This window comes from Nyctibius grandis, chromosome 31 (genome assembly GCF_013368605.1).
Source record: "Nyctibius grandis isolate bNycGra1 chromosome 31, bNycGra1.pri, whole genome shotgun sequence".
In the NCBI taxonomy this organism is placed as follows: Eukaryota; Metazoa; Chordata; class Aves; order Nyctibiiformes; family Nyctibiidae; genus Nyctibius; species Nyctibius grandis.
In genome coordinates this window covers 1,542,550-1,824,155 of record NC_090688.1, presented here as the reverse complement: position 1 = coordinate 1,824,155, position 281,606 = coordinate 1,542,550, and the positions used below count along the sequence as shown (strand labels likewise).

The 281,606-nt window shown below is 50.2% G+C and overlaps 9 protein-coding genes and 1 long non-coding RNA gene across 17 annotated transcripts; 6 read left to right on the top strand and 4 right to left on the bottom strand.

The window, feature by feature from the left end:
* Positions 1-49,286: 49,286 nt before the first annotated feature.
* LINGO3 (leucine rich repeat and Ig domain containing 3) lies at positions 49,287-51,104 on the top strand. Its single transcript, XM_068420817.1, has one exon. The coding sequence runs from the start codon at positions 49,287-49,289 to the stop codon at positions 51,102-51,104; it is 1,818 nt and encodes a 605-aa protein (XP_068276918.1).
* Positions 51,105-63,438: 12,334 nt separating this feature from the next.
* On the bottom strand, positions 63,439-67,626 carry OAZ1 (ornithine decarboxylase antizyme 1). Its single transcript, XM_068420505.1, is given in 6 exon segments — positions 63,439-63,869; positions 63,984-64,069; positions 64,587-64,759; positions 64,891-64,977; positions 64,979-65,036; positions 67,427-67,626. Coding segments are annotated over 6 exon segments (651 nt in total). The 5' UTR covers positions 67,543-67,626; the 3' UTR covers positions 63,439-63,738.
* A 298-nt stretch (positions 67,627-67,924) lies between these two features.
* Positions 67,925-71,507, top strand: LOC137675011 (uncharacterized). The gene is made up of 3 exons (XR_011049881.1): positions 67,925-68,022; positions 69,360-69,575; positions 71,307-71,507. It is a non-coding gene; the product is annotated as an uncharacterized lncRNA (long non-coding RNA).
* Positions 71,508-93,878: 22,371 nt separating this feature from the next.
* On the top strand, positions 93,879-100,070 carry JSRP1 (junctional sarcoplasmic reticulum protein 1). The gene is made up of 8 exons (XM_068420700.1): positions 93,879-93,941; positions 94,940-95,068; positions 96,466-96,515; positions 97,355-97,517; positions 98,012-98,164; positions 98,250-98,312; positions 98,471-98,607; positions 98,749-100,070. Exons 2-8 carry the CDS (start codon positions 94,960-94,962, stop codon positions 99,268-99,270), a joined length of 1,197 nt encoding a protein of 398 aa, XP_068276801.1. The 5' UTR covers positions 93,879-93,941; positions 94,940-94,959; the 3' UTR covers positions 99,271-100,070.
* Positions 100,071-101,111: 1,041 nt separating this feature from the next.
* On the bottom strand, positions 101,112-104,623 carry AMH (anti-Mullerian hormone). The gene is made up of 5 exons (XM_068420834.1): positions 104,020-104,623; positions 103,292-103,452; positions 102,540-102,663; positions 102,202-102,388; positions 101,112-102,027 (listed from the first exon to the last, which is right to left on the bottom strand). The coding sequence occupies exons 1-5, from the start codon at positions 104,621-104,623 to the stop codon at positions 101,112-101,114; spliced, it is 1,992 nt and encodes a 663-aa protein (XP_068276935.1).
* Positions 104,624-106,472: 1,849 nt separating this feature from the next.
* SF3A2 (splicing factor 3a subunit 2) lies at positions 106,473-112,896 on the bottom strand. Its single transcript, XM_068420741.1, has 9 exons — positions 112,847-112,896; positions 111,461-111,631; positions 110,934-111,005; positions 110,565-110,611; positions 109,795-109,904; positions 108,604-108,653; positions 108,183-108,323; positions 107,609-107,677; positions 106,473-106,957 (listed from the first exon to the last, which is right to left on the bottom strand). Exons 2-9 carry the CDS (start codon positions 111,584-111,586, stop codon positions 106,625-106,627), a joined length of 948 nt encoding a protein of 315 aa, XP_068276842.1. The 5' UTR covers positions 111,587-111,631; positions 112,847-112,896; the 3' UTR covers positions 106,473-106,624.
* A 55-nt stretch (positions 112,897-112,951) lies between these two features.
* PLEKHJ1 (pleckstrin homology domain containing J1) lies at positions 112,952-122,000 on the top strand. Its single transcript, XM_068420809.1, has 6 exons — positions 112,952-113,100; positions 114,364-114,431; positions 116,349-116,415; positions 118,000-118,090; positions 118,288-118,351; positions 119,024-122,000. The coding sequence occupies exons 1-6, from the start codon at positions 113,007-113,009 to the stop codon at positions 119,087-119,089; spliced, it is 450 nt and encodes a 149-aa protein (XP_068276910.1). The 5' UTR covers positions 112,952-113,006; the 3' UTR covers positions 119,090-122,000.
* A 1,393-nt stretch (positions 122,001-123,393) lies between these two features.
* Positions 123,394-200,483, bottom strand: DOT1L (DOT1 like histone lysine methyltransferase). 8 transcript variants are annotated; one of them, XR_011049883.1, is made up of 28 exons: positions 200,145-200,483; positions 183,015-183,058; positions 180,419-180,493; positions 178,138-178,201; positions 176,331-176,559; positions 172,868-172,962; positions 170,159-170,221; positions 161,980-162,035; positions 159,188-159,267; positions 157,809-157,877; positions 154,821-154,927; positions 153,790-153,831; positions 152,242-152,325; positions 151,260-151,494; positions 150,701-150,814; positions 149,153-149,244; positions 146,322-146,423; positions 145,601-145,738; positions 144,869-144,994; positions 143,553-144,034; positions 143,188-143,311; positions 142,235-142,381; positions 140,731-140,857; positions 138,679-139,292; positions 137,764-137,969; positions 136,926-136,990; positions 134,552-136,441; positions 123,394-131,595 (listed from the first exon to the last, which is right to left on the bottom strand). XR_011049883.1 is itself a non-coding variant. In XM_068420920.1 (28 exons), exons 1-28 carry the CDS (start codon positions 200,223-200,225, stop codon positions 133,758-133,760), a joined length of 5,223 nt encoding a protein of 1,740 aa, XP_068277021.1. In that variant the 5' UTR covers positions 200,226-200,483; the 3' UTR covers positions 123,394-133,757. The 8 variants fall into 8 exon arrangements, 7 of the variants coding, with proteins under 7 accessions (XP_068277021.1, XP_068277017.1, XP_068277015.1 ...); XM_068420920.1 differs by having other exon boundaries at positions 123,394-134,347; positions 135,470-136,441; XM_068420916.1 differs by having other exon boundaries at positions 135,470-136,441.
* A 13,355-nt stretch (positions 200,484-213,838) lies between these two features.
* Positions 213,839-258,716, top strand: AP3D1 (adaptor related protein complex 3 subunit delta 1). Its single transcript, XM_068420567.1, has 32 exons — positions 213,839-214,153; positions 228,320-228,415; positions 229,122-229,202; positions 229,948-230,028; positions 231,984-232,091; positions 232,441-232,570; positions 233,917-234,056; positions 234,330-234,403; positions 236,167-236,216; positions 237,842-237,891; positions 238,301-238,349; positions 239,111-239,256; positions 240,663-240,811; positions 240,902-241,132; positions 241,947-242,178; positions 242,660-242,805; positions 242,946-243,087; positions 244,021-244,092; positions 244,706-244,781; positions 245,590-245,789; positions 246,469-246,542; positions 248,890-249,094; positions 249,786-249,848; positions 250,480-250,578; positions 251,102-251,251; positions 251,387-251,434; positions 251,818-252,007; positions 253,659-253,747; positions 254,789-254,874; positions 255,317-255,438; positions 256,197-256,276; positions 256,643-258,716. Exons 1-32 carry the CDS (start codon positions 214,058-214,060, stop codon positions 256,736-256,738), a joined length of 3,651 nt encoding a protein of 1,216 aa, XP_068276668.1. The 5' UTR covers positions 213,839-214,057; the 3' UTR covers positions 256,739-258,716.
* A 3,314-nt stretch (positions 258,717-262,030) lies between these two features.
* On the top strand, positions 262,031-276,443 carry MOB3A (MOB kinase activator 3A). The gene is given in 6 exon segments (XM_068420531.1): positions 262,031-262,079; positions 269,394-269,486; positions 272,981-273,388; positions 273,390-273,534; positions 275,348-275,550; positions 276,238-276,443. Coding segments are annotated over 4 exon segments (651 nt in total). The 5' UTR covers positions 262,031-262,079; positions 269,394-269,486; positions 272,981-273,115; the 3' UTR covers positions 276,268-276,443.
* The last annotated feature ends 5,163 nt before the right edge of the window (positions 276,444-281,606 follow it).

Sequence of the window (281,606 nt, the reverse complement as noted above, 5' to 3'; positions counted from 1 at the left end):
GGCCGCTGGACAGTGTTTCGTTGATCAGGGGGCATTGCCCTTGGGGTCTCTCTGGCTCCATTTCCAGCTGGCCCGGCCAGGGGGAAGGTGAGCCACGTTGCATCTGTCTGTGTAGCTGGGGGGATGGATTCCTGCTGCTATAAGGGCAAACTGAATGCAGGTTTGTGCTCAGAGCATATAAGCAGGAGGCAATTTGGTATATGCAAACAGGCTTGGGCATAAGGAACCAGGGGGATGCAAGTCAGGGAGATCACATCTGCACACCCTATGAAGGCAGGACCCCAGAGACAGCACTGATCCTACAGACACAGGGCTAATGGTCCCTTTCAGCAGAGCGGGTGAGCCGTGAGGGTAAACATGTTTTATTTCCAGGCCCACCAATCCATCCCTAAATGTTGCTGGCAGCGTATCCAAAGTGCGGCTCAGAAATCAGCAGTTCCACCCGGCTACCCAGAAAACTGAGCTGTCAGCTTCCCTGGTCCCAGGCTCATGGGGACCATTACCTCTGGATTTGTTCCCTGATTATTAATCATACTGTTCCCTCTTGGGCAGTCTGCCTGAAATAATAGCAATAAAATTCCCACCATAATCTCAAGACTAGCACTACTAAAAGGACTGGATTCCTGCACTGACTGTAGCTAGTTGTGACATTTAAGGGCCAGATCCTATAAGATGCTGCATCCTCTGGCCGTGATCCAGTAGATAAATAAGCTAGTGTTTCATCTCAAGCCGGTGAATCGCCCCCTTTAAAATCAATAGGACTAATCTCATTAATTGGGCTAATACAGTACCTACCTCTGCATTCTCATCACTGTTCTTCTATGATAAAAAGCTTGATTGCACCATTTTAAAATAATATGTCAACCCCAAAAGTATAAGCAAACTGGCTAAAGCCATCCTTTTTCCACATATCTATCTCACTTATTGGCAGGAGGCTGTGAGGCAGACTGCAAATTCCCGCAGCGGAGGAGAGCAGGAGGAGCTCTCCTGCAGAGCGTAATCCTCGAAGAAGATTGTGAGTTTAGTCTCCTCCAGCGGTTTCTCACTGTGCTGTCAGGTTTGGAGACTCCTCTGGGACTGCAGGAAAGTGCCTCTCTGAAAAATTACATGCAGCAGAACAGAGCTGTAAGGTGACAGAGTAAAGAAAGGAAAGAAAGAAGAGAAGAAAGGAGATCTCCCTGAAAGCTCTATCCTTAAAAACATTCATTTCTACTGAAGGTGGAGATATAAAGCATCCCCCTCGTTTCTCCCTCCTCCTTGGCCAAGCACAGGTTTTCTTCCCTGTGCCAGTCTATGAAGCAGCAATGTGGCAGCAGCCCCTTCCTCTTCCTCCTCCTCGGGCGAGGAAGGGGACCCATCGCCGGCCACACAGCAGGCGCCGCTCCGATGGGTCCTCGTGCCCAGCTGCCCTTTCACAGCCCAGCGGCTGAGATACCTACCAAGAGGTGGGAAAGTATCAATGGGTCAAGCTTCAAAAAAAGACTGGACATGGCACTTAGTGCCATGGTCTAGTTGACGTGGTGGTGTCAGGGCAATGGTTGGACTCGATGATCCCAGAGGGCTCTTCCAACCTGATTGATTCTGTGATTCTGTGGTCTGGGAGGTGTGCCAAGCGTGTGTGGGGAAACTGGGGACTTGCAGGGCGGAGGTGACTCTGGACAGGCTGAGCAGCCTTCATAGGGAGATTAAAACACCTGGTAAGATGACAAGACACATCTCCAGACAGGTTTTCTCAGGACCCCAGGATTTCCCTCACCCTTCTGCATACCCCAGTTCATCTTTATACACCCAAATCACAGCTGGGCCACAGGTTAAGGCATCCTTTCCCACGTGCCGGTGTGGCTTGTCTCAGTGGGGCAGCCTTGCCCTCGAAAGACCCACACGCAGCAGGAAATAAAAGCACAATGCAGATTCATTTTTCCAAAGCAAACCAGCGTATTAGTTTGCAGTCTTCACATCAGCATGTCCGATCTCACCGGGCGCTTCCCAAGCCAGCTGCTAAGGAAATTGGCAAAGATAAACTGAATCTGACCACTGTTCCCGTGGCTCCGTAGTTACCACCCAAACCCCCACAACAACATATGCTTCTTCCACCGCGAGATCTGCATCCGGCTTCCGTCACCCGTTGAGGACAACTGTTGCTTTTGACATTTTTCTTCTTTTGTGCTGGTCACATAAATCACATCATATACTTTCTCCTCCCTGGGATCTTCCTTGTCAAGCCTTCAAAACCATCAATATTTTTGACTCTAGCACTTGTGCAACCACGTTCCCACAGGTTTTTGCCAAGAGCTCAGCGAATTCATAGCTCTTGCCGTTTAGCTCAGAGCACTGTGTGTCGGCCGGCTCTGCAGAGCTCAACCCATCCTCGCACTCCTTTGTTCCACTTTTCAGAAGCAGAAAAAAAATACCCCTCCATGTGCTTTGCCCATTTCTCCTCTCTTCAATACTTGGCCTTGCAGAGCAGAACAATCATGGGGCCATAAATACCCAGACATTATTACCTTTTCATGACTTTTTCTGAAGCACAGAGTGATTAAGTCTCCGTCAGCCCAGCTGGTCTTGCTGAAATGCATTTCCCAGAATAGAGTCGTATCAGGAACTCTGAGCCTCCTTCAGACCAGTGTTTAAAAAAAGACTGGACATTGCACTTAGTGCCATGGTCTAGTTGACATGGTGGTGTCAGGGCAACGGTTGGACTCGATGATCCCAGAGGGCTCTTCCAACCTGATTGATTCTGTGATTCTGTGTGAGTACCAATTTTATTTTGAGCCGCAGTTTATGGATTTGTCGGACACAAGAAAACCAGCAGCTGATACTGAGTAACGCACATCTGCCTCGTTCCCTCCGTCCATGGGCAGCCAGCCGTGGCATTGTGAAGCTGGTCCTGGCAAGACCTCCCACCCCAGGCTGCCAAGCCAGCACTGGCAGCATGACATGCAGCTTCCCGGGGCTTTGTGCTCCTGCAAGACCTGCGGACTAACACAAGGAGAGGCTCTTCCAGCACCGCTGCGTCTGGCCTGAGCCTGGAAGGGTTTCCACGCTGTGTAAGAAACAACCCCAAGCCTGGGAAAAGTCTTTCTTGCAAATGCTGGTTTTCCCAAGGGTGGGCACAGCAACAGGCTTTGGTTTGTGAATCTGCCGTGTCTAGACAAGCTCATGGGAAGAGGCGCCAGGAGGAAGTAAAATACCCACAAATGAACAAAGCAGCTCTCTGCTCCTCAGTAGGGTCAAATCCTGGGAGGTGTGAAGGCAGCGTATGGAAGAAAATTATTTTGGTTTCCAACTTTAACAGCTTGTTTCATCTACATGGATAATTAGCAGAAACAAGCTGAAAATATCGCTCCCTGGCTTTGCCCTGTGCCGAAAACTGGAGCTATCCCTGCAGATGCCTTCCGTGTGTTCCCTCTAATTGAGCTGGCAGTCTCGTTTGGGCCAACTCCAGACCGCAGCAGAGGGAGCAGCTTTGTTACAGCTCAGATGAGTCCTGCCAGCGGGACTCTTCACTGCGTCCTCACGGGCGGGTGGGAAAGCAGCCCTGGTGAGAGACCTCGCCACCAACCGTGCTCTCCACCATGCTGTCGTAATGAAGCCTGTGTAGCATGGAGAACCTGGCAAGGCAAAGCAGCCAAAACTGCTGTGTTTGGGACAAGTCCTGCTTTGAGTGTCACAAGTGAGGGCTCTTCCTGGAGACCCGCACTGTCGCAGAGGCACATTCGCAATGTGCTGCCATCAGCAACAGCATCGCATGCATCTCTCAGGGCATTTCTCATGGCTGAAGACCCTTGGCAGTAACCCCAGGAAGCCCCGAGCCAGAGTCAGAGATCCCCAGGACTGCTGTTTCAAGTGGGAAATCACCTCCAGGTTCACCACCCCCCATCCTGCTGCTCTCCAGAGGTGCAGGTTTTGTGGACTGCTAAAGGAGATAGTCTTTTAGCACAGCCCCTGGGTCTGCCTCTTGCTGAGCTTGTCACTGCCTTGCCTACTGTGTTCCCACTGCTGGCACTGAAGAGGAGGCTGAGCCAAGTATCTGTGGTGTGTGGCCTAAAAGCTACACTAAACCACGGGGAAGTGACATTATCCAGGCACAAGTCCAAGCAAACCCTGGTCAGAGAAGCTGCAGGTGGAAAAAAAGGATGGGCAACTCCTTATGTCTACCCGTGTGGCTTTCCTTCCCATCGGTCTTGCTGCCGCAGCTCTCCAGTCACCCTTTGGCACCCAGGGCTACAACTGCATCAAGTTAAAACCTCCAGCTCAGGAATTTTGGCATCTCCTTGAGCAGGAACCAGAAATCACAGGCCTGGGGTCCAGTGGAGATACCCTGGGGGCAATCCCCCTGACGCCTCACCCCAGCTGGGGTTCAGCAGCTTTATGACTGTGGCATCTCTCACAGCAGGTCATGTTCTGTCTCGTGTTCTCATGTTCCCTTCCCGGCAGCTCCTGCTTTCCAATCACCACATCCGAGCTGCTGCATTGGGATGGGCTCAGCCAGGAATTTTCCTCCTTGTTTTCACAGCACAGAAGCTGCTTTGCCTTTGTTTTTCCATTAAGCAAGTCTCCAGCAATAGAGCAGAGATGTCCAGAGATAACATCACATCCCTTGTGTGCTCAGCTGCACACTATAAACGCCATCTCTAGAGATATTTGAATATATTCAAAGCAAAAGGAGCTGCTTGAAAATCACTCGGATATGACTGTCAGCTCTTCATGAAGAGCCACAGATGAGCATGCTGGGGTTTAAAGTAAACCAGGAGCACAGCTAGTATTTCTCCTCCTCACGAGTGGATCAATCTCACCACAATTGACTCTCTGGGAGCATCTGAAGGGAAAAGCAAGGACCTGGATGCACTCACACAGCTGTGCCTCTGCAGACTGCGGCTGGGGACTGAGGTCCTGCTGCTGAGCCAGGGGGGGTGGAAAAGTGGTTTCTCGGTGCAAGAGCAGCTGAGCAGAGAGCAGCTGCTGCCATGGGCCTTGTGGAGGCTCCCGTGGCTCTGCCCGGCAGGAGTGCTGAGCCTTTTCCCTGTGCCACGCGCAGCTGACGAGCACAGCTTGGCTGTCAGGTGATTGCGGCAATGGAAACAAACAACAAACCCATTCACGGAACAAATGAGAGTAACAGTTAAATCGGAGGCAGTCGCTACCTGGTCACAACCAGCCTGCCAGCTGAGGAGGTTAAGTCTAACCCACTGCAGAAGCTGTTGTCCTCATAGCAGCCAGGCACCGGTGAAGCCCGCAGACCAGCCAGGCACCTGCGGCATGGCACAGGGCGGCGAGAGCATGCACGCTGGTGGAGGGTGTTTCAGGAGGGGTCAGCAGGGTGGAGGGCAGGAGAGCCAGACTCTGTCTGGGCAGGGAGACGCACACGATTGCCCTCGCTTGGGAAACCAGATGGGAAACTGCATCCCCAACTGCATCGGAGTCAGTGGAAGAACATCCCGGTCTCTGGCCCCGCGTGCCTCCCTGCTTCCCAAGCTGGGACTCCTGACTGCGGCAGACTGTCTCATACCCAGAGCTTGACCTTTCCAGCACCAATTAGCCAGGAGAGGAACCGTGCAGCTAATGAGCACATGAAGGGGTTTATCTCACCCGGCAGGCATGGACACTGACTATAAAATTCTTGGCAAAGACAGCAGCTTGGTATTGATCTCGGGAAGACCAGGTGCTCCGTCACATAAAAATCACACAGAGAAATGTTCACTGGTCCCGTCTGACTCCCGCTGCTGCTCAGGGCCCGGTGTCCGTGAGACTGGCACCTCTCCATGCCCAGCGTGGCAAAGGGCCCTCATCATGCCACAGGTGACATTTGTTGCATCCGAGGCTGTTGACAGCCAGAGATTGGTGTCCCCTTGGGGGTGTCTGCTCTGCCCTCGCAGAGCCGAATGGGAGGGCACCAGGCTGCAGTGCCAGTGCAACCAGTGATCGTAGCAGCCTGGCCAGGGGGGAAGATGGGCTTGTATGAAAGGAAAAGGGATATATGCTGATTTCTATAGGTTGCAGTGGACATGCTGGAGAACAGGGGAGGTGATAACGCTGTCAGAGAGACCTTGACAGATATACTAGATCCACTGAGGTCAAAGGGAAGGTCTGTTTAGTTTTCTCGATACAGAGTTTGCAGGCGTTGGGATATGCTCTTGGTATCTGTCCTGTTTGGCTGGTTTTCTTTCAAATAAACTGGCCTCTGCAGCGTCTGGAGCATCTGACCTTTCAGAAGGGTCAGCGTGGAGGTAAAAAAGGATCTCAGCATCACAGGAGAGAGATGGGGACGGGGCTGGGGGAGGCCACGGCACGATGGTGTGGCAGCACCTGGCTCTCTGGCTGCAGCAATCGAGACCTGCGGGAGGGTCTCGAGGAAGCTGCCAAATGCAGAGGATTTAGAGAACTGTCCCCGATTCGGCCCCTCATGCTCAGGAGATTTGAACTGGTTACTTTTCTGATTCCACCTACTTGCAGCCAAGCGTGGTTAGTGCTGCTAAAACCACTGTACGTGGGATTAAGAGTGGATAATTAGCCCCGAGCTTTTCTGATGCCTGTACCTGCAGGAGGCTGGAACAAAATTCTGAGTCAGACAAAACCAGCATTTAGAAAATGTACCAGAATAATCAGTCACTGCTAACGACTATTTATCTTGCCATGTCAGGGATGTCTCCCATGTCTCTCCAGTGGGAGATACTGTCCTTCTCACCTCACAGGCTGGAGAGATGCCTTGAGCTGTAACCTGGCAGCCAGCAGAAATGTGGCAGAGAGGCATGGTTTCACCGCAGAGCACCTTCACTGGGTTGCAGGGAATTGATATTTCCTTCCTCGCTTAGCCCTGGCCCTGCGCCTGCCACGTAGCAATCCCCATCGCAACCATTTTAAAGAAACCTTTAATTTGTGATTCTGTCCAGGCTGATAATCCCCCATGCTGGTGCATCCAGAGGAAATGAGTCTTGTACCATGGCAGGCTGTAATAACATATCATAATATTTCTTCCCTTGGGAAATCCTGCCAAGGGCACCAGAGATGTCTTGTGAACAAGGATGAATGAAGCCCTGCAACCCACCTGTGAAGCACAGCAGATTTTTTTTCTATTTTGTAGACAAGGTAAGGGGCACAAAAAGGTTCCCAGGAGCTCAGGAAGGTCACCAAGCTGGGAATAAAACCCAGGAGTCCTACCTCCCCGTCTCCAGGTTTAATTGCTAAATTCAGCAGGCTTATACTTTCAGTGAGCTGCCATCGAGGATTTGTCCCCATGCTCTCCATGGAAGATGATGAGGCAGTTAGACAGAGCCAGGGCTATGTAGTAGCTTAAGCATCAAAAGAAAAAGGAGGGAGGTTTACAGGAGCATGCCTTAATTCACATTTTCCTGTCAGCTCGGAGCATGCACATGTTCAGATATCACAACTTGAGTAACTGATAACCCCTCGCTTGTTAATCCCTGGTAACTCAATCTGCCGTCTCAGCCCTAAGTGCTGCACAGAGACGATGCCCTCAGGAGCCTGAGATCAATTTAAATGTTCAGAAGCCTTAGTCCCTGACTCGCTCCATAGTGCCAGCGCTCCTTATAATAACTCTTGAGAGGATTTTTCTGTCACATAACTGATCCCAGCTCCCCTTCTAGCAGCCCTGGCTGCCACGTTCTCCTGTGCTGGAAAAAGAGTCTTTAATATCCATGAGCCATGCAGGAGAGCATGTATACGCCTGAAGAAGTTTGGGATTTGTGCTATGAAAAGCTCCCACCCCCCTTTCACGCCAACGCTGAAGTCCTCTGGGTACCAGTGCTTTCATGCAGCATCGTCTGGAGGAGAGCAGGGACTCTGGGGCCCCACGTCTTGCTTCTTGCTCATCCTTGTTGCCGGGTGGTGCTCAGGCACACTGGGCAAAGCTCCTTTGTAAGTGGCAGTTCCATAAAGATAAGGGCTTATCTTCAAACTAGACTGAAGAGATGGAGGAAATCAAGTCACCAAGTTAGAGCAGGAGGTGGCCCAGGTCACTCAGCCAGCCCAGCAGGGACAGGATTCAAACTGGGTTTATAAACTCCTTGTTTAACGGCCCTGATGTGAAACCTGATTGCTGCCTGCTCCGTGTAGTCTCATCGCAGGGACCTCGTCTGACTCCCAGTACCCCCCAGCTGCCTGCCTGAACTGGGACCAGCCCTCCCAGTTCTACCTCACAGGGATCCTCTCTGGGAATTAAGAGCCCTGAAAGTGAACATGGCAGCAGCCCAGCGCTGCTGACCCAGGAGGCTCCGCTCCATTAGCCCCAAAACATTGCTGACCACGACCGCTTTAATTCTGGCATTGCAGGTTCTGCTTCTCCATAAAAGCAAAAAGCAATTTATGAGAGCACAGCCAATAATGTGCAACTCACTTAATCGCAGCTGGTTAAGAGCTGTTGGCTACTTTACCATGTGGAGTAACTATTTCAGGAAAGCTGCTGTGTCCTGGCTGGGAGAGGGACCCCGACACGTGCAAACATCCCACCCTACAGCCACACAGCTGGAAACCAGCTGTAAAGTGGATGTGATCATCACTCTCCTCTCCCAGCCTGCTGCAGCTCATGTCTTGGGGGGACTTGGACAGTCTCCTGCTCTGTATTTCAGCAGTTTCAGCCCATCGAGAACCTGCTCTCACCTGGAGATAAACAGCAGGATCTGTTGAGACTGGGATTACAATGGCAGGGAGTGCTAGGGTGCACCAAAATATCCTGGGGGGCTGATTGAGTGCTGGGGGGAGGATTGATGCTGAGCTTCACACAGGGGTCCGCAGGTCCGTTGTGCATGTGGTGCCCAGCACAGCCTTCAGGTGTACAGTCTGCATGAGGTTAAAACCTCAGAGAGTGCCCAGAGCAGGAGCTGAGAGGACTCAGCTCAGCCTGTTTGATGGAGGGGAGTGTGCGTGCGTGTGTTCATGTGTGCACAGACCTGCTGGCTAATTGAATCAGGCTGCGGTTCCGAAGAACCAGGCTTACTCCCTTCCTTTCATCTTTATTGACTAAAATAAATCCCAGCCCCAGCTTTGTGTGGGAGTAAGGGGAAGGCACAAACCAGAAGGGATGCTGAGGGGCCTCCCCTCACCTGGGGTCCAGCTTCTCCCATCACTGCAGGGCTCAGCGGGGCACATTTTCTGGCATCTCATCACCCTCTGCCTTCAGCTCTTTGCATCAGCAGAGTGAGGGGAGATATCCCAAATCAGAGTCTTGGCTTGGCGAGCTACAACCCCCAGGAGGGGACAGGAACCCCAAACTGAGAGATAATAAACCCCTAATTAAGAGCCATCAGCCCTTGAGGAAGGCACCAGGACCTTGCAGGTCATAGCAGGAGAACCCCCTTGGGAGGGCATTGGGCTGCCCCACTGATTAGTGAGGCTGGCAGCTCGTCAGTGCAATGAGGAGCAGCTGAGCCAGTAGCTACAAGTAGCTTGAGGGCCTCAGACTGGGCTAAGCCAGGTTTCTATCTGGTCCAGGCTATCAGGCTTTATGGAGCAGCAAGTAAAGCAATGCACCAGCCCAGAGCAGGTAGAGAATCTCCAGGTACCAAACAGGTTGTTTCTGCTGAGGGTGCTGTCAGAGCTGGCGTGGAGGATGTCTGACCTTTCTCTCTGTGTCTAGGGCAGGCTGGTTACCCGCAATGAGCCTTACTCCTTCTCCAGCAGGTTCCTGCACCAGATCCTTCAACTGCGCTTTGTCAAGTACATGGTAGGTGATGTTCCTGCTGCTGGAGGGGCTTGAGGCCAAGGGGATGGGGTAATAAAAACTTGAGACTGGCAGTTCCTTTGGTTTCTCTGCCAGATCATCCTCTCTGCTCTTTCAGTCTCTTCTTTCTGCCCTCCACTCAGTGTGTGCTTGTCCTCTGCTTTCCTCCCCATCCCAGCTTTTGCCTTCTGCTTGGTTTGGTCATGCCTTGCTCCCCTTCTGCTAAAGGTTGTTGCAGCATTGATGTTCCCCCTTCTCTGGGCCAGAAGAGATGGGAGGTCTTTGAGGACAAGGTACAATCTAACTGGTCCTGTTTCACCTGGCTGAAGTTGGTCCTAATCTCAGCTTTGCACTGGGACACAGCAGGGTTTAAGCGTTTTACTGAGGACTTCAAAGAGCTGGAAGTTCTCACATGACCTAATGTAGCTCTCTTGTTTGCAGCTGAAGATCTTTCAGAAAGCATCAGTCTGGATTGGATTTGTGGTCCCTGTGGAGACCATCATCAGCAAAGTCTACCCCACACAGTCTTCCACCAGGCCTGAACAATTTGGCAAGAAGCACCAGGGGAGACTAATGCGCCTCCTCCTCTCCACTGTCCCTACCAGGATTCAGAACATCCTCAGCTACCTGCCAGCTGATGGGGGCCAGAGCATCATGCCCAAGGGTAAGAACTGTGGCCTCCTGGAACACCTGAAGGCTTTGCAGCTAAGAAGCACGCAGCATGACATCAAAACACATTAGATCTGGAGCTCCTGTGCTGGGTAGAAAGCTGGGAAACACACAGATGTATGTTCTGTATGTGTAGCGATTGTGTCTCCTATGAATCCCTGCAGAGATCCAAGAAGGTCTTATCAATCCATCTAAGAAAGCAAACAAGAGGAAGTGGGATGACGTAGCTCTGGAAGAGCAGGAGTCCTGGTTGGTGGCACTGGAGAGGGACCTGCCAGAGGATGACTCTGAAGACATCACGTATGAGGTATGACATTCCTCAGGCTGAGCAATTTGGAGATGATTGTGTTTAGCCTCTGTGTGCTCCTGCTAGACTGGGAGTGTCCTGCCCAGGTCTGCAGAGGAGCCTGTGCAGGGAGCTGTAAAGCTTTCCTTCATTGTACCCCTGTTGAGGGCTGCAGGCTGTCCAAAGAGCACTTGAACACCACATCATCTGTCTGAAAGGTGTGGGTGCCCCACTTGTCACGTAACACTGAAGTTTCCCTTTGGTTAAAGTCCCTGCAAAGCAGCATCTCTGTCACCCTTGGCTACTGGCCTGTGGCTCCCAGTGCCATTGGGAACGGGGCTGGTGTATCCTTCCTCAGACTGCCTCTTTCCTCCCCAGCCCTCGGACATGGAAACAGATAGTGAGGAGTACAAGTCCCAGAATGACACCGAGGCAGACCTGGAGCTTGAAGAGCAGGAGGAGACCATTATGCTGAAGGAGTCATCAGATGTCCAGGTGAGTGCGCCTGCCCCATGCTGGCTGTAGGCTTGGTCCTGGGTACATTTGCAAATACTGGGCTGGAAGGATTTCCTTCAGTCCTTGTTCCCTTGGCTGCAGAAGGAGAAGTGTCTGGCGTTACTCAGACTACTCTGAATTTTGAGATTATCCATGGGGTTTGTGCTGCTCTTTCATGGAGCTGCAGTCTGACCATGCCCCTGTCTCTGCAGGTGGAAGACATACAACTGGCTGGGGTTAGCGATACCCCAGAGCTGCTGGCTGCCAGCATGGAGCTGGGACCCAAGGATCCAGCTGGGTCCAGCGGTGTGGAAGAAGCTCCGGATGTCAATAGTCGTGATGGTGATGCCCAGAAGCCCCAAGCTGATGTGAGCAGTGGGGATGTCAGTGAGCATGGGGCTGATGCAGACTGTGATGACAGCAGCAGTTTGTCACAGTGTGAGGTAAGAACTCCTCTGTGCTGAGCCATAATCCCACCCAACCTCTTTTAGCATGGAGTAGGGGAGGTGTCACAAGCTCAGAGGTGTTTCAGCCTGGGAAGATGTCCCCAGGCTCTGAGACTTTGTGACATAGCTCTCAATTTCCCTTGCTGACAGCTGAGCTAGGGAAGGGTTGTAGGGGCTCTAGCTCTTCTCCCTGTGCAAAGAGGCAACCTCAGTCCCTGTATGTTGTTGAGACAATGCTGGGTGTGCATAGTGCTGTGGGCATCTTCACTCCTGTGTGACAGGACTGCCAAATGCCAGTTGAGCGTCCTGTGCTGGTACCCAGGGCAGCCACCTCTGAACCAGAGCTGCTGCCAGCAGGTCACCGTGAGCCCTTCATGACTCACTGGCCCAGATATCTTGTACTTTAAAATGGGGAGGATTTGTGAGAGAGTCTTCATTGCTAGCAGCTTTGCGCAGGGTCCTTCACTGCTCTAGACCCATCTGTTGCCAAAGCACTGGTGGATACCTTCCCAATTACTGTGAAGCTGGTGCTGAGCTGCCTGGCTTGCAGGGAGATGGAGGGTGAGGAGAGGTGCGGGGTGGGTTGGTTTGTACTCAGCAGCTCACCCCACAGTGTCAATGCTGGCTGGCCAGTGTTATGGGTAAAAATCTTTCCTGTTTTCTAGGATAAACTTGAACCCTGACCCATGGACCTCAACCTCTGCTGTGGCTGCAAAGTGCCTGGTTCTCTGGGACAGCTGTGTCCTTGAGTAAGGTGTCCAGTTAAATGTGATGTTGATATTTTTTGAACTTTATAATAAAATTACCCTAACTTTTTCATGTGAATTGGATGCAATTGGCTCTCAGTATCTGGAGCTGACAGGTTCTGCCTGTGCACCAGATGTCACGGACATAATGCTGCTGGAAGGTCCAGGGTATAGGGCTGCCAGCAGGACCTTCCCCTCTGATCCTTCCTGGGGAGAGGCTCTTCACAGCTCCTGGAAGGGTGATGACTTTGGGAGTGCTGAAATGTGTGATGGGAAGGAGAGGGGTGCAGGTGTGGAGGTGCAGGCTCAGGCTGAGTGGAACTGGGTTTCCATGTGGCAGTACCTGAGCATGGCCACACTGGCTGGTCCCCAGACAGCCCTGGGCTGGCTGGCTGCAGAGGTGCAGGATGGGTGCCCCAAAAGAACCTCCTTCCACATGCATGACACCCCCAGAAATACAGGGGGTAGCAAGTCTGTACCCTTGAGATAAACCAGCCCACTTCATGTGGAGTCCATATTGCTCAGTGAATGCTTCAGAGGTCTTCAATCTTTCTGGCTTCTTCATACCTGGGTGTTTCTCGATAGAGCTTTCTCCCTCCACAAGAATCCTACAGATGACCCTGGTTCAGTGCAAGAGTTGAGCAAAGGGTGATTTGGGCTCTGGAAAGGCAGGTTGGGGATCAGAAAGTGCTTGAATGCAACCTAGAACTCTGGAGTGACTTGAGATTGGCCAACGCTTGGTCTGCTGCCTGGAACAAGTCACAGTATCTGAAGCTGCAAAGAGCAGTAACTCCTCCAAATGTGAGTGTAAAAAATGCTCGGGGTGTTTGGCTCTCTTGCTCGGGGGATGCCTGGAGGCTGTGTCTGATGGCACGACTGCCTTGAGCTGTATTTGCACATGTCAACTTGGACTAACAATGCTCCAACAGTTAAAAATAACTGTGGCATCCTGCAGCAGGGATGTTCTGCTGAACAAACTCAGCTCTCGGGCAGGTCTAACCTGGATGGGGCAGGCCAGCTCTGCTATGAGCATGGCAGCAGACAGCTGCTTCTGCCTACCAGCTTATAGTGTCTGTGCTTGACCCCTGCCATGGGCAAAGTCTCTAAAGAAGTATAAATCCTTCCCAGCTCTGAAAGGGGGGAAGTGTTGAGATGCCCTGAGGCTTTGTTCTTGTGTGTCCCAATTCATATGGGCTGTAAGAAAGAGGGGGAGTTAAAAATCCCAGTGAGTTCAAAAGCAGGGTGGTAATGAGGATGGAGGTGTCCTTGCTCCCAGACCCTGCTGTGATCAGGGATGCTAATGTCTTCCTAATTAAAGATTGTTTCTTCTGCCCAAAGAAGCTCTGGGGCACGTTGTGCTCTATGTAGCTTTTCCTGCTGGGCTGCGAGGATGGTGCAAAGGGCTGCTCTGGCCAGCAGTGAACCATTTAAAGGAAGAAATTGTTGTGCTTTAATGGCTGGGTCAGGACACCTCTCCTCAGACTGCAGCCCTTAAACCCCTCCCTGGCACTCTAGAGCTGGCTTTCCCTGTACAGCTCTGGCCAGAGACCTGCCACTGGTTCCTGGTACCTCTGCTTCAGTGGAGCATGTCTTGGGCTGCGAAGAGCCTTTTTTTTCTCCCAGGTTAGACCAGTTATTTGTGCACCATCAATGTGCAGAACAGTCCTGAGTCATGAAGCTCAAGTAGTCATACAGCTGCTCAACACCCTTCCCCTGCAGCGGTGTCTCTTTAAATGCAGGTATGCCTCTTACCTGCCATTGTCTGCAGCCACAACAGCATTGGTTTCATTACTGCTGAATAAGAGCAAGATTTTTCTTAAGGTTGATAAAGGAGCTGATATTGCAACTCCTGGATATTATATTGGGCTCTACATTAATTCAGTTGCTCTTCATTTGTGTTTGATAGGTCTCTTGCTCTCCGCAGCCAGCGTTTTCAAAGCAGAGACTAATAAAACATCCTTTAGTGGCACGTAGCTAGGTAAGGGCTTTTTCTGAAATCTGCGCAGGCTTTTCCTGCTTGCTCCTGAGCTTTAGTAGCACTGGATGTGGAGACAAAGAGGAGGCTTTGCTCATTGTCTGGGTGCCAGGCTGCAGAGTGATTATGCCTTAAAACGTGGTGAGGAAGCAACTAGCACTAAAATCTGGCCCTTTGAGCTCATGTGCAAATTAATTCTGGGCACACCTGTCTGCGATGAGGGGCATGCCCAAAGCTTCCCAGATCTTGAGCCCTGATTTAGGAAGAAGACATCTCTTCAGATAAGCATGGTGGAAGTAAATGGCTTGGTGGAGTGAGAACCAACTGCAGAGCTGCTTTATCCCAAGGTCATCGCCTTGAATCCAGCCCAAGTAAGTAGGTGGTGCATGTTTGCATTGTCGGCGAGGCAGGGTGAAAAGGAGGGAGCTGATGGTCCCGCTGCTGCCAGTGTGCGAAAGCTCAGCCTGGAGAGAGGTGGCCAATCGCCTGGGAGGTGCCTGAACGTTGCAGTGGCTGCTGGTGGCCTGACAGGTGTCCCCGCTGCTGGGGGGTGATGGGTTCTGCAGGGCCGTGAATGAGCTGCCCTAAATATCTGCTTGCACGTGGGCTTCATCTAGTTGCAGTAGGATAAGGCCTGTACATCCCAGGAGCGCACGTTCATGGCTAAAAGGCTGTTTGGGGGTGGTTCAGTGATACCGCAGCCAGCCTGTTAACCAGGGCATGGTACTACAGAACCTGCTGCTTTTTGAGGGCTTGGCCCCTCTTTACAGCTGGGCGGAGCAGGGCATGGGAGGGATGGGAGAGTCTGGCCTTCTGCCAAAAGGCGAGACTCTGCTAAGCACCTCTGAGCATCTCTTCCCTTCCTTTCCATTGTCCCTGTTCTTCCCCGTCCTGGTGTGTGGCTTTTTTGCCTGTTTTTCTCCCTGGTGTGAGGAGGTGAAATGCAGGGATGTGCCTCAGGCCACGGAGGGTGGCTACAGCCCAGCTCACTTCGGGGCTGGGCAAGGTGAAGAGCAGCCTGATGGAGCAAGTTATTGAACTCTGGTTGGATGGAGATGCTCTGAGTCCTTCTTGGCATCCTCTCTTCTAGCAAAAGGGCCAAGGGGGGCATGTGGGATGTGCCCGGCTGAGTCTATGCTGCACTTGGGCACAGGGCTGTGCATCATCCCCGCCCAGCTTTTGTGTGGTCCCCCCTCACCCTTCCCCTGGGTGCCAGGAGCTAGGCAGAGGGGGTGGCCATGGTCAGAAGCAAGGTGCTGTGGCTGTAGCAGAGGGTTGTGTTGAGGAGCTAGTTCCCTCCCTCCACCCTGGAAATTTTTGGTCACTGCTTTTTCAGGCCATGTTTCCCTGCCTCCTCCTGCAGACCAGGGGGGTTGGAATGGTGGGAACCGCACAGGCTGCAGGTACTGGAGCTGAGGTCTGCACCTTCCCCAGCCCCAGGGTCCATTTAGTCTCGGTACCTTTGTGGGTGACACCAGGGCCAGTCCCATCTCCTCAGTAAGGGTCACCGAAGAGCAGGCCAGGTGCTGCGAGAGAGGAGGATGGGAAGGAGGGGGAACAGGGAGAGAAATTGAGGGGTTAATGTAGTGGTAGGGGAATGAAGAGACAAGCATGGCCCTTGAGGGAGCCTGAAGGGGTAGGCAAAGGTGACCCTGATGGTCAGGGTCCCCAGAGGACATGTGGACCAAGCAGCCTGCAAAGGGCTCCATGCTAGACCTGTAACAAGGGAGTCATGTGGGAAACAAATGGCTTAATTGAGGCAAAAGTGATCATAATTAGCATGAGCAAATCCAATTAGGAGCCATGGGCAGGTTACCTTGGGCCTGTCATTGGGAGCGCAGGGGGCTGGGGTGGTGCAGGAGCAGCCCTGAGGCTGGGACAGGCAGGGAAAGGGGGTGGCGGGTGCTCCCCCGGGGCTGGTGCTCATTAGCATCCTTTCCTTCTTGGGCTGCTGGCTCTGTGCCCTGGACGGAGCCTAATTAGGATGGAGAAATGGATTTACCAGGCTGCGCTCAGCGGAGGGGTGAGCCGTCGGTAACGGGGCTGACGGGCAGAGCGGCAATCGCCTGCCGCGGAGCAGCTTCATAACAAACGCCATCGCTGTTGGCTGTTCAAAGCTGGTAATTGAGAGAGTCAGAAACTCTATTCCAACCTTGCTCCAGGGCTGGAAGGACCATTTTGCTCTTTCCTACAAGGAGCAGAGAAAAATTTGTTCCTGTTTGTCTTTTAGGGGCAACCGCTGGGTTCCTCGTGTGGAGGGGGGACATGCTCAGCTGCAGCGTGTCTGCCTTAGGATACTGGAAATAATGAGGTTAAGTGTAGTATTTAAAATTACAGGAGGCATTCCTTTCCTATCACATGCACACAACTGCCAAGGACTCAAAACATTAATTTCCAGCAAAATCATCTTTATGGGTCATAATTTTTGTTTACGGAATTTTTTCCTCTATTTTGGGAAAACAAGAAACCGCAGCGTTTCTCTTCTCATTGGGCTTCTCTTTCCCGTCCAGTCTCCTGGTCCCCCCTAGAACTGGTTATTTGCACCCCTCCAGCGATGAGGGGCAGGCACTGAGCACCCCCTGAACCCAATCCCCTGCCTTTTCCAGCCCACCAGCTCGGGGTCAGCTCACCCTCCTGTGGGACTGGGACTCCTGGCAGCAGGGACAGGGCTGGGGTTTGCAGCCAGTGGCTGCTGTAACTCTCATCCTTCTCTGCTTGGGCAGCTGTCAGAGCAAATCTGTCCATCAGGGATGGCAGGATGGGTGCTGGGTTTTGGGGCATCACTGTGCTTGGCCTGAGGTGTTTCCCCAGTTGCTTCAGCTGCAGGAAACCCCACTGTGGGAGAGCTGCTGGTGTTACCACAGCTCCTCTGGTCCGTCCACAGCCACGGCCCAGCATTTCTTCTTCCTTCCAGCCCCAAGGGTTGAGTTTGCAAGAGCTTTTGTGCACAACTGCTCTCCAAGGGACCCTGACGCATGAAAAGCAAAGCGTGAGCTTGTGAACCCCAGGAGATGCTGGGCTGTGGTGTTGTGCCTGGCATGGTCCCAGCTCTGCCCCAGCAAAACCAGTATCCCTGCCAGTGAGAGGAGCAGGCAGCTGGTACTGCAGTTCATGGAAAGCATCAGGAGCACCTGTGGCCTGGGAGCCTCCTTCCTTATAGGGGTTATTCAGGTGTTCCCTCTGCCCATGGTCCCGCTCAGCCTCCCACCACCTCCGCAGGAGCTGCAAACCCTCAGGCAGGTGCCTGCTCAGTGCTGTCATCCACGTGAGGCTCCTGCCTGCAGCTCCTGGCAGCTCGTAGCGATAATCCTGGCTTTATCTCCTCCATGCTGCGACAGCAGGAGGAACGAGGGAGACTTTGATGTGTCCCTGGGGAACTTGGTACAAGCTCCACACAGTGCCGAGGGCCTGCATTGAGGATCTGGCTCTCCTCTGCGATGCAGGCAGCCAGCATCGAAGTGCTATAGCTGCCCTAAAACCAGGAGGTTTTACAGCTGGTGTTGCAGCTGCATGTCTGCATGGTCAAGAGACAAACAACGGTCCCCGTATCTGCTCAGCTCACAAAGATCTGGCATCATTGTGGCAGGATAAGGTGCCTGGTCCTGAGTGACTGGGGAATTAATTTGTGCCTTTTCTGAGGACACGGTGTGGTCCCATCTGCACGTGGTGGTTTGGAGGCAGGGATGGTGGTGGGCTGTGCTTTGCTCAGGGTTATGTATGGTGACACCTATCCAGGCCGCCTCAAGTTGCCCTTTGGGGGTTTCGCAGTTGCCAGTGAGGGCTTTTCATCAGGGCTGACCACTGTTCCCGGTGGTTTATATGGATCTAAGAGTCCAAGGATGCCTTGGACCAACTAAGCAGTGTTTTATCCCTGAGCTGGGCACGCAGCCCCCTCGTTGCAAAGGGTGATTGGGAGCAGATGATCCCACCAGCAACTGAGTGCTCCTGGCCACCACCAACGCTGGAAATGGAGCCATCACCTAGGAAGTGCACAGTTTCCAGGCCTGATATTTTTGGCTTGTGTACTCTGAATGTTGAAGTTTTCCAAAGGCCTTGAGCCAATATTTGTGCTGCTGCCCTTGTTGTAGTCTCTTGAACTGGAGCCAAGCTGTTGGTCACAGTTGGGTGGCATGGAGAAACGGGTGCTATACCAGATGCCATGACTGGGCTGACATCCAGCTGGGAGAGGGAGAGCTGAAGCCCGGAGACTTATTGCATGTCACACTGTGAGCAAAGTGATGAAAAAGTCAGGAGATCCAGTGAGCCAGACCCCCCCATGTTAACCGCGATGTTCAGCTGAGCTGGCAAATGAGCTGTGCCTCTCCCATGGTGGCTGTGGCGTGTGTCTTTCTAGCTAAACCCCCAGTGAAAGCTCCTGAAAACAAAGATGGGAAGGAGAGCGTGCTGCAAGCATTAATATGCACATACATTAGGTGCGTGACTCACACAAGAAAGGAGAGTAATTTTCAGGTCCGATTAGCTTCATCCATGCACTCCCAAAACTCGCTGTATTTATTCATATTTCGTTTAAGATGCTGTAAGGTATTAGCTTAGAAAAAGAGGAGGCGACAGGGAAGGCTGAGAGCCAAGGACAACTCCCATCCCAGGCCCATTCAGGTAAGGAAGGATGAGGTCCTAGCACCAGCAGATCAGCTTGCTGGCAAATACTTGATCTCCCAGTGCCTGTGCTCCAGAGGTGGCTCTGGGTACAGGGTGCAGAGGAATCATGGAATCACAGACTGGTTTGGGTTGGAAGGGACCTTAGAGACCATCTAGTTCCAACCCCCCTGCCACAGCCAGGGACACCTTCCACTAGACCAGGTTGCTCCAAGCCCCATCCAACCTGGCCTTGAACACTGCCAGGGAGGGGGCAGCCACAGCTTCTCTGGGCAACCTGGGCCAGTGTCTCACTGCCCTCACAGCAAAGAATTTGTCCTAATATCTAATCTAAATCTCCCCTCTGTCAGTTTAAAACCGTTCCCCCTCATCCTATCACTCCATGCCCTTGTCAAACATCCCTCTCCTGCTTTCCTGTAGCCCCTTCAGGTACTGGAAGGTGCTAGAAGGTCTCCCTGAAGCCTTCTCTTCTCTAGGCTGAACAGCCCCAACTTTCTCAGCCTGTCTCCATAGCAAAGGTGCTCCAGCCCTCTGAGCATCTTCGTGGCCTCCTCTGGACTCGCTCCAACAGGAGAGGAAGAAAGCAGGATAAAGCAGGAGTAGAGGTGCATTACAGCTTAAGCAAACATCCAAGAAATGCTTTCTGAGGAGGAGCCTACAGCCAAGGAAACTTCATGCCCAGAGCAGCTCTATGCAACCAAGGAACTGCCCTGGATTGCATCTTCTGCTGCATGTTCCAGCCAGTCCCACATCAGCTCCAGGGTCTCTCATAGAGAGATGGAATCTAAAGACCACTTAGTTTATCACCAGTGAAGAATAGGTCCTTCCACCTTGTTTTAAGTTTTTATTGCAGCTCACATCAGAGGCAGGAGCGTGATCTGCTGACACAAACCCAGCCCTTTTGCACCTCCGGGGAAGTAGGAATTAGGATGTCCAGGCAGCAAAGGGGTGTCTCAAGGATGAGGATTTCATCCCCAGGTTGAGTAGCCTGAGGTGCACATGAGGGATGGGGACGGTGAGGGGACAGCAGGCGTGGAAGGCAGGCACCATGCCTTTCTCTTAAACGCAAGCAGCCCAGAGGCAGATGTCCTCCCATCAGCCATGCATCATTCATGCAAGAGTGCTCCCTCTCTGATAAATCGTATTAGAGAGACAAGACACAATGGGGCTTTTAATTATAGAAACAATTACCAAGGATTAATGACAGCAGCGGTGTGATGCATTATTGTTACTCCTAAAGTTTAATACAATTTTAGTAGTTTTTGTCAGAGGTGGAGAGCAGTGAGACAATGCTTTCTTGGGTGTTTGCTTAAGCTGTAATGCACCTCTGCTCCTGCTTCATCCTGCTTTCTTCCTCTCATTTGCACCGGTGAGACACATTTAGGGGCTTCCAGCAACTGCAATGGCTTGCCTGGATCTCTGTGAGATTCGTTATGGGAAGGGACAGGGCTGAGCGAGGTGATGTTGCCTACAGGGAGCCACTGAGGTGGAGCAGAGCCTGGAGGGGGGACAGGCTCTGCGAGCTGGAGCAGGGACAGCTTGGCTCAGCATCACCAGCCGTTGGCTGACGTGGATGTGTTCCCCAGGCTTGTGTGATCTGAGTGGAGATGCTGCTCCCCACAAAGCACATCCCTTCACAGCCACCCAGGTGAGTGCGGTGGCCCCTGATACACAGCTCCAGCATCAGCATCTTTGCACATGGGTCTTTCTGGGCGAAGGACCAGGTACTCACTAATCATAGAATGGTTTGGTTTGGAAGGGACCTTTTAAGGTCACCTAGTCCAACCTCTCTGCTGTGAGCAGGGTCATCTTCCACTGGATCAGGTTGCTCAGAGCCCCATCCAACCTGACCTTGAGTGTTTCCAGGGATGGGGCATCTCCCACCTCTCTGGGGTGCCAGTGTTTCACCACCCTTATTGTAAAAAATTTCTTCCTGCTTCCTAGACTCAGAACCTGCCCCCGCCATCTCCTTTTCTGCCTCCCAGCAGCCTGGTGAGCCAGGCAGGGGGCTGCCCTGCCTGGGATCCAAGTTTAATCTGCTTAGAAGACGCAAACAGAGCCGACGGCTTGGGAAAATGCAGAAGTCGGCAATAGCTTCCCTTTGCCTGCAGCCCGAATTATTCCCCTGCCAAGGAAGCTGGCGCTGACGGCAGCTGCCAGCAAACAGCCCGTGGGCAGCAGGGACACAAACACGAAGTGACAGGAGGGCGAGGGGGACACGGGGGTGGCCAGAGCTGTCACCAGAGAGGTGAGGTGGAGTGAGCCGTGGCAGCCTGCAACCTCGAGCTGCCCTTCGTCCTCCCTTCCTCTGCGGGATGCTTGAGCATCTGTGGTGGAAAACGCAGGTGAGGCTGAGTGCTGGTGTGGTCTGGTATGGTCTGTCCCGGGGGCTTGGCTGTCAGTGCTGCAGGGAGAGAACAGCGCTGCCCCACGGGAGTTGAGCCAGTCTCTGCTCTGCTGAATCATCCCAGGCAGCCCCAGCATTGGTAGCTGCCCCACACAACTGCCCCCATGCTGGGAGCTGGGGCTTTGGTCCAGGTTTTACCAGGGTCAGAGTGGAGAAGACTGGTGCAGGGCGAGGGGTAAGAGCAACCTTGAATTCCCTGTGATTCAGTGGCAGAGCAGGGGAAGGGACCCAGTCTCCGGACAGGCTGGACCATGCTCAGCCTAAGTCACTCAGCAGGGCCTGGACAACCTGGTCCCAGTGTCCTTGCGTACTGGGGGACAGCCAGGGATGGCTGGTGGGGAAGATTTAACAGCCCAACCTGTCTAATGCTGGATTAATAATTCATTGCGTGAGGCAAGGTGCAGCGATCTTTGCCCCCTCTCGCGTATTAAGTGCTGCAAGGTGCAGAGAGCTGTCGCTGGCATGACGAGCAGGGAAGGAGGACAGGATGGTGGGGATGGTCACGGTGGGACTGTGGTCCCTTGGGCACAGCTGCCCCTCTCCTGCCGATGCTGCAGTGTGCAGGGAGCTGGGTGCTGTGGGGCGAGATGCCTTCGGGCAGGGAGGCGCGGGGTGACGGACATCTCTGGATCCGTGTGCCAGGTAGAGGTCTTGTTTCCAAACAGTTTTTCCTTCCATCGAGGACGTGGGTGGATTTGTTGCCTGCAAAAGTGAGGCACTAATAACGCTGGCCGGGTGCCAGCTGCAGCACCAGTTCTCACCTCCAGCACTGGCGCTCCCCAAAAATGCTCCCACAGCCCCACTGCATGGCAGTCCCCCCACCCCACAGCCCCCCTGGGAGCCGCAGTGGGTGCGTGAGAGCAGCCCCGATTGCACAGACCCCTGAGTTCTCAACAGCCGTACGAGAGTTGTTCTCCTCCAGCCTCATGTCTGGCTGCCAGCGGTGCTGTAATTACCAGCCTGGAGCAACAAAGCCAGTTTCCCCCAGTGTCAAACTGGAGAAGTCACTTTGAGCCCCAGAGCCGTGTTCAGCCCCAAAGCAACGCTTGGCATCAGGGCAGCCAGATCAACCCCCCCGGCACCCGCTCCTGGTCCCCGTGGCGGGCAGAAGGGATGAGGGCTGTTCTGGTAGGTGAAACACAGCCGGCACTGCAGAATTTCATACGCAGGCCAGAAGAGACCCTCAGCATCTGGGAACAGATGGATTCCCCTCTGCGGGGAGAAACTGCCATCTTCAAACTGGTGAGAAGGACCTGAGAGTTCTGGTGGACACCAAGTTCCCCATGAGCCAACAAGGTGCCCTTGGGGCCAGGAAGGCCAATGGTGTCCTGGGCTGCGTGAGGAAGAGTGTGGGCAGCAGGTCGAGGGAGGTTCTCCTCCCCCTCTGCACTGCCCTAGTGAGGCCACACCTGGAGTAACTGGGTCCAATTCTGGGCCCCCAGTTCAAGAAAGACAAGGAGCTACTGGAGAGAGTCCAGCGGAGGGGTACGGAGACGGTCAGAGGGCTGGAGCATCTCTCAGGAGGAGAGGCTGAGGGAGCTGGGGCTGTTCAGCTGGAGAAGAGCAGACTGAGGGGGGATCTTATCAATGCTCACAAATACCTCAGGGGTGGGTGCCAAGGGGATGGGGCCAGACTCTTCTCAGTGGTGCCCAGTGACAGGACAAGGGTCAATGGGCACAAACTGAAACATGGGAAGTTCCCTCTGAAAATGAGGAGGAACTTCTTTGCTGTGAGGGTGCCAGAGTCCTGGGACAGGCTGCCCAGGGAGGGTGGGGAGTCTCCTTCTCTGGAGATATTCAAACCCGCCTGGACGCGACCCTGTGCAATGTGCTCTGGGTGACCCTGCTTTGGCAGGGGGTTGGACTGGATGATCTCCAGAGGTCCCTTCCAACCCTTAACCATTCTGGGATTCTGTGATTCTGTGGTGTTGGCCAATGCCCCTGGAGACCAATACATGGGTGGGGATGATCCTCCTGGCAAATTTTAAGCCACTTCCTATTAAAACATTTCCTCTTTAAAACCTATTTCCTAACTACGACAACCTCTCTGGCCTGCAGACGCCCAGTGCTTGGATGGGCAGAGCAACGGTGTTTAGCTGGTAGGTAATAACGTGCTCGTCAAAGAAAAGTGAGTTCTGCAAGTTTTCCTGGTTACTAAAGAAGTCGTCAGCTATCTTCCATCCCAAATTAGACCTTGTAGACCCGCCTGGCTTATGAATCAGCTCTGCCATCACTGCACACCAGCATAATATGTCTTGTCTTTCAATAGAACAGCTCCCAGCCCACTCAGAGGACGTGGAGCAAAAGTAGGCAGCCAAAAAAAGCAGGACTCGGTGTGCTGGACTCAGCGGAGCAGTAAAAGGCAGAGACTGTGGAAGTTTCTCCTCTCACCGTTTGAGTTCATCTTCTGGACATGGTACATGCGAGGACAGGGAAGATAGAGAAGATTGATGGGGATTGGCACCTCGGCATGACCCTGAGTCCTGAAAAGAGCACATCCCACAGAATCACAGAATCAATGAGGTTGGAAGAGACCTCTGGGGTCATCGAGTCCAACCATTGCCCTGACACCACCATGTCAACTAGACCATGGCACTAAGTGCCATGTCCAGTCTTTTCTTAAACCCCTCCAGAGATGGTGACTCCACCACCTCCCTGGGCAGCCCAGGTGAGCAGAGACAGGGCAGAGCAGAGCGAAGAAAAACCTTGAAAGCCTTCGATAAGAAAAGGGACAGAGAAGTGTGTTGTCACCTGCCAGCTACCGCTGGAGATGGCAGAGCAGGAGTGGGGCCAGGCAGCTGCCTGCTGGGAGGGAGGAGGTCACCGAGCAGAAGCCAGGGTGCGGGTGGTCTCCTCTGTGTGTTTGGTGCTTTCAGTTGCTCCTTGCAAACAAGGAGAAAAGCCTGGCAGTGCCTGGGACACGTCCCCTCGCGATTTACACCAATGTGCAGGTTTCTCCCAGGACGGTGCCTTGCGGAGTGACCAGTGGCTCAGAAATGTCACCTAATTGAGAGCGAGCTGTTTGAACTGGGCGAGGAGGACGTCTCCTGGCCAATGGCCCCAGTAGCCCCAGCGTTCCCAGCCCGGGTGGTTGGCTCCCTCCTAGCACTCTGCATACCTGCAGCATCCCTGCGCGAGAACCTGGTGAGGGCCATCCCACAGCGGAGACGGGCACAACTTTGGGGTTTTTATTGCCACCGTGCTACGTGCCCCACTCATACAGTTCTGTCCAGACTGGCTGGGGACAAGACTGCCGTGACTCGTCTGCAACGGCCCCATCTCCGACCAGGAACCAGCAGCTCCCAGAGCTGTGAGCAGACACGGCCATGGCTTGCGCTGATGAATTAAGGAGAGGAGAAGCTGGTCTATCTGCATTAAGCATGAAGACAGATGCTGGGGTTGTGGGGACACAGGGCAGAGATGGCACCGGGGACGGTTTCCATCTAGCAGGTGGAAATTGGCGTGTTTGCCGTCCGTGGCACCGCAGCGCCTGGAATCCTGATCGCCTGCAAAGCAGCTCTAATGATATTTGAAAATGAGCTTGGAGCTGCCGGGAGGGATTCGATGCCACGCTCAGATAAAGGCAGGCAGGAGACGCGCGCGGAGGGAGGGAGACGGGGGCGGGGAGTGCGTTTCGCACGATGCAGCTGAGTGAAGGGAAATGTGGGCTGAATTTCATCAGGAGCAATTTCCTAGCAGGGAGGGAGCGAGCAGGCAGCGGAGCAGTCGCCCCCAGCTCTCCAGTGGCCAGGAGCACTGGGATCCCCCCGGGCACGGCTCTGGCATGAACCCCTGCACTTGAACAGGGATGCAGAGGTGATCTTGGGCCCTGCCAGCAGCCACCGGTGCCTCTGCCATGAAGAGAGGAGGTGAAACAGGTAACACCTTGCAAAAAAACTGCTGTGCTGACACTGCTCATCACCCCTTCTCCTGCCCATCTGCAGCAGGAGGGCCACGCTGCCCGAGCACACCCCAGCCCACACCTCTTGATCACACCAGTGCTGTGCTGATCGCGTCCTCCACCCGCTCCCGAGCAGAGCCCCAGGTGGCTCAGCCAGCCTGCACGGACCAGAGCTCTGTGGCGTGGGGGCCATCAGCTGGCCCGGCCCCTGCATGGACGTGCCGGGTGGACACGCAGCAGCACGCAGGGCCATGAACCAGGACAAGGAATGGGAAGAAAATCGAAGCGTGGGCAGCAGCCACATTTGCTCCTTGAGGGAGGACGGCATCTGCCACCTCTGAGCTGCCTGCACTGCCATCAACAGAGCCATGGCCGCTACTTTGGGAAGGGTCATCGTGAGCTGCCTGTTCACTCTGGTGCAGAGTGACTGCAACACTGACTTCCATGTGTGCCCAGCCCTTGGGGGACCTCCGAGGGCCCCGGTGCTATAGAAATGTGAGGTTTGGGTTTGTTGGCAGAGCCAGGTGGGTTGGGGGAAGCACTTGCAGCAGCCGTGCCCGGCTCACTGCCTGCCCTCGCCCCCAGCCCAGCCACCATCTCCCCAAACACTCTGAGCCATGGGCAGCCCCGGGGGGTGAGGAGCCAAGCACCAGCTCTCACCACCTCCTCTCCACACTCACTCGAAGCCCTGGCAGTCAGAGCATGGACAGGTCCCTCCTCTCCCTGCTCGGATTAAAACCTGCTGGTGTTTCTGCTGGGGACAGCTCAGGACAGCAGGTGCTTGGCCAAAAAAACTTTCATCGTCATTACCAAATATTTATTAAAAGTAACTAAGATTAGTCATCGGCTCGGGCTGTGTTTGCAGAGCAGGTACATATGGCCGGTGCTTTGTAGGTAAATACAAGGGTGAGATGTCTTCCCTCAGGGGTTCGTGCTTTGAAGCAAGATCAAAACCACAGACACAGGAACATTGGGGTCAGGGCAGAGCGAGCTGGAAAAAATGGGCTTTGGAAGGGGAACACTGCTGGCTCCGTGCAGAGGAGGTCACGTACACTGGCAGCAAACCTGTCCTGAGCTCCCTGAACCCCAGGAGTGGGGCCAGCGGTTCATGCCCCACTGTCTGCACGCTGGAGTCGTGCCCAAGTGACATGGGTGGGGGGAAAAAAACTGCATTTTGGGGTGCCAATGGGGGACCCAGCCATGGGACCTCATGGTCAAGTGGTGCAGAGTCTCACCCTGGCAAGTCCCTGGGAGAGGGTTGCTCCAGGCTGGGAGCCTGCGGATGGAGCGAGGCTCCTCCTGCCACTCCAACCGGAGGAGAGGACAACGTGGGGTGGTGTCCCCAGGGCACCCAGGGCCTTGCTGCCTCCGGCCATGCGGTGTCACTCTCCACTCGTGTTTGGGTCTCTGCAAAGCCTCCAACCAGAGCATCTACCGGGAGAAGAACCTTCTCCGTGTGCCCCACGAGCCATGGGGCACCCAGGACAGAGGCACTGTGGCACGTCCCAGGGCAGAGCTCAGCTCTGGCAGCTTCTGCCCTGGGGGCACGAGTCCTGGGGACGGTGCTGTCCCCAGTCCCTGGGGTTTGGCTGGCTCTGGTGCAGGGGCATTTGGGGCTGGGGATGGTACCATGGCCTGGGGATGGCATCCCCGAGCCCTTACAGCATCGCTCCAGTGCCAAAGGGGCGCTTGGTGAGCTCCTCAGCCACCCGATTTCTGTAGGGTCAAACACCGGCTCCTTCTGGATCAGCCCTGCAGAGCGCGAGCCATCCGGCCAGCTCCTTCTAGGAGTTAATCGAGGTTTCCATTAGTCAAAATTAATGTCCACCAACAGTCTGTAGGCATCACACGGCTCCCACTGCTGCATCCTTAGTGGGGGGGGAATCACTGGCTGACACTGGAGCTGGCAGCGCCCAAGTGCTGCATTTGAGCTGGCGCGGGACCAGCGTGTCCAGTGCCGCTGGGGGCTGGCACAGGCCCTCCGGCAGGCAGGGACAGGCCCTGGCCCCTGGGTTCAGCAGGGAAAGCTCCCGTGCTCCGCCATGGGAGGGCAAACTGGGGGCAAAAAGGGAGTTTACCTCCCTGTTTATCAAATTTTTATTTTTTCCTTTTGGCACATTTCAGCCAAAAACACTTTGGGATTTTGAGCGTGTGCCAGAGCAGCTGTGACTTTTTTATTTATTTCTCTATCGCTTTTTTTTTTTTTAAAAAAAAAATCATTTTGCTGAGTCTGTGTGAAAATGCCCCAGAAAGCAGTAAAACTTGTCAAGACGCTCCCAGCGCCAGCTCGCTCAGAACAGCATCCCCAAAGGCAGAGACCCTCCCCGAAGCATTGCACGCCGACAGCCCCAGGGCCCTGCCACTCCTGTGCATTTCCCCCTGCTCTGGGGACAGGGACACCTCGACGAGAGGAGGTGACATTCATGTTCCCTTCTGTTCATGGGGGACAGCTGTGACCCAGGTGGCCCCGCTGCATTCTCAGCCCCATGCTGAGCAAGAGGCAGAGTTTGGAGCGATGTGGTTTATGGGTCCCCGTCATCATTTGGGGGTGGGGGGGACTATTTTGCACAGGGCCAGGCTCTTGGGACGGGGGTGACAGCTGGGGGTAAAGTCCAGGGGACCTAAGGAGGGGACCAGGTCCCATCTCAGCACCCCAAATGCCACAGCCACTGGCAGGGAGCAGGCTCTGGGTGCACAGAGGACAAGGGGCCCCTGGACCAGCCTGTCCCCCATCTCCTGGCGTAGGGTCCTTTTTGATTGATGCTCATATTGAAGCCAATTTGAATTAATTGGAGAGCAAGACCTAGGGACATGGCCCCGCGGGCTGCTCCAGTGTCCTGCACGGGGCTGTGGGGCTCCAGCTCAGGGAAGCAGAGCTGTTACCCTCAGCCTGGCACCTTTTCTCTGCATCTTTGTCCTGTTCTTTCATTAAAGCCCAAAATGATGCTAAAGGGGCATCAAAGCTAATGGGAGGAGGTGGCAACCAGGGTGCAGCCGGAGCGGGAGCAGAGCTGAGCTAAAACCCACATCACAGGCTTTAGTCACAACCTGCCTTTTCCCTTATGCTGGGAAAATCTGTGCCTTGGTTTCCCCGAAAGTAAGAGAATGGTATGAAGGGTACACGGTGAGACAGAAATAACTTGTTTTTCTGGTGAGAGGCTTGGGGAGGGGACAGGGACGCGGTAGCCCCCTCCGACCTGGGCTCTCCCAGCTCCTCCGCTGCATTGCCAGCACTCTGCCCCCTCCGCAAAATCAACCCTAACCCTGGCCAGCAGGCAGGAAAGCATCTTCCATCAGACAAAATCAGATCAGCATTTGGCTCCCAGCGACAGGAGCACGAGCCGCATGGATGAAGCAATTCCCCCTGTCCCTTGATTAATAACAAGGCAGGCCTGCGGAGCGAGTGTGGGGGGGGATGCTGTTTAATTGACTCCGTGTTTTTGAAACAGTGCCTTAATGACTAGGTTCAAATTAGCCAGAATCACCTTTTCATCCTGGGGAATTGAAATGAAACGTGGATTGCTCTGGCACTGCCTCCCCCCTGACGCCGGCCTCTTAAAAATACATCTCCAACTAAAACCTTTGCATTTCTCACGCTTGGGTTTTTCATCTTTTATTAAGCAGATAAATTGTTATTGTTTAAAACAGCAATGAAATTCCCTCACGCCCGTGTAAATCACCTGGTTTTAACTGCAGATCCAGGGATGAAACTCAAATGGGAAAGCCCAAGATGCTTGTGCCTGCAATGAAATTATAAATCCACATCCTGGAGCAAATGAGCAGTAGGAGGCAGCCAGAAATCTCCATCAGCAGAAGCACTGGGCTGCAGCAAGGGATGGAAGTTGCAAGTGGAACCGATAAGGCACCCAAGCCGGGAGAGCTGTTGGCATTTCTGGCAGCATCCTGCACAAATGGAGCCAATTCAGGCGAGAACATCTAACAGAGGAGCCCATGGCACTAAATCAGCCTGAGATTCAGTGCTGTGCCCTGCTCCTTATCCCTGATTTCTTCCCTCAGTTTCCCCATCTGTAAAACGGAGGACATGCTGCCAAACCCTGCTTGAAAACCGCTGTCAGATGCAGAAAATATAACTGAATTGCTCAGGTGATGCTCGTCGGCTATCACGCAACGCATCAAGGGCACGGGATGCTCCACTTCAGCAGCCTGCACCCCCTAAGCCCTGTGACCAGCACGGCTAATGCCAGCCTGGACCAAGCATCCATGAACAGAGAAGAGCAACAATTCTGCCCTGGGAGAAAGTCAGCTCTGAAGAGGGAATTGGCCTTTCTCATCCTCAAAGCCTAATTAACCAAATAATCCATATTTGTGGGAGTGGAGAAGGGCAAGAAGAGAGCTCCAAGGAGGAATGGCTAATGGTGAGCGCTATCCCCATGTGGGATGTGGGTGCTGGTGGGGTGCACAGCAGAACCATCTCATGGCCATGTGAGCTGGGCATCTTCCTGGCCCTGCTGCGGCTGCCCGTGAGCTTGGCATTGCTGTAAGGGACAACGGAGCCCACTGTGGGGTCACGAACGCAGGAGCCCTGACTGGGCTGGGGGCTGTGCTCGTTCCTGGTGTGATGCTGTTTGTGCCCTGTTTGTCCCAGTTTCCCTGTTGGATGGGGGGAAATGGCTGTGTTGGTCCATAATCACCTCCATGGGGTAAGGCTCCAGCGCAGAGAGGGGAGCTCACGGTGAGGTGGGCACCTGGACCCTGTCCCAGGGCACGCAGGGTGACACGGGATGCAAGCAGGCTGGCGTGGGGCTGGGGAAGCCCAGGCAGGGTGGTGGGGGGTACCCGGGCATGCTGGCATGGGGCTGGGGGAGCCCAGGCAGGGTAGCCCGTGGCCGCGCATCGTCCCCGTCCCGGGGCTGGGCGACCCCAGGCTGGCCGGGGGGGTCCCCTCCCCTTTGGGCACGGCAAAGCGGGGAGGGGACCCCCACGCCCTTCCCTGCATTTCGCTGCCGGCTCTGCCCATTCCCCCCCCGCCCCCAGGCAGCGCAGCCCGGGGCCGCGCATCGTCCCTGTCCCCGTCCCTCCCCCGCGCTCCCGGGGCGGCGGGGGGCGCGGGGGGCGGCTCCTCCGCCCGCTCCGCCGCTGCACGGCCAGGCGCGGCGGCGAGAGGCGCCGGGGCCCGGCCGGGGTCCGTCCGGAGCCGCCGCTGCCGCCCCCGGGGACACGCCGGGGCCGGGGTCCGTCCGGAGCTGCCGGGGCCGGGCCAGAGCCGCCACTGACCCCGGGGAGGCGCCGGGGCCGGTGCCGGGGTCCGTCCGGAGCCGCCGCCGCCGCCCCCGGGGCTGCGGCTCTGCCCGCGCCGCCGCCGCCGCCGCGCCATGGGCAGCCCGGGAGCCGGAGCCGAGCGGTGAGTGCGGGGTCCCGGGGAAGGGGAGGCGGGGGGGAGCGCTGCCGGGTCGTACCGTGCTGAGCCGGAGCGAGCCGGGCCGTGCCGGACCGAGCCGGGCCGGGGGAGGCAGAGCCCGGCGGGGCTTACACGTGGGTGCGGGGGGCGGCCGCGGAGTCCCCGCCGCCCCTGGGGCCACCCTCCTCCTCCTCCTCCTGCCCCCAGCACCTCGAAACTGGCGTCCCCGGGGTCTGGCCGGCCGGTGCCCACCGCCCGGGGCTGCAAGGCCCCTCCGCTGCCCGCAGCCTCCGGGGAGAGGGGGCTCAGCTCCGGCCGGGGGAGGTTGGCGAGGACGGGCGGTGGCGGGCAGGGCTGTAGCCCCCCGTGCCGGGGTGACACCGGGGGTTTAAATGGCCTCAAGCAGGCGGAGAGCTGCGCCGGGAGGTGCAGCCTGAACCTGCCCGGCTCCATCCTCCACCGCTCGCCTCCGCTCTGCCCTCGGCCCCGGCGCTCCGGAGGGTCGGGTACCCGCAGCCTCCCCTCCGTCAGGGCTGGGGCTGCCGCTCGCAGCCCCGTGTAGCCTTTCCCTGGCAGACCTGAGCGGGTCTGAACATGGCCAGGCGTCAGGAAGGGTCTTCTCCCAGCTCATATCACTCCTGTTTTCCCCCCAGTCCTGCTCCCCACCACCCCAGGGCCCTGCCTGCCCCCATCTCTCAGCATCCTTGATTTTAGGGCTAGGCGGATTGTCCTGTCAAAAAATCCCAGGGTCGATTTAAATGCAAATGTTACCGGGGTTGTGTTTCTCGGGGAAATGGGAGCAGGCAGCAATCGCAGCATACGCGGCTCCTCTCACCGTTCTGGAATAGCAGCCTGCCTCTTCCTACTCCACATCCAGAGTACTTTTGTGCCAGTTTCTTAATCCACTTGCAAAGCGGATTGAGCTAAAACCTGACAAAAGGTGCTCTAATTCCCGTGGCGTTCACACAAGGGAGCGATTGCAGAAGAGCAGCTGCTCTTTTAAATTTTTGCCTGGCCTTACCCTGAGATGAGGTTTTTGAGAAGGAAAAAAGAGCAAACAGGAAGAGAGAGGATAACAGAAGCATGCAGAGCACCTGAAAAACAGATCGAGAGTGGATCAGGGTGTGGATCTGCAGCCTGACAGCACCCAGAGCATGAGCCCGTCCCTACGGAGCAAAGAGCATCCGTTGTGCCCACCGGAGAGGCTGGACCCTGGGGATGGGGATGCTGGGTGGCCCAGAGAGGGCAACCTGGGCCTTTCAAAGAGCTCCCACTTGCTGCTTAGTGTGGCTTGGTCTTGGCTGCCAGCATGGTGCTGCCCGCTCTTGTCCTGGCTGGGGACGTGCTGCCTGTGGGCAGGATGCTGTCCTGCCTGGAGCAGACCACCCCGGCAGGCGCTGGTTTACCCAGGTCCAGCCCCGCTGCTGGGGAGACACCATGAGAAAAGCCACATCCAGAAAGGGAAAGTTCCTACAAACGTCTCCCTCGATCAAATCATAAGGAATTTAAAAAAAAAAAAAAAACAACCTCTGCAAAAGCAGAGTTGCCCAGCAGCTCCCAGCAAGCCGAACAGCTGCTCGGTGCGATATATTCATGTGTGTCCTTAAAGCCAGGGCCAGATTCTATTGCTGGCCTTAAAAATGCGGGCGGTGAAGCCCTCAATAATCCCTTGGTAAAAGGGGTGGCTTGGGGCTTTGCACCCCAAAGCTCTGCTCTTCTCCGCTGCTTCCTCATCCCTTACGCTGCAGGATGGAGACTGGGGACGAGGTCCCTGCACCCCGGGGCACGACAAGAACCGTGGCACGCGTCCTTTAAACAGGAGAATAATTCAAGCTGTGTTGGGGAGCTGCCAGTTTGACAGCGTGTGATTGATCCGGTTTAATTTGAGCTAATGTATTTCTCATCGGCGTTTTCTGTAGCACTCGTGAAGGTGGAGGGGAGGGAGGGGAGTTGCTGCCTCTTGCTGCTGGAGGACTGGTAGGGCTGGGTGAGTTTTGGCTGGAGCAGCTGGGATAGGTGGCTCCTGATCCCCCCTCCCGCCCCCCCCCGATGTTTCTCCTGGTTTTCAGAGGCTGCAAAAATCCCACTTGGATGTCTGCAGCCTTTCCTAAAGTCTCTCCAGTCCTTGGCTGAGCCGAGCTCAGGGGAAGATGCTCTCCAACACGGCAATGCCCAGCCTGCAAACCAGCCGGGGAAGCACCCTGAGAGCCGGGAACAAACGCGCGGGGAAGCAGGAGGCAAAGCACCTTTCATGCGAGAGTTGGGTTTTTGGCTTAAAAAACAGCAGATTTTGCTTTTTTTCCTGCCCTGCTGGGAGGAGGGAGCTGAAGGACCAGAGAAATGGGGTTGGGTTGTGTTTCACCCCTCTCAGGCTCCCTTCTGAGCTGCCCCTTGGTGTGGATGCCTGGGGTGGGAAGTGGCTGTGCCAGGCTGAGCCGGGGCATCTCCCAGGCAGGGCCAGATTCTGCACCACCTCCCGCTGCTGCCAGGCTCAGCCCTTCCCGGGGGACGCGCTTCTGCCGAACCCTCGCTGAAGATAGCAGGGCCAGGGGCTTTTTTCCTTTTTTTTTTTTTAGTGTTTTGAGCTCAGGAACGTCTGTTTCTGTTAGCTGTGTTAATCCTGCCTCACGAGATAACGCACCCCGCGCTCCGAGGCCCAAACCCCATCACTCCACTCTCCCTCCGAGCAACTGCACGGGCCCGAATGAAACATTGAGTTTGAAACCCAACAGGACAGATGGCCAAGAGCGCCCGGCTGTATTTGCGCTCGATGTTTAAAGGCTTTAAAATGATGTTGTTGGAATTGATGGAGCCTTTTCAACATCTGGTTGGAGCCTTTTCAACATCTCGTTGTTGGCTCGCCGCTGTTTTGCGATGGATCCGTTTTTCACGGGGCAGCGGTAATTCCCAGCGGTGTGGGCAGCTCGGGCAGGGGCTGCAGCATCTCCCCAAGCGCCAGATCCCACATTTCAGAGCTCAGGGGCCGAGCGAGGCCATCCCTGAGCTTATCCCCTGCCGTGTTGAATCACCAGGTGGCTATAAAAAACCCCAACGTGCATCCCGTGCCTCAGTTTCCCTCTCTGTAAATGGAGGTAGTCCGGAGGCCTGGCTTTGTGGGTTCATATGCTCTCTTAGACAGCCAAAATCCTGCTGCCTGTCTGTGTCTGCAGCTGTAAAGCCACGATTGAATTGTCTGAGAAGGGCGGAGGGGACATCACGCAGCATCTCTCCCGTCCCCAGGCAGGGGCTGCAGCACCAGGGGTAGAAGGTGCTGCCAACAGAGGTGCCGCCGGAGCCCGAAGGGCCGTTTTTGTGAGTCCTGGAAAAAAAACCTAAACGAACAGACGAGGGCAGAAATGTTCAGAGCAGAGATTTGAGAGGAGATGAAGGAAAGCAATAAAACCCGTGAGAGTGCTCGGAAAAGATGCCGAGAGCCGCTCTGGCTCGCCGGCCGTGGTAGGGAAATTAACTGGGCTCCAGGCGTTATCGGTTGACTTTTCTGGGAGGCTTTTTTTTGAAGTTTGCGTAGGGTTTACCTTGAAAGACGAAACAAATGCGTCCACGAGGGTTGGCTCTGGGGATGCGGGAGCTGGACCGCAGCATCGCTCAGCCGTTGGCAGTGGGCACTGGGCAGCCGTTGGCGATAACATGCTGGTTTCTCCCTCTTTTGATCCGTTTGCTTTAAGTCGTAATGCTTCGGGACTGTAGCCAGACACCCACGCTGGCCCAGGGGTGCCCCAGCCCCATGGGGTGTCACAGGTGGGGGTAGGACGTGGAATTTTTCATGCCACCATGAGCTTCACTGCAGTTTGCAGCCCCATCCATGATGGTTGGTGAGAAGCTCACCATGAGCCGGCAATGTGCGCTTGCAGCCCAGAAAGCCAACGGTGTCCTGGGCTGCATCCCCAGCAGCGTGGCCAGCAGGGTGAGGGAGGGGATTCTGCCCCTCTGCTCCGCTCTCCTGAGACCCCCCCTGCAGTGCTGCGTCCAGCTCTGGGGCCCCAACAGAAGAAGGACACGGAGCTGTTGGAGCGAGTCCAGAGGAGGCCACGGAGATGCTCAGAGGGCTGGAGCCCCTCTGCTCTGGAGACAGGCTGAGAGAGTTGGGGCTGTTCAGCCTGGAGAAGAGAAGGCTCCGGGGAGACCTTCTAGCACCTTCCAGTGCCTGAAGGGGCTACAGGAAAGCTGGAGAAGGGCTTTTTACAAGGGCATGGAGTGACAGGACGAGGGGGAACGGTTTTAAACTGACAGAGGGGAGATTAAGATGAGATATTAGGAAGAAATTGTTGACTGTGAGGGTGGTGAGACGCTGGCCCAGGTTGCCCAGAGAAGCTGTGGCTGCCCCCTCCCTGGCAGTGTTCAAGGCCAGGCTGGATGGGGCTGGGAGCAACCTGGTCTGGTGGAAGGTGTCCCTGCCCGTGGCAGGGGGTTGGAACTGGATGGCCTTTAAGGTCCCTTCCAACCCAAACTGCTCTGTGATTCTATATGATCCATCATATGGGTTTGTTTTTTTAAAGCTGTGTCCCAGCTCGTAACGGCAGCACCGGGGCTTCTTGATCGGCTCCCGATGCACCAGCCAAAATAGCAGCGGCCACATACCGTAGTGGAGAGGAACAAGTGTCACCGAGAATTAAAATGACAGATCCCAGCATTGAGGTCTCTGAGGGTTTGTTGCTTTATTAAGCGACAGTGAGTTCACAGGAAAGGACTTTCACCCGGAGCACCGGTTGTGTCTATAAGAGCCGAGACCCAGGGAGTGTGTTTCGATTAAGGCGTGTGATGGGGAGGCAGGACCAGGCGCCGCGGGAGGTGAGCTGGGCATCCTCGGCCACGCAAGGGTGAGCCCTGTCCCTGCCGAGCCCGGGGAGGATTTGGCAGGGGGACGCAGTGACTGGGTGATGGGAACAGCTCTGATTCGAGGTGCTGCAGAGGGACAACCCAGGGTGCTGCAGAGCAGGAGGGTTCCCCTCGCCTGTGCAACGGCCTCTTTGGGGTCTCACATGCCCAGACCCACCTCAGCCATGGCCGAGTGCATGTGGCACGGCCAGGAAAGCCCCTCCAAAAAGACCCTCTGAGCAGGATTCGTGCTGTTCATGCACAGGATCCATCCTGCCACCGGGTTAGGAGAAAAGGGGGGGGCTGTGACCCTGAACGTGAGCTGATGTTGGCACCCAGCGGTCCCGGCACGATGCTGCGTGGTCCCTAGTGCGGTTCCCTCGCCCTAAAACATGGTTTCGTGATGATGGGGGTTATTTAATAGATGAAGGTTTTATCTCTTTGCCTTAGGGTCTCCCTCTTTCTACCGCCCCCTCCTATTAAAAATTCATTATTTCTCCCAGATGCTGTTGCTGGAGGGAGAGTGGGAAAAATAAAGGAGGTTCTTGGAAAAGAGGAGGGAAAATATTTAATGGGAAGGGAATAGAAGAAACATTTGAAACAAATATTGTCCCTCTCTCCCTCTCGCTGCCCTGGGCATGTTTGATCCCAAGCGCTGCTGCTGTCAAGTTGCAGGACCCTGATGCTCCCAGCAGACTCGAGGAGGTTGTGTGGCACCTGGGGTGAGCCTGGGCAGTGGGGACAGTCCTGCGGCTGCCTGGGACCCAGGAAGCCATCACCGTGGAGGTGGCAAAGCCCCTGCTGGCTTCGGAGCTGGGAAGGCGGGGACGTCGCGGCTGTTTCACGCACTGAAGATGGGTGAATGCAGGAGGGAAGAAGCAGCGATAACATGGATCTGCAGCGGGGCGGGGGGATGAGCCTGACCTCCAGCTCATCTCCTGTCCTCAGTGTCACCAGAAAAGTGCCCCCCGAGGCCTCACTCGCTTTTCCTGCTTGATTTGGATGCTGTTTCAGCCTGGGCGGGTGAGCGGGTGCGTTTGCAGGCTGAAATAATTTCGAGGGGGGTTGATGGGCTGCACACTGTGGGGGCCGGCTCACCTGGCCCTGTGACACGAGGGGCTTTGGCTGGAACGCGGAGCCATCGGGCAGCTGTAAAATAACCAAAGTCCGAGGAGTGGCAGCGTGCAGCCTGTGGGGATTGGCCGTGGCTGGACCAAATAGGACCCAGGTGGGCCCAGGAAGGCACTTTCCATCTTCAAAAGGCCTGATGAGCATGGTGCTCCTCAGGGGTCAGGGGTTTGCAGAGCACCATCCTGCAGAGCAGGGTCACTAAGGTGGCCCTGGCCGAGCGTCCCATCCCAACGCCATCAGCCGGGTCTCTGCAGTGACTCTGGTTTATAGATACTGTAATACCTTAATTAGGTGAGCGGTTTTGTTTCCTCTCGGGGGGAGCAGGAGGTATCGTGCCCCATGCCCAGAGCCATGCGCTGGCTGTTGTGTCAGACCCGGTCCCACAGTGCAGCCAGAGGATCAAACCATGAGGGTGGCTGGTGCTTGTGGCCTCTTTTTCCAGAGAGTCACCCGGTGTGACCTTCCCCGTGCTCGGGACAGCTGGGTACCGACTCTTCAATATTGCCAGAATGAGCTATTTTGTACTTTTCCATTTAAATCTCATTTGAAGGAAAGTCCATCTGGTTCCCTTCGTGCTGCCAGAGGAAAGAGGCTGCTCTCAGGTCAGCTTTCTCCGGGGCATCTCCTCACTGGAGACCCAGGGGAGGTCACATGGCCGCGACCTCCATCTCTTCTCCTTTCCACCGCAGCAACAAGGAGGGAGTGGAGCAGGGCCCTCGTAATTGAACACTAATTGGGGATGGAAAATGAGCAGGACCCAGCAATTGCAAAACGAAGATGAAGTGACATAAATGAGATCGAAATTGTGACCTTTTTCCATAAGCAGGAGTAGTCACTAAGTGTGACAAATGGAGGGGAAAAAAACAATCCTGCTTTCGTTAGTCCTCGTGCCTGGGGCTGATGTGGAGCTGGAGCCTTGGGTTGGCTCCCAGGGGATGGTGATGCTGGACATCCCTCCTCGCTGTGCCCCATGTCCCAGCCGTGTGTCGCTCTAGGAGTTATTCTGGAGGCTGGACCCTTTCCAGCATCAGTTCAGGGAGTGGTTTCTCTTCTTGCCTTTGGGGTCACTATTTTTTTGCATCAAGTACCAGCCCCTGGATGGGGATATCCTTGTGGTGAAGCAATTTCCAGCTTAGGGAGCATGCCAGGCTCGGGGAGCACCCACCGCACCACGTGGCAGTGCCATCGCTGGGGTTTGGCACCGCTGCCTTTCCCCTGCCTTGCGCCAACATCTGGCAACCTCTGGAAATTCAGGCCCAAGTTGTTTGCTGTGGCAAACGGGGTTGTGATCTGATGGATCGGTCTCATCCATCACCCGACACGCTCCTGTCACGGCTGCCAGGGTTTTTTATTCCTGTGAATTTGCCCTGAAGTTTTTGCCATAACCATGAGTTACGGTTTACACCAGGACACGGGCAGAGCCGTCCCCGGTGCAGGGACCGCCCGATGCTGGGCTGGACTCCGACTGTGCCGCTGAGGTCCAGCTCAGCTGTCTCCATCTCGGTGCCTTCCTACTTTCACAAAACTCTTAAGAAACAGGTCTTTTTTTCCTTTGTTTCATTTTTTAACAGCTCTGCCCCATCTCTCTGTTTCTGTCCCTCAGGTTATTTCTGGCTGTGACCCCTCCAGAAGCTGGGAGCTGCCATGTCCCTGCTGGGCTGCTGCTGTGGACAAATGGGGGCTGAATTTTTTTCCTCCTTCCCTAATGGTTTTTCCAAATTTTCCCATTTGCTTTGGCAGAAAGATGCTCTTTGGGGGCACGTCAAAGAGAGGATTTCACTGAGGATTTCAAATGAATGGCCTGTGACACCTCCTTCATGATAACGTGTCATTTTTGTTGTTCATATTTCAATAACTAAAGGTCATATAGAAGCCTGGCTGGGAAGTCTGATGTTAATTACACTAATTAGCAAAAGTCTCTGGCTTACTGCTCCGTGCTCCGCTCTCCCGGATGCTGGGGTGGGGCAAGGCTGGCTTGGCCAGACCATGGGCACCGTTGGGTGTCCTGTGGCAGCATGGGGCTGTTGAGGGGCTCCTGGGGTCCAGGCCTCTTGTGGGTTCAGGGGGGCTGCAGGTCTCTCGTGGGCTGGGATGAGCCACAGATTCGCTGCCATGCACGTCTGCAGGCTTGGTTTGGGTTACTCTTGCCTTTATTTTAAGTGTTGGGTCTGAGCAACTTCCGCACACGTGCATATATCGGCCGCCCATGCTGCAGGGTCCCGCACGGGGATGTTCCCCGGCTGAGGAGATGCGATGGTGCCTGGGATCTGTGCTGGGCTTTTCCCGTCCCGCTGCCAGCCCCGGAGCACTCCCTGGCCCTGTTGTCCCAGCCTTGCTGTGCTGCCGCAGCCTTGGGCCAGCCCAGAGAGGACAGTGCATCCCTGCACACACATCAGTGCCTGTGTGCCATGTTCTTGGGTGTCGGGGGCATTTATTTGGGATTTCTGTGCTGGACACTGTAGAAAGGTGATTTACAGTCGTCTCCTTGTGCTGTTTTGTCCAGAGGAGCTGAGGCTGGCTGTGCTGGATGCTTTGCTATTTAAACCTCCCCGGGCTCTGATGCCACAGCAGACCCAGATGTCGGTGCGGCCCCGGACCTGCAGAACGGTGAGTGCTCCCAGGGCTCAAGTGGGGCAAGGGGAGGGTGAGCATCATCACTGCCCTTGTACCTGGTGGTGTTTGTGCACTGGGACGCTTGAAATCCAGCTCATTTTTAGCTCATGGCCATCCCTGCTTGGTGGCATCATCTCCCTCCTCATCCCCACCCTCCTTTTGCAGCGTGGAGCGCTCAGTACCAGTGAGCTGGAGGTTTATCCCACGTAACAGCTGAGAAATCTCCTGCCCGTTGCCATGACCCCAAAATGAGCAAGAAGTAACTTAAGTGGGGATGTAATGCGAAGTTCAGGGGCATTAAGCTCTGGTACTCGCTCCAAGGTCGCTGGCAGACGGTAGCGGGGACCCCAGCCTTGGCCGCACTGGGATGCATCGGTTTGAAGAGTGATGGTTTGGGGTTCGGATGGGTTTCATAGAGAGGGGACTGGGTTCAGGAGTCCCCCAGCTCAGTCCTGAGAGAGGGGTTCTGGAGGCTTTGCTCTTGTTCTGCTGTCGAGATGCTGGACTGGGAGTTAAGCGATATGGCCCTGCTGTCCCCTTCCCCTCCTGCCACGGAGACTTCTGACTTTCCAGAGCCTCTTTGGGGCTGTGTATGGGAAAGGAGATGCTCTCCTGGTCCCACAGCCACAGCTGATGCCCCCAAGCTGTAGATCTGGGGACCGACGCCAGCATGTCTTGCTCCAAATGTCACCACTGGCTGCGATCTCCAGCCTGGAGGAGATGTGGGGACGGCGCAGCTGGACCCCACAAAGCCTGGCTGGCCCCCTCCGAAATCTGAGCGTCGAGGCTGGGAGGGATCTGCTCTCCGGAGGGCTCAGGTGGGGCAGGGACTAGTCCCCTGTCCCCCTCCCCTCTCAGGGCTTATTACATAGGGTGGTTTAGTCTCACTCCCGCCTGCCAGGACCAGGTAGGGATTGCAATGATGTCAAGCGTTATTTCACCCTGTAACGACATTTTCCTTTCTTTACTCGCTGCTCCCATGATCTTAATTGGGACGGCAATAAAATTTCCAATGCAGCAGCTGTAGGCAGGTCTTAAAAAACCCGCATTCAGCCCAGGATTGATGCTGAGCAGAGCTGAAAGGCAGAGGGAAGGCTGTTGCTCTGCACTCCTCTCACCGGGGATGCCCCAGGGCTCCAGGCTCCCTCTCCGGAGGGAAGCCCGGCTCGGCGGCACGCCGGGGACCCCTGCACCCTGCTGCCATGGGTGATAGCACCCCATGGGGCTGAGCCCTCAGGAACAGGGTCTTTTCTGAGGGTCAAGTCTAGAAACGGCCATCGTTTTTTCCGTGAGCCTCAGAGAGGTGGCCAGAACTGTCTCGATCCTTTTGTGCAGCGCCTGGCACCGCGATGGGTGCCACCGGGGTTCAGGTAAGGGATTAAGAGTAGACTTTGCCATGAAAGGTCCAGCACTGGCAGCTAGAGGCATCAATCACGGTGTGATTTATGTGCCAGCCCTGCCGAGGGGCTCAGCCCAGCGTCACCAAGATGCTGAGCTTAACGAACGACCTAATCTAACGGCCGGCACGCTGGACTGGGTGGACAAATGAGGTCGTTTGCTGGGGTGAAGCCTGCGGGGAAGCAGCTGGCGCTCAGGCTGCTGCGCTGCCGGCAGCATGGAGAGGGCTCTGCTGGGAGCTACTGGCCAGACTGGGGCTGGGGCCGGGGGGGGTGGCTGCCTGTGTGCCAGCCCAAGCGCTCCGCACACCCCCGAGCAGCATCATCCATCAGCTTTCTGAAAGGTGGCTAATTACAGCAGCGTATGCTTTTCTGTTATGATTATTAATCATCCTGCTCCTGCACTTCATTTATTACGGAGCTGCCAGGGTTAGAGGAGCGAAGGCGCAGGGTCCCTTCATGTGACGAGGTGACACATTCTCCCTGCTGCTTGGGAGCCCCTTTGGGTGATGTGTCTGCAGGACATGGGTGCTCCCAGCATGGGGGGGACAGCATGGGGTGTCCCCACCACCGTCCCCACCACAGCCGGTGCTCTGCCTGGGGACGTCCTGCTTGGCCGGGCTCCGGCGAGCTCCCTCCATCCCCTTCCCCGTGGCTCCGGCCAAGCGTGGCACGATGGCTTTGGTGCTCTCCTCCACTGAGGTTTTGTACCAGGGTGTTGCTCCCAGGCTGTGTTTCGGCAGCCCCGGTGCAGAAGGTAAGTGATGAGCTCGTCAAGCGGCCATGCGCCCCGGGAGGCAGGAGGGGAAGCAGCTGCAGGAGAAGGAGCCAATTCCCCTCTCTCATTTAATGTTCTTTATTTGTGTCTCCGGGGGGCAGGAGCTATTGCCAGGAGCAGAGCCCTGTTTTCCGACATGCTTTGCTCGTAGCCGGGATATGTGCATGCCTGACTGTCACGTCTGTGCTGGCCGGGGCTGTTCTGGGCTTGTGTTTTGTAAATCTCTCGGCAACATCGTGGTGTGGGCTTTAAAAGTGACAGATGCCAGGAGGACGTTCCATGGGGGCTCAGGTTCCCCATCACCGCTCCCGGTGCTTGGCCAGGAAGAAACCTGAGCAGAGGCAAACCTTGGACCCTGGGTTGGTTCAGGCGGGGCAGTTTTGGTTCAGGCGGGGCAGTTTTGGTTCAGACGGGGCAGCTTTGGTTCACATGGGGCAGCTTTGCAAAGCCCAGAGCCCCTGGGCTGTATCCTGCCCTTTGGTGGGAGAGGAGAAAGGTGGTTTTACGAGGGAAGTCTCCTAGAGCTGGGCTGCCTCTGAGCTTGTTGCTGGGTCCTTTCCCAGCGGGATGGGTGCTCAGGGACGAGAACACCCCACGGGGGATGCGGCCAGCAGCTGGTCCCAGTGACGGGCAGCAATGGTAACACATCAGGGGAAGTCCTGGGGACGTGGGCTGTCAGCCTGCATTTGCTTTGCAGACCCTCATCATCCTTCCCATGATGTTAATGGGCTTCTGGAAATTAATTGTTCTCACTGCGCAGCAGAAACTTGCTGGGAATCCTCCAAAAATAACCCCCAGTGCCCATCTGGGGACCACTGCCACTGCCTAAAGCCAAACTCAACTCCATGTTTCTGATGGGCATGAGTGGAGCAGCTCGCTGGCAACAAGGCAGTTTGGGGCGCAGTTGAAGACGGGGGGTCAAGCTCAGCCTTAGCTCCCGGGTGGTCTGGCAGGTCCTGAAGCTGTTGAGATCTGGGTCAGGTTTGCTCTCAGCCAACATCTTCCAGGAACAGTTGAGATTCAGATCTACTGGTGGTTTGGTCCAACTGCTTGGGTTGACATAAGAGTGTAGCACTCACTTGTCCTGCTCCCCCTTTCCTCGTTTTAGAGGAGTTCTTCACCTTGGTAGAGAAATAAAGATGCTTGTGGAATATTAAATACCTCCCCAAAGCCCCTGTTGCTGGTGTGTGGCTTCTGCGCCTCGTTGCCTAGTACACGCAGTGACCTTTTAGAAATGTTGTACGTTGTGGTCGTATCTAAATGTCTTCTCTCCTGGGAGCATCTTGTGGAGATAAGAGATTCAGACATGATGTCTATCAAGAAGAAAAGCAGATTGTGGCCAATCTGTGGCTGCCTGCGCAGTATTGCCTGGGCCACGTGCTCAAGAATCATAAGGTTGTCTCTAAAAATAAGCAGTGGCTTCTTTTGACTTGTCTCCTTGGCATCTTAGCTCATTAGGGAATCCTCTTTTCTGGGTTTTCGCAGCATTTGTGAGGGCTGGGAGTTTCCATGTGGGAGGAAAGCAGAGTCCTGTGGTCACAGCTGTTGAGGACCGGGCTAGGACTCAGGATAGGATCACAGGGTGGGAAGACTGCCTCCGTGAAGAGCTCACGCAGTCTTGCTGCTCCGGCATCGTCTCAGCTGGCCCCGAGACCTGCGGGTGTTGAGCGGGGGGAGATGCGTGAGATGCAGCAGCTGCCGGTCACCAAAATAACTCCCTTCTTTAGAAAGTTTTCCCATTTTTCAAGCAGTCCCTTTAAGCCACGCTTCGGGACATTTCCTGCAGTGACCTGGCAGGAGCCTGTCTCCTCACCCAGACATCTCTCCTTTTGCACTTTCTTTCCCCATTTCTGTGAGTAGTCAGGAAAAAATCTGCTTCTGTTTGAGCAGCCTCGAGAGGGACACAAGGGTGACGGACACAAGGGTGGCTATCGGGAGCACGGTGGCCGTGGGTCCCAGCCCAGCTGCTGGGCTCTGCCATGGCTTTTGGGTGCAGTCTCTCGGCCGCCCGATGCCCCGGGGACCCCTGGCCACCAGATCCTGCAGGCATGAGCCACCACGATGTGGGGGAACCCACCGTACGGAGCCTGCCGGGTGCCCTTCTGCCGCTGGGGCTGCCCGGCCGCCCACCCAGCCGCTCGGTTCTGTGCTCCAGCTCTGCCCTCCTGCCTGCCCCAGCCTGGCTCTGCTGGGAAACGAACTGACCCAGAAAAGCCAGGAGAATTTGTTTCCCAGCCAGACTCCGATGGGATTAGGAGTAACTATTTGCTAGATAATTCTCCATTAGGTCTGGTGATTGATTTTCTTCCTTCCTACCCCCAGCTCGCTCCTCCTCTCCCTGTTTCAGCTGGATTATTCTCATGCCTGGTTTGCTAATTTCCTGATCACTAGAGCCTCGTCAGAGCAAGGCACGGGGCCATCACTGGCCTCCTCTGACCCTCCGTGTTTTCTGCCTCTTAGTTTATGCCTCAGCTCTGATTTAATCTCCTCCACTCCCCAGCATAAGCAGAGTTGTTTCTGCTGCCCTGATCAGAGGGAGAAACCTGCTGGTGTCACCCCTGGAGCCAGGAAAGGTCCTGGGGATGCCCCTTCAGCATCACCTCCATCCTCCCCACGCCCCTCCCTGTCTTTTCTGGGGCTTTTCCAAGCTCAGCGTGGCCACAAACCTCCTGGGTTTGCAGACTGGAGGCAATGGATAAAACACAGGAGCCACAGGTTTATTTTTAGGTGGTGGCACGAGAAACCTCCGAGACTCTGAGCAGCACAGGTCCTCATTTCAGTGCCCCCAGAAAATGTCCCCAGTAACTCTGCTCTGCTGTGAGCAAAGCCACCTGCAGCAGTGGCTGGAAAAACATGGTTCCAATCCCTGACTTCACGTTCAGGCATGGAAGTTTGCTCTGCCAGCTCTGAAAAATGCCTGAAAGTCCCCCTTAAGGGCACACATCAGCCTGTGGGTGCTGCAGGTCAATGCCAGTGGCATCACCAGCGAGAGCTGAGCACGAAGCAGAATTCCCAGGGACCCTGTTTTTCTCCCTTTGCAGCCCAAAAACCATACAGGGTTCATTTTTCCTAGTTTTTGCACAGCATAATTGAGAGTTTGGGGTTTTGCGGCACGTCTGGATGGGCTTTGGCACAGGACTGGGGATCTGGGCTCCTTTTCTGGTCTTGAAGAGCTCTGGCCCATGGTGACTTTGGCTCTGGGCTTCCCCTAAGACCTGGGCCAAGGCTCCCAGCCCCAGGGTAGAGCTTGAGGCCAGGGCTCAGCCTGGCACCCGCACCCACATTCAGGGCACCCGTCCTCCGCTCCGAGCCCATGACAGCAGCTCCGGGTGGTTCGGGTCCCAGACGAGCCATCGAGCCAGCTTGATGCAGCCATATCCCCATTCCTGGGCATTGAGATCTCGTCTAGTTGGTACCTCGGGACCGGGGAGCGCACGGAGCTCTGAGCAGTCCTGGCAAGCTGTAATGAGCCAGGGGAAATCTCGCTCCGCTTTGGCAGGGGATGCTCGGCCGCTCCGGCTGCCACCCAAATCCAGCCCAAGCCCCAGCGCAGAGGGGCTGAGCGGGGCAGTGGTGTCCGCGAGGATGCTGGCGCGGTCCCTGTCTGCATGGCAGAGCCGTGGTCGGTGCTGCCTGCTCTGCGGAGGGGCTGGCACGGAGCCTGGCACGGGCTGGGGGGGAACAGCAGCCTGGGAGCGAGGGCGGCTGGGGGCACATGGCTGGGATGCGGCGCTGCCGGAGCAGGGCTGGCTGCCGGCTCTCAGACAGGCAGCAGCGAGCAGGCATCGCTCGGGGTGTTGCCAGCAGCATTTGGCTGCCGTTGGGGTTTGTAGGAGCTGTCTTCTGTCTCATGCCAAGTTTGGGACGTGCTGGCACTGGCACGAGTCGCTGGCGCTGCCACCTCCCTGTCACCTGTGCGTCGGGGTGCTGATATTATCCCCTCATCAGTGTTTTAAGGATGAGCCTCTCCAAAATGCGGGGGAGTCCCAGCATCGCTTTCCACCCCATTTGCTCCCTCCCTACCTGGGGGTCTCCATCCTGCCCTGGGGTCCCCTGTATCCCCTGGAAAGGTGGAGCAGCATCCCATAGCAGCATGGGAGGAATAACCCCAGGCACCAGGACAGGCTGGGGGTGACCTGCTGGAAAGCAGCTCTGCAGAGACGGACCTGAGAGTTCTGGGGGACACCAAGTTCCCCATGAGCCAACAAGGTGCCCTTGGGGCCAGGAAGGCCAATGGTGTCCTGGGGTGCGTGAGGAAGAGTGTGGGCAGCAGGTCGAGGGAGGTTCTCCTCCCCCTCTGCACTGCCCTGGTGAGGCCACACCTGGAGTAACTGTGTGCAGTTCTGGGCCCTCCAGTTCAAGAAAGACAAGGAGCTACTGGAGAGAGTCCAGCAGAGGGGTACGGAGATGGTCAGAGGGCTGGAGCATCTCTGCTGCGAGGAGAGGCTGAGGGAGCTGGGGCTGTTCAGCTGGAGAAGAGCAGACTGAGGGGGGATCTTATCAATGCTCACAAATACCTCAGGGGTGGGTGCCAAGGGGATGGGGCCAGACTCTTCTCAGTGGTGCCCAGCGACAGGACAAGGGGCAACGGACACAAACTGAAATGCGGGAAGTTCCGTCTGAAAATGAGGAAAAACTTCTTTACTGTGAGGGTGCCAGAGCCCTGGGACACGCTGCCCAGGGAGGGTGGGGAGTCTATTCAAACCCGCCTGGACTCGACCCTGTGCAACGTGCTCGGGTGACCCTGCTTGGGCAGGGGTTGGGCTGGATGATCCCCAGAGGTCCCTTCCAACCCCAACCATGCTGGGACTCTGTGATTCTGTATCCCGAGCAGAGGCTCCTGGCCTCCCCAGGAAGAGCCCATGAAGGAGGGGTAAGATGGGCTTGGCCTCAAGCAGCAGTGGTGGGGTTCTTGGAGAAGAAGGTCTCAGCAGGACCATTTTCCATCCTGCAAGTCAATGGAAGAATAAAACAAGACGTCGCTTTGACTGAAGTATTTGTACTTGCACGATGTCAAAGCAGGGGAACCTGGAAACATCAACCTTGGCTTATTTTTTGGTCTTTATTCAGAAAAAGGGAGAAATGGGCAGCTGAGGAGCAGTTGCTCTCGGAGGAGCTGACTGGGCCGAGCATGTGCTACCGAAGCAAGAGCCATTCGAAGGGAGTGGAAGGGACCTTGTCCCCTCCTGTTCTCTAAGAAATGATGGTGTGAGGGAGCGAAAAGTCACCTGGAAGCAGGGTTGGTCGTCGGCCGAGCATCCCAGAGCCGGGTGGTCGGAGAGCCCCGGTTCCTCCGCACTCTGCTCTCTGCCTGCTGGGGAGCACCGTGCTGCCGGTGGCTGGGACAAACGGGGCTTGGTGGCCACACGTCCTGGTGGGGAGGGAGGGAGCTGCTCCCGGGGGCTCCGGAGTGGCCAGAAGGTGGTCTGCTCTGCTTCCCCGCGCCGTGCCGCAGCCCCTCAGCCTCGGGCTTTCCTGGCTCCCTTCCCCAGCCCTGCATGCGGCAGGCGTGTTATTTTTAAAAATAAATTAAATGCGAAGAAGAGCCTCTATCTAGGCCTTCAACTGGAGTCGTAATTGGCCTCGCTCCCCGGGGACCAGGCGAGCCCTGGAGAACACCGCGCTGTCAGAGTAATGAGCTATTAATAAACGGTGCTACTCGGCTCAGCTCGGCTCTGCCCAGACTGGACGGGGACCGCAGGACCCTGGTTGTCACTGCAGGGGACACGGGGTGTCCACAGCTGGGGTGACTTCTGTGGGATGTCCTGGGGCTGGCAGAGACCCACAGGGGCAGAGCCAGCCTCAGCTCCTTGCTCCAGAGATGGATCTGCCTGAGTTTGCTGGGAGGGGCTCATCCAGCACCCGTTAATCCCCTGTGGGGTTTGCTGGGAGGGGGCTCATCCAGCACCCGTTAATCCCCCCCTGTGGGGTTTGCTGAGGGTGTCGGGGCTGTGCCCGGCTCCCCCGGGGCACCCATGGGTGGGGGCTGTGGGGCAGCCGATGCTCTGCTCTGGCTGCGGAGGGGGCAGGAGAGCCCGAGGCTGCGGGTCCCGCTCCCCAGCTGCCGCGTAAAACAACGCCAGCAGGTTCGTACCTTTGCTTAGAGGATCAGGTGGCCGAAGTAGTAACCAAAAGTGGAGTACGGTTACCCCGGGCTCATCCATAATGAACGCGGTGACGTGCCCGTGGGCTGCCTCCGGCACAGCGGCCATGGGCAGGGCAGGGGAAGGGGCGAGACCCCCCCAGTCCCTGGGCGGGGAGGTGACAGCAGGCACAGGATACGGCCGAGCGTGGGACACCGTTAGCCTGGCAGCGGTGCCTGCGTGGACTTACTTAGCGTAGAGACACTAAATAAAATAAGAGTCACAAGAAATCGGGAGGTTTTTTCCTGCAGGTCGTGCCTGGGCACATCCTTCCCATCCAGCCCCGCGGCAGAGCAGGAGCGGAGCCTTCTGAAGCGGGGAGACCAAGAAAAGCCATCCCCCCCCCCTCACTCTAGAGCCAGCTCGGGTTCCCGAGGCCACCAGCCAGGCAGAGCCGATGGCAAAATGGCTCTTGGCACGGCTGTGAGCAGCTCTGAGCTGCCAAGCAGCTCCAGCTACGTCCCCGCTGTAGTACCCAGGTGGCATTTGGGGACCTCCGGTCGCTGGACACTGGGGTTGGGACAATGAGGGGGGTCAGGTGCAATGGGCGAAGCCTGAGCAGTGCTGGAGAGAGCGGGGGGGGCAGAAGGGGCTGGGATGAGTGGCAGGAGCAGCAGCAGGGTCTCCGGTCCCACCACACTGACCCCAGCAAGGAAAGGCACCGCTGCTGCGTCCCGCTCGGCTGTTAATCCCCTCCCTGCGGCTGGGTGCAAAGCGATAACGCTTCCCTCTCGGTTTGAAAAAAGGGAAATGTGGCAAAATGAAGACAGGTATGAAAAAAAAATGTCTGTGGAAGATAATCCTAAAGTGCACCGAGCAATTGCCAGAGAATTGCTCAACTTGGATAATAGGATCAGGGCCGGCAATTAGCCACGGAGATCGCATCCTTCCCCACGACACGGGCACAGAGAGGGTCAGAAGCCCCCCCGACCCCCTGCCGCGGCGCTGGGGCTGATGCTCTGCCCAGGTGCTGCTTCGGGGACGGGGGGGTGAGGACCCAACCCCAGGAGATGTTGAACCTCTTTGGCACATCCATCAGCCTGTTTGGGATATTTTCTCTTTGGGTCTTTCGCCCCCAGCGTGGGGCTGAGACCTGCCCCGCTCATTCCACCTCCGCTGGGGAGGCTGGAGGGGTTGGCTCTGCTCTCCGTACCCCCTCCAAATTACCTGCATTCCCTTGCCAGGCCCAGAAACACCCCATAACACCCCGACCGAGCAGCTCTGCCACTTAATTAGGTTAATGACAGTGCTTCGTTAGGGCAAGGCAGCTGATGAGCCCGCGCTGATGCTAGGAGGTGCATTTCCAGGCGTGGTGGCGGATTTGGGGCACCGAAGGGGACAGGGAGCGGGGAAGGGGGAGCAGAGAAAAGGGAAAGCGGCGGCGAAGTGCTAATCCCCACGGCGAGGTCGGTGTTAATCCCTCGTCTGCAAAGGTTGTGCCCGCGACCGCCTTAATCTCCGCTCCGATGCTGGAGACAGGGATGGGTGGCCCAGTCCCTACGTGTGGCACCGAGCATCCCCCATCCTGCGGGACCTCGGAAGGATTTGTGGTGCCAGACAAGACCTCACAGCAGCTGCACAGGGAGCAGAGGGGATGTGGCATCCCGCTTGTGTCACAAGTTTGCAAGGCCTCTGGCCGCATCTCTTTGCTCCTACGCTGCCCGGGGTGGGGGGTCTGTGTCCCCCATTATCCCGGGGCGCTCGCACTCACGGTCCCCTACACCTGTGCGTGCAGCATCAACCTCTGACTCCACATCTCTCTCTCTCTCCCTTCCAGGCGTATGGGAGAATGGTAGTGAGCCCATAAGACCATGCTCTACACAATGACATGGTGGCTCCCGGTCCTGGTCCTCCACCTGGTCCTCCTGAGCCCCCCGCGGGTAGCAGCCTGCCCTGCCCGCTGCGAGTGTGCCCCGCAGATCAAGTCGGTGGTGTGTCACCGCAAGCGGCTCACCTCCATCCCCGAGGGCATCCCCACCGAGACCAAGATCCTGGAGCTCAACAAGAACCGCATCCGCTGCCTGAACCCGGGGGACCTCTCCCCGTACCCGCTGCTGGAGGAGCTGGATTTCAGTGAGAACATCATCTCCAATGTGGAGCCGGGTGCCTTCAGCAACCTGTTCAACCTGCAGACCTTGCGGCTGCGGGGGAACCAGCTCAAGCTCATTCCCCCAGGGGTCTTCACCAAGCTGACCAACCTCACCCTCCTGGACATCAGCGAGAACAAACTCGTCATTCTGCTGGACTACATGTTCCAGGACCTGCGAAACTTGAAGAGCCTGGAGGTGGGTGATAACGACTTGGTGTACATCTCTCAACGGGCCTTCTCGGGGCTGCTCGGCCTGGAGCAGCTGACCATCGAGAAGTGCAACCTGACCTCCATCTCGGCCGAGTCGCTCTCCTACCTCCAGAACCTGGAGGTGCTGCGGCTCCGGCACCTCAGCATCTCCGCGCTGGAGGACCAAAACTTCAAGAAGCTCTACAACCTCCTGCAGCTGGAGATCGACAACTGGCCACTGCTGGAAGACATCTCCCCCACCAGCTTCCAGGGCCTGAACCTCACCTCGCTCTCCATCACCTACACCAACATCACAGCCGTGCCCGCCGCTGCCTTGAGGAACCTGGTGTATCTCCGGTACCTGAACCTGTCCTACAACCCCATTAGCACTGTGCTGAAGGGCTCCTTCAAAGACCTCATCCGGCTCCAGGAGCTCCACATCGTGGGTGCTCTCTTGGTGTCTGTGGAGCCACAGGCTTTCTCCGGCCTGAGACAAATCCGGCTGCTCAACCTCTCCAGCAACTTTCTCTCCACGCTGGAGGAGAGCACCTTCCACTCCGTCAACACGCTGGAGACGCTGCGGGTGGACAGGAACCCTCTGGCCTGCGACTGCCGCCTCCTCTGGATCCTGCAGCGACGGAAGACGCTCAACTTCGACGGGCAGCAACCCATGTGCTCCTCGCCACCCGAAATCCAGGGCAACGCCCTGCGTGACTTCCCGGACTCTGTGCTCTTCGAATACTTCACCTGCCAGAAGCCCAAGATAAAGGATCGGAAGCTGCAGCACGTGACAGCTCGGGAAGGGCAGTCCGTGTCCTTCCTTTGCCGGGCAGACGGGGAGCCGGACCCCTCCATCGCCTGGGTGTCCCCCCAGCACCGTATGATCACCACCCGCAGCACAGGGCGGGCGACCGTGCTGCCCGGGGGCACCCTGGAGATCCGCTTCGCCCAGGTACAGGACAGCGGCACCTACATCTGCATCGCCAGCAACGCGGGGGGCAACGACACCTACTTCGCCACCCTGACGGTCAAGGGGCGGCCGGCCGACGGCTCCCGCTACGCGAACCGGACTTTGTACCTCAACGAGTTCAACGACACCTCCCACAACGACACGCAAGTCTTCTTGAAGTTTACGTTGGACCTCAAGACCATCCTGGTCTCCACGGCCATGGGCTGCATCACCTTCCTGGGCGTGGTGCTCTTCTGCTTCCTCCTCCTCTTCGTCTGGAGCCGGGGCCGGGGGCAACACAAGAACAACTTCTCGGTGGAATACTCCTTCCGTAAGGTGGATGGTCCCACCACCACCACCGGCCAAGGAGGGGCCAGGAAGTTCAACATGAAGATGATCTGAGCCTCTCCCAGAGAACTGTTGTCTTCTGCCCAGCCCGAGGCACGGCTGTGGCCGTATGGGGCTGGGGAGGGATGATGTGGGAGCAGCGGTGACGTCCCAGGGCTGGCGGTGGGACCTCGCTGTGCTGGGATACGGCCGGAGACATGCCGGAGGCCAGCGGGATCGGCACCGCGTGGACTTTTGGGGTTGGGAAGCGATGATCCCGGCCCCGTGGCGAGCCCCCAGGGCGCAATGGCTCAGGGGACGGCCCGGCTCCAGGCGCTCCCCACGTAGCCAACATTTTTGCTACCAACTATGCATTTCTCTAGCCAAGAGATCAGCAGCGTTTGGGCCTGGGGAAAAAAAACTGCTTCCTTTTTTTCCCTCCTTTCCCTTTTTTTTTTTAAAGAGACTCTCCAGAAAACTTTCCTGGTGGGTGTTTATGTTTCTTCTCTTTTCTTGTTGTCAGGGTTGGTTTATTTTTTTTTGGGCCAATGATTTTTTTTTTTTTTAATGAATTTCCAAGAGAAAAGTCTTCCGGGGTGATGCGGGACTGGGGTGCAGGAGGAGGCTGTGCCGAGTCGGGGGGCTCCTCTAGCCCCTCAGCAAAGCCAGAGCCCCCCAGGGCACGGCCGTGCCTTGAGAGCTTCCCATCGGATTTAAGAAGCAGCAGGTCAAAACGCGGGTGCCCGAGGACACTCCTGCACAAGCAATAATAACCCACCCAAGGCCAGGCTCTGAGGAGGTATCAGCGAGACAAAAAAAGGGGAAAAAAAGGCAAAATGAGGCCAAGGTCATTAAAATCAGGAGGAGCAGCCCCAGGGGTGAAGCAAGGCCCCGGCTTTGCGTTCACTCACTGCGGGGGTGAAGGGGTGGGGGCGTTGGGAATCATACGGGTGCAAAAGGCACTTTTGGGTCCATTTTTTTGGGGGAGGTTGCAAAGTTGAAGTCTGCAGGAGAGCAGGAGCTGGCTGGTCCTGCGCAGGGAGGCCACACAGCCCAGGAAAGGAGAGAAAGGCTTGGGACAAGCGGCTCGGGAGCCGACGGCAAAGCAAACACGGGGAGAAGGTCCCGGCTGGCACCTCCATCGCGTCCGCCCGGATCCTGCACCCTCCAGCGCTGAGGACCACGGGTCCGTGTCCCCAGGCCCTGCTCCCGCTGCCGTGGGGATGGTCCCTGACTTCCCCTCGCAGCCCTGCCTGGGGCACTGCTGGCTTCGGCTCAGGGCGGAGGTTTTTGGGTGGGAGAAGGAGCAGAGCTGGCACAGCTGGAAGGGAAGAGCCTGGATGGGACCTGGACAAGCTGGGGAGCGCATTGCTTCCTCCTCCTCCTCCCACCGTGTGCAGGTCCCACCTCTGTCCCCATTCCTGCGGGCACGTCCCCCCAGGACATCCCCAGGTCTTCGGGGCTGCACCGGAGGCAGGAGCTCCGGAGGGGTCGGGTCTGTGACCCCCCCCCCCATGAGCTTCGCTGCGTGGGGCACAAGTGAGAGCGGCTGCTCGGGTCGTCCCCTGCACCCCATCCTCTGCACCCATGGGTGTTGGGTGCCCTCAGCCCTGGCCTGAGCCCTGGGGGGGTGGGAGAGGGGTGCAGGAAGCAGTGGGCTCAGCACCCAGCTCCTCCCCAAGGTGCTCCCTGTGCTGCAGCTGGTCACTGTCAGGATCCGGCCCCCGATGTCGGGCGGGGCTGCCCAGCTCTCCCCATCCATCCCCTGCCCTGGGTCCGGCCGTTGCCTGTGGCCCCTCCGCATGCCCGGTGCCCCCCCTCACTCCCCGAGCCGTGCATGCCGTGTCGTACCGGGGTCCCACCGGCCTCACCCATGCGCCCTTGTTCGGTGTCTGGGGATTTTTTACCAGAGGGGTGGGGAGGGGTCAGACATGGACCCTTGCAGCCGGGAGGTTTGGGCAGTGCAGCCCTGGCACAGTTTTATATATAACGAGCATGTGGAATGTATTTGCGGGAGAAAAAGAAAAAAAAAAAAGGGACTTCTGTGGCTCATTTGGTTTTTTCCCCCTTTTCTTCTTCATGTGCCTCAAATAAGAAAAGCCAGAATCAGCAGAGAAAGCCCTGAGCAGGGCTGAGTGCGAGCATGGAGCTGGGTAGGACCTGGAAAAGGTGGTTGGAGCCGCTTGCACCACGTGCAGGATTCGTGCCATGGTGCTCTCCAGACCTGCTCCAGCCTGGTGAGAGCCTAAGGGCGTCCCAGGGTTCATCCCCCCGAGTTCTGCTGGGGTTTGCAGCCCATCAGCTGGTCATCGCCACCACCAGCCCCTCGAAACCCTCAATAAACAATGCTAAACCAACTTTGAGAGGGTACTAAAATCCATGTTAATAACTAATAAATGATTAATGCACATGTGTTAACAAACAGCCACTGCTATTAATCTATTATTAATTATTAATAGAGTGTTTATAAGGATGCCCTTATGCTGAAGGGTGCAAAGGCAGCACCTCACCGCTGGCTTGCAGGGAAATTGGGGTTGGGGGGGTGCGGTTCAGGTCCTTACTAGTCCTGCAGGGCTGAGCAATATAAAAATCACAAAAAAATTTAAAGCCTGGGGTTGCTTTAAACTTGGCGTTGTCTCCTTTGTTACAATAAGAGGTATCAGGAAATTTGCAGCTAACACTTCTGCAAAAGGCAATTCATAGAATCACAGACTAGTCTGGGTTGAAAGGGACCTTACAGACCATCCAGTTCCACCCCCCTGCCACGGGCAGGGACACCTTCCACCAGACCAGGTTGCTCCAAGCCACATCCAACCTGGCCTTGAACACTGCCAGGGAGGAGGCAGCCACAGCTGCTCTGGGCCACCTGGGCCAGGGTCTCACCACCCTCAAAGCAAAGAATTTCTTCCTCATATCTCATCGCAATCTCCCCTCTTTCAGTTTAAAACCGTCCCCCTCGTCCCATCACTACATGCCCTTGTAAAAAGTCCCTCTCCTGCTTTCCTGTAGCCCCTTCAGGCACTGGAAGGCGCTAGAAGGTCTCCCCGGAGCCTTCTCTTCTCCAGGCTGAACAGCCCCAGCTCTCTCAGCCTGTCTCCAGAGCAGAGGGGCTCCAGCCCTCTGAGCATCTTCGTGGCCTCCTCTGGACTCGCTCCAACAGCTCCGTGTTGGACCTCCCTGCCCCGTTCGTGCCGCCTCTCTCTAGTTTGGTAGGGTCACATTCATTGCATTAATTCCGTAATTTTATTCTTAACGATCTCTGGTATATCTTGAAGGTAACATTACTCATTAAGGAAAAATATTGATGCTTCTAATAGATTTACTGTTGCTTAAAACAGTTTGTTGTACAGTCATTAATATAAATGACTTACTGGGACGAGGGACATACACTGACCCCGTTGCTGAACACCATCAATAAGCCCAGGATCCTGCTGAATTTTAAATGCTCCATTTATATTCTTTATTATTATGGCATTACAGCCCCAGATGATGTGTTGAGGCAGCGACACAAAGCCAAGCCTGGCTGCTGGGCAGGGCCAGGCTGCAGCCCAGGGATGAGCAAGCCCCGGCAGCAAAGCAGGCAGCAGCGTGGGAAGGACCGCGCGGGTACCAACGCGAGTTATCATCTCCCAAAGTCTTGCACATCCTCCCCGAGCCGGTGCCGGATTCAAACATGACTCAGCCCCAACACGTAGGTTTTTATCAGCTCTAGCATATGGCCTCAGCACCGCAGAAACGGCCCTTGGCAAGCGCCACCGGCCGCCAGCCACAAACCTACCGGCTTGCTCGGTGTTGGCTGGGAAATACAGGTTGCAAAATACACGGTGAGGAAACCACCGAGGCAGGTGGTCTCCTCGCTGGTGGCCGCTTCAGGTTCACGGGCACCCGCCAAGCCCCAAACCGGCTCACCCACCCGCCCACGGCAATTGCTAATGAGCGCTATTAGTTATTTGCTAATTAGTTCAAAGACTGAATAGAAGGGAGGAGATATTAAAACATTTGGGGGTTTAGAGTGTTAGAAGAGTGACTATCCTAGACGGGACAGACACCAATGAGGGGATTGTTTTTTCTTCAGCAGCTGAGTCGTGTCGCTTCGTGCTTTCTTGGCACCTGTAAAGTGCTGAGGAAAAAAAAGGGAGAGAAAGAGGGAGGGGAGGAAAGAGAGAGAAAGAGGGAGGGAAAGAAAAGGGAGAATATAGAATCACAGAGTGGTTTGGGTTCAGAGGGACCTTAAAGCCCATCCAGTTCCAACCCCCTGCCACGGGCAGGGACACCTTCCACCAGACCAGGTTGCTCCAAGCCCCATCCAACCTGGCCTTGAACACTGCCAGAGAGGGGGCAGCCACAGCTTCTCTGGGCAACCTGGGCCAGGGTCTCACCACCATAGAATCATAGAATGGTTTGAGTTGGAAATAGAGGAAGAGGAAGGGAAAAAAAAGTGTTTTCTAATGACTGGGCTCCTCTTGTGCAACGGCTGCAGGAAATCCCAGCAAAAACCATTGAAGAAAACAAAAAAAATTCCACCTTGCCAAACACAACCTGGAGAGCGGGGAATTAATGACATGGTTCGGAGGGTTTTACCACGGAAATCCTCCCCTTCGATACAGCTGCCATGCGGAAAGCAGCCCGGGAGGAGGAGGAGTGCGAAGGCTCCCCGAGCAGCTCGGGAGAAGCAAACCCGTTGCACTGAAGGCGATGCAATCCCTGCAGCCCCAGAGCGGTGCCGTGGAGCGAGGTCAAGCCACCGTCTTCCTTTAGACTTGCAAGAAGCAGGTTTTGAAAGAACATCCTCCCACGAGAAGGGCTGCAGCGAGTTGTGCAAGGCGCTTCCCGGCGGGGCCATGGCCAGCGCCGGGGGAGTCCGGGACAGGGAGCGGGAGCTGCTGCCGAGCCGGGAGATGGAGTTGGAGCCCCGCAGGCCCCCACCGCTGCCAGGGAAAACTCAGAGGTAACGAATTGCTCTGTAAATGAGGCCCAAAAAGGAGCTTCCCAGCAGCGAGGAGCTGTTTCTCAAGCAGCTTCAGCCCGGCAAGGCTGCGTCAGCCCAACGCTTTGCACCGCGGCAAGAGGCAGGGCCATAATCCCTGAGGGGTAACGGGGGCTGAGCTGGGCTAAGGAGGGGCAAAGCCTGAAGCTGCACAGCGAGTGACGTCCCCAGCAGAAACAGGAGTTTTTAAAGAAAGCCAACGTGGTTTCGGTACCGCGTGCGGCTGCAGGGTCAGAGCTGCAGGTTTGCCCTGAGCCTGGCCAGGACGGGGAAGCGAAACCCCAGCCGAGGCTGCGGGACGGCTCCTTCCCCCTGCGCTCCTCCTTACAGGCTCGCTGCTTTCCCTCCCTGCGCACAGACTCCCCCGTCCTGCCCCCCCAGACCTGGGCCGGGGGTCCAGAGGGCTTTTCCTGCTCTCATCCCACACCTCTCCCACCATCGCCTCCTCCTCGCGGCCACCAAACAGGGACCGCAGGGCAGACATGAACCCATGCGTATACACCCACCCCCCCTGCACCCGTGCGGGTGTGAACCAGCACATGTGAAGCCCCTGAGGCAGCCCCCACCCCTCAGGAGCGGGAGCACCCCCCAGGACCCCCAGTACAGGAGTTGGAGTCACTGGGCCACCAAACTCCCTATCTTTTGCCCCAAAACCACGCAGCCAGGGCTCCCCCAGGTCACCGCTTCCCCTTTCTCCTTATCCCTCCCATGAACCCCCCCGGGGCGTGAGCGCTGACTCCCGGCTCCGTGCAGGGCCGTTGTGCACGCCAGCTGCGGCAGCCCGGACCTGGGTGTCCCCGCACCGCCTGCCCCCATGCTGGACACGCCGGGGGGCCGCCCGCCTCGAGCCCCCGCCTCTGCCCTCATCTACAGCAACGTGGGTGAGTGACGCCCCGACCCCGCTGCCCTCGTCCCCGACGAGGTGTCAGCTCGGACAGTGGGGACGAACCCAGCCGCTGTCCCCATCCTCCTCCCGCGGCACCCTGCTGTCACCCCTCCGGCTGGCACTGGGCATCGGTTTGGGGCTGGAAATAGGCAGTGGGGCAAATAACAACGTGCTTGTACCCCCGTCCTGCGCAGTCTCCCACTTCCTTCCCTTCTCAGGGAAGTCTCAGCCCTGCCATGTCTGTTCCTCCCTCCCCAGGAGAGCTGCGGGCCCACCTCGTCCCCCGCAAGGCTAGCCGAGGGGAAGGAGCCACGAGATCCCCCTCTCAGCACGACCGGGATCCCCTGCCTCCCCCATTGCCCAAAAAGCAGCTCCAGCGAGCCGAGTCCCTCCCGGAGCAGGGGCCATCCCGGCACTCTCGGGGTGACCCCACGTCATGGGCCACCAGCATCCCACCACCCCATCCACGGCACGAGGAGGGGGCTCCCAGCTCCATCCCCCCAGGGGACAGACCTTCCTGGGGACTCAAGAAGCTGCTGACCAAGTCCCAAAGCCTGGGGGAACCGGTGGCCTGGAGCAGCCCACAAAAAGCCCCATCGCCCAGCGCGGCGGAGCTGACGTTTGGGATGGCAGACGGGGAGCTGGGGCAGCTCCTGGAGAGCCCGGCTGGGGTGTGCGGGGTGGTGTTGGGGTGCCAGGTGGCCGCCCTGGCCCGGCTCTCGGCTCATATCCAGGAGGAGCTCATGGGAGCGGAGGAGCGGCAGCAGCTGCTGGAGGCAGAGCTGGCAGGGAAGAGATGGGCAGCGCTCAGCATCCTGGAGCGGGAGCCGTGCTGCCAAAGCAGGGACGCCTGGTATTTCCGGGTGGGTTTTGCTTTTGAGCAAAGCCAGCTGGTGTTTGCAGCCAAGGTAAGCGGGGAACGAGGGAAAACACCCCGGGTGGTGCAGAGGGAGCCGGCTCCTGCGGCGCGGGGGGCTGCGGGGCTGCAGGCAAGCGTGAACCGGGGGCGTTGGCTTTGCCGCTGACCCCATCACGCAGGCGGTTCCCCTTTTTGCACCTACTTCTGCATTCTCCTGGTGGTGTGGGCCGGGGAGGCGAGGGCAACGGCTCCCACGGGTCCAAAGGACACGTCAAGGAGAACGGCACCGCTGGGGGAGATGTCCTGGCGAGGGGTCTCGAGCGGCCGGCGGACGCAAAGTAGAGGCTGGAGCAGAGCTGCCTCCTCAGGCAGCGCAGGATGAGACCCACCAAAGCAGCTTTGCAGCTCGCCTGGGGGTTACATCTCCCCCCCTTCCCATTCCTTGCTCAAAGCCATTCCAGCAGGCACCAGTGGGTTCGGAGGGAGCCCAGCACTGTGTGTGGGTCAGACCAGGGCTGGTGGCCTTGAGCTGAGGCAGTGGCCCAGGCCAGGATGAGGCATCCCATAGAATCATAGAATGGCTTGGGTTGGAAGGGACCTTAAAGATCATCCAGTTCCAACCCCCTGCCACAGGCAGGGACACCTTCCACCAGACCAGGTTGCTCCAAGCCCCATCCAACCTGGCCTTGAACACTGCCAGGGAGGGGGCAGCCACAGCTTCTCTGGGCAACCTGGGCCAGGGTCTCACCACCCTCACAGGAAAGAATTTCTTCCTAAGATCTCATCTAAATCTCCTCTCGTTCAGTTTAAAACCATTCCCCCTCGTCCTGTCACTCCATGCCCTTGTCAAAAGTCCCTCTCCAGCTTTCCTGTAGCCCCTTCAGGTACTGGAAGGTGCTAGAAGGTCTCCCCGGAGCCTTCTCTTCTCCAGGCTGAAGACCCATGGCTCCGTCCTTACGCAGCTGGCCGTGCCCTGTCTCTCTCTTTGCAGGTCCCCAAGCCGTGCTGCACCAGCCTGGGGGTGCAGAGCTCCCTTGGGGTGCACTGCAGCATCCAACGCCTCATCGGCCGCTTCACCGACCGCCTCCCTTGGGAGCTGGTGCTCCCAGGAAGTCCTGGGGAGCAGAGTCAGTCCCCTTCTGCAGAGGAGCCAGCCCATCTTGCCACCCGCCCTGTCCTGCAGGTCTTCATTTCTCCTGAGGTTCCCTACCAGACCCTGGCAGGCTTTGTGAAGGGATCCCACAGTTTGCACAGGACCAGCCCCGGGCACTACGAACGCCTGGCTTGCCTCCTCCTCCTGCAGGTGTGCATGGGGCTGGAGCACCTCCGGGTGCAGAACGTGGGGCAGGGGGACCTCTGCCCCGAGAACCTGCTGCTGGTGCGGTGCCCTTGTCCTCTGCGGAGCCAGCAAGGCAAGGAGGCATCCCTGGGGCTGTCCCTTCCAAGGCTGCTCATCAGCAGCTTCTTTAAGGTTAAAGACAAGCAAAGACCTTGTTCTACCAGCCAAGAGCAGGACTGGACCAAGGGGCTTGCTGTGCCGCCCTCCCCGGTGGCAGATGAGCTGAACGTAGGCATGCTGATCTATCAGATCTTGCATGTGGACATCTCTCTGGAAAAGGCCTTGGGGTTCCGAAGCAATAGACTTCCTGAAATCCCCTCCTTGTCCATCTATTCCACGGGACTCAAGCGTCTGGCCATGCTGCTTCTCCACAGAGATCCCTGCAAGAGCGTCTCCATCGAGCAGGCAAGGAGCATCCTGCAGGTCCTGCTCTGGGGGCCTCGCCAGGAGCTCTTTGCCAGGAGCAAGAAGACCCTCACCCTGCTCCGGAGCTGGGTGGAGGTGAAGAGGGCTCTGTTGCTCCTGAAGTTTGCAGAGAATTCGGCTAGGGCAGGGGTGAGCCCCAGCCTCGAGGAGTGGCTGTGCTGCCAGTACTTCAAGGAGGTCACCGAACACACGCTCTACCAAGTCACCCAGGTTCTCTACACACTCTAAAGGCAAGTTCAAGTTCAAGCCCACCCAAAAGGTTTCTCCACAAAGCCAAGAGCCCACGGGGACCTGGCCAAATCCACCAGCTGCCATCTCCCACAAGGAACCCAAGCTGGTCCTGGCTGGAAAAACTCCGTTTGCAAACCCAAACTCACCTCCCCGACGGCACATGGATGATGAAGCTGGGACCAAACTCCCACCCGTGGCTCCCACAACGTACGGTGTGTTTTTACACCCTCGGCCGATTTTTGTTTGATGCTGTGAGGCCGGTTTACCGGAGCATCTCAGGGAAGGCGGCTGGATGGAAGCCACAGGATCAAGCACCAGTTTAGTGGCCGATTATCCCTGAGTGAAGATTACAGGACTTAAGACTGTGCACAAAACCCCCCTCAGACCCCTCCTGCGGCCACGAGGCTTTCGCTGTTTTAAATAACAACGCAAAGCCACACATTTCAGCTCACCTTAATGCACCCTTGGCAAAGCAGAAATACAATACCTCATACGGCCTGCTCTGTTTTGAAACAGTTTGTGGCACAGTCACAAATATAAATGCTATTTTCAAGGAGGAAACACAACAGCCACGCAGCTTCAATAAAACCCAGAGCTGAGCCACTTAAATACTGGTCCTTTATGTGCTTCTTTTGACAGCATTACACACCCCAGTGATGCATCCAGGGAGAAACACAAAGCCAAACTTCACTGCCCAACCGGGATTAGCTGGAACAGCCTCGATGGTGTCTATAGTAAATCATCGAATCACAGAGTGGTTTGGGTTGGAAGGGACCTTAAAGCCCATCTAGTTCAACCCCCCTGCCACGGGCAGGGACACCTTCCACCAGACCAGGTTGCTCCAAGCCCCATCCAACCTGGCCTTGAACACTGCCAGGGAGGGGGCAGCCACAGCTTCTCTGGGCAACCTGGGCCAGTGTCTCACCACCCTCACAGTCAACAATTTCTTCCTCATATCTCATCTCAATCTCCCCTCTTTCAGTTTAAAACCCTTCCCCCTCGTCCCATCACTTCATGCCCTTGTCAAAAGCCCCTCTCCCACTTTCCTGTAGCCCCTTCAGGTACTGGAAGGTGCTAGAAGGTCTCCCCGGAGCCTTCTCTTCTCCAGGCTGAACAGCCCCAACTCTCCCAGCGTGTCTCCAGAGCAGATGGGCTCCAGCCCTCTGAGCATCTCTGTGGCCTCCTCTGGACTCACTCCAACAGCTCCGTGTCCTTCTTCTGTTGGGGACCCCAGATAGCTCAGGTTGGTTTAGGGCTGCGGTACTCGGGGCCGTTGCATCTGCTGCTCGGTATTAAAACAGGCAGCACCACACGGGATCTGTGCACTGGTCCCCAAAGCCATGCGGATGCTGAACGACCATCACAGCGGAGCACCGTGCAAGGCCTTGCTCAGGTCATTTATATTATTACTAATTAAGTAATTATTAACCTACTCATAGCTATCACCTGATCACAGCAATAGCAGCCTCCGTAGCAGCAGGACAGACCTTCCCAGGCTCCCCCGGTCAGTGGGTTTCTGCCTCCTGCCCTGCCCGCCGAGCATGGGCAGGCAGCAGCCTCATCATCTGGGCTACAGCGGGGCTGAAGGCCCATCCAAGACCACAGCCCCTCGGGGTGGGGGACCATTCCCTCCTGCAGCAGCACCCAAACCCAGTCATGCCACCTCCCTGCTGAGGCTGGATAAGCGAGGGGGGACCAAACAAGCTCCCCGGCCCCACAAATCCTGACACAGTCACCATCCAAGCACGGCCGGTCCACAGAAACGTTGTTCAAATTTCAGGATGGGCTTTTGGGCCAAAAACATGCAGGAAGGGTTGTCCTGGGCAAGCCCCAGCCCTGCAGTCCCCAACACCTCTCCTGTAGTATCTTCCATGGCTACAAGATGGCAGTAAAGCCCGTGGCACGGCAGCAGCTCACCCAAAGCCACCTTGGGCGTCTGGATCCTGGAAAAACAAAGCCAAAGCCAACCCCAGCCCACCCCAGCACCTCCGAGCACCCCCCTGCATCCCTGTTTCTGGTTTCCACCTTGGGTGACCCCTTCCCCTTCTGCCAGGAGCACCCAAGGTCAATGAAACATCAACCGAGGGCCGCAGCCTTTGAGGCAGGACCACATCTCCCCCCTCGCACGTCCCCGCAGAAAGCAAACCCCAGCACAGGCATCGCAGAGGAAAACAAGAATTTCTCTAGAGAACCAGCTTATCAACTTCAGATCTTTGCCAGCCTGTGGAGTAAAGAAGGAACACCCTCTCTCCGGTCATACCCACCTCCTCTTCGCTGGCCTTCAGCACACCAAGAGCAGCAAGTTCACAGCTTTCCAGAAAATCCCACAGGAAGAGCACGATCGTACAGCCTCAAAAAAAATTGCAAGAGAGGGAAGGAGACCTCTCGCCTTCACTGGACACCCAGGAGCCCTGGTCCCAGCAGAGGTGACTGCTGTGCTACACACCATACTCCGGGACCCCAGGAGCAGAGCCCAGCCCAAGCTGAGACAGCATAGGAAGAGGCTAATATAAATATCTGAAGCCAATTAAACAGACCCTCAAGAACATCCACCTCACACCCTGTTGCTAATTTAACAACAAGCTCTCTGGAAACATGGTGCCACCCCCTGGGTCACTTTGTGCTGCAGATGCCACTAGAGGATCTGCTCCTTGCTGCATTGCCAAGAAGGGAATTTCAAGGATTATATTTTGGTGTATTCCATGTGATTCCTGTCCTGCTTAGCTCAGAACACCCGCCTAGGGATGACCCGTGGGGTGATCCTTAGGCCCCCTCACTTGCACACCCCCTTTCACAAGGTACAGAGCTCGGTGGTGATGCCAGGCCCCTGGCAGAGCACACGTGCACCTATTTACAGACTCACAGCGTAACGACCTGCTAAAACAACCCATCCCAGGGATTCACCACTCTAAGGTTTTTATAGAGGAAAGATTAATTAGCTCAAATGGTGCCAAACAAGCCCCCAAAGCTGCAAGTACTGAAAAAAACCCTGCAATACAATGCTTTAAAGCCCAGCCCTTTGCAGACCTACCCCCAGTAACTCCAGCACAACTCACACACTACACCATCAGCCATTTTCCCTTCTCTTCAGTATCCTGAACACCAACAGATGTCTGCATACCCCAACAACAGGCACTGCTTAACAGCAGCCCCTCCTCACTTTCAACCCCAATCTGTCTCCCCAGGAGAGTTCTGGAGGCACCCAGCCTCGGGGACAGTATCTAGCTATAGAAATGCCCCAAGCCTTCCTAGAGCACACCCAAGAACTCATCAAGCCACGCACCAGCATAAGACTCAACTGCTACTGGTAACATTTGTGACTTCAGGTATCAAAGTTGTATATTTGATACTCAGACACTTGAAGCTGAAGGCAGCCAGGAGCTTCTCAGCATTTCACTTGTGACTTTCCAACTAATACACACCCTGAAGTATCCTATGGAACACGGACAGAGCAGGGATGCAGTGGAATTACCAGTGGAAATGAAAAAACTGCTAATTATTTCACTAAAAATAGGCTTTTACAGGATTACTAGATTATTTCAAGTCCTCATATATCATACCCATGAGTCCCAGTCAAGCAAAGAATGACCAACACCTTTCTGTACCTGCAGCTTTAATGGTTGGGGCAGTTCCAGAGCCATCTCTTCAAGAGTGCAAGTCTTAAACAGCTTAAACCAGCAATAAAAAGTAAAATATAAATTTTTATTTAGAATTAAAGCAAATACTTCAGTAACACAAACACAATATTAAACTTCAAGAAATATACTGCTAATTTGGAGGGAGCATTTATTTGCACAACCACAACATGCACACAAATCCAGAAAAAGATGCGGAGTCTGAAATTTTCAACATCTGGCCACCAGAGCAGTTGGTCACAACGTTTCATACAGAGTTAGATAGAATTGGAATAGATGTTGACAAAATTTCTACAGAATCATCTTTACAGACAACAAGAAAGCTCTTAAAGGGAAACACTGTAATCTAGTCTTCTTCTGATGAGTCTCTCTCAAACGTGTAGGCCATGAAGCAAGCATCTGGTCTCTTGGGGACAAGGGGATGCCCTGGTCTCACAATCTCAAAGCCCAAAAAGCTGAAAGTACGGAGCAATGCAGCTAAGAGAGAAAAAAAAAAAAGCAGAAAACAAGTTTCATCCATTTGATACTGTACAACAGGTAAAGCATCCACCCAAACCAACTCTAGAGACAGTGCTATGAGTTAACACCTACCTCTATCATCTCTGTTCTTGTGGAAACAAATGAACACGTGATCGACTCGCAGCTGTTCTTCAGCGAACTCTAGAAGAACTGCAAAACTACAAACACAAGGTATTCAATGCATGTGAGCAAGGACTTTCTGCAGAGATAGTAAGCAAGGCCCTGCGAGCCGACCTGAACTTGTAGGCACAAGAGTTGCAAGTGGTTGCAGACTCACAACACCAGGAGATCCCTGAGCCCTAGGTTTAACTCAAGGCACAAATCTAGGTCTTCAGTAACACAGAAAACACAGTTTTTTCTGCTGCAGCTGAAGGGAAAACTGCAGTGACAGACTGGGAACCAGGCTGGTGTTTTCAGAGGATCAAAGTAGCCACCCAGTACCTGGGAACACAGCCTGAAATCACAGACCTTTTGGGTGGTTCTGCCTGACAAAAGAGGTAGAAGCAGCCCTCAAACCAGGATCACTTAGTTGCAGCCTCTTCTGAGCATCAACCATGATTAGACTTCAACTTTTGCAACAACAGAAGCAAACAACAACAGCAAAGTGTTATTCCATCCACCTGATAGGCCTTCAAGACAACAAGTTAAACTGCAGCTGCGTTTTATTCTACCTACCTGTCTTTGCTCCCTTCAGGCAGAGCACCACTGGGAATTTCTATATAGAGGTGGTCGTTGTTCAGCACTGCTCTCCAACTAATTTGTTTGGCATCTGTAAGCCTTGACTGGACATTTAGAATTCTTGTCCTGTTATTTGATGTTAGTTCTTCAGTTACATTCAGCCGATTATCCTGCAGCAGTAAATACACGCAAAGTTATTTCCAATTCATTCTGGAGAAGGGATAACTCCCATTAATAGGCTTGAGGCAAGAAATGCCTCTGAGCTCACCAGAGCAAGCTGCTTGTTATTATTCATACTCACCGAATAAAATAAATTAGCTGAAAGATTGTGATCCCTCTGACTATTCCCTCGCCCACCTGGGATCTTCAGGGGTGGGTGAGGGACATCAGGAGCACCACCGAGGCCCCGGACCCAGGTTACTACAGCAATTGAATGGAACCCTGGAACTAGAAAGGAATTGAGAGAAGCAAAACAGTCAGTGTTAGACAAAGCCCTGTGAATTCTAGGTTTTAAACAGTGATCAGATGGCAAGATTTAAATGAAAACTCAAAACCTTGGCCAAGGGAACTCCTCCCACTGCAGCCAAAGCAGGTGGCAAGACAAAGGATCCTCCAGACTAGGGACAGGAACACTGCCTAGCGTCCAGACCCACATGGGTCACAAAGCTCCTGCTGCAGTATTCTGAAGGAAAGACTAACTTGGAGATGAAAATACTCCCAGCTTGAAGTGAGCAAGGTGTATTTCTGTACCAAGGCAGCTGTATGCTTGACCTGATCTCAAGAGAAGAACCATTCTGTACCACATATGCAAGACCTCATTTTCTCCCCCACCTTGTTCTCATAAGTCAGCATGAATATACTGGCTCAGCAAGCTAGGGATCATTTTTTTTTTTCCCCTGTGATATACAGCCCTAATTACCTTAGACCTTTGCATCAGCACTCTTGGCTCAAGGTCAGAAAATTACATGAAATATTCTCACAGACGTCACTACTCCAGATGTTTTCACCACGCTCAGAAGCAAAATCGATGGGTTTTCACTTCAGAGACCATACCTGAACATTTGAAAACCTACCAGCCTTCCCTCCTGAATTCTTCAGAGCAATGTTACACAGCTCAGATGAGTTCTTAACGCTGTTATCCTCTTAAGATACGAAACATATTTCTTGTATGCGTGCTCAGTTTCACCTCATCCCTTTAAGCCTGCTTAAGCGAATAAGCCTTCTACTGGAGGAAGAGCAAAGGCTGTGCTGAGCAGCCCCTCCCTCTGCACCATCCTTCACCCTGCAGCCTCGCTCTTCAGTTGCGTCATCTCAGCAGATGCAGCAATCGAGGCCGTTCGGGAAATTTTCACAATCGTCCTGTCTGTGAGTGCCAGCAGCCATTTGCAAATCAGAATAAACATGTACAAAATAATCCACCATTTTGCATGCTACGTACGAGTGTGATTTTTGATTTTTGTTTTTTTTAAGGAGCTTGAAGCTTGTGATGAATAATCCGTATTAGAAAGGCACTCAGTGGCCATATAGGTCAAATATTATATGCTGGAAGGCATTAGTAAGCGCAGCAACTGCAAAGTTTTATTTAAAAAAATTAAATTTGCGCTCTCTCAATTAAATGAGTGTTCAATCCATTATTTTAGGCTCTTTAAAAGAGAGACTTTTCTTTAGTACTAGCATCAGATACTTGTTTTATCTCGGAATGATTGTAGAGCTACACATTCCTGATTACCCTTACAAACAAACCACCCTGTTCATAAGTGCGCAGTGGCAATCCTTTATACAATTTCACCTCTCGCCAAATGAAAAGTAGTGCATAATGAAAGCTGCCTACACTTTACAATCAAGAATATATTTTAGTGATATCTGTGTGCACTTACTCCTCTTGGAAAAAAAATAACCTTTAAAAAGCAGTCAAGTATAAAAATGGCTTTCTAAAAAAAATTCATAGTCCACATATGAGGTCTAACCTGGCTTACACAAGGCAGACTGATGTCCTAAGCTTCCATCACTCTACGCCAGTCACCCCAATCCAGATATTTTCTTCCCAGCATCTGTCGGGATTGTTTAATCTTTCGGTTGAGTTTTAAACTAGCAAGCTCTCCTAACGCTCTGATGTTCTACTTTAGGCTCAATACCCTCGATTAGTTTTCAGGAATATCTACGATTACATAAGCGGATAACAGCTTTCAAGCCTTTGATATCTTTGCCCAATTAGTGTGTTTTGGTTTTTTTGGGTTTTTTTTTAACCCTGGTAGGAAGAAGGCACCTCCAGGCCCTGCCTCCAGCCCGGCTTTTGTCTCCAGGCCCCTTTGAGCCCGTTTAACTCGCTCGGGAGCGGCTTACGGAGCAGCCGCCTCCCCTCAGGGCCCGGTGTGCCTTGGTCAAGGTTCCCTCCCACGGTTGTGACAACACCGGAGCCGCCATGGGAGCTCTCTCACTACGCGCAGCCGGCAGCTAACGTGGCACACGGGGGTGTGAGGTGACTCTCCCCTCCCCGGGGAGGGGGGACGTGTCGCCCGGCACGGCGGCGAGTCACACCGGACGGGGCGGGGGGGGGTGATGCGGTCAGGCACCGCCTTAGGCGCTCAAAAAAGCCTTTTTTTTTCCTTCCCCCCCCTTCCCTCCCCCCGTTTTCTGCGGGGGAGGAGACCAGGCCGCGGCGCGGGCCGCCCCTCCCCCACCCGCCACGGAGCACCCCCTCCCCCCGGTCACGGGGGAGGCGACCGGCGCTTGAGGGAGGAGGAGGAGGATCAGGGCGGGCCCTGAGGGGAAAAGGAGGAGGAGGAGGCGGCGAACGCCCAGCGGTGCGATGGGTGAGGCAGGCCCCGGCCCCTCACCTGCTCTGTCCGGTACTGAGGCTCAGCATAGCAGGCATGACGGTACTTTTATTCCCCTCTTTCTCTCTAGCGAAGCAGTGACTGTTGAGTATCCGCTGCAGGGAGGATTTCACCATCCGGCCGCTGTGGTCCGAACCCCGAAACCCTCCGCTGCCTCCCCCCCCGCCGCTCTCCAGGCGCTGCTACACAAAATGGCCCCGCCGTCCCAGCGCGTCCTTATATAGCCTTCCCAGGCCACGCCCCCGCAACGGCACCGCCCCGCGCGGCGGCCCACGCACCCGCCGGGAAACGGCTTCTGTGAGGTGAACGGCCCGACTGTCCCTTCGAAAATCTCCCTTCCCATTGGCTGAAGGGAGCGCGGGGGGCGGAACAGCGAGCTCTTTTGCTATTGGCTGCAAGCGTGAGGGCGTTCGGCATTGGTTAGTAGGGCGTCAGGACGGGAGGGGGGGGAATAGAGGTCTCTGATTGGCTACGCCCGCTGCGGGTGGGCGGGGTCTGGCGGGGTTCGGCCGGGAGGCTTCGGCGCGGCGCCGCAGCCCTCACTCCCCTCCGAGCCGCCGGTTCGAGTCCCGCGTCCGCGCCCCCGCCGGGCTGAGGTAAAACTGCGGCGGAGGGGAGGGGCCAGGCCCGGCCTTGCGCATGCGCGGGAGGAGCGGGGAGGTGGCGGCGGCCGGGGAGGGCGTGAGGGGAGGAGAGGGGCCGGGGCCGGAGCTGGAGACGGAGGGCCGGGGTCTCCGTACGGCCTCGGGGCGGCCGGGCTTTACAGCCGCGGGGCTGCCCGCTCGCTGGTGGAGGCAGCGGCGCCTCCTGTGGGGAGCAGTCGGCCGGGAGGTCATCGTCACCCTCCGAGCTGTCAAGCAAAGCGTTTGGCAGGTCGATGCTGAGAGAAACTTTAATTAAAAAAAAAAAAATTTAAAACTCCCCCAACTATTGGAAGGGGTCCCGAAAACGACGGGCTGAAGTTGTGACCCGGGTTTGGGGTGTCCGTGCTCCCGTCTCCCAGTTCCAGCATCTCCCAGTTCCCCTCGGCCTGCGCGTTGTGGTGGCCGGTGCAGTAATTTATACCTTCGGTTGTGCGGGGAATGGCTGGTGGGAATCTTTTAAACGGAGACAGGCTTTGTGCTGCACCTGCATGAGGAAGCGAATAAATGCTGGTTATTTACATAGCAGAAGTCGGTCTGTGTCCCCACCCCCAGAGCAAACAGCCCCTAACGCTCCCCTGACAGCCTCAAGCTCCGCTTCTCATCTCCCGCAAGGATTTGGGGGGGACGCGGTTGGGTCTTTCTGGGGCCCCACGGCAAGAACAAGGTCTGGAGGAAAGGATGCGAGTTGGAAAATCAGGCGCCCTGCTTGTCTTTTGGGCAATATTGATGAAAACACAGATTCATCTCTTTGAGGGGAGGGGCAGCCTTCAAAATTCAACTTAAAAGCAGCAAATGTGTACAAAAGGTAAATAGGTTATAATTTCCATGACAGGAGATTTTTTGACAGCCATTTCTGAACATTTCAGCCTATTACATGTTAGGTGAGACCACCCCTCTTCTGAAAACCAAGTCAGAAGCACATCACAGAAGTCAGGGCACATCCTAAACAAGTGGATCTTGTCCTATATGGAAAGCAGGCTCAAAATAATGCTTTAAATGATGCTGAATCGAGTTTGCAGTCAGATATGCCCTGTAAATTAAGTGGAAAAAGGTGTGTATTGAGCCAAGGAAAACTATTAAAGATACACTGGAATGATTTTCAAAATCAAGGTTTTCAAAATAAAAAATTTTAGGTGGCTGTATTTCTTTTTTCTTCATTCAACTCGTGCTATGACACGCCTATTTTATTGCCTTCAGGTACTATAGCTGAATTTGGGCATTTTTTATCTTCTAGATTTTTTTTTTACTATCTTGCTTATTTTTATTTGCTTTAAAATATTTCCATCCAGGAGCTCTGAGCACAATGGATAGCCCATTGATGGGTTCCACTTTGCACAAGGATTAAGTGTCTTAAATCCCCCACCCACCCTTCTGTGTCCTGAAACTGCTCTGATTGACTGTGACGGAACAAAATGTATTGCCAAAAGAAAACACTGTCTGTTCTCCTGCAGCTTAGATGAGAAGCCTAGCCTGGCCAGCAGCCAGTGACTAGTCTGGGAGTCGTGGTAAGTAACAGGGACAGGAGAAAAATCCTTTTCCTGCTTCAGGTATCTGCACTGAGCTCCCAGAACGCAATATAACTCAGACATCAGTGCTTGCTTTCACCTCGCTCTCTAGATTCGGCTGTTGATTTACGGCGGGGCAGCTGACTGCCATTTAATGCATTACCCAGAGACCAACTTGAAACAATGGGATAGCTGCAATTCAGGAATATCCGGACCAAATGAAGCACATCAGAGAAGATTTAGCAATTCATGTTTTTTGTGTTGTTTTAGAAAGATTTTCCTGATGGGGGAATGAATGTGTTAGTCGTTGTAAGGGCTGCCTTAGCATTTTGTGATAGGTTTCATTATTTCTAATAACATCATTTATTATTTATGTAGTAATCAGACTGTAATTCCTTATAATGGCACTGTGTCAGAGGACATCATCTTTGCAGCTGCTTTCCTCTTTACTGTGACACTGGAAACAGCTTTGCCCTTTGGATACATGTCACCTCAATGGGCCGTCGTTCCATTTTACAGCTGAGTGACCTGGATTATGCTGTGGTGCTCTGTAGGCTGCAAAAAGCCCAATCAACCTGTTTCAGTTTTGTGCATTAAATATCGTGTGGGATTAGTTCCAGCTGCAGTTTTGCTGAGATAGCCTGACTTCCAGTTTAGCAGTGACAGTGATTCATACATCTTCACAGAGAAGCCTCTGACTCACAATTTCAGGATGACTAGCTGAGGCAGTTTGAGATGTTGCCATCTCCAGCTGTTTTTTTTACCACTGCTTTGCCACGATTACCCTACCCATGGCAGCAGAGCAGGCAGAAGTATCTGTGTGTCGGTGTCTCGGTTGCTCCAGCTGCATTCCTGGTTTGGCATCGTAGTCCAAACCCATCTCAATCCCAGGTATTATCTAAAACACTGGGCACTGAACCCTAACAGCTGATGTGTGGGCATCCATTCCTACCTAGCCCCATCTGCTGCAGCACAGTAGCTTTCAACACAGAGGCAAGATGGACAATTGCAAATAGAGAATCTCGTCCATCAAAGTCCTGAGGCTCTAGTTCATCCCACATCCTATGTTGGTGTCCACAAATACACTATCAAAGGCCCCCTTGTTCCACTGGATCCCAATTACCGCAGCCTTCCCATCTCCAAAAAATACGTGGTTCAAAAGACCAGCGTAGTCCCCAAAGCAGGAGATACAGCAGGGAGTTTACATCAGTTCTCTCCTGAACTGCTTACTGAACTCCTCCTCAGAGGAGAGCACGCAGCGAGTCCCAGTTGTTCTGTGTTCTCACACAAGCAGGTCGTAGCAATTAGGCTGTAAGAAATGACCTGGGAAAGTATCTTGTTACTCAATAACCAGACCTGTTAATGGAGAAAGCGCAGAAGCAGCAACACAGCTGAACTTCGTGTTAGGAAGCTAAGCTGAAATTGTTTCAGGTTGAGGAGAGCCAAGGAGTTTCATTTTTTAGAATTTCCTTTTTTTGGCTTGTTTCAGTATGCTTTTCAGCCTCTTTTAACAAAAGCAGTCTCAAACATTAGTCAAAATCACCAGTTAATGATTCGTTGACAAGTTTTTGTAGTTTTTCCTTTCTGAAATATATTAGATTGGAAGAAGAGGTTATGGCAGCAGAGGAATAAAAATCAAATTCGAAGCAGGTAGCTGATGTAAACAGATGTTAGAGCAAGAAATGGGCAGAATAAGTAACAATGTCTTTCCTCTTCATTGTCCGTTTTCAGGTTTGCAAGTGTTTGTGATCAGATGACACGAAACTAGCGCTTAGAAAGATGTACAGGACCTGAAATGCTCACGAGGCTTGCCGGTTCTGAAATCCTGCACGTTGGTACCGTAGTTGTATCACATCTCTTATTTCAAGAAGGAAAGATAAACTGGTCTGTTGTTTAGGTGATTAAAACACAAGTAAATAACACGGCTGCAAATATTCGGGCTTTTGTGTGGTTTTCTGCTGCTGAGGAGGCTGTTGGAGAGTGGGCTGCTGCGGGCTTCTTTGAAGCAGCTCCTGCGTCCATGTTCTAGAGGAGTAACGAAGCTCCAGTGAAGGCAACTGGAAAAAACCTGATATTTGACATGTAGCAGAAACCCCCGTCTATTTTCTTCTTAGCTGCATCGTGCTGTCCTAGCTCTTCTTGAATGTGGAAATAGATGTTTATGACATTTAGCAGCATCACGGGAATAAACGTCTGATTTGCTGACTAGGGAAGTACAACAGAAAGAGAAACACGAGCTCTCTTGTAAAGTGTGTGCAGTCCTTACATAGCAGTACACACTTAATAACTCCCCGAAAATGGTAAAATGAAATAAAATAATTGAGCCAGAGTATACAATCAAGTCATTCTGATTGCCTTTTCTCTCTGTTTCCACACCAGGAAGACTCTACTTGTTCTTACAGTTTTAAGAGTTATCTAGAGATGTAGCCAAGCACCAAAACAGGACAGAATCTGAAGCAGAGATGTCCATCATGATGTGTTTGCACAGAAACCGTTGTGTGTGATGACCTCTCTCTACCCTGTAATTTAGCCAGTTTTAGTCCCAGAATAATTTAAGTGTTCATTTTGGTCAGCTCTGCGTGGAGACGAAGTACAGCAAAAGCTTGTGAGGTCTTTATCAAAACACTGGACAGTGTTAATTCTAAACTTTAGAAGACCTATAGTTTGTAAGTCTTATAAAGCAGGGCTCTAAGTCTACCCATCTCCTTCCTTAGAACTTCTGGTTCATTTCCTTACAGGTAACAGTTAACTACCAATTATCTAATTTTAAATACTCCCCCACTAAAAACTCTATTTGATGTGTTAGAATCTATTCTGATCTTTGTGGGACAGGTAATTAGAACACTTTTTTTTCTAGCTGGAAAACTCTCCTCATTTTCATTGTCATCCGTGCGAGAATGATTGGATTTGAAGGTCAGGTTTTCTGCAGACCCACTTGTGCTGGAAAGAGATTCTGCATGCTGCTGTGAAGTTAAGCTGGAATTCTTTACCAGCACAGGGAAGAATTTATTTTCCAAGATCTTTGTGAGATATTGAACTAGAAGAAAGCAGTCAGTAGTTCGTCAGGCCAGCAAATGTCTGTGCTTCGTACCAAAGAAACTTTGGATCTCTGCTTTCTCACTTAAAAACAGCTGGTATGAAGAGGACTATATATTGAATGCAGATGAGGTAACAGATGCTTAAAATGCTTTAAAGTCTCGTTATCTGATTTAGGGGTGTAATCCAACATAGAGCTGGTCACCTGATAAGTGCTGAGTTGTTTACTTTAAGTTTGCAGGATTAAATTTACCAGGCATTGCAGTTCAGTTTCCGTATAAAAATAATGTGGGGGTGAGGGGAAAAGTTTGAAGTGAGAACAGGAAATAGAGTCAGCTAGAGAGCGGGTTAGCCAACAGCAAGAGACACGAGATACGACGTCTGGGGGCATTTCTGGGGACAAAATACGACGTCTGGGGGCATTTCTGGGGAAAGATGGGTGCTTGAGCAGTTTGTCGTTACAGTTCTGTAATTTAAAAATCATGTTTCACAAGCTTGATTTCTGTATTGATTTTCCTCCGGGTGTTGCTTCCAGTTATGAACAAATGGTCATGAGGAATTCAGAGGTAGTTACAAAACAATAAAGTGGAAGACATTGCAACATCCTCCCTTCCACAATCTATTTTCTGTTTCGGTTCCGTTGCACCAGATGCAGCTCACGTCTCCCTCCCCTCCTCTCCCTCTGCTCTCCCTGAGTTAACACTGCAATCACACGTAATCAGCGTTTCGGTGTGCAGCGGCTTTCTGGAGTTCTTTGGTGAATGTTTTCTTTCTCTGCTGACCCCCTTTCCCTCGTTTGCTTGCTGGAACCTTTGTGTGATGGATTTATTAATTTATTTTTTGCTTAGCTGCCCCTTTCTCTTACAGAAAAGTTCAGCACCGTCTGATGTTTCGTTACAGGATGGGCCACTTTCACAACCTCTGCGCGGGGAAGGCGAGCTGGACGGCGTGGCTTGTTTTCCTTCAGTTCCTGTTGTGCTTGGATCAGTCAGCCTTAGGGACAAGGAAGTGCACAGGACAGCTCAGCTCTTGTAACTCGTAATTGCGTTTGGAAATGTTATCAAAACAAACAGATGCCAGCAGGATGAGCATTAAGACCTGTGCAGAATCTGCTCTGTCAGAAACGAGTTCAGAGTCACTTTTGCCTGCCTAAACATTTCGCCCAGCAGCTCATTAAAATGAATATATTCAAAGGAGACTTCCCGCCCCCCCCGATTAGATCATTCCTGTGATAAGAGCATTAACGAGCATATTTCCCCATAAATAAAATGAACGAGCCTCGAGGGCAAGGAAGGTTATTTAGCCTGCAATAAGTTATATGCCACACTCATCCTTTAGAGACTTGCGAGTAAGGGAACCAGTTCACCCTTTGCCTTTAGCCGAGAACAAGCCCGAGAACAGCCTATGACCAGCAGAACTGGCAAAGTGGGATTTCTTCCAGCTGTATGTTTGTGCTGCACGCTGCTTTATTCTGGGTATAATCCCTGTGGGTTCAGCGCTCAGCAAAGTCCCTGGCCGGAGCTGTGCTGGCAGCCAGGGCAGCCCTTGGGGTGCCGCAGGAGGGACAGGGCAGGCCCAGCCCTGGCAGCAGTTGCTTTTGCCAGGCTGTTGATTTGAGCTGCACGCAGCCTTGTGCCTTTGCCCACGAGCTATCTGTGTCTGAACCAATATTTACTCACAGCTCTGCGTCCCGAGATAGTCAGCAATCCCTCTGAGTGAGAGTGGAGCTGGAACCAGCCATCAGGCCAGCTTAGCAGCTCGGGTTGTTTACATTTTCTTAAAAAAAGACTCTGGAATTTCAGGCTGGTGAAAGGTGGCAGCTTGACAGCTCTGATGAGCCTTTACCCCTGCAGCAGGTAGAGCAGTGGCAACGCAAGCTTCCCCTGCAGCGTACCCCCTCCGACCTGCCCACCCGCTGTGCTGCTTCAGCCAGGAAACCCCTCTGGGCAGTGGATGAGGAGCAGACCCCTGACTCGTGCAGGCCTTGGCATCTCCCCACTGCTTGCTCTGTAAGCGACAGACTGAATTTTAAAGGCAACCGGTGCTATCGTGATGTTTATAAGGGACTGACAGCAAACTGCTATCAAATGAGCCACCAAGCTGTCACCACACATGGGAGTGGAGGCTTTAAAATGAAGGCAGCTCTATTTCATTGCTAGAATTTTTGAGTTTTCCTAAACGTTTTTATTTATGAAACTGTTCTAGGTACAAATTAACTTCCCCTACCTCCTGCTTGTTATTAACTCTAGAAGAAGCTGCGATTTGAAGGGTTCACTGCTTACCCAGCTGGAAAGGGATGACTTGGTGCAAAGCACTGCAATGTTTTCCAGCAGCACTCCCAAGAGCATCACGATGCCTGTCCCTATGTTTTCAAAGTCACCAGGCTTTAGGGGAGTAGTTTATTCCCTCATGCCTTGCTGTGTGTGAGCCCAGCGATCACACACAGATACCCTAACTCGACCCACGGGGCTTCCCGCTGCAGAGGCAGGGTAGCCTAATTTTTGGGGAGTGCAGAAGTGCACGTCCCTGCAGAGCTGAGCACGTGCTCGTAACTCTTAATAAGACCACCAGATTTCCGAAGGTGCTAGAAGATAAAGAGGTGGCATAAGGAAAGCAAGAAACCTTGAAATTACTGTTCTGGATTGGACTAATGACCTAGTTAGTTTGATTTCCTACTTACGGTGACTTCTGCCAAGTACTTCAGATGATGACCTGAAAACCTGCTGCTTCAGAGGCGTACGCAAAGGAAGGGAGCAGTTGTGATTACAGAAAATAAACTGCACAGGAGTTAAGAATTAGTTCTGAAATTTGGTTTTTGGGTATAATTTTAGCTTCTGTTCCTCTGGACATCTCATCCCCTTATAAATGTTTGTCCTTTCTTGGGTCAGAGAGTTTCCATTTTGGATTGTCTAATGGGTACGTCCTCTCGAATCGCAGTGCAGATTGTAGTGGTGCCCTGCCTTTCTGCTGCTTCCCCGGACTTCTGTCCTGCAGCACGTGAATTTCCTGGCTCACGGTTCCTTATTCCCCGTGACGTTTCCATGCTTGTTTGGCTTCGCACACAGACACATCCTCGATCTCTCACTGCCAGCCATCAGGCAGCAGTGGAAGCCAAAGATCATACACTATCCAATTGTGCAGTCTCAGCCCATCTTCAGACTCATTGAGCTCATTAGGGAGGAAAATGTAATCAGCTCTCCTTCAAGGAACAGGATGTGACAGGAAGCAATGCGAGTCAGCAGGTCAGGCCTTAACAGCTGTCAGAACAATGTGCACAGTACGTCAGCTCTGTAGTTCTGCTAAATCAAGTCACGGGCTTAATGGGCTGGAGTATGCACATTAGAACTGATCCCTGCGGAGATGAGAGCGTGTCACGGCGGTGGCAGCAGATCCTGCACCAGCTTATATTCATGAGACAGTGAAAATAGGATCCATGGTTCACACGTTTAAGCTTCCAATGCTACCTCTCAGTCCTTGCAGCTCTCGCTCTCCCTTCGGAGGCTGTAATTTATTGCGCTTGTGTCACTGTGGATCAGGAAACTGAGGCAGGGAGAAAGGACCGGCCTCAGGCTGTACGGAGGCAGAGCTGCGATGGGAGCTGAAGAGGTCTCACTCCTCTGCTCCCTTCAGGCTGGCTTCTCAGACCTTGAATCCTACGAGACTAGGGGGTTTAAGTCGCTTTTAAAAGTCTAGTTACCTCAAGGTACCTTTGAAATAAGCGAAATGTTCTCTTAAACTTAAATTATCTGTCCTTATCCTGTCTCAACTCTCATTGATAATCCTCTTTGTTGCCTTTAAAATTATTTATGGGAGATTATGCTTTGGCAGTGATAGTCATGTTTAATTCTCTTTTCTATTATACTGGGCTTTTCTTTCAATGGTTTCCTGGTGTCTTGCCTTTTGGTATTGTTAGGTTTATGTTTGTATTGTGGTTTTAAGATTTTAAATGGGTTCAGAAATACACTTGCTTGTGATAACTGGCTACTTTTCCGCATGAAATGCTATGGAGGTGGCCACAAGATATCAATTTATACAAAACTATATTTTTTTTTATTTTAACGTTCTCATGGTGATGTCCATTGACATGACCACCACCCCGGGCCTCTGCACGGCTCTGACCACCGTCGCTGCAGCTTGTGTCTTTGTCAAGCAACGCCAACACAATGGCACTGAAACTCTGGTTATTTGCATCACTACTTTTGCATCACTACTCTCAGTGTCCCCGGGACTTTTAAAACTCTTTGAATTTTAACCAAAAGCCTTTCCTGAACCTTGCATGCAAAGCAATGCAAATAAAGTTTAATAATATGTAAGGCTTCATTAAGCCTTTATCGTTCCAGTTCAGCCTGGGACTGAGGTGTTCAGACCTGCATTAGGACTGGCATCTCTGGGTCGCTATGGGACATGGAGGACCCGTTGGGTTCATGCCGGCAGCTAGCAGCAATTCTGCATCCAGCCTTGAACATAAGTGATCAGAGAGGACTGTGTCATCTTCATCTTGGTGCTGAGCTTTGTGTCACAGATGATAATAGTTGCCATTGCAGAACGCCATATAACCCATGTTCCTGCCCCAAGAAAGGGCCAGCTTTTCAGGAATCAGTCCTGACAGAGGTGTCTAACCTGTTCATAAAACCCTTCAGTGATAGGGAGGCCAACAGTTCTCTAGACAATCTTTTCCAATACTTTTCTGTCTTTACTACTACAAAGTATTCGGGCTTTTCCCCCTTAAGTTCATGACTGCTATTCATCTTTCTGTTACCATGGGCAAGAAGACAGTTTCTCTTCAGTCTCTCATCATTGTGTTCATACAGGACACACTCAAACTCTTTTTCTTTGTCCAAAATACTTCTCGTAGCAGTTCCAATGAGACCTTTTTTCCATGACCTCCAGGTATAACAGCTGTGACACATTTGTTTAGAGGAAACTCTAAGATTAGAAAAAAAAAGCTGTTCTTAATTTCCCTTGAAAATAAGCTATTGTTGTAGCTCTCCAAGATCCATGCTCATTATAGTACTTTGAAAAGTTACCAATCTCAAGGCACACGCAAGCCGAGGGAAGTCAGTTCATGTATCTTCTTCAATTGGCTTTTCATCTGGGAAGATTTCAAGAGCTCTTGACAGAGCTTTATGGGGACATTGAGCACTGGGACTTCCCCGTGCTGCAAGGTTTAGCTTCCCAGTTTGAAGACCTACGTGTGGGATGTCTTTACTGGTGGAGGCGTAGGGCTAGGAGAGACCTTCTGAGTCAAACCCAGACCTCCTGTCTACATGTGGTCCTGGGATCCCGTTCATAAAGGTACAGTGCTCCACCCTCACAGCCTCCAGTCTGTCCCCTGCAAGGCCATTCCACAAGCTGAGTGCTCGAAGAGTTATGAAACTCCTTTTTAATCCCAGTTATATTTATTTGTAGCTAATTTTTTTTCCCAATTGGTTTCACGCCAACATTGTCCTTGTGCTTAAATAGATGTCTCAGCTCTCTCTTGGGTGCTTTTATGTGTAGCAATCCTACCCCTTCTGGCCTTTGTTTTGTTAGGCTAAGCAAACTGAGATCGTCTTCTGTAAAAGCTTCCTTTCTCCTTGTTATGCTTCTTGTCAAGGAAGTCTTTCAGCCATCCAAAATCTTTCCTACACAAGCTATATATGTAAAGCACCTCTCCATGACCACGTAAGTGCCATCACCTCTTAGATAAAACCCAGCTATTTATAAATACATTTGCTGGACGTTGGAAAAGGAGCTTAAAATTTACACACAATCAAGCAGAACAAGGAGCGAAAAGCTTGGCACATCTACCTGGGGCGTGGGGGGGTTGTAATTCGACGAGGAGATTAGGGCTTATGCTGTTGTGCTTCACAAAAGGGCTGTTGGAGCCTCAGCACTGGATCCTGTGATTCATTTGGGTCTCTGCTTTGATGTTTTGTTGAAAGCCTTCTTCAGTGGCCTGGCAAAGGGATGCAAAGCGGCATTGGGCTGAACCACTGGCTCGGTAGTATCTAGGTGGAAGGAGTTTGGCAAAACCTTGCTCTGCACCACAAAAATGTTGCTTCAAGATCTCCCACCAGTCTGGGCCTGAGTCTGTTTAGCTCCTATGTGCTGATCTTTGATAAGGAACTAAGAAAATATTTTTTGTGGGTGAAAACTGGTCGCTTTTCATCTTTCTTTGCACTTAGAGCTAGAGGTCCTCTTGACATGCTTCCCACAAGACCGGTGGTGTTTGCCCCTTCAGCCCTGCATGCTCCCAGTGAGCTGCAAGTTTCTGAGGATGGTGGGTTTAGTAGGCAGCACTCGGGGAAGAGGTGCCAAAAGGGGCTCAGAAATGATGCTGGGACTTGATGTGCAAGAGCGGCGAAGCTGCCAGCCACAAAGTTGCACCCTGCTGTCCTGCAGGTCTCAGAGATGGACATTTAAAAGTTCTTTTAGCTGCAGAAGCCTGCAGCTCTTATTTTGGGCAGATCTGCGCTATAAAACCAATTGTGCTTTTCATAGCTGTGCGTAGGTGTGACACCTGGGCAGGGGACATCTGAGGGCTCAAACCCTGTCCTCCTTCCTCCTGAGGGGGCTGTGGTGATGCTCAGAGCCAGCAAACTCCTTGCCAGCAACTGAAGTGTGTGCCTCCATCTGAAAGGAGTGGAGATGGGAAGGGAATCGAGGACAAAGAGGAAAAAGGATCGTGGCGAGGCTTTGCTTGACTTGGGAATCGCCCTGCTGTGCTTCAGGGCTCGGGCTCCGCTCCCCAATCTCATGCCCCCAGCCCCAGCAGTGTTCAGCCCCCTTTGGGCTGTGCTGTCGGGGAGATGGTGCTGAGGATGTCCGTGTCCTCTTGCTCCCCTCTAAAGCCTCTCAGCACGAACATGGTACCAGCATCTGTCCTCAGCACGAGCACGCACTCTCCTTGCAGGGAGCAATCCCGCTGCCAGCTGGTGTTTGCACGGAGGATGGGGAAGGGTCTTCCATGTCTGTAGGGTGGTTGGAAACCCTGTGTGAGCAGAGGGGCTGGATCCCAGGAGAAGCTGGGCTGATGGCACGAGGCTGAAGCAAGCAGTGCTGCGAAGCAATGTGACCTCCTTCCTCCCCCGGCCTCCTGTCTGCATACAGAAACGATGGTGCCACACCAGCAGCATCGAGCGGTGCTTCCCCCTAAACCCACGCGCTCGTTTTCTCTGTACCAAAGCTGCCCCGTCCCCTCTCCCCTCCCCAAACCAGCCCACGTACCCGGGCATGGTTGAGGCTGAGTAGGGGTGACTCAGAGCTGGGTTCAGCCATCCCCTGCCCGCGCCGGGAGAGGACCTGGAGCGGGTCCCACCTCGTGGCGTTAGCATCTCTTCCCCACTCCTCCTCCCCGTCACCCCGCACCTCGACTCCTCACCACCGGCGGGTGGAGCAAGACTAAGCTGGTCTCTGCATGCATATTGCCTTTGTCTGGTGTGGGTGAACATAAAATGCTGGAGGGAAGCATTTTAACGATGAAAAAACCCATGCGGGGCTCAATTGTTCCCTGCATCCATGGAAAATTACTCCTGCTCGCTCTCCCCTTTGCTTGAGCAGCTCCAAAACACGCTGGTAGGGGAGGGCGAGGAGGAGGGAGGTGTGTGTGCGCCTGTGGGGTCAGAGCTGCTGCTTTTTTTTGCCTCTAAATGATTTATTCTGAAATACTCTCGCCTTTGTGTCACTGGGGAAAAACACACAGCAATCAGAAAGCGTTTTGGGGCCAGCCATTTAAATGTCACTGGGAAAAGAATAGACCGAAATGAATCCCCGACATCCCAGCGATGCGGCCCCAGCCCCCAGCCCTCCCTCCCCTTCCCATCTGGCACGAGTGAAAACAGATGGGAGAGGTGGCCGTGGCGGGGCCGCAGTGGAGGGTGCTGGTCCCACCGCCCCTGGGGGCTCCATCGCTGCCGGTCCTGAGCACCCCCCGGGCTCCCACGAGCTCCCCTGCAGCGGGGGATGCTCCCGTGGGCAGAGAGCGGGCAGGGGAACGGGAGGGCAGGGACGCGGGGGCACACGCTTGGGCATGGGGTGACGCGGTGGTCCCACGAACCCACCCGGGAGCTCTGCGGGTCCATCCACCCCCTCCATGGCTCTCGTCCTTCGGGGCTGACTGGGCTCTCTCCTCCTGCCTCTTCCCCATGGGTTTGCTTTGCCATGGTGCTCCATTTTTCTTTTTTCACCTTTTTTCACCTTTTTAACCCAAATTTCTGGCTCATTGCTCGCCCACATCCTTGATTCTTTTGCTTCTCCCTTTTATATTTCCCCCCTCCCTCCCCTCCCAGTGCTGCCCAGCTTTCCTCTTGATCTGCTCTCACTCTCATTGTCTTTTCTTCGTGGTCCTGCCGACAACGTTCTCAGGTATAAGAAAAGGAAAATCCCAGTGATATGCAGCTGCGAGTGTTTCATTAGTGATCGGGGCTGACTTTTTTATTCCCTGTTCAAACCATGCCCTCCCTCGCCGCTCCATGTTACCCCCACGCTTCCTTCCCCAGCCGATCCCCGGTGCTGTGGGACATGCGCCGGCCCCACCGGCTGCCTTCATTTAGCTTCTCTGCGAGGGTGGAGGTGAGAAGGCTCAGGGCAGAAACCTCCCCAGGAGTTGGCTCTGTGCTGAGCCTGGATTTGTCCCCAAAAACCAGGGAAGATGGGAGCAGATGTTGCAGGTCAGCTGGGCGATCGCTGCTGTCGCCAGTCACAAGTGGTGAGTGCCCGGAGGAGGAAGGCAGCGGCGTGGATGATGTATTGTGAAAGGGATTAAGCTAAATAAATGGAAATTATAGTCTGGGTGTCGGGGATGATTTCTGGTTGTGGGCTGTGGCAAGCAGTGGGTCGTATCTCGAGACGAGGAGCACAAAAACCTGTTGTTTGGATGCTGGAAGCTGAACCGAACAAAGCCCTGGAAAGTAACTGTTGTATAGTTGGGGACAGTGGATTTAGGATTAAACCTTGCCATAAAAATGCAAAGTTCTCTAGTAAACTCATCTAGGATCTTCTACAACCCGTCTGAGTGAATTTATTTATGTTTTTGTGATGTGGGGAGCACGGCAAATATTATTCCCTCTATTGACAGAAAGGGAAGCTGCAGCACTGCGAGGGGATGGGATTGTCCCCGCTCAGAGCCCACGGCAGGTCCAGACTCGGTGCTCAGCCTCGGTCACCCTGTGGCTCTGCCCCAGACCCTGGTGTGGGGTTTTCTCCAGTCTGTGCACCTCAGCCCCATCCTGTTGCAGGAACACAATGAGCTGCCCTGACAGGCTGATTGCTTGCCCGTGGTGTGAGCTGGTGCTTATCTTCAAACATTCCCCTTGCAAAGGTGTTCTGGCATCTGCAGTGCTTTTTGCACCCCAGAGTCTTGGGTTGGGCTTTTTTGCATATATTTTTGCCTTTTCAATTTGTTTTCTTCTGCTTTGAAATCCCTCTTGTGCAGTTGGTGTCTTTCTGAAACCTGGTGAGAGCCTTCTTCCCAAGGCGGGGATGGAACAGGAGGCAGGCTGGTTTTCATCCCAGGTATTCGCAGCCTGGGTCTGCCTGTGGGATGCTTCGGGGATGTGATGTGAGCCACCTGATTGCCATCGCAGTTCCTTTCACTCTTTAGTACCCAAATCCAGGTTTGTTGCAAAATTCTGATTCCTTCTGGGACCGAGGGAAGGAAGGGAGCTGGAGGCACCTCCTGGTACAGTCAGGGAGCTGGAGGCATCTCCTGGTACAATCAGGGAACCGCTCCTGTCACTCCCCTCTATGTGTTCACCTTTTTTTCCCCCCAAACCTTGAGCTGTTTCAGCTTTCTCTACCTTGCCCAGGCCTGGACGGGACAGCAGGGAGCGATATTTAAAGCGTTTGTGAAACAGCAGCGGAACTCGAGTTGCTCTGCAGTGACCTCCTCTCCCTTCTTGGGTTTGAATTCTTCGCCTCCCTCTTTTCCGTGTAAGTGGAGAGCTGCTCTATTTAGGGACTGGTGAACACCCCCATCAAAGAAATCTCCAGCAACAGATTTCTGTGGCTCTTAGGAATTGCTCAGGAGCCCAATTCAACAGGTCGCTCGTGGTTGCTAAAGAGGCACCGGAAAGATGGTGTGGGGAGGCAGGGCTGGAGCCAAGCTCGTCTTAGGTGTGGCTCCCAAGACGATCTCTTTTGCAAGCAATTGCTCACTGCAGCCTCCCTGCTGCCTTCCCCACAAACTCCGCAGCCTCTCCCTTCTCGGGGTTGGAAATTATTTCACTCAGAAATCAAGAATCATAAAACTGAGGTCATGGGACCAGTTAGTTACACGAAGGGAAGCAATCCCACAGCATTTTTTCCATATGAATAATACCAAGAATCCCTTTTTTGGGCGCACGTTGCATCCCGCCGTGGGCATGGTTACACCGCGAGGCACGCACAGGGCAAGAACATCGGAGCCCCAGGGAAACTGGAGAAGCTTTCCCTGGCAGCGGTGGGGTGCAGGGGGCTGGTCCTGATGTAAATCCAAAGTAATTCTATCGGTTTCGCTGGAGTTAGACCAGAAGTTCTGTCCATGTCACTAACATGGCAGCCTTGAGGGTTTGACATGTAGGGCTAGAAGCCTGAAGGACACGTGTAATTTAAGCCAACAGGGGATTTCGTGGCTGTATAAGACCAGTGACCTTCATGCCAGGAGGCAGAAACCAGGGCAGAAGCAAAAAGAGCAGCTGGAGCAGAGTCTAGGTTAGATCCTCCCGCCCTGTGCTGCCCAGGAATTTGTTCACTGTTTTCTTGCTACACCTCCGCCTTCCTCTCCTTTAGTTTGTAAATCACCCTCCCTTTGCACAGCCGTTGTATCCTGAATTGGCAAAAGTTACACAACTTTACCGCTTATGCCATTTTCTGGCCTGTTTACGTCCTGTAAATTAAGTCAATGATGAGCTTGGCATGGGATCTGGAAGTTTTTCACAGCAGGATCAGTTTCTCCTCTTTAATTAAACATTACAGGTTCCTCATGAATCATACTTCGTGCTGTTAATCTTTGATGAAAAGCCTTAACGTAGTAATTTATGGGAAATTTGTTTTGATGTGCAGATCTGGGCCCCGCTTCTAACCTTGGACACAATTGCAAAGCTCCTGTAAATCATCTGACTTTGCTGGATTTGCATCTACCCTGCAACTGCGAGCCCAGCCAGGCTGAGCAGGCGTCCAGCGCCACGGCCGGCTGGCTGAACTGGGGCTCTCGAGTCTAAACTGGGGCTCTCGAGTCTAAACTTGGGCTCTTGAGTCTAATCTTGGGCCCTCAAGTCTAAGTGAGGACGGGGGCAAAGGACAGGAATTGGTAAGAAAGCTCCTGCGGTTCCTCTGGGCGCAGCAGAAGTCATCCCCCATGATGGTTTGCACAAGACCAAATCTCAGCAGATGTCCTGGTGCCTTGTCCCACACACCAGCACGGTGCTCTGGTCCGGGGACAAGTCAAGTCATAGATCACTGGGGTAGGATGGTTTCAGACAGCTCATTGCTTTCATCGGGCCCATGGTGCAATAAGCTGCGCTCTCAGAGGGGTGTCCGAAAGTTGTTTTTAAAAAAAAAAACAAAACCCCAAACTCTTTGCAATGTTACTTATGTAAAACATCTGCTTGGCAGAGACAACCATATGTCCAATCCCGACGTGGGTGTCAGATCATTTCCACCCCTTTCCCACATCAAGTTTTTTGCCCGTTATTCCCACTGCCTTGCCTGCTTAGTCCTATTTATAGAGCTCCTTTCACTGGAATCTCTAGGCTTTTAACCTTTATTCTTGGAAAATTATTCACTTCTTGGACCTGCCGTGGAGCAATTACTCACCAACGCTCCTCCCCAGCCCGACTTTAAAAGAAATTCCCACGAGGCCGCCCAGAGCTTTGAACCTCCCTGCGGCCAAACCCCAGCTCTGCGTTGTGCCGCGACCTGTCTCGGCTTGTCCCGTGGTTCTCAGCCTGGCTCTGTTGTTCATTCACCTGCAAAAATGGTTTGCTGCCTTTGATGCTTCTCTGATGAGATCATTCACCTCCGAGTACGGGAGCAAAACACTCCAAATTGGATTCTGGCATGGGCTGATTGGTTTCTCCAGGCTTTTTCCTCATTCTCTTGCTCATCACTCGCTGGACCACCACAGCTTCTGTCTCTGGTCCTGGTCACTGAAGGACAGAAGAGCCCAGTGGTGACCATAGAGCAATTTGAGGGTGGTCCCACATCTCTGGAGGGGTGGAGGTGGTTGATGGGGAAGTGTCTTGTACTCTTCTTGCTTTTGGTATTAAGATCCCTGGTTGTCTAGAATATAAATCAGCTGCATCGCTGCAGAGACCTGAGGCTGGTTTGGAGACCGTGTTCTGCTGTGCTGATGAGACCTGGCTCCTTCCTGAGATGCAGAGGCCTGAGCCTGGTAAATGTGGTGTTTGGAGACTGGTGCCTGAGACTCCTGCAGCATTTCCTAGGGAAAGAAAACCCTCGTGGTTTTGAACGGCTAATTTGGGGCCTAACTTGGGGCTTGAGGAGGAAATTCTTTCAGACTGTTGTTTGCATTTCACTGGAACAAAAAAAAAAAAAGAAACACAGCAAAAAGGACTCAGCTGGCTTTGCTTTCCTACCTCCCAGCGTGAAGCGGGCTGGGCACATGTGGGGCGAGGAGGAGGGAGGGGAACTGAGGAAACTGTGGGTAGTTGCGGTTAAACATTTGTCTTGGAGCTGTGTTGCAAGCGTGCAGCCCTGTAATGGGCTTCACTCCTGCCCCTGAGACACCACTCGAGGGCAGCCATGCTTCAAAGTCAAACGCCTGCCCCAGAGCTGGGAAAGAACAAGGCAATTCCTGCCCTGCCAAACCACCCCTTCCAGCTGCTCTGCCTGGATTTTCTTCCCAGGATGGAGCCTGCACCTGGAGCCACATCCCTAGTCCTTTTGTTGGGATCTACGACCAAAGTCACCAAAACTGCAGTGGTCACTTGAGGAGTGCCTAGACAAGAGATGCGAGGGTACAGCTGGGGGAAGGATCCTGGCTGACGTGGATGCTGAGCGCCTTGCTGCTGGGAGAAGGCTGTGGAACAGCTCATCTCCTGCTCTTCTGCCTACTCATGCACCAGTGTTGCCATTTTTTAATAATTCCATCATCACTTTAAATAGCTGTTACTACCAACGCCCGCAGGCTCCTGACTCAAGTCCTCACTGGCTGCGTACGCAAGCAAACACCGGCACGCTGCCATCTCCCGTGTGGGTCTCTGCATCTACCTGCCCCATCTCCCGGGGCGCATTTCTTTCCTTTGTGCCTTTTTGCCAAGAAATACCAGACGGGTGTCGTAGACGATCACGGGAACTAATTGAGTCTGTGCCGAACTCCGCTGCTGTGATCCAAGGCATGATCGCAGAGGGCTACGTCCTGCCCCGAAATACGGCACGGGCTGCCAAAATCAGAGTGAAAATGAAGTTGGTTGGTTACTTCAGGAGGGAAAAGAGAAGGGTCAGCAGGCAGAACAAGCCTCGGTACTCACATCACCATCTGGTATTGGTGAGAAAACAGCATAAAAAAAACAGGGCAGTGCTCGAGACTGAACGATTGCTTCACTCGGGAGCCACCCGGGTGGTGGTACTTGTCCAAGTCCCTTCAAAGACTTTCCCCCAGCCTGGTGGGCAGGAGCCTGCTTTCATTCAAGGTTCATTCTTGAATCTTCAGCTCTATCATTCATAAAAATTTCCACTTAAGCTTGTATTAACCATGGCAAGTTGGTGATTGCAGCCTGGCTTTTCCAGGACATTTGCATTCCTCTGGTGCTGGCAGGCAGCTGTGAACAAGCATCAGTCCTACAGATGGGCCTTTTTAATGCCAAAGAGCCACAGCTCCGTAATTTTCTCATAAATCATAAAATCATAGAATCACAGAACCGTTTTGGTTGGAAAGGACCTTTAAGATCATTGAGTCCAACCCTTACCCCAGCACTGCCAAGGCCTCCACTAACCCATGTTCCTCAGCACCACATCTCCACAGCTTTTGAATCCCTCCAGGGATGGGGACTCCACCACTGCCCTGGGCAGCCTGTGCCAGTGCTTGACAACCCTTTTGGGGAAGAAATTGTCCCTGATCTCCAATCTAAACCTCCCCTGGTGCAACTTGAGGCCGTTTTTAAACACAAATCCTGTTGCGTGCCGTTTGAGCAGGACATTGTTTAGGAACAAATAACCAGCAGGGATGTTTTGGGAAAGGACTAGAAAACATTAAAGATCATGAGATTTGATGTCTTCTAATTTAGCCCAGGAGGACATGATCCGAGAGCTCTACAATTCCTACAGCCCTTCAAGTAGGGTGGATGCAAACAATGATTTATTTGCCTCGTTGCAATGGAATTGCCTGCCCTGGACAAAACCTGGTCTGCAGGATGATGTTAAGGATGGTGGGCAAAAAGGAGAGAAAACGGAATAATTAAGAATGTGGCTTTGGGAAAGGAAGTTTGCTGCTGTTTTGAGGCCTAAATGGTTTGGTTCTTTCTTGTCACTATTACATCATATATTTCATTTGGCATCGCTTTATGGAAGTAGGGAGAGGGAAGGCTGGAGCAGAAGGGAACCTCACTCAAAAACCTTGTCCCCAAGTCTCAGCCTTTTCTGTGCTGCCTGTAATTAACAGAATCGTTTGGAGACCAGCTAAAATTTTGGAGACGGAAAGTCATCATCAAAGTTTCCAAACCTTGGAGAGGTGACAAAACGTATCTGTGAGGACCCCAGCCAGTGCCTTACAGGGGCAGGCAGCACCAGAGCAGAGAGTCCTGGTCTTGTCAAGTGGGGGGATTTTTATTAGGAAGGAAAGCAGAACCCAAACCTCTCCAGCCTTCCTTTACTGTCGCAAAGAAACTGAGCAGTACATGGTATGAGGCAGGGCAGGGAGATCAGGCATGTATGAAACTTTTGCCCTTGGTTTCTGAAGTCTGGTGAATTTTAACTTGGGAATTCCTTCTCTGATATGAGAGAGAGAAATGGGGAACTGGGGGCGAGGAGGCACTGGGAAGTTGGGAAACCCCAGTTTAGGATCTGGTGGGGGTTAGGGAGTTCCTGCTGGTTTTGCTGTCGTTGCGGTACTTTCTGCTGTACTTTGTGGTGGACTTTGTACTTTTATGATCCTCCTAACCCTAAAGACCTGAAGCCAGCCAGCCTGGGGCACCTCCACTCCCTGCGACATCACACAGCCAGCATGAGGCTGCTGAGGCTGAGGCTCCTCGCTGCCATCCCGCAGCCCAGCAGCTCCCGGCGCAGCCACCGAGGGCTTCAAGCATCCCCCCTGTGAGGGCAGAGGGATAAAAAGGTGTTTCTCTAAACATGGGCTGATTGCTTATGAAATGGCTGCACTGTCCTGCTGAGGCTTCACAGTGTTATTAATGGTGTCAGGGCAGCCTGGAGCCCTGGGAAAGGTGCTAAACCCAGCAGGACCTGCGCTCCGGGGGGATGTCATCATCCTGAAAGAGCCTGGTTGCTGCGAGGAACAGGGGAACAGCCCTGAGCCCCGCGCACGGGGCAGCTCTGGCAGCAGAGCCCTCTTGCTCCCGATGCCCTGTGTGGTTTGCAGGGGGGTCTGCTTGGAACAGAGGGAAGCGCTTCCTTTGTTGGGTGGGATTTGGAAAGGGAGGAACGGGGTGGCATCTGCAGCCCCCACGGGGTGGACCGAACCTCAGCAGATAAAGGAACTAACAACCTGGCTGCTACCCTCCTGCAGGAAAGTCAAACCAGGGAAAGTTTGTGATCATTGGGATATTATTCCCAGGGTGTTCCAGCACCCAAAGTTTCGCCTTCCCTTTAATCTCCTTTTACATCAGTTTCCCCCAACATGAGTATCTCAGACTGATAGAGCAACAGCCCCCAGCAATGGCCCTTCAAGGGGACAAACATCGTGGCCGCTTTCCCTGGTCCCAAGTGGCACTTCCAAGGACAGTTCGTTTGAAATGTCGTGTTCAAACACAGTCACATACTTGTATTATTCTCGGAGGTACGAACAGCTGGGAATCTTCAAAGAGAATAACAATTAGCCCTAAGCAGCGCTGGGCTGTGAGAAAACAGATCATGGAACAATTACTGAAAGCAGCCGAGACTAAAAGTAGCGTTTAATGGGATCCGGCGTCTTCTGTTCCCACTGACCTGGCTGCTGCTCCTCCTGCCAGGCACAGGGAGCAAAAACCTCTGGGACTTGTAAAGCGGAGTATTTAGGTCACACGTGGCTTAGAGTATGATCAGGTTGGCTTTAATGTTGAGCTGCTCTGGATACCTATAGATCATCTGGCGTGCTGAGGGATCAACGCTTCCACTGGCTTTTAGTGAGGTGACGGGGCCAGTGCAGTGTCCAGCACGGCTCTGGCTCAGGGCTGGAAAGCCGGAGGTGACATGGGAGAGTTTCTCTGATGGATATGATCACCTTTGCCATCCTTGACTGGATGAACATGCCCACAGGTGGTTAAGCTGGTGCTTGGTCTGCAGCATCATGCTGTGCTCCTGAAGACCCCACGGTGCTGTGTCCTCCCAGCCTGGTCCAGAGGCAGGGTGTCCCCTTGCCTTTAACCAAAGACCTGTAGTGTTTCTGGCTTGCTGTCCCCCCAGGCTCACTCACAGCTAAAAGCTCAGGGTACGAGGAAGAAGAAGGTCTTCAAAGATGCTGCAAGCTCTGATTCCTTAAACCAGGAGCTGCCCTGAGACAGTACCTGGCCCACAGAGCTCCTGTATTCTTCCTCTCCAGTTCCACACCACGTCAAACCCTTGCCCCAGGAGAGGAGGCAGAAGATACCCTCAGCTCTGTTCTGGCTAACCAAATCACCGAAGCTACGGGGAAGGACCCAGGGCTGAGTTCTCGCAGCAGTTCTCTGCTATCAGATACTTTCCAGTAGCTGACCAGAGCAGGGCTAGTGACCTGCAAGCAGCCAGCCAGGGCATGGCACCGGGGCAGCAGAGCCCGTCCAGGTATCGGCTTGAGCAGAGGATGCTCCGACTCTCTTGCTGGCTCCCTTCAGCTCTACCCAGCCCCGCTGCAAAGCCTGGTGGCACGAAGCCACAGGAACATCCAGCTTCCAAAACGCTCGGGGCTTTCAATTAGCTGCACCTCCACGAGGAGATTGCTCAGCTCAACGTATCTAAAATCTCCCACGATGATAGATGGTGATTTGAGAGGAGAAGCACAGCTGGCAGAGAAAAGACATCTCTTCGCTTCCTGTAAATTCCTGAGCGCTTCTTAATAACGCCAGCTCTGGTGAAGGTCTGTGGTTCTTGCAATCACGCGGAGAAATAATCTCCCCGGCTGACGCTGATGTGTTGCTACCTCGGGGTAAGGAGGCAGCAGCTGTGTTTCAGCACACAGACATTGCACAACCGTTGAGGATGGGAAGAGCTGATTATGCTGGATCCAAGTGAAAGAGGAATTTTAGGTCAGCGGAATATTGTTGTCAGCACTGGGATGTGGCCAGGTTGCTATGGGGACACTGGTGCCTTTAGGTTTTTGATTGTGCGAGGAATCAGGATGCTCTTTCAGCGGATTTCGCCAAGAAATCATGCTTCTGTGATCCTCTCTTCCAGCCGCCAGCCCCGCTCCCCCTTCTGATCGCATCTCAGCCAAGTGGCAACCTCCAACCACATCTAAGAGAAGGGTGGAGGGCTCCGAAACATGAAGCACCTACAACAAGCCCGTGCAGTGCCTGGCCTGAGCACCACGTGCATCTCCGGCAAGTATTTGTTTGGTGCCAGGCAGCACATTGCGGCTCAGCCGGCAGCGGGTGGGGAGCACCCACCTGTGTAGCCCTGGCTCACAGAATCACAGACTGGTTTGGGTTGGAAGGGACCTTAAAGACCATCTAGTTCCAACCCCCCTGCCACAGGCAGGGACACCTTCCACCAGACCAGGTTGCTCCAAGCCCCATCCAACCTGGCCTTGAACACTGCCAGGGAGGGGGCAGCCACAGCTTCTCTGGGCAACCTGGGCCAGGGTCTCACCACCCTCACAGTCAACAATTTCTTCCTAATATCTCATCTCAATCTCCCCTCTTTCAGTTTAAAATCGTCCCCCCTCGTCCCATCACTCCATGCCCTTGTCAAAAGCCCCTCTCCAGCTTTCCTGTAGCCCCTTCAGGTACTGGAAGGTGCTAGAAGGTCTCCCCGGAGCCTTCTCTTCTCCAGGCTGAACAGCCCCAGCTCTCTCAGCCTGTCTCCAGAGCAGAGGGGCTCCAGCCCTCTGAGCATCTCCCGGATCAGCCGGCACCCACTGCCTCCCACAGCACAAAGGGACGATGCCAGCATGGAGGTGACGGGGCTCTCGCTGGAGCAGGGACTGACCTACAAAGCTGTCCTTTGCCCAGGGCACCTGGGTTTAGCAGACACCATCCAAATTCCCGTCTTTAAAAGCAGGTCAAGAGCCCAACCCTGCCTATGTGAGGAATTAAAGGATAAATGCTTCAAGGGCTGGAAGGCTGTTTTTGATTTCCAGGCCTTGGGAACTCAGGCGGGTGGGTCTGGTGGACCCAGGGATGAAATCCAGGGGGGAAAGACCTGCAGCCAGCCCAGTGAGCTGGTGGGTTTGGGCTGAGAGCCAGGGCAGCAGGAAATCCACCCACACAGCTGGCTCAAGCATCCACCTCCCCTTGTACCTGTGGCAGGAGGAGCTGGAGTCGGGCTGGGGCTCTGGGGAGCGGAGGAATTGCATGGAGAAAAGGAAAATTCACCCCCAGAACTAACCTGTGCCAAAAATAATCAGGGACTAATTTGACGTCTTTGTGATTGCCTTTTAACTGTGAGTTATTAAAGACGGGGAGAAAGAAGATTATGTCCTGGTGGGAGGATAAATGAGCGTTGCCATAGAAGCGAGGGGATGCTGCAGCACAACTCGGGCCATCTGGACCACAAACCATGAAGCCACGGCAGAGCCTCAGGGGCAGCCGGCGCGCTGCGGACAGATGCCTGTGTGAATCGGAGGCAAGCTGCCAGCCTGGGGCCTCAGAGAAGATAGATTTGTGTGAGCAAGCCAAAGCCAGAGAGTCAATATTTAGCCTGGACACGGAGCCCAGCCTGCGTGCAGCCGGGCCCCCGTCCATCACGCTGCTTGATTGCCCTCCCCAGCTCTTTCACCGGTGGCTTTCTCTCTGCTGCTCTCACAACCAGATCATATTTCCCCTCCTCTCTGAGCTAACCTGGTCCCAGAGACACTTTTATCAGTGTCAGGGCAAGGGAGAAGCCAGGATTTGGGGGGGGTTTCAAGGGATTAGGAAAGAATTTGCCTCTGGGAATCTCTTTCCTCCATCTGCCTGCGATAAATTGTGTGATGGAGATGGAGGCTTTGCAGCTCAGTGGGGAACTGCTCAGAGCTAAACATGTGGAGGCAAAAACACTCCTGGTCCCTCCCCGCTGCAGGAACGGGGTGTTGAAAGGTGCTGGAAAGGGTGGGGAGAGCTCTCTGTCCCATGGCCCCATGTCGGGACGAAGCGGGAGGACGTTTTGCCGGGGCTCTGTGCACGCAGACGTTGCCCCGTTTGGCGCCCGGGTTCTTTCCTCGGAGGACCCGCTCACCCCCGGGAAGCAGGAGCAGCTCACGAAGCTGCAAGCACCACGGGAAACGATTCACTGGAAGAAGAGGGGATTTTTATTTGGCCTGATAATGATTTTCTGCTTTCGTTATGTCCCTATAAAGCGAACATGCTTTGCCAGTTAACAGCCCTGACCTTCCTGGAGCTGGGGGCTGTGTTCACAGCCCCATCCCTGCCTCCCATCTGCTTTCAGCTTCTGCGGTGCGTTATTTATACCGCAGCGGGGTTCACGGCGTGCTCGGTCCTGTCTCTGCCAAAGAGGGGAAATCCCTGCCCTGGAAAGCAGCCGATTGCTCCTGAGATCCTTTGCTGCTTGGTCCTAAAGCAGGACCATGCCCCAGGCTCACCGGGTGGCCGGAGCCCTGGGAAAAGGCTCAGTCCCCTCTGGGACCCCAGTGCCCAGTTTATTCCTCCTTTAGATCTTGCAATCAAAGGGCTTTCACACTCTGCTAAAGAAAAATGTCAATACTGCAGAAGTGAAACAGTTTCAGGGTTTTTTTTTTTTAATCTGAAGCCTTTCAGAAGTGTCTGGCAGTAAGAGAGATGTCCACAAAGCAGGATGCCTCCAAGATGTGCCGCGCTGGTACCACCCATGGCTGGCACCACATCCCCTGGTACAGGCGCTTCTGCCTGAGGCTGCACCTGCCCGTGCTGAGCTGGGGGCTCTGGGTAACCTTGCCCAGGCAGGGCCAGAGCCCCATGAGCCTTTTCACTCCCCAAATGAGAGATGCTTCATCTCCTCGCTACCTCCTGTGAGCGGGAAGCTGTGGTGAGGACCACATCCCTCCCCAAGAGGTGCCTGTGGCTGCAGCAGGGAGTGGGAGCCCAGGCAGTGCCAGGGAGGGGATGTATGGGTTGAACAGGTATCGTGGGGAAATCGGAGGGGTTGGAGGGTAAAGGAACTCTGAGTCCAGAGTGAGTCCAGAGGAGGCTACGGAGATGCTCAGAGGGCTGGAGCCCCTCTGCTCTGGAGACAGGCTGAGAGAGCTGGGGCTGTTCAGCCTGGAGAAGAGAAGGCTCCGGGGAGACCTTCTAGCACCTTCCAGGAAAGCTGGAGAGGGACTTTTGACAAGGGCATGGAGTGATGGGACGAGGGGGAATGGTTTTAAACTGAAAGAGGGGAGATTGGGATGAGATATTGGGAAGAAATTGTTGACTGTGAGGGTGGTGAGACACTGGCCCAGGTTGCCCAGAGAAGCTGTGGCTGCCCCCTCCCTGGCAGTGTTCAAGGCCAGGTTGGATGGGGCTTGGAGCAACCTGGTCTGGTGGAAGGTGTCCCTGCCCGTGGCAGGGGATTGGAACTTGATGGTCTTTAAGGTCCCTTCCAACCCAAACCAGTCTGTGATTCTATGACCTGCTCTAAACACTGGCAAAAAGCAGTTTTCACCAGGTTTTATTAACTCAGGGTTATCTGAGCACCTCTGCTCCTGGGGGATTGCTCCTCCTCTCTCCTGCACCACCACGCCTGGCAGGTCTCTCATCTGCCTCTCTGCATCCCCAGCACCCGTGTCCATCCCACAGCTGGCTTGGAGATGCCGGGCTGGGGAGCAAACGGCCCCTTCTCCCCTCTTTGTGTTTGCCCAGGCGGGTCACACAGGGACAAACCCTTGAGAGCCACATCCCCCACGTCTGCCTTGCGAGCGGCAGCCCCTGCTTTCAGCACACCGGGGTTAAACTGCCTTTTCTGGGGCTGCAGCGCGGGTGCTCCGGCTCCCCCGTGATTGGGTGCTATTTTGCTCCCACACCCTTCGGCAGCTGTTGCTGTATATTACCCCGGAGAGCCAGAGCCAGCCGGGGGGCTGGAGGCGAGGTGGCGGTGGTCGAGCCCCAGGTAGGACTTTCTGTGGCTTTTAACCCTTTTGGCTGGACACGGGGCAGCCCACGGGCATGGCCCATGAGGCAGCGCTCAGCTCGCTGCAGATCAGGGGCCACGGGGATGGTCCGGGTGCTGCCATGCAGCATGCAGGGAGAGCAGGGCAGGCGAGTGGACTATTTTTGGAAGTTTCTTTGATGTGAGTCAGCGGTAGAGGCAACCTCGGGAGCTCGTGCGGGAAAAGTCCCAGCGACAGCAGAGCAGAGCCGGTTATTCGTTGAGTGTCTGTAGTTTTGTGGATTTAAGAGAAGATCTGGTGTGTGGAGTTGATTCCAAGGGAGCGAGAGCCCAGGCAGCGCCAGGGAGGGGATGGATGGGTCGAGCAATCTCTGTGCAGGAGTCGGTGTGAGCTGAGGGCTGGAGCTGGGCTCTGGGACTGTGGGTGACATGCCATGGGCAAGCTGTCCTTGGCTTCAGTGGCCATCCCTGGCATCAGTGTCCATCCCCGGCATCAGTGGCCATCCCCTGGTATGTCAGCACTGGAGCTATAGGAACCAGCTATAGGAAACCTGGTCCTGAGGGTGACACAACCCATCCTGGCTGGGAATGAGGATCCCACATGGGCTGTAGAGCCCCAAAATGCCTCCTGTGGAGGCACAGATCCCCATCCCCTGTCTGGGGGGGAACAGACCTGGACACGGAGCTGGTCAGCTCGTGTGACTGAGTTAATGCTTGTTGGCAAGGGGGGAGGATGGCTGCCCGCCCGGCCACGGCACGGCTGCCGTGGAGCCCGGCAAAGCCTGCAAACATGCCCGGGGGCTGGAGGTGGTTTGGGTTCCTCTGTCTGGGTGAAGCCCAAGGGAAGGAGGCATGGGAACAGCCCGGCACCCTGCGATGGGGAGCTGAGCTCAGGCGGCGACCAGGGAGCGCAGTGAGGACGTGGCAGCACGGCCGGGCGCTGCAGGGCACTGCTGCCCGCTGATCACCCACCGTTTGTTTTATCCCTCTCGGTTTAGTGAGAGTCCCTTGGAGTGGGATGGCAGCAGGTGCCCGTGAGGTGTTGGAGAGAGACTTGGGATGCCCCGAGGCCACCGACGAGCTGCCCGGGTGTGCTCAGAGGCAGCCAAGGAAGGACGGGAGCAAAGGTACCTTGTCCTCACCATGAGGTGGTCCAGGAGGTGCCGGCTGTGGCCGTGGCCGTGGCCGTGCCAGCACCGCTGCCGTGGTGCTTGAGGCCTTGCAGGAGAGGGCTCAGCCCGGCAGAGAGGGCTCTTTGCGGCGCGGTGAAATCACGGGGTGATCTCGGACATCGAGGGGCACCTGCACGGCGCTGACCCTACGGGGACATCGGCCATGGCCTCAGCCAAGAGGAACGGAGGCTTGTGCCCTCCGTGTTCCTCGTGCTCATCTTTGCTCAGAAAAGGAGTAAATAACTGTGTAGCTCAAAAACATGACAAGCACTTGGGGAAAAAAATCTTTAAGGAAAAATTCTCCATCTTTGTGCTTTCCTTAGGGCTGGGAACCCCCCAGCCACCGTGGGAGTCCTGAGGCAGCTCCTTTGCTTCCCAGCAGAGAAAGGACCAGACTCGCCATCACCAGAACAAAACCAAAGCCTTTTTTTTGATTTTCTGTTGAAAGCCAAGACCTTTCAGGCCGTGGTTCCCCAGCCAAAACGTTTCCTCTTGTTTATTTGTTTTGCTTCCAATATCATGTCTTAGATTTCATCCTGGGAACTGGGATTTTTTTTTTCTCAGCATTTGTTTTGCCACAGGGGGAGAATAAACTAAATCCAGCTCAAAGGAGGCAGAAATTCCTCCTTCTGGTGAGGGTTTGCCAGGATGTGGCCTCCAGATCCCAGGAGGGCTGAGGGCGCTTGGCATCGGGACCGTGTCGGTGCGTCCTCACCCCCCCAGTTCCCCCAGACCCAAGGGCAGAGAAACCCCTGGGGAGCCCAACACGCTCCCCAGCCCTTTATTGCATCGAGCCACTGCAGAGCCCTGGGGACCCTCCAGTTTTCTCTCCCACTTCACCACTGGGAAAAGCCCTGAGTCACCCCTGGAGCTTCACGGTCCTCTTGGGTGGCTTGAGGTCTTCTCTGAGGTCTGGTTGCTCCACAGTACCTGGAGCTTGTCCTGCTGAGCCTGAGCTGCCTCCAGCCTTCCAGCCTCCAGCCACGTGTTTCCACGGTGTCCATGTGCACCCCGGGGCTGTCCATCCCCCTCTGTGCGCCGTGGCAGGGAGGTCACTGTCCCCCTCGGCTGCAGCTCCACGGGGATATCCAGGACGGTGCCATCTTGGGGCACAGCAGCCCCAGACGTGCACGGTGATGCTCTTACACCCCGACCTTTCCAGCTGCTACTGCGATGGCTGGGGGCTTCTGGAGCCTCTTCATGGGTGCCCTGGCTGTGCTAATGGGGCAAACGTGGCCATAATGTCCCCACTGTGTGAGCCAGTGGGTGGCAGCGGGAGGACCGCGTGTCCCCAGCCCCCAGTGATCCCCCCTCTCTGAATTCACCCCCTGACAGCCTGTGCTTGCCTTTAGCAGATGCCGACGTGTCGGTGAGCAGCGACGGGCAGAGCAGTGGAGCCCATGTAAGTGTGCGGTGTCCTGGGGCTCGGGGTCCCTGCGCTGGGGCGGGGGCCTGAGCCGGGGGCCGTCCCGCGGTGGCGTTGAGCCCAGGAGGGCTCTGTGGGGTGTTGCACCGTGTCTGTCCCTGGGGAGCTGAAAGCTGCGTCCTTCAGCTGTCGCTGTCACTGATCGTGCTGCTGGGCAGCTCGCCCTCATGGCACCGCTGACTCGGGCCAGCAGCCAGCCCGGCCACCAAACCCCCGTCCCAGACCCCGACACGGCGTGTGCTCCATCTCCTCCCAGCACACTGACTGTGCCCTGGGTGTGACCCGCAGCCCTGGGTGGGTGGGTGCAGCCCGGCTCATCCGGGCTGGGGGCGAATCCAGCCCCAAGGGCTGCTCTGGGGTGGGCTTGCTCAAGCGCAGCACAGGGGTCAGCAGCCACCAGCCCACCCGGGTGCGCTGGGAGTCGCACCCCGGCGCCCGCCCTGCAGCACAGAGCCGACCGGTGGCTACATCCGTCTTAGCAGACAAAAAAGAAATACCCCATGTGTTTTTAAGGCTGTCGATGCAAATACACGCAACCGGGGTTAGGGGCTGGAGGAGCTGGTGATGAGCCTGGTTGGCACCACTTGAGGCTGATGGCAGCATCTGCTCAGCCCTGGGGGACCTGGGGAGTGGGAGTGCAGGCTGTGGGGCGCAGGGATTGGGTCCCTCCGTGGCTGCACTGAGCACCCCTTGTTCTGGGAGGGGGCACAGACGTGTACCGTGCCCCCCATCCCACCCGGCCACGCTGCTTGCTTTCCCCGCGGGGCCACGCGATGCTCTTACACCCCCAGCCACGCTCACGTCCCTCCCCGCAGGGGCTAGAGGGGGCAAGGACCCGGCTTGGCATCTCTGAGCAGGATCCGGACGAGCCCGAGCTGAGCATGCCAGAGCCAGAGCCGCTCGGCGCGGACAAGAAAGTGGCGGAGAAGAAGCGGGTGGAGAAGGTGGGAGCAAAAGGCAGCGCCGCCGGGCCTCCAGGTAGGCGTGCGGGAGAGCCCCAAGGGCTGGGGGGGCACAGACCCTGTCCTGCACCCCCGGCCAGCCCGGGAGGCACCGTCTGGCCACGGAGCAGTGACGGGACGGGTTCTGCTCTCCACAGTCCCCATCAGCGACACAGAGATGGGGCTTCTCAGCCACCTGCCAAATCCCGCTCCTCTTCCTCCTCATCCTCTCCGCCCTGCCCAGATCTGATCCTGGGGTGGGGGTGAAGCAGCAGAGCCTGGAGCACGGGCAGAGGTTTTCCCCGCTTGAGCCCCATGATGCTGAAATGCCATCGTGGCCCAAACACCTTGGACTCAGCCCCCGTGACACTCTTTTCCCCACCCCTGTGGTGCAAACACCTTCCTTTGGTCGCAGTGTTAGGGCAGGCAGCTCCTGCCCCTGCCCCTGCCCTTCCCACCCCCCTCAGCACCCCCTTTGCCACTTCCAGGCTCCCCCAGTAACGCTGTTTTCCTTGGGGGGGTGGTCCCCAGTCCCCAAGAGCCTCCCCGTGCAGAGGAAGGTGGAGCCCCCCAGCCTGGACCCCGCGGAGGAGCCGCTCCTCTGGGAAGGGCTCACCCTCAACAAGTGCATCGTGGTGGCCTCCATCGTCGCCCTCCTCAGTGTCACCTTCCAGGTGTTCCAAGGTGAGCTGGGAGATAGACGGAGGGGGGGACGGGGTGGGCAGACCCTGCTGCCACCTCCTGTCTCCTCTCCCCTCCTCTCTTCCAGCGCCGTGCTCCAGGGAGGGAGTCAGCCGCGGCAGGCAGGACCCTCTACCACCTCCCCTCCCCGGTGGGTTCGGATGCTCCGGGCTGCCCCAATCCCCTGGATCCAGCCTGAGATGGGGCCACGTCCCAGGGTGGGGGTGGCCCTGGGACCCTGTGTCTGGGCCATCGCACCCGAACGGCCTCGTCCCCTGCTGACGGTGGCCTGTCCCTCTCCCCTCCCAGAGGTGGTCAGTGCCAAGGAGGAGGAGGTCCAAGAAGTGGTGACGGCCCAGCCTGCCCAGCCCCAGAGCATGTTTGAGGATGGTGATGATGATGGTGACGACGAAGGTGATGATGACAGCGATGCTGACAGCAATCTGGTACGGGTCCAGGGTGGGGGGAGAAACAGCATCCTCGGGGCACCTCCTGCGGCAGGGAGCATCTCGTCTCTGGGGGTGGGGATGGGTCCCAGTCCCTTGGGCTGTGTCACCAACGCTGGGACCCGTCCATCCCCTCCCCAGGCAGAACCCTGGATCTTCAAGAAGTGGTTTGGCCGCTCGGCACCAGAGGATGAGGACGAAGAGCCTGCAGACGTCCCCGAGGTGTCACCAGCTGCAGCAGAAGTGAAGAAGAGCTGGGAGAAGAAGCCAGAGAAGAAGGAGAAGAAGGAGGAGAAGAAGGAGGAGAAGAAGGAGGAGAAGGTCAGGGAGGTTCGTCCCACCCAGGCGGAGCGGAGCAGCCGGAGGGAGGCACGAGCCAAGGACAAGGCGCAGGGGGACAAGGCCAGCAGAGCCCCCAGGGCCCCCCGGGAAGCGGAGCAGCAGCCCCAGAAGAAGCGGGGCCGGGAGGGGAAGGAGAGCCGGCGGGAGCGGGACGAGCCCAGGAAGGAGGGGTGGAGGGGCCGTCCCGGCAGGGCCGACAGCGGTGGGGAGAGCCCAAAGCGGGACTGGCGGCAGCAGAAGGGCAAGAAGCCCTGGGAGCCGGTGGCCACCCCGGGGAAGGACGGCACTGCCAGGCCCAGGGAGGGCAAGAGGCGTGACTGAGGCTGGGGCGACCGCGGGGCTCGATGATGCTCAGTCCAGGGAGGGTCCAACCCCGCCACCGCCCCCGGCAAGGGCACCCTGCAGAGGCGTCCCCGGGCTGGTGGCCCTCCAGGATCTCCGAGCAGCAGCAGAGGAGCCGGGGAGCCTGACACGAGCCTCCCTGGGGCCTTTGGGGCCCCCCTGGATTAGATGCACAAAGACAACCCGACCAGACCAGGGGAAGGAGCTTCTCTTCACCCGGGCTTTGCGCTATTTCACCATCCCCACCCGAAATCCCTCTCACAGTTCATTTTTCGTGGTCCCCGACATGCTGAAGCGGCGCAAGGGGCACAGGGATCCCAGCGAAGACAGTTTTACTCCAGACCGTGTAGCTCTTGAATTCAGTTAATGGTTTTATTGAAAGAAAATCAAGAGAGAAATATATTCTGGGTTATTAATGAAGTCAGGCTGCTGCCGTCCTCAGAGGGACGTCAGGGGAACGACCACCCTGACCTCACGGTGCCATCGCTGCAGGGTGGTGCGAAGCTTTGCTGGTAACAGAGCAGGGCTGGAGAGCCCATCACCCGGAGGTCCCGTCAGGCCTTGCCTTCACAGAGTCGCTTTTAGGAACGAAACACAAGTGCAATATCACGCAGCGCTGTAGCAACTACATGAGACGTTCACAGCCCCCCCACCCATGGCAGGTTTAAGTATTTGCTAAATCAATAGAGGTTAAAATAAACTATTTTCATTTTTAATAAGGTGTTAAACTGAATGTTTAAAAAAAAAACACAACAAAAAAAAGCTGCTGTCCCTGGTTACGTTTGTGTGTTCTCTGTGCCCCCCCCATCCCTGGGGCTCATGGCTAACCTGGGTCCCCACACGGGCTAGCCCCCGGCCATGCCCCCGCCAGCTCCGTGGGGACACCGCAAAGCCCAAGGGCTGGTCCCAGCACCGGGGGTCTGCAGCTGGGATGACCCCAGGAGCTGCTTTTTGGGGGGTCAGACCCTGTGGCAGCCCCGGCGGGTCCCGGTGAGGGCCGGGCTTAGCTGGGAAGATGATCTGGGGGCGGCCGGGCTCCCTGTGCCGACGCTGGCGGGGACGCGGAGCAGGTGCTTTGGCAGCCGCTTGCGCTCGCTCCTATTAATGGTGTGAGCAGCCCGGGAGGTGTAACGGGATCGCTCCTCTCTCTCAGCCCTCCCTCCCCTCGCCCCTCGCCTCTGGCAGCGTCCCGGGAGCGGGGTCAGTGAGGGGCAACACAGACGGCCCCCGCCAGCGGCTCTCCACGGCCCCCAGCTCACACGGGGACGGGTCCCCGGGTAAAGGCATCGATGAAGCTGGTCCCTGCAGGGAGATTTTTGCCTCTTGTTCGGCTTTCGCAGGGGGAGCCACGTGGCTGGCGGGGTCTCAGTGACTGGGAAACGACCAGAGGATGCTACGAGTTGCGGGGTGGCTTGGAGGAGGCAACAACTGCCCTGCCCAGCTGCTGCAGGAGCAGAAGGGAAGGGTTAAATATGCATAGTCCTGGCCAGATCCACCAAGCATCACCTTCCCACCATGGCCCCCCAGCGCCTGTATCCAGCCCAAACCCCCTGCAGGGTCCGAGCGATGCTGCAGCACGGCCCCACGGGCACCTCGGGCACCCCCGGGAGCGGGGAAAGGCCTGGGAGCAGAGCAGCTCCCAGGGCCCAGCACAGCTACAGACAAACCCAGAACCAGAGCGACACTAATGAGCCAAACCATGGGGAAAGGACACGTGGGGAGCTCCCGTCTCGGAGAGAAGCATCAGCTCCCGCGCTGCAAGGGCAAACTTGGCGGGGGGTGAGCGGGACGAGGGCGAGCGGGGCGGAGGGCTGGAGCCTCTACCGACAGCCGCACTCCTCTGCCACCATGTTGGGGAACTTGCGGACCTCCAGCCCCTCCGTGGAGAGGCTGATGATGAGCTGGTCCGAGTAGCGGACGGGCACGCAGCAGGGAGCCCGCCGGAGGGGCGAGCCCCGCTCCTGCATGCCCAGCAGCAGCACCGTGTGCGAGTGGTAGCTGGGGACACGGGTGGAGAGGGGCAGCTTGCAGGGACCCTCGCAGTTGTTGGCCGCGTAGGCGGTGGGCATGACGATGAACTTGCGGTCGTGCAGGTCAATGGTGAGCTCCTGCAGGCGGCAGTGGGCCTGGTGCCGTGCGCTGCGGTTCTGCCGCAGCACCTTCCGCCGCTCCTGCCACCGCGCCCGCACCGTCTGTAACGCCTTCAGCAGCAGCAGTGTGTGCAGCTTCCCGGAGCCGGGCGGCCGCTTGGCACCTTCATCCTCGCCCGGCCCCGGCGGGTAGTAGCAGAAGCTCAGAAGATGCTGGAAAAGTTCCGTGTTTGCTTGGAAAGCCGGGATGTCCCTCAGCTCCTGGATCACCGCCTCCAGCTTGCCCAGCAGCAGCTGCAGCACGGTCCCCTCCGGCTGCCAGCCCCCCAAGTGCTGCTCCAGCACGGCCCCGCTGTCCTGGGGGAAGAGCAGCACCGAGGGCTCCTCCGACTGCACCAGACGCTCCAGCGCCGCCTCCTCTGACAGGTTGAGGAGCTGGTGAGGGAGGGTCTCCATCACCTGGAAGTCCAGCCAGTGGTGGGAGCTGGGCTGGGGGGGCGGCTCGCTGGAGGGGCTCAGGACCTGACGGATGAACCGGGTCAGGACGCCCAGGAACTGGCTGCTGTTGCCGGGCGCTGGGGACGAAGCGTTGGCATGGCTCGGGGCGGTGGGGGACGGCAGCTCCTCGGTCCCAGCCTGGGGTGGGCTGCGAGGAGAACACAGGGAGGGTCACAGAGTCACCTTGTACCCCAGGGGTCCCGCCAGGCCCTGCCCCACATCCTCCTGCCGCGGTTCCATGGCAGAAGGGCTGGGGCTGCCCCTCTCCCCCCACGGCTCCCAGCCCCTCTGTTTTTCCACGGCTGCGGTGAGGGCCACGGACCTGAGCTGCAGGTATGGAGCCACGTCCACCACCCCGTCAGCAGAGAGGTAGGAAGAAGGGGCCAAAGCCACCTCCTCCTCCTGCCGTGACGTGGCCAGCAGGAGCAGCACGGGGGTCATCCTGGTGAAGCACTTGTCATCGGAGCCAAAAAGGAGCTGCTGGGTCTCTGTGGGGGGCAAGGGGGCACCTGGTGGGGAGAGGAGTGGGTGAGGATGGTGGTCTGGGGTCTCCCACATGTCCCCACAGCCCCTTGTTACAGACAGCCTTGAGAGGATCCCAAATGCCCGAGTCAGGACTCGGAGAGCACAGACATCACTGTCCCCCCGCCACGTCCCTACCTCCCTCTCCACGATGCCTGATGGCCAGGGAAGCCTCGAAGCTGAGCTGCTCGCTGCTGCGGGTGACAGATGCTACGGCGGCTGCCAGGACCAGGTACTGAGTGTCCCTGGTGAGGCAGAAGCTCTGCACGGAGGCAAAAGATGCAGAAGCCTCAAGGACGTGGGTGAGACATCACAAGGGGGGCACTCAAATGAGCCCCCCGCTGTGGTCCAGGTCACGCAGTCCACGGTGGCCCAGAGAACAGTGAAATGGGAGGGTTGGGACCACCGGGAGCAGAGAGGGCAGGGGGGCTTTGCCACCCAGCCCCAGAGCTGCTCCGGGAGCCGTGGGGTGCAGGGAGGCCCGCGGGACCCCTGGGTGGGCAGAGAGCCCTGAGTGAGCCTGGCCCCAGACCCGCTTCTCCCGGCAGCAGTGCCAGGCTGCTGTCCCCAGCCAGGCTGGAAAACCCTGGGGCAGGTGGGGAGCCAGGACCCCCAGAACCGGCTGGGTGCCACGGGCCACCCCCCTGTCCTTGCCAGGAGCTGGGGACAGGGTAACAGCACCATCTTCAGGCATGGGTGGAGAGTGCGACAGGGCAGGGTGCGGGAGGGGGTGGCAAAGGTGCTGGGAGGGGATGGGAAAGGGACTGGGAGGGGATGGGAAAGGGGCTGGGAGGGGATGGGAAAGGTGCTGACCCAGCAGAGCCAAGCCACCCCCCTCCTCCTTTCCCTGCTGGCACCCAGGACCGGACTCCCCAGCCGTGGCCACCCACCTGCTCCTGCGCCAGCCCCGTGCCGGTGGCCAGCAGCTCCTCGGGCCACCGGCCACCCGGGTAGAAGAGCAGGAGGCCAGCCCGCAGCTCTCCCAGCGCCCGGCCCACCTCTGCCTGGAACACCAGCTTGAACCACAGCTTCACCTGGGCTTCCCACTTCACTGCAAAGGAGAAGACAGAGGGGGTGAATCACCTCCGCCGCGGGGCTCCTGGGGGGGAGCTGGGTGAGGACGGGGCTTCGGGGCCGAGCACTGGTCCCATGTGGTGGCCAGAGCACCTGGGACGGGAGCGGAGAGGGTGGAGGGACATGGCAAATCCCCTGCCCCGGTTTCACAGGGTCAAACCCTGCAGCCCCAGCGAGTGGGGGGGTGCCTCGCTCCCCGAGTGGCTCTGGCAAATGTTCATGGGCAGATCCTCACGTCATTAAGGCAAGAAAGCGAGAAACGCTCATAGCCTCGAAAGCAGAGCAGAAGCCACCGAGGGCGTTAGTCACAGGCAGGGACGAGGCACCCTGTTGCACACAAGCTGTCGTCACAACTAAAGCTTCTTAAAAACGTACCCAGAAAGACCTTTTACTGTGTCGCTTCACTAATTTTAAAAGAACCCAACCCCGCAAATTTAATCCTGTGTTTAAGTCTCCGATTTAGGGCGAGCAAACAGCATCGGCCTCCCCGCGCCCTGTGCTCGCCCCGCTCCGCTCAGCCTCGGCGCAGGGATTTCACACCAACCTTCCTCCAGGTGCAGCACGAGGAATCTGTCCTGTCCCGGCTCCACCACGTGCGTGTGGATGTGCTTCAGGGGATGGAGAGCAGCACCCGCCTCCCCGGCCGGGCAAAGCCCAAAGGTCTCAAGGTAACTTTCATCCCAGCTGGTGCGTTGTCTCAAGAGCTTGATGAAGCCGCTTTCATAGTGGGTGAGAACACCCACGACCTCCAGGTGCCTCGGGGTCAGCCCGTCCTGGTCCATTTTCACCCTGCACACGGGCCCTTCCAGCCCCCCGAGCGGCCACGGGTGCGGGCTGGAGCCGGACCAGGCGATGGCCCCTTCCTCAGCCACCCCCTGGAGACATTTTGCTCCTGGGTCAGGCTTAGAAAAGAGGCGAGCAGCAGCACTCATCCTCGGTCTTGCCACCGAGCTGCGTCTCACTCTTTCCTGCAGACTTGTGTTTTCTCTCTTTCTTTCCTCTGCTTCAAGCCCCAGCTCCCCCAGCAGGCCCAGCTCCGGCCCCTTCGTCGGGGAAATCCTTTCCCCCGCGTTCCCCTTTCTCGGAAGCGCTGCAGAGGGGAGCGACAGCATCAGGCAGGCCAAAAGCACCCCAAGAGCCGCCTTCATGTTCCCACTTCAGCTGCTCCCAGCGCAGTCGTTCGAGCCGCTCACACGCATCCCAAAACCCTCGGGCGGGAGGGGAGGACGGCGTCTCCCTTTTAAAAACTGGTGGCCTTGAGCTGACAACACACAACACACCTCCCTTGAGAAACTCAAAGGCTGGTGTGCTAGAGAGGAGGGAGGGATGTTTCGAAGCAACTTTTTTGTTCTATTTTTGGGTTTGCATCTAGTATTGGAAATGTAAAAAAAAATTAAAGCTGTTTCTCTTACTCGTAGGGATGCACGTCCTTGACTTCAGATGTTTTCTAAAGGAGGATGGATGTCGAGACCTGGATCTTCCTGGGGACTGGCACGTACTATTCCCATGGGCAGCGAAACACCAGGAGGGAAGAATTAGCCAGACTAAGAGGAGGGGAACAGAGACAGATAATGGGCAGCAACTAAGTAACTGTATGGAAAGCCTCCCCCCTCGGCTGGCACCTCGTACGGTGCAGTTTGGAGAGGCCGCCCTGCAGAGGTTTGTAACATCTCCTGAGCCCCAGGCTGCTTCAGCCAGCAAAGGAGAATCTCACAGGGCGCAGCAGCAGCCTGATGGCTTTGAACACTTAAGACTTGACTTTGGAAGTCTCACAACACATGTATTAAAAGGACTTTTCCCTCTATGAGATGTCAATACTCACTGGAACACCTGGAATTACCAATGCCACCTACCTAATGCACCCCAGAGAAACCTCCCCCCTCAACCCAAGGTATCTCCTTTTTTGGCTGTGGAGGGCAGGGGCAAAGGTACCCACAAAAAGTCCCAGCGCACACTCAGACCCTTCTCTGAGTTTCCAAGACTTTGCAGTTGGGAACTCAGGATCTGGCTACAGCACGTCATAAACAGGCTGAACCAGAGAGGGACAAAAGGCTGGTGAAGGTGAACCTCTGCCACAGCTGTGACAAAGGACACGCACCTGGCAAAGGGGACCCCCACACAAGCCCATTCAGGCATCAGGCCAGCAAGTGGTGCTGGCACGGCAGTAAAACCAGCGAGGGTCGGCTCTCCGGCACCGAGACACCCCAGTTCAGTGAAATGGATCCTGGGAAGGACAGAGAGGAGAAAGCTCAAAACTTCTACTTGTTAATGGGAACCAAATGATTGTTTGAAGGAAACATTTAGTATAAATAAAACCCCAGAGAACTAAAAGCTTCCCAAAACTAGTCTGCTAGTGGGAGTATACACACAATAAAACCCATACTGACAGCAGGTGCTTCGTAACGGTACAGACAACATTTAATGAATTATAATAACAAGCGAAGATTTAATATCACGGCAGCTTTGGTCATTTGACTAAACATTCCCAGAGATCTCTGCCACCGCCGCAGAGGAGAGCACCGGCGCTTTGTTTGTGAACCCACGTTTGGCATAAACAGTCCAGCGAGCAGGGGGTGGGAGCGAGGCAGCTGCGTACCAGGGAAGGATGATTCTCTCTTCAATTGCCAATGAAATCTTGTCTGGTGCATTTTACCAACTCCAAACTGATTTCCTCAGCAGAGGACAAGCAGTGACAAGTCTCCCCCTCCCTGAACGAACACCTCAATAAAGGATTTCAGTTGAATAGCAACTGATTAACTGGCTGGTAATTGCTGGGATACACAGCACGCAGCCTAAGGGGGGGAATATGTTAGGCCAGCACAGCTGAGCTAAGGTTGATGCAGCTATTCGGTTAGAAGGAGGTGAGGTGCCTCGAGATTTCCAGTCCTTTCCCTCCTCTTTGGAGAATTTCCAAAATGTAACCAGACTGGGAATGTTTTATGTATCTAAGGGCTAATGAAAGTCAACATTTTTAACCAAAACACAGGAAAACATGGAGAAAGGAAAACTGAAAACCTTTTAATGAACCTATCGAGTTTAGTCAAATTCACAAGCATAGAAAACAGAAATAATTCTCTGAATCAGTCGTGATCTGCATATAAAAAGATACGAGCTACAGGAGTCCAGTGGGACTGAGTCCAGGAGGGGCTTCAGTTGGAGGGAGGCGGAGGGGGGATAGTGCCCGGCCCCTCCGTGGGGAGAGGTGGTCTCATCATGGGTGGCAGAGGAGCAGGGGGGGGTACACCGGGTGCTGGTGGCAACTGAGGTGGCACTGGGGGCGGTGGCACTGGTCCAGAGGGAGGCATAGGAGGCAGAGTCATGCCTCCCGGAGGAGGCGGTGGCATGGAGTCCGGCAGAGGCGGCCTTGGGGGCAAGCCGTTCATCAGGGGAGGCGGAGGAGGCCGCTTCACGGTTGGGGGCCCTGGAGGGAGGTTTGGAGGAGCTGGGGGCTTCTCCATCTTGAAGTGGAATTGAAGGAAGAACTGGGGAGGGGAGAGGAGAAAAGCAAAGAGAAGGGAACGATTAATCCTCAGGACAACTCTGTGCCATCACACACCACGGCTGTTCTCTGCCCCAGGAACACAGCTCGGGCCTCTCCTGACCCGTGACCGCCACAGGCCATGGCTGCCCTTCCACCCCGGCAGCATTCCTGACTTGCACCAGTCTTGTCCAGTATTTTAACTCCCCTGAAACTTGTTCTAAGTGCTACGCTCTCTGTGACGGGGTCGGTATCCCCCAGTACACATTCGTCCCATGCGATACCCAGTGAGTACCCAGTGAGTACCCAGTGAGTACCTCCCTGCCACAGGCTCTCCCCAGGCAGGTGGGTGCAGGGAACACGCAGCGAGGAGCCTCAGAGAGGACACGGTGTTGCATGTTTATGCACTGTTCTGCTGACAGCAACCGAGGATTCTACCTCCCAGGTTAAATCCTCACCAAGATCACACACAGGAAGATCCTTCTGTCAGGAGGAGTCACTGCACAGTTGCAGTGAAGGAATAAAGATTTTGGCATCAAAGCCAGCACGGGTATCACTGGTGTGCACTCTCCCTGCATTGCCTTTCCCCCAAAGCTGCTCTGCCCTCTTGCTCCCTCTTTAACCCTTACGAAAGCTGTTGCAGTGTTCCAGCTACCTGTTTGGTTTCCCTGTTCCAGTGGGTCCAAAACTTTCCTTCTGCTTTGTCGATTTCTCTGCTTGGCACCTGCAACAAAAAAAGAAAGAGGGGCTATTCTTAGCACCACCAGATTAGCTCAATGGCCCTTTTTAGCACCAGAGCCTGCAAGATAAGCACAGTTATTCCAGGCCTGTGTGAGATGCGCTGGTCTCGGATGTTATTAGATAGAGATGGGGGCAGGAAAGAATTAAGTTACTTCCCTATCGGTCAAGGACAAGTGCGCTGGCAAAAAAAGCCTCGCTTAACATCTGCACGAAAGCTGAGGAGCAAAGCCCAGAAGGCTCCTTTGTGTGCCAGACACTGAGCAGTCAACGGCTCCCCAGAGCTCAGCCCACAGCCTAGTTTTCATGCCAGAGTCCTCCACTAATTCTCATCAGGGTTTAATGACTTCCAGTCACATCTTCTTGACCCCCCACTTTCCACTCCATTAACCCCCTGAAGGCTAGAACAGAAGTCTATAATGGTGCTTCCTGGGAATTCATGTCTTGGAAGAAGGGAACTTTCCCAATAATCAGTGAATCCTAAATCTTACCTTGAAAGCTATAGTTTCATAGGGCTCTGCTGCCATCAGAAGGTATTGCCAGCGTCTGTCGGGGGGCTCAATCCTTTGCTCGTAGGCTGACATGAACCGATGGCGAGGCATGATACTCTCTGCGATCTCCGGATAATCAATCTGTTGGGGTGTTATTGCAGCGTTAAGGAGAACGTCCTTTTCACTCCCCTTTTGTACAAAACAAACCTCTCAACTATGAAGCAAACTTAGTGCCACCAAAGGAAACAGCCTGACAGCTGCGATCACGGATTTGCTTGACACAATCAGCAGCAGAGGACTAGGAAGGTAAGGCCTTTTTTTTTAATTATTATTTATTTCATGAATCCTGCAAAGAATTGCTCATTTAGCAGCACTTTCACTTGGATAACCCAAACACCAACAATTTTAACGGTGCCCTTACCTGGAAGAGAAGGCTCTGCTGGCCTGTTTCGGGATCTCTCTGTTTGGTCACTGTAAAGAAAATAGGAAAGCTCAGTGCATCGCCTAGCAGGGTTACAGCAACATTGTTTCTGCCCTAGGAAACACACAGAGCTTCCAACAACAAAACATTACAAGATTTTTCTCCCATTTATCAAACAAAATGCCACATTGTCTTTAACCAAAGCTGCTACTGTGTTTTGGGCCCCTGACTACAAGACATTGAGGTGCTGGAGCGAGTCCAGAGAAGGGCAACGGAGCTGGTGAAGGGTCTGGAGCACAAGTGTGATGAGGAGCGGCTGAGGGACCTGGGGGTGTTTAGTGTGGAGAAAAGGAGGCTGAGGGGAGACCTTCTTGCTCTCTACAACTGCCTGAAAGGAGGGTGTAGCGAGGTGGGGGTCAGCCTCTTCTCCCAAGTAACAAGCGATAGGATGACAGGAAACGGCCTCAAGTTGTGCCAGGGGAGGTTTAGATTGGAGATCAGGGACAATTTCTTCCCCAAAAGGGTTGTCAAGCACTGGAACAGGCTGCCCAGGGCAGTGGTGGAGTCCCCATCCCTGGAGGGATTCAAAAGCCGTGTAGATGTGGTGCTGAGGGACATGGGTTAGTGGTGGCCTTGGCAGTGCTGGGTTAATGGTTGGATTTGATGATCTTAAAGGTCTTTTCCAACCAAAACAATTCCATGATTCTACTAAGGATCTCTACCAAAATTCAGCTGCTGTGGGGCAAAGACACTGTGCAGTGCAGAACAAAGCTGGGAGATAAAGAAGCCAAGTTGTGCACTGAAGGCCAAACCAAAACAATGGGGAGTTCAGAGAAAAAAAACTTGAGCTATACATGCAACGAGTGATTTATGAGCATGAGTGAAAGATGGTACAGCACAATAAAAGGAGAGAGAGACTGAAATAATGTCATCATCTCCTGCATTACTAACAAGAGCTGGAAGACTGAGGCATACCAATCTATTATTAAAACGGTTCTCACTCGACTGTCCGCAATAAAGAGATGTTCCATGGGTAATTTAAACAATAAAGGACATCAGGAGATAAGCCCATATCTTATTCATGGACAGACCTGGGAAAAAGACTAATTAATAATTCACACCCACAGCACTACACTTCAGGGAAGCTCCAGCAGGCATTAGGTATCTCCTACGACTGACACCCTGATGTACCTTTATAACCTGGTCGTCCAATTTTCACAAATTTCTTCACTTCCACTTTGACTTTTTCCGGAGCTGGCTGGGCAGGGGCTTCCTTCGCTTCCTTGGCAGCTCGACGGGCCCTGGATTCATTTGAAATGTGCCAAATTTAACAGGTTAGCCACACTTGTTTCTGAAGGATACACTAGGAGCAGTTTGAATCCCTCACCACGGAATATTCAGTGCTTCACAGGAAGCGTGCCAGGAAAACCTGTTGTTTCTCTTCCACATGCACCACTACAGCCAGTCGTATCCACGTCTTCCCCTGACTAAAGGCTCATCTCAATTAGCTCATCCAGCCCTGAGATGACCTTGGTGCCTGTCTCCGCATATGGATTTGAGAAGACTTAAACCCCACACACCAGTCATCTAAACCAAAGCAAACTGCATTTCTGAAAATAAAACTAACAGACTTCTCCCAACCTACAGTCACAAACACAGGTCCTTTTAACTAGACTTAGTTAATTTACTTTTAAAACTCATTCTCCCCCTTCCTTTAGAAATCCCACAACTGGCTTTGAACTTGAGCTCAAACTGGAGCTTGTCAGCACCATTTTTTGGAGCGGATCTAGTCTGTACCTGCTGGCTAGTGCCAGGCCGTTCGCTAGGAAACAAATACAGTCAGAGAACATTCAAGCACAGTGTGCTGCTCTGTAATGGAGTTCAAAATTTATAGATGCACACAATCATCATTTTAAAGTGCTTAGGTAATGGGAATAAAGCTACGGTGGAGAACGACTTACAAATTGGTCTGATGCTTCTTCCCCTGGGTGTGTGCTAAGTAACTGCCCTGAAATAAAAAACAAGGTAGAAGAAAGTTAAATGAAGACAGGATTGCTCCTACGCTGACAGATATTTGTCACAGAGGAGAGACTATATCACACGTTGACAAGGATATTTTAATCCTTAGCAGAGAGGAGCCTTACTCAAAAATTGCAGATTGCTCTCAACTGCTGAACTGTCACAAACTGTCAGGCTTAACACAAGCCACTACCCACCCATCCGCTCGTCAGCAGTCAGTCAGCAGGCACGTCCCAGGTTCTGGCGCTTGAAGCAACTATTATTCTAAAATAGTTGCTGCTGAGATCAAGGCAGACAGCTGCTCAACTCACCTCGTTGTTGTGCAGCGTTAGGCAAAGCTTGCATTCGTAAGAGCCCAAGTGATTTTTCATAAAATAAGGGTCCTAGGAAGAGAATTATTACAAAGTTACAAGCCAAATACATGGCAAAACAACCAAATAATCAAAATACGTAGTGTCGAAATTCTGCTGCGCTGGAAGAACTGAGTTTGTAGATTTAAATTAATAGCATAACACTGCTTTAGGGCTACGAAAACAGAGAAACCATAGCAGCCTTGTTAATTAGTGACAGCACACCCAGCTGCAGGCAACAGCAAAATACAAACCAGTTCCAAGAAGACTGAAAATAACATAGTAACAGCTGCTTGAACACTGCCACAAATGTTTCTTCTTCCACTCCCACATTACCAGAAACAGAAATATTTAATTTCGATCCATAACTTTCCACTAAATCTCTCGCTGTTTCGCTCAGGCAAAGCTCTAAACATATCCCCACAACAGCCTGCAGGATGGGAGCCCCGTGTCTTTTCTTCCCCGCGCAGGCGGAGGCCAAGGCTCACCTTGTTGATGTCGATGGTTTCCAAGGCCAGCTGCCGGAGCCTCTCCCTGCGGTCTCGGTTACTTTCTGAGGCAGAGGCTACGCCTCCGCTTCCAGTTTTACCTCCAGGACGATGCTGAAAATCCATGATGGGAACTTCTGTGCTTCAGCTACTTACAGAGAAAGAGAAAGTCTGGAAAAGTGAGGAAAAGCAACGTGAGTGATAACTGATGCTGTGAACCTGGAGTTCAGAGCACTACTGAGACCCATCAGTAAGGACATGAGACGGGCAGAACAAACCATGCCCTGGACACTCCCCACGTGACACAATTTCAAAGTAGAAGTAAAATAATCCAAAATAACAAGCCCCAGAGCCCTTCCCATCTCCTCAGCCCCTCCTATACAGAAACATGATCCTCCCCGACATGCCCAGCCAGGCCCCAGCGAGGCGCAGCACCCACCAGTGACTCCCCTCGGTCCACGAAACAAGAGCATCCCCACGAGCCTCCAACCCTCCACCTTAATAGCCAACAGCCCCACAACCTGCCGCGGGCCGAAGCCCCTCGCCATCACCACAGTTTGGTGCTGCCCCACCATCTCAATGTCCCCTCCAAGGCCCCAGAGACACCCCCACGCAGCCCTAAACCCTCTGCCCCCAATACTTCAGCAAGATTCACAGCCCCCCTCAAACACCCCCCAGCAAGGAACCAAACCCCCCCAAAGCACCCCCAACCCCTCAGCAAAGGTCAAAGCCCCCCCAGTATCTCAGCAAGATTCAAAATCCCCCCAAACACCCCCAGCCCCTCATCAAGGAATCAACCCCCCGCCTCAAACACCCCCAGCCCCTCATCAAGGAATCAACACCCCCCAAAGCACCCCCAACCCCTCAGCAAAGGCCAAAGCCCCCCCAATATCTCAGCAAGATTCAAAGCCCCCCCAAAACACCCCCCAGCCCCTCATCAAGGAATCAAACCCCTCCAAAGCACCCCCAACCCCTCAGCAAAGATCAAATCCCCCCAACACCTCAGCCAGGTTCAAAGCCCCCCTCAAACACCCCCAGCAAGGAATCAACACCCCCCTCCAAGCACCCCCAACCCCTCAGCGAGGGTCAAATCCCCCCAATACCTCAACAAGGTTCAAAACCCCCCAAACACCCCCAGCCCCTCATCAAGGAATCAACCCTCCCCAAGCACCCCCAACCCCTCAGCAAAGATCAATCCCCCCCAACACCTCACTAAGGTTCAAACCCCCCCCCCCAAACACACCCCAGCCCCTCAGCAAAGAATCAACCCCCCCCAAATCCCTCCCCACACCTCAGCAAGGTTCAAAGCCCCCCCTAAGCGCCCCCAACCAAGGGTCACCCCCCCGCACCCCTCAGGGACACCCCAGGCCCCCCCCGGGCCCGTACCGGTGCGCGCGGCCCCTCTCCCCGCTCCCGCGCTGCGCATGCGCGTGTCCCGCCCCCTCCCCGCGCGGCTTCCGGTTCCGGGGCGGGCGGGAGCGGTTCCGGGGTGGCGGCGGGCGGTGCCGGGGCCATGGGGCGGCCGTAGGGCTGGGGGGGTCTGGCCATGAGGTACAACGAGCGGGAGCTGCTGTCCCTGGCCCGGCAGCCCGCCGAGAAGGCGGCGGAGATCCTGATGCGGGTGCCCAAGAAGGGGAGCGGTGAGGGGGAGTGCGGGGGGGAGGCCTGAGAGGGCGGGAGGGGAGGTGGAGGTGTAGGGTGGGGCCGGGGGTAACTGGAGCGCCAGGACTGGAGTTACTGGGGGACAAGGATAGAGGGGGGCTGGGGGAGAAGGGCTGGGAGAACTGGGCACCGAGAACTGGGCACCTTGTGGGGCAGGACTGGGAGAACTGGGCACCCTGGGGGGCAGGACTGGGAGAACTGGGCACCCTGCGGGGGGCAGGACTGGGAGAACTGGGCACCCTAGGGGGCAAGACTGGGAGAACTGGGCACCTTGGGGGGCAGGACTGGGAGAACTGGGCACCCTAGGGGGCAGGACTGGGAGAACTGGGCACCCTGGGGTGCAGGACTGGGAGAACTGGGCACCTTGGGGGGCAGCACTGGGAGAACTGGGCACCCTAGGGGGCAGGACTGGGAGAACTGGGCACCCTGGGAGGCAGGACTGGCAGAACTGGGCACCCTGGGGGGCAGGACTGGTTGTACTGGAGAAAGGGGAGTTGGGAAACTTGAGGGTAGGACTCGGTGGGGTGTTAGGACTGGGGGTGTTGGGTGGGTGGGACTGGGGGTATTGGGAGGCAGGACTGGGAAGAGACTGGGAGGACTGGTGTGTAGGGCTGGGGAGCACGAGTGGTGGCACCTGGTCCCAGGGGTACAGGGCTGGGGGGGCTGAGGGGCGATGCTGTGGCTGGGGGGGGTCGCGGGGGACCAGGGGCTCTTTCCTGCAACCTCCCAGCAAATTTCCCTACAAACCAGCACTGGAGCACGAGCGTTAGAGCAGCTCCCTCCCTTGTCCTGGGCTTTTCCCTCCGCCCGAGGACCTGCAGCGCTCTGGTGGCCTTTGTCCCTCAGAGGTGACATCTGTGCTGCCAGCCCCAGGCAGGGGCTCCCCCGGGATGTGCAGTGGTCGCTGGGGGTGGCTGAGGTCCAGGCGGACGCGTCCTGTGCCCACCAGTGACACGATGCCCTGGGCTCTGCCCAAAAGCCACTCGAGAAGCTGCAACGTGACTTTTGTCACCCTGTGGCTGCAGCCCGGCGGGGTCGATGCAGAGGGTGCCCTTCCCGAGCGGGTGCAGCGTCCTGAGCTCTTCTAGGAGCAAAAGTCTAAACTCTACCGGAGCTTCCCCGTAGGTTTGGTTGGATCGGTGCCGTGCTGGGCGCTGGCAGGGGTGGACGAGCCTTCCCTCCCCTCCCTGGGCTGCCTGGCTCGGCCCTTCTGCCCACCTCAACCATCTTTTCCTTTGCAGTGTTAAAGAAACGCCTCGTGAAGCTCGTTGTCAACTTTCTCTTCTACTTCCGGACAGACGAAGCGGAGGTATGGAAGCTGCTTTTTGTGGTGTTTGTTTTCCTCCCTCTTTCTTTTTTTTTTTTTTGTGTGTGTGTGAATGGGTTGCATGGGGCTTTGGAAGAGGGTGGTGCAGTGACAGGCTGCCAGAGCCAGGACAGAGCCCACGTTTCCTCTTCCATCTACTCAGTGAAAACTCCTGGGGGTGAGGAGCAGCGCTGGCATCTCCCCACAGCTGGCTGCTTCTCCTGGGAGCTTGGAATGAATCTTTTAAACAAAACTTTTAAAGTTTTTTTTGCCCCAAAACTGCAAAAAGTGGAGTCTGTGATGGCTGTTTGTAGGACTGTGCCTTAGCATGCCAACCTGTGAGGGGGAAGATTCTATTTTGCTCACCTGAGAAAAGAATTAGCGTTGGTTCTTCTTTTTATTATGCCAGGAATTTTACTTGCCTACGATGCTGACTGTTATGGGGGGATTTTTGTGGCTGTACCCTATAGATCTTGTTATTCTGGGCGTGCAGAAGCCCTGCTTGGGTCTAGGGAAAAAAGAAATGAGGGGTGGGACCTTTGGGTTCTGTTTTAGGCTTTGCCGCTGCTGAGATCTGGTGATTTTAAATTAATCCCTTGCTAACTGTTGCTAAAGAATCTCTTCTTGGAAAATGAATGCAAAAGCAACCTTAATGTGTGTGAAGAGAGGTGCTGTGTGCGTGCTGGTGCGGCACACAGAGGGACTGGAAACTTCTAGTGGCATTTTTAGACTCAGTCCATCATAAATATTTTACCCTGCTGATGGCTGAGCGCCTGTTTTCAGTCGCTGATCGCCGCAGTCGCAGTGCTCTGGGTCGGGCCGAGGTGCTGAGCAGTCGCTCTGGTGCCCGTCTGAGCAGAAAGCTGCAGCTGCGGCTCCTGCGCTGGCGTGGGACGAGGCTCTGAGGCCACGGCCCGTCTCCTTCGCTGTCTCCTTCGCTGCTGCTCTGCTGCCTTCTTTTCTGGTGGTTATTTGTAAGCAGTCGTGTGTGTTCTGATGGAGGGGAGGGGAAGCTCGTCAGTGGATCAAAATTAGTTCAGCAGGTGGGTGGGGGGTGCTTATGTAAAACCATTGTGCCAGAAGTACAGAGTAAAGCAGGCTTTTCAGTGTCTTCCCTGCTGCCTTATTTGCCTCTCGTGTTTTGTTTAGCTTGGACAAAAGAATTCACTTGGGGGTTGCTTTTGTTTATGGCTTGTGTCAGGAAGAAATTGTTGACTGTGAGGGTGGTGAGACCCTGGCCCAGGTGCCCAGAGAAGCTGTGGCTGCCCCCTCCCTGGCAGTGTTCAAGGCCGGGTTGGATGGGGCTTGGAGCAACCTGGGCTGGTGGAAGGTGTCCCTGCCCGTGGCAGGGGGGTTGGAACTGGATGGTCTGTAAGGTCCATTCCAACCCAAACCAGTCTGTGATTCTGTGATTACCCTTTGGTTCTCACATCCTTGCTCGGTCCGCGCTGGCGAGCAAATAGTACCTACGGTTTGCTTATCCTGAGCTGTTCTAGTGCATCAACACACTGTTCTCAACCCCTTGCAAGGCTTGAGGAGCACCCTTACAAAGTACAACGTGAGTTGTTCTGTGTGTCGTGTTAAATAGTTCGTCTTCGTTTGAGTTACTGAGCAAGGGAGTCGACTTCTTCACTGTCTTTGCATCACGGAAACAAATGCTAAAGCCCAGGCTGAATCTGAGTGAGTAGAAATGTTGAACACCTAATTAATGTGTGTGAAGTGTTCCAGGTTAAGACCAGCACAATGAAGCATGTCAGCAGGCACAAAAAAGGTCGATTAAAAGAACACAGAAGGTTCCTGCAATTAGGCTGAATTGCTTTAAAAGTAGCACCAGGTTATGAAACTTGTTTAAAAGGCAAACTCGGGCCACTGTCGCGCTGGTGGACGACGTGGGTTAAACCCTGTCTCTGTCTTTTCCAGCCCATCGGTGCTCTGCTGCTGGAGCACTGCAGGATCACCAAAGAGGAGGAGAACGTCTTCTCCATCAGTGAGTCCCGCGTACGCGTTCCCTTACGGCGAATCGTGCTGTGTCAAAGGGAACATTCAGCTGCCTGGTTCCTGCTTTTCTCTCTGTTTCTCTGGTAACAGTGGGGTCAGCGCTCCTCAGCCCTTCCCCTCCTCTGTGGGGTCAGCGCTCCTCAGCCCTTCTCCTCTGTGGGGTCAGCGCTCCTCAGCCCTTCCCCTCCTCTGTGGGGTCAGCGCTCCTCAGCCCTTCCCCTCCTCACTGGGGTCAGCGCTCCTCAGCCCTTCTCCTCTGTGGGGTCAGCGCTCCTCAGCCCTTCTCCCATCACCTGCTGGTTGTTTCTCTGGCGCTGCTGTGCCCGGCCCGAGGACAGCGGTATTTCATTGCCGGCTGAAGCTGTGTGGTTTGCACAGCTGCACGTGAGGAGAGCAGCAGTAACAACAGACCAACGGCTTCGTGCTTGTGGAAATCCCTCGCTCGGAGGGTTCGGTACTGACAGATTGCTGCTCCTGTGCTGTTGCGTGTTATCACAAAAAGCGAGCCTCAGATCAACCATCTGCCAGGCTAATCTCGCAGCAGTCCTCCCGCCACGCTGTTTGTCCTTGTGGCGATAGCCACGGCTCCAGCTGGCTCGTGGCGCGCCGTCCTCTGTAAGCAGCCTTTCATCCAGCAACTAATCCTTGTGCGAGAGGTATGTGGTGAAAAGAACAGGATGTTTCTCCAAGGCCATCCCCGTATCTTTTGGCACAGCTGCTTTTCTCTGCAGAGCCTCGTCTCCTCTTTTAGCCGGGAGAGGTGGTGTTGTGAACATACCAATCTCTCTAAGCCCCACGCTCCCACTTTCTGGGGGTTTAGGACTGTCGGGGGCTCTGGTGAATGAGGATTCCTGAGAAAAGGGCTAAAACCGATGGCGGTTGCTGTCGGGTTGTGTCCCCACACGGCAGCCCTGAGGGGGTTGATGCAGGCTGACCTGGTTATTTCTCAGCAGCAGCAGCAGCCTAGATCTCTGTGGACTGTGTACTAAAGAGCAGAGCTCTGGGGACAGTGTAATTAATTAGATGTCCTGATTCTGTCTTGGTGAAGACCTGGAGTTGCGTGGAGACTTGCTTTCCGCTGTGCACAGCACCAAATTCCCAAAAGCCTCGAGCAAAGACAGGTCAGTGCCTTCTCCGTGTGCCATTTAATTCCTCAGATGGCTGCCCTCTGCATAGAGCAAAATCACTTCCTCAGGGCCATTTTCCACTTCGGTTACTAAATTTCTGGTGACTGTTTGCAAAGAGGCTCAGGGAGTTTCAGCCCCGAATCTGACCATGTTGGTCTGGTTCAGTTCCGAGCTGTCGCTCTCAGTTTGAGAATTTGCTCTTTCCCCTCTGAAGTCTTTGGCTGCTGTGAGCTGACGAACGCTCTCGGCAGCTGCTCCGGGCCAGCCGGGAGCCACCCACGGTAAGGGAGTGGGGACAGAGGCCTGTGTCACCAGCTTGTTCGTCTTAATTGAACAGAGGCACTAATTGTAGCCTGGCAGAGTCTGGCTGCTGCAGGGGAGGGAGGCAGTGGTGCGCAGGCAGCTCTGCCAGGACCTCCCTTAAACCTTTTCCTTCTCCCTGGCAGGTTTCATTGAGGAGCCAGAGAGAAAATACTGCTTCGAATGTGACAGCGAAGAGCAGTGTCAGGAGTGGGTTGAGGCACTCAAACGAGCCAGGTAGGCTGAGCCGCTCGTGCGAGGTCTGCACTGTGCGCTCTGTGCTGCTTCTTTTCTGGGATCAGCTTGTGGTGAGCCCAGGCAGGAAAGCGGTTGTCTCCTCCCGAGCAAGCTTCCCTTCAGCTCTAAATAGCATCTGAAATTTCTCCACATCCTTTTCTGCTCAGCCTGCCACGCGGTCTGTTCCTGTCTTACAGCTATGAGTTCATGAGGAGGAGCTTGATTTTCTACCGGAATGAGATCCAGAAAATGACAGGGAAGGTGAGTCCCTTGAAGTCGGCGTGTCAGATGGTGACCGATGGGTTTGGACTGGAGCAGGGGCCGGTGATCTCGGGTGTTGCTGCCAGCCATCCCGCACAAGGCTGCATGTACAAAGAGATCCCGTGGTAAGCCAGTTCCTGAAGCCATGGGCTCAACAGCCAGACCTGAGCGTCTTCCTCTGCCGAGCAGCCTGTGTTGTTGTGCTCAGCTCTGACCCACGTGCACACGCTCTTCCAGTGGTGGAGCGGCCCGAGGTTTGTAGCCACACGGGCCTGGCCTGGGTTAGCCCGGACTCCCACCGGTTCTCGGGAAGAGGCCACAGGGAGCCCTGGCCAGATCGGAGCGTACGTGGGCTGAGATGCTGCTCGCACCTCTGCCAGGCTGCTCGGAGCACCCCTGCTCGGGGCGACAGAGGTGGCTGCGGCTCACCAGCGCGCTCCTGTGCCAGACTGGACTGAATACAGCCCATGACCCCTGGTTACCCGGGGTGTCCTCCCTGAGGACTGTGTGACTTTCTGCACCAGAAACAGCAGCGGGGGCTGGACTGGGGTAAATCCAGCACACAGCTGGGATGGGCACCCAGCCCCGCACTCAGACTGGTGGAGGGGCAGTCCTGCTGGCCTCCCCCCTCCTCTGCATCTCACTGGTGCCTCCCCTGTGCTCTCGCTGCAGGACCCCCTGGAGCAGTACGGGATCTCCGAGGAAGCCCGCTTCCAGCTGGGAACACACAAGCAATAATCCCCTCGCCTGGGCTGAACTGGCTTCTGGCCCCGGGCTCGCCCCAGAGGGTCTCCCCAAAGCACCCCCCAGGAGAACAGCAGCCGTTCCCCACAGCGGTGACCAAGTGACTTTTTAATTTATTAGCCAAATAATTTTGTATGATTTTTTTTAAAGGGAATTCATTGCACATTCCCACTTGCCCCAGCTGTGGAGGCAGCCAGCCTTCGCTGCTCCCTGCAGACTGTGCCCTCGAGCTGCCACCGCACTGCCATGGCAGTGGGAGTACAACCCCCCCCGGCTCCTAGCAGGAGCAGAGGAGGCAGGGACTGAGCAGAGCTCCTGGCACCTGCTGTCCTTTTGGCCTGGACCTTCTGAGCCAGGCCCTGAGCCAGCTCTAGCCCTTCTCTTCCTCCCTGTCCCTCTTCTGCAGGGAGCAACTTGGCTTTTCTGGCTCAGGGTCTTCCTGCAGTGTCCAAGGGAGCCGTTGAGGGTGGTTCATCCCCTCGCTGTAGGAGGATGCTCCAGCTGATGGCATGTCTGTGCTTGCAGGGTGAACCCTGTCATGCCCTCTCCTGTTTGCTGCAAAGCCATTTGGGTTGCCGAGACCATCTGATGGCCAAGCTGTTGAGGAAGGAGGCGTGGGAAGCCTTCCATTAACATGGGGAGGGCTCAGCCACACCTCCAGCTGCCCGGGAGGAGGCATCTGCTCCCCTGTGTCAAGGCAGCAGTGTCTGTGCTGCCACGAGCACCTGCCTCTGGGGGTTGTTTTATTTTTTTCCCTTCTCCAGGCAGATGGTGCTCATTCCTAGAGGCTTGCTGAGTCGCCCGCTCCAGCCTGTTAGAGCACTCACCAGTGCATTAGAACAAAGCTGCAAAGCACCGGGGGGCAGAGAGAGGGCCGAGAGATCCGTGTTGTGATTGTGCCTCCCTCTGCAATGCCGTGGGCTGGGCCAAGCTGTGCAGTTATTCAGCTTCCCAGAGAGGAAAGCCAGATGGAGGGGGTTGTAAAGGCTTTGGCTGGATGTTGGAGCTCCAGGCCATGCAGAAGTGAAGCCCAGGGAGCATGTGACAGCCAGGCATGAACCCTCCCTTCCCTGAGCCAGTGCTGCCGCTTTGGGAGCATCCAAAGGGAAAGACCAGAAAACTGCCAAAGTCACAGGGAGCTGCCAGGGAACAAGGGCTGCTGGCCCTGGGGCTCCTGGAAGGGAGAGATAAGGAGCAACGTCTCCTCGAGGCTCTGCACCTTCAGCCAGCGCTCTGGCTGCACAAAGGAAAACTGTCCCCAGAGAGGAGGGATGGACAGACAGACACTCCCCACCGCTGCACCCGGGGCTGCAGGAGACCCGGTTTCCTGACTCCCACAGCAGCTCCCCTGGAACTAGACTGGGAAAAGCTCCGGGAAAGGCCCTGGGGAAGGTCCCAGGTGACATTGTCAGATGGTCGGTGACAGAAGGGACTCGACTCCCAGCTGGGGCAGGTGAAGGCAGCATGAGGGCTTGGTTTGCAGCTCTGGGCTTTGTTCCACCTGGGTAGCAGGTAACCAGCACGTGGGGAGCGAGGTGGGGCAGAGCAGCCTGGGCTGGGAGCTGGGCTCCAAGGGAAGTTTTGGGTCTCCTCTTTGGCTGGGAATTAATGCCAAAACAAGAGCCCCATATTGCATTAGGGGCCTGGCCTTCCTGCTTTACCTCCTGCTGCTGGGTACCAGGGGAGTGGCAGATGTCCCTGATGCTTTATTTTTAACCTCAAAGCCAAGATTTTTTTTCCTTTCCCTCCAATGGTGCCAGGTGCTTGCTCCAGAAATGACCAAAGCGAGCAGAGGGGCAGCTGTCCTGCACAAGCAGCTGAGGGCATGGGCAGGGTGGAAGCCGAAAATAGGGCAGTTTTGAGGACAGATGGCAACTCTAGTAGAAGCAGCGAGGAGGGATTAAAAGCAGGAACATACGAGAGCTTCTGCTTTAGGGAATTAGTGTCCTCGGATGACTTTAAAGTGCATTTTAATCCTCCTAAGCCTACTCTGCTTTACCTCAGCGCAGGGGCATGTTCCTGATGTGCTGGTGGGGTACGCGGCAGCTTTACTTACTGTGAAAAAGAGATTTGTCTGGTCACTCGAGAGAGGACAGACGGATGCACTCCAGGCGTGGTGGCAGGACAACCAGAGCTGCGCCGCAGCCATCGCGTGGGCCAGGGCTGCCCCGCCGCAGGTCCGGCAGCTCTCCGGTACCAGCAGCCAGTTTCAGAGGCAGAACGTCCATGGCCAAACTCAGCTCCTCGTGGTTCAGCCTCAGTGAATACTTCAACAGGCAAAGTCAACCCAGACAGAACCAAAACCCCGGGACTTCTGCCAACGTTCAGTCATTTCTAGGGAACAAAATTCTCCTGCTCCAGCACGGCTCACCGGTTCCACCAGCCACTGTTGGTAGCTGACAGTTCTCCACCGCGTGCCTCCAGGACTAGCACCGGCGTCCTCTCCCCACGCCTTTCAGAAGGTAGAGCTGACACCCACCATCATCTTCACTGCACCTACAACGGGCATTTTCTTTAGATGTTATGGGGAACAGTTGGGTGAGCGAGAGACAATCCCAACACTTAGTGAAGAGGCAACAATGACATTTCTTAACTGAATGTAAATCGAATGCTGTGAGGAGTTAGACGGGCCAGCAGCAGGCCCCTAACTTAGATCAACTTCTAAAATAGCGCTAGGACACTGGGCTGGGTGTCAGGAGTAAGGGACAATGGTACTTGTAGACGCTTTGAGATCTGCATCAACTGCTGGTGATTTACAGACAATTGTTTGTTTTTCATACTCTGGTCACTCCACTTTTTGTATTTCAGGGGCCTGTTCTAATGGGTACGGGCTCCCTGAAACTGTTCTGAAGCCATTTATCTGTTGTACAGTGAACATTTCCAATAAAAACCTTGTTTTAATCTTTGTGACTGTCAGAGCTGTTCTAAGAACCCACAACCTTTGCTGGTGAGGGGGGGCTGGAGCGAGCTCAGGCTCCAGCGCAGCCCTGCAGGGACCGGGCGTCTCACCCCGCTAGAGCAGGTGTCACAGCAGGGAGCAGCGGTGGAGGAGCAGGAGATGCAGGAGCTGCACCAAAGAGATGGCGCCTTCTGTCCCACGAGGAGCGGTGGGGGAAGCTGTCCTGGTTTGGCCTAAACCAGACCTATTTTCCTTTCAGAGATTGTTACTTTCAGCTAAATCTCTTCTAAGTAACTGCACTTTCTGAAACTAACTGCATGTTTCACAGACAGTGTCTGCTTCTAGGGCTGATAACGCTCCAAGTTTGTAATTATCTCTGAGGCACCGGTAGGGATGTTGTGCAGAAAGGCTCTTGCTGTACTTATTCCTAGAGAACCCAAGGTCACTGCTAAATTCCTCACTGCTTACGAGTGAAGAGCCACAGAAGGGTCACATCTCCAGGGAGGAGCGGACAGGGCAGGTGACCCAAAATTACCCAACGAAGGTATTCCACCCCATACACGTCATCCTCAGTATAAAGCGGGGGGATCACGAGGGTCTCACCCTTCTGCTATGGCCGGTGTCTGAAGAGGACTCTGTCCGTTTTCCTGCTGCCCCCGATCCCGATCCCCGCACCCCTACACCCAGCTCTCAACTGTCGCTGGGCCCAGCCTGGGCCTTCCCGGAGCCTGCCCTGCAGTGCCGGTGGGGACGTGACTGACATCGGGGGAGCTCAATCTTGGTTTTATATATATTTAGTTATTTCCATTATTATTATTATTATTATACTCATTATTATAGTTTACTAAAACTGTTTTAACTTTCCAACCTGTACATATCTCCCTTTTCTCTTTCCCTTCCTCTTCTGGGGGCAGCGAGGAGGGTTAATTGAGCATCTGCCACCAGTTTAATACCCAGCCCAGCCTTAAACCACGACAGAGGCGGAGGGGAGACGCCTGCTCAGCTGCGGGTGGCCCCACAGAGGTGATTTTTAGAGGCCTTTTGCTAACTTGGCAGTGGCCCGAGTGACAAGCCGGGTCAGAGCGCTCCTGCAACCCCCTTCCAACATCTCCGACCCCATCTCGAGCTTCCCCCTGTTCCAGGAGCTGCGCAAGCAGTCGGTGAAGCGGGGCCTTCGTCTCATTTTAAGACTCCTTACGAGCTTAGAAAGCGTTATGGCCAAGTTAAAATCTGTCACCTGGCTGATTTCCGCTTCGTTATAGCGGTGAAATTACTGGCTAAAAGGGCAGATAGGAAATGTCACCAGGGTGGGTTTGTAATGTTCCAGAACATCTCATTTCCTCGCCGTCCCCTGCTGCCGCCTGTCCTGAAGCAGTGAAACTCCACAACAGTAACGGTGTATTAAAATACGTACACTTTAATATAAAGACAAAACTTCAAAGCATTGTTTCAATTACAAATCAAGGTAAAAGACACAAGAAATTAAGTGGAGGGTGGGGAGGCAAAAAAAAAAAAAACCCTAATTCTTACATCGTGGAGAATTAGAAAGGCAGGGTGGAAATATATATATTATACATACATATATACACACCAGAATTCACGCTACTTCTATGGAAGAATGAAAGGAATGACAGGACGACTTACCGGTATAAAAAAAAAAAAAATCAAACCAAAACCCCAAGAACAACAAAAAAAAATAAAGATAAATTAGGGGAAGTTTGAAATTTTAAATAATTCAGTTTAATAGGCTAAATTATATAAACTAATTCCTATTCACTAGGAAACATCCCATATCACTGTTCTAAGAAAATGGGTTTTTTAAAAAAATCCATTGAAAAATGGATTTTTTATTAGTAGTTAAAAGTTTACTAATCAATTCCTGAGCAACAGCAACCTCATAATCTACCGCTTTCCCCATCAAAGTCCCACTCAGCGAGGGCAGGCTCTCACTCCTAAAAAGTTTAAGTAGAACAGAGACCTAAAAAGTTGTAGTTTTTTTTTTTTTAATTTGCAATTGATCGCTTACAAGATTAATAGGTTAAAAAAAGCCAAGCAGGATGGATCAACCCATTCCACCTTTTCCTCATTAACTCCAGAAACAAGATCTTTCTAAGGAATGATTTGACTGCACCAGAAAAGCAACCAGATGTACCTTGAAAAAAACCCAAAAGGATCACAAAAACCTCGAGAACTTCAGGGTTAGCGTCGTAAAACTTTGAATTTTAAGACATTATTTTGTTTTGAAACTAAAAAAATCTTAACAAGCCTCTTCAGAAAGCGGGTCACGAAAAGCAAATATACTGGAGAAGGATTTCCCATGTTTCTTGTCTCGGGTTTAAACCCTGAAGTTCACAGTAATAGCATCTTTTATTGCAATATTCAGTCTAAATAGATATTTATATATTCATAACGCATAAGGATAAATAAAATATGGCACGACAAAATTTGTAAAACTGGTAATCCATCTTTTAGTGACAACCTGATATGCAAGCTAGGAAATGTCAGAGCAAAAAAAAAGGAAGAAAAATCTTTTAACAGCCATAAAACTTCAAATATTCGTACACTGACTACGTTACCTGTGCTTCCAAAAAATCCAATTCTTGTGATTTTTTTTTTCTTCAGTGCTGCAAAGATAGTTCACAAAAACACTGTCTAGTTTCTTCTCCCCAAACTATGATTTTAAAATAGGTCATTGTTGGTTCACAGTCCCCTGTACAACATCCATCCCTTACTGAAGAAATCGGCGGTTGGAGCTCCCAACGCTTTAATCTGCTTTTTGGCTCAGGCAAAACAAGAAAAGCAGAATTTTTTTTCCAGACCTGTGTGAGTTGGGATAACTCCTGCCAAGAACCAAATCTATCAAGAATTCTTTAGGTTTCCATACCCTGTATTAAAAGGACTGATTTCAACATGGGAAGCAAACGGGTTCTACACAGGACTCAATCGACCGAAGCCGCCCAACATGGCACTAGGATAAAATTACCGCGTCCTAACGAAGGGCTCCAGCACCGGTGGTGGGCACCAGTCAGCTCCGGCCAGGGACAGCGAGCCCGGGCAGGGGAAGGTTGTTACTAGTGCTCAGAGGGGATTAGCACCAACTCCAGACCCGGCTGAGGAAGGAAGGGCCCCGGGGAAGGCTGAGCCGGGAGCGGAGTCACCATCAGCAGCATGTAACCAAGCTCCCAGCACTGGACGTCTCCTCTTCCAGCACCGCGGCAAACCCTCGCGCGGGCTGAGGAGCGGAGCAGCCTTTTGCCTGCAAAGGCCCAATCCTGCCAACCTCCCTCTGCAGGGCTGGGCCTGGACACCGTCCTCCTGCCTACCGCGACACCCTGTGCCAGCAAGTCCCTGCTGCAGGAGCATCACGAGGGCACAGGGCCCAGCGGTCCTCATGCAAGGGCCACCGACGTATCCACAGGAGTCACAAAGAGGTGGGCCCTCGGAATAAACTCAGAGGGGCTGAAAGCGTGTGCTGGTCCTCAAACTGCTCACAGTGACCCTGCGTCCCACAAAAACCAACCGCCTGAACAAGAGCCAGGTCTGCCCCGCTGCAGATACCAGCTCTGCGCCCGCTGATGCTCTCCCCGTGCCATGCGATCGCTCGGCCTCTCCTCTGCTTGGACTCTCTTCCAAGTGGAAAAATAATGGGGGGCGGGGGGAGCAGATGCTGCTTTCTAAATACACAATCCCAGCAAGAATCAAACCACGCAGGTCCCTGGAGGCAACCCCAAGCTCCCTGTCCGTGGCCTCGTTACTCCAGAATAAATGACCTTCTCCTGGAAGGGGACGCCCGGCAGGACGGGAAGGTAGAGCCTGCTCTGCAGGGCAGGCTGGGATGGGACAGAACCTGATGGCCATGGGGAGTAAAATCCACCGTGGTGTGGAGCACCCGCCCTGCAAACGCTGGTGTAGCCCCGCTGCGTTGGTGTGAATCTGCGCTGCAATAAGAGCGGGCGAGGCAGAGCTGGCTGACGTCCGTCGCCTTCCCGCTCACACCCCTCCCATTTATTTTCTGAGGCAAAGCGACTATCCCAGATACGTCTGTACAGAGAATCATAGTACAGTTGGGGTTGGAAGGGACCTTTAAAGGACATCTAGTCCAGCTCCTGTAGAAGGAGGCTGAAGAAGTGTCACCAACGCCTCTCAGAAGGAAACTCCTCTCCGCAGCAGGGTGAAGGCAGGCACCCACACGCAGCCTGACCTGAGCCACGCAGTCAACCCCAACCGCCACGCTGGCCAAGCAGCGTTGAAGCAATGCTCCATTTTGAAATGTTCTTCAGATGCAACGGAAGAGCTTATCAAACCTGAAACCCATCTGCTCAGCAGATTTCAAATGGAGAAGTTCCTTGCTCGGGTATTAAGTCTGACTAAAGAAAGAAAAAAGCTACTCAACACTTTGACTTGAGATTAAGTAACTGAGTGTGACAAACAGCTGGGTGAGTTTCAGGCTGAGGAGCGTCAAGTCTCGGGCATTTGAAAGCTCTTGATACACAAAACCAGTGACTAGTAGATCCCTTCACGATCAAGTGATGCAACCTTCCTGCCTGGCGTACCTCAGCGACTGTAGATGCCATCACAGATTCAGACCCTACACGCTCACCACCATCCCCACATGCCCATCCTGCCAGCGAATCCTGGCACGGGGGGGGGATTCAGGCTTCACAACCCAGGCTGAGCCCGCACCCAGAGCCAAGCCAAAGCCCAGCCGACAGCAGGGTGAGCACAAGCTGTGCGCTAAAAGATAAAGCGGCTATCGCCACTAGGAAGGAAGGAAGGAAACAAGATGGAAGCACAAGAAAATATTTCTACATTTGTCTGGCCAAGGAGACATGAGTTCCTGTGGTCACAGATGGTGCTCTGTCCCCAAATGTCACGTACACCTAAGGATGCGCTGCACTCCCTGTTGTCGGCAGCTTCCCCAAAAAGCATCTTCCCCTTTGGCTCTCTCCCGTTGCACCCACAACCTGAACTAAGAGAGGTGAAGATGCTTCCCCCATCATTATGGTTGGCCAGATCCAACCACACCTTCCTAAAGGAAACTGCCTCGTTTGCACTAAAACACGAGGCGATGCAGGGACAGCTCGACTTCCCCGTCATCCCGCACACCAGCTCAGTTTCAGCAACCCAAGCCTCTACGTCCTCCAGCAATGTTTTCCTCCTTTCTCCCTCAGCTACATGAAAAGCAAGAGCAATCTGACTGCTGGGTGCCCCACACACCCCTGGCTAACAGAACAACTGCTGCTGAATGACTAATCTGCAGCAAAGAGCGAGTTTAGGTTTAGTGCTTTTGGAGCACTCCCAGCCTCGCATCACCACGGGTCTCAGCGGACCGAAGCCGGCAAGCGCGAGCCAGAGGTAGCAAATCACCAAAAAAGGAAGAACGCGCAAGGCTTGTTCCTCAAGGCTGACATTTAGCAGCGGGGCACAGGTTTTGCTCAGCACAACGCTCAGGAAGTTCCATTTTTTTTTTGGCAACATATGTGCTACAAGATGTATTTTAGCTTCCTGATGAGTCCCTCGCTGGCAGCAGTGGCGTGGAGGAGAAGGAACATGTGTGAACAGCCACGAAAGGATCCTGGACCCGTCCATCCTGGACCCAGCAGGATGTGGTAACACAGAAGGAATTCCTTTTTGGAACTGGCTGTTTGGCTTTGATTACTCAAAAGTTTCTCCAATTATTGAAAACAGGTTTCAGACCTCTGGCACGGCGCTCCTACAGTAGGGTCACGAGGGTCTTAAGTCTTGTAGCCATATGGATCAGATCTTACCATCTCAAAGCTATTCCTTCAGCAAGGTAAATGCTCTCCCCAGTTTGCAGACAGAGGAGAAACAAGTTGAACTTGCCTTAGATTATGGCAAAGCGATAAAAGATCAGGGAGCGGGAAAGATGACAAGGCAAATCTCTTGGCAACATCATCTCCCAGCTAACACAATACTAAGACATCAGTCTAAAACCCGCACTCGCCTGGCTCCCCATCTCACACTGCTCCCCGAGAGCCTCAGCTGATCAGGCACCTTCCTGGAAGCACGTCTCAGTGGGGATTACTATGAAGATTCCGATTAGAGCTGCCACAGAAGTGAAGTGCATTGCGATTACGCAAGGTTAAGGTGGAAGACACCGGCAAGGCCAGAGCATCTCCAAGACTCCTGCAGTGCGGGCTGCCAAGGTGGAAACACCGTGTCACTGGGAATGACAGCACTGAGGTGATGCAGAGGTAGACGAAGGCCCCGTCCCACTGGACCCCAGAGGCTGAAGCAGATGCTCAGCAGGTTGGCCGGCAGACTGAAACCCTTTCAAGTACGTCCCAACTATGCGTGTATTCCTGGGTCAGCATCTGGCTTCCTTTGGCCTTCCCAGATGACAGCTGGAGAGTCACAGACTCCAAAATACTGGAGCGTTGAAAACACCTTGATAGCGCACGTGTGCTCAGCGACAGCCAGCGCGCTTGTGCTGCCGATCTCTGACGGCTGCTCATGAGTCCTGCAGTAGACACCGGCTGCCTACCCATCACCAAAGCACTGCAGGTGACACAGGGACAGAGAGGGTTTTGCTTTTCCACAACACCCACCGGAGAGCAGATGACAAACTCCTTTCCCAGGGCCTTTGTTCCAAAGGGTCACAGAATCATAGAATCATATAGGTTAGAAAAGATCTTTGAGATCACTGAGTCCAACTGTAAACCTAACACTGCCAAACCCTCCACTAAACCACGTCTGCCAGTTCTGTCTTGCTCCCCAGACACCAATTCCCAGAACGTTGTGAACCTCAGGGCAAAGCAAGTCATTCCCACAACAAGGACCTGGCCATCCTCTTCAGCCGAGCAGGAGTGCCGGGAGCCAGCTGGGCAACACGGGCCTCGAGCAGGTGTTGGAAAGCACAGCAGGTTCTCCAGAGCTCTGTGAGTCGGTTCCTTCTCCAAACAGGCATCTTTGTGTGAGCTCCTCGGGCAGGAGCACAAGCGAACCCTCCTCATAGAGAACAAGCGATGGCGGCCGAGTTCTCTTGCTGGATGTCTTCTGCAGTTTGAGATGAAGGGGGAGGCACAAGAGGTCCAAGGAGCACTGTATTTTGGTCCCTTTTTCAGAAAATGAGCTGATAAAAGCAGAGTGATTAAAAGCATCTACTTGCATTTCCTAATCTCTCTCATCAGGGATATAAATGATAGGGGGGAGATGTAATTAAGGCTGCTGCCCCTCCAGCAATTTCTCAGGCACAGTCTACCAACTGAAAGCCTTCAAAGACCTGAGCACTCTGCCGTTTGCTAGGAAGGATGCTAAGGCAGCTCCACGACTTCCAGTTACCCAAGGATCTGGAAGAAGCTGGAGCTGCCCAACTCCCAGCTGCAAAACATCTGGGTTACATTGTCTTCCTGGATTCCAGGACATACACAGTGTACGGCTTCTACTAGAAGCTACTGGATGTTTCTCAGCTATCACCCTCTGAGCGTTTTTGCCCTTTTCCAGGTTTTCATCTTGCTGTGAGTAACTCAGCAGGGCGCACCGCTGTCAAGTCCTCTCCCACACGCAAAAGCAGCCACCAGTTCCATAATGTCCCTGATTTCCAGGGCCATCAATCCCTCCCCTTTCCAGCAAATAAGAAGGCAAAGTCAGCTCAACAGTTTCTGCGCACAAAGGCTGCCTATGGAAGACACACTTAGGAATCAACACAATAACTGCACTTTGTCCTAAATCTTTACGAAGATTTCCAGGGAAGGGGTACAGAGAAAAGAGCCTCACTGAAGGCTGTAGAGGGTAGGAGCTGCTACGGCACCTCACCCCCACCACTCCCTTGAACACGGCGCTCACAACCGTTCCTCCTGGATCCAGGCAACGGGAGAGAGCAGGCGAGGGCAGAGATATCTTGCCTACTTCAAACACAGAGGCAGGAGGTAAACAGCAAACGCCTTCAAGCCCAGCTCTTTGTGACCGCGGGATGCTCTGTCAGGCAAGGCAGGGCTCAAGGCTAAGGTGAATGCCCGACTGCTGGAGGTGGGAGACTCCTTAGGGAGCACAAACGACCTAGAAGGGATTTAAGGACAGTGAGTGCCTCTGACGCAGAGCAGCCAATGCTGCCCCTCGGAGCACCGGGACTAGCAGGCAGATGTTTCCCAAAGCCTAAATGTGTTTTTTTTCTAGTCATTTTGCTGTTGCAATTCCCCTTCTTTTACTGTAGTTTCCTTTATTGGTGCTTGGTCCAGTCTGAACTACAGACCAGCGTGATTTCTACTTAATGGATCATCCTTCTCCTCACTTTGTGCACTCGAATAAATAAGTTTTTACAAGTTTACTGTGCATTGTACAATCTAAAAATAAATGAAATAAAGTATATGAAATTTATAATTTTTTCATCACGTCTCTATAAAATACAGCCGCTGCTCGGAGCGGCTCTTTCTGTACACAGAACACCAAGTCACAATACAATTAACTGCACCAGTTTGATAGTGTGGCAGCACGGTAAGCTAGATTGTGGTGTTTTTGTGAACTACCATACTTAAAAGCAAAGAAACACAAAAGCAAAATGCACTTCGTCAACAAATGTACACGGCTAAGCCATTTCTGAATCAAGTATCAAAACCCTACTAACAAAATACATTGTACTTGGAACAAAAACAACGAGCTGAGAAAATCCGCTGCCTGCACCAGTCCAGAAGCACTATGTTTAGTCTGCCCAAATTGGTAAAAACGGCCTGACCAATACCAGTGATTATGCACCCTGTTCATATGCCAATGACATCCCAAAACAAGTTACCAGACTAACTACTAAAATTCACAGTGACTTTTGAGTGCCACCAGCAACTGCAAATGGCCCAGTGAAGTAGTTCGAACGGGGCAGGACTTGAATTTTTTCTGTTGAAACTGTGCCTGCGTGGGCTGAGCTTGCCCGGGCCACCCCAGGGACTCCAGCTGCCACTCCAGAGGGGAGGATTGAGTTCTTGTTTGTAATGAAGACAATTAAAAACCACCCAGTTAACAGAGCACCTGGCTCAGTGCAAATGAAATCAAACCATTCGACAGAAGACTGCCTTTCTCTGTAGCTCACACTGCTGCAAACCAAGTGGATTTTGGTATATGAACAGAGTAAGTTGAATAAATAAACTGCCGACCTTTCTGAGAACTGGGTTTGGCATTGGTCAACCCTCCAAAATTCAGCACCAAGGATTCAAACTAGAGGCACAGTTCTGATGGATGGAATAGCACCGAGAGGAGGCTCTTTACATCTCTGCTGGTGTGCCAGTCCTTTAGTATTCAGAGGATTTAATAATAAGTTGTTTTTATGATTCTAGGTGGAATAAAATAAGTCAAAATTGTTTTCACTTTAAAAAAAGATAAATACTTTATCTAAACTATCAACAATACAAACTGGAGCTTTAAGCATTTCTTTTGCCTTTTTTTTTTTTTTCCTTTTTTTCTTTTTTACTCAGATTCACAGTAAATATTTTCTCTGTTGTTTAGGTCTTTTTATGTTTTTATTTTGTCCAGTAGTAAGAGAGTAGAAACCCCTGCACAGGCCAGGTGAGCACCTTTCAGTGGAAGCCGAGTGAAGTTGGTCCACGTTGTCCTTGCATAGGTCACATTGGGTTGAGGTAGAAATCCTAGTTACCTGCACAACAGGAGGAGAGGAAGAGACTCATCTAAATAAAAGACAAAAATCTACTGTGTGTTAGATGTGTCAATCATTTTTACACTGCTCCAAGACCTCGTTAGCCAGCAAAGAAGGAGCAACTCTTCACCCAACCGCAATGAGACAAAGGATGCCTCCAAGAGAGACACGCGGCCCTTCGCGGCTATGGCAGTTTGTAAAGCTTTCTGACAGCGTAAACTCTGTCCTCCTGTGACTGACCTCAAATAGGGGGGAAAAAAAAGTATTCCCCACTCAGTACTTCACCTTTTTCTAGCACACACTAAGTCTGCTTTGAGTTGTTTGTTACCCTGGGGGAGAAACAGTATGAGAAGCAAAGCAGTTTATTTTAGCCCCCGATTCCATCAAGGACTCTGAGCACATGTATTCACACCAAAGTCAAGGAAACCGCTCAAATATTTGGCCTATGTCCAAGAGTCACACGGAACGGGACCACAACTACGGTCTGTCATACACTGGCTCCTCGTAGCATTATTTCTGCTCCTTTGCTCCACAATCCAGCTTTGTCACCCAGCTATTTTTTTCCGTACGTCACTTTTGTGCCTCGCCTATTTTGCCCAGAAGCCTTTTTGCGACAGGGACCATCACATCCCATGGGCTGGAGTCTAGCCCACTATGATCTCCGTTTCAGGCTAAGGCAATTGCCTCAGCAGAAGGCTTTCACACTGCTCTCCCTCGAGTCGCCCACGTATACAAAACCCCAAGCCTAAACCTTCTCGCCACTTCTCCCACTTCTTGTTTCTGTTCAGGGTCTTTCAAGCCCGTTCGGTAACCACATCACACCGTTGGTCTCTGCTGGCACGCAGGGACCACGTTACTCAAAACTCTTCCTCAGCCTCGCTTCCTTGTATAGAAGGACGGAGATAATACTTACGTGCCTCACAAAAGCCTAATGAGGATTTGTTCGTGCCTGTGGAGCAACTTGATGATGAAGACACTATACACAATGCACAGTCAAAAGAATCTCTCAGGTATATTGTAATTGAGTCATAGGTTTTATAAGCGGCAAAGAGTATTCAACCACATATTGTATGTAGCTTTGGTATCAGCGAACAGCAACAACATCAAAGACCTACAAGAAAAGCACGGAGCAAGCTCTGGGGCCTAACATACTGATTTCACTTTGCAAGCACGAGTTGTTACATCAGGATGCCACAGAGTATTTTCATGAACAACAGTACCCAACTCTGTGGTGGTACACTTTATTCTGGAGTTGCTCTAAAGACATTTAAATACCTGCTTCAATAAAAATGCATACAGTCTCCGGAAACCCTCCTCTCTTCTATGGCCCCAGTTACCCTGCAGATTCCCTGTGTTCTCATTCACAGTCTACCCAGTAAGCCAGTGATTGCCAAGTGAGCATAAATACAGCATCTGATGGTTACTGTTAGCCCTAACAGGCAAGTCCAATACAGCTGCGGTGCACAGATAAATTACAGCCCTTCTTGGCTACCCGTGGTTGTGTTTTCCATTGATGCAGTGGGGACATTAACTGCAATGCAAGACCAGTGCATTTGCTCTCCAAGACAAAGCTGCAGCTTGTAACCTAGAGATTTTTAACTTTATGATTATTTAGAGCAGCTGTTGTTGACCGACAGGAAAAACAAGACCACCACATTGCCACAGAGAGTCACAAAGCAGCACCACCACCCACCCTAACGCTATGTGAACATGGACTTGTTGGAGATGCAACAGTCTGTGCCAGAGGGCAAGAAGGGAGGGGGGAATCAAAGTAGGCAACAACCACTTCCAAGAGTGTATAAAAGCATATTGAAAAATAGACATTTCCTCCTGATTACTGATCTTCAGGAATAAACATTTTCATGAAGTGATCCCAACCTGAACACAACCTTCATGTCAGGTGAGACAGACCAGTGTTACCACTGTGAGCACTCCTTGTCGAGAAATCCTGACTCCCAGAACAGAGAGCACCAAGACTCTCCGTCCTCTCCCATCAGCTTATTTGCTTCCCACATTTTAGAGGTTTCTCTGTTTCACAGAGCCCATCCCCAGCCTATCTCTGAAAAGGAAGAAGCATCATTCAGCATCTTGTACAAAACTCTTCTCTTTTTTTTTCTCTAGCCTTACCTTACAAAATAAGAACTGTTAGCTAAGCAAGCTCTTTATCGTGGCTTAACCCCCGAAAGGTGCGAAGCATAAGGAGACTGCATGCCAAGTGTAACCCACATAGCGGACGTGCCAGCTGCGTTGGACTGCGTGATCATGGGCGCGGACTGTGCCAGCGCCAAACGGGGCAGAGGCGGGTGATGGACTGTAAAGGAGGGGCGGGAGGTTTTGTGCTGGAGAGAAGCTAGCTTAATAGACAAAGAAGCATTAGCAGGTTGGACAGAAGCAGCAGAAGATGATGGCAAAAAAGCTTCGCCGGGTGGGATGGATGGCAGGTTCTGCAGGAGCGCAGGCTCGGAGTTAGAAGCAAGTAATGGAGGAGGTGGGGGCAATGAAACGTTAGGAGGGGGCGGAGGGGAATGGAAAACAGATTGCACTGGCGCTCTGTTGAGGTGCTGAGCAGATCTAGTCTCACTAGATGTTACTAAATTAGAGGAAGGAGGTGGAAAGGATGAGGATGAAGTGCTGGCAACAGCCTGCAGAGGGTTTAAGCTTAGCACTGTGCTGCTAGAGACAGCACTGCTGCTGAAACTGGCTCCAAATTGATGAGGAGAGGAGGCAGAAGGCACCGCATGGTTAAAAATACCTGCAAACAGGAGAGAAAAACTCAGCTTCAACAGATGGGCTTTGTACAGTCTCAAGTGACAAGAGAAACAAAACCAAAAAAAAAAAAAAAGAAAAAAGCAAAATTATAATAGTTACAGCCCCATACAAAAATATGCAGCATGAGAAGGCAGCAAGCAATGAGAGATAATGGTGCAGGCCAGGAGGTACGAAAGATTTCACTTACCTTTCCTACTGCCAACCTCTAAATGCCACGAGGAAAAATGGTCAGACCCAAGAACTGTCAGTTCTATACCACACAGGTAGACTTTTGATGAGATTACGTGGTCTCTAGAGTTGTTTTATCTGAAGACTCAAACTGCTGCTCTTCCCTCCCCACCCTCCTGCTTTCCCACTTACAGGGCAGCAGAGGGGAGATTGTATTTCCACAGCAAATCTATGTGCTGAGAGATGTGAGAGTTAGGATTTCCCGACATGGTGCCTGAATGATTATGGACAAGTAAGAAAAACTGCCTTGGACACTTAGTAATGGCAGGTTCAGACTATCTTCTAGTCCTGCCAGCTTGTCTCCGGTTTGGGCCACAGAAGCCAAGCCTGTGCAGAATCCCAGAAGTGCAAGGTGCATATGGCATTGCCCTTCCTGGCAAAGAAATGCTCTTCACGTCCATTCAAGAGCCAGAACGCTACGCAATTCCCACCACCATCTCCTCTGAAGAGGCACTGATGTTTTGCTCTTCCTGGATCACGCTAAATCCATTCAAGGCCTAATCTCAACCTTTACTCAAGTCGACAAGTTAGAGATCCTTAACTTGGTACCGTGACAAGTTACATCTTTTACCTGCAGGCAGACCTAAGTTGGTTCCAACACAGCAACATCTGAACAAGCATACATTAGGAAATCACAAAGTCTGGGTGTATTCTTTCATTAAGGTGATACAACAAGCTCATCTAGTAGACAAAGCTCATGAGATTTCACTGTGGGGAACTGAACTCATCCTAGCATTTCCGAGAGATAAAGGAGGACTGGTTATGCGGGACAGATCTGCTTCACATCCTGCAGAAATGAAAGGGTTTCACCCCTGGAGAGGCAGTGTCAGACTTTCCTTTAGGCCCTGTCTTATACCAGAGAAAGAGTTCTGCCTACCTCCAACTGTTCCACCTGTAACCCCAGGAGAGAAGTTCCCCATAGTGTGAGAATTTGTCAGTCTGGTTGCAGCTGATGACACGTGGACCAGACTGGCAGCAGCTGGCATTGAATTAAATAAGGACTGCAATACTGAGGAATTTGTCACCGAGTTGAGGTTTGCTTGCAAGGCCATGGGGCCGAGGGGGAACTGCGATCCAGTGGTCAAAGTGTTTAGGAAAGGATGGTGCGTCTGAACAGAAGATGCTGGGTTGCCTGCTGAAGAGACAGCAGGAGAAAGGCTTTTACCATTCAGAAGGCCACCAGATGAAACAGCAGCAGAAATGAAAAGGTTGTGGCCATTTTTAAACTCCACATCTCGGTCCCTTCCTTTGCCGACCTTTCCGTTATGCTGCAAAGAGTTTTTTTCTGAAGAACCCCCAGTACGAATGCTTATTTCGCTGATCTCTTTGCCTTTGACCCCTGACCGATTTAAGTCTTCTCCTTTCGTGCCACCGAGGCCTTCGAGTTGCCTCTTGTTCAAAAAAGGATTCGTTTCCGATACCCCCACGTCTTTGCTTCGCTGCGACTGGAAACCCAGGGAGCAGTTGGAAGTCGTCACGTCTGAAGCCTTATGCGGAAGAGAAGCACCATCGATAAAGCTGTGTAAACCAACGTCAGTCGACAGCCCACCGTTGTACGTGAACCCGTTAGTGGAGTTTGTACTAGGGCTGAGCCCGTCTGCCCCAGACGAGGGCATGGCAACGCCTTTCCTCGTGTGTGCCGTGAGCTTGGCGTCGAGGGCCAGGCCATCATCGGAGGACGGCCTGAAGGCAAACAGCGAATTCTGGCTCAGAGCTGAAACCGACTGCAAGGGACTGTCTGTAGTTTTGGTCAGGTTGATGTCAGAGATTGGTGAAAAAGTCGATTTCCATTTACTGCTGTTCATGTTTTCGTTGCTTTGTGCTTGTTTCCTCCCAGATAAGCTGCCACCTAGTTTGGAAGAAAATTTATAAATGTCAAAAAACAGCATTCACCGAATCTGCTCATTAAGAACAGGGTTTTATCTTTCAACACCCGCATTTTATCAGTCTGTAATTCCATTTCTGATCCAAAGGCAGAAATATTTGTGAAGTCACCTAAAAGTCCTTAAAATTTAGTTTAATGCTTTGAAAAAATTTGAGAATGCTGATCTACTTTTTCCTCACTCTTTGTACTACAGATCCCTTCCCAAACCCCGAGTCAGCGAAAAAACTGGGCAGATCTTTGGTGAGCAGTGACTACAGAAAGAACTGACCCAAAATCTGTAATTATCAGCCACCTGTCTTAATTATGATTATACAAAGCCCCTGGCAGAACTGCACTCTGCTCAGGAGCACAGAAAAGCCTGCTACTGACTAATAACTTCAGTCAGTGGCAGACACTCACTCCCAAGTCCAGCCATCACAATAAATAATTTAACATTCCTCACACCTACCATTTTCAACAGTCTTCTGCGGAGATTTGCTTTCCAATGATATTGTTGCAATTTTCCTCTCGATTCTAGTGGGAAAATAAGAAGGTTACAGCACTCATTGCAGACCTTTTGTTGCACTTTTACCCTCATAACCTATCTATCTTCCCCATGTTCACATCTTAAAATTGACTAGAGTGTATAAAGCGAAGTCATCTAGAAAGCTGCATGTTACTAAAGGAACTTAAAAGCATAAAAAATATCTACCACAAACTTTAAGCAGAAGCTATTACAGAATTATTACTCTTTGCTGAGATCAGTGCACGTTCAGACGACTTCATTGTTGCTTTTCCTTCACAACAAGCAGCAGGCTGTTGCTCACATTTCTATAGTGGTTACTTTTCTAGAACCTTAAACAAGAAAAAAATTGCACCCCACAGGCAGGCAAAGGGTGGCAAGTACTCAGTTTTCAGAGCGACACATCACCAGTTTGGGGCAGGAAGTGAAGAATTTTGAATCGAGCTGAAAGTGGGAGTGAGCAGGAGAGAGATTCTTCGTTGAAATTACACACACAGCCTTAGCACTCCTGCAAAGCAACGTAGTAAAAAATCATTTCTACACTAATTCTTTCAGAGGCCAGACTCTGTCAGCCTTGCAAACACAGCAACAGCAGGTTCCCACATTCAAGTGCTTCCTAAATACCTTCCCTAGACACAATTTCGGTTGTGTAAGAGGCTTGGCATAATGGAATCGGTCTCCAAGCGAAGGGAACAAAGAAGGCTTAACACACCTCTCCAGTTTAGAGCACCGTTATCAGCTCTCAAGAGAAATCTCATTCTGAAACCTGCGCCTGTGTATTCACCTGCTGCTATTGTGCTCATCTTCAGATCCCTGCTCTTCATCTGATGTTAGAGGAGAGTAATGAACGCCGTTGGTCTGAATGAGGGGCTTTTCCTTTTTCAGTATCGGGGGCTGGTCATTGTCCTGGTAAGGAACAGGAGAGTTCTTCAGGGAGTTTTCAGGAGAGGAAATGGCTGTTATTTCTAAAGGCTGGTTAATGTTATTGACCTGGGCAAGAAGGAAAGAAAGCAGTTACAGATGAGAGTATCGCTTTAGAAACAAGGCATCTTGTTAAGGATATTAAGAGCAGGCTTAACTTGCCCAGCTTTAGGATATGCCAACAGCTGCTTGTTTAGCACTGCTGTTGTTATAGTCCACCATCCTGCATTAGAGCCTGGGATGAAAGCTTTAATATAATTTGGAAAATATTCTAATTTTCATTCTTCAATTTCATGTTTAAACACAGAAATGAAGACATGGGATAATCACTTTTTCTTCCCCCAAACTACCACTGTAGGATCACATGCACACAACTTGTATAGCTGGCTTAATTATGCAAGAATGCCATATGCGTCTGGCACTCTCATGCTATTTAGTCAATCTTAGTTTAATCTATTTCCAAAATATTTAACCTACAGCCTAAAAATCAACTTCACTGCAAGAAACAAGCTCTTTGTCATAAGGGAAGAGATTATTTTTAATTTTTAATGCTCTGACAGCAAAGAACTCTTTGAAGATGTTCTACCTAGACAGAAATAGTTCACCAGCTTTTCAGCAATTCTCCTGCCTCCCAGAGGGGCCATTTTCACCAAGGTCTTCAGGCCAATTCTACGGCCTGCGAGTATGCTAAAGAATACAACAGCTGAAGCTTCTTTCTAATTCAAAGAGCTTTCCCAGGCCCTTCTCTCTTGCTAGAGCTGTTCATTTTTGCCCTTACCATGGAGTTGATATTGAGCGGTGAACCTGATGGTTGCGTAAAGAGTCCAGACACAGTAGGTAAGGATTTGCGTTTAGGGGAGACCCCGGAGTTCCCGCTGAGATTCCCAGTAGAGGATCTCTTCCGCCGGCCTCGCTTCTTCCCATCCTGCGCGTGTGCTTGGCCACAGTCCAGCCGAGCGCTCGTGGGCAGAGGACTGTGCTTGTTGGAAGGGGATTGTTTTACATGTCCTGTATTAGGAGAGATCGTAAAGATGATTCTTCTCTTGGCCTCGTTCTCAGGATCTGAAAATGCTGCATCAGACTGAAGATCCCCCTTTGTTCCTTCGGCAAACATCTTCTGAGCATCTGCATATTGCAATACCCCTACCAGGCTCTGGGAGGTGCCATTTAACCTGGGGCTTGTTGAGTGCTGGTGAGCAGGGGAGTTTTGCCCAGAGTTCCTTGACTGCAGCATTAGCAAAGGATGTTGTGGAGTGGAACTCCGAGACCCTACTGAGTTAAACAGACTCCCAGAGTCGTCCAGAGCTGCCTGATCAACACTATGGTTAAGATGGGCTGGGCTGTTTGTAAGATTTCCATTGACTGCCACGGAGCCAGAAGAGTAAGAAAAACCTGTTGAAAGGGAAAGTATACATCATTGCTTCTGCTGAGTGATAGTTCACAGTGCTAGATTTCTGGGAGGGCTGGGAGTGGTTTCAGCTCTACCTGCGTCAGATCAGCCAGCGGCCGGGTACTACACGGGAAACTGCACAGCTGCTTTTTACACAGTGCAGTTGAGAACGTGGCTCTGTGTGCTGATGTCTCAGGGGTTAATGATTTTCAGTACTCTTTTGCCAGTTCAGGAAAAATATAACACATATAATCCATGTGTTATATGGAGATATCCTATGCTCTACCCCGTTTTTAAATGGAATTCAAGTATAAGTTTCTTTTGAGCTATTACACCTTCTGAAATCAGGGCTCTTTACTCTCAACTCCTTCCTATCATCAAGGAAATAAACAGCCAAATTCAGTCCGTTTCCTTCCCCAAAAAAAAGAAGGGACTGTGTCATCCATACAGCCCACCTCCTTCTCAAAATTAAACAAAAGGCTGTGGCTTAGGGAGTGACAGGGGATCTCCAAAGAAACTGTGGCAGAAGAATGCCACATGGGAGGAAGCTTGGAAAGGGAATTAATCAAGTATTTGTCATGGTGTATCATCAATGGGTTTAGTGCTCTAGTCAGGCCTTGTCTCTGGGCTGTCTAATTGAAAGGGGTAGAAGGGAACATGCTATTGGTTTACAACAAGGTTTTTTTAAATATTTCATTGGTTTTATAGAAAACTGCAGCCAAGCCCTTCTTTGCAAAACAGATGCTAGAAACGACACAAGCCCCTCGAGGTAGTAAACATTAAGAACAAGTGCACTCTGATGAGGGATCAGCTGTAGAATGGCTTCTGTATGCTAGAACCTCCTGGTCCACAACATTTCCATCCTGAACAGCTAAAGGCCACAATTTCAACAGATCAGTGAGTTCAGAAGCAACGTCTGCACTAAAAGGTGTCCCTACCCTCTCCCATTTGTCACTTCTTCCTACCCAGATACTTGTGCCTTTACAACTGTTCACAAGGCACCATTGTGACCTGCATCAAGAAATTCATTTTGCTATTAAAAAAAAACCTCCACCACCCTGTAAAATAAAACTTTTAAAGCCAGATGATCAGCTCATAGCAGAGCTACACAACACTTTGCTGGTTTGCCACCTTGTAAAGCTAGGAATCTTTTAACCCACATAGAAGAATTTACAAAAGCAATTAATTATTTACACTGCAAGGTGCTGCAGTTCAGGTAAAGCACGCCCAACCAATACTTTATGCCAGAATGCATCCAAGCTGTAGGCACATACTGTCTCAAAACATCATCATCCACGATTCTTGTTACAAAACACACATTTACCTAGCACTCTACCGCCTGAATGACCTGACAAGAAGTGCTTGGAAAACTCCGACGTGTGCACTTGGGGGTGGTGACACGACAAGACAAGAGCACCTTCACGTAGACAAGGCTGTTACCTGAGGTAGCCAAAGCCAGTGGCTTGTTTCCAGCAGCATTGCTTACGCCATTATGAGAACTAGCACCAATCTGCTTTTCAAGTGTCGATGAGTCTCTACTCTGATGAACTGGGCTAGGTGTGCTTCTCTGGGGGGAGAGAAACAGGCATTTTAGTACAGGAAGTACTCTCAAAAAGTCAACAGTTTAAACAAAATTTACATGCATTGGTAGTAGATCTATCAAGAAAAGTGGCTCTGCTTCCTGAATGTCCTAGATTTTGCTTGTTTCAGGAAAAACGTAGATCAGCACGTTACAGGCCAAAAATAAATACCATGATTAATTATACTGCAATAGTATCTCACATAGAATAGATACCATGCAGATATGGGGAGCACAGGCTCATCGTCCCAGAAAGTTTAGACTCAGGACAGCACTGCAATCAGAGAACGAATGCCTCAGGCTACTGTTTCACAGGCAGCCAGAAAGGTTACAAATGGTTGTATCATGTCCCTACACCTGTGCACACGAATTTCCCCAAAACAACCCCAAACTGAACATGGAAGTATTAGGCTGTGTTCTCTGGTACTCTCTCTGAGGGTGTGATCAACGAGCGGTGTTTTCCTAAAGCAGGCAAAACACTTGGGGAATGGTGGTAGCCTGGATAAACAATGTGTTGAAGGGAGAGGTGCCATCCAGAGCATCCTCTCTGAGGACGTACAACTTCTGCTCAAAGCTGGGCAGACTGTAGTGCTGCTACAACTACAAGTCTACAGCTGGAAAAAGATAATGGATTACTATGAAACAACTCCAGCTTTCCAAATACGGGGTTATAAGGCAGGGATTGTAAGGCAGACATTTGTGCATGGAACCTAAATTCACAGCTCATGTGAAAGCAGCAAATGTTTCTCAGTTCTCTACTGTAACACTTTTGTGACAAACATTTGTGAGAAACTGGACCTCTGCCACCGAGAGGACCATGGACTTATCAGGGTCGCAAAAAGAGATGGCCCCAGAAGTTCTCCAGTTGCTCTCTGCTGCTACAGAGCAGTCACTCACACATTAGGTATTACACCCTCAAGGTGCTGTTCAAGTTCATTCTACACAAGTATGTGATAAAGACAGACAATTTTGAGATGACCAAACTGAGGCAGAAGAATTTGTCTCTCAGGGTCATGTAAGAAGGCAGGGACTAAGAACAAACTGACATGTGTGATTCTCTGCTTTCACTGCCACAGACTCTCAGACTCCGCACTTTTTCCACCCAGCCAGATGTTTAAGACTAGGATTCTCGAGGCATGCACTTTCCTTTCCTTCCTGGCTGAAATACCACCACCCCGCAGACAAAAAAGAGTAAAAATCCACAGAATGACTAAGAGCCAAGAGGATGCATCCCAACAGCAGCCTCCCCCAGAGCATCAGACATTTGAGATTAACAGCCCACTAAGGCTTCTGGTGCACAGCACCCCATTACTGCCCAGTGTGATTTTAGTTAGGGATGGAAAGTGTTGACAATCCCTTACTCACCACCTTCTCAACACGGCTAGGTAGGACTACGCTGGCCAGAGGGATACTAACAGGGAGTTTATTGGGCTGCACTGTGCTGAGAGGAATACTGATAGGTAGGCTGGTGATAGTTTCTCCATTACTCACAGAGGTTCTCTCTCTCAAAACCTGTAAATGCAAAAGACAAAGTAATATTCTTAACTGCAGGCCATTACTGAAAAGACTTTTTAAACTATTAATATCCTGCTCATTTATATTTTGTCCCCCCTCCCTTTTTCTTTTTTTTTAAAAAGAATTCCACGACCAAGAGTGACAACTATATAGCAAAGACAGGGCATGCATGGAGCAGCTTTATTACCAACACCAGTCTAGTAGGACAGCAATATCCAACAGCATAGAAATAGGTAAATAAAAGCTACTGCTGGCCCCAAGCATAAGGAAAAGGATGCCTTAGGCAAGCTCATTTCCTAGTGTCTTTGTTAGAGTTCTGTGAAAAGCACTCATCTGACAGAATTCCTATCTTGAGGCCCTCTGTACACACAAGATGTAGTAGCCAGAAATATTTCCATGGTAACCTCCTATTGGAGGGCACCTGCTTGCTGTAAAATGAGCATCAATATGATTCATGGCTGGACCAATTATGTGGACAATTTTTTGTCATTTTTATTTTTTTTAACTATGAAAGAGTCTGTTTTTCAAGTTCAAGTAGACACGCACCAGATCAAAAAGAAGTCCTACTGCATTACTGGTACAGTTCATATGCAAACCAGTAACACCTTTCACGAGCACAGTGTTCTCTCCATCTAGCCAGTACCTTTTATTTTGAATCATACCACACCTACTGTATTTTGTGTTATTTTCCAGGCCAAGCTGACCACAGAAAGGAGCACGCCTGCATCCCCTAGTTTGGCCAACTTTTTCTTTGTTCTACCAGGTGTAACATCTCTGCACTTAAGCACAAGCAGATCTCTCACCTTCTCGCCTGCAATTGGTAAGGCCGCTGGGGAAGAGGGCCGAGTTTCCTGAGGACTCAGCTTTATGCCATTTGAAATACCAGGGCTGGGATATGTAAGGCCATTCTCTTTGACATGGTCAGCTCTGGAACAGAAACGTACGATCGTTACAATACCAAAGCTCATGACTTCTCTTTTGCAAAGAATTCCTGTACCACCTTATTTACCCAACCAGCTGTCACTGCTGGTTTTCTTGACACAAAACTTTTACAAGTGTATAAAACTCCACTTTTAAAAGTATTTTTCCACAATCCAAATAAACCACTGTTTATAACAAGCAATAGTATTACCCCTCCTTTCCCATCCTAGGAAATGATCACTCTCACCTCTGTATCTCATTAGTTGTTGCTTTTCCATTGACTGCATGATCTTGATTCAAGTGTCTCCTTAGTGCTATTTTAGCTGGGGAAAACCTGGTATAATCAGGTAAGGACAAGCTTGTCATCTTGTCTGTCTTCTGTCTGCTGCTGTGGTTTGGGGTACATGGAACTATTTCTTGGTCCAGGTGAGAGGTCGTGTACTGAGGGGTGTTCTGCTTGGAAGAAGGCCTGCTAAAAGTGTTATGAATTTCATAGGGAGTAGCATGGCCATTCATGGATAGTTCAGGGCTCATGCCATTGATGTGGGGCATAGGAAACTTAGAGCATTCAAGCTCCAGCTGGAACCTGCTGTGATCAGCCTCAGGATCACGGCTCAAATGGTTTTTATTGCGTAGCTGTACCGACAGTGACTCATCAGACGGCGTGTACGATTTCAGCTGCATGAGCTCCTGCTGTCTTTGACTTTTCTCAAGTTCCACAATGCTGATCTTTAAATGAAGAGAAAGACAATAATTAAAGACCATGCTTAACAATTCTATCATATTACGGAGTTTTGACTTGATATGCTTCTCATGAAAAGCAGCCCCATTTCTGGGAACAATGCAGAACAACTGACCCACAACTTGAGAAACGAATTTCAACATGCTGCTCTGAGCTTGAGAACAAAAGGTGCAGGTAAGGGGAATGGCCCAGAGACTCTTAGAAAGTACCTTTCAGATCTTGAAAGCAAACATAAAATACCCCCAACTTATACAGAGAGTATGGAGTAACTCAATACTGCCAGTCATTGAAGGAAACAGTCCCTCCGTGTCAAGGCATCCAGCAAGAGGCTGGATTAGCTCTAGTGCTAATCTCACAGGGAAAGAAAAGTTCTTCAGTCACAGTTGAATTTCTTTTCACTATGGCAAGTGACATTCTGTGGGAACTGATTCCTGAATCAAGACATCAGAGCACACAGAAGACATTATCATGAAGTCACATATTATGCAAACAAGCAGGACCTTTCTTTTCACCAGCTCGTGCTTTTACGTCATATTTCATGATAAGCCATGATTCCCTTCTTCCACAGCATTACCAAGGAATCAGGTCATAGCATCTACTTCCTTTAAAAGTTATCCACATCCTTATTCTTCAAGTTTACTAAACCCTCTAAAAAAAAAGATTAGTCTCCAGGGCGTGGGGGGTGGGGGGGAACGGTGGGGAAAGCAAAACAGCCACCTAGCTTATCCTTTAACATCATATTTAGTCAAATACCCATAACTGGCCCATTGCCCAAGAGCTACTCCAGGTTGGTGACTCTACATTTGTTTCTTGCTCTCTACCTGCAATTCCAAACAGTGCTTTTGTTTCTCAGAAATCTGATTCTTCAACGCCTGCTTCTCTTTCAGCAAGTTCTCCAGTGACAATGTTGACCAGTCCAGCTTCAGTTCTTCACACCGTGCCTTAAGCTGCAAAGACATGGGATAAACAGATCAAAAGACAACATTCACCACTTCAAACCACCCAAGGTGCAAGCTGAAAGCCATGCACCTTTCAACTGGATATGTGCAAGAAGCTGCTTAGCCCATTGAAAACTCCTCTCAGCTTAAGCAAAATGCCACCAAAATGGTCCTCTGGTCACCACATAACGTGGCAGGAGGTGGCCTGGTTCTTTCTAAAAACAGCATTATCACCCAGCCTCCCTAACCACTTCCACGTCCAGATTTCCCCCTCACCCACCTCAACAGTTTCAGTTACCAAGATGAACAACACAGGAGTTATGGCTAGCACAAAGCAAGCACTGGGCAAACTTCTCGGCCAGCAAGATCCAGATTCAGTGCCAAGTGCACACACAGGTGCACAGCTGTTTAGGGGACACAGCTGAGGCCAAACCCAACTGTCACCTCAGCATTTTCCTCCATCATTCCTCTCTGTTACAGAGGAGCTACAGCAGCTGGATGATTTTTCATTCGTTAAGACACCTTGAAGACAGGGGCAGCCCTGGGCTCATGACCTGTCCTCCTTACACAAATGGGAGCATCACCCTGCTACTCAGACACGAGCGTTGTACACACCAGCTGTAAGCTCTGGTTCCTGAGTTCGCTGTTATCCTTCTCCAGCTGTTTCGTCTGTTCTTTCAGTTGCTGATTGTGAGCAGAGATTTCCTTCTGAGCCTGAATCAGGTCATTGTATGTTAGAGCTTTAACTCCCAACTACAAGATGAAGAGGGAGAAGGAAAGAGGTCATTCAGTAAGGTCTTGACAGCCTAATTCCAGATGCCTGTCGCATTCAAAAGTGACATTGAGGAGATCTTCAGAACTCACAGGAAGTCCCCCAGCATTCTCCAAGACTTTGTCATTGCTAGGGGATAATGAGGAAGGACAAAAATACCTTGCTTGGAGTTGCTGTTCCAGCAATTCAACTTTAAAACTGGCATTTAGTTTCTTGCCAGCCAAAAGAACACTATTTTTGCAGAGCCACTCCATTTCCTTCCGTGCTTCTGAACTTGCATTGGCAACAGAGTTTGTTCAACCAGCCCAGGACGCTTCCTTTACTAAAATACCCCAGTGTCTGTGGTCTGTCACCCCCTTCCCTTGCATACAGAGTGGCACATGACAATTTCAATGATGAAGATAAAACATAACCAAAGTGTGATACAGATTCCACATTATTTAGCACAATCTGCTGCAAAACAGAGGCTGAGGACCTGACCCTGCTCTGGTCTTACTTATTTTTATCAAAACTGTTTGCATGCAGATGACTAACAAGCATCCACTTCCACCAGATCAGGGCTACCTCATCAAGTTTCTGCTGAAAAAGACGTTTGATTTCCTCTTTCTGTGCCTGGCAGTGGGTGAATAACTGCTGTGCTGTCCCCAGTAGCTGAGCATTCTTTTCCTGGAAGAGGGAAGAGCGAGAAAATACACTTTTAGCACTCACTGCTAGGCACGGTCCATCTTAGTAAGATATTTACATCTAGTTTGTATAGCAAGTTGGGAGGGAAGATTTTTCTGCTATCTGGTAAAATATAATCAGGTCAGTCTTAAAAATTCATTTTTATCCTCCTAGCGCATTGTAAAGAATTAGTAATAATCAAATCCTACAGAGCAGAAATGGAACTGGAAAAGATTATCTGTATGAAATCTGTTACTAAACTGGGAACAGAATCTAAATCTCCAGAGTCCCAATTCAGAGTTTTCCTACACGACACTCACGGAAGACACGCAATAAATGAAAATACACTGTGGGGGAGGTAGGAGGAAAGTCATAAATAAGCCAAACTACTTGTACTTCTAATGCCAAAATTACTTCAATGGGCCACCTTCCACTTGCATTTCCTGCCCATAACACTCCTTAACTAGATGCTTCCTGACTCATTCCATGGTCGTGCACTATGTGAGCAGCAAAGGGCAAGGACAGGACTGGCTGAAGAGTCTCATTTATTCAGTTCCCAGTTGAAAGATGAGTGCAGCAAGGAGAGCAGGCTCTGGAGATTACACTTTTCTCCAACTTTTGCTGCTGAGGCCAAACAGGAATCATTGAGAAACTGAGCCACCACACGAGAAAAAGTGGAGTACAAGGGAAAAAACACCTTGATCTTCCAAGGAATCCATTCACGAAGCAAAGCAGCAGTGCTGGCAAGTTCCACATGTGTGAGAAAACACAGGACCTGGCATACAGCTCGTGTTGCCTCTCACGCCAACGACTTGGGAAAACAGTTGAGTAATTGCAATGCTAAATGTGCTGCCATAGGTGATGCTGAAAAAATCATTTATGCTTTCAACATCAGTCCCTTCATCCAGCCCTTACAAGCAGTGGAGGAGCTGACAGCTCCATCTAAGGGTAACCTGGTGAACTAGCAGCTCACAGCATCGTGTTTATTTCAAAATCATATTACAGAAACGTTTTTCATGTACTTGAAAAACCTTCATGTAAGAGGGAGTTGTTAAATAGACTATACAACAGCACCTCATCCAGCAAACTTCTGCTTTTGTGAAGTTTAACTTGCCATGCTCTCAGTGTAACACCCCATTAAAAAATTATTTTCATACTGAATTCCTCATTTTAATGACTTAAAAGTATGAAACAGCTGTCAGACAACAACACCAAGTGATTACTTTTCCACACTCTCAATTTATATTTTCAGTGTACGGCACAATACTTGCACGCTATCATTTCACACGCTCTTTTCTGTGCAAGGAGATAAGTTAACTTCATGCTGACTTTCCTGACAAGTGCAGAACAAGCAGAAAAATATGCTGCTTAAGGAAAAAGTTGAAAATTCAAAGTGCTGTTTGACTGTGAAAACAAATGGAAAGAACCACAGAAAAAAGGTTTGTATGAACACATCAGCACCAACCAATTCTCAGTAATAAATATAGTGGCACTAGTTAGCCTCTCTCATCTGGAAAAAGAGTTCCCATTACGGAAAACCCCACAAAACAATGGTACAGCTTTATGCTGACACTTTCACAAAGGCCACAGAGCAAAGGAAAGCTTCCACAGGAGCTACCAAAAGCTGGAATTGGCCAGAAGTTAAAGATTATTGTTGAGCTCTATGGGGAAAGGTTCCTCCATAGAAGTAGCAGGCAGAGTCTCTCTCATCAGGACTGATTTATAAAGCAATTAAATTATTCATAATTGAGGTAAAGCAATACAAGCTGGTAAATCTCCTCCCTCTGCTGGGGAGATGGCTCCATAGCAGAGAAAAATGCCACACCTCTCAGCTGCAGCGTTTTCTTTGCCTTTCCATGGATTTCAACCCACGACTTGGTGAATGTACACTTTGCCCACCAGTGTCATCGTCACATATTGAGATTATCAATACTAAGGAAGCTTCGTTAAGCCTCTTAAGTCAGTGGTGACAGTTTGGTGGTTTTTTAATCCCATATTTCAATTTGTTACAAGTTTAATGAGCCATCCTGATGCTACAGTACTCAATTCATTCAGGCTTTCCTACAGTGGGAAAAGAATAGGATGTCAAAAAACAGAAAATTCAGCTCCAAGGAATTAGTACCAGTGTGTTTTTCAAGATAGTCCTCATTCAAAGTTGCTACAATCTTTAGCTAGACTAAGCACAATTTAATTATCTAAGAGCAGTTTGACTAGCAGCTCGCAGGATGTATCCACGCAGGGAAGCCCCCCTAAGTGCAGGGCAGGGGTGTATTCAGGCATTGCACACTGCTGGAGAGGCTGATCACCACCTCTTGCCCCCGTGACCCATGAGACACTCAGAGAAGAAAAGCAGCTGCCAATCCCAAACGGGAGAAAAGGACAGAGTTCAAGACACCAGCTTCCTGCATAGGTACTCACAGCTTCATGTCAAAACAGAGGAAAAAACAGAAATACTGGAGTAAGTTTTCTTAGGCACCAGAGGGAAGAGGGGAGAGGCATCTCACCCATTTTGCAGATGGGAAATTTAAGCACACAAAGACTGACCCAGACAGCAATAAAATCCCCAGGTACAGTCATTCAGCCTAAGCATTACTCTGGTAGAGCTTTTATAATTGGCCTGGTGCAGCCAGCACTGGTGTGAAGTGTACAAAATTCTGATCGCCAGCATTTTTTTCCCCCCACATCTGGCAGTCCAGCAATTTGGTTTAGAAATATTAAAAAATGAGACCTACCTTTTCCTGCTCCAGTAACTGTTGCAGACTTGCTTTATACTGAGGAGTTTTCATGTATGCCATGAACTGCATGTACTGGATCTTAAAAGAGTCTGCAAAATAAGTAAGGAGATGATACATTTCAAGTGAGAGACAGTGCAATGCTCTTATTTACCCCTGTTTGCTCCCTTGACACCTCTCCCCTCTTTGCTCTCTCTTGCTTTTTATTTGGACTGTAACTCAGACCAAGCCATTAAAGATCAATTTAGAGCATGCTGAAAATCCATCTCCTGATGCAAGCTGAACTCTTGGATCCATTAGCTACTTATCATAGGTACCCCAATGGAAGTCATGACAACACATTCAAAAAGGCAGAGGAAGATGATGGGTGCTAATGGTGTGTTTGCATGATGAAAGAGGAGTTGAACAGCTTTTAATGCACTGTAAGTCGAAATAATAAAAGAGATTAGCTGTTACAGCCAAAACCAGCCCTGAGCAAAGAGCATTCATTCTCCCAGCGTCACAGGACAGAGCTTGCTGTACTCCTACCTCCATACAGACAGATGACAAGCTCCACACCCACATTTACTCCACCCTCCAAGGAGCACTTGCTTCTCATTGTCCTTCTATCTCCAGTCTCCTGTTATAAAATGAACCTTGCTTCTCCCGAGGCCTCACCACTGGGGACCTCTCATCATAAAGCCAGCCACATGATTAAGTCCAGTCTGCTGCAATCACAGGCAGCCAAAACACGTAATAGATGGTATACAGACAGGGTTTACTCCAGCCAAGTAGAGCTCCAGCTCACCACCACCACCCCGACAAGAAACATCCCTCTAACTCACACTTTTTCTCTCTCTGTCTCTACAGTAAGAAATCAGTCATAACTGTAAGACACCACAGCAAGAGAGCAGGAGCTAAGGACATCACAGATGCCCTTGGTGTCTACATAGACAGGAACCTTACATCAGATTCCCAGATGATCCTGGACCGGCTCATGCCCAATGCCAAAGGCCAGAAACAGCTTGTGGGGGGAAGGAACCAGAAGACCCAAAAAACCACCCTCCAAGTTTTTCTTTAAATCACCTCTTGCACATGGAGCATATTTTCCAGCCATATGACCTTTATGACCTCAAAAACTCAGACAGCATCTCATTTACTTTGCTCTAAGTTTTGCAGAGAAAATGGAGTCATGTTCTCCAAGATTGTATCATTTAAGAATAAGAGAATGGTTTCATTTAAAATAAAGTTATTTCTGCCTGGCCATTTCCATTTAAAGTTATTTTGGATTCCTGCTAAACACAAGCTTATTTCCTTTTGTGCCAAACGAGAGCTGAAACAATGTCAAAAAACAAATGCACACCAAGACATCAACTTCAGCAGCAAGAGAAGAGACCTCGTGATGATGCCAATAGAAGTGGGGCAGGCGGGGGAAGATGGGGGAGAAGCCATCCCCCTCTCCTGTTCAATACACAACTTTCCGTTAGCAGCCATTTAATTTACCACATGTTCAGCAACCTCAAAGTAGAGGTTCCCATGACAAACACAGTGACAACATTAGAGTCTCACCTAGCAGCTTCTGTAGTGCAGGTGGGGTAGGTGTCACCAGTAGCTGGTTAGATGAATGCCGTTGCACTTTAGGAGGTAGTTGGTAGTATGGACTATGAGGTGACTTGTATGCATCTAAAGAGAGAACAAAGATAACCTTTCAGATCACAGAAGTCAGAGTTTCTGGCTCTCAGTACAGTAGCTTTACCATTACCAAGCATGTCATTTACAATGCGAGATCCAGTAACTTAGCTAGATCAACACACCGCCACAAATTGTTTGGAAGGACATCCACAATTTATCCTTAGAACCACAGCAGCAGAGACAAGCTACCAGCCACAGCTCAGCTCCAGCTCCCGGCCAGGTACCTACAGACAGAGTCAATCATCTTCTCACAGAGGCATATCCCCATCTCAAGGGGAGCTTTGCTTTGGTGGCAAGGGAGAAGTTATGACACAAACCCAAACTAAACCTAGCAATAAAGGAAGAATGACCTCCAAGCATGCACTCAGAGCCTCAGACACTTATCTAGGCTCATGTGGCACGGGGAGGCTTCTTCCACTGCCAGTCTTGAACTCACCCTGAGGAGAGGATGAAGATGTCTGTGAAACAGTTTGGGCATGCAGAAGTTCTAGTGCAGTTTGGTTCTTCTTGGTCTTGCGCTCTGTATTTGCAGTGTTCATTTTCTTGGGACGTCCTCGTTTCCTGCCTGCCATTTTCCTTCCTTTTTTACTCAGCTTTTTCTTCCGTGCTTTGGAGGGAGATGGCTTTTTAACAGAATTTGCCCCAGCCTTTTCTTCTTCAGCACCAGAATCCTAAGAGATTTTTTAAAAGCCAAAAGCTCTTTAGTCATTTCTACCTACATATACAGCATTCCTTTTAAACAAGAGTTAATAACTTCATTTGTTTATTAATTTTATGAAAGGAAACTGATGCATTGTAGTTAAATAACTTGCCAGTGAAACAGACCTGCTCAGAGTAAGAGCTGTCCCCAGCACCCAAGAAGTTGTGCTAATTCTCTTCTGGATTTACTCATTACAGAAAAGGAAATCTGTACCTGTAGTCTAAGAGACGCTGATTATTCACCCTGTATTGCCTCTATTCTTCCACTGAATTTCATTAAAAAGTCAAAGTACATTCAATACTTTATATTTCTGTGCACGAACAGTCACTGCATTTCTAACAGTGTTATGCAACAGAATGAGAAAGGAAATGAGTCTTTGCAGAAGAGACTCAGCACACTTTGAACCCCATTCAGTGGGTTATGGCTCAGGGAAAGCTCTGCAAGCTGGTGCTGAAGGCACACGAGGGTGGACAACCAACTACTCTATTCATCTTGCAATACTTTTTTTTTCCAGAATTAGTGATGCAATTCTCAAGTGCAGCTCTTACTAAATCACTCCATCATATTTTTGTCCACAGCAACAGCTATACCAGTTTACACATTCAGGATAAACAGAGTCAGTCTTCCCCCAGAATCAGGCTGTTCCTGACACAGACTATGACTTCATGCACAGCTAAAGAGAAAACACATTTACTCGATGAAAATGCAGGATGTTCACCTTGTTTTCTTGAACCTTCGTTGGAGTAGTTGTGTTGCTCTTATTTTCTCTTTGTTGACGACGTCTAGCTGCCTCTTGTTCCTCCTGGATAAACATTTTAAATAAGACTTAATAATTTGGTCATATATTTCTCACTTTTTAATACAAAACACTGTTTCCCAGCTCAGTCTTCTATAAGAGCTAGGTGTAACTGCTCTTACCATACAATGCCTGATTAAAAAAAAAACCAAACCCTTTTGTAACCAGCAAGGGAAAAAAAACTTACCCTGCCTCAGGCAACACTCAGTGGGAAAAGATGATAAGTGCAAGTCACCCTTTTGCACTGCATTACCTACTATAATGGGCTTCAAACACGCAGCCACAGGGCAAAAGAGATTAAGTTCCAGCCTCTTCCCTTATTCTGCCCCTCCCAATCCCACCCCCAGATCACACACACTGGTGTTACAGGTTTTGGTTTGTTTTTTAAAAAAAATTATTAAATATTTCAATAGCTTTACCTACACCCCCAATATTTCATGTGTTGCTACAACACTTTAAAAATCTTACACGACTTGAAATGGCAAAGCCATTAATCATCCTCTAATTCAACTTTAACCAAGTCTGTATAGGAGACTGAAAAAAAAAAAAAAAGGCAACTTTTAAGCTTGATTTTCTACTAGGATATAAGGACATTTCAAAAAGCTCACTCAAAGCCTTTCTTGTACCTTCCAGGTGAGGTTTAATTTGCATAAGAATTCTGGCAATGCCAACACCTCTCCAATTTAAGCAAGTTATCGACTAGACCCTATAAATGGCAGATTTAAATAGCCTCACCATTAAAAGCCGAGAAGTTCGAAAGCACATGGATGCTGCCCTGCATCATCTTCTTTTGACTCTGAAAAGTCTTTTTTACTCCCAAGTTTGAATTCAGCCGTCTGAAGTAACCCAAACTCAAAGCTACCATTCATCTGTTTTCAACACTTACTAAGCCGGTCACTCTGAAGACTAAAATTCACCTGAAGTTTTAAATTAAGTGGCCTCACTTAATTCTCTTACTGGGAATACCAGCCCCATCAGTTGTTGCAGATTAATACAGCCCAGTATAGTCTCAAAAATCCTCTGGCATTTTAAATTCCACACGTGATAGCACAGACTGCAGCAACTGACAACACCTTTCATGTCTCAAATAGCACGTCCCAAAAGTAACGTCTCAGAGTGCTCTTCAGCTTCATTTTCATGCAGCTGAACACTGGGACAGATTCAAACTATCGTTTCCTTCTTTAACTTCAGTTCTTTAATAGACAAATAGCTTTTTAGAGACCTCCAATGCAAGGGAAAATCACCTTGTGGCTGCCCCATTAATTCTCTATTAGAAAGCTCTTGAACATGATTGTATTAGTGCTTGATGGCATATGATGCTTCACTTCAATTAGCTCCACACCCATGCTCCTGGCTTGTCAAGAAAATCTGGGTTTCTATCAGTTCTGTACATCTTCAACAAGTGACTAAATTCCTCCTAGCAGCTGCTCCATTATTTTGAGTTTTCTACAGAAAATGACTGAAACTTACCCTGAGTTTTGGATTTTTGAGACTAGAAAAATAGTTTTCAAGCTGAAAAGAGAAAGATAAGATAGTCATTTTCAAAGTCACGACAGATGAATACATAAGAACAAAGTATTAGCCTAAGACAAATGCAGAACTGCAGAAATTCTGACTGTGTTTTTTCTGATAAGCTACATCAAGAAGCCATTTACATTCATGCTTTTTAGCTACACAGACGTGTTGTGCAGCAGGACATAATCCAAGCCTCAACACAGTTTATCACCTTCACCACTGCCTATCCTTGTTTTAAAGCTTTGTGTCATGTATCTCCACTCAGCAGAAGATTATTTTCAATGAAGCTACTCCACTACAATATTTATCTGCACTCTAGAATATTCTTTAAGAAAAGCATTATTAGACTACAGCAGACTTGGAAAAACAGTCTTTCTTATTGCAAAAAACTCAGTGTTGGAATAAACTATTTCTCCACAAAAGTTTACATTTCTACAGGATTGTTTCTGTTTTAACTGAAGGAAAAAAAAAAACAGTGAATGCCCCAGCATTGTCATGGAGCTTTGGCTGGTTCTACAGCAACTGAAAGTTCAACTAAAATTGAGATTTGCTGCTTGAATATGATAGAATGAAATGGTCTGTACACCACAAAGCAAACTGAAGAATGAAAGACCCACAGAGCCTTTACTCAGTGTGTGGAAGCTACAGCACAAGACCACCATTCCACATAGCTGCATACTCTGGAGCATGAGAAGGAATTACACTGGACAATCGATGCACCTTCAATGAATTAATTACCATAGTACTGTCCATAATTACCCTGTGTAACACGCTGCACTGGAGCAGCCAGAGGCTAAGCCATGCAGTGTGATCTGCACATTCAGCCAGACCGAACAGGGAACTGGGAAGTGCACCCATTCCAGTTAGGTCTGTAAATATGCAAACAAATATGAAAACAATTCCCAAGACCAAGGATCTGAAGCTGGCCCGTTGATCCCAGAGCAGGTAAAGCAACCAGAGATTTACTGGCCTGTATTTATACTCACTATGGTTCGGTCAATAGTATGCAGGTAGTAAGAAACTGGTTTCCCGGTCCATGACACAGACCCTTTCAGTGGTGATAGCTCCACAACTCTCATTATAGTGCCAATATCTAAAGGAAGAAAGTCAAGTTAGGGAACAAAGCTCGCTCAGTTTGCCACCCTGTTCTACTCAGCTGAAACTAGCCCTGCAACAGTAACGGCAGAGTCAAAACAAAGAGATAAATTTTGTATTTGGATGGCAATGTCCTAGAAGAAAGCACTGCAGTGAGTTTAAAAAGCAATTTCTTATTCTCTTGCTACGTGCAACCGACAGAAAACTTAAGAAATTTGGAAGATCCACCTTTCCTTTCTTCAGAAAGTCAGCTGTTCTAGAGTAAAATTCTGTGCTAGTGCAAGCTTTTAACAAAGGGAGTTTTCCTGTGTCTCAGAGAAAACTTTTATGAGAAACCCAGCGACAACACATCTGTAGTAACAGGCAGGATTTAATTAGCTATAACTAGTAACAGAATGGCATTAGATCCAACCCATGTAAACTGGAACTGCACTATATTTGGACTGGGGACAAACATGTTTTATATTTGCTTTCTTGCCTATATTTGTTTTGTTCCCTAGAATTAATAGGTATGGGATGTGAGCACTGAACACTGAGTGAGTGACATGACTGCACAAGAAATTATGGCACACTTCTAATTAAACAGAAAATTACCCAGAAGGGTCAAAAAGCAAGGTTTGGGATTCAGCAACTTCAACCACTATTTGAACAGATTTTAATACTTGTTTTGGTTTGTCCCAAACTCCTTCCATATTTCCATTTCTTTTTCCAGATGGCACTACTAAGGACAAAAATGGTATTGAGAAAAAAGGCTGCCTGCTTCTTAAAGCTTTATCTTCTCCACTATATTTTTTAAATTATGTAACTGTTCATACTTTAGATCAAAACCTTAGATAGACAGGCAAGCCACATGACTCAAAGCATACTCGGGCACCAAAAAAAACCCCCACTGAATAAAAGTATTATGAAAAACCTTGTGGGGCAGCAGCATAGAGCTAGCACAGCAGAGTGAAATCACCTTCTCTGCATGTGAAAGATACTGGCCACATTTGCTGCCACCAGCTCTAAGTGGATGACATTTCCCTGGAAGTGTCACTTAGAACAGGCCATTAAGGCTGGAACAAGTCCCAGGACTAGCACATACCATACACGTTCATTTGACATTGGTATTTCCTGAATACAGAATGGGATTAACACCTAAAATTTATTCCCCCACTGTTTGTAGCATCAAAGGTAATTTCTTTTCAGGACTTCTTATCTGAATCCCTGGAAGTGTTTCCTATTAGTAGAAGCTATTATCTAGTCTTATGCTGAGCAATCTCATTCACCCAAATCTTAATTAGCAATCTCTATATATTTTAACATCAACATTCATATTAAGCATTAAATAACAGTTGATAAATAAACCTTCAGCATTCAAGAAAATGAATCCACACTGGGGTGAAAGCTCAAATAGGATAAAGAACTGGCTCAACTGATAGTCATAATCGGGGCTTTTATTAGGTGAAAAAAGTAGTACACGTTGGCCCCTTTGCCTCCCCACCATGTTTTTAATAACTGCAGCCTCCCTAGCAAAGAGAGAGCTAACGAAATGGTCAGAAGCCAGGAAAGAAAAGGCTTGAGAGGCCAAAAAACTTTATTTACGTGGGCAGGTCTCCTAATTGAAACCTCAGAAGTGCCTTCTTGTATTTCATCTAGTTCTAGTGTGCTGTAAAAGAGGGAGCAGGCTTTACTTAGGTGCTCTTTGTCTTATTAGCAAGCTGACAGACTGATCTCAGCTCTCCGGAGGTTTGAGGATTTCCAGGAGTACCATTCTGCCTTTTTTTTCCTTTTATTTTCAAGTGAATGTCTACAAAGAATTGGCAAGCCAGGACCCAACGGTTAATAAGGTTCCAAACAATCAGATGCCATAGAAAAAGAGTATCAACCAGGAAGGAAAAGCGCAGTTTTGGGTGTCCGGTGCACAGGACATTCTCAACAATTCAAGCTCAGTAAAAATAACTCACAATGGCACTATTTCAGTGAAATGTCTTAATGACAGTCTTCAAATTACTATTCTTGAAAAGCAGTTTACCATGAGTGTCAGGCCAAAAACAGAAAACACAGCTTGAGATTTGTACCTCAGTGTGTTACTTGCCATGTTTGCACAAGGAGGGGAATAAGGCGGGTTTTAAATTTAGGGACTGTTTTGCACTGGACACAGTAAATATGTGTAAAACCCAGTTTGGCTTGTTCTTTAGCTTGAAAAATTTCAACAATACAACTTGAAAAAAGGGCAGAAGCAAAACCAGCAGCCCAGGGTGTTAGTCATCTCAAAACCTCATTAAACCGCAGTTCACATACTTGCAAAGGCCAACGTTGGCAAATATCAAGTCTACTAGGTTCAGAAGAGAAGAAAAACACAAAACTTTGTTGGCAACGAAACAGACACAGCAACTGGGTGTTTATGGGATAGGTCTGTTTGATCAATTTACTGTGCAGAAGACAGGGCACTCAAAAGTTGAACATTTCAGCTCCTAAGCCTTACAACCCATGACTGGTGGGATTTACCTGAGCAAATTTAGACAGCTATGGTATAAGGAACTTGCATGCAAGTTAGTCACTGCAGCTCTTTGTAGTTAAAGAAGTGAATCATGCCCTTGAAACACCTTATTTGTCTTCAACTATAGAAGATGCCCAGACAGGGAAACATTGACGTTATAGATGTCTAAACACAGCAGGACAAACCCCATAAGAAGAGTGTGTTTGTTCCAGTGTTGGGTGGGGTTTTGTTTGTTTGATTTTAAATACATGTCACTTTGGCATGTATACTATAATAATACACTAGTATTTTTCTACTTACTTACACAACTCTTTAAAGAGCAACAAAAACCCACTACAGACGTGTTCAGATAATGATACACCATAATTGTAACAAACAATAAAAAGGGCAAGCATACCACTCAAGTTTCGACTGTTAATTCTAAAATTTAGAGGTGCAAAAGGTTTTGAGGACACAATTCTCCCACCTGGAAAAAGAAAAAGAAAAGCAATGTCAGCTACCACTGTTTCTTCCAGAAATTACTACTTATTAAATATAACCCAGTACAGAGCCCTAAAGAGCAGCCCTAGTAAAACTACCACTTGTCTATCACTACAAAAAAAGAAATTAAAATTAGTTAAAGCTTATTCTGACAGCATCCAAGAAAGTCAATATATTAGCCCTGCTAGGTACCTACGAGGTGACACCTCACAGATCACTTTAAAATGACAGATCTTAAAACACTTTAAAAAAAGAGTGCATTAATTCTCAGTGGCAATCTATAGAAATTTCAATTAGGAACACGGCTGTCTCCTTCCTTACACCCCAAGCCCCCAAAGCCCTTCTATTTAAAAGCAGGCTAATCTCCATTTCACAGCTATTTGCAGTCATTCAGCCCACAGCACAGAGCCTGAGCACCTTCTGGGAAGAGAACTAAGGTTTCTTGATTTTGTAAAGAGCTCTTGAACCTTGCCAACCTTGCCACTTCTCTCAAGCCACTGCTAAACAAAAGTTTATTAAAAAAAAAAGATCAACCACTAAAATTAAAGAAGACAGCTTAAGTTTGGGGGTTTTACGGTTTGCAACAGAGCCCAAAAGTCACATTATTTACTTCAGCACAAAGCTGTACAGTGGGAAGCCACAGCTTCTTTGTTCATGCCACACATTTTTCTTTTCAGAAAATACTTATTTTTGTAATTTCTGCCATAACCAAATAAAATTGTTACTTATCCAAGCGGTTAAGAGGAAAGAAAAAAAGACACCTCAGGCAATGTAAGGGCCATAGTGGGGTTACTGGGCATCCTCAGTCACTAGTGTCTGCAATGCGACTTCTCCAGAAGCACACAAGACATCCAGTAACAGTGTCCCCATTTTACTGCTTATTAGTTAATACCCAGTACTGTAAATAGGAGAATCCAGTAACCGAATTCAGTATGCAATTACAGAACTGGGTATACAAAGGCAAGCCTATGCAGTCAGGAAGCTTTCCAGTCTTGGCCATTGCTTGTTTTGTCAGCTCCCGTAACAGGTAAGAAAGGACCGGCCGTTCCTCCCACCCCACAGAGAGTCTTCACATGCAGAGCAACCTCCGAGTAACCAGGTAGGTCAGAGCAGATATTAAGACGAGAAGTAAAAAAAGCCCAAGAAATAACCATTGCGGTGCAGACACTTGCCCGCAAAGCACCGAACGAAACCCACCAACCTGGCTTCTGGTGGCTGTAACTAACCCCTTGCCACCACCAGCTCCCACAGCAAGCAGGAAACCAACGGAAAAAGGTTTTAAGTTCGATTTGTTACCTTCCTTCATGTTCGCAAATCGTTCCTTCAGTTGGTGATCCACCTCAGGACCAAAGGCAAAATTATTCACAAAAATAACACTGCAAGATAATGGTCTAGTTAATGAACAGGGACAGGCAAATGGTACCCAAGCAGGCACACAACTAACCCCCCCAACCACAAGTCACAGTCACTTACAGCCTTGACAGGCACTTCTGAAACTGAAAAACGCTTCTTGTCCTCGGCTATACAGCTACTTCCATCTACCAAAATGCTTTCTTCTTGCACAGCGACACAAAACAGTCCCTTACCTTTAGCATTCCCCACACTGCCCACATAATTACATTTAAAAAATTTTAAAGCTGTCCTGCTCTGACAGTTCCTCTCAGCATCCAGCTGAGTTTTGCACCGTAAGTTTCAACATAAAACCAAAGGGCAAAATGTTTTCACCTCTCTGCCATGGTGAGATCAAACATCAACTACCAACACCCTTACAGCAGTTAATCCACACATGAAAGCAATACTCAACACAACAGACACACACTTCATCCCACTGCTTCTCCACGTGCATTTAAAATATTGCAGCAAAATATCAAAATATATATTCTCTTCTAGCTCTAAATTCCCCTGTAATGCAAAAAGACAGTTGACATCTCTCAGCATGTTTTCCCTGTCCTAAACCCAGCACTTCACCCTAACCCACAATGGCGAATTTGTATCTTTATTTCTGGGTTAGGAAATCCAACGAGGGGGTTTTGTTCCTGAAAACCAAAAAAAGTCATATGGAAACAAAGAAACCTGCACATAGGTAGAATCACACAAATGATAAAAATGTTTGGGAAAGAAACAGAACATATCAGAGAGTAAAAAAGAAATACTCCTTTATTTTTAAGAGCCTGGGCCTGGTCTAATTGTCCCTGGTGGGCTGTTTCCTACCAGCTTGCAACAAGAGTCCTCACCATCTCTTGGAAGCCGTTGAGCACCCTGCACACACAAACCGTGCAAGCCATCCTGGCATTGTTTCAACATGAAGAACTGATTTCTTTGCAAGAGGCCTGTTTGAAAACTCCCCTCCTAGTGCCTCCACACATGAAACATGTTCAACAAGGACACTGAGTTTAAGAGCAGCAGCCAAAGCTATTAAAAACCACGGATGAAAAAAATGTTTATACACCAAGGGGAAAAAAAAAATTATTCTTGCTACGCCTTGCTCTTGGAAATTTGGGAAACCCTGCCTGGCAAGTAAGGCTAGCAGGGGTTTCTTCCTCCTCCTTCCCACCACGTGCCAAAAAAAAAAAAGGCCTTGCAAAAGAGCCAAGCGTATTAATGGGATGAGAAAACATCCAGCAAAGGAAGGGAAAAAGACATCGCTTGCCAGATATATATTTTTTTTAGTGTTCATTCTGGCACAATATTTTGTATGCACATGACAGAAGCACAGGAGCCCCCAGTCCACCTTGCCTCCAGCCCTCTCTGCAGCACGTATCGCTACACCGCAAGTACAGTCGCTAACGGGAAGGCTGCGTGCCGCACGGCAGCTCAGCCACGCCGGGCCGTGTGCTGGTACAAACCCACCCTTCTCTCAGAGCCTGGCCACCGGGCCACGCTCGGGGAAGGGTGACCCTTCAGCTTACTCGCTAAGACTGGATGGCTCCGATGTGATTCATCAGACAATGTGCGGTCTCGTTAGCTAGAGCAGACGCTGCACAGTTGGCACGCTCGGAACAAACACAAACACCTGACAGTTGTGAGCAAAAAAAGCTACTACTTCTTGTTGAAAGTCTGTATCAGAGAGCAAAGTGGCTGTGGATCAGCAGGCATGCAATTAGCTGCCTACCATATAAAATAAACATCTACCAGCATTTCTGCATGCAGTTAGATGTACTTCAGCTAAAAATAAAAAATAATAAATGTGTTCCAAGGAAAGTTGCACAGATGGCAGAGGAGCGTGCATGTGGAATAGCAAGCAACAAAGCAAAACCCCACTACGCTGCGAGGCTGGGACAAGTCTGTCCACAAATTAAAAGGCACCTCCAGAAGTTTAACTGAGGTACATCATAATGCAAAAGTCATCAGCCTGGCAGACACCTTCTCGACGGAGTAGTTTCAAAACAGTGTCTTGGAAGCAATCCATAAACTGGCACAATGCTGAAGACTTTCAGAGAGCCCTCTTTGACAACTGTCTTCCATTCCCTCACATAATAGGGTGGCCCAGAAGGTCATATAAAAATAAAGACTTTTTTTTTCCGTCCATAAGGCTGAAAAAATGCAAAGCCTTTAAAGAGTACAGAAAAATATTTTATTGCTTATAACAAATTTACTCCCTTTTTGCTACCATCAGAAAGGAGTCTAACCCTCTGTACAGATCTTCACATAAATAAATCTTCAAGACAATCAGCTTAAATGAATTCCCAATTTAAGTTGGAACAGACTTTCTTGGGTCTTTTGCTTTTTTTTTTAAATGGAAAATGAGCCTAGCTGTATGCACTAACAGCCAAGATAAGTAGGGTTTTGCCAGAATCACTGACACGAACTACAAGGATATGCAAAGCAAAACAGAGGTTTATACTTCTCTGTATAACCAGAATTTATCTTGGATACACCCTTGTATGTAATATCATGGGACATGCATTTAAACCCATTCTTCTAGTCAGAAAACAGGATCTAAAGAGGCCAGTATAAAAGTTGGCAGATAGGCTTTTTGGTATTCGCTATGGAAATTCTATATAAAAAGCTGGCCAGCCTCCCAATTTCCATTATACAAACTCCCAAATATTCAGTTCATAAAGCAGCATTCAATTGCTGTACCGTACCTTGTGTTTGCAATTCTCTCTCTCCATTCTTCTGAGAGGAAGTCACCTCTTTCCAGCTTAAAAAAAGACAAAGAACACAAAAAAAACCACACACACACACAAGAGTTAACATTGTTCCTTTCTGCTCCGTATCCCTTTTCCTTTGGAGGAGGCCAAACATGCTGTACCTACTCCGTGATACTACCACAAGTAAGGCCACATGAAGTCTTTAGGAAATCCCGAGGACATGAAGCACCCAGAGCTCAGCAGCTGGCTCTGCCCAGTCCTCGGATCCCGGAGGTGCCTCCCTCTCTGCTCCCACCCTCAGCTGCTCTCCTGCCCCGGGATGAGCGGGGAAGGGTCCCCGGGTATCCCCGATGCCCTGTGGAGACTGTGCTCCACAGAGCAGCCAGCAACGCCGCACAGCACACGTACCACAAACGCTCAGTGAATGCCTCCTCAAGCCCCCGCTGACCCCCACGGCTCAGTCAGCCCCTCTCAGCAGAGGGGATCCAGAGCAAGGAGATTTGGCACAGCGCTTGCCAGGAACACCGGCTCCTAACTCAGGCCCTTGTTGCAAGGGACAGACAAGCATCTGATTATGGATGTTGAATGCTTCTAACACTTTCAAGTTGGAAATCAAGTCACATAAAGGCCTCATTTGAAAATAATTACAGTTATGACTTCAGTGACTTATATAGTACCTTTCTGATGAAACCACATCAAGTCCCAGGTTAACACCCACAACTACACGGCTTTTCCACAGATTAACGTTCTCTCAGCCATGCTTTTGAAATGAGAGAGGCAGCTAAGGGCCATGCCGTTGCGCTGTGCCACAAGTAAGCCAGAAGGAGGGTTGGGGGAAGAAGATAAGAAGAGGAGAGAAAAAAATAATATGCAACTATATAATTAACGATGATGACACACTTTGAAGGGGCAAGTAAGATGATGGCTTATATCAAAACCTCAGGAACATCAAAGCAACGACAGTGACGGGTTGGCATCCTTTTTCTGCATATACTCCTTTGTATGGAAAGAAGTGAGCATTTCACATGCCAGCACTTATCCTCGTATAGTGACAACTCAAACAGAAGTGCCTGCACTGCAATGCAGACACGCTCAAGTTACTTCCAGCCCTCGCCAGCTAAGCCAGGAACCTTTCTCAGCGAAGCACCAGAGCCCGGTGTCTTCCACTGTAGCTTTCTCTTCCCAGCGGAGCAGCCTGACGCCACTCAGAGTCACGGAAGGGATGACAAACAGAGGTAAACCTGTCTGAGCCATCATGAAGGACAAAGCCACAGTTGCCAAGAGGAGCGGGTCTGCTTCTCAGAAGGAAAGGAGGGGGGAACAAAAAATAAGTCCAAATGCCCTGCTGCTACACACTGCGCAAGAGGGCTGAGAAAAGCGAACATCAAGGGTTCTCAGGCAAGAGATCAAGGACTTTGCAAAGAGCCTTACGTGTTAGAAACTAAACATGCTGAAAACAGCAGGTTAGAATAACTAAAGTGAGTCGGAATTATCTGTTCCGCCAAACAGCTAGGTTGAAATACGATTTAAAACAGAATTACTACCTGTATTCTCACACCTGCTGGGAGGGGATGCGTGTTTTGACATCCCCGCAATAGTAAAAACAAAGTAGATGTTGGAGACCGAACTCAGAGAGATCCAACCTAACAACATACTACTAGGTGTTTTCAAAGTCTAGAGCAGAAACTCAATGCAACATCGGAACAGCTCTAAAGAGTACTGAGTTTTTCTCACCTCATATACGGAAACATTTTTTCTGGAGCTCTCTATGTCCTAGTTGTGAATTGAGATCACCTCTAGATTATTTTTAAGAGATCATTTTGTCTCAAAGTCTTATCTGTTCTTGTAGTAAATAGTTTGCTGGTTGAGAAATCGAGACACAGTAGAAGAGAACCCACATGCAAGGCAACTATATTTATTTTACAACAATTTTTGCAAGTCAGCTTCTATATTGCAGTCCTCCACACCACACAATTTCTAATGTCTACACAAGGTTTTCAGACACTAACAGAAGAAAAACATTTGCAAAACAAGGAAGCATGATTATAAAGCCATAGCCTAGCAAGAGAACAAAGAACCAGAGTAACATGAAACTATTTTGAAATACTAAGCTTCATATAAAGGTCTTGAAATCTAAGCTAAGTGGCCGTTATACTTTATTTGGATCCAGTTACACCATATGTTTGTCCCGCCTATGTGGTTCAGAAGAGCGCAGTTATAACCAAAATCTCCCTGCTTTAGCCTGATGTAACACATAGAGGCTGAACACTTTTTCCCCCAGTCTACTTTTGCAATAAACCCATCTATTTTTGTATCATAATGCTACCCTAGCTCATACTTAGCCAATAGTTGAGGGGAAAACCTCACCAGGAAAAATACTGGAGTACAGAAATAACCAGATGGTCAGCTGTGGTTGGGAGAAAATTGGTTATTTTTGCCCTGCTCTGGAAGCAAGACAGTGATTCCTGGATCAGTGGTCTGCTACATTCAAAACAGAGTACAAAAGCTATCTGATTGACTACTCCTGACAACCAGTTTGTTCACCTACTGTACTGGAAGAGCAGTGATCAATAAATTATGGCCTACAAGGAGGAAAGTCCCCATCAACTGACACAGGGAATGCAACGAAATCCCCCAAAATTCCAGTCAACTCAGTGGTTTGCAATAATTTTGAGAGCGAAACAAGAACTGGTTAGGAAACTCCAGCTAACTGACTCCTGGCCAAGGCGTGCAGTAGCTGAACCAGTAGAAGAACATGGTCCATTATGGTCATGGAGGGAGAAGGTGGCATGCCCATGCAAAGCAGCAGTGACAGCTCCGGGGACGCACTCAATCTCTTCCCACCAGTGTCCCCACCCCCATCGTGTTCCTCCTCTCTCCGCGAAACTTAATCTCCTTAGTGAATAATGAATGGAAGGGACCATCTGTAATGCAGATATTTTCATCTGATTAGACAATGCAGGAGACCTGCTTTATCTAAAAGGATAATTAGCTCAGTGAAATCCGCTTCAGAGACCTGCCAGCCTGCATTGCTTCTAAATTTAGAAGCTCAAACAGGTTTTTATTCAGGTTTTTCAAACAGATAAATTTGCTCTATGGAGACTGCAGAAATACGCTCAATGGCATCTGATTCCTCTAACTCCTGTAACTCGAAGAAAACCAGCAGGTCACCGCCCGGGGGAAGCAACAAGAGGTACACTCCAGAGGCTGCGCATTCATCACGTAGCAGAGCAACAGTTTATGAAGGTCAAGCCCCTCTGCTGCGGAGGAGGGCTTCGTTCTCGCCCCAGCGCTGGGCTGAGTCTCTCTGGTAACGCTCTGTTTGACCGGCTACACAAAGCCATAAATTCACACACAGAATGCCTCATTCCAGCAGCCTTCGTGCAAACACTTGGCTCACAAAACCCAGTCATTTCTGCCTGGAAAAGTACACATGGTTATTTTTAGGTTCCTGTTCTTTTCAAAAATAACTGGAGGCATGAATCCAAACCTCCAAAACGTGGCATCATTTCAAAGCCACAGGGGACGTTTGGAGGGCTTTTCAAATACCAAAACATTAAGTTTCCCGCTGAAATAGGGCATTCAAAAATATCTGGGACAAACAGCTATCTTGCCCTTCCCTCAGCTGCAGTGTACTGTTAAGCAATGGATGTTTTTAGGTACAGGAGATGTCAATTATCCCCACAAACCAGCAGCTGGTATCAGGCAACAAGAGACAATGAAACTCCTACACAAATCACTCTGCTTTTGCTCAGAACAGAAATTTCCAGGAAAAGATGCCAGACAGGGCACCCCAAACTCAGCGAGAAGCCTGCAAGCTTACAGACGCCAGGCTTCCACTGATTTACGCACAACAAAAATCACCTCTAATCCACGGGGCTGAACCACAGAGCGTCTGCAGCATTAGAAGCTACCGGGGTTTCCTCTGAGCAGACAGCACGTGTGCCAGAGCTGTCCGTCCAGGCAAATTCCCAGCCTTTAGCAACGCTGACCTGTGTGTTCCTGCACTTGTTCTGAAGACTTGTAGATTATTTAGAAGGTATTCTGTTATAACAACCCCAAATAAACAAAAACAAAACAAATCCTTGTCTTCAGCAGAAGTCCAATGTGCAACTGCAGCTCCCGCCAGCTTCGCTTGCAGAGACCTACGCTAAGCTATGACTGGAAGAACACCTTCCCCTAGCAGAAGGGTACAACAGGTAGTAGGCACTGAGGACACACTGAAAACTTTCTTCAAGGCTACCCCAGGAAGAACACTTAAGCACTTTTTGCTACACGGCAACCTCAGCTTTGTGCCCTAGATACCTGGAGATGGCTCTGATTTTGAGGCCACATGAGAATATTTACAGTTAGAAACCATGAAAACCCATCTGCCTCTTAATTGCAATACAGCTTTTTAATTTGGTGACTGCACACGTGCAGAAATTCCCCAAGAAAGACTCTCTAATTATCTAGGCCTAACGACCTCAGAAAAGTCTCCTGTTTCCTTCGGACAACAGTTTTCTTGAAAAGAATGGGGTAAGGCTAATCTTGGAAACTTCTGAGGTCCACGGGAAGAGAAAGGAGAAGATAAAAGGAGTTGAAACGAAGTGAGATGTGTTGGAAGTAGGACATACTAGTCAAAAAAGCTGAAGCAGATGATGATGATGAAAAAAGCCCTAGAAGTGTAATGCATTCCCTCTGAATGCAAAAGAGAAGACTAGAAAAGAATATGATTATCCCTAACTGACTCGGAATTAAACATCAGGGAAGTTGAGGAGCAACTGAAACTAAACGGCCACAGCACAGGGATGTAAATATTTCTAGCAAGTTGAAACGTATCAGTTGAATATAAAAACGAAGAAGGATTCTTATCAAAGTGTTACCCTCTTGGGGTTTTTTTTTTTCCCCCAATTAGAATCATGACATTGGACAGCCCATCATTTAAAAGGAAACTCAGTTCATTTAACAGGATTATGAGATACGATTACCTACAACAGCTGGAGATCAGGAGACTCACAAGCCATCGTATGATGAGTAACCTTTCTCCCACTCCTCTCATGCCCCAAATGGATCTTCCCACTCTAAAGCTGCAGCGATAACCCATTACTTGCAGCTGTAGCTCTGCAGAAGCCTGAGGCATCCAACATGCCTCAGGACACGTTGCCACTAGTTACTGGAGAAGTTTAACGTGCAATTATTATCTGAAGGTGACCACACAACAATGTTTTGTTTTACTGAAAAAATCTGCATATATGCGACTGCGTATTTTGTATGGAATCATTTCTCAAAAGAGACTTTTTTCCTACAACTGTGAACAAAATAGAATGGAAATATAGCTGGACAATCAGCATTTATTTTAAATATTGTCACTAGACCTTGCTCTTCAGAATTCATGTGTCCACACTCAGAACTTCCAACAGTAACAAGAATATTCCGGTGGAGAAGGCGAGGAAGTGAACCTGATGGTCGCAGATCTGGTAAGGGCAATCAACTGGTGCCTCACCAAAACAGTGTTAACTAAAAGACAAGACTTAAGACAAGCAGCAGATCACTTTTCAGTGAGAAATCAAAAATCCATTTTCATTGGAAACCTATAACTGTACTAGGCTTTTGGCTGTTTGGCAAAAAAAAACAAACACACAAAAACCCCACATGCCTGCAGGCCCAACTTCAGGATTTATTGCTGCCTTATGTACCATGATTTTTAGTTTTCCAGCAAGGCAGCTGTTACACGCATGAAGTCAAAACCACCGTCCACATTATTCAGACAAAGCTGCAGGTGGGATCTGAGACTTCTTCCCACTGAACTTCTGCCAAGCTTCCCTCCTCCAACACTTTATTCTTCTCAAAATATTTATTTTTCATATGACTGCCTAAAACATTCGAGTGGAATTCACAAGTTAAGCTCTACTCATGACAGACTATTTCAGTTTATGCTTATTTTGTCTCCAGCATTTGGAATTTTGGGATCCACAAAGCATTTTGTAGAGACAAAGTTGTTTTCCAGAAAGATAGAGATACCAGGCTTTTATTCCCGTGCCTTCCAGTGTCTTCTAGCTGCACTATGAGAGAAGTTTGCTCTCTGTTTAATGATAGTCACCTATGGAAGATGCTGTCTAAGGAGTTACTAAAGAAAACACTCTGTTTGGAAAAAAAAACAAATGTAAGCCTAGGATGTTTGATGAAGCAATAAAAACTAAATAAAATCAGCCCTGTGTGTCTACATGTAAAAGACCAAAACCTATCTTCAAGCATCACTACGACAAGGTGATAGGAAACCAACTTTCCTTAAGGCAAGAAGAGCTGCAAGCTTTCAACTCTTCCCAGAAAAGCAGACTGCATATTTGAGAAAGAGAAATTTTACTCTAAACACTTTTCAGAAAACAGAGTTATAAAAGCCAAAGAACCTAGCAAAAAATAAGTAGCTTTGTTTCAATATAGTACCAGACTCTGTCACTTGGAATGCACAATATGGAAATGCTCGCTGCCTACGGCAATCAATATGCTTTCAATATTTTAGTCCAAGTTCCTATCCTATTCTTTAAATTACACAGCTCATAAGCAGAGTATCTTCAGTAACAATCCCTTTCATGTAATGCCAGCTGGGTGACACAATGGAAAAATGCCATATGGCCACTTCATGAAAAGTAAAGCATTCACAGTGTTTCCACAGCAGGAAAGAGTTAGCAGCCTGATATCAATCCCACTGCAAACTAGTCCCCCAGCAGGCCCAGCATCCCTCTGAAGAAAATCACGCTACACAGTAAAGGCATTTCAGGAAGAAAGTGCACAGAGGCAGGCGGCACCATCACCTTCTCCAGCCTGCTTCCCGAAGGGAGAGTTGCAGCATCCTTCATCACAAGATAAGCCCTCTCAAGAGCACCAGGGATCGCAGCAGACACAGAAAAATTGGGAAATAAAGGCCGGCCATCTACGACCTGCCATTTGATCCCACACTGCTGGAGCGCTGAAAGCCATGTGGTTCAAACCACTCCAGTAACACAGCAGTCATGGCTCTGTACAAAAGGAAAATGAAGTAGTTGTTCCCCAAACACTTGCTCACACTTCAACTGCGGTACACGTTGCTAGCTGCAACTTCTGAGCAGGAAGGAGTGACCCAGCTTCTCTGGGCAATTAGGGAACAACCCTGGTCCATCCAGCCTCTTCCCGGACCATAGGGAAGTGGTAGGAGAAGCATAAATACATGTCTTTTCAAAACTCCCAGTGGGTTCCTACTGTACTATGATTACATACATTTCCTCACTGGAAAGCAACGAACTAGGAAGCAGATTTTCTTAATGACATGTAAGAAGGGGGAGAAAAGGGGAAGGAATCACACAAGACAGTGTATGACTCTGCACATGCTTTACACTATCGTTACAGAGTGGAAAACACATCCACAATGATTAAGTAACATTCGGAGGAAGGGACACATGTTTCAATAGCTGTCCCCTAGCCCAAAGTAGAGAGATGCCCTGTGATGAGGCATTTACTCCTCCTGCTCTAGTTCCATCCTCAGAGCATCTAATTCCAATCCTCTCCAAGCCAGAACTAACCACCCACCAACCCTCCTGAGCCCACACACCCACCCCATACCTCTATCCTGTTAACTGGTCCTGGAGTTCTCTGCTCTAATCTCACGGTGCTGGCATTCATCCAGAACTTCAACCCCATGCTCCCCAATGCTGCAACCCCTGCCATCCCATCCCCTCCACCACCTGTCCCGGGTGACCACACCTTCACGTGCCTGCAGAACCAAACCTTCAGCTTTGGTTTCTAGCAGAACATTTCAGAAACCCAAGGAGGAGCTGTCATTTTCAATAGTCTACCCAACAAAACCCCCACAGCATGCAGAAAAAAAAAAGAAGAAAGAAGTAAAAGGAGGTTTAACACAAACAGAAGACACATGGCAGCCCCAGTTAATGAACGACAACATTTTAGGAGAATAAATCTTCCAAGAACTTCTGAGAAGACCCAAAAGTGCTCCCAATAATGCCATACCAAATGTCAAGTGAGACAAAGAGATGGGCCTGGGAGGATGTCTTGGAGAACACCATGCTCGGGATCAAGATAAAAGCCAGGAAGCAGATATGACTCATACTGCTGCTTGGCTGGTGAATGGCTGAAGAGGACTTTGCAAATTCTGTACATCAGCACGGATAACAAAGTTTTGCAGCTGAATTTCACTCACTGTGTATTCTGCATGTTTTTTCCCATACCATTTCATCCACTTCCTGAACTCTCTGTCCATCGTCTAGAAGAGAAGAAAAACAAAACCACCTATTAGGACATCTTGAGTTACATCACAGTAAAAGGAAATGCAGCTCTGACAGTGTTCACTGACACCCAAGACTTTTTGTTTGGTTGGTTTGGGGTTTTTTTGCCATTAACACTCCAAGGATAGGCAGACAGACAACTACTGTAGTTCAGTTTTCTTAAAAAACCCTTTGCTTCACCAAGGCCAAGCCAAACTTGGCAGCACCTTCTCTCCCCGCTTTGTATCAGCTACATGCTATAAGGCAATCTGAGTTAACACTAAAAATGGCACAACCTTAAGTAGCTACTGTGTCGTGGTACATAATCCTGCAGCGAGGAGGAGGCAGTGAATGCAGCCCCACTTAAGCCCAGACAGCAAAGAAACACACAGGATAAAGACAGGTCTGCTGGGGTGAACGAGAAAGCAGAAAGCAGCACGCAAAGCATTGCAACAGCAAAGGGAAGGAGCATCGCACTTGACAGAGCAACCAGGAAGAAAGCTTCAAACTACATCTGAACAGAGTAGGGCTGCACGGGATGGAAGGCTGCTACTACCCAACCAGGTAGCTGGCACCGTTTTCCGTTGCCCAAATATAGGAGAAAGGAACCCAAAAGCCCATACATCAAGGTAGCTTGATGCCTTACAAAGATGGACCTCCACATTTACAAACTCGTCTCCATCTATATAAATCAACAATATGCAGCACAGGTCATTACTTTAGAGGGGCAGGGAGGGTCCAGCTACACCTACACAACACATTTGAAAATGAAACTCAAGTGTTTTGGTAGACTGAAAAAAACCTCCTGATCTTTAGGATTTGACTCCACATATGGGAAGGCCCAAATTTGGAGGTAGCAGGGAAAGGAGATAAGGGAGAGAAGCAGAGCAGAAATTCTGGCTCCGCTGACAACTTGGAGATGGTGGAGACCTCCATCAGCAGGTCAGTAAAGCAGTGTGTGTTGACATATGTGTTTTAAAATTCTTTACATTTCAAAAGCGCTCCAAAGCTTATTAGGACAAGTCACAAAAATCTTCAGTATTTTCATATGCTGTATGAACTCATATTTTAATTTTTTTTAAGACAACTTCACTAAAAGAAATCCGTAAGATCCTTCCTTTTTAGCTGAAGCTTTTCAAAGTCATCTGCATTAATTATCATAGCAACCAGAGATGTGTTGTCACAGCCAATCTTAACTAGAAACTTAATCCAATCCCTTCCACAAATGTTTGTCAAAGATGGGGAGGAAAACTGGTCCATTACAGCCAGCACAAGGCAGATTAGCTGTAACACAGGCAGCTTCACATATTCTGAAGTTGTTAAATCTGACAGGACATCTCCTGTAACCAGAGGAATAACGCAGTAGATTTTGTTCGCCCAGCAATCTTATAAAATACTGGTGTACTTCTGAAACTGAAGGTATCCCATGAGTTAATACTCCTAATATCCAATTCGTGGGTAACTTTTTTGTTGGCTAACCATTTTCACTAAAGCCTTGTGTTTGCACAATGACATTAAGGGGTATTAGTGAAAGTGCAACTTTAACTTTCTCTGTTCAACACTGATCTTTAACTTTACTATTAAACACAGACAGGAGTCCAGGCCTTGCAAGTGACTCCAGAACTCTTACACAGAGGGACCGCAGAGAGTGCTCCAGTTGGAAATTTCCACTGGGTCATGGCAGGGGAAACAAAATGGATTTTTAGATCCTTGTCTGATCCTCTTCGCCACTGTTTATGCATTTTTGCCCACACCACTGAAAAGGAAGATCAAGGATCTTTTTTTTTTTCCCCCTTCCTTCATAAGCTATAATTTTCTAGCCTGTACAGACTGAGTCAGCTTGTTTTAACAATACAGAGGGATAAGTTTCTGTTCAGTCTGCTGAGGAAAGTAACCTTCTTATGGTAAGGCATGACTAACCTTTATTGTTTGCTTGTAGCTCATTGGCCTTCCAGGTTTGCCTTGGAACTGATTACCTTTGTGTGTCCGCATTGGCACAGAATTAGAAGAAGTGTAAAGCAAACTGCCTGCTTGACTAAACATTATGGTTTTCCTATAATAAGACTTCATTTAGGTGCCTACTAAGGAGTTATTAACCAGATACCCAACACAGGCCTCATCAATTAGCCCACAACAGTTTAATAACTAAGCTGAACTTCAGCTTTAGGATATCAAAAAAGGGGCATCATTACTGTAAACAGAAACAGAGTCTTTAAAACCTTTAAGAACTTCTTGTTTGGTGAATTCATTCCCAGATTTGCTTAACTCCATGGTCTCTGGAAGCCCTGTATTAGAGCCATTTCAGACACAGGATGATTGCAGGTGTTTATTTAGGTGAAGCTCACGCTGCACTTCCTTTTGCACAGGTCCTACACCATTACTGTTAAAACAGCTTTACACCTGGTTCTGAAATCACTTCAGAAACATGCTAATGCTCCTTCTGTGCACTCCGCAAGCAAACAACCAGACCCACGCTTCTTTCCCCAAGCGTGCCGTGCTCCAGCCCTTACCGACCAGAGAAGCAAAAGCAACTAGGACTGAAACTCGGCTTTTCTTCCCGCTCAGCACTTAACAGTAATCCTGAACCACTGAGTTAGCCTTCAAATAAGGCATATACACACAACTCGCTTCAAAAAAGACCTCACCTCAGCATATTTGGCTGGAATATCAGCTTTCTCCACACCATAGTGATGTTTGCAGTTTGTGGCTGCAGCCACTTGAAGCACCACCTGACCCACACCTGCAGGGAAGAAAAAACAACCCTCAGAACAAATTTCAGTAGAAAACCACTGCAAGGGGAGATAAGAGCTTTTAGAGCAAAGGCCAAGAGGAAAAATGGAGGTAATCTGTGGGACTAGGCTTCAGGGTACAATTTCAACTCCCACTTGTGTCTGACAAATTCCCATATGAACTCTACCTGTCTCTCAACGGAAAAGCAGATCGAAGGCAACGTCCATTACTAAAGGAAGTCCCATTTCCCTACAAGATGTGAAATACTACGAAGCTGTTTTTCAGTAAAAAGGGCTTACATCCTAACTAGAAAGTAAGCAGTGCTATGTCACTGTCCTTACAGAAAAGAATTTCTAGTATGATAGTTTTGAGGTTTATATTTTTCAAGACATCCAGCACTTTTTATGATAATAGCACAAGACTACAATGTTTACAGCAATGTTTGTATTGATAATTAACGGCTACTTTTATTAAATATTACAGGCTCATTTTTACATATTCACACAGGTTTCAGCATAACTGCATTTTATTTTATTTTTGTCCAGAAATTTTATATGCATTCCATCAAATCTACAGGTTTTACATTGTAATTCACTATGTAATTAAGTAATGGAACAAACAGTTAGACAAACCCTACCACACCCCAAAACAAATACTTGTTGGTCACATACCTATGCCATTAATGCAAAGACTGGCTGAAGTATTTGTCAGAGTCCAGCAATATTTATACTGGTTTTCACCATGAAATGCAGCACAAAGTCTGAGAACACGTAGAGCTTATTCATATCCGAGCTACTTTAGAATGCTGGTTTAGAAAATATTATAGGGTTCAACATTCAACATTTCAGAAGCAACCACTATGCTGGCAAGACTAAGTATGACTTAAAAATGCATGAACTCCCCATCACTCCAAATTCTACTTGCATCAGATGCTACCAGCAGTAATTAGCTGCCACTTCTACACCTTGCCTGAATGCATTCCCTCTCCCCCACCCCAGCTTACGTTAAAAAGAAAAAAATATTCATTAGATTTCTCTCTGTAAGAGCGACCCACGTTTTGCACACACGAGAGCAACGTCATTCCACTATGTTAAAGCAGTCACTTAAGATTTTCTTAAAACATTCCATATTTATCAATATTACAGTGATGCATCACTTGTTGTCTATGACTAACACAAAACGCATTCTTGTCTCACCAGTGCACTTAATCACTCTGCAGATGACCACATGGGAAACAAGAGTGAATCTAAGAGGAGAGCCCATTTGCACAGACAACATATTGCTGTTTTCCATTCCACTGGCTGCCGGCAGGAAGCGGCACTGGTAATTGAAGGGGTGGAACTCCTGCATTTAAACCATTACCACTATAATGTTGTCTGGCACAATAAGAACTGCAGTGCTGACAGGGGGGTTTGTTGTTGGGGGTTTTTTTTGTTGGGTTTTTGGGGGTTTTTTTGCCAATTCCCGTTTTGCATATTTTATGCACACGCAAATATGGATGTACAAATTTCTGCAGGGGGGAGAACATGGACAATCAAAGACCTGAGGCAGAAGTGATTTGCTGTTTCTTATTTATGAAGAGCAAGCAGGACAAAGACTAAAGGGACAATCACGAACACACTGCATTGTCAGATATCACATGAGACGGCCTGAGAAGTTATTAATCGTGTCTGTCTTTGGCTTTTCTTTTTGCAAGAGCTTAACCATATTGTAATTTCAGTTTGCCTAATGATGATGCATACCTCCATAAATTTCTCCTGCAATGAGCCACATATTCCTGGCATCACACACAAAACTAACAAGAACAGCCACAGCACGCTGGTGGGGGTTTGGCCCTGCTGTTCAGCCGCTGCTGTATGCAGTAGTTATTGGAACGGTATTAAATTTACTGATAGAAATAATATGCTGTGACAGCGTTTTCCTTTACACCACACTCAATACTGCATTGATTACAATTTACAAAAAGTTCACCCGTTCAGTACAAACTCAACGACTACATTCTGGTTTTAATTGTTTCTTTGACATTAAAAGTCAAAGGCTTCTGAATTTAAACCATTCCTTTCATGCAGGCTTTTTAGACTGTGAATTATTACACTGTTGGTCAATCTCCAAGATTAAAGAGGGGAGGTTAGCAATAAATACCTGATTTTATTTCTGATGATAGCAGGTAAAAGTATCTAACATTTGAGCTTGTTACATAATCGGCAGCACCACAGGACTTCAGATATGATCTTCTTTAACCTTCCTGAACAAACAATTGCAAGCATCTATAGCAATTTTTTTCTTCCAGATGGAAAATAGTTTGTCAGATCTGATGCCTTTCTAAATGTCTCATCTGAACATAAGTCATTGAAACAGGAAATTTCAGACATAAGTCCCACCGAGGGAGGAAGCAAGGGGTAAAAAAAAAAAAAAAAATCCTTAGAAGATCCCTGACTGGAGATGTATTAAGTTTTGGGGGGAACAGCAGTCCTGCTGTATTTAAATTTAAAATATATTTGGTTTTTAACAACTGAATGTATTTTAAAATATTTTTCCCTGAAGTCCTGTATCATACCAGCAACAAAACCAAAACACACTTCATTTAAAACTTTACAAACCATCCAGTAAAAGGGGAAATTCTTATTACTCCTTTCCTGCTCTGAACCAGATTTTAGCAACAAAAAGGAGAACATCATCTTCTTACTGTGGATATCTCTTCCACATGTGTTTTGAGTCGTATCTGGTTTCTTTACCAAGTAGAAACATCTATTTCCTTTAAAACTCTAACCTGTTCACAAGATGCAGTTGTATGTAGGCTGTAAACTAGATTTTGTGGGGTCTCACAAGGCAACTGTTCAAGCTAACTATAAAGTCTTTTTCAACACACTAAAAAGTATGTCAGAGCAAAAAATGTGGTTAATTTTCAGATTCCACACCAAGTGTTTCACACTGGCATGGGAAAGGTCAAGAAATCTCATTTTCAGATATGAAGGGTATAAACTGAATCCACTGAAAACAGATGAATCCTTAGAAATGGAACTGCTATTGTTATCTTTCAAGCATCATTTTTAATATTATTTCTTCTTTATCAGCGTATCGGCCAATAGCAACAGAAACCAAGAGTTTCCTCTAATAAGGGTTTATTGCATTTGTAGGCCAACATTTCACTATCACCTCAGGGAAGAACGTGTGGGATGTCTGTCTGGTCTATTTAATCTTGTCATAAAAAGCAAGAGCATCATTGGGGATTATCAAGAAAAAGTGCTTATCCTGTAACACAATCCTTACTCCTGGTTCACTTTCCAAATATGAATTCACTTTTTTTTTTTTAAAGAAAGGAAAAAGCAGCAAGCAAAAAGAGAAAAAGAAAACTGACTTAAGTCATTGGTCACTTACCACTGCCCAAGTCAACAAACAAATCATCCTCTGTCATTTTAATTTCATCTATCATTTGGGCCACTAAGTCAAAGGAAGTTTCTCCGTAAACCTCTGGGGAAAAGGGCTCATAGTTGTTGAGTTTCTCTGGATCAGTCACTGAGTGGTTATACACTTGCTGCAGGATGTGCCGGAGGAGCCCGTTGGAGGGACGAGTGTTCAGTTTCATCGGTTGGGTGGTTCCCTTCCACTAAAGGTAAAGAGCAGGAAGAAGATGTGAACCCAACATGAGGACAAGTAAACGTCACCAGAACAAGGCTGCACTGGCATAACACAGAAATGAGAGAAATTCCCTCCCATCCCCTCTCCCACAAGCTGGTCTGCAGGTGCTCTGTAAAGATAAAAACAGTGAACTTAAAAAAACATGCAACACCGATTGCTCTATATTTTGTCTCACCTCAACTAACAGGTAATTTCAAATATGCCTGCTAGAAATAGGTGGTAAAGGGGAAATTAAAGAGATGCAAAAATCCACAGGTGATGTAAAGCTTAATACTGAATATAGTTGGACTAGGTGTAAAGGTTTATTCACTCATTTCTTATTTACTGATCACCACTGAACTGATGTTGACTGTACTGTCAATGCAAGAGCAGCCTCATTTTCTTCCAGGAACTGTAGGGTGGGAGGGATCATGTGTACTCAAACAGGGAGTGGCAGGAAAGAGATGGAAATCAAGCTTCCTATCTTCTCCAGAAAAAAAACCTGTCCTAAACATAAAAGTTGTTAAGTTTTAAGTATGTTTACCTCTCCCTTTGATAAGGAAAAACAAACAATAAAAGGACAACTCCAGGATCCCTAAACATTCCTCTAAGATTCAGATGGCAAGAAGAAAATGAAACCAATCAGGTTTGCCATTTCAGACAGCAATTGCAAACGCTGAATAGCTTCAAATTTTTAGCTATGCACCAACATACAACTGAAGATGCCTGAATCCAAACAAGCACAAGTTTTAGGGAGTTGTAGGCCCACGAAGTGAAGGAAAGCCCGATGAAAAAGTCTTTGCCATAATACTGCAACACTTCAAATAATTCCCCCAAGCACAGCAGAGAAAAAAATCCACCTATACTTTCAAAATTAATCAGAATAGTAACATTAATTCATTGTTCATGTTTTGCTTCTTCCAATTCAACCTTTTATAGGGATAAGAAAACCAAAAAGCTTGTTCAATTGGTCTGAAAAGAGATTACATTCTAGTTTTGCCAGAGTGATGCCGCAGAACAGAGCGGCTGAATTGAGTGGCAGGCAAGGAAATTCCTAAGCTATGGATCACTTCCACAATACACAGGAGAGTTCATATGGATTATTTAAGTACCCATAAGCCACAGATTTCCCCACGCAAAAGTAAATCTATATGATTAATCCCTGTGAAACATCCACACGCTAAATGCAGAGAAACCTTTTCTTGCCCCTAAAGGCAACTCAGCTGTTTCAAAGTGCCAAAACAATGATGCCCGAAGTGCACCCTAAAGAGGAATAGCTTACAAATCTGCAGTTTGGGGGAAAAGATATTTTTTCTCTTTTCTTCCTATAAGAATGTCCCTCCAACACTAACTCCTTGACTAACCAGGTGTGATGAAGAAAATAAGGTTTAATATCAGACTTATTAACTCCCCAAAAGAGTGGCAGCGCTGAATACTGGTGATGCAACTAGACTAACACATATAACCCAGCGCTACGTCAGTCACTGCTTTCTGGATATTATTCACTATATGTGAATTCAAACGAGCTAGATAAACGTCATGGCACGTAACAAAGGTAAATACATACCAACTGATGAATGCTATCGATGGCTCGGTTGTACTTGTCACAAAGCCTCTGCATGCTTTCAAAGCTACGTGGGGAGAAAGAACGCAGGGTCAGTTAAAACCAGAGAGCTCAAAAAGGCAGGTTTGAAGGTACAACCTCGTGCTTTTTTGTCGTCATACACACTGTAAGTAGGTGGCTATTGAGGGATTGTTTCTTGCAGAACATGTAATTACATACACAGCTTTAGGACTTTGTATATAGTTTCCTTTAAAAAAATTCCCCAGTAGACCAGGAGTACATGACAAATAATATTAATTTCTTTAATTAATGGAAAAAGACTGAACTCAAAATATGACTTATTAGAAAGTTTCACATTCTCATAGCCCATTACTTCTTTTCCATATTCTCAGTTGCACGGAAATTTAAGACATCTGTAAATGTTTTTCCCCTTTGTTCCATCATCTCTCCATGATCATCAGTCCTGAGACAAGTAGATACTTTTCTAGAAATTAACTCTGGGACTGAAAATGCAGACAGACCCAGGAGACAATCTAAAATTTCACCCATCAGAAAAGCATACTGATTGCTTCATGGGGTGGTTGGGATTACAGTCAGTTCAGGCAGATGCCTTAATGACAGACGCTGAGAGGATTAAATAAATTCATCTTAGGCCAGGGAAGAAAAGATATTACTAGGAACATCATCCGCTATGTAATCACACTCACAAAGCAGCAGCAAAAAAAAACAATCCAAGGAGTTACAGGAGTAAGATCATTAAATCACGGCCATCCCCAAATCGGGAAGGGGGCAGGGGGACCAGGGGACATCAGAAGTGGCTCTTCAGCCTCTTGTGATCCTCGTTACCGCTACGCTGGCTAGGACACCTCTCCGAGGAGTACTGCTGACTTCCACTCCAGCTTTCAACTGCCTATGTTTACTTCCACGTTAAGACAAAGCAAGAGGCTGAACTGGGCTTTTGTCTGCACAGCACGTGCATTTCTCTAATCCGCTGCTTTTCATTCACATCCATGTGTCAGTATCTGCTACAAGCAATTTTTCTGACAAATTTTTTCGAAGGAAGTAAAAAGACAAAAAGCATTGCCAGAATTATAGGTTTATGCCTTCCTTGAAAAGCTGCAGAAGAAAGGTAAGTGGGGTGTGACTTTGGGGAACAGATGGGTTTCTCTTTCATTCGGTATTGCTGCCAACCACACTGATGCTGCCCAGTTAAACATGCCCGGTGAGGATGCCAGAACTGCAAAAGTTACAGCACTGCAGTCACTGCGAGTAATCCACAAATCCGAATTAATGGATTTGATGCTCAACCCTGATTTCACCTTTAGAATTTTTCAGGTGGAAGAGAGGGACTAACAAGTCTTGCAATGAAACAATTAAATTAAGAGAGGAGGAAGCAATACCTTAAGCAGATCGCTATACAAGTATCTGGTGCTTAGGACAATAGCCAGTGATTAATTAGAGCGATGCAGTTTCATCTGTAAACCTCATTCTAGAGGTTTAGTTATGCTGTGGACTTGAACAAATTCAGTCTTTCCCATGAAAGCAACTAAGGAGGGTTTTGTAAACTGCGGCTTGAGGGTCATCTCTTTTTCCAGTCTCAGTACAGCCAAGTTGATACACAGAACCTCAGACTTCACAGATATACCGCAGGTCAGGATCTGCCTCTCCCAGCCTCCAGGTGAATGCCACATATTATACGTTCATTTTAAGCTGTTTGTGGAATAGGCATTCACATGCAACTACAACGTCTTAAAATTACTCCTAACTGCCCAGAAGAGCGGTATGAATAGTTTGCCTTTTAATTTAGCCTCCCACCCAAAGAGCATCCCACTTGCACTGAATCCTACCCAGAGGAATGGGGAAGGTTAACCTCCCACAGCCACGGCAGGCGGAGGACACGGCGCTGACAGACAGCTTTGGCATGCCACTTTCTAAACAGGAATTCTTAGTTACTACAAAAGTAGAAACCTCCGTGCCATTCAGATTCCTAACACTGGACGCAGTCCAACACCGCAGATACCGATCATTGTTTCGGAGTGAGTAATTCCAACGTACACCAGAGCTCAACTTTCTGCTGTGTGGAGTTTCCAATTATGTCCTTAATCCAACAGCCTCTGCCAATATTTCTGTTACACATTTCCTACCAAAATAACTCTGCAGAGTCTGAAGCCAGTTCTAACAGAAAACTTCAGTTCATAGTGTCTAAGAATAACCAGTTACAAACTGATTCACTATAAACCGTGCTGGCCTGTCCTCCTGGTGGGAAAAAAAATATTCCTCTCACCTTTTTGTATCATAGTCAATTAAAACATAGTTTTCCATAGCAAGCTTGAGATCTGGGATTTCTTCACAGACCCACCTGGAACGAGAGAAGAAATAATGAATAAAAACATCTCCAATTAAGTATAATAAGGCAGTACATCTCAATTCCAGACTGGCATTGCTATATGTTAAGACAGAATACTGCAGCAGACCTGAAAGATCACAATATCATTAGGAGTAAGGCAGACATCACAAAATGCTAACTGGAAAGCCGCAATAGTTCACATTTTTATTGAATAAACAGGAAGATGCCCGTAGACATTGGCAGTAGTATAAAGCTCTTGAAATGGCACAACTTCAAAATGAGGTGATAAATGTATTCAATGTGTCTAAAAATATTCAAAGCCATGGCTGATGCTAATCTAACATAAAATGTAATGCAGAAGTGCAATATTACAAAAGAATTCTGATATTGTAACAAGCTTTGACAAAGCTGAATGTGGAGAAGACATTTCCTACAGCACCCCAAAACAATGCGACCAACCGTTCACTGCAAGGACATTCTCCTCTGTGTAGTGCTCTGAACCGCTCTTACACCTTACATGACCCAACCCAAAACGGATTTTCAAAAGTTACTTTGATAAAAGATCCCTTTTACATGTTGAGTTACCAAAGCCCCATATGTTGCCACCATTAGAACTGGAAAGCACGCGCCCACTTGCATCTCACACAAGAGACGACCCTCACTCTTGGAATGTAGGAAGATTAATTCCTTTCAAAAACAACTTAAAAGCCACATAAGCTTTGCACACACTTTCTTCCAAAAGCATCCAAATGGGAAAGCACTATCACCAAAAAAAACTCAGAGCACGTCATAGGATGAATTCCAACAGAAGTGGCAGAGTTTTTTCTTCATGCACCTTGATGCATGCTTCACTTTTAAAATAGTACAGGAAAAAAAATGACTGGAGATCCAACAGTTCGGGTTCCCTGGCTGATTCACCCTTATCAAATAAATATATAGGCATGTAAAAAACAGAACTTCTACACCTATGGCTGGCTTTCCTCTGACTAATATCTCCCATCTCCCTAAAAATGTTAGGACTCTGATCTCTGCAACTTTTTTCCCGTCTTAGAGCAGGGAAATGGGCAGTCAACAGCTGTTTACCACTGGCTTGAAGAGATAAACACTTCTTTGCATTCTTTTACCCACCACTTTCGTAACCACGTTGCAGTTACTTTGCACGAGGCAGGCAAAGGCAGCATGAAAGCCTTCTACCACACTGTATTTACTGCAATCATGCTTAAAACACAGTTGTGAAATATTACTTTGGCCCAACTGCTTTCTAACAGTTTTCCCCTTGCCTTCAGCTACCGTAGCACAGAAAGCACTAGCACCGATGACTCGGGCAGTCACTTTCAGCACCACGTCTGTTTAAATCCCTTCAGAAAGGGTCTTCTCAATAATTGTACTGACAAATGATGCCACAAGTTCCCAAGGCACAGAATCGTATCAACATCAGTACAAGTGAACTGGAAGTAGCAGTGGCAGTGTACCTTGTGTCAAGCTTTTGTAGTTAGAAAAAGAAATTTCTTTAGAAGAAAAATTCTCAGCTCTAGCCCCTAGCCCCATTACACATTCTCTCCCACCACAGACCGTGGGAAAATGCTATGATTTCGTGTATATAAGTGCTATTATCAACACTACCATGCAAGCACTTAGCATGCTCACTCGTGCTGGGAGCAAACAAGGCTCACTGCCTTTTCCTAGGCCATATGTGACCGACCAAATCTCAGCCTCGGGTGGCTATGCAGATAAAACACTATTCTTTGTACCTCACCTGTATCTGCACCATCCAACCATTAAAACCTGCTGCAGACACAGCCCTCAGACAAGGGAAGCCTGTATGGTAAGGGTCTAAAACAGTTAATGAGAACAGCTTTTAAACAATCTGATGTGGGTGGATAACACATTAACATCCCTCAGGTGCGTGGGGAGTTTCTGTTAGCATTTAATAAAAGTTGTTCTACAGCAAGTCACCTCCTAATGCTGTTGAAATAACAGCAAGCCATGTCATAACCACCGCCGGTGTTGGGAAATGCTCAGGCTTCCTACTCGTCCTATTTGTCTTTCACCTTTATCCTCCCATTTTCCCCACATTGGCCCAACTCTACCAGCAGAATTAAGAGGAATGCTAATAGGGACATCACACCCAAACGATGCAAATGCTAACACCACCACAGCAACAAGGGGAAAGGGAGAGGGTGGGGAAGAGGATATGCAAGACCAGAACTTAACACATCACGCCAATAATGTTTTCTTAACCTTGTTTTTCTAAAGATTGAACACAGACTGCCATAAGCACCAAAAGCTGAATATCACTATTCATTTTTAATTCTGTTCAAAAGAGAAGAGAATACGGCAAGTCGAAACAAAGTCTGTTTGATGGGGAGATTTTTATTGCAACAGTATCAATTCAGCTTAGAAAATAATTTAGAGCTGCTAAATTACAATTATAACTGCTGCCCTCCTTCGTATCTTGTCTCAAGACATCCATTCACTGAGATGGAGTAAGACACAGGAAAGGGTTCTAGCCACGTCTGCACTGAACACTTACCGAATTGTCTCAATAATTTCATGAGCAGCATCATGGTGTTTGTCCTGAAATAAAAAGAAAAGAAGAGATGTTTTCAAAGAGATATCAGGTGTGCTGTTTTTCAGAAGATTACAGGAATCACAGTCTTTTTAAGAATATAGGTGGCAAGCATACTAAGGAAGGAGCCTTTGATTGCCACCCAGGCCATTAAACCCATCAAAATGAGCCCTCTAAGGAAACATAAGGCTTAAGGAAATACATTTGTTCAAGTTTCAATGGACTAGCAGAAGATTTACATGAAAGAACTGTCATTCTACTTATTTCTTTGTCATTTCCTGAAATCAGGAATTGTGTAGCTGATACCCTGGAGGATTATTGGTATGCAGTAGGTACTTGACTGCAAGTTTCACAGCTGATTTCATCGACCTAGCATCTGGTACATGCTCACATCTCCATATGGGCAGTAAGATTCTAGCACAGTGAATGGATTTCTAAAATAAAGCATCAAATAAACAGTAGGAGTGGATATCAGCATAGGAGAAAAAAAACAGCTCCCAGCACACACATACAAAAGGAGAAAAAAAAAAGTCTGGAATACGCAGACCTTTTCATGAACTGAGAAACAAAATACACACGCACAAAACACATTAAAACTTGTGCACTACAAGTGTACACTAGACTGTGAGGCACAGATGTTTGTTGACTTTAATTTGGGAGTTTACTCGGGAGCAACAGAAGCACGAGTGAGTTCAGCAAGCCAGTCCAAATCCGTGCTAACAAAGCCCTTGGAGCTGCATGTATATGCCCCGTGCTACAAAACATTCTAGTTTAGGGAAGTTACAGGAGTTCACATATATATTGTTGTACCCATCTTGTGAAGCCTACCAGAGTCCACCCGCACAAAGTTGAGGTTATATTTAGACATTTGTTTCTTGAAGTGGCATTGACCTTTTAATTAAGAGCCCAGTATCTAAGGCCCTTCCAGAGTTAGAAGTGTAAAGGCTCACTCATTCTCAAATCATTTCCCTTATCTCCTGCTGCAGAGATGTCATTTCTATAGAGTTACCAGGGGGAAATTCTATAGCAAAGGGTAGGGACAGGCGACAGAAAGCAGAGGGCTGGGGGCAGGGGAAGGAAGGGAATGGAAGAAGAGAAACAAACACTAATGGACAGATGACAGAAAACGGCTGGGATTATTTCTATTTCTTCAAGACATGGAAGGACACAATATAAATCAAACAGAAGCTTTTTCCATCAGTATCACAGCTTTCATATTTGCATGAGGAAACAGATTTCCCCTTATATAACCAGTTTATATACTTAGGATCAGGCAATGTTGTAGAAGTTCTCATTCCAAGAAACTTGTAGACAGCCCTTCAGATACCTGGATAAAAATCTCATGACTGAGAGAGACAGAAAGAAAGGCAAACATTTCTGAAGTCTGTTATACTAAAGGTATGAAGGAACCCTTCCTGTTTTACTAGGAAAAGCTTTTATTTTCAGAATGCAAAAAGTTACCCCCCTATCTAGGAGTCACATGAGATGCCAATCAAAGAAAAACAAAACATTCCAGTTACAATATCAAAAAGGAGAAAGAGCCAACATAAAAGTAGTCAGGACATTTGGGATCGAATACACAAGTGACCCAGAAGCTGAGGGTCACCTTGGTCATGTTTCATAACAACATGCCGATGCTACGCAAACGCCCCGACCGTCGCAAGCCACAGACCAGACCTGGGGCTCTGCTTCCTCCGGTCTATGGCGTTCGCTCAGGGCCTGGACCGGGACAGCCCGAATCCAAGCAAAACCAACAGCACCAATAAACAGTCACCAAGTTACGTTCAGAAATGTCAGGTAAGTAATTCTATTGATAAATCTTGGCCCAGAAAACAGGGAAGCAGTTGAACTAAAATCTGCTCCTGACTCTCAGCACACATACAAAAGAAGGCACACGGGAGAAGGACTTTTCTTTCTTTTCATTTCTTATCTGCAAAGTGTAAAAATAACCCAAGACAGTCAGCTCATCCATAAACATCCCCTATAAATTCTCACCTTTCGCTACACACAGAATTATCACAGTAGAAAGCCCTTGGGCTGATCTAGCTCTCCCAGTAAACTGTGTTCCTGTATAGTAAGAATATGCTTTATCAACATAAGCACATTATACCGGAAAAGTGAATTCATGCTTATTCTGGCATAACCGTTTTCTCTGAAGAAGTTATATTCTTCATTGATGGTTTTGGACAGTTTCAGTGCTAGCAGAACACGTGAAGAAACCTCTTGTCCTATAGGTCTTCATGAAAATGCCCCTATACGTAACCAAAATTGCTTAATTAACAGATTCCTTGGGTTAAAAAGTGAAAATTAAAAAAAAAAAAATAAATAATGCACATCTACAGATCACCCAATTTAAGCAAGTGGTTTTACTAACACAACCTCGTGTGGAAACTCCAGCCAGAAGGGGCCTTTCTGAGTTTAGTTTGTGTCATTATCTAGGAATAATGAAGTTGAAAACAGTTCCACATTTACTGCTGCTGAACTTCCCATGCGGAAACACTTACCGAGTTTACTGTATAACTAACATACTTTGTCCGAGTAGATAAGCTCCCAAGATCTCACGCAAGGCTCGCAAACCAAATCAGAGATGATCTCCTAACGTTACTTCAAAGCAGAGAAGGCCATGGATAATGGAGGAGGGAAGGGGGGAAAACAGATCTAAAGGAAATACCGAGCAGTTTCCCTTTCTTCAGAGAAACCTTTAGTCCCATTTCAACATTACGGTTGTAAGATTTAATAAGAATAGATACTAAACAGCACCAGTCATCACATCTGTATTCATGCAATTGTTTATGACACTGATAGAGTCTTCAAGCAACTCAAAAGGCAAGTTGAATAGAAACCTCGCCAAAACCACAGACTCCGCTCCACTCTGCCCATCATCCTTTCAAGCAGATGCACTGGTTTTGGCCAGACACACAAGTGAGCTCGGTGCAGCAGCTTCAACCCGGGTCCTTTTACAGACCCAGCAGATGAACACGAAAGCAGCAGGTTGGGAGGGACTCATGGCAACTCCCAACGGCTCCGCTGCAATCACAGCGGTCTGACAAACCTTACACCTGGCTCAGCCAACATTCAACCCAGCACGTTCAAAGATGTCCTGAAGCATCTCAAATTCAGAGACCTACTTTTTCCTTGTTTGTTTATTTGTTTTACTTTTTCCAGGCTGCAGTGACCCATGACCGACACCAGCATGCCAGCTACACCTCCAGCACGGGCACATTATACAAGCACATCACGTTACGCTTTGGCAAACAGTCATCGTGCGAGCACAGCTTTACGCTGCATCTGCATCCACACTCGCAATGCTTTGTCAGTAAAGTATCCTGGTAAAGAGCCTCCTGCAAACAGACTGGCTATCAATCATGAAATACACTGTGCAGAAGCCTTTTGGATGAGTCTCAAGAAGCGTATCTGTTCTGTTCGCAGTCGTGAGATGATGCCCCGGCACTCTCTGTCACGAAGAGGAGCTCCATTCATCCTCCGATGCTGCTCCAAGCTGTTCTCGCTCCCTCCCTCCTCCCCTACACACTGATGTCAAGCGTGCTACGTGCTGCTCGTTGGCCTGGCTGTACTTCTGCAATGATCTTATATTTATGTAGTTTGAGAGGCCCTCGGAATCTTCTGGGCCACATAAATGGAAGCTATTTCATGAGACAAGACCTTATCTCTTTAATGTGGTCTATGCACTAAGTATTTAAGTAAGAAGTCGCAGTCTATAGTAATTATTGAGAATGCCCAAAGCTATTCATAACAAGTTTATTAAAAAAAACCTAAACACACATTAAAAGTTAGTTATTGCAGTCAGTTCTCTCCAGCTGAACTTTATAATAAAGGGCTCTTATTTTCAACCTAAACGTTCAATTTGAAATTGAAACGTGAGCTTCCACAGAAAATTCAAGAGTTTTTTGCCAAGACATTTCATTGGAAAAATAACGGAAAGAAAGCAGACACTTTTTCAAAAGTCACTTACAAGAGAATCCAATTTTCTATGGAAAACAGTGGAGCAGTTTCAGCCAGCAGGACTGAACAGCTTCGCAGTTCCGATTCTTACAACAGATTTCTCCATCCACATGTTACCACAACTCTAATCACAGGAGTGAAGCCAGAAACACACCCACTGCTATTACTTTTAGTACATGAGTGCCCAGAAGCCCTGCCAGCACGCACGACTCCAGCTTGCACACCCTGCCAAGCAGAGTCCTCTTACAGAAGCCAACATGCTGCACTAGCAGGGTTGCCCTTTAGGACATGGAGCATTTTGTAAGAGTTTGATCTTTCCCCTTCACCTCTTCTCCAAACGTTTCCCATCCTGATTGCTCTCAGGACCTTTTCCTGCAGTTTAGGCTCAGCTCTCTGATCACAGGGGAAGGGGGAAGAAAAAAGAAAAAAGGATAATGAATGTTTCTGCGTGCTTCAATGCTCGAGTCAGCCAGCCCTCTCGGTACAAAAGACATTTTGTATCCTGCACATAGGAGAAGCCCTACACGTTGTTTCAAAGGCCAAATAAGACAGTGCCCAAAAACTCTTTCCAAATATGTATTTTTGTGCAATCATTATAATTTTCTAGAATCACATACTCTTTGTTTGTTAACCCAAATTAAAAAAAACTAATATGACCAGAACTTGTAAGTCCTTAGTAGCAATCACTGCTATTACTGCAACACCTACGGAAGAAAATGAAAGGATCTCCAATCATACTACACATCATATGAACAGTACCAGACATTTCAACTATCTATTTTTTTCCACAAAGCATCAAATTTCTAATAAAAACAGCTGAATCAGAAGGTTTTGCAGCACACTCTACAAGAGAAAGGGAAATAATTCGTTACATTTTCGCCACAACGCAAGCTGGCTGTTACACAGGCTTGTAACTCACACTGAATACAAAGCACTACACACCCTCCCACCAGGTGTGGCTCTTTTGGTTACATTATTTTTTCAAGCTAACATCCTTTAGGATATCTTAATGGTATTATTTTGATATAATTCTGTAATTCAGTACTGTATCCTAGACTCTTGGGTGTATTTGTACAGGACTAGTTATCTCACAGTGGAACAATTCGTACTCTAAAGTGAATCTCTAACCTAAAGCAACAGATTTAAACATTTTATGTTTCTTCCTCACACACAAAGAACATGTTCAATTAAATTGGGCAGCCGTCATTGCCTGAAGCAAGGAACAACACCCTAGTGCCCTTCCAAATTCACATCTTCTTATATTTAGGTCTTTCTTATGAAACTATGCTTATCCTGTTGGGGCTTGGGGGTGAGCACTATATTTTTCTAAACTTCATTTCCTGACACGCAAAATGGGATCCTTGTGAGATCTGATCAGTCTGTGCAGTGCTACACAGTAAAGGCAGCAAAAACCCCAAACCTGAGCGAAGAACAAATGGATGAGGTCTTGAAAAAAGAAATACAACTCGCGTGCTTTCTATCACTAGCTCTCAAAGCACCACACAAAGAACTTTAAGACTTCTTATCTACTTGATAGATAGGAAAGTTTTTTGTGCATAGCATTGAGTGCCCAGGACTAAACTGTCCCACAGCAAAAGCAATTCTTACCTTCGCAGGGCCAGTTTGGTGCCTGACTCGCTAGACCACACTTCCTCCCCAAAACAGGCCAGGTGACCAAAGGAGCTCTTCAGAAATGTGCAAACAAGCTGTGGTCAAGCATTTGCAAAGCAGAAGGAAGAGATCTCCTACAAGCTTTTCACTGTCCACCAGACGAATCCAAACAACTCAGAGAAAACAAACCTGAAACAAGCTAGTTGAAAACAAATGAATGGCAACACTCATGTACCTTTTAATGATTGTCTTTAGGTACCACTCCCAACACTTCAGCCAGGTAACACTGGCTCCCAAGGACTAAACGATGACTCCACTCATGTATTAACAGAAGTCATTTTGATTTGCCAAATTCTGACCTGCCACTGATCTATTTAACTCTGAAAACAAAGGAGGTCAGTCTCACTAGCCCCTGGTTTTAAAGAACAGCTTGGTTGCCTGCAGTGACAGCTCTCTCCACAGGCAGTGGTCCATAAATCCAAAGGAGAGGATGTTGCAGCTGGAGACAAGATGGTTAGCAGAGATCAAAAAGATGGATTAGGAAAAGCCAATCAATCTTGCAGAAGACTAGTGAGACAAGTGCCTCTTTAATGTCCCTTAGCTTTCCTCCATCTGTGGAGGATGATAAGCTTTTCTCTACACACCAAGAAAGGCAATGTGAGCTGCTGCAGCTACAGTTCCCCGCAGGAACCAGGAAAGCATCCAGCGTTCTGTGTGGCACTCGGATGCCCTCTCAAAACCACCGCCTTCAGCCTGTCAGAAGTTTGTGTTCTTCATCCTCCAGGGTCTAACTTCATTTACACTCTGCCTAGAAAGATCCACCAGTACAGCTTCTGTTGTCCAAAGCATGTCCATATTCAACACACCTGCAAACAACAGTTGACAGGAGCCTATGAAAAGCCAAAACCAAAGTACTTCCAGCTGCTACAGCGGCAAAGAGCTGCCTGCGGGCCAGCTGAACAAAAGGAAAGATCCCGAGCTCTGCAGACCTGCCAGCTAGTGCCTTAAGTCACTTCACATTTTAAGGTCATTGCCTTGTGCTCAAACGCTAGTTACACTTTAAGTAAGGAAAAGGGAAAGTCTGCCCCTTGCAATATTTCATGTTGTACAGCGAGACTTCATTTAATATTATCAGATTTTATCCCAAATCAACATTTTGTCATTTAGCTTCCACAGCAACAACCAAAGCTCATGTCTTCTTACCAAGAGAGACGAGGACCAGAAGTCTTCCTTGAAGCATCCAATTACTGTTGTTCCCTTACATCAAGAAAGTATAAGGACACTCACAAGTATAGATATCCACCAGCATGTAAAAAAAAGGGACCTCCTGCAGAGAACAGCGTGTGTCCATTCTTTGCCTCCCAGCCTCAGAGAAGCAGTGAGGGAAGCAAGAGCTATCAAGACTGCATTTTGAATCCCATCTCCCACACAGCAAGAGAGCAGACAAGTTTGATGTCCTTGCAGTAGTTAGTAAGTTTGCTGTCACACAAAACTAAATGGAAAACATGGAAGGCGTTATGGCCCTCCATACCCCTTATAGGGATATAAATCCCTATAAGGAGATCCCTTATATCCCTTAAAGGGCTTTTAAAGAAAAAAAACATTTGGCCCAAAATCAAAAATATACTAAAACTACTGAGTCAACAAAGGAAATATGTATTAGAAAAGAAGATCCAAACTGCTCCAGGTAACTCTCATACAGCATGAGCACAGGTGATCCAGAATGGGTAGACAACACAGCTGTGGATCTGGTTGCAACAGGGACTCACACTTTCATTGCAACTACCTAAATCACAATAAAACCATTTTGCCTTTCCCCATAGCAATTCCAACTGTTGCTACGGACACTGTACAAATGCAAGAGGGAACGGCTCCCGTGATAGTGTGTAGGAGGGGCTGTATAAATATATTAACGTGCAATCCTTCTGCAGGAGTGTCTAAGGCAACACCCACATGGGACACTTACAGCAGGATGACCCACTGGTTTCAGGCTGCATAAACCAGACATAGCCCAGACAGAAGTTAGAAATAGTTCTATTATGCAAAAAGACAGACTAGTTAAAAAAAATCCTAAATGTTTATAATGGAATATATAGGGGAATGCAACTACTTTGGTAAAATGGTACCTCGCACTGGTATATCCTATTGCCCTTTCAGTTCAGTTTTAGGCAATTATAAACCGTTCCCACAACATGACAGCTGGAGGGAGCACGCGGATGCTGCAGCGATTCCAGTGTACATGCAAAGGAGCCCGGTGTTTGCTTATGCTGGGACAGAGTGGACTGCTGGGCTTTCACTCCAGTTAACAAGAAAGGCAGCCCTAGCATCATTTCACAAAGTTTAAACCAACACAGCCACCTGCCTTGCCACTGCTTCCCCAAAAGCCACGTCTTGCTTTGGGCCAGCAGCGCCTGTGCACGCACACAGCGACATCAGGGAAGGGCTAAGTTAAAACTAAAGCTTTATGGTGTTTTGGTTTAGTTACCTTTCAACCAGACCAGTTCACCACACCAGTGTACAAACACACTGTTGTAAGGGTGAGGGCAGCTTCGACACAACAACAAGTGGACAGAGATGGCAGGAGTTGTTTCTCATTGCAGACATACCAGTTTCAAACTTTCACGTAACCATGGCCTGGGTTAACAAAGAAATAACCCTCCCATGCAGCAGTAACTGGAGAGGTGGGGGGAGCAGAAAAGAAAACAGCCATATACATCCACACTGCCAGAAACAAACCTTTACGTGAAACCTAAACGAAGGGTTACTGCTGGTAGAAATGAATAGCCAGTCCCAGAATTGCTGTTGCCAAAAGTGGCTACCATCTCTTTCTCGAGCCCACAGTCCTCCCACATCCTTGGTGGGTGCTGGGAGGAAGCTCATGGCACAGCCCAGCTCTTCGGTCAGCATTTGCTGTCTGAGCAGCTGATCCTCACCTCCTGCACGGAAAACCAGCAGGCCAAAGGGAAGCATCCTGCAGGCCACTGGTAGGACAACATCATCTTAAGCAACCATTTCACATTCTGTAAAGATACTCAGTCTTGGACAGCTCAGAAATTCTGCTCCTGATTAAATATTGTACATAACAGAAGTTAGCAATAAAACCTTGTACTCTTTCTGAAGCCCACAAAGATGGTTTGTGAGGTACAACAGAAAAACAGTAATGGCTACGGTTCTCCTGCCGTAAGCTTCAACTTGGGCTGGAGAGCAGTGATACAAGCTACACCCAGTGCAGACTGTGAACATCGCACATGAAATTCCAAGTGCCAACCATTTTTAATCTATTTTAAAGACTTACTAATGACCCTACAATATTATAATGTATTCTTCAGATGTTGCAAATTGCTATTTCTTCTAACAAGCAGGGACGAAGCCAAAGCGAGATCAACGCGGACTCCAATCCCCATCTTCAGAGGGTCAGAGGCCGCCCTGCGCCAGCACCTGATCTCTCAGCATCGCAGGGCTTTGTTGCCAACAGATATGCAAACAAGAGGGAATCACCTGCAACCCAATGGAAATCCAGCTGAGGAATGAAAAAGCAGTGTTAAAAGCTCAAACTTTTGAGAATTTCACAAGTATATACTGTCAAACACGAATAATATTGCTGAGCTCCAAGAAGTAAATAATAAATTAATATCAAAACCTCAGGAGATTGCCCTTCACCCTACACAGAAAATATCAGAAAGTTTCTCCACCACAGAAACAGTATTAAAACCCATTAATTTTTACTAAGAAACTTATTTGGAACTTTCTGTATTGCTTTGGTTTTTTTACAGTTTCCAATGCTTCATTGAGCTCTCTTCAGTAGTTCCTTAGATTTTTTCATCTAACACTAAAAAGTTCTCTCAGTGTAGGTTTTTAGGAAACTCTCATTCACTCATGAAATGAAACAAAACAAAATACTCAGAACAGGAACTTTTTCGTTATTCATAGATCTGTTCATATCTATGAAGCCATCATTTCCTGCTGTAAAATATACTCGCCCTCTTCCTATGCTCTAAAAATAGTACCTACTCAATTTGATATCTATAGCAGCATGTGGCAAATATCTTCATACATTCAGTTTTATTTCTTGCTCCTCTTCAGAGTTAGTTTTGTCTTATCTTTAATAATTACTATGGAACTAAATATATTATGTTCATGATTCCTAATATGAACTTCTCCTGCTTCTGTGGATCCTTCTGTTAGGAAGGAGAAAATAAATTAAGCAAAAATATTTTAAATATGTTGAGACACTTTATGATTATCAGTCTGTGATAAATACACTGGAAGGGGAAAAAAGAGCACCCCACCTCTGGTCCTTGTCTTGATCATTAGGGTAAAAAGCTTTAATCAGAGAGTCAAAGGTTAACTCAAAGCAGGAAGAAAAAAAGCAAGGCAGTATGAAAGGGGAAAAAAGAAAGAAGAGTACAAAAGTAGACATATGGATGTCTCGGGAAAAGGGTGATTAAATTTCCCATAAATCTTGCATACCAAGAGGTAAGATATTTTGCCTAAACTCCCAGGAGAAACACAATTCAGTCACGTATCTGAGACTTGAAAGGATAATCATCTCCATATATATTAAGGCTGCCATGAAGGACAAGAGTTGGAGTTGCATGTGGTGGCACGGATTTCCCTTGGCACCCTGAAAGCTTTCAATACTGTGTCCAACTGTAACTGATGGGTGAATTTTAGGTAGATAAATTTGAATTGCCTGAGCTGGAACTCTGGCCAGGACAAGAACATTAACCCTCACTCATCTGCTGATAGAAAAAAAGAAAAAAAAAAAAAGCAATCTTGAACAGCTACTCTGTCTTTCAACAGTTATCTTGCAGATAAGTCAGTTATATGAAAAATAAAGAGTACTGTGGTCTTAAGATGCAATACAGGAGAACAACTCTTACTTTTCATACAGAAAGACTAGGAAAAATGCATACGTTAACTGAATCCATGATTTATGTTGTATCCAATGGGTCAGGGCTTTGAACAAAAGCCAGTCTGAAAACTGAACAAGTACTGATTGTCACTCATGGCAAGTTATACTTCAAAGGGTAAAGCCCAGAAGAAAACTGCTATTCTGTAGTAACCACGTGCTGCACAATTAAACGCTGTACGGTTACGGTCTTCCTCGCCTTGTGAGGCCACCTCACCTCCCAGCAGCACAGTGCTGGGTTCCCTCTGGCACTCATGAGAGCAGAAAAGTTCAGAAAAAATTATGCAACTGTGCCAACTCTGTCATTTGCTTCTGTTTATTTGCTGGGCAGCAGAGAAACCCAAGTACTTTTGAAATGACCGAGTCAATTATTTCCCAGTTTTACACTATTCACTCTCCCCACTCTACGTTTTCGTAAGTACTGGGGAGGGCAGAGGAGTGTTGAGAAATCGGAAGTCTGATAAGTTTTCAAACCTTTTCTTCACTGGAGGAGTTTCGATAAGTAATTAGTCATCCCCACAAACATTTCCCAACAAGCTGCATCAACAGCATCTATTAAATCAGAGAAAATCCCCTAACCTCTGCCACCGCTGCCGAATTTCTGGGCGATTACTCAGGGTATGAGGAGGTTTTGCCTGGCAAAGCCAGCTCAACAGTTTCCTCCGCTCGCCACCCCCTCCTTTGTACCGGCACCGCTGCCCTGGGAAGGCAGCATGAGTCAGATTACAGATCAGGGTGGAGGGGGGGCCGGCTGTGAAAACACTGGAACATTTTTTTTTTTTCCCAGCCCAGATATTTTCAGCGATCCAGTTCACAGAGCCGCCCCACACACAGCCTCCCAGCAGCACAACAGAGGGGCTGCCACCACGCTTGGGAACTGCAGACACTGGCTGAAGGGACAGCCTCACCATGCCCCCCAGCACGCCACCTCCTCCCTCCAGCCCTGATCCAAGGGAAAAACCACACGCACGTGTAAAACATGAAATTGTTTTCCAGCAGCTCATCCTGCTGGAGTGTAATGGAGTACGCAGTAAGGAAGGGCTGGATCTGTGCAGGGAAAACAGAATCACAGAATCAATCAGGTTGGAAGAGCCCTCTGGGATCATCGAGTCCAACCATTGCCCTGACACCACCATGTCAACTAGACCACGGCACTAAGTGCCATGTCCAGGCTTTTCTTAAACCCCTCCAGAGATGGTGACTCCACCACCTCCCTGGGCAGCCCCTTCCAATGTCTAATAACCCTTAGCAAGAACACAGCAAGAACAAAGGTCTGGGGGAACAGGGGCACAGGACCACCCCTCAGCAGCAGCCTGTGGCTCGAGGCGGTTAGGTGCAACACCAAAGGGACCAGTTTAGGTCCAATTTAGGACCTTCCTAAACTGATCTTACCGTACTGTGCTACGGCACTCAACATCAGCAACTGCTCCCACACCTGCCTCACTGTCTGAGAAGTCAGAGCGAGTCATCAGGAAAACTATTCCCAGTAAAGCTGAGTGAAACACGCAAAAAGAAAAACAAAAACATTAAATTCTTAAGGTTTGTTATTCATCTCTACTGTCGATCTTTAATTTCAAAGGTGACACTCCCTGCTGGGCGGTGATTTTCATTACCACTGCCTGCCCTTGAGCTTTTCATGTACAGCACATTCCTTTGGTGACAGAATGGTATCAGCTGTATCAGCGACCGGTGGAGAGAGGGGGAAAAAAGAGGAAAAAACCCCACACCACACACACACACACTCTGCACCCTTCCACCTGTACAAAGTCCAGTATTATCAAGCTCGTGTCCCATTACTCCTCAGCAGCAGACACACGTACGCCTCTCCAACAGCTGCAGGGTGATGCTCTGACAACACTCAATCAGCCAACAAGAATTTTTTGCCATTACAGCGGAGTGAAAAGTCAGCAGCAGCAAAGAGGAGGAAGACAGGCAAATCAATGAATTATTCAAGCCAGACTTATCATCACAGTTGCTAATTTGGAGGCTTAAGCTTCAGCAGCTCACGGCAGAGGTACGGTACATCGCCCTAGTAAGACTTGCACAATGGCACAACCAGGACTGTCCCCTCCTGGGACAGAGTCGAGGCCCTGAGATTTCCAGGCTGGAAGATGGGAACAGAATTGGTAAAAGATACCCAGAGATAACTGCTGGGATCTGCAGTGGCTTGCCTGGGCTGCAGCAGGAGTTCCCAGGCACTATCACAACACAATGGCCTAGTCCTTACAAGTCAAACAGGGAGGGGAGGGAACACTGACACACAAAAACCTGACACGCAAGGAGGTTTGCAGTTATCTTTTGGGGGAATGCTATTCAGTAGGCAAACAACGGGAAGGCCTACCAGATGAAAAGAGCAAGGCAAGACAGGCAGATGTCTAATTCTGAAACTTGAAAGGACTTGCACACTATTTCACATGACAGGCAGCGAGTCATTTGCAGCCATCCGGGTGAAGGACACAGTGCCAGGACAGCGTACGCCACGCAGAGTCAACACCAGTCTCACCCTCCTCTCATCACCTGGCTGTGCCTCCCCGTCCCCCCCTTGTCAGCGCTGACACTTACTTTGATCACACTACAAACCCGCTCAGTGCAAGCCTGAGGAGAGAAGATAAATGTACCACAGTGTCCTCTTATTGATGCACGTGCTACCAGAAAACAGGCTTTTCCACATTCACAAACTCGCACACTGCAATGGGGTGCAGCTCAGCAAACAGCGATTTTGGTGACAAAAATCAGCTTCAGCAGCTCTGAAGTCTCCTGTTGCTCAGGTCTGTACGCAAGCAATCCCTCACTGGTGCCAAAGATGTATCAGCAGAACCGTGCCAGACCAGACTGCGGAATTGATCCAGACTTTTAAAAAACAAAAAAACCCCACACCCCAAACCACCCCACACACACCTTTTTCCCCCCACACACAGTAGGCTGGGACTCCTTAAGCAGGAACTGTTGTCAAGAGGAGTTCAAAGTACAACCTCAGATAGCTCACAGATTAGGCAAAACTTATCATGGTATGAAAAATCTCCATGATCAAACCTAATAAATATTCAGATTTAACTATAGTGAAAGTCAGAGATGAGAGAATGAACTAATTTAAGGACAATTCTCTGGAATAAACCTAAACATCTGCAAATCTTAGAACTACAAGGGGACTTCACCCCTTGTACCCATCAGATCTAAGTAACTAGTACCAAGCTGTGCAAATCAATACTTGAAGTATGACTACAAATGCCATCCCCTATCAGCGTTAGCCTATTTAAGACCACCTAGATCCATTAACTCTGCTCGCTCACCCATCTGAGCACGTAACGCACTTCCTTTATCCAGGCCTGTATCACCTGATATCAAAATTTAAATTTTTATCGCGGTATCACTGGTCTCCGACAACCTATCGCCAGCAAAAAATGGGGCAGGTATTTGGGAGTCAAGGAGTTAAACGGCACACAAAAGAATAAACTCACTTCAGCTCTGATTAAGCAGGGCACTCCTAAAAACAGAGGTCAACATCAGAAAATATTTCGTGAGTCATGAGGAGAGATTACTCACCATGCACTATTCAACTTACTCATCACAGTGTGCTACGGACAGAACCGCTCACCATGTATTCATTAGGAAACCGTGGCCTTTCCTTTGAGAAAAGCAGAAGGCGGGGGGGAAAGAGTCATACTTTCAGTTTTGTGTGTAAGCCAGTGGGAGGCTGTATCTGCAACACCACTGCTCTCTCCTCCCACGGCCCTAATTAGACTCGTAGGGAAATACATGTTTCACATCACCCTCCCCGGCTCTTTTAGCATCCCAACAAGCACCAGTTTGTCAGCTGAGCTATTATGCAAACTCAGCAGTCTGAAGAGACCCCACTTTGCCTATTGTACATGAAATAAGCAGCAATAAACAGACACGTTATTAATCCAGGCATCCATTAATACGAGAGATTAGACCCTTAGCCTTTTACGCAGCAATACCGACGCCGCTGATTTCAGATGTAGTAAGAGCATAAAAATAGCCAAGTTACTCAACGCAGGGTGACATCACGCAGCGGTGCTCATCGAGCAGGAGGTCTACAACACCACCTCAGCCTCTGATGGTGGGAAAGATGATTCCCTGCCATTCCGGGTGCTCTCACCAAAAATAATTAGCAAGGACTGGAAGCTTCCCCTCCCCTTTCTCTGCAGCTCTCTTTGGAAAACATATCTCACCGCATACAACAGGAAGCAGCAAGAATGCTGCTAAATAAAACTACTTGAAGTCTATTTTTGTTTCCCCCCCCCCAGGTATCCCACCTTGCTTCCTAGGAACCGAGCAGCAGAAAGAGTGGTGAAACTAAGAAATGTTCTGCTTACGTCAAACAGAGCTGAGCTCTGAAACCACAACGGTACATATACCCTGCTGCCAACTCAAGGCTGAGCCAGCGAGAGAAAGAGAGCCTACAGTTGAGCAGAGTACAACGTTAGCAGGCCAAACGCTGCCATGTACAGGGAGGAGGATTTATTTCTAAAGCTCCAGAGTTCATCTGCTGCTGCAAAGGCCGGAGCCGCAAGCGGCGTGCGCGCGTGTGTGTATGTGTGCCCACGCACGCGTGCGCACGCTTCGGTAATATGCGGCGTGATCTTTTCACCAAAACTGCAGGACAGAATATTGACTGGCTCCAGGCGAACCCCCCGCTTCTGTATTACTGTGGAAAAATTTGCAACGCAAAGAGGCCGGTTTAACGGCAGGACGTGCGGGTTTTGCGGTATTTCTCAACGCACGCCGGTAGCACGTGTGGATAAGCACCCCTGCCCCTTGCGTTTGTGATTAACAGGAAAAGAAAATCTATGTACTCTGCCATCTTCAGAACCGGCTGCTGAAGTTTTCCTAAATTAACTAAATCCTTATTTCCCATGCTGCAAACAGCATTAAAACGCACATTTTAAGGTAGGGGTTGGAGGAGGAGGTTGTGCTTTGTTGGGTTTTTTTTAAGCCTGTAGGAAGTTATGTGAATATACATAAAACCATTCCTCCCTTCCAGATTAATCCCTAACCGATGTAATCTTTAACCTATACTCTAACCTATAACCACGCAACCCGCTCGGAGACACAAGTTAATATTTGGCGACACGAAGAAAACTGAACCGGTCATCGTTATACTTTCAGTTTCTGTCAATTTAAGCAGAGCGCGCGCCCGGGAACACACAGAGAGGAATGACAGAGCTGCCCAAACAGGAAAGGCTGCATTAACCAGTGTGTGCTGGAAGCTCCAGCTCCAGCAGCCGATGAAAACAGCACGCCAGCGTACATGGAGGATGTTTTGGAAACCACAGATAGAGCAACAGCACCAAAAGGCAGGCAGCAGATAGGAACACCCAGCCATCTCCCCTGCCACAAGCGATATATTTCTAATCATTCACACACAAGCGCGTCACGATTGCCAAGCGAGCGACAGTATCAGCGCTATCAGCTGCCCCAGCCTGTGTGTCCCAGCGTGTTGTCCCCGTGAAGCAGCACACGTACAAGAGCAACGCCTGAAACGCAGGGAATAATCAACAGTACTGAGGTCAAGTAAAATATAGCTAGAGAGAGATTGTTTTTCCCTTTACAAACTGTTCTCAAAGGTGCTACAAACAGTGAGGGTGAAAAATTGTTCAAGGATTCATACCAACCCTACACATACAAAAAAAACCCTCTGAAGCCTTTCGCCTCTCGTGAGATTTTCGCTAATTTGAACATGGACATTGTTATCAAGGTCACACATCTCTCACTCAGGGCTCAGGAGAGGTAGGGAAAAGTCAGGCAAGTTAGGGGAAAAAAAACCCGCCGCTCACGTTAACTAAACAGGGACAAGTGACATTTTATTTGAAAGCCGGGGCTTACGGCTGCCATCAACTGACAAACCTGACTTGAATTCCGCTCAGACTAAATCAAAGAGAAGCTACAAGGGCACTCGGTTGAGGGAAACACAGGCAACAGCACCAACCCCACCAACACGTACCGAAGGCAAAGCCCTTCTCCCCTCCCCACAATTAACGCTTCTCCTCTGTTTATTCCCACTCCTGCGACTGTTTTTTTTGGGGGGTGTCCCTCGACCACCCGAAGCCATCGATCATTTTAGGCGATATTTATCAGCCCAAAAGCCCTCTCGACTGCACCCCGCTCGAAGCAGCTCTGGTTATTAACCGGTTACACGAGCCGAGCTCAAGAAAAACACGAAAACTTTTCATTAACCAGTCCTCCTCCTCCCCGCCCTTCAGTTTAGTCAACCAATTATAAAAAGAAATTGGGGATTTGACTTCCAGGAGAGCAGCAGCACCCCGGACCGGGGAGCCCGGCAGCCTCCAGCCCCGCAGCCCCTCACCCCGCGGCTTCGGGCGCTGCTCCCGCATGGGAAGCGCTACCGGAGAGATAACGCCAATTACTCCCGCTCCCAGGAAAGGGCAGGCGTTAGCAGATTGATTAACAAGTGACAGAAAGCGCTCGGGGCAGGGGGGAGCCACGGCGGGCCGGGGAAGGGGAAGGGGAAGGGACCGGGGGGAGGCGGGCTGGGGCCGCGGGGCTGAGCGGGGCCGCCGCGGGTGGCCGGGCCGGGGGAGCGCTGACAGGGCGCGGGGCAGGTGCCGGGCCGGGGCCATACTCACGTAGACGGGCAGCGGCCAGGGGTAAACGGCGGGCTCGGCTCCCACGGGCGACTTCAGCCGGAGCTCCAGCCTCTCGCCCATGTCGGCAGCCGGAGAATGAGGCGGCGGCGGCCCCGCACCATGCTAGAGGGGCCGGCCGGGGTGGGGTGTGGCGGCCGGGCCCGGCCGGGGGGCGTGTGCGAGGTGCGGCGGCAGCGGCGGCGGGGCGGGGGGGGGGGGGCGGCGGGAGAGGCGGGGAGGGGAGGCCGGTGCCGGCGGGGGCGCCCGCTCCCCCTCGCCTCCCTCTATTGTCGTTAGCGGCTCGCGGGGCTCTCCGGCGCCGCCGCCATCTTGGGCCGGCGTGAGGCGAAGCACAATGAGGCGCCGGGGCCGGGCCGGGCCGGGCCCGACCGACGCGCCAGACGCGGGGCGGAGGCGGGCGCGGCCTCGCGGCTCCCTCCCCCTGTCCTCAACTGCCCTCCCCGCGCGCGCCCGCGTCGGCGTGGAGTTGGCGGGGGGGAGCCTGTGCCAGGCGGTGCGGGGCACCCGCGCGCGGGCGCTGCTCCTGGCCCGCGGGCGGCGCGTGGGTCCGGCGGCGGGTGCGGGAGGGCGCGAGGCGGGCGGGGGTTACGCGCGGGCGGGCGGCGGGGCAGGGGCGGCGCGTTGCACCCGGGCGGCGGCACGAGGCTGCGGTGCCACGCGCGTGGGAGGGCGCGGGGCTGGCACGCGGCACCCGATGTGACAGGGCCAGGCTGGGGCACCCGGTGTGACAGGGCACGGCTGGAACCCCCCGTGTGACAGGGCACGGCCGGGGCACCCGGTGTGACAGGGCACGGCTGGGACCCCCCGTGTGACGGGACAGCTGGGGCACCCTGTGTGACAGGGCACGGGTGGGGCACCCGGTGTGACAGGGCACGGGTGGAACCCCCCGTGTGACGGGACACGGCCGGGGCACCCCGTGTGACAGGACAAGGCTGGGGCACCCCGTGTGACGGGGCCAGGCTGGAGCACTGCAGTCAGGTAGTCGTGCAAGGCTGGAACCCCCCGTGTGACAGGGCACGGCTGGCACTTTGCACGCAGGTAACAGGACAAGGCTGCAGTTCCACACCCGTGTGACAGCACAAGGCTGGTACACAGCGCTTGGGTGGCCGTGCAAGGCTGGGGCACCCCGTGTGACAGCACGACGTGCGCGTGGTTCACTAAATGGAACGAGCCCACGTGCCACGTGGCTGCTGGTGCAAAGTCTGCACGCAAGTGTGAGCTTCGCGTGGTGCCACGCGGTCACAGCGCGAGGCGTGTGCGTCACATGTGGGTAACGCAGCTGGGGGCTCCCCATTGCCCACGGGTGAGCATGCCAGGCTGGTGCAAGGGGCTCCGCACACGTAGGAGCTTTACTGGGACGGGGGATCGGAGGCCCCCAGTGAAGCCGAGCCGCAGCCTCGTGCCAAGGCAGCGCCCTGCGTGTGCACCGGGGCATCCTCCAGTGGGGATGGGCGGACGGGGTCCATCGGCTGCGAACGCCAAGGGCGGAAAGTGGAGGTGCTGCCGTGGGCTCAGAGAGGAGCGATGGGGTGCAGGGTGCTACTGCACCAGCAACTACAGCCTTATGACATGGTGTAACCTGGTAGTAGGACTAAGTGCACCCCTGGTGCTCTGCACCCGGCTGGGGCTGTCTGACCACCGGCACATCCAGCACTGGGCCTGGAGGGAGCAGTGGGGTGTCCTGGGTGAGGGCTGGCAGCCCCCCCCACCCCCGACCCCTCTCCCCAGCCGGGGGTGCTGGCCCTGGGCAGCTGCCCGGGGGTGGCCGGGAGCTGAGTGACACCATCCTGCATCTCTGTAGTGTCCTGTGATGGCCAGAGCTGAATGACATTTTGCATCTGTATAGGTGCTCAGCAGTGGTCAGGAGCAGAGGGATACCATTTTGCATGTCTATAGGTGCCCGGGCAGCTGGGAGCCCAGGGATAAAATCCGGCCTTTTGGGTGCTAATTACTCTTATTTGGGGACATGTTAATGCCATGGGGTGCAAGGACATCTGGATGCCCTGCCATCCTGCCCTGGGGTGCGGGGACATCTGGGTGCCCTGCCATCCTGTGCTGGGGCGCGGGGACATCTGGGTGCCCTGCCACCCTACCCTGGGGTGTGGGGACATCTGGGTGCCCTGCCACCCTACCCTGGGGTGCGGGGACATCTGGGTGCCCTGCCACCCTACCCTGGGGTGTGGGGACATCTGGGTGCCCTGCCACCCTGCGCTGGGGTACAGGTGCTGGCTCCCTCCTGCTGCTAGCAGAACCCCCGGAGCACCGTCCCCACACACAGCAGGGACACGGCCCCACGGTGGGCTGGGACTGAGGGGCCTCCTGCTCCCAGGGCCCCTCTGCTTGGGGGGCCAAGAAAATCCAGGCAGGAGGAAATGCTGCCAATGCTGCACGGAGCTCCCCAAAATGAGCTGCAGCTTGCAAGCCCTGCAGGGCTGGGAACGCGGGCAGGGGCAGCCGTGGTGGGCAACGGGGGGTCCCACTCATTGGTGACATGAAGGTCACCTCACCTTGCACCTTGGCAAAGGGACGGTGCACCACGACATTGCCTCGCAGGGCACGTGCCTGCCTGCAGAGCCCCGCGGCAGGACGAGAAATACCCGTCCCCGAAAGGCAAGGTCCACGCCGAAGCTTGGAGCTGGACCGGGGGAGCTGCCATCGCCACACCGCAATGGCTTGAGCGGGTCTCGGCTGCCAGACACGGTCCTTGCTCCGGGGAAGGAGTGTTTGGAGCCAGGCAGTGTCGGTGCCCCCAGAGCTCTCTCAGGTGAAGCACCTGCACCCTCAGGTCAGTTGGGAGCCCTGCAGCCGCACACTCCTCTCGAAAAACAGCCAGTTTCTTCCCAGAGGGTGATTTTTAAGTGGTTTTCAGCCCATGGGACACTGGTGCGTTGCCAGGCTGCAACACCCAGTGCATCGGGGCTCTCCCAGTGACCCCGAGGGAAGAGCACCCAGCACCACCGCAGCACCCACACCCTCACCGCCCACCTCCGCTCACATCCCGCTGCCGGATGGGGCTGGGGGATGGCCACGCTGGGTGCTGGTTTCCATTTGAGGGCTGGAAGACCAGCAGTGAGCCCGTGTCCATGGGGATGAGCATCCCTACGGGGCAGGAGCGTCCCAAGGAGGCACCCGCAGCCCGGTCAGGCATCGGCGAGCCCAGGCTCCGCGGCACAGCCTGACCCGCGGCCGGGTGCAGCGGAGCCAGACGGCTTCTGGAAGGAAAACCAGCCTTTGCCCATTAAACTGACGGGGAAGTTGTGCTGGGAGCTGCTGCCCTGCGATGCAGGCGTGGGGTGGTAACGCTCCCACTTGGTTTCTTACTTTCTCAGCCCAAGGAAGGTAAACACGGCTCGTGGCAGGATGCTTTTGCCATCTGTCTCTTCTGGCTGTTGTCCCCCAGCTTATTAATCTCATCTTCCTTTTATCCTAACGAAGAGGATGTGGGTCAGCCACAAACATGCTGGGGAGGTTGAGGGGCCGCCTGCCACAGAGCCGGGCTTGGCACCAGCCCGCGGTGCCCCTGCTTGGTGCGATCCCAGCCACTGTCCTCCTGCTCCGGGTTGCGGGCTCCGGGTTCGGTGAGCATCTGCAAAGTCCTTTGTGATCCTGCTCCCTCTGTCTCAGTGACACATGGAGACATCCAATATTTGGGCTGAAAACCAGCGTTGCTGCTGGGATCACAGCCCGCAGCCATCCTGCTGCTGCTCCCATCACCCCGACAGCGTGGGGTAGGAGGTAGGGGGGGATGCACCGTGTCTGAAACCCATCCCGGAGCCGCCGCGTGCCAGAGTGGGATATTTCCTGGTGAGGGATTTTGTGCATTATCTAACACCTGTATTTCTCGGCAGGTCGCTGCCTTCGGCTGAGGCGAGCAGCCGTTTGCTGGAGGCGAGCGCACAGAGCCGTGACAGAGGCCTCAGCCTGGGACGTGCGCCTGCTCCTGTCCCCACGGCAAGTTGCTCCCTCATCCAGAAACGCCTCCAAGTCCGGGTCTGAACTTGGCTGCTCTTCCCTTTGTACCCTTTTTTTCCCCTTTAAATGTCCATACGTGCAGAAAGCTCCGTAACTAGGAACGCTTTTCTAAAGAAAACACTAAAATCATCAAGTCAGCAGCGCTTAAACTGCTCTGACTGCCTCTTAAATAATCAATTCATATTTAATTAGCTTACCACAAAAATTCCATTAAATTTAAATAAATAGACATGGCAGGAGTTCTCCGAGGCACAGCAGGCTCTGTTTAAAGAATTCTCTCTGAGTTTGTTAGGTTGGTCTTTAATCAGTTCGTTGTCGAAATCCTTGTGTGGCCCAAGCAGGCTCCTGGGCTGCTAATAACAAGTAATCGAAGCTACAAGGGTTTCCCAGACCCAGCCCATGCCCAGCGGTGCTTCAGTGATGTCTTCTGGCAGGTAGCAGAGAGAGCAGGTCGTATTTGAAACGTTTGCCCTAACCAGGAGATCCTTTTTTCACTGATTTCTCAGAGTTTTCCATCCGGAGGAAGAGAGGAAAGCAAGCGAAGGCAGCAGCTTGGTTTCTGCCGGTTCAGGGAGCTGAACTGGCTGCTGAGAGGTGGGAGCAGCCCCAGGGCTTGCCCCAGAGGTGGGAGCAGCCCCAGGGCTTGCCCCAGTGGTGGGAACCACTCTGCCCGCTTCGGAGGCTCTAAAATTTTGCTTTTTTGGGTCTTTTTTGCCTGCTTGCCCCCTGTGCTTGCCCACAGCTCAGCTCTGCGCTGCAGCAGGACCTGCCGGGTGCTGCCAGGACTCCACGGGCTGATGATCTTTAAGGGGCATCAGGCACCGACCTGCAGCGTCAACTGCTCCAGAGCCACAAAATCGGCTTTGAAATCAGCAGCTGTTGGATTTTGCTGGTGCGGAGGCTTGTGGTGGGGGAGAGGTGCTCATCTCCTCCCTGGGTTTGCTGGCCCTGCTGCATCCCCCACTGCCTGCAGCTCCTGGCTCTGTCCTGGCATAATTCAAAGCTGAATTTTTTTTTTGCCAGGTAAACCAGGTTGGGCTGAGGGAGGAAGGGGGAAGCACTGTGCAGCTCCCCATGAGCAGCCACGGTTCTGGGGTGCTGGAGAAGGGAGATTTGCCCGGCAGGAGCCAGGTCCAGCGTGCGGCTGGTGCCCGGCTCTGCGGAGGCTCATGGGCAGCCGGCCAGCGGCCCCTCCGGCAGCACCGCTCCTGCGTCCCACCTCCGCTCCCACACAGCAGCCAAGGACCCCCAGGGGTGGGCAATGAGCAGAATGGGGTCCCGGCTCCTGCGGGCATGGGGGGCTGGGGGGGGGCATTAATACACCACGGATGTCTCGCACAAGCGATGCTCCGAGCTGCACAAGCCATGTGCAAAGGCACCTCTCCTGAGCTCACACCCACGCTGGTGCCATCCCGCAGCCCCAGGCTCCCTGCAGCGACATGCTGCCACGCTCGCAGGTGCATCCAGCCTCGTGGCCACTGGTGGGGCGAGTGCTTGGCCGCAAGATGGGCGCAGGGGCTCAAGGTGCACATCGGCTCCCCCGTAAACTTGCCTTTTCAGCGGTGTCTCGTCTCGAGTATTGACCCAATTTAGTTGACAACAACAAGTTAGATCACGAGGCGGGTTAATGCAGGCAAGTCTGTTCCCATCAGATTAAATATCCCAACTGGAGCCCTGTGCGTTTGCCCCCGTAACACGGGGCAGGACGCTGGTGGTCCGCAGCCCTGGGGTGCAGGGTCAGCTCCCCACTCAGACGCCGGCTCCCCGCACTGACAGCCCAGCCCTGCAAAAGCCTCCTCTCCTTCTGGTTGCCCCCATCTTTCTGTTTATTTCCAATTCGGGCTCCCCTGGGATGGGGTTGCTGGTGCCCTTTGTGGTACGTGGTTTTTCCTCTCTCCCCCTGAAGCCTGGAGCGCGGCCAAGCTCTGTTCACTGTTTCGTGGCAGGACCAATAAAACTCGGGCTTTGCAAATGGCTCCCATTGCACAGCTCGTTTCAGGGAGCAGTTAAGCTGGTTAACCCCAGCTGGAATTGTATATCTCAGCCCCCTGTTAGCCTTTCGATGGCCCTGTGCAATAAGGCAGGACGTTTGACAACACGAACACCAACCTGGCCGTGCAGAGCTTCCCTTCCCCTCCTGGCAAAATAGCCCACGTGCAATTTTCCAAGCCCCATTTTAATTTCCCGGGGTCAATCCTGCGTCGTGCCGGGGAGTTCCCTTCCACATGACAGAGCAGCATCTGTCCTTTCCATCTGTCCCAGCAGCTCCCTGGGCCAAATCTCTCCAGGGGTGCTCCGGCTGCAGTTGCCACAACAACAAAATGATGCAACAGTTCCCTCTCGGGATGCAGAAGTGGCGTTAACACCGGGGGACCGGGGCGGGCGAGAGGCGCCGCGCTGGTGCCAGCAAAGGTTTGGGCAAGATAAAGCCCTTTGTGGTTGTGAATGTCACCGGTCTGGTCCTGGAAATTGGTCTGTTTGAGCCCAGTTTGAGGGGTTTTCTCCCCAGTGAGATGTGGCTGCCAGTGCTGGAGCCCTTGCCCAGAGGTGGGAGTGCTCTACGTCAGGAGCCAGAGCCCCAAATTCACCAGGGAACAAGATGGGAAAAGCAGGGGGGTCTCTCAGCCCACCCCAGGCCAGACCCAAACCCCACCGAAGTTAACAGGGATGTTTCCACTGGAACAAGCCCAAACCCATCACACCCCCAGCGTGGCCGGGTGCGCGGTGCCCTGCAGAGCTGCGTTCCCCTCGCTGCGATGGCCACGCGCCCCACGCGGCCTGCGGTGCCTGTCCCCGGTGTCCCCACTGCTGGGGCCGCAGGGCACCTGCTCTCTGTCCCTGTGGGTGCTGCGGCTGCCCCGGCACTTTGCAGCCCGAGGGGTGCGGAGGGTTGCCTGGCTGGCCAGGAGGTCCCCCATTGGGAGCCAGTATGGGCTGGGGAATGCACTGGGGGTAATGGGATGCCACCCCCTCCCAGCTCTCCCCTCCACACAGCAAACGCAGGTCCCGTGTGCGCATCAGGGCATCGCTGAGCCCGTCCCTCCTGCACCACCCCGGCTGCAAGCGAACCCCGTGTCCCAGCCGTCCCCTCGGTCCCTGTCCCCAGGATGAAGAGCGCTGGGATCCTGCTCCCACAGGGGATCACGGCCAGGCTGGGCTGGGTGCCGGGAGGACGGGGAGGGGGGAAACTTCCCCCACTCCCATCACCCTCCTCTGGGCTCCATGCCTCCGCGCTGGGCAGCCCAAAGGAAGGCACCTCTGACGCAGAGCCGTGCCCTGGCTCCGTGCTCACCGGTGGCACCAGAGCCGTGCCCTGGCTTCATGCTCGCCGGTGGCCACCGGCCACGTGGGCTTGCCCATGTGCCAGTGAGTCACCGTGCAGCAGCACCCGGGCCCGGCTGGGAGCCAGGCTGCGACAGGACGTGGGGGCAAGAGCGGCCCCGGGGGCTGCCCCGCATGGGTGGGGGATTAACCCAGTGGGCGAGCAGCGGCACGGCCAGGCGTCCTGGGAAAGCCCAAATGCAGCTGGGCTGGAGTTAAAACCCCAAAGGGGTTTCCCTCGCTAAGGAGGGCAACATGCAGGCACAAAATGGTGGCTCTCGCCTCCACTCCAAGCCCAGGACTCTCCGGTACGTGCGGCCCCCAAAATCTGGGGACCAGGCATCTCCCGGGTGCGTGCGTGCACCCATTCACACCCGCTTGCTCGGTTGTTTCTGGAAAACCCAGCTCTGCAGGGGTGCTGAGACAGCTGTTGCACAGCTGGACTGGGGTTTGCTCGGGGGCTGCTGAACCCCCCAGCACAGCTTGGAGCCAGGGAGACCCATCCCAGCTCCCTCCCACGCTGCCCTGGGGGGTTTCTGTCAGAGCTCTGCTTTGCCACGGAAAAACAACCCCAATTTCATCCTTTTAGGCTCTGCTGGAGCTTGAATCGCCCAGTACCGCAGCCCTGATGTGTATTAGCAAACGTGGCACTGCCGGAGAGCTCCCGGGGCCGTGGGGTCTGTGTGGGGACCCTCTGCCCTGCACCAGGGCAGGTGGTGCCAGACCCGAGTCACCCGCCACTGGACCCCAAGCAGCCAAAAGCAGCTGCGGCGCATGCAGCTGCCTGAATGGGTCCCTTGTCCCCAAAGGACCGGCTGGCCGGGTGCCCCACTCCGTGCCTGGCCCACAGGGACACCAGCTGCCCCTGCACCCCGCCTCACAGCTCACCCGTCACCCAACACAGGGCACCCATCACCCACACCCTTACATGCCCCATGTTTGGGTCACCCATCACCCAGACGTATTGGCTGGATGGTCGCACTCAAAGAGTTACTGTCAACGGCTCGATGTCCAAGTGGAGACCAGTGACGAGTGCCGTTCTTCCGGGGTCGATATTGGGACCGGTGCTGTTTAACGTCTTTGTCAGCGACACGGACAGTGGGATTGAGCGCGCCCTCAGCATGTTTGCCGATGACACCAAGCTGTGCGGTGTGGTGACACGCTGGAGGGAAAGGATGGCATCCAGAGGGACCTGGATGGGCTCGAGAGCTGGGCCAGTGTGCACTGCATGAAGTTCAACAAGGCCAAGTGCAAGGTCCTGCACGTGGGTCGGGGCAATCCCAAGCACAAAGAAAGGCTGGGCGGAGAATGGATTGAGAGCAGCCCTGAGGAGAAGGACTCGGGGGTGATGGGTGACGAGAAGCTCACCATGAGCCGGCAACATGCGCTGGCAGCCCAGAAAGCCAACGGTGTCCTGGGCTGCATCCCCAGCAGCGTGGCCAGCAGGGCTAGGGAGGGGATTCTGCCCCTCTGCTCCGCTCTCCTGAGACCCCCCCTGCAGTGCTGCGTCCAGCTCTGGGGCCCCAACATAAGAAGGACATGGAGCTGTTGGAGTGAGTCCAGAGGAGGCGACGGAGATGCTCAGAGGGCTGGAGCCCCTCTGCTCTGGAGACAGGCTGAGAGAGCTGCGGCTGTTCAGCCTGGAGAAGAGAAGGCTCCGGGGAGACCTTCTAGCACCTTCCAGTACCTGAAGGGGCTACAGGAAAGCGGGAGAGGGACTTTTTACAAGGGCATGGAGTGATGGGACAAGGGGGAATGGTTTTAAACTGAAAGAGGGGAGATTGAGATGAGATCTTAGGAAGAAATTGTTGACTGTGAGGGTGGTGAGACCCTGGCCCAGGCTGCCCAGAGAAGCTGTGGCTGCCCCCTCCCTGGCAGTGTTCAAGGCCAGGTTGGATGGGGCTTGGAGCAACCTGGTCTGGTGGAAGGTGTCCCTGCCTGTGGCAGGGCGTTGGAACTAGATGGTCTGTAAGGTCCCTTCCAACCCAAACCACTCTGTGATTCTGTGAGCGCCCGTCACCTACCCACAGGGCTCTCCCTGCCCCCCGACACGGGGCACCCATGCGGGTCCCCACGCCCGGCAGGTCCCGCCGTGTCCCGTCAACACCCCCCCGGTCCCTCCCCGCTCTCCCGGGCCGCCGGCGCCATCTCGCGGGGGCCGAGCGGGAGGCGGCGGAGCGCAGGGCCGGGTCGGGGCACCCCGACACGGGGCACCGTGACACAAGCACCCCAAAACGGGCACCCAAAGACAGGCTAACCGGTATGAGGCACCCCAGCATGGGCACCCCGAAACGGGCACCCCGTCACGGGCACCTCGGCGTGGGGACAGCAACGTGGGGCACCCAAATATGAGCACCCTGGCACCGGCACTCCGACATGGGCGCCCCAGCATGGTCACCTGGGGGCAGGGCACCCTGACACAGGCACCCTGGCACAGTCACCCCATCACAGGCATCCTGTCAAGGACACTCCAACATGGGGCACCCCATTATGGTCACCCTGATATGGGGGACCCCAGCACAGTCACCTGATCACAGGGACACCATCGTAGGCATCCCGTCATGGGCACCCATCACTCCAGCTCAGGCACCCATCACCTCGCTTGTGCCTGGGCCAGCAGCAAGGGCCAGGGACATGCCACAGAGCAGTGGCACCACGAGACCCAGCACCCGACAGCGCTGGCTGCTTTCAGGCTGCCACAGCCCTTGGCCTTGGCCTGGCACCGGGTGAACCCTGCCCACATCTGCCCCACGTTTGGGGACGGGATGGTGGCCTTGGTACTGGTGACACTGGGCCTGGCCGGTCCAGAATCACGGTCCTGAGGTCACTCCCATGCTGCAGCAGTTGCTGGAGCCCAGCCTGAGTCCAGCTTTTGTAAAAAAATCCTATTTTTGCCCTTGGAGGCTGAATAGCACCAATTTCACGTTTCTTTCCCCCACATCAGTTTACACAAAAATTAGCAATTAACGTTAACACAAACCAAACCTCGTTAAACCTCATTGGGATGGAGTCTGGGCTGCGAAACCCACAGAGCGCTCCGAGTGCCGGGAGAGGGGAACCCTGCGAGAGGGCGAGAAAATTCACAGAAGCGCCTGCTTTGGGGGGGAAAGCAGGATCAGGCCCTGAACGGAGCAGCCCAGGTCCAGCTCCATGAGGGATACGATGGCCAGGCTTGTTTTCCCCCCGAGAGACACCGGGACTCGGTAGGAGCTCACCCACGGCACGGCATCCCCCAGGGAGGCTCGCTGCCAGCGGCAGGAGACGCAGCTGCAAGTGAGAAAGTTCCTTCCCCAAGAAAGCGAAATTACAGCAGCAAAACCAGGAGGTGGCGTTATTTATTTAAAAAAACCCATCATCCGAGCTGCAAAAGCCATAAGAGAATCACAGACTGGTTTGGGTTGGAAGGGACCTTACAGACCATCCAGTTCCAACCCCCCCCCCTGCCACGGGCAGGGACACCTTCCACCAGACCAGGTTGCTCCAAGCCCCATCCAACCTGGCCTTGAACACTGCCAGGGAGGGGGCAGCCACAGCTTCTCTGGGCAACCTGGGCCAGGGTCTCACCACCCTCACAGTCAACAATTTCTTCCCAATATCTCATCTCAGTCTCACCTCTTTCCGTTTAAAACCGTTCCCCCTCGTCCTGTCACTCCATGCCCTTGTCAAAAGTCCCTCTCCCGCTTTCCTGTAGCCCCTTCAGGTACTGGAAGGTGCTAGAAGGTCTCCCCGGAGCCTTCTCTTCTCCAGGCTGAACAGCCCCAACTCTCTCAGCCTGTCTCCAGAGCAGAGGGGCTCCAGCCCTCTGAGCATCTCCGTCGCCTCCTCTGGACTCGCTCCATCAGCTCCGTGTCCTTCTGTTGGGGCCCCAGAGCTGGACGCAGCACTGCAGGGGGGGTCTCAGGAGAGCGGAGCAGAGAGGCAGAATCCCCTCCCTCGCCCTGCTGGCCACGCTGCTGGGGATGCAGCCCAGGATACCGTTGGCTTTCTGGGCTGCCAGCGCACGTTACCGGCTCATGGTGAGCTTCTCACCAACCATCACCCCCAAGTCCTTCTCCTCAGGGCTGCTCTCAATCCATTCTCCGCCCAGCCTGTGTTTGTGCTTGGGATTGCCCCGACCCATGTGCTTGGGATTGCTCTGACCCATAAGAGACAAGAAGCTGGGAAGTTTAAGGGCTTTAGATATTACCTATAGCAACGATTAGGGTTAGGCTCACGCTCTTAATTAAGGGTGACCATAGCAGAATTTCAAAACCTCCAGGGTTTGGAGAAAGAAGAGTGAAAAAGTCATTACTGCCCCAAATTTTTCATGCTGAACCAAGTCAGGCCACACCAGGAGAAATCTTTGGAAACTCAGTCTGGGGGAATCAAATCCTGTGTCTAAATTCATCTGTAGGAGACTCTCCTCATGAGCTCAGTCCCCAGCACCCTGCTCTCGGGTGCCGCTGCAGCTGTGGCTGCCCCCTCCCTGGCAGTGTTCAAGGCCAGGTTGGATGGGGCTTGTAGCAACCTGGTCTGGTGGAAGGTGTCCATGCCCGTGGCGGGGGGCTTGGAACTGGATGATCTTTAAGGTCCTTTCCAACCCAAACCAGTCTGTGATTCTATGATTCTATGATCTCCCGCTCTGCAGCGGGGTTCGTTAGTGCTGGTGGTGGGGAAGTTCGTTGCGGTGTTGCATCTCCCAGCCTGGGCTTCCACGCCTGGCCCTGTCCCGCAGGTGTTACGGTGCAACGGTGCGTGGGCCTGGGCTCCAGCTGAGCCACTGAAACGGTCTGGGGTAAAACCAGGGCTTTTCGCAAGGTTTTTGGTGGAGCCCCTTGGAGGGCAGCACTGGCACACAGGCAGAGGCAGGGGGGTGGCTGCAGGGGACGATGGCAGCGCGGGTGGGCACGGCCGCCCCTTCTCAACCCACCGCCTCACCCTGGATGTTACCGTACCGCGAGGACTCCTACGAGCGTAACTCTCACCCTTTGACTTTTTCCCTTAAAAAGCGAAACCTAACGCATAGGGGCTGATGCACAGAGCTATTTCTGAACAAAACAAAAACAAACCCATGGGCTCCGTTCTCCTGCCACGGTCCAACAAAAACAAGCTCTAAGTCAGAATCTGAAGGCAGAAAACAAAGGGGAAAATCAGTGGAAGCAAAACAGAAATCCTTTTCCTTCCCCCTGTCGCAAAGCAGCTCAAAAGTCCAACCAGTTCTTGGCGAGGTCACGTCTCCTTTTTGTCTGCAAGCTGCTCTCCGTTTATCCCCCTCCTTTCCCAGATGCTGGAATCCCGCTCTGGAGGCGAAGGTGGGGTGGGAAAGCGGCTCCTTTATGTTTTCTTTTCTCTCTCCGGTTCCACGGCACCACCCACCCGCAGTGGGACACGTCACCCCCCGGGCTGACACGTACAGGGATGATGCGGGTGTTCGGCATGTGGGTAGAGGACGAGTTGTGGCCGTGGGAAAGCTGAACCGCTGCTCGCTCCGTGCCCGCCTGCATGGTGCTACCCGCGAGGCTCCGTGCCCACCTGGCCGTCACCCATGACCTGTCACCATGACCCATCACCCGTCACCGGGAGCAGCTCCCCTACGCTGGCACTTGTCACCTGGGGAAGTGGGTGACTATTTATGCGGCTGCCCCAGTCGCCGCGAGCTTAGGGACTGTGAGTGGCCACGGAGGTTGGCGCTCGCTGCCCGTGGGGTGGTGGCAGCCGGTGCCCGGGCTGTGGCAGCCTGCGGAGCTGCGTCCCCACGAGGGACACGGCCAAAATTTGGCTTTACCGGCTGTGCAGCCATCAACGTCACACACGGGCAGGGGGGAGAGGCCGGAGCTCCGCCAACCACCCACCCGGGCCCGGGCCCCCAGGGGTCCCGCCGCAGCCAGCCCCACGGAGGGACCCCCAGCCCTGTGGAGCAACCCCCAGCCCCACGGAGCGACCCCCAGCCCCACGGAGGGACCCCCGGCCCCACGGAGCGACCCCCAGCCCCATAGGGGAACCTCCAGCCCCGCGGAGGGACCCCCGGCCCCGCGGAGGGACCCCCAGCCGGACGCGTGTCCCCGCCGCCCGCGTCCGCGCTCCCCCCCCCGCCACGTGGGACCTGCGGGAGCGCCCCGCGGGGGCGGGGCCAGGCGGGGGCGGGGCCAGGCGGGGGCGGGGCCAGGCGGGGGCGGGGTCAGCGGCAGCAGTGACGCGCTGACGCTGGCGGGCGCGGCTGGGCGTGGCCTAGCGCGGAGTGGGCGGGGCTGGAGAGCGGAGAGGCGGGCGGGCGCGGCGGGGGCCGGCGCGGGGGCGTGGTCAGGCGGGCGGGGGCGGGGCCGAGCCCTCAGCTGACCGGCCGCCATTTTGTCAGGCGCTGGCAGGCCGAGCGGAGTGCGGAGCTGGGGTTGGTGGCCGCCGGGGCCACCCGTGCCTGCCGCCCGCCCTGTGCCGCGCAGCGCCGTGGGCGAGCAGCGTCCGCGCCCCCCCGCCTCCCCGCCCGGGATGTGAGCGGCCCGGGCCCGCTGGTCTCACCCGGCTCTTAGCGGTAGCAGGAGCCGCGGCGGCGGCCCCCCCGTCCCCGGCTTGGCCCGGCCCCTCAGCCCCGAGCGCAGGCCCCGCGGCCCGGCCCCGCCGCCATGGCGCTGAAGATGGTGAAGGGCAGCATCGACCGCATGTTTGACAAGAACCTGCAGGACCTGGTGCGCGGAATCCGCAACCACAAGGAGGACGAGGTGAGCGGACCCGGCCCCGCCGCGGAGGGGCTGCCGGCTTCCCCTCGGCGGGTCCCGGCGTGGCCGGCTCCCCTTGGCGCCGGCCTGGGCTGGCTCCCTTCATCCCTCCGTGCTGCCTGTCACCCCTTTCCCAGGCAGGTCCTGCTCCTCCGGGGCTCAGGGAGGGTGGGAGCACACCCCGCTCCGGGCAGGGGAGGCTGCGCTAGGCCCAGCAGCAGCCGGGTGTCTTGGCCCCCCTGGAAAGGGGATGTTGTGTGGGGGAAGGTGGAAGCAGGAATCAAAAGGAGGAAGATGCCGCTGGGGTGTAGGCCTGAAAGGGAAAGGCTGGGGGAGACCAGGAAAGCGTTAGGGGAGCGATGAGCTGTAAGGGAGGGTCACGCGTGGTGCTCGCGTTCCCTTTCAGCGTGTTACTGTGGCGTTGACATCCCTGATACATCTGACAGAGGAATTCCTGTCTATTGCACTAGTCAACCACTGCAGTCAAATATATACTCTTCATCGTGAAGCTGATACACAGGAAAGCTGAGTTCGGTTGTAATTCAGCTTTCAAATTATTGTGTTGTATACCTTCTGACTAAAATGTATTTTCCTTGTTTCAGCGCTTTTGTAGTCAGAAAGCAATGGGATGTGTTGGGCTGTTATTCCCTCTTCTATTCAAGGCATGTGATCAGGAAATTAGTATAGGTGAAATAATTAGTCATCAAGAACATGTTATGTGAGACTTCCCACATTGAAGTGTCACATGTTAATTGGGAAGTAACGGACACTAAGGATATCATTATGTTCATCTCCAAGTAAGTAGTCACAGTCTTAGAAGCTTTCTTATGAATGGTGTAACAGTTACTCTTTGCCAGAATATCAGTGAGTTGCTGTGGAGTTAGTGGCAGGCTAAAAATATTTGTGGACTACAATGTCTCTTCGTATGAGTACAATATCCAAATGGTATCAGCTGTGAAAAGTATCTGGAAAAGTTGTAATCAGGTAACTAAATGAAATATTTCATTTGGAAAACTATGATTTTCATTACTGGTGGTGTTGGACTGAAACACAAAATACAACTTCCAAAACCACTTGAGTGTTCAAATGGCTTTTAAGCCTTTTGTGCACATGACGAGGTGTTAGTGATGATACCTGGGAAACGTATATTTTTTTTTAGTATATGTTAAATTTAGGGTTATTGATTTGGTCATAGAGGAAGATAGTGCTACTATGAAGTGTGAAGTGCCCTGCAAAACATGGGAAACTGTATGGAGAAGTGGAAACAGCGTGTTTATGTGGACACTTAATGTGTTACACTCAAAGCTGGAACAGGTGAACAGTAATTCTATGGAGCACTTCGCCATACCGTGCTTAGACCCACTTTGTATGTTATGCTGCTTTTAGTAAATATGCTTTATCTTTTGTGCATAGGACAGAAAATGTTTCTTCAGCTGTCAAACGTCTGAGGATCCTCCTGATGAAGGTCCAGACTGGTCCAGGCCTTTGTGGCACCAGTCCTTTTTGGGGAGCATTGAACATACTGTTCTCCTTTCTGAAATAATTTTATGACAAACAGCTCCTTTTCCAGGACTTCATAAAGAGCCCAAGTGCTGTTACACAGTCAGGATTAACAAGTTCCTGTGCACCGTAAGCCATACCGAATTTGTTCTGTGACAAGAGATACTTAAAATGCGTTGGCTTTGATCTCCTTTAGAGTTTGGAAAAAATACTCCTCAGACAATTTTGTAGGGCTCTGTATATTTGAAGGAAGTTGTTGTACAGGCACACGCACTCTAGGATTGGGTGAGGTCAAAGCAAATGTGTTCCCTCTTACTGTAGCACGATAGTACTTTAAATGATGGTAGCTTGAAATACTTGATAGAAGTTTGAAATACAGATTGTGAGATTTTAAAATAGATAACTGTAGGGATAGTTCCTTTTTATATCCTCATGAGCCCAGCAAAAATGAAACCCCAGACTTCATCATGTATTCATCTGATCAGTAGACATTGCACTGATGAAATGTGTGTCTTCTGTAGCGTAGACTGTTTCAGAATCCTTCAAAGATTTTGCTTAATTACATAGAGTGGCTGCAAACAGGACAGAACTCTTCCTTTTTCTAGCTCAGCTAGCTGAAGAGAGCTGTAAACCTTCTGCTGTGAGGGTGCTGGGCGTTGATTCAGTGTTTCCCAGGCAGCGGTCATGGACGTTTGCTAATTTTCAGGTGATGTTACAAAATGAGAGTATTTTAGAGGAAGTAGCAGCAAAAATTCTTCCTCCTTTTCCTCCAGTGCTTCCATTGTTCACTGTATCTATTAAATGTTGCTCTGTCATTGTTCAACCAACACTTACGTGTCTCAAGTGTCTAAGTTTAAGACACACACTCTGTCCTATTCAGAAGAGCATTTTGGTTTAAAACAAACAGCAGCGTGCTTTGGTGGCCAGGATATTAGCTGTTGATCAACAAGAATTACTCTGAAAGAGATGTCTCTGGAAGGAGGTACTGTGGTTGTTAAACAAAAATGAAGTGGAAAGAAATTAAAACATGATCATTGCTTTGACTTCTGATTTAGTTATGCTTTTTGCAGAAGGTTAATTTCTGTTGTATGTATTGGTTCTTGTCTTCTGGAATTTAATCATATGGAAATTCTGCCATCACTTTTTCCCCTCACCTTTTTGGGCAGCCTCTCCTGGTAGAGAGGAGATAGCAAGATTTTTTCCTTTCCAGTTCCTCCACAGGTGCCATCACAAGCAAGTGTATTTGGTGTTTCACTGACGCGTCGAGGATGTTTGTAGTGCAGGATGCGCCAAATGGTTGTCACCTCGGTTCAGACGGAGGTTTCTCAATACAGCTTTTCAACAGACCTGCTGTATTCCTGCTTGATGGTTATATGTTCATCCTGTATTGCTGTGACTCTTAACTGCATACCCCAAGACTTGTTGTGAAGTAAATGGAGCACCACAAGCTCTTTACCAATAAATTTTAAATGTCCTCCTCAGCTCACTAGGGGAACTGAGAGGGTACTGGAGGCTGCCTGGCACTTCAGCATAGTGCTTTCATAGTGCTTAGTTACCTGTCAGAGGCCATTTTTGTTTTAATTTCTGGTCTGTATCCAAAGCTGACCCATTTATTTTGAGTTTCAAACACTGAAACTGAAGTGATGGTCTTCTGGAAGGACAAGAGGTAGGGGGTAGGAGTTAGGGAACGGTCACTTTTCTGTGCAGACGTACTCTGACCATTTTCCAGTGTTCCAGGGAAAGTTGGAGCTGCATCATCCTACGGAGTTAATGCTGGTGTGGAAGGAATGAGGTAGCATAACAGGATTAGATCTTTTCCTAGTTTGACGTGTTGTGTTTACTTTTCAACAGCCTGTACAGACGCTTTAGTCCCTGTGGTGTTCCCCAGTGCCGGTTTGAGGGAAAGCCAAACCTGCAAGAAAGACTTGATCCTTTTTCATTCTCCCCTGACCTTCACTTCTAATATCTCGTTCTCTCTCTTCCATTTGGAAAATGAATCCTTTTGATAATGAAAGCGGTGAGTCTTTCACCTGTTATTAGGTGGTTTTGTACCCTATGGAATAACTTCTCCCACTTTGTGCCTACTTTTTATGCATGTGCTACACAGCGTGCTCAAGAGGGAAACGGCTTGTACGATAAGCTGGTAAAAGTATAATGAATTCTTTTCCAAGATATTCCAAACTGAGAAATGATTTCTGTTTAGGGGTGTTCTCCTGCATGTGAAATAAAGGCAGGGATAATCCTTTGATGCTCTTTGGTTCTTGCACAGTGTTTTGCATTTGCAGTTAAGAAGTTTGTTGTTCCCAACAAGGAAGCTACTGTCAGATGCTGTGGTGAGAGGTTCTTTTATAAAACTGAAATGATAAAGTAACGGAAACAGAGATGTTGAGTGGTGCTTTGTCCTGTTCAGACCATAGCTCTCTGTATTTCAAGTGCCTTTGATTTACTGGAGGACTCTAAAGGAGGGAGAAGGGGTTAAAAAAAAGTCCTGCATGAAATGTCTGCGCACTTCACTCATAACTTGAGAAAATTGCCTCTCTCTTCTTTGAGAGAATCTGCTGCTTGTGTGCCAGGATTAGCACTTCACATTTTTGGTAATCGATACTTTCAGGGAAAAGCGTATTAAAAAATTCACGTTCTCTTGTGTGTAGTGTTCAGTGATAAGTATCTTGTTGCTGGTTTGCATTTAAGAAGTTGTTTCGTACAGAAGCAAGTTGTAGGAGTGATAGGAGCAATCGGTGTTTGTGGTTGGAAAAAAATAAAAATTAATTTCAGTTGATAATATAACGCTAAACAAGAGGTGTGTTGAGTGTCCGTGCTGTGAAATGTGTATTTCACTGCTCAGAAAGACCAGGCTTACCGAACTGGCAGCGTGTTCTAACTTCTTAGTGACTATTACCTAAGGACAGTGGACTTGTTAAAAAACCTTTTCCCCTAAATATAGGGCTACTGTGCTCAACTGCACACTTCCAGCTACTCCTCTGACACATTTTCAGCTGAAATGATGGCGTAAGGAGTTTTGAGGAATCTTTTAACATCACAGAAGTCTTCTGGGCACAACCTGTCACCAGCGAGGCTGAAGAGTGTCTGTGGTCTTCGGTCGGCTTGGCCTTTAGCCACTATTGCAGTGTTGGTATCTAATGGTAAAGAATATGGGATGAACATAATAGGGGAATTTTGAGGAATGCTAAAAAGCTTGTTGGTGCCCAAGACTGAAAAACCAGCCCAACCGATAGGCAGGGTGCAGTTCATTGATGACAGTCAGCTCTTTGAGTGCCTGAGGCCTGATCAGTCACTGCTTGTCATATGTGTGTTAATATCTTTGAAGGAAGCTCATTATTCCACCCACTTTCAAGTGAATCTAGAGTTGCTATTGTTAATTCTTTGAGCTCGTGAATCATTGGAAAAGACAAAGTCGGAAATAGAAACAATAGACAAAAGAGGGTTGGATAAGGACCTCACCCCAACTGGTAGAAAAGCAGAGTAGTAGCGGCCTCCAAGGTAGCAAGGCCCAGTGCGGCAGTGTCCCTGCCTTACCTGCCGTGTCACGGGAAATAAAGGGCCTGGAGCTGTGGAACACGAGCCAAGATGTGGGTTTTTCTTGTGTGATTACAAGCAGAGAGCAGCTGAGGCTTTGCATTAGCACTGCCTTTCATTAGCTTCTTGCTTTCTCCTGTGTTAAATATTACTTAATTGACTGTGGCATAAGTGGGGCTAATAGCTTTGTTCCCAGTCCAGTTCCTTTTGTAGCCATCTCTTCTGAGGGTTTGAAACGCTCCAGACAGATCTTTTCCTCACACGTGTCAGTAAAAATTCTGCCTGGGCAGGTCCAGGAGAGAGGAGGAGCTTTTTGATACCTCATCTGAAGAAATGGAGTGGCCCATAGACTGCACCTTTTGCAAGACCAGTGGAAGAAGAGCCAGAAAAATCAAAGTAAAGATACTGACTGCATTTCTGTGCTGTTGTCATCTTCAGAGAGTTGTTTATTTGATGCTTTTTGATGCAGCTCCCTGTGTCCCAGTGCTGAGTGCAGAAAATGGGGCCTTTTGCCATTTCCTCTAATGTCATCAGTGTCCACAAAAGCCACTGAAAAACCTCTTCCTCTGTGATGTGGGTTAGTGACTCCAACTATAGTTATATAACAAAGAGTACCTTTAGGTTTTTCACTTAGAAGTGTTCTTTGGTAGCATATGTCCCATTTCTGGTGTGAATTGAAGAGCAGCAAGGGAAGCACTAAAGGACACGCACCAGAAAGACTGAGTCATGGGACCAGTTACAAAGAAGCATTTGTATTCCTTAGGTTATTAAAAAAAAACCTGCTCGTTCATGCTGAAAAATAGAAATGCTTCATAATGTAAAGGGGAGTCTGCTTAAATCCGGGTGGCAGGGAGTGTGAAGATGTTTGGGTAAGGTAAAAGGTGCAGAAAATAACATGGGTAGCGGTAGCGTTAGCAGCTCGTAAAGGAGTTGAGTGCTTTTTTAAATAAGATTACATTCAAAATAACTGACAATACTTATGAGTCCTCTTGAATACTGAAGTGTAACTGAGCATGAAAAAATGTTGGGTTCATATCAGCTTATTTGCTCAGCCACTGGCTGGTAGGAGTCTGTAGACCACATAGTTGAGTGCTGGGTTTTGTATTAGCTGTTTCTTTTTTATTGTTATTTTTTTAACGACCTAGATGTTCAAACATGATAGGTTTTGCTGAGAGATTCATACATTAAAAGGTGTATAAAGGCAAGCAGGCATCGACGTTGAAACTTTCTTCCAGTGGGCTCGATCTCCATGGCGAATTCCGGCTGCACAAAATCTATCACTTCCAGCTATCGCGGTGTGACTAAGCGTCAGCCTGGAGGAATGTACGTTTGCTTAGAGCGAGTGGTATGATTGTACAGCAGGGAGTAGGTGAACAAATTTACTTTAATTACACAAATATTTGTACTGAATTTAAGGAGTCAGCGATGACCAGGAACCGTCTTTTTCTTCATTGTCCTTCTTACCTTTCCGTAACTGAGAAGTGCTCGTAACTACTATTACACCTTCATAATATTTTCAGTGTTACATTTTTATATGGTATTAATACATCATTAAGCATCTTTTTTTGTGCTGTCTCCCTCTAAACTGATTCCAGTCACCTGAGTCTTGGAAACAAGAGCTACTTTAGTTCCTCAGAAGGAAGTGACTATTTCTTATACATACAACAAAATGCGTGCTTATAATGAAGCCTGCCTTTATCAAAGCCTGAAATCATGCGCAGAAATAAGTCTAGAACTAGAAAATTGAAAAATCTACTGTAAAAGTAATTGCATAGCTTTTTACATAATAACATAAAAGTTTGAGTACATCTTGTGTTTGCAGGCGTAAGTGCTTTTATCTGACGCATCTCTCTGGTCTTAAAAGTTGTCTGCTCAGGTATGATTTAGACAGCACGGGCCCCTGAGGACTGTTTAATTGCTGTGCAATTAAATTAACAAGTACTGTGATCAGACTGGAGACATATTAACGACTGATCAGACTGGAGATATATTAAGGGACATCTCTAGAGCCTTGCTGATGATACATGCTTACTGATTTGTGTTGGACTGGTTTGGGTTTTGCTCTCTAATACCCCCTTAGTAGTTGGCAGCTCAGCCTAGCCCGCCTGGGGAGGTGGTCCGGGATGGCTTGCGTAGCTGTGCTCCAGCTTTGTGCCTTCTTTGGGGTTGTTTAGTGTCTGCTCTAAAACTGCTAGGTGTATGCTACTTGTTTAGCATCTCTCTGAATTTTTGAAATAAGGTTCAAAGGTTTTTCTTGATTGATGAATCAATTTAGGATAGATGCATCGTGCCGAATTTCAGTTGGTGTGTATAATTTCAGTAAACATTAAGAAAAGAAAAAAGTGTAAATTGACTTTTTGCATTCTGCCATCCGTGTCGTCTGGCTGAGGAGCCTTGCTGTCTCGCTTTGGTTGGAATAGGCGAGGGGGTAGTGGATAATGCACCATGTTTTTAATAAATAACATAGGAGAAAACTGCTGCAAATGCAACAGCAAACCTGCCTTCATGCCTCCAGTGTTGATCACTGATGAAAACGGTACATTGGTCTGGGAGCTTAAGGCTGCCTACAAGATGAGCGAATAAATCCCCGCAAAGCTGGGTAGCAAACGAAGGCATGTTAAAACACCTACAGCAATACTGTTTATCAGCAGCTGAGCGAAAGATAAGCTTGGCTTTTTCAAAATGCCTTTCGAGTTGTAGCGTGTTTTCTGAGCTCTTTATTGCATCTCACTACCCTCTGCACCAGTTTATTTTCGCTGCTGCAGACCTGCTTAAATGAATGCTGTGCAATTTCTCAGTTATTGCTTATATTCTGTTACGTGCTTATCTGCTTTGCTTAGTTTATGGCTTTAGTGAAGTTAGTTGTGAGATAGCGTGTGCATTGGAATTCTCTTTCTATCCAGCCATGGAGCAGCCTTAACGAAGGATCCTGTTACTTATCTCAAATAGCTTTTTCTACAGTATTTAAATAATATAATATTTTTAGTTATGTCTGACGGAAGTTAACATCTAATACGCTTATCTCTAGCGCTGTGTCCCAGTGAGTGGAAAGCAGCACGTTTTGCTTTTTTATGCTCTTTGTCTGTTATATCAGTTGATTTATTCTGTGCTGTCATGGGTTGATGCTTGTGTTTCAGGTACTGTAGTCAATTATAGGTGTATAAATTCTATTTGATTAGTTCCGTGGTGTTCGTTGACATAACATACTGCTTTGGGGGGGTTTGATCGAAGCCTGGCAAGTGAGACATGTTTCTTTCCCCTCTTCTTTCTAAGTTAGGTGGTGGCAGCTGGTCTGTGCTGTGCTTGTAACAGGGTCTTCTGCTTGAAGCACAAATACGAAAGTTGCTTCGCCTTCGCAAGGTGCCTGTGGTGTAACCGCCTTTTGTGTTAAGCACCGTGGTCCTGTCACGTGGCTTGGATCCCACAGGTAGTATTTCTTAAGAGTATCAAAAAAAAAAGAAAGGAAGGGCAGTTGTTGCTGGTTTTCTGGAAGCTGGAGCAGTGGGCATCTTCCTCTCATGTGAGATCATCATGTGCTTGCACTCAACGTGATTTCATGGAGTTTAATGGCAAGCATGTGTCTCAAAGTGCTACAAAGATAAACCCTACGGTGCTTAAAACAAAAGAAATATCCTATTTTGTGCTTATTTCCGTTATTTATTTTTTATGTTCTAATTATTCCAAACTTTTTCTCTTTTAGAATGTAGTTAGCGTTTTTATTGGATCATATCTTGCTCCTTGTGGCATTCACTGTTAATCATCCTTTCTTTAAAACACCGTATTTAACCCTGAAAGTGCAAGTGAAGTAGGGACTAATGTTCACTGGCAATTCGCTGTTTCATCTGGGTGGGAAACACTTTGCTATTGCAGCAAGTGAGAGGTGTTTGAATCTCAAATCAGCTGCAGCAGATCCAGTGGATTGAGGCTGGATCCTGACAAGGACTTCGGAGGATTCAGATGCATTTGGTTTGCTGGACTGTAACCCTGAGTGGTGAGAATAGGAGTTTGCCTTCTTTTGATTTCGGGAGATTGATATATGGTTGAGATAAGAATACAGCTTCTTTGAGACTATTGGAAATGCGTAGCTTTCATGATTAAATTCAATGTAAACCTTCTGCAGTTCTCATTGCTAGTGGCTTCTCATCAGCTGACGAAAGTACAGCAGAGAGTCTCATTTCCTAGGGATGGAATTGTACAGTTAGATCAGTGATTTTTTTCAACTTCCTTCATAAGTCACTTGAAAAAAATCTTAGTCTTTTGTGAACCTCTCTGAAATTGTCAGCAAACCCAAAGCTCTGTCTTGGCCAGAGCTTGGAATAAAGTTTTAGTGTTTTTCAAAGTTAGTTCAAAAAACATGGCTTGGGAAATGAAAAATCCTATAAACTGATATTTTGGCTTCTTACCGTGACCCGCTTTTCCCTTCCTCTCTCCCTCTGTTTCAAAGGGGTTGTGTCTTTGATTCTTAATACCTACATTCTTATTTTAGCCACTCGTACTAGTTTAAACGCACATATTTTCTGAGTGAAGTCTTGGAATTCTTGAGGAATTTGGGCTTATTTTAAAAAATAGCTTGTGTATTAATGGATATAAAATGCTTACTGCATCTGTTTGGTGGAATACATAAAGAAATGGCAGTTACGACTCTGTGCTGCATTCACAGCTTTGTGCACTTACAGCGAACATCTGCCTGCTTTACTGGGGTTTTAGCTGTGCTGCTCTGCGTGTGTGTCTGTAATCTTCCTCCTTCTGAGGGACAGGCGAGAGAAAACAATCACCCGAGTGGTTGCTATGGCGTTTCGTTAAGGAGCCTTTTCCACCGCGTTGGGAAAGGCTCCTTCCCCACTTGGCAGCCTAGCATGAATAAAAGAGCTCCTCTCAGCTGGGTTATCATATGCCCTTCAGCTTCTGACCGCAGCCTTGCAGCTTTGCCTGCGTTGCCATCGTTCGGAGGGTGGTCTTTCGCTTAATGGCTCTGCTTGTTCTCGATGACACCGGGAGTGCAAGGCTGCCTTGTAATTGCCTTGCTCTTCCTCAAAGCAGTCTGGCTGCAAATGTCCAAAGGTCTATAAATATTGTGACATAGAAGTTGTTCCTTGGTTGACTGGCCAAAATGCGTGAGCAATTGAGTAGCATCCAGGGAAGACTTCGTGTAAGACTGTCACAGAATTAGTGAGGAATTAATAGTTGAGAAATATCACAGAATTGTCCTGGTTGGAGAGGACCTTTAAGATCATCGAGTCCAACCATTAACCTAACGCTACCAAGTCAACAGCTAAACAATATCCCTGAACAATATCCCTCAGCACCACATCTACTCATCTTTTAAATCCCTCCAGGGATGGGGACTCCACCACTGCCCTGGGCAGCCTGTGCCAGTGCTTGGCAACCCCTTTGGGGAAGAAATTGTCCCTGATCTCCAATCTAAACCTCCCCTGGTGCAGCTTGAGGCCGTTTCCTCTCGTTCTATCACTTGTTACCTGGGAGAAGAGACTGACCCCCACCTCGCTACACCCTCCTTTCAGGCAGTTGTAGAGAGTGAGAAGGTCTCCCCTCAGCCTCCTTTTCTCCAGACCAAACACCCCCAGGTCCCTCAGCTGCTCCTCATCACACTTGTGCTCCAGACCCTTCACCACCTTCGTTGCCCTTCTCTGGACTCGCTCCAGCACCTCAATGTCTGTCTTGTAGTGAGGGGCCCAAAACTATATATATATTGGAAAAAAAATTGATATTATAATGAATACTGTGAGCATAAATGAACTCTCAAGTATTTTCCTTTTGCATTCCTTTCTTCATGGGATCTCAAAAGAATTTTAGGAAAAACTGAGCCAGTTATGTCCTGGGAAGTAGTTATTTTTAATTACCACACTAGGAAATTGCTATATTGGAAGGATTTATGCAAAAACTATCAGCGAATCAATGCTGGGAAAAGTATCCAGATTTTGTCCTGTATGTAAATGGGCTTTTTTTCCTGCAAACATTTAGGCCTTGCTGAGTGACTGCCATTTTTGCTTCGTTGCATCAAGTGGTTGTTCTCCCTTTTACTCTCTAGTTTGACTTGCAGGCTGCGGTGTGGGGCCTGAGGGTTTCGGTTGGCGTGAAAATGCCTCGATGCAGCCCCCTGTCTGGTGCTCTGCAGAGCTCAGTGATTCCACTAGCCAGAGACCGGGGAAGAGCTTTGCTGAAGATCCACGCCTGCGTACTTGTTTCCTTCGTATTTACGAAGATGTTAAATGTGGTAGCAGTCTGGGTAGGGTGTGGTGGTTGGCGTTCAGATTTAAGCAGGAGACTAAATAGATCAGTTTTCTTGATATTGCTCAAGCATGACAGCGCTACTCCACAGAGACTAACAAAAAGTTAATACCTGCTGATCCTTTAAAGCTGTCTATATATAGGGGCTCTCATTCCTTGTAGTCTTTTAGGATTTGAAGTGCAGCTATTTTGGAAGGACTTCTTTCTGCTCTTCAAAATCCCTTATTTTAGTTTCAGATCTGATTCTGAGTTCTGTAATATACTTTTCCACCCTCTTTAAAGGAAATCACTCGTTATTTTAGGCTAACTGGTAGTCAGCCTGCAGGCTGCTGGGGCCATCGAGTGTGGCTGGTGGCTAGTGACTCGGGAGCCTGTATTCGGCTGTGCCAACCTGTACATTATTGAACTTTTCTGTACGCTGTTTTTTTCCCTCTTCTGGTCACACAGTGGTTTGCGTTCAACTCCCAAGAGGTTTTCAAGAAACTTAAGCTAGTGTTTAAAGAGTTTTGGGATAGATGCTGTGGGAAGTGACAACAGTGCTTTCTGGTTGTGGACATAAAGACTGAGAACTTGCATGTTGGTGTTCTGCACTGAGAACCAGTCCTGACCTTGCTGACCAAGATGTGGCAACGAGATACACGCATGAAGGATTCTGTGACGCTGTTCCAGCGTGCTCTTGTGTGTGCATAAAATATTCAAGGCTAGGGACAATGTATTTGGAGATCAGTTGCATGTTGGAGAAGTCGTTCTTTCAGCACCTCTCATCCAGTGTGTATTCTTCTGTCACAAGGGTTTTTTTAGTTTAAACTCAGGAGTTTAAACTTCCCATTGGAGTTTTCTGACCTGAATCACTCTCAGGCAATGGGTTTAGGATACCAAAATACCTGCTTCCTGGCAGAACTCACCTGGCCTCTGCATTGTTAAGCGTGTGAGGGCAATGCCATCTCCAGCCGTGGCAGATGTGATCCGCTCGCCCGTATCCAGGAGGACAGATGGGTATCTCTCTAGAGGAGAGGGTTGTTTGGTGTTTAGCTTGCCCTCCCTTAACATGAAAATTCCCATTGCCAAGGTAGTATTCGTACCCCAAATACAGGCAGTTAGGAATATCTTAAATTTCAACAAGTAAATTCGTTTGCCAGCTTTCTTGCATCAGACCTTCTGAGTTACGTTATGCTGAACAGCAGAGCTGCTGTTTGAGGGCCCTCAGTAGGCTGCAGGAATGGGTCAGACAGGAGCTCTGTGAAGGTCAAAGACTTTTAGTAAAAGTCTCAAAATAACAAATGTGGTTCCACCTGAGCTTACCAGTGTCATGGAGGAGCTGGCTTTTATCCCTCTGTTAAGTGTGAGGTTTGAGAGAAAAGCCAGATAAATTATTCTACTTCTATAGCAGCTGTAAAACCAGTGAGTTATGTGTATTCGCCTTGCGTGCTGATGGTGAGTTTAATTCAGGTATCACTAGACTCTGAGTGATGGCAGTGTAAATTGTTGTTACACGACTGCTGTGTGAAGTCCCTGCATTAAAATTCCATTGCTACCTTTCCTCACCTGGGTCATTGAAGTGTCTTCTGGCACTACAGACCTTCTACAATTTCTTTTTGTCACCTGCTATTTATTAAAAATACCATTCTCTGCTTCTTGCAGCACATTTTTATGACTTGAAGCATGAGTATCACCCTAAGACGTTGTAAAAGACCAATGAATGGTTGGGATAATACACAAAATTTAGTGTAAAGGGCAGAAATGTTAATTAAAGGCAGGCCAGTAGACTTCCATGTTGAAAATAACTTTTTGGACGAAGGAAGTGGTATTCAGGTAGGATTTTACATTGAAACTAGGTAATCTGTTTCTGACCTGGTTCTTCTGACAGTTGATTTATTTATATTGAATGTGAAGTGCCCTGGTGCATGTGTGGCTTTCTAAAGAGAGATTATTTCTCTGCATTTAAATTGTCATGATTTCTGTAGCAGATAACTAAAGTACTTAAATCATGATTAATTGTGAACTGAAAGAATCTCTGACTGAGCTAAGCCTACTTCTAAAGCAAAATCTGTACAGATATTTTTAAATCGTGCGTTTGCCACATCCCTCCCACAAGCACAGACGTGATTGTTTGGAAAGAAATGAAGGACCAATATTTAATGTAAACATTGTGACATTTGGCTTGCTGAATTACTGAGAAATTCATACCAGTAACTGTTGTTTATCAAAATGTGTAAATGACAAAACCGCTTGTCGAAGGCGTGAACCAGGGAGGGGGATGTCCTTGCTGTGGTTGGGGTGGATGGGGGGTTACAGCCAGAAGTACCTGTACCCTGAGACCTGGGCTGTGTCCCTTCAGGCGTGAGGACTGTTGGGGGTGTGCATCTGCAGTGCCATCCGTGTGCAGCGTGCCCAAAAGTAGAGTAACTCATAGTATTTTCATCAGTCACCTTAAATTTCTGGGCTGTTAATAGTGTTTGATATAGTTTTTTCTAGACACACAATGAATGGGTGATCTGTGACGTCCCACTGAGGTCAGTGACTCGGAATCAGTTCTAGGAATGGTGGGACTCGGGTTTTGTTCAGACCCCGAGGTACACAATCTCCACTCAACACCTTTTTTTCACAAACCTTTGAAACGAGAGCTCTGGACTGGAGAGTGTAATTGCAAGGGAGAGGGAGAAGGGAAGCCACTGAAGAAACATCTTGATGTACTTTCGGTTTTGTAACAGGGTTTTGACGTTTCTCATTAATGAGTAGTTTAGTCAGAATTAAGTGCTTACCTGAATAGTGTGTGTGAGACTTGGTGCTTACAAATGATGAGTTCTGCTGCTTCTCCCCCCTAACGTGCTGGGAATCTACAAAACTGGTAAATGAGCGCACATTTTTGTTTGTTTTCCTCAGGCAAAATACATCTCCCAGTGCATCGATGAGATCAAGCAGGAGCTAAAGCAGGATAACATTGCAGTGAAAGCCAATGCAGTCTGCAAACTCACATATGTAAGTGCCTTGCTGGGATGTGATGTAATAATATCTTTATTTTTTTTCTTTCTTGCTGACTAGGAGCTAGTCTTCAGTCTGAATGCCTGCTTTCCTCAGACTGCAGGTTATTAGGCTGTTGTAAGTGCAGCCTGCAGGTGAAAACGTTCCCATGTCTGACGTCAGAGGCTGCATATTCCTGTTCTGCTCACTGTGCTGGCACTGGTGTCGGTGCAATTTTATTTTGTTGAGATAGGTCAGGAAGCTGATCTGATTTAAAACTAATGCAATTTTAAAAAGTTGTTTTCAAATGGATTGTTTCTTATCACATAGTTGCATGAGCACGTGAAACTGGTGTTTGTTTCTCTTTGTGCAGTCCTTTGTCAAGGAGAGGAGGAAAATACTGTCAAAGAATTATTTTTGTGGTTCTGTTCTGGGTTTTATTTAAAAAAAAATCCAGGAAAAAAACTTCGCAATGATGCTTATATAACTGTGTATGTATTACCTGGAATTAATGCAAACTATTTAAAACTTGCTTCTGGTGGAACTTCAAGACTTCTTTCACTTACTGCGAGTGGCGTAGAGTGGAACATTACTCATAAACCTGAGATGTCTTGTAGTATTGTCTTTGAACTCTCGTTACATCTTCAATTTTGTGAGGTATCGTGACCTGTTTTCTTGAGTCTCTTATTTCAGAAGTTTGTTCTCTTGGCTTCTCTGCTCACAGTTACAGATGCTGGGCTATGACATCAGTTGGGCTGCTTTCAATATTATTGAAGTCATGAGTGCATCGAAGTTTACATTCAAAGTGAGTTCTCTGCGTAACTACGACTGTACTAGCCAAGCTGTTTCAGCACGCCATTGGTACCTCATCTTTTGGTTTGCTTTCATCTACACAGAAGGGAAGCAGATTGTATTTGTTTCTAGTATATGGATAATACTTGGCCTGCTAGTATAGGCTTTTTCTACCAGATACCTTTTATGAAAAAACAGGGTGTCTGACAGCTATTTTTATTTGAAGACCACCTAAGATTCCTAGTAGCAGGCATATTTTATTTTGTAATAGCTCTTATAATTTTTCTTGAAAGGTTTTGTTCATGCTCTGTGTTGCAGAGCTTTTCCACCAAACAAGGTTGAATGTTACTTCCTAAGGAATAGTTTCCAAATTGAGCTTTAGTACTTGAAAGTCAAGAGTCAACACAGACAAAATAAATGTAATATTCTCCATTTCTCCTGCTGACAATCCTACCTAATTTCTGCATCTTTGTGGTCATTGAACCTGTATGTTCTAAAAAGTAGAGAAGGTGAAGCTAGTCTTAGTATCCTTAAGACAGATGTGTTATCACTAGAGATGTTACTTGCCTGAGATTATTCTTTCTTGATATAAACCCTTTTTTCTGTAGAACCCTGTCCTGCCTCTTCTGATATGCAAACCTCCTGCCTAGTTTTTAATCTTTCTAATTTTACTAATGAAGCTACCAGTTGTTGTTCATCTAAACATTGTCTAAACTTATTTTAAAAAAGAATTTTTTTTTCTCCTTGCCTTTTTACAGAGAATCGGTTACCTAGCTGCCTCTCAGTGCTTTCATGAAGGGACTGATGTAATTATGTTGACTACTAATCAGATCCGAAAGGTAAACTTTTAACTTCAGTTCTCAATTTTTTCTTGCACTGTCTTCCTACTTGTATTTTCAAATCTGTATGAAGTATTTCTCTTTTAGAAATATAAAGGTGTTTAAGTAGGAGTCTATTTACGTGGTTTACAGTCTACTCTCATTCCACAAGCTGAAGAATTGATAAAACACTTGGGAGCTGTCCATAGGTGTCCCTCGTGCTGTCTCGTTCCAGCTCTTGGTGTTTATTCATCACAGTGAATGGTGGCAGCAATAACCTTTGTTAATATTTCTGGTCTCTTAGGCAGCCCTTATAAGAGTGTAATGGGTAAGAAAAATGCCTCCATTCCTGAAGTAAAAAGAACAGTCACCTGGCTCCACAAAATTTCTGTTTGTGAAAGCCTGTTTTCTGCTGGCAATAACAGATCAAACTTTTGACTTCTTTTGTATAATTGTGTGTAAAAATAGTGAAGAGTGTATGTAAGTTGTGCTCTGTATTAATGTACCAAAATGCATTGTATTCATTGTCATAGAGCTTTAGTACTTGAATTTTTTCAGACTTATTGGGTTGCAGGATTGTTTTCCTTTCTTCAGATTACAGATATATTTTTAAAACTCCTAAGTTTAATTTTTTTTAAAGTATCACTGCTTTAAAACTTGACTGATCCAGTACAAGATGTGCCTACATTTTTACCATCTAAGTAGCTAAAATGTCTTTTACTTGCTTAAAAAAAGATCAGTGGGATGTTAGCCAGTATCTTTCCTACAGACTTAGTGCTTTTCCCTTTATCTTTTAAACTCTTCTGCTCTGACAAGTGCATATTTTTAATAATGTCCATCCATTTTCTTTATTATGGATACTTTGTTATACTGAATTAGTAAGTTACTTAGGCTACTCCTTCCTTTTTGTGCCCAAGTTTTTACTTAAAAGCATCTTTCTTTATGCCTTTGCACGTTTCACTGACCTAGCAACTTTGTATTTTAAGGGGTTATCAGTTCTCCAAACACATTAAAGCCAGAATGAATTGCAATTTCGTTGCTTCTCAAGAAGTAATTTTATTATTCTTAAAGTAGAATCTAGTTTCTTACCACCTCCAAAAGATTTTTTTTAAATGAGATGCAAATGGCACAGAACTCTGAAGGCCTGGCTGTGTTTAGCTCTCCTAAAGCAGCCTCCGTGTACCTGTGAATCTGGACGGTTAATCCTGGTAGCTCATGGGGGAATGCTCTGGACAGTTCACGTCACATTTTTGTTTCCTAATAACCACAGTTAAGGAGCGATGGTGTGATGCTCTGTATTCAGTGAGCTCTGGTTTTATAATCTAGACTTGAACATACTCAGGTATGAACATTAATACTGTTAAGAGTCTGAAGTTTAGAAATACTTGAAAGACTATGTAGGATACTGACCACAAAGAAGTCCAAAGAAACTTGATCAATAAAATGTATTCTACACTCTAGCTTGTGTTGTGTCTTTATGGACTGGAAATTATGGTGCTGCCAGCAGCTTGGAAGGAAAGTAATCTCATATCTCTAATAGATTAAGCTAGGACACTTAAGCACTCAGCAAGAGTGCCTGTTCCTAGTGAAGTCGATGACAGTTGGGCTTTAACTTAGCAGGTTTAGTATTTAATACCAGTTTTTTAGTATTTTAAGCATTTGTGATCATGTCATGACTTTTTTAAAAATTATTGGCCATTCCTAAAATACCACCAAGGTACAATATCTCTAATTGCTTTTATGCTTTGGTCATCCGTCTATTGTTTAGTTATGATTCCTCATGCCCATTATTAAACCTCAGGCTAGCTGTATTTTAGCAGGTGCTGGAGGACATTCCTGTTAATAGTTGATATAAATATTCCCATGAAGCAGAAGCTCTGCCTCATATGTGTTGAGTGAATTAAACTGGTCTGAGAAAATTGTTTCCTGACATCCTGTGTGATCTTAAATTTTTGAGCCTGTTTTTCCTTTTTTAGGATCTGAGTAGCCCTAACCAATATGATACTGGAGTTGCACTGACTGGCTTGTCCTGTTTTGTTACTCCAGATCTTGCCAGGGACTTGGCAAATGACATCATGACACTGGTGAGTTGATAAGATTGAAATAACTTTTTCCTGTAATTACTGAATGTTAAATTGTTCAGATCTGGTAAATATCTGTTAAATTTAGAACTGTTGCATGTGAAAACTTGTGCTTTCTTCCTGTGGAGGTTTTGGGGAGCCTTTACAGACGTTAGCTCAAGAGGATTACCTTGAATATTGCTGTTAGCTTTGGTGATAATTGACAGTATTTTGCTCTCTCCTCAAGTTTTCTAAAAGTAGTTGAGTCTCCCTGGGAGAAATTTTGAGACAGCGATGTGGATGTACAGGCCTTGAGATGAACTCTGGGAAACCAGATTTGCTAAGAGCCTGATTGCAATTCTTTCATTGACAGATGTCTCATACAAAGCCTTATATCAGGAAGAAGGCAGTGTTAATCATGTACAAAGTTTTTTTGAAATACCCAGAGTCCCTCCGTCCCGCGTTTCCACGCCTTAAAGAGAAACTTGAAGATCCAGATCCTGGTGAGTGGATTTCAGTAAATTACTTTTGCTCCAAAACATCTAGGTGTACATGCTTTTAGAGCTGGTGGAGAGAAGAGCACGTGAAAAATGCTGTAGTCAGCTTTTGGGTTCTGATTCGCCTGTTTAAAGGGTAGATGAGCATATGAGAGTTTTGACAGATGTTGCAGACATTCTTTAAGGTACTTTCAAATACATTTCAAACCCAAAGCTATTGAAACTATATCAGTGGATTAAACCTTAATGGGACAAAGCTACTTAATGATTCCTGGTTTGTTGCTTTCTGAACTTAACTATATTTCAGCTGATTTCAGGTTTTGGGTTTTTGGTGTTGTTTCCTGTGCTCTTTTGCAAAGCTGCAGCTGTTGGTTTGCAATGGATGTATTTAAAATAACTTCACGTCACTTAGTAGGGTTTTTCTTTTTCTATTTTTTTTAAATTTAAGCTTTGAGTGCAGACTGCTGTTTGGGCCCTTCAGTACTGGGTCAGTCCAATTCAGCTCCAGCACAGGGAAGCTGCAGTTGCTCTGTATCATATTCACACTTCTACTCGCTCTTCCCCTTACGGTGCCAAAATGCCATACACTCGTTTCAAGAATTTTGTGTGCGATGCAGTTCTGTGATCTCCAGTTGATTTGCATGTGTGTTAAGAGACATTTAATTGCATATACTGGACTAATTTGGTGCGGGCGTGTAAGATGCGTGTTTCAGGGACAACGTTTTTAAAAAATCCAAAACGCACACAGCCCTACAAACAGAGGAAGAAAATACCTATTTATGATGATTTATGGAAAAAAGGACTGCTCTCCACTAGAAGAGCCAGACTCTTTAGACTAAAAGATTCCAAACTGAGAACAATCAATTTAGAGACTGAGCAATTAAAAAGGAATGAGCTTGTCCAGTCAGATTGTTTAAGGATTCGTTATTTTTATGTTTGTAGTTAAGCGTGTCTAAATAATACATTTTAAAGAAACAAGAGTGTTTGGAAACTTTATGGTGGGTAGGATTATTGACTGTTGTGTTGTCTGTGTCCCACAAACAATCTATCCACGGTGAAGGGGGAAGGAGGCTGGCAGTGTCCTGTTCTTTCTAATACTGGACTCAAAACAGATACCCAGCTTGGTGATATATTAGAAAATAGCCAAAATTAAATAAAATCCTTTCTCAGTTTGTTTTTGCATTCTTGTGTTTAGTTCACTACCTCATGGCTGGTGATGAGGCTGAATCATTCCTCTTGGACACATAAGTCTGAATCTTCAGCTGCTTTTGTTCGGGGGGTTCTGCACCAGAAACTTCAATTACAATTAAGGCGTTGATGAGATTCCTGCTTTTCCCACTTCTTTTTCCCAGGTGTGCAGTCTGCTGCAGTAAATGTTATTTGTGAGCTGGCTCGACGCAATCCCAAAAATTACCTTTCCCTTGCTCCACTCTTTTTCAAGTTGATGACGTCGTCAACCAATAATTGGGTTCTCATTAAAATTATAAAACTGGCAAGTATTCTGGATCTATGTTTACAGGATTGGGGTTCTTATTAAATTACCTTGGGTGTAAAATAGATTTCTTGCTTGGAGGTATATTTACTGTTAAATCTGAGTAAAAAGAAACCAGGAATGTCTTCTAGTGTTTGTGAACATAACCAAAGAGAGAAAAATCTTTTAATATAGCTTTGTTTAAATATCATAAGCTGCAATTTAAATCATGTTTTTAGACTCTTTAAAAGCAGCTGTTAATTCACTTCCTTGTCTGCACTTCTTTTTTAATAGTTTGGTGCTCTTACTCCATTAGAACCTAGGCTGGGAAAGAAACTGATTGAGCCTCTGACCAACCTCATCCATAGGTATGTACAACAAATGTTATTCAGGATTGGTGAAGTGCCTGTTAGGTGGGTCAGTAGCTAGGTCTGCGGACACATTTCTGAACTTTTTCGTGTATCTCGATATATTGGCTTCAAGTCTCAAAAGATAATCACATCAGGACTATTTCTGAAAAACCTGAGTGAGATAAAATACCTTAAAGGAAAGTCTTTTGGTGTCTGACTGTCAGCATGAATTTTTCCAAAGCATGCATGAAAATTGAGGCAATTTGCTTTCCTTTCACTTCACTTTAAGCCAGAGATGACTATGGAGAATGTATAAAAACTCTGGCTTAAAAAAAGCTGAGCTGTTTATTTGCCTCTTCTATTCACCTACACACATTTGGTTCTTGACTTTTTTGGAAGTGCCTTACACACCAAAGCAGTATGTTAAAGTTCCTTCTCATACCTTTATTAGCCCAGACATGTTTTGGAAGAGGTTCCTTTAATATATGTCCTAAATATAGATTAGATAAATTTGAAGGTATTGCCTTGTCCCTTGTTAAAGCTGGTTTGTTAGTGTTGTTTTGGATCTAACTCTGAACTGAAGTCAGAAAATAGATGTCTTGGAGGGAATACCTGTATTTTCCCAGCTATGAAAAGGAAATGTGATCTTATGCATGAGTAGTTAAATTAAAAGATTAGTTTCTCTTCATGTGGCAGAGCAAGAAGATAGATGGGAATGAGCAAATTTTAAACAGATATATGTGTGGCCATAAGAGCAGCTCTAACCAAACAATTTCTGTCCATCCTCCTACTATACCTTTAAGGCTGGTTCAGAGCAAACCTGCCAGCACCCTTGCATCCAAATACCTGAAAAGGGTTTTTGCAGTGACAAATACATACAAATTCCCCAGAAACAGTACTTGGCCAGAAAAAGCAGGAAGATGGACAGTATGTCTTCAATCCTGACTCTGCCTCCTGTCCCGAACTTGCACATTAGTCAATCATTTTATTAATTGTGAGGACTTCAATCCTGTTCAGTTTGGTCTCCATTCATTTGGGATCTCATATCACTTACAAATAAAGCAAACCACGCTGCCATCCACCGTGAAACGGATAGGGAGCAAAAATGGCTGTCTTGGTTCTGAGCGTACTAGAGTCACGTATACAGTGTGTGAGTGACCTTCACGGTGTCGCTTCTGGCTGCTGCCTCCAGAGCTGTTTGCTCATTACCTTTGCAGACCTTGCTTCTGGAGTCTGCTCCTTTGTGATTTGTGAGGTTTGCTGTGTTCCCCTCTTGTGTAGATCAGGATTTGTAAGTACCTTCAAAATCCTCACAATTGCACTGTGTGTGTGTTCAACTGGCAAAAGTCAGAAGTCTGCTGTTTGTGCAGGACTCGTTCGCTTTGGGGAGGGAGACTTGGGGTTCTCCATCTGCCTGCCTTATCGTGAATTTTTGACCTTGGGCAGCAGATTTGATTTGATCCTTGGACAAGATTGCTTCAGTGCTCTGTAACTGGTACTGAGGTTTTGAGTAACCGCTTCCTTCCTCATTCCTTGTGTTACAGTGCTGTTACTTCCTACTTCTCCTAGAAGATTATTTATTTTTTTAAACATTCAGTAGCTCTTCCTCCCCCCAACAGTTTTTGAGTGAGAATCGTTTCATCTAGTTTGAAGGTATATGGAACAAAATACTGGCAATTTCTTGATTAATTAAAGGTGTTATCTAGCTCCAAGGTATTGCTGACAACTCTTCAAAATGTGCTGGTTTATTCCTTATTTAAAATACTTGATTTCTGTTTCAGCACCTCAGCCATGTCTCTCTTATATGAATGTGTGAACACAGTAATAGCAGGTGAGAACTGAAATTTGTAACCTAGAAAAAACCATTATGAACTTTGTCATCAATTAACACCATCTGTAAACCTTTTTTTAACTTAATATATTTTATAACTGAAATAAGTTGCCTGGTAAACTTTTATTTGTGTCACTGTGTAACTGTAGCTGAAATACTTTGTTGTCAGTTGACGCTGAGTTACTACAGCTTTGTCATATTTGCTAAAGGCTGAAACAAAGTACAGACAATGAGTGATTATTTAGGTGTTGCTAGAACTACAAAGTATACCAGCAGCAACAGAATGAAAATATGATTGATGCCTCATGGAAACTTTTGACAAAGTTTTCTTATGTGATGAAGGAGCAGACTTATTTTTTAATTCTACAGTTTCACAGCTTGGTGTAACTCCTTAAAGGAGGTCATTTGAATCATTGATTTACAGTTTAAATTTCTGGGGAAGGGATGTGAACTCCATAATGGGGATGGAGAGAGAAACGAAGGCAAAAAGGGTAACGCAGCTCAGACTTGGCACTTCTCTGTCATAGCGTTGGAAGTAGAGGGTTATTGTCATCCACACTGTGGCCATAAATCTGCCTCTTTTGGGTGGTTTGGATGATGATGCAGGAACTTGCTGTATTGGGTCCGTTCAGAGAGGAAAGGGTGATCTGTCACTCACTTTGCGTTCGTTCATTCCTTCAGGGAAATGTGAGATGACATTATCATGGGGAGAAAAATAACACAGAGGTTAATTCTACTGTGGATGAGTGTGCTTCCCTGAGATACAATCAGATAATTCTGTGGTTTAAAGGGAAATTCACACACCCAGGACACCTCAGGGACTGTAATGTGAAACTCAAATGCAGAAAATGAGATGTGAAGCTGTGTGCCTGGGTTGGAGCAGCACCTTGTGCCTGCCAGCTCTGTGCCTGACCCTCAATGATGGCATCTAATGCGCCTTCTCTGACACGTAGCTCTGTGGGGTTATGGAGAGCAAAAGGCCACTATACTTATTAGTCACTAAGGTCAGCATGTGTGACTTGCTCAGTACGAGTTGGGGTTGGCATGGACATGCTCTATGACAGCAGCAGTTAACAAAATAACAGCACCTTTTCTGCTGTGGGGTTATGTGCTGCCAGAGCTTTACAAATGGCCAATATAATCAACAGTGGGACCTGATGTTTGCCTTGAGTCTCTTGCTGGCTTGATTAAAGCGCCAATCTAATTACATTAAACTCTAGGATCCATTGCTGCATCTTGTTACGTTAGGAAAGTGCACACATAAAAATTCGGCTATACAGTAGCTGATGACATATTTTACAGTCTTGGCTGCTATGTGAAATCAGTAAAGCAAACCTTAATGAGAGCAAAGCGTAATGAAAAGCAGCTTTGACCTGGCTGTTCCAGCAGTTCCGACCTTTACATTTTTTTTCCTGCCCTGCTATTATTACTCTTAAGGTATATGAAACGACAGGGTCTGTAACAACCTTCTCTCCTCTCCCAGACCCCCCAAAAGTCCAAGCAAACAAACATAAACTGTCATCTTCCCTTGTGAGCTGAGCTAGCTGTTGACCTTTAGGTGTTGTGTTATTTCATTCATTCAGAACACAGCAATACTAACTGAAATTTGTGCTTGTGTATTTCAGTTTTGATCTCTCTGTCCTCTGGGATGCCTAATCACAGCGCCAGCATCCAGGTACAACGCTGGGGTTTGGTGCAGGTTGTTTGTTCTGCTCTACTGTGTAATACCAGGTGTTATGGAGAAACAGGATTGTGTTCCTCTGCCAAAAGTTAAGGCAGTAGCTCCCTGAAGCGCTCTTACTTAAGTAGAATCCTACAGACTGAAGCATTTTCTGTATAAATTCTCTTCTTTCCTTTGCTCTAAAATGCAGATTATTCTCATTTAGAGTTTCCAGACTCTCTTACTCAACTGCTATTATTAGTACAATCATACAGAGGTTCCTTTTGTTTTGGAATCTGTTAATGCAACAAGACCCTCTTACCTAGAGGCCTCTGGTCTTGGTAGAATGCTTCCTTGTGTATTGAGTAAACTGTATGAAGGGTTTTAAGGCGTGTAATAAGCATGATGTGGTCTTTTTTTCCAGCTTTGTGTTCAGAAGTTAAGGATATTGATAGAAGATTCTGACCAGAACTGTAAGTATGTTGCCTTGTCTTCATGGAAGCTTTTAGCAACCAACCACTGGGGAGAAATTGCAGCAGTCTTAAAACAATGAGCTGTTTCTCCAAACAGCTTGTTCGGTATTGTAGTGCCTGGTACGTTGTAAATAATTGCTGGGGTTTTTTAATGTGGAAATAATTTTTGATACTGAGCACTTCTTTATAATGAGCTGTTTTAAAATAAAGGAGATTATTACTGCTCTTTGTGGTCTTGTAAAACTAAAACAGTTCTCTTTCCATGCTCTGGGTTTTCCCTTTTTATAAACTTGCTGCTTGGAAGGTAGTGAGGGGTATTCTGTAGTGTGACTGACTTCAGTGGCTACAAAGAACAGTGGCAAATCCTTTTTTGTGCAAACCTTTTTCCCACCTTATGAATTTTTACCATTGAGAACAAGGCTCCTGATTCATACACCAGTCTTGTTAGTGCTTTTAAAGCTGTGTTCATCCTAGGTTGCCTGTTCTCAAACCCCACAGTTTCTATATAAATCAATTATAAAACTTGAGGTGTAAGACAACTGTAATGCACATAATTACATATATATTCTTCGTGTGTATGAGATTATGAAATTAAAGATCATAATCTGTGATACACTGTTTCTCAAAAATTCTCTTCCTCATCATAGATTTTTCAGTCTATTAAAGCTGGTTTCAGTAGAAGCACTCAGTATTAAGGTTTCATGCTCAACACAAAACAGTGTTTCTATATTTGGAAAGAAGTTTTATTTTGTCTTTCACAGTGAAATACCTGGGACTGTTAGCTATGTCCAAAATCCTGAAAACGCATCCTAAATCAGTTCAATCTCACAAGGATCTCATTCTCCAGTGTCTGGATGACAAAGATGAGTCTATCCGACTGAGAGCTTTAGATCTCCTGTATGGCATGGTATGTTCCTACGTGTGTTTCCTTTCCTCTCCAGCCCCCGTGACCCTTTAGTTAGGAGGCTGATGTTTAAGAAAAACATGCAACTTTCTCTTCCCCTCTCCCCAGTAGTCTTGTGATAATAACTCCTGTATCTTTTCTGGCACTTTCAACAAGTAAAACATCTGGCACGGTGTGAGAGGGCTTTAAAAACTTTGATTCAGAGTTTCTGAGTTCAGGTGCTGTGGAAGTTACCCAGAACACTGCTTTTCCAATGCCTAAACCTTAGCTGCTCCTTTCGTCCTTTGTCTACATATAAAGTGGACTGGAGGCATACTGGGATAGGTCTGTGCTGCTCTGGGTTGCAGGCCACGTTGCAGCACACCATAGGTCAGGTTGACCTAAGTTATGCAGTCTGGGAAACAGTCTGGAGCACTCTGAAACAGGAGAAGGCAGTTTTAAGCTGCTTTATCATCAAATCTGCCCTCACTGTAAATTTTGTTATGCCTTTTCATGACATGTACAGAGTCTCATTCTGTTTGTTCTCCTGTGTGCCACCAGTTTTGTGCATGCACTCTGCAGCTGTGCAGGGCAGGTTATAAAATGTGCATAGGCTACAGGGGCAATCTTGGAGCGACAACATTTGATGTCCAAAAGGGCCACAGTTATGACTTAGATAGTAAAGTGCCTTTCACTCAAGAGTCTCTGCCCCCCACACACGTGCATAAAGGGATCGTGAAGGGCATGTCTCATAGTTTCCTATTTTAGAGGAGAAAGTGAAAAGTAAGAAGGATGCCTCTGTCTGGTACTCCTCAGGAGATCGAGAATGACAGGACAGTGGTTTTAATGTTGTTGCAAAGAGAATTGGAGTTTGTTCTTAGTTCTGGAGGTTGAATTCTGCTTGTTATGTCTTTAATTAAAAGATAACCTAGGAGAAAGAGTCTACCATTTTGCTCAACTGGTGATACTTACTGAATATTTTGGTGGCTTTAATTAGATAAATAAGTTTCCAGAGCAAGTTAATACAGCTATGTTTTGAAATACTAGATTGCTGCTGGATGTTAATGACTCTTAACTTTGTTCGGTTTAGAAGCAAAAATGTTTTAAACTATTAAATTTACTACCTGGCAGAAGATTCATTTTCTCTTGGATTTCTGTATTGCTGCTAGTAATCCTTGTTCTCAGATCTCCCACAGCATGGTCTTGTATACTTGTGCTGGCTGTGCTTTGATAACAACACTGAAAAGAAATAAACAGGTTCCTTTTTGATTGTGACTGAAACTGGGGCCTAGAGAGATGGTCCTGATTTGTTGTTAATGCATGACACAGGTCCATCAGAGAGCTAGCAGCTGCTTTAATGAAATTAGAAGGACTTGACGGTATGGGAAATGGCTTAGTTTTGGTTCAATCCTTCAATAACTCTTTAACAGGTATCGAAGAAGAACTTGATGGAGATAGTGAAGAAACTGATGATTCACGTGGATAAAGCAGAAGGCACGACATACCGGGATGAGCTGCTGACCAAAATCATAGATATTTGTAGTCAGTCCAATTATCAATATATCACAAACTTTGAATGGTCAGTGTTTTTATGTGTCAACTTTGAGATCATCAGCAATGGATTAATGATTGTCTGCTGATAAAACTGCATCCCTTTCACTTTTTGTAGGTACATAAGCATCTTGGTGGAGCTGACCCGGTTGGAAGGCACGCGGCATGGGCATCTCATAGCAGCTCAGATGTTAGATGTAGCTATCAGAGTTAAAGCGATTCGTAAATTTGCAGTTTCTCAAATGGCCATGCTTCTGGACAACGCTCATCTCATAGCCAGCAACACCCAGAGAAATGGGATCTGTGAAGTGCTTTATGCTGCTGCTTGGATATGTGGGGAGTTCTCTGAGTAAGTGCAAACAGAAAGCCTGACAGACCATGGTACTGTAGGCTCCTTTGATCATCTGGTTTGGTCTCTTCTTGTAAGTGCCACTCTGAACACTGGTTCCAGTTTAAATTCACATAGTCGGTGTGATATTTTTAGGGAACACTGATACAGCTCATATCTTCATCTACCTAAAAAAGTTCTCCAAAGAAAACTGTAGATTAAGAAGCAAGAGAACATAGTCTCCTTTTTCAGTTTGATGACATTTTTGAAAGAACTTTAGCTTTCCATTCGTAATGAACCAGTAACTTTTTCGTGCCTCTTCCCTTTAGTTGTGGGCAGACAATTTTGAATAAGAGCATGAGATTTATTAAAACAAGTGCTATGATCTGCATTCTTTTCTGTGTATGAAGCATTGCCTGCTAGATTTTATTTTTGTTCAGTAAGTGATTGGAAATACAACCTCATTGATGCGAGTGGTGAAGTACAGAATGGCAAGAAGGTAGTTGGGCTGCTCCATCCAGACTGCCAGTGGAGTTGTCACTTAAAAGTGCAAAGTTAGTTAATGGAGAGAATACAGAGCTTGTAAAGGTGGAAACGTGTCCCTCCCCTTCTGTCGAAGGAGCAAGCTGTAAATTCTCCTGTGCCGTGTTACTACTGGAATTTGGAAGGGGAAAATACGCAGAGAGCAAATGATTATGTATGTGTAGTCTGTCCTCTCTTTCTGCAGCACTTTGTACTGCAGCTGAGGTTTTTGGAAAAGTCTTCTCCATGAAGACTGACGAAATGTTGAAATTTCTCAATTGCTGTCTTTCATCTGTCCACTCTGTCTTTATAGACACCTCGAGGAAGCAAACCAAACTTTAGAAGCAATGTTGAGGCCTAAAGTTACAACTCTACCAGGCCACATCCAGGCGGTTTATGTCCAGAACATGGTGAAGCTCTATGCATCCATCCTACAGCAGAAGGAGCAATCTGGGGAAAAGGAAGCAGCTCAGGAAATTACACAGCTGATGATTGAGCGTTTGCCTCAGTTTGTACAGAGTGCAGATCTGGAAGTTCAGGAGAGGGTAAGAGAACAAAATTACTTTGGAATTTATCATACAAAGTCTCTCATTTGTCTTGGGCATATATGTAATTTTCTGTGGACATGCACGCTTTATGTAAGCCATTGTTATCATTGGGGTGGTGTGTTTGTTCTGTACTTTGTGTAACTCAGTGAAAGAGAAGCTCAAGAACTAGAGGACTGAGAAGAGTGGTGATATTTCATGTCAGAGCCCAGATCTTATTCCAGTTTGATACCACCTCTGAAGACTGCTTGCAAGAATTTCACTCAATTTAATTTTAAAATTATGCAAGTACGTAAGGACACAAAAAGGACACAGCTGGAAGAGAGGATTAACGTGGATTTTTTTACATTTGCTCTAAACCTGCAGTTTATGCTGCTGCTCTTAATTCCCTTAATAGTGTAGAACAGTTCTGCTGACTTTCATTGCAGTTGATTTTTTGGTTCAGTTTTAATTCTGAAATTACTTCTGCATTTGTTTTTAGGCTTCTTGCATCTTGCAACTAATAAAATATATTCAGAAGCTACAAATAAAAGAAGTACCTGTAGCTGAGGAAGTAATAGCCCTGTTTGCTGGTGAGCTGAACCCTGTGGCTCCTAAGGCACAGAAGAAAGTTCCAGTTCCAGAGGGGTAAGGTTCCTTCTCTCTCACAAAGCCTTATTTAAACTTTTAAACTCTTAAATAGTAAAGCTAAGTATATGATGAGAAGCACTGAAATACTCAGGGGTACTGAGTCAAGCTGTTTGCTTGTTTCCTGCAATTCTTACCAGCTTGGACCTTGATGCCTGGATCAATGAACCTCCATCAGACAGTGAGTCTGAGGATGAAAAGCCCAAAACAATTTTTCATGATGAGGAACAGAGGCGTTCCGTACCTAGACAGCCAGAAATAGACGAAGAGGAGCTGGCCAGAGTGAGTGAATGTTAAAATGCTTTTCCCTACATAATTCAGTAGTAATGTTGTAAGTGCTACTAAAGCAGTTGGAGCTGTTGTGGATTCTCCGTGTCACCAGGGAGCCATTCTGCTCTCTACAGCCCAGGAAGTCTGATAATGTGATGTGAACTAAATACATGTATTTGAATACAGGTATTTTTTTTTAGGCAGTGTGGAATACAACCAGTATTCTCTTGGAGGTCTAGCTTGCCTGTCTTGTCCAAAGGGGAGCAAGATATCATAAAAACTTGGCCCTTGTTTAGGAGTTTTGAGCTCTTGTGAAAATCTGACCTGTAAACTGTGGTGTCTAGTGCAGTTCCCTTCGTAGTACAGAGTCTTGAGGATGGACACTTGTGCTGAGCTCTGCAACTATTTGGTTTTTACACACCTCCTCCACTGGTGTACTTCTGTTATTCTGTGTGCTCTATATCAGCAGAAAAATAAGCAGCATCTTTGCTCCTGCACTTTAGCAGCTTCTATGAATTACTGTAATGTGACTGTTCTCAGTATTGATACCACCTTTCCTCCTTCTGACCTTTTGGTTTTCATAGAGAAAACTTTTTATTGATAAGAATCGTCACTTCTTCCTCTCTTTGCAAAAAATGAAAATAGAAACATTTGAATTACCATCATAATCTGGTCTTCAAGGAGTTACTCTAGTCTAGAATGAAAAAGCAAAGAAGGATGTTCTAAGGAATGTTAGTTACAGTAGTAAAGGTACTTGTAGTTGTATCCTAGTATGTCTTGTAACTCAGAACTGGTTTATCATACTCAAGCTGCTATGCTGTAGTCTTTTTGCAAGTAGTTATGCATTGTTCAAAAAATTCAAGGAAACTGCATTTTCCACTTTGCCTTTTGTCTCTCTTTGCTCATAAACAAACATTCTAACTACAAATACGCTTTTGCTTTCAGCGTCGAGAAGCCCGGAAACAAGAACAGGCAAACAACCCATTTTATATTAAAAGCTCACCTTCCCCACAGAAGGTCAGTGAGTCTGGATTAAAATCTCTTGGAAGCCTCTCATATAATTGTGCCCCTGTGTCACAAATTCCTGTGCAAGTAGTTTGTCCCAGCTCTGGGTAGTGGAAGGGTTCAGATTGCCAGGCACTTCACTAAGAGCAGTGAGAGAGTGAACCTTGAACATGCTCCTCTTGAACGTGCAGTGTGTTTTATTGATCAAAAGGTCGTTGTGGTCTCTTCTTAACACCTTTCTCAGGGAAAGAATCTGCTTTATTCTCTGTATATCCTGAGAACTGCCCCATTTCCTCAACCTAAATCTCAGAATTTCTCTTTTGAAGTGGCAAGTTATTAGCAATAGAAGACAAAACAAAAATTCTTCAGAGAGTTGCAGCAAGTCTTTTTCAGGGCAGTAGCAGGGTTAAAGAACTGTAGCTAGAAGTAGGGTCTTTTGTAACAGTTACCAGTTGGCTTTAAAATACACCCTGCTACCACACAGGATTTAGTACTGAGCTATTCCATTCCTATCTTTTAAAATGTTCACTTAAAGGGTTAAACTGCTTGATGTTTTGAAATGTGTCTGTTTATGTAGATTTGTACCTAGTAATGCTCAGAATGTAACAAATTTTCATTTTCCCAGCGATACCAAGACACTCCAGGGGTGGAACATATACCTGTGGTGCAGATCGACCTTTCCGTCCCCTTAAAAGTTCCAGGTAACTGCAACTAATCTTTAAAATTAATTACAGAAATTCATTAAGGAATAGTAATAATTCCTTCTTAGGAATTCCTCCTCAGGTTTTTAAGAGCAAGGAGCATCCTTTCGTTAGACTCTTCAGTATCTCGTTAATTTACATGTGTTTGAAAATAGTGCTTTGCAGTCTGAGTGCAGTTCCTCTCAGGACAGTATTAGAAGTAATTCTGTGATTAAGTATATTGTGCAGCCAGGTCTGTAACATGGAAACTAACCGCTGTTCTGTGTCAGAAACAGCCACTTCTGGAAAGTCTTAAAGGGCTGATGAAGGTGATCAGGAGACATTAAGTGGAGTCTAATGGTAGAGATGCTATTTGAATATCTTGTTTCAAATATCAGGAGAGGTGTATATTTAATGGGTGGTTTGATACAGCACTGAAAAACCGTTGATAAAGTGCGGTACACTGCAAGTGATGAGTTCTAAGTGCAAATATTTAAGGCTTACTTAAAGGTTTTTCCAAAAGTGTGGAAAGTTGTCAGTATGAGTGCACCAATTCTACTTAAAATATCAACCTTTAGATGCTCTTTGCAATCCAGTTAATGTGGACAAGAATCAGGGAGCAGGATAGAGCTCTGCCCTGGTTTTGGGGAGGAGGACTGTGATAATAAAGCTGCTGCTAGAGGGGCTGTATGTGAGATAAGGAAGCACAGCGAGAGATTGATCCTTCTAATTCTGAGAAGCTAGAAGCAAGGTTCACTCCTAACATATTGTTTCAGTGATCAGTGTCCATTGGGACTGTATCCTGAAAGCAGTTTGTCTTCCTCCACAGGAATGCCTATGTCTGACCAGTACGTGAAGTTGGAAGAAGAGCGAAGACATAAACAGAAACTGGAGAAAGACAAGAAAAAGAAAAAACAGAAAAAGGAGAAGAGAGGTAAACATCATCGCCATAACTCTCTGCACACGGAGAGTGAGGAGGATATTGCTCCAGCTCACCATGTCGATATCATAACAGAAGAGATGCCAGAGGTCAGTTGCTTTGGTTGGTGGTCTGGGTTGTGGGGTTTGTCTGCCTGCTCTTCTGGAGAGATTTTTCTGCAAGAATTGCCAGCCAGTCTGTATTGTTGCAGTTGAAGAGCTCTGATTTCTTGCAAAGTTGTATAAGAAACGACTGATTGAGATGGTCCTAGGCTGTTCTTTGCAAGGGGAGAAATGATTGTCTTTCTGTGTGCAAAAAGACAAAAATTGCCACTGAAACTAATAAAAAAAACCCCAGTGAAACAAACAACATGCATCTCTGCTATAAAAGTAACGCTGTCCAAATAGTCACTTCATTTATTATGCTCTGCTGCTTCACTTTGACATTAACTTGCTGTCTAGTCAGCAGGTTTGCAGCTGATTATAATTAATTACACATGCTAATGATGTAATCTGTATTTGTTCCTAAAATTTCCTTTAATCAAAACCGAACAGCAGCAATTCAAATCCTGCAGTTTATGAAGAATGGTTTTCTGTTCTAAATTAATCTTGTAACAAGATGCTGCATTAAAGTGCATTGTTCCTCTAAATTACTGTCCCTGACTGCAAGCTGGGCTGTTCCAGGGTTAACAATCCTAAAAAAAAAATGGTTTGGGGGATGTAGAGCTTTAGTTTTGAAATTGCCTGTGGTTCACTTCTTCAGTGGATGGTCTCTTTATCCCTCCTGCAGAACGCTTTGCCCAGTGATGAAGATGACAAAGATCCCAATGACCCATATAAGGCACTTGATATAGATCTGGATAAGTAAGTGACAGTTACATATGTGACTTTACTTAATCACTAACCAGAATGTGTGAGGGCAGATGTGGGGCTAAACAGGCACTATCTACAGTCCCCTGGGTGAAAAGACTAAGTCTCTTGCCATGTCTTGGATGTAACCTTAGATGAACATCCAGGCTTGAGTTCCCACTGCAGCGTAGATGATAAAAGCGAAGCCGCTGAAGTAGCAGGGGCTTGGGGAGGAACGGGGGAATCAATTTGTGTGACTGAATGGAGTCTGAAAGCACAGGCAGTGTAGCTGGGATCAGATGGGAGAGAGTTAGCGTGAGCTTTTGAGTGTACAAGTATCTCTTTGATCTAACCTGCATTGGCACTGAGTGTGACCTGCATTCATCTGTGTTCATCTCAACCACTGCTGTGCTCTGCGTTGTGATAATTTGACCAGTAACACCCAGTTTGTAGCATCCCCGTTGCCCTGTGGGCATTCAGTATGGTGCCAGTGTTGAAAAATGCTGTTGTAACATGACTGAGTGACCTGCATATCATAGCTTTGACCAGTCTGGTCCCCATTCAGCTACTGGAGGTGGTTACAGTGCTAGCAGTGCTGGGCTGCAGTGCAGCAGACCCCAAATCCCTGCATGCCACGTGATAATTAGAAGTGGGCTGTTAAGTATTGCACATGGAGGTATTTTTTTTCAGTTGCTGTTTTACAAAATCTTCACGCTGAATATAATTGCTGATTTACAGTCCATGGATGCCTCCTGCAAAGTTTTGAAGACTGTGCAGGCAGATGCGTGCATGTGTAGTATCTGTCTCTCTCTGATACTTTAAAGTCTGTGCCATTCTCAGCAGTTCTCAGATCTGTAGGGGTTTGGTCCCTCAATACCTTGCAAAAAAGTGATGTAGCATTTTTAAAAAGCGAAAGAACAATTTCTGAAAAACTTCTTTTTTCATGAGCTGGTCACATTCCTTTGAGTCTGCAGGGGACAAATGTATAAAAGGAAATTAATTTCTGACTATAGACCTCGTATTTGCCTGGCAAGCCTCAACAGCATAGAAAACACTGAGCAATTTTTGAGTGCTGAGCTCCAGGAGGCATCTTTGGACTTTTGTATTGTTTCCATCCATTTTCTTTCCATTTCATCTGAGTCGGTGTGCTCTCCTGTCACGTTTTCTCATGTCTTTGTCCTCTCTTTCTCTCTTTCTGTGCTTGCACTGCTATGTCTGTGTCACGCTCACATGCAGTCTGGTTTCAGGGAAGCCTTCCAGGTAAGAATATATTGCAGAGTGGTTGACCTTCTTTGTCAGGTTGCTTGATTTCAGTGGACAGCGTAAATACTTGAAGGGTGGTGAAACTATTGTAGTCATTGACCCTCAGGTTAAGTGTGAGTCTATTTTGTCATTGATTTTCAGCACCAATCTGTGTTCCTGGAAAGGTGTATGTGAAATAGCTTAAAAATGAGACCTGTTTACTGTGCAAACAGATGGGGTCCATCTTGCCCTTACAGTGTTTTAAAGTAAAAAATGAATTGGGTCTGGTTCTTCATGCTATATAAGCAAAAAAAAATAAGGCAGGTGAGACCATTAGAAATCTTCCTGAACTGGTGTTTGCTGCTCAGACATGAAAATTAATATTAAATAAAAGCTGTAGAAATAGGAATAGAGGCAATCAGTGAACTTCTCACTGATTTCTGGACCGTGTTTGACAAGAATGGAAACATTTCTGTGGTGGTTTTTTCCCCAAGTAATGGATTTGGGCTACAGTGTAAATCTGAACTACTACTCGTGCTTTGTGCAAACGGCTATCTGAAATTAAACACAACTTTTTGAATGTAATGGTAGAGTACAGATTTGTAGCATAAACTTCCAAAATTAAACAACTTCTTGCTTAAAATAATTTCCAATTGGAGTGATCTATTCATCAGTAACAACAAAACCCACGCCCTTCAGGGCTGTTTGAGCCATGCTGTCATTCCACTGCTTGCATTTCCACACTGTTGCAAATGCATCCTGCTGTTTCACATCTTTGCTCTTCCTTTTGAGAGTGGTGTCACAGAAATGCAGCATAACGCTGTGTGTATGTATTCTGTAGGTGTTACTCAGCCTGCAAGTCTGTAGTTACCACTTTAAAGAGTGATCAGGTGTCAGCAAGAACTTGGCTCTCAGTCACCTTCAAAATGTTTCTATTAATTTGTAATCCATGAGGGCAGTGCCTGCAGTTACACAAATAAACTTGAGGTACAAAAGTATGTGCTGATTCAAGATTTTGGGGCCCAGCTGTTAAAAACAAAGCCTACCTTGTCTTGGGCGTCCAGCAGATAATCTGAGCTAAGGGCGACTGCAGAAGGGTAATGGTCTCTTTATTTTTAAGACCCTTAGCAGACAGTGAGAAGCTGCCAGTGCAGAGACACAGAAATGTTGAGACCCTGAAGTCACCAGACTCAGAAGCTCCCCTAGAAGAGAAGAAGAGCAAGAAACCCAAGAAGAAGGAAAAGAAACACAAAGAAAAAGAGAGAGACAAAGGAAAGAAGAAAGAGAAAGAGAAAAAGGTGGTAGAGGAGGAAGAAGGGAAAAAGGTACTTCTCCAAGACTTGCATTATCTTAGAAACTGCTGTTATGGGCCATATTTATTGCTGTGTTTTGTTTGTTCCTTAGAACAGTCACATCTGACAATTCAAACAGCTGAATGTTTTCAACTTTTATTTCCTTAAATTTTTACAACTGTAAGAGCACGTATTTAAAGATTTCTGTTAAGAAAAATAATATTTACTTAGCCTCATAAGTTGGTAGTATTCAGCTTACTACAGCCTACACAGCACATCTTCCAGATCTACTTTGGAAGCTGAGTTTACTGTTATTTTGTCTGTTTTTAAAATGAGGAAGTTTTTAGCAAAATACCTGGAACTCACTTTTGTTCTACATCCTTCCCCCATACACTTCAGAGTCTTTCAGTTATAAAAACCAATGTCCTTTGAAAGCCTGTAGGTATTGGGATATGTAGTGTACTTTGCAGTTACTGTCATCTGTGTCCAGGTTTGGAAGTGTGCTCAAAGGCTCAAGTTAAGCTTCTTGAACTATTTGCTCCTACGTGTATCGCAGCATCTCTGCATGAGCATTCTGGAGTGATGCATTGCCATGAAAACTTAAGCTTTTAATTTAGTTGATGGTTTGTGGTTTTGTTTGTTTTGGGGTTTTTTGTTGTGTTGGTTTTTTTTTTAAAGAATGGTATCAAAACAGCCATAATGGTTTTGTTCTCTTGAAATTCAGGGGGAAGACTTGGATTTCTGGCTATCCACTGCTCCACCACCTGCTTCCACTACCCAGCCACAGGTAGACATCTTACCAGATCACAGGAAACTTTTTCTTGTGATTGCATCTTAGCTGTGATACGAGTGCTTTGTCATGCTGCGGGAGAGAAGGGAAAGAGGCTTCATCTCCTCAGCTTATTGCTGTGAAGCAATGACATTTTATCTCCCCAGTTTACAGACGCTGTAATGGGAGATTTCAGGCTCATTCTGCTCTGCAGATCAATGGATAGAAATACAGATGCAGCTACAGGCTTGGTGGATTTTAATATTATTGGTGGTTTTAATATTATGTTTATTGTATGGTTTTATTTCCTAGTGTGAGCTAGACACTAGCAATATTAATAAGACATGAGAGAGACAGTCTGAAAGAGTCTCGTGAATTTTGATGGGAGATTTTAGAGGCAGAGACAGGGAATGTAAGGGGATGGATTCCTTGAGGGAAATCTTTGGTATCTTGTCATCAGGTGATCATAGTTGCTGGGTTTCAGAGGCATAAAATGAAAGGCTTGATACCATGTTAGTCCAGTGTAATTCTTGAAATAACAGTTGATGGGCGGGGGGGGAGTGTCACTGTTAAGATTTCTTTTGGTGTGGGATTCAGTTGTTTCAACTGCATTCTGTTAGTGTCATAATCCTTCTGTTAATCTGCTCAGAGTGAGCCTGAAGTGAGTGCTGCTGTTGTGGCTGAACCTCAAGAGGTAAAAAAGGAAGAAAGGGAAGAGCGAGATGAGGAGGAGGAGGATGAAGGAAAGGTAAGTGGTTTAAATTGCTGACACTTAGCCATATTCTTCTAGTGTCTCATATTCCTTCAAAAGAAGCACACAGAAATTACTAACAGCATCCTATTCAGTGTAGTGACCACTTGCAGATAGGCAGCAGTAGGATGTTATGCTCTTGAGGAGCTCTAAACACTTCATAGTAAGAGGTTTGGCTGTTCCTTAAGCCAAAGGTCAGGTAGCAGTTTTAAAGCTGAGCTTCTAAACAGTGGAAGATACTTGGCTTTCTGCTGATCCCAGGCTGCTGTGGGTTAAGGCATGGTCATGTGAGTGGGGAGCAAGGGTTTACTGGGACTAAACAGAGAATGACTATTGGGGTTTAAGGAATGGGGACTCTGTTTCAGGTTTCTGCAGTAGTAGGAAACTATGTTCAGTCATCCAGAAAGCTGCGGAGAGTGGGAGTCTACAGTTGAAACATTGGTAGAGGGATCATGATGTAATGGCTGGAAATGTAGGGTTTCTTTAAGAGTTTGTTGTAGTTTCTCGTTCTTCTTGGTAGAAAGCCTCCAAGCATAAGAAGAAGAAGCACAAGAAAGAGAAAGAAGAGAAAACAAAGGATAAAAAGAAATCCAAAAAGAAGAGTCATCACAGCGAGGAGGAGACAACAGAGTCGGTGCAGAATGGAACACTAGATGATGAACCACTACCAGTGAGTACCTGTGCACTGGCAGCACTTGCCTTGGGGAAAAGGCAGGAGCTAAACTGTGTTGGGAGGAAGGAGAATGACAGCTCTTTTCAGAGAAATTAGTTTTATTGCGACTGTGATCTCTTTCTTGTTTTTCAGCCTATGTCCAGTTACCGCCTTCTTGCTGAAAATCCATACATTAAAATGGTGAGTTTTTTGGCATTCAAATCCAGATGTCTTCTCTTTTTGTGTTCTCTAAGAGGGGTACCCTGGGGATAGTGTAGGGACTTGATGTAGACAACATTTAACTGTAGAACTGTTGAAATCCCAGGAGGCAGAAACATAACAAAGCTCCATTTCCATTCCTTTGGACGTCCCACTTAACAAGGTTTTAAGTTGATGTTTTCCCACTGCTTAGCAGTACTGTGGAGCTGATCACCAGTGTGCTTTTCATTATTCTATAGCTGTACCAAATCACCTTCTTTTTGAAGCTTGCTTTATTCTGATGCTGTGGTCTGTTCTGGTGCTCTGCTGTTTGAAGTTTCTGAATCTTTCCTGTGATTTTTTTTTTTTTTTCCCTTCATTTGCAGACCTACGATATTCAAGGAAACCTCCAGAACGATAGTCAAGTTACTGTCTCTGTTATCTTTGAGAACAAAAGCACTAGCTTCCTTAAGAGCATGGAACTAAATGTCCTGGACTCTCTCAACACTAAAATGCTCCGACCAGAAGGATCATCAGTACATGATGGGATACCTGTGCCCTTCCAGCTACCCCCTGGTACGCGCAGCTTCCACAGGGTTCTTGGAGTATGTCTAGTCCTGCACTGCCCTCCTGTGGAAAGAATTATTTGAGCTACTTGCTGTTTTCCTCAAAGACGTGTCCCTCTGCCTGGGTGTTCACTGGGCTTTCCCACAGTTCACTGGAGAGGATAAGCCTTCTTACAGCATGGCTATAAACGCAGGTGGTTCTGTACAGCAAGAGCAAAGCCTATAACGTAGGGCCAGGGGTCGGAATGTCTGAGTTCCTTTTTCAGGTGACTGCAGGCTGGCACACCTTTGAACATGCTAGCATCGCCAGCTACATGAATCCCAAATTCATGAGGAGTTTGCTGTGAGAGTTAAAATGAAACAAAGCTGTAGGTTCTTGAACCGTTAGAATCCACTCTGGATTTATTTTCAAGCTGTTGTCCCACTGTTTTAATGGCAGAGGCCGTATGCAGTGAGTTTGCGATAGGTATGTGTTTATTTGGGTGGGAGCTGAGCCCTCAAGAAGTCTTAGACACAGAGATGAAGGATAATGGCTTCATACGTAGTGCAGTAGTACAGTCGAATCACTGAGCTGCTTTGAATTTCACTTCCTCCACCAAAGAGTTACTTTGAATACTGAAACAGCTCACAGAAGTCTTCGGGGATTTAGTGGCTTCAGGGTGCATTTTGATCCCCCATGGAAAGCAGTGGGGTTATTTTTTTAATTCTATATAAGGCAGTTCTTGACACGCACTTGTACATTCAAAGAAAAACATTAGAAAGCAAATTAGTTGTGAAAACTCCTTGAAAAGATGTATATTTTCCAGTTACACAAACAGTTTCAATATACTGCCACTGTGACATATTTTGCCCAGGCGCTCACTCAATAACCTCTACCAAATGCCAGCTTCACTGCTGCTTTTCAGAGACCCAAGAGCTAAGTGCTGTAACACTGTTAATTCACCAGAGGAATTGTACGTACAACTCTCTTCCAGCTCTATGGAAAAGTTGGTGAGGCCAACTGGTGAGGCTGCACCTTGAATCCTGTGTCCAGTTCTGGGCCCCGCACTTCAAGAAAGATGTTGAGGTGTTGGAGCGAGTGCAGAGGAGGGCGACCAAGCTGGGGAAGGGTCTGGAGGGTCTGACCTACAAGGAATGGCTGAGGGAGCTGGGGGTGTTCAGCCTGGAGAAGAGGAGGCTCAGAGGTGACCTTAGTGCAGTCTACAACTACCTGAAGGGAGGTTGTAGTGAAGTGGGAGTCGACCTCTTCTCCCAGGCAACCAGCGCTAGGACAAGAGGACACAGCCTCAAGCTTTGCCAGGGGAGGTTCAGGTTGGACATTAGGAAGCATTTCTTCTCAGCAAGGGTCATTAGCCATTGGAAGGGGCTGCCCAGGGAGGTGGTGGAGTCACCATCTCTGGAGGGGTTTAAGAAAAGACTGGAGATGGCACTTAGTGCCCTGGTCTAGTTGCCATGGTGGTGTCAGGGCAATGGTTGGACTCAATGATCCCAGAGGGCTCTTCCAACCTCATTGATTCTGTGATTCTGTGAAAACTTCAAACTTGGTTCAGAAATAGTCAGTACATAAAGCTTAGCTGCTACCAGTCGGTTTATTCTAACCATGAAGTAGATGTGGAAACCATTTTCTGACCTGACTTCTCCCTCTCCTCTCTTCATGCTAGGAATCTCTAATGAAGCCCAGTTTGTGTTTACACTTCAGAGTATTGTTATGGCTCAGAAGTTAAAAGGAACGCTGTCCTTTATAGTCAAAGTAAGTGCAGCTTTCAACTCTGTGCTTCTGCTTCCTTTGGAACTGCATAAGGGAGCTTGACGTGGGTGGAAAGCATTGCTTTAGAGCTTGTTTTTTTTAGGCATCATTTCATCTCTGCTGCACCAGCCCATTCTGTGATGTGACAAGTATTTTTACGTGACATCTTGTGCAAAGAGTGTCCCGAACACTGCGTAAGCATGTCCTAAAGTGTCATTCCTGGCGGTGTGTGAGCAAAGCAGCCTGAAACACATGCCACATTGTCAGCTAGAAAATCGCTGCAGGGATGCATCTGCTGGGGAGAGGAGGTCAACCAGCTAGCGAGAGGTGCAACCCAGAGCCTGTTTCTTCTGATCTCAGTTACCCAAAGATCAGTTGGATGCTGCTACCTGGTACAAGGCTGGAAAAATAGTAATAAGAATTAGATACAGTTAATAAGGATGGAAACCCAGAACAAGAGGGAGGTTAGCTGAAGGCATTGGTTAATAAGTATTGACCTGTATAAGACTATGTGCGTTTCTAATCCCATTTCAGTGAAATTGCTAGTGAAGGAGCTGTATGAACAGCTTGAAGGAAGTGAATGGAGACAGTTGTGGCTACTTCTGAGTCAGACATTATCTCTATTTTAAGGGTTTCTTAAAAATAGTATACTAGTCCTATTTTCAGTACCTAAGAACCTGGGAAATATTAATTTCTTATTTTGGTTGGGAAATAGTGAACTGTAAAACCACATCTCTGAGTGTTAGTTTAAATTCAGGCTGCTCAATTTCAGCAAGGTGCAGTTGAAAATGCAGCCAGATCCCTCCAGCCGTGTCCCTTATCTGCTCTAGGTGTATGTATCCACCTAGCTGCCCAACTTTTGTCTCTGACTGGCCTGATGTTGTAGCGTGATGGTTGTTCTCTGATCCTTCAGGCCCAGCCAGGGTGTATCAAAGGGAATTGAGCTTTAAAGTCTTCGTCAGTGCCTGTTTGGTAGGTGGGGGTGGTGCCTCCTCTTGCTGCTTCGGGGCTCCCATTCATCTCCTTTCCTTTGACCTGTTGCAGAATGATGAAGGTTCAACCCATGAAAAACTAGATTTCAAATTGCACTTCAGTTGCGCTTCATACTTGATCACGACGCCTTGCTATAGGTAAGTGCCATTCAGGGGGCACGACATCGGTGCTTTTGCCACCCATGTGAAGCTGAGCTTTGGCTGCAGGCCACCTCTGCAAGATACGCAGCATGCTTTTGACTTTGGCTGCTTGTGATTGCTTTGGTTACAGTTCAGTTATCTTGTGTAATGTTTGACTGTTAAAATACATCCAGCAACTTGTTCCAAGTGATTCTGAAGAAGAAGCTATATACCCTGTCGGCTGGCAGAGGTCATGTGGAAGTAGCTTTGGTTGAGGTCATAGGGTGCTCCAGTGGAGTATGGAGTATGGTTCCCATGTTTGCTATAAACCCATTTTCCTAGAGCTTGGTACTACTTAGACTTCTGCATCCTGAGATGTCTCAAGGTCTGCATGGGGCTAATGTGGCAGATTGCTCTTGAATTTCTAGTACGAGTGTTTACTTTCCTTCCTGTTTTGCAGTGATGCTTTTGCCAAGCTCCTAGAGTCTGGAGATCTGCACATGAGTTCTATTAAAGTAGATGGAATTAGCATTTCTTTCCAACATCTACTGGCAAAGATCTGTTTTCATCATCATTTTTCAGGTGAGTCTTCCTTGATGCAGAGCCTTCTGCAAAATTCCATATTCTAAAATTTCTGCTGTGCTTGGCAAGTGCAACACTCTGTGGCCTCAACAATAACCCGGACGTCACCTGCTTCTGTCAGATAAATTTGGGGGAGGATTTTTTTCCAGTGTTGTGATATGTTGATATCCTCAAAGCATGCAGTGTTCTTCAAAATGAACTCTCCTTCTGTCCCTGTGGCTTTCCTCCAGCCCAGCGAGGCACGTGGCAGATACCACGGGAGCAGCTTGCTGGTAGTTAGGGCTGTAACTGTTCTCTGGGGTGTGTTCGATCCTCGGTGCTTCAGCCTTCCTCCTTCCCCAGTGCTTCGTTCCAGTAAGGGAGAGCGTGAGCTGTTCAAGTTTGGATTTATTAATTAAAACACAAGTACTGGATGAAGCAAAACAGACGGCTGTTTCATCATGCTCTGGTGCATACATTAGACATTGCCTCGCTGAAAGTATTTCTGGGGAAGAGTTCTGCATTCTGATCAGCATTTTTGCCACAAAACATTTGTAGCTTACTTAAAGACTAATGACTAACCTCGTTATTGTGAAATATCACAGATAGGAGCCAGGAGGAGCCAGGCACATACATCATCTTAACCCTGACTTCCTCCTTCCCTCACTCAGCAGAAGCTTCTATTCCTTGAGGCCAGGCAAAGCAGTAGTTCCTCTTCTTATATTAAACCTTACATTAAAAGTTGTCTCACTAAATGAAAACTCCTGCTTCCTTTGTAGTTGTGGAACGCGTTGATTCGTGTGCGTCCATGTACAGTCGTTCTATCCAAGGCCATCACGTCTGCCTACTGGTAAAAAAGGTGAGAGCATTGTACCACTGAAACAAGACCTGAGAGAAGCTAAACCTGCAGCTTTTCAGGTCGTAACAGAAAGAGGAGAATATTCCTGGCTAAATTAGCCAGGGACACCATGGGCAATTTAATTCATCTGGCCCATCGAGCAGTTTCTGCTGTGCTACTACCAAGCCTGTACCTCCACGTGGGCTCTCTGTTGCCCAGCGTGTACCTGGTGGGTAGTAGCAGCAGCCTGACCTGTCGGTGAAGCCTGCTTCGTTCTGTGCAGGCTTCACCGGCTGTTTCCAGTCCCTGAGCTTGACTGGGAATAAAATTGTCCCAGCTTAGAAGAGGAGCTAATGGATTTCTTTTTTTTTTCTTTCTCTTTCCAAGGGAGAGAACTCTGTATCCATAGATGGGAAATGTAGTGATTCCACCCTGCTTAGCAACTTGTTGGATGAGATGAAAGAGACATTGTCCAAGTGCTGAATATTCCTTATAAAATACTCCAACTACAAGAAACACACCTCATGTGTGAAGACGAGCAGACCCAAGTGTTAAGTTTCTCCCTCGTACGCATGTACTATCCTGGGGCACGTGCTTTTCAGTTAACTCCACCATTGTTTGCAGTTTAGACATTTTAAGGCTGTATGTTACCTTTTTATTTCAAAACTTTTTACAAACTGTGGTGTTAACCCTTTCTAGCCCAAAGAGATCCTGGTGACATGACTGGAGGAGGGAGGGGCGGGCGCTATTTATTCAGCAGCTCATGATAAACCTTGCCATCTGCGTGGGACAGTGGACTAAGCAGAATTTTATCAACAGTAGCACAGAGTCTGTTGCTTGTGCTTGTTGCCAGGGAAGGTTGACTTGATCCTTAGCCATGGGATATGTCTTCAGGGCTGCTGTAGTTGATGTATATTTCTAGCAGAGGCTGGTGCTGGACCTGAAGGCCTCTTTTTTTTTTTTAATATGATTTATTATTATTGTTATCTCAAGATCTATTGTGATCAGCATATAAACATCCTCCACCTCCTTGAGCTAATCCAAATGAGCCCTGTGAGAACTGGGATGTTTGAGTTTCTGTTTATAGTAGTTGCCTTGAGCCTTAACCTTCTTTTAGTGACAGCCGAAAGAGTAGTGACTGAATGCAAGAAACAGGCTGGAAGTGTTACTGTTTGGTTCTCTGCTCCTGTTGTCCACCCCTGTAAATGGAGTCTATCGTGGCTCTCCCCTTTGAGCAGTCTCTGCTCGTGTGTTTTCTGAGTCCACTTCGATTTCACATTCCTAAAAGTTGGGGTGTAGCAAGAAACTGGAAATGCAAAGGGGTCTGTTCCTGCTTTTGTATCGTTTCGCTCACCAGCTGAGGTTGACCACTACCAGGTTAGAGAAACGCTCACGTGTGTAATCCCTTGTACTCGGAACAGTTTGCAGGTCCAGCCCTGTTCCTTCCCCCTGTGCTGTGAAATCAGAGATGTCGTGCTGTCTCGGTCGTCCCCGTAGCTCCATGGCCCTGCCCTCGCAGCAGTGGATGCAGATTTAGCAGCGCCAAGTGTAACTGGGTGCCTGCAGCAGAGCTCTCCCTGCCCGGGTGGCAGGAGGGAGGGGTTGGTGAGGAGCTGCAGGCTTGAGAGGGAAGAAGGAGAGGGTCTGCAAAGTGAAGCCCATTCTGCACTATTGAAATCATTTGGAATCACTGACTGAAAGGGGTGGCACCGTGTCCTTCAGAGATGCTTCTCGAAATCTCTTCCATTCGATTTTTTGTTTGTTTGTTTTCCCCCCCACTTCTTTTACTTGCTGTTCCATCCCCAGCAAACTGAAAACACACTTGAACGGTTTTGCTTTGAAGCACCACGGGTCAAGAGCTGTTGGTTGCTGTTACCCAAAAGGGTCCCCAGGGAGGGGTTGGGTTGCTCTGCGCTTCTCCAGCACCACCACCACCACTCCGACAGGCTCAGCAATACCCATGGAGTTGAACTAAAACCCCACACGAGGAACGGGATGAAGTGTTGATCATCTTTGGGTGAACGTCCTGTACTTCAAGCGTGTCTTGTGCTCTTTACACTCTTTCCATATGAGGTGTTTTTGCAGAGGCTCTGCTGTGGTTCGATTGCTACGACCAGCTTCATATTCTGACCACACTTGTGCGCTGCAGGGATGTGTTTGCAGCAGGCTTCACTGCTGCTGAAGTGGCAGGTTTTGGTATTGGTCAACCTCCCTTGGTCAGCCAGTTTGTGTATTAGAAACTGAACATATTAAAATTGTCTTAAAGGATAATGTTCCTCAATTAGTGTTTCTTTTTTTTTTAATTCATGGATGAAAACTGTCACTTTAGCATGTAGAGTCTTCTCTTACAGAATCCTGTGCAGTGATTCTAGAATTTTGAACCTGTATGATGTGTTACATTCACAAATTTATTTGCTATCAACATTCCCTTAAAAAAAAAGAAAAAAAAAGAAAAAGAAAACAACATACCACAAGCTGCTGTAATGATTTTGTGTCAAGATGATCCAATAAACTTTCAAAACAAAGTTAAATTTTTGCCTTTGTAAATAGCCCTTTTTATAAGACCCTTCCAGTTTGTGTGGACCCAAAACCGTGACATGGATGTATCCCAGCTCTGACTGCTTGTGTCTTTGGGGGTGGGAAGAGGAATCTCATTCCAAAAGCTCTGGAGGAGGTAAGAAGTCATTTCTAACACCCTGGGCTGGGGTGGTGGGTTTTTTATTGGCTGGGGACTGGTGTGCATCGGCAGGGGGAGTCCTGCCAGTCCTGTGTCCCTGATGTGTGTGTCATATATCTGCTCTGTCAGCGGCAACAGCCCGAAGGCGTGAAGTACATGAGCAGACAAGGAGGCTGGAATGATGCTGTTCATCTCTTGTATTTTAAACTGACCTGATTTTTACAGGCACCAAAGCTTTGATTCTTACATGCTTTGAATAACTGGTCAGGTGGTCAGGTTTTAGCAGTCCTTTGGAAGGCAGCATTGCAAGCAACAGCTGTCACTAACACCAAAATTACAGGAAACAAAAAAATAATTCAGACAACCTCAGTTAAAGCTGCATTAATTTTTTTTTTTGGATCGCAATTACAGCTAAAATCTAAGCACTTGTGAAACGTGGAGCTCTGGTCTTAATGAGATGTCTAGAAACTGAAAGACAGAAATCAGCCCCTTCTGTCTCTTCCTGTTTTGCCTGGAGAAAAGGAGGCTGAGGGGAGACCTTCTCGCTGTCTACAACTGCCTGAAAGGAGGGTGTAGCGAGGGGGGGGTTGGCCTCTTCTCCCAGGTAACAAGCGATAGAACAAGAGGAAACCGCCTCAAGTTGCACCAGGGGAGGTTTAGATTGGAGATCAGGGACAATTCCTTCACCCAAAGGGTTGTCAAGCACTGGCACAGGCTGCCCAGGGCAGTGGTGGAGTCCCCATCCCTGGGGGGATTTAAAAACCGTGTAGATGTGGTGCTGAGGGCCATGGGTTAGTGGTGGCCTTGGCAGTGCTGGGTTAACGGTTGGGCTCGATGATCTTAAAGGTCCTTTCCAACCAAAACGATTCTGTGATTCCTCTTGGCCTGGCACCCGGTAAAATTTGTGATGGAAACACGGTAGCATTAACACAAGGATTAAGGTCCAGCACTGTCACACTGTGCTGGCAAAGTGGCAGGAGCATAGGAAAAACCTTCTGAGTGCAGGACCTGAGGGAGAGGGGAGGGAGGGAGCCCCACAGGGTGCAGGGAACCACTGTGCTTTCTGCTCGCTTTGTTTCAGGCTTCCCAGGGACTTCCCACCTGCGTTTGACTTCCCTCCTTCTGACACTTGTGAAAATTTCCCTTTGAACCAGCAGCTGCGTTTTCCTCCACTTCTCCTTTTTATGACTTTAAACTTCCAAGTACGTGCCGATCCCTTCGGCCTCTCCTGTTCCACCACCCACCCCCCAGTCAAACCAAGGCAACTCAAACCGCCCCGAAACCCCGGCCAAGGTCAGGGCTGGATCCGGCCGCGGCTCTGGCCTCGCTCTGCCCGGCTTCACCCTGTCCTGGGGGAGAACCGGGGCTGGATGCGCCTCCTGATGTTGCCAAAACCCCCCTCCAGCTCCTCCCCTCTGACAAACTCAACTGAGCTGGGATGGAAATGAGGAAAATAAGAAAGTTATTGGAGTGGCAGAAGGGCAGGAGGTGCCAGCAGTGAGCTGGGCTTCTTGGAGGATGGTCATAGACTCACAGAATCCCAGCCTGGTTGGGGTTGGAAGGCGCCTCTGGAGATCATCCAGTCCAACCCCTGCCAAAGCAGGGGCACCCAGAGCACGTTGCACAGGGTTGTGTCCAGGCGGGTTTGAATATCTCCAGAGAAGGAGACTCCCCACCCTCCCTGGGCAGCCTGTCCCAGGGCTCTGGCACCCTCACAGGAAAGAAGTTCCTCCTCATTTTCAGAGGGAACTTCCCATGTCTCAGTTTGTGCCCGTTGCCCCTTGTCCTGTCACTGGGCACCACTGAGAAGAGTCTGGCCCCATCCCCTTGACACCCACCCCTGAGCTATTTGTGAGCATTGATAAGATCCCCCCTCAGTCTGCTCTTCTCCAGCTGAACAGCCCCAGCTCCCTCAGCCTCTCCTCGTAGCAGAGATGCTCCAGCCCTCTGACCATCTCCGTACCCCTCCGCTGGACTCTCTCCAGTAGCTCCTTGTCTTTCTTGAACTGGGGGGCCCAGAACTGCACACAGTTACTCCAGGTGTGGCCTCACCAGGGCAGTGCAGAGGGGGAGGAGAACACAGCTGCGGGGGTCCGGAGGGGGCCCTTCCCCTGGCCTCACGCCAGAACCGGGGCCTTCCCCACCTTCATTTAATTTTTACTTCTGATTTCTCAGCGTTTCTTCCCATTCCGGGGCACCTCATCACACTCTTCGGTCCCACCATGTTAAAACCTTCCTCCGCGGTCGGGGCTCCTCCGCTTTTCATGGATAATTTAATTCCCCCGAGGTGCTGAGCACAAGGGCCGGTGGGGACTGCGGCCCCCTGAGCATCCCTGGGCTGGGGTACGGCCACGGCGAAATGGGCTCCAGAGAAAAAAAAAAAACCTAAATAAAATAAAGTAGAAGAAAAGAAAATAAAAGAAAAAAGAAAATGAAAGAAAATGAAAGAAAAGACAGAAAATAGAATAAAAAGTAAAATAAAAGATAATAAAAGAGTAAAATAAAGGAGAAGAGAATATAACAAAATAAAGCAGAAGAAAATAGAATGGAATAAAATAAAGTAGAATAGGATGAAATAAAGTAGAATAAAATAGTATGAAACAAAATAAAGTGGAATAGAATAAAATAAAATAGTAAAGGAAAATAAAAACCAGACTAAAATAGACTAAAATCACATAGACTGAAATAAAATAACATAGAAGAAAACAGAATGAAATAAAATAAAGTAGAATAAATTAAAATAGTAAAGGAAAATAATAAAATAGACTAAAATGACATAAACTAAACTAAAAAGAATAAAATAGAATGAAGAAAAATAGAGTAAAATAAAATATTAAAGATAAATAATAAAATAGACTAAAATAACATAAACTAAAATAAAATAAAATGGAATAAAGTAAAATAGAATAAAATAAAATATAAAACGCGTCCTGGGCCCCGCCGGTGCTCCCCGGTCCCACCCGCGGGAGGAGCCGGCAGCGGCGAGGCGCGGCGGCCCCTTTAAGAGAAAGTAGTGCCGGCTGCCGCGCGCCGAGAGGGGCCGCGCGGGAGACCGTTAAGTTCCGCGGGGCGGGTGGGGGGCGGGGTGCTGCGGTCGCACGAGGAGAGTCGCCTCCGCGCCGCCACGGCTCGGCTGGGACCGGCGAGGTGAGGGGGCGCGGGGGGGCTGTGGGCGAGCAGGGGGGGCCTGTGGGCGAGCACAGGGGGCCTGGAGGGGAGCAGGGGCCTGTGGAAGGAGGGCCCGGGGGTGTCTCTGAGGCGGGGCGGGTCCCCAGCCCTGCCCGGGGGTCCCCGTCCCCGCCAGCCCCCGCCATGGTGGCGGTGCCCGGGGCTGCCCGTGCTCCGCCGGCAGGGCAAGGCCTCGGCGGGGGGGTAGGGCCGCCCCGGGGTGGGCCGGCCCTAAGGAGCAACCTGTTGCCCTGGGACTTTTAAATTTACTTTTTTTTTTTTTTTTTAATTATTTCTATTTCTCCCGTGGGCGGGAGGCGCGAGCGAGTTTCTCGTGGCTTTGGGCTCACGGAGCTGTGGTCTGTCCTGAAGCCCCTTCTCTGGCGGGGGGGGGGGAGGCCCCTGACACCCCCCTGTGCTCCCCAGAGCCCCCGGGGCCGGCCCAGGGCGGTGGGTTGGGGGCCGGGGGTGTGAGCACAGCGTGGTTCTGCTTGTGTTAGCGTGTGCTGGAGGAGAAACGACTTCAAGGGGATGCTGTGGTGCGTGGTAGGGACTTCCCTGAGCAGAGACCTAGCTGGTGGTGTCACCTCCCCTTGGAACGGCTCCTGTGCGGCTGCCCGGGCGGTGGGACGTGCTGCAGCCTGTGCTGGAAGAGCAAAAATCCCGTAATGAGGGAAAAACACAGCGCAGAGAGTCAGGGTTTTGCCAGTGTAACTGCGAAGTTACAGTAGTGGATACTCATGTATTTTGTTCCATCTCTTTCTCCCCTGTCCTTCTCTAGTTATGCTAATAAATGTTTCTGTCATAGTCCCAGAGTTCAAACTCCTCAATCTCTTGGGGAGGATGAGGAATTCTCCACTTTTTTTCTGATCGTGGTGAGCTGCGACTCGGCTGTCACGAGGGAGAACTTGTGACGCTTGAAAGCAAACTCTCGCTCTGCTTCTGTCTCTTGCTGCGAGCGCAGGAATGCTGATCTTACAGCAGCTGCCTCTGCGGTACGACAGTCTCAACTCCTTCAAAGAAAACCCTTCCTGTGTGTGAGAAGGATGGACAAAAAGGAAAGGGCAGGAAATCCTCTTGTCCAGCGTGTGGCACAGATGTTTGGACAAAGCATATCTGTCAGGGACTGGTGCTAGGGAAAGGCGAGATGCCCTTCTCCTCGTGCTTGGAGCTCAGGAGTGGCCACACTTCCTCAATTTCCATCTCTTCTTTGTTTAAAACCCCTTGCCGGTCTGGAAATCTTCTGCCAAGTCGCAGGGCAGGGGGGGATTTTTGCTAGGAGATGTGAAATTTCCCCAGCCACCTGTTTATCACAGTCCCCAGGGCTTCGTCCTTGCACTTTGCTTCCTTTCCAAGCTTTAGGCTCACATCCAGCTCTGTGTTTATCTGTTTTCGTTTCTTGGACTGGATATTCCATATCTTAGATTCACTTTCTGTTTTAGTCACGTATTTTTCAAGTTAACTTGGGCAGGAGGGCGAGCTTGTAACCTTTTGAAATCCCCAGACAGGGAGGAGACGAGTGCTGGGAGTTCCCACCAGCTCGGTGGTGTGGTAGCAAAAACTGATGCTCTTGGTTTACGCTGAGGAACTGAGTCGAGGCGCTGAGCAGGGAGCCGGTTCCCTGTGCCTGGCCACCTTCTGGGATCTGGGATGCTCTTTTGGTCCCGTCCCTTGGGGTTTTGTGGTCAACTCTGCCATCGTCAGAAATGGAAACGGGCTCTCCTCGCTGCTTGGGTGAGGCTTAGGGAGCTCGAAGCGTCCTCAGCATCTTGAGCAAAGTCCTCCTTCGTGACTTCAGGTGTCCTCTGCTGCGGGAGCTGTTTGCCAGCCGCTTCCTTGGCCACGTGTGGCTCTGACGTGGCTCTTCGATGGGATGTGATGAACCACCCAAACCGAAATGGTGCGATCTCATCCCGTTTGGGGAGGTTGGGCTGTACTGACACGTGCCATGTTTTGTGGCTCGTGCCTCTCTGTAAATGGGCCAGGGATCTCTGTGGCCACAGTACACAAAGGAAAAATGTTTCCCCTGTCAGCAGTGAAAGTGTGGGGGCTCAGAGAAGAGAGACTGTGCAAAACCTAACCAGTCCTGCGCCCGGCGTTCGGGTCTGGGAAAAGAATTGCCTTCAACTTGTGAGTTTTAATTTCTCATAAGACAGGAGAGTATTTTGTGATACTTGAGCCATAAATGCTTCTGTAAGTGGATCCACAACCAGCTTTGCTGGAGGTTCAGGAGCTTATCTTTAGAAATACATGCTATCCAGCTAATGCTTGCAATAAAGAGTGCACCTTAGGCTGCGTCTTTATCCTCCCTTTTCCAGGTGCCCCTGGGAGGCAGAGTTATCTGTGGCTCCTGCTTTGGTCTGCTGCTGCTTCCCTCTGGAGCCAGCGTCGTGCTAGAAGTGCCGTCCTGCTCCCGATGAAATGACAGAGGGCTCCGGGGCGAACCGTTGCTCTGAGAATGTGAAGGGGCCCGGGAGTAGAGAGGAGGAGCAGAGGCAGCAAAAGCCAGAAAAAAAAACACTTTGCAAAGTGTGCAAAGCCAGTGCAAATAAAAAATCCATCGTGCTGCAGCACCTTGGACTTCCTCCAGAAGAGTCTGAAGTCCCCAAGTGCTTGGCTTTGTTGGTGTCGAGTCAATTTGAGAAGAGGCAAAGGTGGTGAGGCTGCCGGGGCAGGGCTGTGCCACGGTGGGAGCATCCTGCTGTGACCCCTCGGTGCTCACCCTCGCCTGCCCTGAGGCTGTGGGGCTGCATTTCCTGGGTGCCAGCTGGGTTTGGGGGATTGCGGCGCTGGCTGCGTGCCTCTGTGCTGGCTCCGGGGGAGCCCGTGGAGCAGAAAATGAGCTGGAGCCATCCAAAACCTGTTTCAGTTTGAAGCAGGAGCTGAGTCAGACCCACGGCTGCGCTGAAAGGTACTGACATTGTTTTCTTCATCTGAACTGCAGGCTTCTCTCGGGGCTGCTGTCTGGGCCTTTTTGCTTCTTTTTCCTCTCGCTGTGTGGCAGGAGGTGTTATGATGTGATTAGTCTCGAGGTGATCTCTAGCTCCATGTCAGTGGGCTTATTCCTTGCCTGGAGACAAGCTAACGTGTTGGGTTACTGCCATATCTCCTCGTGGAGGGGAAGAGCAAGCCTCGTGGGCATCTGCTTTCGGTGAGAAACAATACTGCTTTTCTTCCAAAAAGCGTAATATTAACATGGGGAGAAGAGGTATTTGTGGGTGGGATTCGCCCTGCCATGGGTGAGGTTTGCCGTGTGGCCAGCTCGTGCTCCAGCTCAGTCCCTGGGTGAAGGAGCTCGTAGCCCTGGCACCTCCTGTGATCTCAAACCCGTAGCCACGCTGTTAAAATACTGCCTCTTGCTTTAGTCATTTTATCAGCCGAAGGCAAAATCCGTGCTCCAAACCGGTGTTACCTTTTCCTTGGGTGGGGGCAGATCCCTAAGTTAGAGTAGATCATAGAATCATAGAATTGGAAAGGACCTTTAAGATCATTAAGACCTTTAAGATGAAACTGTTAGTTCAAAAATATCCCTGCCCAGTGAGGACGGTAACACGGAGCCTGCAAAAGCAGGAAGAAACGCGTAGCTCACAGCTTGGACTCGATAAATATCGCGCTGCCCCTTACGAGTCCTGCGGTGGGGGACAAAGCCAGGCTGGAGGACAGCGAAAAGTCTTCAGGCTGCAAAATATGGCCCCTGAGACCTCGAAAAGAGAGAGCGGCTCTTGGCGTGCTGTCAGCCGCCCACTGCCTGTGGGTTATCCTAGAAATATTTGTCTGTGCAGTTAACCTGTCTCCTGGAGTCGTGACCCAGCTTGTCGGCTCGACGCAGCGTCGGCGAAGCCTGCGGCGGGTCAGCTCTGCCTCCGCACGCAGCCGCCAGCCCGCTGCGGACGTGTGAAAACCTTCCGAAACCGCTGCGGCTCTGACAGGAGCTGTAGGAGGGGTGACCTTTCACCAAAGTTACTTTCTCGAGTGGCTTTTCCACCCTCTGTGGCTGGGGGAAGGATGCCTGGAAGGGCGACAAGGGGGGACAACCCACACTGGAAATTCAGTCTTCACGCGTGCAGGGTTTGAAGGCGATGCAGCCTTCCCTCTGCCCTGCCAGAAGGGGTTATCCAGCCCCAGCGCTGCTCGTTCCCTGACCTGCCTCCCCTCGGTATCCGTCACACAAACCCCGTAACCTCCCCCCTGTCATCGCCGCGTGGTCTTGATCTAAATCCTGAGCTCAGAGTCCAGCGATAAACTGCCCGCTCCTCCGTCCTGCTCGTGACGGTTCAAAAATGCCTCTTGCTGCTCGGTGACCTGGGCTTCTCGCTCTGCAGCAGCGTTTCCATCTGCCTGATGGGCTCTGCCAGAGCTGCTGGGTCTTCTCCTACCCCAGCTGTGGCTTAATTTAACAGGGCTTTTCCCTTTATTATATAAACTAACTTCACTCTCTAAATTGGAGAGACATGGACTTGACGGATGGACCACTCGATGGATGAGGAATTGGCTGGATGGTGGCACTCAGAGAGTTGTGGTCAACAGCTTAATGTCCAAGTGGAGACCAGTGACGAGTGCCGTTCCTCAGGGGTCGGTATTGGGGCCGGTGCTGTTTAACATCTTTGTCAGCGACACGGACAGTGGGACTGAGCGCGCCCTCAGCACGTTTGCCGATGACACCAAGCTGTGCGGTGTGGTGACACGCTGGAGGGAAGGGATGGCATCCAGAGGGACCTGGATGGGCTCGAGAGCTGGGCCTGTGCAAACCGCATGAAGTTCAACAAGGCCAAGTGCAAGGTCCTGCACGTGGGTCGGGGCAATCCCAAGCACAAATCCAGGCTGGGCAGAGAATGGAGTGAGAGCAGCCCTGAGGAGAAGAACTTGGGGGTGATAGTTGAGGAGAAGCTCACCATGAGCTGGCAACGTGCGCTTGCAGCCCAGAAAGCCAGCGGTATCCTGGGCTGCATCCCCAGCAGCGTGGCCAGCAGGGCGAGGGAGGGGATTCTGCCCCTCTGCTCCGCTCTCCTGAGACCCCCCCTGCAGTGCTGCGTCCAGCTGTGGGGCCCCCAACAGAAGAAGGACACGGAGCTGTTAGAGCGAGTCCAGAGGAGGCCACGGAGATGCTCAGAGGGCTGGAGCCCCTCTGCTCTGGAGACAGACTGGGAGAGCTGGGGCTGTTCAGCCTGGAGAAGAGAAGGCTCCGGGGAGACCTTCTAGCACCTTCCAGCACCTGAAGAGGCTACAGGAAGGCAGGAGAGGGACTTTTGACAAGGGCATGGAGTGACAGGACGAGGGGGAACGGTTTTAAACTGAAAGAGGGGAGATTGAGATGAGGTATTGGGAAGAAATTGTTGACTGTGAGGGTGGTGAGACCCTGGCCCAGGTTGCCCAGAGAAGCTGTGGCTGCCCCCTCCCTGGCAGTGTTCAAGGCCAGGTTGGATGGGGCTTGGAGCAACCTGGTCTGGTGGAAGGTGTCCCTGCCCGTGGCAGGGGGGTTGGAACTGGATGGTCTTTAAAGTCCCTTCCAACCCAAACCAGTCTGTGATTCTGTGACTTTAAAATTGGTCTGAGTGCATTAGCCTTTCAGGGGAAAAAGCAGAAGCCAATTAAAGCCCAGTGTAACTATTTTTGGATCTTTTATTATGCTGTTTCCTTTTCTTATGTATATGGCGATGCAGATGGGCTCTGTTTGCATGGCTTAGAGGCATGTAAAGAGACTGTCCTGCTCCGGGAAGTGCCAGGTATAAGTTTCTCACTTCGGAATTTCCAGATTTAAATTGCGGGGGGATGCGTGTAGGGGGGTGGCTGGAGATCAGCAGGACTTTCTTAAAACTGACTTTGTGATGAAATAGAAAGGGCTCTTTGTTTGCCTAAACCTTGGGAATTCGACATTGGAAATGTGCGTTTCTGAACGGCTCTGTGAAGTTTGTTGTGAAGCTGCTACTGAAGCAGTTTCCAAAAGAAAAAAATGTGGATATTGTCCTTCAGAGCAACAGAATGAACTCACTGCTGGTGTGTTTGCCCAGCCCGGGCCCGATCTGCTCGCTGCTCCCTCTGCTTTAACTTCAGAGCAGGTTCTGCTGCCAGGAGCGAGCACGGAGGAAAAACAAGAGAAGGTGACGCTGGGCAGGTGCTGGGCTCTGCTTGTGCAGCAGCGTGGAGCGATCTCACAGGAGGAAAAGACAGAAACACCACGACAGAGCTTGTAGAGGGCAACGATGAGCTGTTGGGAAAGCTCCGTGGGCCGGGAGGCCGGACGGGGTGCCAGGCAGGACGCTGGCTGACGTGGACATGCTGGCTCGCAGGGGTGATGCATGGCCAGGCGCTCGGCCCTCCTCGCCTGCCCCGCGCGCTCCCCACCGTGCCCTGCCCTGCCCGAGGCAACCCCAGGGCCAGGCCTTTGTTTCTCATATTGGAGGAGCTGAAAACTTCATCCCGTGAAGTCGAGCTGGCTTGTTGGCTGCCAGACTGGCTCCGGAGGCACAGAAACTGGCTGTCATTAGTGCCGGTCCAGCCCTGCTTGCCATAATCGATCTGATCGTCGCTCTCCGTATTAAAATCTCTCCTTTAATTGTAGAAAACCAAGATCATCTTATACTGAGACGCTGAGCTAGTGCGGCATGGCCGTGGGAAGGTATTTGTGGCTGGAGCGGGGGGAGTTATGGAAAAAATGTGCGTGTGCGTCCGTCTGGGCTTTTTTTTGTTTAAGTTGTCTGTTTTGAAGCCACTTTGCTTCTCGGGTGCGCTCTGTAAATTTGGGTTTTACTTTGAAGCGCTCGACGCGTCTGATCTGTTGTGGGTGCTTTATCAAACTGGCGTGGGTGGGTTTGTGTGCTGTGCTGGAAACTCTGGCGTGAGCGACGGCGTGAGCGGTGAGGACCCACTGGAAATGGCTCGGGGGGAAGGTGGGGGCTTGGTGCTCCCCTCTCCTTTCTGGGGAGCCGTGGGGACGGGGTGACTGTCACATGCTCGTTACCAAAGGGCTGTAATTATAACCAGCCTCAGAAGGAGCTTTCGGCTGGACTCAGTGCAAACGCTGAGCAGCGATACCGCGCTCGCAGGACAGCAGCGTGGCTGCCCTAAAAGGAAAGTAGAGAAATCGATTCTTTTGAGAGCTGGCGTTGCTCACTGGGGTTTGCTGAAGGGTTTTATTAGCAGCGAGGCAGCAGGATGTGAGCCGCCCCGGCGCTGGGGTCACGGGGAGGGAAGTGGCCGCGTGTCTGAGCCCTCCCCAGCCTGCGGGAGCCTTTGCATTGCAGCCACGCATGAAACAGGACTTCTTTTTTTTTTTCTCCCCCTCTTTTGAAAAAGGAAGCTCTGTGCCTCAGTGCCTTCGAGCGCTCCGAGAAGTTGCAGAGACGGGCTGAGCAATAGCCGAGTAATCTGCCGAGGCTGGAAACGCAGGTAGGAGCTTGCTGACGTGCTCGCTTGCTTTTTTTTTATCCCTGGCTGTTGTTAAACCCCTGCGCAGTGTTCGCAGCAGAGGGGAGCGCTGGGTGTTGCTCCGGCGGGTGCTGATGGAGCAGTCACAGGACTCCTGGAAGAGGGTTTCGGCCGTTGTGCCTCTGCGAGGAGGGCAGGATCCCGAGGGAACGCTGCTCGCGCCTGGAGAGCCTCGGGACGGCCGCGGCACGCTTGCAAGGGGAGGCAGTTTGTAGGTGTTTGGGCAGAGGTGACTGTCTGCCCTTTCTGTATCCCCTCTGAGCTGCGTGTAAAAGCGTCCAAGAGCCGCAGAAGCGACCGCCTGGGTTTGCTCTACCCAGAGCCTGGTTTTAAAGTCAGGCAGCACCGCGTGACCTGCCATTCCCGGCGAGGGAGAGGAGCAGCAGAGCCCTGCCCTGGATTGCCGTCAGCAGCAACTGGCGTTAGGACTGGAGGTGTGAGAGTAGCGGGGAGAAAATGAGCTTTTGGGAAGGGAAAACAGGCCAGGCCTCGACACCCCTCGCTGGACAGGCAAGTCGCCTCCTTAACCAGCATCACACCAAGCAGCTCCTCTCGTGTCCTTGGGAGTAGCGGAGAAGCTGGAGGTTGGTTTGTGCCCTGGCCAGGCTGCCGTGGCGTGGGGCTGGGTGATCTCGGAGGGGTGGCCAAGGTCCTCTCGGAGCGCCAGTGACGCGTGCTGTAATCTTGGCTGGCTGGAGAGGAGGAGTAAACACAATGGACTGCAGGTTTATTTGTGGGGGAGGGTTTTTTTTCCCTCATCTTTGAAGCTTGCAAATACCCTTCAGGTGCTTTGCATGTCCCATATCGTGATTGTTCCTAACCTTTCTTTTCTCTGTGCGAAGGCAGTGCCTTAGTGCCGCCCGCGCTGTGACTCCTGCCTCTGGAAGTAGGTGTTGTATGTGTGATATCATCTTCAAGCAATGTCAGGGACGCTTTTGGTCTCTGTGCCTTTTTTTTTTTTTCCCTAGAGCTAAATGTTTCTTTTAGCTCAGTTGCAGTCAAAGACCATAATTAAACAGGCTGCATCTGCTTGAAGTCTTAGCTACTCATTTTGCTAATGCCTTCAGCCAGATGCTGGATCGTCTGCGAGACGATTGCTGCTGTGTGGAGCTCCACAGTTCTCATGAGTGATGGCTCCGCAGGAAGAGGAAGTTTGTTTGTAGGGCGGATACTGCCTTGATACCAAATAAGCCGTATTAAAAGCCTCTTCACCCTGCTCAGATGGCAACTTCTGGAAAAGAAATTTCTTCTGCCAGCGCGGGTGCGAGTGCGGTCACTGCGATCAGATCTCACAGAAAACACGTAGGGACAGAGTCACACCGTGCCGGGATGCTGCCGGTTCTCGGGGAGCTGTGCGGGGGGCGATGCTCGTGCTTCTTCACGCCTTGTTTGGTTTAAAGGACGTTTCTTTCTACATCTCCAGTGTAAGGAAATCATTACGTGCAAGTGCTTCTCTGGGACTAATTTCCTGCTGGAAATAGCTGCTGACTCAGCACCTGCTCTCCACATTGGTGGTTACTGGGAGGCTGCTCCTGCCGCCGCTCCGGACGTGGCACCGCGGTGGGGTGGGCGCAGTCCCCGGTGCTTCCGCCCCGGCGTTCGGCCGCAGGATGTGGTGAGGCCGTGACACAGCTCTCGGGAACCAAAGCTGCTGCCTCGTGCTCAGATGTCCCTCCGTGCTGTTCACTACTTCCTCTAACCATGTCTGTGGCGTGAGCAAACACCTCGTAGTGACACATTTTTGGGGGGTTTTCTTATTTTTCTTTTTTTTTGTCTCTCACACAGTAGCTTACGGGGTCGCAGCAGCTGCTTTGTGTGGTGAACTCACCTTGCAGCCCAGGGTGAATCTCACCAAACCACATTAAAATCCTTTCTCGGTTTCTCCCAACACATGCCATGTTGCCACAGGAGTTTGGATCTCTCTGCTCCTGCACAGAAGAGGTTACCGAGCCCGAGCCCGTTCCCACAGGAAAAGCAGCACTAGGAAACATCGAGCCTGTTCTTAGTGGGACGATCTGAAGTGGTTTGGGTTTTCTTCCTTGCTGTAATTAAATAAGAAAACAAGAAGCCTTGGTTTAAACCTTTTTAATCTTTCTCCAGAGAAGAAACACTGATTAGCACTATGGAGCATCTGTTAGAGATGGGGTGAATTGTGGCAAAGGGAGCCTTGACCTTGAATTTGGGATTTTCTTGCCAAGGTTTAAGGATATTATTTACCTATTTGAACAATGCTGTGGCTTAATAGAAATCTAAGTCGATTTCTGCTTGGTGAAAGGGATTTGTTTGCTCGCTTTCATGTAAAATCATGGGAACTCTTCTTTGACAGATTAAGGCATCAGCTTTAGTTAATTTCTGTTACTTTATTTATTTCTCTGTGGAGCACATGTAAAATAATATTTTTGATACAAGAGCTTTCTGCCTTGAGCTTCCATCAAAGAGCAGCTTGACACAAATTATGTGAGGGGATGGAGGTGGGAACAAAGGAGGTATAATCAGCTACAGATAAACAGAGCTGTGGTTCTCGTCAGCATCCTTTCAAGATCTTAACTTGGGTCTCACCCTCTTGGAGCTAAGTCTTTTCCACAGACTGGAAGAGGAAGGTGAGCTTTCCTTGGTCTTCCAGCTTTCAGCCGGCCTTCAACTTGAAGTGAGCTAAACTGAAGTGAAAAAAAATATGTTTATGGGCTGTGTGCACCTGCAGAAGAGACTGTGGCTGCTCTTAGAGCTGGTGTTATTTCAGGATATTCTCTTTCCGGGTGCCTGAGCTGCGATGACTTCTTCTTCTGCTTCTTCTTCTTCCCCTCTGCCCTTTCGTGTCCTGGCTTCAGAGCTACGACAGCGCACGCAGCTCCTGCTCAAACGGCTGCGTTGTTGGGATACGTCTGGCAGCAGGTCTGAGCTTTAGTGTAGGTTGTCGTAACCCCACCTTTTCCGATGCAGGAGTGGGGGAGCGTAGGTGAAAAATCTGTCCCAGGTAAAACCCACCTTGTTTTACCCTTCTTAACAATTTGGTGTGTCGGAGTTGAATAGGAGGTGGTGGAGTTTCTCTTTGGTTCTGCAGGGTTTGCGTCTCTTGGTGTGAGGATATTGGGGTCAATAGCAGCCGTCTCCTGCAGAGGCCACGCTGGGGGCATGGGGGGACTATGCCTTGACATCTCCTTTTGCTGCTTGGCTGCGGGGCTGGTTCCCTCATCCCCACGCTGAGCCAGGGACACCTTGCAGGGGTGACTCTTTGTTGAGCGCAGGTCACCTCTGACAGTGGAGCCGCCGCTCTGCTGCGAGCTGGGCTGTGAAGAGAAGGGGGGAGGAAAGAAAGCTGGCGTTGGCCTCCCCCCCCTTGCCAGATCTGGGGCGAGGGCCCAGATGGTATCCCAGATCTCTTCCTAAGGGATTTAGGCAAGGTTTCCTGTTGAGAGAGCTGCTCCTAATCACTGCCCTGCTGTGCTGCCTTGCAGATCAGGACCAGATGAGCAGAGGGAGGTTTCTGTGAAGATCAGAGTCGCCCCAGCCCTGCCCGGGGAAGTGGCCCAGCAGCGCTGTGTCTCCAGCTGTCATTGCTACGGACCTGGAAAAGAAAGAGGAGAAGAAAAATGTCCCACGCTTTAAAGCAAGTGTTCAATAAAGACAAAACCTTCCGGCCCAAGCGCAAGTTTGAGCCGGGGACTCAGCGGTTTGAGCTGCACAAGAAGGCTCAGGCCTCGCTCAACGCTGGCCTGGACTTGAAAGTTGCCGTCCAGTTGCCACCAGGAGAGGAGCAGAATGACTGGGTGGCCGTGCACGTGGTGGACTTCTTCAACCGCATCAACCTGATCTACGGCACCATCAGTGACTATTGCACGGAGCAGTCCTGCCCCGTCATGTCGGGGGGGACCCAAGTACGAGTACAGATGGCAGGACGAGCACAAGTACCGAAAACCCACGGCCCTGTCTGCTCCCCAGTACATGAACCTCCTGATGGACTGGATTGAGGTACAGATCAACAACGAGGACATCTTTCCCACTAACGTTGGTGAGTTCAGTTCCAGTGGCAGCGGGGGGAGAGGGAGGCGGGTGCAGAGCCTTCTGCTTTGAGCCCTTGGGTCCCGTTTCTGTTCCAGGAGATGCTGTTGCACAGGTCAGCCTTGTAGCAGAGCTATTTCTTTTCAGGCTGCTCAGAGCCTGGCAGTGTAGAAAGCTCTTCCAAGCACCTGAGAAACTTTAGAGCTCTTCTGGAGTGCTAAAATACCCAGAGCTGTACCAGATCCCCTGTGGAGTCCTAGAGGAAAGCCAAGCTGAGCCTAGGCAGCGAAACCAAGAGGCTGCTCTTAGAAAAGTCACTCCCTGACGTGACCCTCGGGTAGTCCATGCTGGACGTGGTCTCCTGATGGACAGCTCTCTTAGAGTTGATTGCTAGCTTGGATCCACCGCGCGTGCTCTGCGTCGGCCTGGTGATGGTGGCTGCGTTTCCATAATTAGCCTCTTTGTTATTACAGGCTGGCGTGAGCTGACTCTGCCCTTTCTAGCTCAGTGCTTCCTGGCATGCACTCGGGTTGTTTGTTGCAGCTGGGTGGGATGCTGACATGTGCACGGAGGGAGGGGCGGTGTTTTATCTATTGCCAGGGTGATGGAAATGAGAATTTGGCCTAAAACACCTAAATCTGCATATCCAAACACAGCTTCGTGTACTGGCTTGGGGACAAAGACCGTTGGGGGTTTTGTTTATTTTGTGTTGAATGAGATGGGAGAATTCAGTAGCTAAAGCATAAGGTAGGTGTGACCGATGCCATTCAGAGTTCCCATCCTCTGCGATGCAGAAGAACAAGATGCAGCAGAGCTCCCTCCCTCCTGCCCCGGCGTTTGTCCCGTCTAAGCTCTGATGTGACGCATTTGGGACACATCTGCCACCTGAGTGTCCACGGGGCTTCTCCGCCCAGGCCAAAATGCTGCTTAAACCTGGTGTCAGCGGGCAGAGCAGGGCCATAAACAGCCAGTTCCGCAGCCAGCTGAGACACTGAAATCCTCCCCGCCCATTCCAACGACTGCTGCGTTGCTTTTAGTCAGGACTCTCCTGCAGAACTCTCTGGGGACTCTGAGCAGGGTGTTTGTTCTGTTCGGGGAGGCAAGACAAGTTTCCGACAGCAGGAGGGTTGTGGTTTGTTTTTTTTTTAATTATTATCATTGTTTTCAGCTCAGCTTTTACCAGATTCCTCGCCCTTAATGCCGACTGAAACGCCGCCACTCTTGCAGAGCGCTGAAGGGGTTTAACTAATCCTCGTTCCTCCAGAAACGACCTGTGTGAACTTTAAACTGTAATATTCTACTGAGGTGGCTGGTTGGCCACACCGCTCTGCTGCAGGGCCCTGGCTGAACAAATCCCAGAGAACAGATGCCTTTAAAGAGGACCTTAACGTCTTTAATTTTTAACCAAAGAGCTAAAGACGTATCAAAATAAGAGATAACTGCGGGGAGTTCACGGCACTGACTCTTTCTTATGGGAAAGTTGCTCGGTGGTATCTCGTATTCTGCACTGTTTATGTAAACATGGCAAGTAGGAGCAGGGGAAAACTCTGCCACACTGAAACAGCTGCTGGGAATCTCCGAGGCTGGTCTCTTGCTCTCGGTCGCCAGCAGCGATCGATGGCGTGCAGCACTCTGTCACTTGAGAAATGTGTGCTGTGAAAAATCTGATCCAAACGGAAAGGCAAAAGGAGAGGGGAGCTGGAAATTCCCAGGGATCAGCAGCCCTTTTGTCTCACTCTGTCCGTTTTATCAATTTATTTTAGCCCCAAGGAACCAGTTTTAACTTTGCTGAACGTTTCTCATGGTCGTGTCTTCCCACCCAGGTACTCCCTTCCCCAAGAACTTCCTCCCGGTAGTGAAGAAGATTCTCTCCAGGCTCTTCCGGGTCTTTGTCCACGTCTACATCCACCATTTTGACAGGATCACCCAGATGGGGTCGGAAGCCCACGTGAACACCTGCTACAAGCACTTTTACTACTTTGTGAAAGAGTTCAATCTCATAGACACCAAGGAGCTGGAACCACTGGTGAGTGTCTGGGTGGCCTTAGGGTACACGTTGTTCTGTCAGGGTCTATGGTCAGCACAGAAGGGGTGGGCTGGGGGGTGGAGGAGTCACAGGGGTCTCTGGTACCTTCTCAAAACTGGTTGCCCAAATTCAAGACATGGGTTGGCTTTGCAGTTTGACCGTCAGGAAACTGGGAGTGAGGATGTGCAGGCACAGCTGAGCCAGGATCGTTTGGGCATCAGTTGGGGGAAGTTGGCTTGTTCTCCAGCAACCTGCCCACGTTTCTAGCAGCTGGCTTGGCCTTGTTTTTTGGGTGTCCTGCATGAACCCGGCCCCGTTAGGCACCCAGGATGTGGCTAAAACCCCCTCCCTGAGTTGACTTCCCATGCTGAAAAGCAAGGACCACACCAGTGCCTTCCCAAGGAGTCTGGAGGATGGAGAAGGTGGAGCTGGTGATGGTGTTTCTAAAGCTGTGAGCAGCCAAGCAGACCTGCAGAGCCGTTGGGCAGTGGAAGGGTGTCCTGCGGTGCCTGGGAATGGGAGGGGTGAGGGGAACAGGGACCTGCCCAGACTGGAGCTCTTAGTGTCACCGCGAGCCTGAGAAGGGTATTTATGACTAAACCAAGGGGAGGTTTTTTTCATCCACACCCTCACCTGGCAATCTGGATCTTCATTCATGGTCCCTTGTCTTGTCTGTCCCTTTGACAGAAGGAAATGACCTCCCGGATGTGCCACTGAGAGATCAGACCTTCCTGCTCCCACCTCGGCGTCTCTTCCGAGGACTCCGGGTCCCACTCCTGCATTGGAGACGTGATTCAAGGGGAGAACAGAGACGTTTTGTTAAAGAAATTATATATTTTTAATGAGTTTCAATGTAAAACTGTGATACTGCAGGAATATTTTTTTAAAGATGCTCTAGATAAACTAGTTTTTTATAGTAATTTCTATAAAAAAAAAAGAAAATATTTTGGGCCACTTGATGGACGTGCTCGCTCTTTGAGGAGGGAAGGGCCGCCCTGTGCTGCCTCTGCCCCCTTCCCTCACTGCAGTGGCACCAAGCGAGCCCCAGATGCTTCAGGCAGAGCCGTGCCCTGTAGCCAGGGCTGCCCTGGGAGCGGTACTTCCCTCCGGCCACCCCTTTCCCACCTGTGAAGGGAGGTTACGTGGGGATTAGGGGAAAAAATACTGGTGTACGTGGATCCCCCGGGGTGCTGGTTGGTTCCAGCACCTCTTCCGCTGGCTGTGAGTCCAGTTTTTGGACAGAGCTGCTTTTGTGCTCGCCCTCCACTTGGCACCCTGTCCCCAAGGCTTGGCCCTCTTTGCTTTCCCTCTGCAAGTTGGACTTGGATCTTTTTGATGGCCAGAGCAGGGCTGGTGCTGGGGTCCGTGCCGGAGTGCTGGTGTGGCCAATCTGCTCTTGCCTCGTACGCCAGCTCTGCGCTGAGCTTCTCCCCGTGCACAGCCCAGCCCCGGCTCTGGGCGCGCTGTCCCCGCGGGGGACGGAGATCCGCGCTGGCAGGACAGGCATGGGGGAGTCTTCCCAAACACCTGCACTTCCCCATCTCCTTGTGGTACGCTGACCCCGCCGGGAAGGCCTCGGGCTGCTTGCCCTCCAGCCTCACTGCGTGGATCCCGTTAGGGTACGGAGCCCTCTCCCTCCTCCCGAGCAGCACGTCCCCGCTCAGCCGCACACACCTCGTAACCAAAGTCTCTGGGGTGCGGCCAGAGACCGCCTGCCTTGCCCTGCTGCTTGCCCGAGCAACGCCGCTGCGTGACGAGAGCTTTGCGATGCCCCCGAGGTAGGTAGATGGGTCTACCTAGGATGGGGGGGGAGTTGGGGAGCAGGGTTTACAGTAAAAGATTTCTCTGAACAGTGACCAAACCGTGCCACTAACCGCTTCTTCCTTACAAGGTTTTTCCTGTGTCCTGGAATCTCTGTACATACGTGAGTCTCGGTTCTTGTTACTATCGTTAGGACACTCGTACGAATACCACTATAGTCCTCTGAAATGGAACCAATAAATTATGTTGTATTTACATAGCACGCTCCGGTCGCTAATCGTCTCGTGATTACGCCTTCTCGGAGGCTTTCTATCGGCAAAACAAACACGGGGTGTTTGGGCTTCGCGGGAAGTGCGCTGGAGAGCTGTTCCCTACAGTCGCTAAAAGCTCGTGGGTGTGTGCTCCGGGCTCTGCTGCCCCGAGGTCGGGTTCCTCCTGCTCTCGAGGGGCCGGGGCCGGGCTGCTCCCAGCCCCACGCTTGTTCCCAGGGCTGTGGGGCAGAGCAGGCGGGTGCTGGAGCTCAGCCGGCAGCCTGGGGTTGTCCTGACTTGTCTCTGCCGTGTCCCTGTACCCAAGGGCTGTTTCTCCCAGCTCTGAAGCTTGTGTGGGTGTGGGCAGGGGAGGTGAACTGAGCTTTTCCCACCTTGCTGACAGGCTCTTTGCTGCCACTGAAAGGAGCCGTGGGCGCAGCCGACAAGGCTGGATGGGCCAAAGCTCCGCATTCGGGATCTGCGAGTTATTTTCCTGGCCAGGGAGTAACGGGCTCCTCAGCCATAGCTCCTGCCTGTACCAGACCTGGCCATGCCCTGCCTGCAGCACCGGGTCCTGCCCGCTCCCCTTGCGTGGCTACCGAGGTGCTGGGCCCTCCCAAGCCCCCTCCGGCCCCTCTCCCGGTGTTTTGTGGGTGCAGCTCAGCTGGAGCCTCATCCCCCCAGCTGGGTGCTGCTAGAGGGTACAGCGGGGTCACCCAGTGCCACGGCTGGAGCTCCCCGCGGAGCTGAGACCCACCACAGCTTGGGGAGGGTGCAGGGACCCCCCCAGTCCCTGGTGTGCTCCAGGAGCGAGGCTGGATCCTGTGCACAAACCCGGGAGGGGCACAAACCCGCAGGGACCCGAGTGCCAGGTTGTGGTGAGGCTGCGAGCGGACACTGAGCGGTGCTGGCTCAGCTCGGGACGCTCTTCATCTGCCTTCCCTCCCACCCTGACCTCTGTGTCCGGGGGTGTGCGGCACCCATCCATCTGTGACCCACGGGGCTGTCCAGGGTTGTGTGGCACCCACCCAGCTGTGACCCACGGGGCTGCCAGGTGCTGCCTTCCTCTACCCTCCCTTCCTTTTTCGTGGAGGAAAGACCTGTCCGCTTCCAGCCAGACCAGCTCAGCCAAGGGAGGAGTAGGAGGAGTAGAAGCACCTTTCGGGGAGAAGAGCCGTGGGGCTGGAGGTGCCGCTGCAGCCGAGCGCGTCTCCCGCAGCGTGCGGCGGTGCAGGATGTTGCCCAGACAGGTTTGCGGAGCCGCCGCAGCCGCCGCTCGGCCTTTCTCTGCTTCTGCCTCCGCCTTCCCTCTCCGCCGCCCCGGCAGCACCCCGCTTTCATCTCCCGGTGCGGGGGCCTTGTGTTTACTCGCCCGTGAGCTGCAGCTGCGTCGTTGCGAGCTGAAGTCTGCAGCCAGCGCCTGGAGCTGAGCCCAGCCTGGCTGAGGGGGTTTAGCCGTGACCTGGGCCTGTCGGTGATTCTATCGCTCGTCTCCCTGGGCACAGGCGGGATGGAGAGCAAGGTGTCAGAAAGACATCGGTGAGAGGGTCCTGTGTAGGGTCCTGCACCTGGGGAGGAATAACCCCAAGCGCCAGCACAGGCTGGGGGTGACCTGCTGGAAAGCAGCTCTGCAGAGAAGGACCTGGGAGTTCTGGGGGACACCAAGTTCCCCCTGAGCCAACAAGGTGCCCTTGGGGCCAGGAAGGCCAATGGTGTCCTGGGGTGCGTGAGGAAGAGTGTGGGCAGCAGGTCGAGGGAGGTTCTCCTCCCCCTCTGCACTGCCCTGGTGAGGCCACACCTGGAGTAACTGTGGGCAGTTCTGGGCCCCCCAGTTCAAGAAAGACAAGGAGCTACTGGAGAGAGTCCAGCGGAAGGGTACGGAGATGGTCAGAGGGCTGGAGCATCTCTGCTCCGAGGAGAGGCTGAGGGAGCTGGGGCTGTTCAGCTGGAGAAGAGCAGACTGAGGGGGGATCTTATCAATGCTGACAAATACCTCAGGGTGGGTGTCAAGGGGATGGGGCCAGACTCTTCTCAGTGGTGCCCAGCGACAGGACAAGGGGCAACGGGCACAAACTGAAACACGGGAAGTTCCGTCTGAAAATGAGGAAAAACTTCTTTCCTGTGAGGGTGCCAGAGCCCTGGGACAGGCTGCCCAGGGAGAGGGGGAGTCTCCTTCTCTGGAGATATTCAAACCCGCCTGGACACGACCCTGTGCAACGTGCTCTGGGTGCCCCTGCTTGGGCAGGGGTTGGGCTGGATGCAACCTCGAAATGTGGGTGCAAAGCAGGCGCTGGGTCACCCACGCAGGTTTTGTCCCCGGCCCCTTTCCCCACAGCAGCCGGCGAGCGAGGGACAGGGGCCACATCCCTGGGGACAACCCCACGGTGGCAGTGGGGGGCCGAGCACTGGGACTTCAGGGTGCGCTGGAGGCCCGGTGTCCTGGCCCCGCAGCTGGGAGCCGGGCTGGAGGGTCAGACCTGCTCCCCAAATTCCCTTGGCTGCGTCGAGGCGAGGAGGGGGCTGGAGACCCGCCGGCACGTGAGCCACCACGGCCACGCACCCGTGGGTGCCTCAGACTCGTGTGTGTGTCCCCCATGTCCCTCCTGTCCCTCTCATCCCGCCCCGGCAGCAGAACCAGCGCTAGGAGCGTCAAACCTCTGGGTTTCTGCCCCGCAGGAAATTCCAGGTTTTTTTGCAAGATTTTTCATTTGAAACGGAGCCAGAGCTCGAAACGCTCCCGCTTCCAGGGGCGCTGCCGGGGGCGGCGAGTGGGGCCCTCCTGCGCCGGGGAAAACACGAGGAAAAAGGGTTTTTATTGGGGTTTGTCCTTCCAAACTGGAGCAGCGGGACAGAGGAGGAGGAAAACCTGCGCACCCTGCGAGCGGCCGCCCTCCTGCTGCTCCTGCCCCACACCGGGGCCGACCCACGTCCCGTGGGGAACGGGGCAGCTGTGCCGGTGCTGGACGGGTGACAGGGGGGCACGGTGGCCATGATGGCCTCCAGAGGGGTGGCAGGGGGCCAGGGTGGCCGTGGTGGCCTCCGGAGGGGTGGCTGTAGGGCAGGGTGGCCGTGGTGGCCCCCAGAGGGGTGGCAGGAGGGCAGGGGGGCCGTGGTGGCCTCCGGAGGGGTGGCAGGGGTGGCACAGTGGCCATGGTGGCCTCCAGCCTGGCTCACACCCCCTCCGCTCCCTGCACCAGCAGCCGCCTTCCGGCCCGGCCCTGCTCTCTTTCCTGTTTTCTCCCGGCCCGGCTCAGCGCGTGGGGCTCCACCGACCCGCGGGGACCCCTGTCCTGGTGACACCGAGGGGACAGGCGGTGCCACCCCAGGGGTGTTTTGCCCCTCGCGGATACCAGCCAAAAACGGGGCACAGCGAGTTTGCTGCCGCCAGCCCCGTGCATGCACACGCCACAGGGGACGATCGCCCTCGCACACGCGTGTACATGCACACTCCACAGGGGACGCATCGCCCTCGCACACGCGTGTCCGTGCGTTTGTGCCGTGCAGCCTCTGGCCCCACGTGGGTGCCGGCGGCTCACGCTGCAGCGGGGTGAGCACAGGGGAGGGGAGCGTGTCCCAGGGCCCCGCGCCGGCGTGACCCCCCCCAGCCGAATGGCACCGGGCGCTCGCTCGCTCGCTGTCCCCGGCAGCCTGAGACCCGACGCACTCGTCACACCTGGCTGCACATCTCTTGCCACCCTCAGCCTCCCAGCATCGCCCCAACACCTCCCGGGTCGGGGCCTTTCGTGGGTGGGATATGGGGCAGGAGGGAGGCAGCGTGTGGAGAGCGTGGGGTGAGCGTGGGGTGAGCGTGCAGAGAGGCCAGGAGTGTGCAGGGAGTGACTAGTGAGTGCAGAGTGTGAGCAGGGAGCACGGAGGAAGCGTGCAGTAAGCATGTAGAAAGCGTGCAGTGAGTGTGCAGAGCGTGCAGAGAGGCCATGAGCGTGCAGGGAGCGAATCATGAGTGCAGAGTGTGAGCAGGGAGCGCGCAGGGAGCGCTCAGACACGCGGTGAGCGTGCGCAGCGAGCACGGAGCGAGCGTGTGCC

What these genes read in the sequence shown, in the direction of transcription:
- PLEKHJ1 (XM_068420809.1), top strand. Translation starts at nt 113,007, where the DNA reads ATGAGGTACAACGAGCGGGAGCTGCTGTCCCTGGCCCGGCAGCCCGCC. An exon ending in GAGGCACTCAAACGAGCCAG is followed by an intron (nt 118,091 to 118,287) that starts GTAGGCTGAGCC and finishes CCTGTCTTACAG; the next exon opens with CTATGAGTTCATGAGGAGGA. An exon ending in TCCAGAAAATGACAGGGAAG is followed by an intron (nt 118,352 to 119,023) that starts GTGAGTCCCTTG and finishes CTCTCGCTGCAG; the next exon opens with GACCCCCTGGAGCAGTACGG.
- LINGO3 (XM_068420817.1), top strand. Translation starts at nt 49,287, where the DNA reads ATGCTCTACACAATGACATGGTGGCTCCCGGTCCTGGTCCTCCACCTG.
- SF3A2 (XM_068420741.1), bottom strand. Translation starts at nt 111,586, where the DNA reads ATGGATTTTCAGCATCGTCCTGGAGGTAAAACTGGAAGCGGAGGCGTA. An exon ending in TGGACGACCAGGTTATAAAG is followed by an intron (nt 108,654 to 109,794) that starts GTACATCAGGGT and finishes TTTTCTTTACAG; the next exon opens with TGACCAAACAGAGAGATCCC. An exon ending in GGAACAGGGAAACCAAACAG is followed by an intron (nt 106,958 to 107,608) that starts GTAGCTGGAACA and finishes TCCCCTCCCCAG; the next exon opens with TTCTTCCTTCAATTCCACTT.
- JSRP1 (XM_068420700.1), top strand. Translation starts at nt 94,960, where the DNA reads ATGGCAGCAGGTGCCCGTGAGGTGTTGGAGAGAGACTTGGGATGCCCC. An exon ending in AAGGAAGGACGGGAGCAAAG is followed by an intron (nt 95,069 to 96,465) that starts GTACCTTGTCCT and finishes GCTTGCCTTTAG; the next exon opens with CAGATGCCGACGTGTCGGTG. An exon ending in CACCTTCCAGGTGTTCCAAG is followed by an intron (nt 98,165 to 98,249) that starts GTGAGCTGGGAG and finishes CCTCTCTTCCAG; the next exon opens with CGCCGTGCTCCAGGGAGGGA.
- AP3D1 (XM_068420567.1), top strand. Translation starts at nt 214,058, where the DNA reads ATGGCGCTGAAGATGGTGAAGGGCAGCATCGACCGCATGTTTGACAAG. An exon ending in CATCGAAGTTTACATTCAAA is followed by an intron (nt 229,203 to 229,947) that starts GTGAGTTCTCTG and finishes GCCTTTTTACAG; the next exon opens with AGAATCGGTTACCTAGCTGC. An exon ending in CGCTGTCCTTTATAGTCAAA is followed by an intron (nt 253,748 to 254,788) that starts GTAAGTGCAGCT and finishes GACCTGTTGCAG; the next exon opens with AATGATGAAGGTTCAACCCA.
- DOT1L (XM_068420920.1), bottom strand. Translation starts at nt 200,225, where the DNA reads ATGGGCGAGAGGCTGGAGCTCCGGCTGAAGTCGCCCGTGGGAGCCGAG. An exon ending in AAAAACATGCAGAATACACA is followed by an intron (nt 162,036 to 170,158) that starts GTGAGTGAAATT and finishes TCTTTTTTTAAG; the next exon opens with CTGGAAAGAGGTGACTTCCT. An exon ending in ACAACTAATGAGATACAGAG is followed by an intron (nt 143,312 to 143,552) that starts GTGAGAGTGATC and finishes TTTCTGTTCCAG; the next exon opens with AGCTGACCATGTCAAAGAGA.
- AMH (XM_068420834.1), bottom strand. Translation starts at nt 104,623, where the DNA reads ATGAAGGCGGCTCTTGGGGTGCTTTTGGCCTGCCTGATGCTGTCGCTC. An exon ending in CGGGGCTGGCGCAGGAGCAG is followed by an intron (nt 102,664 to 103,291) that starts GTGGGTGGCCAC and finishes GCCTCCGTGCAG; the next exon opens with AGCTTCTGCCTCACCAGGGA. An exon ending in CAGGCATCGTGGAGAGGGAG is followed by an intron (nt 102,389 to 102,539) that starts GTAGGGACGTGG and finishes TCTCCCCACCAG; the next exon opens with GTGCCCCCTTGCCCCCCACA.